Source organism: Pseudophryne corroboree, chromosome 6, assembly GCF_028390025.1.
Source record: "Pseudophryne corroboree isolate aPseCor3 chromosome 6, aPseCor3.hap2, whole genome shotgun sequence".
Classification (NCBI taxonomy): Eukaryota; Metazoa; Chordata; class Amphibia; order Anura; family Myobatrachidae; genus Pseudophryne; species Pseudophryne corroboree.
The window spans coordinates 592,822,835-593,111,192 of NC_086449.1; the positions used below are offsets into that span (position 1 = coordinate 592,822,835).

The 288,358-nt window shown below is 44.0% G+C and overlaps 1 protein-coding gene across 2 annotated transcripts; it reads right to left on the minus strand.

Annotated features, from left to right (window-relative positions):
- Positions 1-24,510: 24,510 nt before the first annotated feature.
- HRH2 (histamine receptor H2) lies at positions 24,511-229,161 on the minus strand. 2 transcript variants are annotated; one of them, XR_010180171.1, is made up of 4 exons: positions 228,964-229,161; positions 164,326-165,856; positions 72,629-72,788; positions 25,409-25,486 (listed from the first exon to the last, which is right to left on the minus strand). XR_010180171.1 is itself a non-coding variant. In XM_063930529.1 (3 exons), the coding sequence occupies exons 2-3, from the start codon at positions 165,441-165,443 to the stop codon at positions 25,288-25,290; spliced, it is 1,317 nt and encodes a 438-aa protein (XP_063786599.1). In that variant the 5' UTR covers positions 165,444-165,856; positions 228,964-229,161; the 3' UTR covers positions 24,511-25,287. The 2 variants fall into 2 exon arrangements, 1 of the variants encoding a protein (XP_063786599.1); XM_063930529.1 differs by lacking the exon at positions 72,629-72,788 and having other exon boundaries at positions 24,511-25,486.
- Between the last annotated feature and the right edge of the window lie 59,197 nt (positions 229,162-288,358).

Consider the following 288,358-nt stretch of genomic DNA (forward strand, 5'->3'; position numbering starts at 1 on the left):
CGAGGTGGAAGTGGATCTTGATCTTTCCCTATTTTTGGAACCTCAACATTTTTGTTCTCCATATTTTAATAGGCACAACTAAAAGGCACCTCAGGTAAACAATGGAGATGGATGGATACTAGTATACTTATGGACGACGAGCGACTGCCGACACAGAGGTAGCTACAGCCGTGGACTACCGTACTGCGTCTGCTAGTATAGACTGGATGATAATGATATAAAAAATATATATATATATCACTACTGCAGGACAGGTATATATTATATAATGACGGACCTGATGGACACTGTCAGCACTGCAGACTCCTAAACTACTAGTATGAAGAAGATAGAAGAAAAAAAAAACACCACAGGTAGGTATACAATTATGGACGAGCGACTGCCAGTGCCGACACAGAGGTAGCTACAGCCGTGGACTACCGTACTGCGTCTGCTAGTATAGACTGGATGATAATGATATAAAAAATATATATATATCACTACTGCAGGACAGGTATATATTGTATAATGACGGACCTGCTGGACACTGTCAGCACTGCAGACTCCTAAACTACTAGTATGAAGAAGATAGAAAAAAAAAAACCACCACAGGTAGGTATACAATTATGGACGAGCGACTGCCAGTGCCGACACAGAGGTAGCTACAGCCGTGAACTACCGTACTGCGTCTGCTAGTATAGACTGGATGATAATGATATAAAAAATATATATATATCACTACTGCAGGACAGGTATATATTGTATAATGACGGACCTGCTGGACACTGTCAGCACTGCAGACTCCTAAACTACTAGTATGAAGAAGATAGAAAAAAAAAAAACACCACAGGTAGGTATACAATTATGGACGAGCGACTGCCGACACAGAGGTAGCTACAGCCGTGGACTACCGTACTGCGTCTGCTAGTATAGACTGGATCATAATGATATAAAAAATATATATATATCACTACTGCAGGACAGGTATATATTATATAATGACGGACCTGCTGGACACTGTCAGCACTGCAGACTCCTAAACTACTAGTATGAAGAAGATAGAAATATAATGAATGACGGACCTGCTGGACACTGTCAGCAGAATGCGTTTATAGAATAAAAAAAAAAAACACCACACGAGTGTTTAACTTTTTCAGGCAGACAATATACTGGTGGTCACTGTTGGTCAGTCACACTGGCACTCTGGCAGCAAAAGTGTGCACTGTTAAATATGTACTCCTGCTATAACTGCTCCCCAGTCTCCCCCACAATTAAGCTGTGTGAGCAGTGAGCACTACTCAGCACAGTCAGATATACATAGATGATATTATCATGCAGCACACTGAGGCTGAGCACAGATATGGTATGTGACTGTGTATCGTTTTTTTTCAGGCAGAGAACGGATTATATTAAATAATAAATAAAACTGGTGGTCACTAGTATAACTATCAGCAAAACTCTGCACTCTCTGAGTACTCCTAATGCTCCAGTAAATCAAGTGTCTCACTCTCTATCTAAACGGAGAGGACGCCAGCCACGTCCTCTCCCTATCAATCTCAATGCACGTGTGAAAATGGCGGCGACGCGCGGCTCCTTATATAGAATCCGAGTCTCGCAATAGAATACGAGCCTCGCGAGAATCCGACAGCGGGATGATGACGTTCGGGCGCGCTCGGGTTAGCCGAGCAAGGCGGGAAGATCCGAGTCTGCCTCGGACCCGTGTAAAAAGCGTGAAGTTCGGGGGGGTTCGGTTTCCGAGAAACCGAACCCGCTCATCATTAGCTGGGCGTCCCCCCGCATGTCAGAGTAAATGATCATATATGTGCTAAATTTAGCACATCTACGATCACCTCTGAATTACCCCCTTTAAGTGGTGTTTCAATCAGGCCCAGCGCTACCCGCTCAGCAAAGGGATGCAGTGCAGGGAGGCGCTGGGATGGAGAGGCGCTCCCCTTGTTGTGCATCCCCTCCCTGCTGCGTCGTCCTGTCCCCCCTGCTGCTGCTGCCAGCTGCGGTGCCTGTCACTGTATGACAGGCAGCGGCGCCGGCAACATGAAAAGCCTGCTCCCCCTCACCTGTCTGACAGCGGCTGTATGCAGTGCGGGTCCTGAAAAGGGGGCAGAGCTACGACTGTACAATGGGGCGAAGTTACACGGGATAGAGGGGCGGAGCTACACAGGACCAGGCAGATGAACAGTGGGAGAGTAAGCACTGCAGTGATGGCCAGCCAGACTTGGTAAGTAGAGGGTGAGAGAGAAATATGTGTGTGTGTGTATATATATGTGTGAATTGTGTGTGTGTGTGTGTGTGTGTGTTATGTCTGTGTTTGCGCGCTTTATGGACGCTACTACTGGGGGGGCCATTACGTGTAAGGACGCTACTACTGGGGCGGGCCATTACATGTAAGGATGCTACTACTACAGGGGCGGCATTACGTATAAGGACGCTACTACTACAAGGGAGGCATTACATATAAGGATGCTACTATTATTGGGGGAACATTACGTATAAGGATGCTATTACTGGGGGGCATTACGTATAAGGAAGCTACTACTACTGGGGGGGCATTATGTATAAGGATGGTACTACTACTGGTGGCGCATTACGTATAAGGACGCTACTACTACTAGGGGGGAATTACGTATAAGGACGCTTCTACTACGGGGGGGGTGCACTACGTATAAGGACACTACCACTACTGGGGGGGCATTATGTATAAGGACGCGTCTACCACTGCGGGGACATTATGTATTAGGATGGTACTACAACTGTGGGGGCATTACGCATAAGGACGCTTCTACTGTGGGGGGTGCACTACGTATAAGGACCAGTGGCGGATTTAGCAGGGGGCGATTAGGGCGAACGCCCCCCCCCCCCCTACATATACCGGCACCGGGATGGAGGCCGGGTCCCGGCGCGGTATTGGGAACGGGGTGGAGAGCGGTGCAGCGCGGCGGGTACGAGGAGAGAGAGGAGCGTCCTGACGCGCGTACAGCGACCTCTGTTCTGACCACGCCCCCTCCTTCCTGTACGCGCGTCAGGACGCTCTCTCTCTGTCTTCGTCCCCCGCCGCACTGCACCGCTCTGCACCCCGTTCCCAATACCGCGGCAGGACCCGGCCTCCATCTATGAGGTGGGAGTGTGTGTGAGTGTGTGAGTGTGTGTGTGTGTGTGTGTCTCCCATTTCTCTCCCCCCCCCCCTCTTCTCCCTGCATTATTTGGCTGAATTTTGCCTCATTCTGTGTGCTATGTCATTTTTGCCTCATACAGTGTGCTATAATGTGATTTTTCCCTCATTCTGCGTGCTATCATGTGAATTTTGCCTCCTTCTGCGTGCTATCATGTGAATTTTGCCTCATTCTGCATGCTATCATGTGAAATTTGCCTCATTCTGCGTGCTATCATGTGAATTTTGCCTCATTCTGCGTGCTATAATGTCAATTTCGGCTCATTCTGCGTGCTATCATGTGAATTTTGCCTCATTCTGCGTGCTATCATGTCATTTTTGCCTCATACAGTGTGCTATAATGTGATTTTTCCCTCATTCTGCGTGCTATCATGTCATTTTTGCCTCATACAGTGTGCTATAATGTGATTTTTCCCTCATTCTGCGTGCTATCATGTGAATTTTGCCTCATTCTGCATGCTATCATGTGAATTTCGGCTCATTCAGTGTGCTACAATGTGAATTTCGGCTCATTCAGTGTGCTATAATGTGAATTTCGGCTCATTCAGTGTGCTACAATGTAAATTTTGGCTCATTCAGTGTGCTACAATGTGAATTTCGGCTCATTCAGTGTGCTACAATGTAAATTTCGGCTCATTCAGTGTGCTATGATGTGAATTTCGGCTCATTCAGTGTGCTACAATGTAAATTTCGGCTCATTCAGTGTGCTACAATGTGAATTTCGGCTCATTCAGTGTGCTATAATGTGAATTTCGGATCATACTGTGTGCTATAATGTGAATTTTAGCTCATTCTGTGTGTTATAATGTGAATTTTGGCTCATACAGGGCCAGATGTACTAAGCTTGAAAAGTGATAAATATCACTGTGATAAAGCACCAGCCAATTGGCTCCTAACTGTCATTTTTCAAACCCAGCCTGTGACATGGCAGTTAGTTGCCGATTGGCTGGTACTTTATCACAGTGATATTTATCACTTTTCAGGCTTAGTACATCTCCCCCACAGTGTGCTACAATGTGAATTTCGGCTCATTCAGTGTGCTATGATGTGAATTTCAGCTCATACAGTGTGCTATAATGTGAATGTCGGCTCATTCAGTGTGTTATAATGTGAATTTCGGCTCATTCTGTGTGCTGTAGAAACAGAATTTGTCGGCAGATAAGAACCACTTGGCCCATCTAGTCTGCCCCTTTTTTTATTTTTTTATTTTACATAATTTTTATCTCTAACCTTATCTGATCCTTATTTCTTTGTAAGAATATCCTTATGTCTATCCCATGCATGTTTAAATTGCCCTACTGTCTTATCCTCTACCACCCCTGATGGAAGGAATGGCGATTCGCCAGTCTGTATCACCAGTGAGCAGGGTTCTCTCCACTAACTGGCAACATTTTATTAGTAATGGCAACAATAGGAAATTTTAGAAGCGAACGGGAAGGGCATTACTAAGTGGGAGGGGCTATGATTAGGGGGAGGAGTCATCATTCTTAAACCGCCCCCCCTAAAAGTTAAGTCTAGATCCGCCACTGATAAGGACGCTACTACTACTGGGGGGGCATTACGTATAAGGACGCGTCTACCACTGCGGGGACATTATGTATAAGGATGGCACTACTACTTGGGGGGGCATTACGTATAAGGACGCTTCTACTATGGGGGGTGCACTACATATAAGGATGCTACTACTACTGGGGGGGCATTATGTATAAGGATGGTACTACTACTGGGGGGGGCATTAAGTATAAGGATGATTCTACTATGGGGGGTGCACTACGTATAAGGACGCTACTACTACTGGGGGGGGCATTACATATAAGAATGCGTCTACCACTGGGGGTGCATTATGTATAAGGACGCTACTATTACTGTGGGTGCATTATGTATAAGGATGCTACTACTACTGGGGGGGCATTATGTATAAGGACGCTACTATTACTGTGGGTGCATTATGTATAAGGATGCCACTACTACTGGGGGGGCATTATGTATAAGGATGCTGCTACTACTAATGGGGGGGCATTATGTATAAGGATGCTACTACTACTGGGGGGGCATTATGTATAAGGATGCTACTACTACTGGGGGGGGCATTATGTATAAGGATGCTGCTACTACTACTGGGGGGGCATTATGTATAAGGATGCTACTACTACTGGGGTCGCATTATGTATCAGGATGCTGCTACTACTACTGGGGGGGGCATTATGTATAAGGATGCTACTACTACTGTGGGTGCATTATGTATAAGGATGCTAATACTACTGTGGGTGCATTACATATAAGGTCGCTACTACTATGGGTGGGGCATTACGTATAAGATGAATAAGATTGTGCTACATTGTGGGGTAATTTTAAATGGGGGTACTATTGTGTGGCCATGCCCCTTACTTGTGAGACCACACCCCTTTTCCTGGTGTGCGCCAAAGGAATATGGGAGGGCGCAAATCTATAGTTTGCAGTGGAGCGCCGAACACCCTAGCACCAGCCCTGGTTTCAATGTGTATGTGATGCAAATAAGTTGCACACTTTATCGAAAAAGACATTGCACCACACCTTTTGGAGCGGCGCAATCACCTCCTTGTCACTGCTGAGGAACCCACACTACATTTTCCACACATTTCTAAGACCAGCCTCTCCTGTGCTCCTCTATCATATTTCGGGCTTTGTGTGAGCACAATCTGAATGAATGCGCAGTGCGACATAGACACATGCCCAGGAAAAATAAATTGCTCAACTGCATTCGTCTTCAGATGTGGATGCAACTCAGAATAAAGCCCTTAATCATATGTACACTTTTATTGAATTTTTTATTGACTACTGTGCATGTGCAGATCGGTGTCTGGGATGACAGTCGCAGTGCCCCCTAAGCCACGGCTTGATTGACATGCTCCAGCCATTTGGGGACGGGGAAAGGGGTAGCGATGCTTAGAATTTCACAAAACAGGGTTGTCGGCCCGGCTTTCTGGATGTGCCGAGACCAGCGGCTGTGTCCTTGGATATTGCTTCACTGGACCCAGCAATGTGCACTCGGGTCACTAGGGAACACTAGTGCTGTCCCAGAGTCGAGTTCTCAGGTCTCTGGGAAAATGGCATGGTGACAATTTTCCCAGTGATTTTCTTACTGTGCATGCGTGAAACACAAGGAAAATGGGTGCATCGACATTTTCCTGGTGATTTTTGCAGTGCTGCTGCTGCCGACGCGGGACTCCAGAGACCACACACACTGCTCCCATTATAGATACGCCAGTGAACCTGCACTTTGGGCCTGATTAAGAAGTGAAAGCACTACCGATATCAGACATAATGGAAGAATTTTTTGGTGGCACAGCCTGCCAGAGCCCGTCTTCCTCTTACCTGGACCGGTGTCGCTAGTTCTAACAAAGTAACTTAAGTCCTGTGGCTGGCGAGCGCTGTTTTATTACTGTCCGGCACCCACCTCAGTCTTCTGCCTCTGTCAGTGGGGCTGGCTGGTGCTCCCTCTCCCCAGCTGCTATGCAGGCAGATCAGGCTTTTCCCCGGGGTGGCAGCAGGCATACCTATAGGGACGTAAAAAAAGCGCTCTTTTCTTCTCCTAAACTAACAGGTGTGTGCAAACAAGATTCAAATAGCGTCCCTAAATAGGGAATACTCTGGCCACCATTAAAGTAAAATAATGGTGGTATATGATCAACTTGCATGGAGTCCAAAAGATTTGCACAAAGAAATACAATAAGTATTGCCAATAGCACCAAAACAAAGCTTCAATCCTGAATGAACTGACTTCAAATTGGTACAATTTAAATGATAACTTTCAAATGGTTCTTGGGGAATGAAGTCATTGGGTACAGTCAGTGATCTGTGTAAACATAACGTGAGTGGCTGCACCTTTGGATCGAGCCTGAGGGTTCGTCTGAGAGAATCCTATACTGATTTGCTTTTTCCTCAGATATCATAGGTGAGGGGAGTACTAAGTTTCATTGGCAGAACATTGGCCCTCATTCCGAGTTGTTCGCTCGCTAGCTACTTTTAGCAGAAATGCACACGCTAGGCCGCCGCCCTCTGGGAGTGTATCTTAGCTTAGCAGAATTGCTAACGAAAGTTTAGCAATTCTGCTATTAAGTATTTCCTTGCAGTTTCTGAGTAGCTCCAGACCTACTCCTAGATTGCGATCACCTCAGTCCGTTTAGTTCCTGGTTTGACGTCACAAACACGCCCAGCGTCCGGCCAGCCACTCCCCCGTTTCTCCAGCCACTCCTGCGTTTTCTGCTGGCACGCCTGCGTTTTTTTTAGCACACTACCGGAAAACGCTCAGTTACCACCCAGAAACACCCACTTCCTGTCAATCATTCTCCGATCAACAGAGCGACTGAAAAGCTTCATTCGCCCGTGAGTAAAATAGCATAGTTTTGTGCAAAATTGCTTAGCGCGTGCGCCCTGCTGTGCATACGCATGCGCAGAACTGCCGGATTTTAGCCCATTAGCAATTCTGCTAAAAATAGCAGCGAGCGAACAACTTGGAATGACCACCATTAGATGGCTAATTTCCTAATAAATGGATCTAAAAACATTCCATCTATACAGTGCCGTTTCTAGCGGCGGGCGAGCCGTGCAACCGCACGGGGCGCCCGCCGCGGCACTTTGTGACTCCTTATCTCCTCTCCTCCCTCTTCCCGAGCGCTCCTGCTTGGGGGGCGGAGTTTCGCAGAATGACACGTTTGCGTCGTGACGTCACGACGCAAATGCGTCATTCCGCAAAGCCCCCCCCCCCCCCCCCCCGAGCAGGAGCGCTCGGGGAGAGGGAGGAGAGGAGATAAGCCTGGAAGGAGGAGGCGGCCGGCGCGAGGGACGTGAGTCGGCGGGACCCGAAGAGCGGGAAGATGTAAGTATTATCTCTATCTATCTCTCTCTCTCTCCCCCTTCCTCCCCCCCCCCACTTGACACCTGCCTGCCGCACTGTGTAAAATGGGGATACCTGCCTGCCGCACTGTGTAAAATGGGACACCTGCCTGCCGCACTGTGTAAAATGGGGACACCTGCCTGCTGCACTGTGCAAAATGGGGGCACCTGCCTGCGTACTGTGTAAAATGGGGATATCTGCCTGCCGTACTGTGTTAAATGGGGATACCTGCCTGCCGCACTGTGTAAAATGGGGATATCTGCCTGCCGTACTGTGTAAAATGGGGGCACGTGCCTGCCGCGCTGTGTAAAATGGGGATACCTGACTGCCGCACTGTGTAAAATGGGGATACCTGCCTGCCGCACTTTGTAAAATGGGGGCACCTGCCTGCGTACTGTGTAAAATGTGGATATCTGCCTGCCGTACTGTGTAAAATGGGGATACCTGCCTGCCGCACTGTGTAAAATGGGGACACCTGCCTGCGTACTGTAAAAAATGGGGACTTTTTTTATTTTTATTTTTTACCCCCTGTGGTGGGTGTGATGATATCAGACGAGGCCACGCCCACTTTAATGAGACCACACCCATTTTAATCAGGCCACACACCCTTGTCGGGAGCGCGCAAGCTTTTTATTTTTATGGCTATATGGGGGGGGGGGACGCATTTTTTTTTATAGCAATGGGGGGGCACATTTTGAAATCTCGCGCTGGGAGCCAAATTGTCTAGAAACGGCCCTGCATCTATAATATTATATTTATACAGTATGTGCGCAAGATATGCAGTATTTACACAAAACAATCCATACCATCATATGCTGATTAAAATTTGTCTAATCATTAATATACAGTTATGCAAATTTAATAGAAACAATAATAGACATAAATAGAAAACATGCATATAATAAAAATAATATTTATGACGTGCAGTAAGTGTTGTAGTTTATTGTACTTCATTCAGTTTTAATATTTGACTTTGACTGCACTCTTCAATGCCAGAGTATTAGGCTCATATCAGGGCCGAAACTAGGATTTTTGTCACCCGGGGCAAGGTAGTCATTTGACACCCCCCCCCCCCCCACCCTGCAAAAAATATATATATATTTTACAATAAAAAAAAAATAAAAAAATAAAAAATAAAAAAAAATGAATAAAAATATTATATATATATATATATATATATATATATATATCTCTCTCTCTTTCAGAACTTTTTTACCTGAAAAACTGCCTTTTCTAACATAAATTTCATATCCAGGAAAAAGTGTCCCCATTTTACACAGTACGACAGGCAAGTGTCCCCATTCCCCATTTTACACATTGCGGCAGACAGGTGTCCCCATTTTACACATTGCGGCAGGAAAAAGTGTCCCCATTTTACACATTGCGGCAGGAAAAAGTGTCCCCATTTTACACATTGCGGCAGGCACAGGTCCCCATTTTACACAGTACGCTGGCAAGTGTCCCCATTTTACACATAGCGGCAGGCACAGGTCCCCATTTTACACAGTACGCTGGCAAGTGTCCCCATTTTACACATTGCGGCAGGCACAGGTCCCCATTTTACACATTGCGGCAGGCACAGGTCCCCATTTTACACAGTACGCTGGCAAGTGTCCCCATTTTACACATTGCGGCAGGCACAGGTCCCCATTTTACACAGTACGCTGGCAAGTGTCCCCATTTTACACATAGCGGCAGGCACAGGTCCCCATTTTACACAGTACGCTGGCAAGTGTCCCCATTTTACACATTGCGGCAGGCACAGGTCCCCATTTTACACATTGCGGCAGGCACAGGTCCCCATTTTACACAGTACGCTGGCAAGTGTCCCCATTTTACACATAGCGGCAGGCACAGGTCCCCATTTTACACAGTACGCTGGCAAGTGTCCCCATTTTACACATTGCGGCAGGCACAGGTCCCCATTTTACACAGTACGCTGGCAAGTGTCCCCATTTTACACATAGCGGCAGGCACAGGTCCCCATTTTACACAGTACGCTGGCAAGTGTCCCCATTTTACACATTGCGGCAGGCACAGGTCCCCATTTTACACAGTACGCTGGCAAGTGTCCCCATTTTACACATAGCGGCAGGCACAGGTCCCCATTTTACACAGTACGCTGGCAAGTGTCCCCATTTTACACATAGCGGCAGGCACAGGTCCCCATTTTACACATAGCGGCAGGCACAGGTCCCCATTTTACACATAGCGGCAGGCACAGGTCCCCATTTTACACATTGCGGCAGGTGGTGGAGGGAGAGAGAGAGAGAGAGAGGAAGGGAGAGGGGCTGACTTACATTTGAAGCGGTTCTCGCCGCTCTTCAGCCGCCTCTCCCTCCTCGTCTGCGCGTCTCCGGGCTCCCCCTTCTCCCTCCTCCGGCGGGGTTTCGTGGAATGACGCGTTTGCGCCGTGACGTCACGACGCAATCGCGTCATTCCGCGAAACCCCGCCCCCCGAGCTGGGCACTCGGGAGAAGGGGGTTTAAAAGTAAGTGCCGCGGCGGGTGTTAGGGGGTCTCGGCGCCCCCTCCAATCTGGCACCCAGGTCGCCTGCCCCCCTAGCCCCCCCCTAGTTTCGGCCCTGCTCATATTCTGTATTCCTGCGACCATTCTGTTAGAACTCCCAGTACACTTGTCCGCCTGGTTCCTGACAAATACGATCCAGTACGTCACATGGTGACCAGTCTAACTGCCTGCCTAGGAACTCTCCAGTGTTCACCGGACAGTACATAGGAACCCAGTCAGAGGGCCTTAACCTGCATATGGGGTGCAGCAAAGCCCATATCCCCTTATGGGGGTCCCTGGTGAAAGCCATGATATGTTAGACTCCATGCCTCTGCTCTGGGTAAATGCTAATCCTGTAAGTGTGGTTAGCATCCATACCATCCTAGCAAGAGTTTTGATATTTTGCTACGGTACAGTATGTGTCTAAGTCCATACGCGCACGCAGGGGGGGGGTTCCGAGTACCTGGAACTCCCCCCCCCCCCTGCCCGCCGATCCATCGCGCCGCTGACCAATATTTATTTATTTATTTTGACACGGAGGAGCTACGCAGGCTGTTTCTGTCTTGCGGCAGCTACCTCCTCCAATACATTGAGATGCTGGCTGAATGAACACTAGAGGGAGCTGCAGCACACAGCTCCTGTCTGCCTCAGGAAGCTACTGTACCATGGAGCTTTGATGCAGAGAGCTTGCCGGGTGAGGCTCCACGGACTCTGCAGCAAGCCACCAGGTAGTTGGTGGGTGCTGATTAGTGATGAGCGGGTTCGGTTCCTCGGAAACCGAACCCCCCCGAACTTCACCCATTTTACACGGGTCCGAGGCATACTCGGATTCTCCCGTATGGCTCGGTTAATTCGAGCGCGCCCGAACGTCATCATCCCGCTGTCGGATTCTCGCGAGATTCGGATTCGATATAAGGAGTTGCGCATCGCCGCCATTTTCACTCGTGCATTGGAAATGTTAGGGAGAGGACGTGGCTGGCGTCCTCTCCGTTTGTGCTTATTGCTTAATTGTGGGAAATGGGGAGCAGCTGTATTATATAGGTGGAGTACAGTGCAGAGTTTTGCTGATCAGTGACCACCAGTTTTATCCGTTCTCTGCCTGAATAACGCTCCATATCTGTGCTCAGTGTGCTGCATACAGTATATCTGTGCTCACACTGCTTTATTGTGGGGACTGGGGACCAGCAGTATTATATAGGAGGAGTACAGTGCAGAGTTTTGCTGACCAGTGACCACCAGTATACGTTGTCTGCCTGAAAAACGCTCCATATCTGTGCTCAGTGTGCTGCATATATCTGTGCTCACACTGCTTTATTGTGGGGACTGGGGACCACCAGTATATTATATAGGAGGAGTACAGTGCAGAGTTTTGCTGACCAGTGACCACCAGTATACGTTGTCTGCCTGAAAAACGCTCCATATCTGTGCTCAGTGTGCTGCATATATCTGTGCTCACACTGCTTTATTGTGGGTACTGGGGACCACCAGTATATTATATAGGAGGAGTACAGTGCAGAGTTTTGCTGACCAGTGACCACTAGTATATATAGTGGTACGGTACGGAAGGCCACTGCTCTACCTACCTCTGTGTCGTCAAGTATACTATCCATCTAGATTCTATACCTGTGGTGCATTTTAGTTTTGCAGTTTGCTGACAGTGACCACCAGTATATATAGCAGTACGGTGCGGAAGGCTACTGCTCTACCTACCTCTGTGTCGTCAAGTATACTATCCATCTAGATTCTATACCTGTGGTGCATTTTAGTTTTGCAGTTTGCTGACAGTGACCACCAGTATATATAGCAGTACGGTACGGAAGGCCACTGCTCTACCTACCTCTGTGTCGTCAAGTATACGATCCATCTAGATTCTATACCTGTGGTGCATTTTAGTTTTGCAGTTTGCTGACAGTGACCACCAGTATATATAGCAGTACGGTACGGAAGGCCACTGCTCTACCTACCTCTGTGTCGTCAAGTATACTATCCATCCATACCTGTGGTGCATTTCAGTTATGCGCAGTATATATAGTAGTAGGCCATTGCTATTGATACTGGCATATAATTCCACACATTAAAAAATGGAGAACAAAAATGTGGAGGTTAAAATAGGGAAAGATCAAGATCCACTTCCACCTCGTGCTGAAGCTGCTGCCACTAGTCATGGCCGAGACGATGAAATGCCATCAACGTCGTCTGCCAAGGCCGATGCCCAATGTCATAGTAGAGAGCATGTAAAATCCAAAAAACAAAAGTTCAGTAAAATGACCCAAAAATCAAAATTGAAAGCGTCTGATGAGAAGTGTAAACTTGCCAATATGCCATTTACGACACGGAGTGGCAAGGAACGGCTGAGGCCCTGGCCTATGTTCATGGCTAGTGGTTCAGCTTCACATGAGGATGGAAGCAGTCATCCTCTCGCTAGAAAACTGCAGTGCCACTCCTAGATGGGCCAGGTGTTTGTGTCTGCCACTTGTGTCGCTTAGCTTAGTCACACAGCGACCTTGGTGCGCCTCTTTTTTTCTTTGCATCATGTGCTGTTTGGGGACTATTTTTTATAAGTGCCAACCTGTCTGACACTGCAGTGCCACTCCTAGATGGGCCAAGTGTTTGTGTCGGCCACTTGTGTCGCTTAGCTTAGCCATCCTCGGTGCAAATTTTAGGACTAAAAATAATTTTGTGAGGTGTGAGGTGTTCAGAATAGACTGAAAATGAGTGGAAATTATGGTTATTGAGGTTAATAATACTATGGGATCAAAATGACCCCCAAATTATATGATTTAAGCTGTTTTTTAGGGTTTTTTGTAAAAAAAATACGCAAATCCAAAACACACCCGAATCCGACAAAAAATTTTCAGGGAAGTTTTGTCAAAACGCGTCCGAATCCAAAACACGGCCGCGGAACCGAATCCAAAACCAAAACACAAAACCCCGAAAAATTTCCGGTGCACATCTTTAGTGCTGATGGGTCCCGAGGGGGAGGAGTGGAAGGGGTTCTGATGCTGGCCGGGTCAGTGCTCAGACACTGTATTCCACTCTGCAAAAGAGTGTACAATATATTTAGAATCACAGGCCTGGGGATGTGGGCAGGGGTTTTCTGGGGGTGGGGAGGTATTCCTTTAATAAATATTGGTGCTTTGTTTTCTCTACATGATAGTGGCTTTGTTTTTTTTAACCTTTTTGTGAAAGAGGTGTGTGTGTGATGATAGTGTGTCTGTGTGTGTAACATAAATGTATAATTACTGCATATACTGTAACTGTGTGTGTGTGTGTGTGTGTGTGTATTTATGACATTCAGGTGTGCTATATAAAGCTATATGTGAGTGTGTTTGTGACATATGTGCTATATGTGTGTGTGTGTGTGTGTGTGTGTGTGTGTGTATATATATATATATATATACACAGTATATATATATATACACACACACACATATATATATATATATATATATATATATATACACACTGTATATACTCTGTATATAGGAGTGCACCCTGACAAGTGAATGGTGGTGCTATCAAGGGAGTGCCGTGTGTGTGTGTGTGTGTGTGTGTGTGTGTGTGTGTGTGTGTACACACACAGCACTGGCAGCACTCCTTGGTCTGGAATCGGAGGGACATACACTATATATATATATATATTTTGTATTTACATAGGAAACCCCCCCTGTAAAAATCCTGCGTTTGCCCCTGAAGTCGCACCGCAATTTCAGATGCACGCATGGATAAGTGCATTGAAAATATAGATGGCATTCTGAGCTGTGGCAGGGAAGTGGCTAAGAGCATGGTTTGTCTTATGGTCAAGTTAGGGTAGTGTCATGGGTGTGTCAGTGAAAGTGGTTTCATAAACAGAAGCTCAACCTCTCCTTAACGTGGCTATACCTGGACGGAAAAAACTGCACCTGTGATAGGGCTGGTACAAGTTTCAATGGTGCAACTATTTTAGTGCCTATGTATGCTGGCAGTGGGCATCTTAATTCATGCACATTAGGACTCATGGGTGTACACAAGGTAAGGACTTTGTATAAAGTCACAGACGGGTGACTCTCAATGGGCACATCTCTGGGCGCTTTGATATCCACCTCTAATTCAAGCCTTTGAAACTATATTTGCTACAGGCTCACCAAGGCCGGACTGCCCTTCTGGTACTTCTGGACCGGGCTGGTGGGCCGGTCCGTTCATACAGAGAGCAGGGAAGTCTGTGTGCAGCATAGCTCCCAGCTCTCTGATTGATCCCTTCCATGGCCCGAAGTGTCTCTTAGAAATATGGGGGCGTGCCGTGAGTTCACACCCCCTGAATCACGGCACAAATGCCAGGGCTGAAAACGAACCCCAGTTAGTCCCTGGGATCACCCCAAGCATGGAGCTCATGCAGAATCTGATATTTTGGTATCACAGTAGCTTGAATCCAAATAGTTATATTATTTTGCTAATGCTAAAATTCTCTTTTGGTCATAAAAATACAGAATTGTAAAAAGCCCAAAGCTTTGTTTGCAGGACTGTTTGTGTTTTTGGGCCAGTAAGGTGACTTTCTTCACAAACATTGTTTAAAAAAGTAACAGCTTGGGCTTATGTATTATTATATTATACATCTATTATTTCATGTCTACAGCCTCTATTAGCTTGTACAACACTCTGACAAATCTTAAATAGATTTAAAATAAATAAAAGGTTACAATGTTGTCTTTTATTAGTTTTTCATTTTGTTTTTTTAGAACTTAATGGACTGTGAGAAACTATTGCATTATTTTGATAAGATTTCAAAATGTTTGCAATTTCTTCAATAACTTTTGAGTAGCTACTCAATGCTTTCTGGCAATACAGCCTAATACAATGTCTGAGATTAAAAATAAGTAATGTCTCCATTTTTTGTTAAGACTTTATACTCAAGATGTTTTTTTGACTGTAGGTGTCATGAGATAAGATAACTGCTTTAATCTCAGAAGTCAAAGTGATGCCATGGGGATCACTGCTATGACCTATTCTTTGAAACACATAAAAGCTTAGAAGATGAAATTCTGCTTTTTTCAGACAGTATAATAGGAAACGCTCACAACGAAACTGAATGAATTAAGCTGTGCTCAATTGTGTGGCAACAAAAAAATGCAAAGAGGAGAGAAATGATCTATTTCAGGGAATAAACCACAAAAACCTTTATTTTTCCCGGTTTGAGTGTTACAGGCAGCTTTTTCAAGATTAATGACTTTTGTATCAGTGAGATAGCTGTTTTGTTAAAGTTGACTTTTGAACCCAATATTTAACCAGTTTTTTTTTTTTTTAACAGTCCATGACAAACCAGTATTATATAGATTATGTGTGCTTCATTTCTTCTCTTCTGCTTCTGAAGGTCATTTACTCAGTGCCAAATGGCTGCTTGGCAGCACAAAATCACCTTTGGAACCTGCCAATTGCCTGAAGTATTAAATCAAATACACTAGGTGGCATTTGCGGAGACAACAGTTTATACAGACAGTATGGAGTAACTGGATGGAGTGAAGTCATTCTTATAGAAATATGGAGTGTGAGCATCTGTGTGTGTTGGAAGTGCTGCAGCGAGATTTTAGTTTGTGGAGATTCTAGAAATTAGATAAATGGATGTAGATGGCACATTTCCAGGCTCATTACGAACGGATAGGTGTACAGCTTTTACGCTACAAGAACTGTCCTAAATCAGCTCTGATTTGGGGAAATCACAATGATTTTATGATTTTAAAAAGATACATTTTTAATCTCCATGTTATACTGCAATTTAGTAGCATGCCATAGTTGCCCAATTTCTGGCAGTCTCCTTTGGGAAGGGACAGGGGGCATGGCTTGTTATCAGTAGTGATGTGCACCGGAAATGTTTTGTGTTTTGGTTTTGGATTCGGTTCCGCGGCCGTGTTTTGGATTCGGACGCGTTTTGGCAACACCTCCCTGAAAACATTTTGACGAATTCGGGTGTGTTTTGGATTCGGGTGTTTTTTTTTACAAAAAACCCTCAAAAACAGCTTAAATCATAGAATTTGGGGGTCATTTTGATCCCGTAGTATTATTAACATCAATAACCATAATTTCCACTCATTTTCAGTCTATTCTGAACACCTCACAATATTATTTTTAGTCCTAAAATTTGCACCGAGGTCGCTGGAATACTAATCTAAGCGACCCAAGTGGCCGACACAAACACCTGGCCCATCTAGGAGTGGCACTGCAGTGTCAGACAGGATGGCACTTCCAAAAAATAGTCCCCAAACAGCACATGATGCAAAGAAAAAAAGAGGCGCAATGAGGTAGCTGTGTGACTAAGCTAAGCGACCCAAGTGGCCAACACAAAGACCTGGCCCATCTAGGAGTGGCACTGCAGTGTCAGACAGGATGGCACTTCCAAAAAATAGTCCCCAAACAGCACATGATGCAAAGAAAAAAAAGAGGTGCACCAAGGTCGCTGGATGGCTAAGCTAAGCGACACAAGTGGCCGACACAAACACCTGGCCCATCTAGGAGTGGCACTGTAGTGTCAAACAGGATGGCAGATTTAAAAAATAGTCCCCAAACAGCACATGATGCAAAGAAAAAAATAGGTGCACCGAGGTCGCTGGATGGCTAAGCTAAGCGACACAAGTGGCCGACACAAACACCTGGCCCATCTAGGAGTGGCACTGCAGTGTCAGGCAGGATGGCACTTCAAAAAAATAGTCCCCAAACAGCACATGATGCAAAGAAAAATGAAAGAAAAAAGAGGTGCAAGATGGAATTGTCCTTGGGCCCTCCCACCCACCCTTATAAACAGGACATGCACACTTTAACGAACCCATCATTTCAGCGACAGGGTCTGCCACACGACTGTGACTGAAATGACTGGTTGGTTTGGGCCCCCACCAAAAAAGAAGCAATCAATCTCTCCTTGCACAAACTGGCTCTACAGAGGCAAGATGTCCACCTCATCATCATCCTCCGATTCCTCACCCCTTTCACTGTGTACATCCCCCTCCTCACAGATTATTAATTCGTCCCCACTGGAATCCACCATCTCAGGTCCCTGTGTACTTTCTGGAGGCAATTGCTGGTGAATGTCTCCACGGAGGAATTGATTATAATTAATTTTGATGAACATCATCTTCTCCACATTTTCTGGAAGTAACCTTGTACGCCGATTGCTGACAAGGTGAGCGGCTGCACTAAACACTCTTTCAGAGTACACACTGGAGGAGGGGCAACTTAGGTAAAATAAAGCCAGTTTGTGCAAGGGCCTCCAAATTGCCTCTTTTTCCAGCCAGTATACGTGCGGACTGTCTGACGTGCCTACTTGGATGCTGTCACTCATATAATCTTCCACCATTCTTTCAAGTGGGTGGGCTCGGAATTCTTAGCCTTTTCCTCGCAGCCCCAGTTGCGGGAGAATGTGAAGGAGGAGCTGTTGACGGGTCACGTTCCACTTGACTTGACAATTTTCTCACCAGCAGGTCTTTGAACCTCTGCAGACTTGTGTCTGCCAGAAAGAGAGATACAACGTAGGTTTTAAATCTAGGATCGAGCATGGTGGCCACCCGTGAATCCTGGTTAAGCGAATTAAGGGCTCCATCCACAAGTCCCACATGCCTAGCGGAATCGCTCTGTTTTAGCTCCTCCTTCAATGTCTCCAGCTTCTTCTGCAAAAGCCTGATGAGGAGAATGACCTGACTAGGAACGAGTTGGCGTTTGCGAGATGCTGCTACTTGTGCCGCTGCTGCTGTTCTTGCTGCGGGAGGCAATATATCTACCCAGTGGGCTGTCACAGTCATATAGTCCTGAGTCTGCCCTGCTCCTCTTATCCACATGTCCGTGGTTAAGTGGACATTGGGTACAACTGCATTTTTTAGGACACTGGTGACTCTTTTTCTGACGTCTGTATACATTTTCGGTATCGCCTGCCTAGAGAAATGGAACCTAGATGGTATTTGGTACCGGGGACACAGTACCTCAATCAAGTCTCTAGTTGCCTGTGAATTAACGGTGGATACCGGAAACACGTTTCTCACCACCAAGGCTGCCAAGGCCTGAGTTATCCGCTTTGCAGCAGGATGACTGCTGTGATATTTCATATTCCTCGCAAAGGACTGTTGGACAGTCAATTGCTTACTGGAAGTAGTACAAGTGGTCTTCCGACTTCCCCTCTGGGATGACGATCGACTCCCAGCAGCAACAACAGCAGCGCCAGCAGCAGTAGGCGTTACACTCAAGGATGCATCGGAGGAATCCCAGGCAGGAGAGGACTCGTCAGACTTGACAGTGACATGGCCTGCAGGACTATTAGCTTTCCTGTCTAAGGAGGAAATTGACACTGAGGGAGTTGGTGGTGTGGTTTGCAGGAGCTTGGTTACAAGAGGAAGGGATTTAGTGGTCAGTGGACCTCTTCCGCTGTCATCCAAAGTTTTTGAACTTGTCACTGACTTCTGATGAATGCGGTCCAGGTGACGTATAAGGGAGGATGTTCCTAGGGGGTTAACGTCCTTACCCCTACTTATTACAGCTTGACAAAGGCAACACACGGCTTGACACCAGTTGTCCGCATTTCTGTTGAAATAATTCCACACCGAAGAGGTGATTTTTTTTGTATTTTGACCAGGCATGTCAATGGCCATATTCATCCCATGGACAACAGGTGTCTCCCCGGGTGCCTGACTTAAACAAACCACCTCACCATCAGAATCCTCCTTGTCAATTTCCTCCCCAGCGCCAGCAACACCCATATCCTCATCCTGGTGTACTTCAACAGTGACATCTTCAATTTGACTATCAGGAACTGGACTGCGGGTGCTCCTTCCAGCACTTGCAGGGGGCGTGCAAATGGTGGTAGGCGCAAGCTCTTCCCGTCCAGTGTTGGGAAGGTCAGGCATCGCAACCGATACAATTGGACTCTCCTTGGGGATTTGTGATTTAGAAGAACGCACAGTTCTTTGCTGTGCTTTTGCCATCTTAACTCTTTTAAGTTTTCTAGCAGGAGGATGAGTGCTTCCATCCTCAGGTGAAGCTGAACCACTAGCCTTGAACATAGGCCAGGGCCTCAGCCGTTCCTTGCCACTCCGTGTCGTAAATGGCACATTGGCAAGTTTACGCTTCTCCTCAGACAATTTTGATTTAGATTTTTGGGTCATTTTACTGAGCTTTATTTTTTTGGATTTTACATGCTCTCTACTATGACATTGGGCATCGGCCTTGGCAGACGACATTGATGGTATTTCATCGTCTCGGCCATGACTAGTGGCAGCAGCTTCAGCACGAGGTGGAAGTGGATCTTGATCTTTCCCTATTTTACCCTCCACATTTTTGTTCTCCATTTTTTAATGTGTGGATTTATATGCCAGTAATATATCAATAGCAATGGCCTACTACTATATATACTGCGCACAACTGAAATGCACCACAGGTATGGATGGATAGTATACTTGACGACACAGAGGTAGGTAGAGCAGTGGCCTACTGTACCATACTGCTATATAGTATATACTGGTGGTCAGCAAACTGTGCAAAACTGAAATGCACCACAGGTATGGATGGATAGTATACTTGACGACACAGAGGTAGGTAGAGCAGTGGCCTACTGTACCGTACTGCTATATATTATATACTGGTGGACAGAAAACTGTGCAAAACTGAAATGCACCACAGGTATGGATGGATAGTATACTTGACGACACAGAGGTAGGTAGAGCAGTGGCCTACTGTACCGTACTGCTATATAGTATATACTGGTGGTCAGCAAACTGTGCAAAACTGAAATGCACCACAGGTATGGATGGATAGTATACTTGACGACACAGAGGTAGATAGAGCAGTGGCCTTCTGTACCGTACTGCTATATAGTATATACCGGTAGTCAGCAAACTGTGCAAAACTGAAATGCACCACAGGTATGGATGGATAGTATACTTGACGACACAGAGGTAGGTAGAGCAGTTTACTACTGTACCGTACTGCTATATATATAGTTATACTGGTGGCAGCAAAATTTTACACTGTCCTCCTACTATATACTACAATGCAGCACAGATATGGAGCGTTTTTCAGGCAGAGAACGTATAATACTGGTGGTCACTGGTCACTGGTCAGCAAAACTCTGCACTGTCCTCCTACTATATAATACTGCTGGTCCCCAGTCCCCACAATAAAGCAATTAGCACACTGAGCACAGATATTTGCAGCACACTGAGCACAGTCAGATATGGAGCGTTTTTCAGGCAGAGAACGTAGATATTTGCACTTGCAGCACACTGAGCACAGATATTTGCAGCACACTGAGCACAGATATTTGCAGCACAATTTGCAGCCCACTGAACATAGAAACTGAGAGGACGCCAGCCACGTCCTCTCACGATCATCTCCAATGCACGAGTGAAAAATTGCGGCGATGCGCGACTCCTAATATAGAATACGAATCTCGCGAGAATCCGACCGCGGGATGATGACGTTCGGGCGCGCTCGGGTTAACCAAGCAAGGCGGGAGGATCCGAGTCTGCCTCGGACCCGTGTAAAATGGGTGAAGTTCGGGGAGGTTTGGATCCCGAGGATCCGAACCCGCTCATCACTAGTTATCAGGGGTGGATTGGGCTGATGACAAAGCTGAGGAAGCTGTGTGAGGTCGTGGCAGTGCGATCATGTCACCTTGACCGTGGCCCCTGCTATAACTTGCCAAGATTACTGGCATTGTAAGGCAGGGGGTGTAGCTATGATGATGTAACTCAGTGCAAATTGCATCATCGCCCACTGGATATAATCCCCTCACTCAGTAAGTGGGTGGCTGGGTGGAAGCTGGCTTTGGGAGACTTGCCCACTCTTCTGGGAGACTGGGTGCACCACCTGATTTTCAGGAGCCTCCCGTCCGTTCCAGGAGAGTAGACAAGTATGAAGCATACTGTACTTCCAGGTGTGTGATAAAACATTTGACACAAAAGTGTTCATTCTCATTATTACTACAATACCCATGACCTCACATTGATTCATTTCATTCCTGAATTTGGTTACCCAGCATTATATTAGGAGAAATGGGTATGCAAGTATGGGTAGGCAGGAACTACTGTTGCAGTAAGCAGAAATCATCGATTACTGGGCAGAAACTCCTTTGATAAATTGCACTAACCTGTGATAACCCCTTTTCCCGTGGCTAAAGGGAGACATAGGGCTTATTACTGAATGATAACTAGAGCCCAATGTCATAGATTACACACATACACACCCAATGCCACTATTCAAACAATTTGAAAGCATTTTTTCTGGGTTTATTACGTTTCAGTGGCGCACAGCTCTGTACTTCAAAGCATATATGTATTTGTCAAGTGTTCAGCAGGATTTTATTTAAAAAGCCCCGTAAGCTCCGGCTGACTGCATTAATGTTCTACAATGTGCACTTAGAAATGTATATACAATGCCTTGATTAAAGTATTCACCCCCTTTGCATTTTTCATGTTTTTTTTTGCCTCACAACCTGGAATTAAAATGGATTGTTTTGATTGTTGATCATTTCATTCACAGAACATGCCTACAACTTTGAAGATGTTTTTTTTTTTTATTGTGAAGCAAACAACAAATAGGACAAAATAACAGAAAACTTCAGTGTGCATAACTATTCACCCCCTAAAGTCAGTACTTTGTAGAGGCACCTTTTGCGGCAATTACAGCTGCAAGTCACTATGGATAAGTCTCTATGAGCTTGCCACATTTTGCCACTGAGATTTTTGCCCATTCCTTAAGGTAAAACTGCTCCAGCTCCTTCATGTTGGATGGTTTCCGCTTGTGAACAGCAAACTTCAAGTCTGTCCACAGATTCTCAATTGGATTGAGATCTGAGCTTTGACAAGGGCATTCCAACACATTTAAATGTTTCCCCTTAAACCACTCGAATGTTGCTTTAGCAGTATGCTTTGGGTCATTGTCTTGATGGAAGGTGAACCTCTGTCCCAGTCTCAAATCACAGGTAGACTGAAACAGGTTTTTCTCAAGAATATCCCAGTATTTAGCACCATCCATCTTTCCCTCGACTCGAAACAGTTTTCCAGTCTCTGCTGCTGAAAAACATCCCCACAGTATGATGCTGTCACCACCATGTTTCACTGTGGGGATGGTGTTCTTGGGGTGATGGGATGTGTTGGGTTAGCTTTTTCCTTTGTGGCTGAAAAATGCAATTTTAGTCTCATCTGACCAGAGCACCTTTCTCCATATATTTGGGGAATCGTCCACATGCCTTTTGGCAAACTCAAAACATGTTTCTTATTTTTAACACTAAGTAATGGCTTTTTTCTGGTCACTCTTCCATAAAGCCCAGCTCTATGGAGTGTATGACTTACTGTGGTCACATGCACAGATACACCAGTCTCTATTGTGGAACTCTGCAGCTCCTTTAGGGTTACCTTTGGTCTCTGTGCTGCCTTTCTGATTAATGCCCTCCTTGCCCAATCTGTGAGTTCTGGTGGCCAGCTCTCTCTTGTCAGGTTTGTTGTGCTACCATGTTCTGTCCATTTGAAGATGATGGATTTGATGGTGCTCCGGGGGATCATCAAATATTTGGAAACTTTTTATAATCCAACCATGACTTGTACTTCTCAACAACTTTGTCCCTGACTTGTTTGGAGAGCTCCTTGGTCTTCATGGTGTGATACACCTCTTGCTTAGTGGTTTTGCAGCCTCTGGGGCCTTTCAGAAAAGATGTGTTTATACTGACAGATCATGTGACACTTATGGTGTGTACACACGGTGAGATTTTTCTTAAGATTTTGACTATATAGTCAAAATCGTAAGAAAAGTTCGTGCAGATCGCAAGGTGAAAGTCACCTTGCTATCCCGATGCGATGCCGATGCACGGTCACACTCTAGTCGGCATTGCAAGAATAGATAGACTGTGCAGGCAAGTACATTTTTACTATCTCTATAAAAGAGATAGTCAAAATTGACACTTAGCCAAAATAGCACATAGCCAGTATCGTAAGCACATAATGGGTGTGCTTGCGATACTATGTGCCGACCTAGTCCTAGCATAGCATAGCATAGCCCGAATCTCACCGTGTGTATGGGCCATTAGATTGCACACAGGTGGACTTAATTTCACTAATTATGTGACTTCTGAAGGTAATTGCTTGCACCAGAACATTTGAGGGGCTTCATAGCAAAGGGGGTGAATACATATGCACATGCAAATTTTTAATTATTTATTTATAAAAATTATTTTTAATATAAATTTTTCTCATTTCACCTCACCAACTTAGACTATTTTGTGCAGACCCATCACATAAAATTCAGATAATAAAAAATAAATAAATTACAGGTTGTAATGTAACAAAATAGGTAAAAAGCCAAGGGGGGTGAATACTTTAGCAAGGCACTGTACATAGACCTCACTGACGTGGAAATAATTAAAGTCAGTGTCAAAGTCACTGATATAAAACACTTTAAAAAAAATAAGTATGAATAATAATTACAAAACAACCTCAAAAACACATGGCTAACTGTGATATGCAGCAGTGGCGTAAGTTCGTCACAGTCGCCCGGAGGCAAGATAAATATTGGTGCCCCCCTATTTCCTATATTAAGATAAATATATGTATGTATGTATGTGTGCGTGTGTATATACATATATATATATACATGTGTGTGTGTTTGTGTGTGTATGGAGTGTTCTGAAATATTTTTTTTTTATTTTTATTATTATTTATACATTTAATTGTCTTTTATTTTAAATCATTCATTTCTTAGCAGTCATACCCAGGATTAGAACCCATGACCTGTTACACTAACAGCAGACACTTTACTGATGGAGTTATTTGCTCCTGTAGAGGAAGCATGAGAATTCTAACTATATAAAGTTACGTGTAATTGTCAGAGAAGTAGCTTCATATAGTTAGAATTCTCATATTTCCTATACAGGAGCAAATAGCTTCATCAGTAAGGTGCCACATCCAGTGTAATAGGTTGTGGTTTCTAATCCTGGGTATGACACTTGTAAAATGTGTATATTCAGTATAATAAAGTGGGTGTGATTTGTAAGGTGCAGGGACCAGTGAGGAAGTTGGCCACTGAAAAGACAGCGGCAGCTATCAATTAACTTAATTCAATGGTGTCACAGAATAGGAGGAGAGGTGCCCCCCTTCAGAGCAGGAGCCCGGCGGCAGATGACTCCGTTGCCTCCCAGAGTTCGGCCTCTGATATGCAGACAGTGCTTGTATGGAAATAAAGGAGTTAAACTTTGTGGTGACATGTATATTTTTATGTCATTAAAAATACTGTAAAGTGAACATTATACAGATTTTCAGTGGTCTGTAAGTAAAGCATTTTGAGGATATGAATCCTTAAATGGTAAACCAGAAAGTGACATAGCTAAACATGAAGACATTATTGTATGCATGATGACAGCTTTGGCCAGAATTCAAAGTGCTGACATATTTTATCACACCCACAGATATATGACATTCAAGTCACTGACAGTTGATGCTGGTTTTGCGATGCTTTGGAATGAAGACATTTGTCTTATAACATATGGGACAGTTGATTCCAGTCACGATGTGTAAAAGTATTTGACAGAACAAAGTATCTTATTAATGTCTCTAGTGCTTATTCTCTCTCAACATCTTAGTTGATTTGTATGTTTTTCAGTTTGTATATTTCGTTGGCCTAGACTTATTTCTATTCAATATGTGTCAGATTTTCTGTACATGAAGTCTCTGACCTGGATCCAAGTCCATAAGGTTTCCTAAGCCCAACAAGAGCAAACATGAGTCCTGTAATTGGTTTACTTTATTACTGTATCCTGAAGCTGTGATGGCAGCGAGGTCAGAGGCCACAGTACTTGTGCACCATTTGAAGCTTCAGCCACAGTTTCATTTAGCACCGAGGTCCATGTGCTTTGTTTTGGGAGATATTTAAAAAGCCATTGCCGTGTTCTGCAGGTCATGTAATCCAAACATTCGCTGCGCCAACTGGGTTGATTCCTGTAAAAAAAAAGAAAAAGAAAAAATACTAAGCAAATGGATTGTTATGTTAGTCAGATATAAATAATAAAATATGTGAAGTGTCAATTAAGATTTTTTTTGTGTGCAAATGGTCAGTAAAAGCTGTCATACCTAATTGTGATGCATAATTTTGCCAAAATGGCTCATATAAGCGTATGGGCGCCATATATATTACTAATGTTGCAATGATTTGCAGTATGTAATTGTGATTATATGCCAATATGGGCAGAAACTAACCCTTGAAAAAGGATGCCCACTGCGGTTACATCTTTTGTGTACAACGCTGCAAGATTGCAGAAGCATCGGTAACATCATTGCAAATTGGATCACCACTCTGAGCCTGAGTGCCTTTGAAGACGCGCAGGCTGAGCTGCACTTCTGGGATGCACAAGCCTCTCCAGTAGTAAGTAAGATTGCAGCAGCTAATATATGCACACCCAGATAATGCCATCTGAATGGCCAAGACATGCCTGCATTCGCATGACAACTCCCCATTACCACCACCAAATACTGATTTCCTGTCACTCACTTTGAGACTAAAATCTTGCTGCGACCACACTTGCAAATCACTCACTGCGCATATGCACTGCAGCTCATATACATGCACAGTGCAAAAACATTGATCGATGTGCGTACAACCGCCGCTTTGTGTCCACACCTGAATGACCCCCATACCTAATTGGAAGCAGTTGTGCCCAAATTGAGTGCGTATCATGCGCTCACTGAAAAAGTTGCAATTGAAAAGGTCTGCACCTATTACATACAGTAGTTTGCAGGAATCTATGACCTGCAAACTTCCTTTGTTCTAGGGAATAGGATTGCCACTTAGCAACAGCTGGTGGGTTATGTAGTAAGCATCCTGATTTTCCGCTGTAAGGCAGGGAAGTGACATTTTAAATTACTAACCTGCCGACACTAACAGTGAAGTTGCACTTGCCCAGCAGGCTAGGTTGTGCACAGGTCACATGCATACTAGCAGCTGGGCGGGGCTAACACTCACTGAATCAGATTTTTCAAAGCTTACTGGTAGCAATCCTAATAACAAGAACACCTGTGTGTGTTGGAACAAAGGAGAGTAATACCCACACATTTAGATCTAAACTGATTGAACCATTTATTTAGGCATACAGTACTGGAGGGGCTTGTGAAAGGCAAACCCTGAGAAGAAATAACAATATTGGATACCTATGCAGGCAGACCTATAGGACAACTGCTGGAAAATTAAAGGGATATTTTTATCCTAAGTTTACAAGTGGATCCCTTCTGTTGGACTTCACTGATACTTTGAAAAACTGAGGAAATGCCAACCCAATGAGCCAAGAAAAATGAATGAAATATATATCTACATGCTGGAGAAGAATATAATTCATTAGGTGGCCTATAATAAGGAATCCCAATAAACGCTATCATATTCTGGGAATAATTTTCTTTAAGTTTTTTCAACTTGGTAATAAATATTTTTCAGTACAACTTTGGTTCAATTAGAACTTCATACCTTTTGAATACTACAGTTATTCCAATATAAACAGAGAGCTGTTATTTAGAAAACACCCCTGAAGAAGTCGATATAGACAAAACGCGTTGGATGAAAGCTCATTATATTGTTGATTTTTCCTTATACAAATAATGTTGAAATATACAATTGTATCTCCAATGTAAAAGAAAAGGAAAAGTTTCATGATAAGTTTTAAATCAAAATCTTTTAATAAAGAGATATATGTGATTCTAATATGGGTGTATAAATGTGTAAGGTCATCCTCTCTTTATATAACATCCACCAACAGTCATCTAATTATATCAGATTATAGAATAAGAGCGCTCCATAGAGATATTTCTTCTTATATATATATATATATATACATATACTAGATGATTCATCGCACCCTATGGGCGCTCTTCACACCGTCGTAAGGGGCTATGCCCTCTTAACCCTTGCACACCGTTGTGGCTTGCAATATTTTTATTATATTGAGTATTACCTCCAATCATAATTGTGTGAGTGGTTAAATATTGCACCTTCAAAGGGTGTGCAATGGTTAAGGGGTCGAAGCCCCTTGCAACGGCATGAACAGCGCACACAGGGCCTTATAAATCACCTAGTAGGTGCTGTAGTTGGGGGAGTGGCGGGTGCGCTGGAGATGCAGATGGGGTCCGGAGGTGCCATGGGTGGGGGAGGGGCGGTTGTGGGGGTGGCATGGGTGGGGTAGGGGCGGGTGCATGGGTGGAGGTCCAGAGCCACCACGGGTGGGGGAGGAGCAGTTGCGGGGGTGCCGCTGGTGGGGGAGGGGCGGGTGCGGTGGTGCCACAGGTGGGGGAAAGGCAGGTGCTGCGGGTGAAGGAGGGGTCCGGAGCCACCACGGGTGGTGGAGGGGGGGGTGGGGGTGCCGCAGATGGGGCCCAGATGTACTGCGAGTGTGGAAGGGGCAGGTAATGCTTCTCCTCCTGCAAGCAGCTAAGCTGCTGTCCTCCCTTTAGCAGTGGCTCTCCCGGAGACTCGCACAGCAGCCAAGCAGCCAGTCACTGTTGTTAGCGCTGGTGTCCCAACATGCTGCATTACAGGGAAGAAGATGCACTCAATAAACTACAGCTCACAGCAGCCCTTAGCGCCAGAATGCTTCGGCGCTAAGGGCTGCTGGAAGCTGTAGTTTATTTAGTGTGTCTACTTCCCTGTAATGCGGGGCGTTGGTACAACGGCGCTAACAATAGTGACTGGCTGGCCGAATTGACTGACTTGCTGAATCAATGTAAAAGGTGAGAGTGCTGTGCAGTGTCAGTGACACTCACACCCACTGCACTGCACAGCACTGTCACCTTTTACATTGATTAAGCATCCAGACATTACTCTTCACGATATCACCCACTCTCTCCATGACATTAGCCATCTCAGGGCTTACAGGCCGGCAGCCCAGGTGCTGTGTTGCGGAGTCAGGGCCTCTTGGGATTTGGCCATGGCTGTGGCGGGAAGGCACTTCTGTGACATCACGCGCAAGGGAGGCTCTGGGGATCAGAGAGTATGTGGCACAGGGAGGGCTATGAAAGCCTTCTGCTGCGCCGCTTTCATACACATCTATGCCGGTAGCCGCAGCAGCTTTTGTTCCACCTGCGCCGCGGCTACGGAGTGGGGATTGTTGATGCTGGAGGGGGCAGGCGGACTGGCAGCAGGACATAGGATGCTGCAGTAAAAGGATTTTTTTCCCCTATCTACAGCGCAGAGACATGTTACAGATACAGTGGCATACCCTCCAGCTGTACCTTTTTGGCAGATACAGTACCTTTTTTATGGTCTGTATCGATTTTTGGCTCTCCAAACTTCCATTAAAAATATAGGAAAGGGTTCCGAATTTGTACCGGTTTTTATGTGTAAATTGTTGGAGGGTATGTTGCTGCAGATGCAGTGGGCCTATTTTGGGCTGTGGACCTGGAGCTGCAGCTCCATCAGCCCCATTGTTAATCCTGCTCTGGGAACACACAGCAGCCAAAGGGCAGAGCCTCCCATTGGATGTAACCTGTGTGGGAGAGCGTTTCTCGCCCAATCAGCTGTGGACAGTGTGTGATAGACCTGCTGCTAACCCAGTGAGAGCTCCTAGCCATGCCCAGCGTTATACGCACAGGCAGAGAGTCACAGATCTGGGCTATTATATAGGATATATATATATATATATATATATATATATATACTGTATATATAAATATATATTCACTCTTTTAACTCTGGTTATATTTGCACTGTATAATATTTGTATAAGCAGAACAAGAAGTGGAAGTTAGAACAACCTTCTTATAATTTTAGACAATTGCAGTTAGAATAACAATAAGTGTATACAACTAGATAATTAAAGTCTTAGGTGTGAATCGACTTTTTTGGCTATATTTGTCTTGTTTTCCAGGAATGGATGACAAAACAATATTATAAAGAAACCTTTGTTTTGCAAGTAAACAAACAGAAAAAAAAATGAGGCTTCTCAATTTCTTGGGTCCTCTGTAGCCAGATTCTGTAATAGTCATGTCCCTCAGAGGGCCTGAAAAGATAATAGACTAAAGTCTGGAAGAGTAACCAACAGAGAGCAACAGCTACTTTGTAATATATATTTTTGGGGGGGAGGGTGGGATGGGCGCTGTTGCTAGGTGGCAATCCTATTCCCTAGAACAGGCCTGGCCAACCTGTGGCTCTCCAGATGTTGTGAAACTACACATCCCAGCATGCCCTGCCACAGTTTTAGCATTCCCTAATAGCAAAACTGTGGCACGGCATGATGGGACTTGTAGTTTTACAACAGCTGGAGAGCCACAGGTTGGCCAGGCCTGCCCTAGAATAAAGGAAGTTTGCAGGTCATAGATTCCTGGAAACTACTGTTTGTTCGTCGGGAGGATTGCCACCTAGCAACAGCTGGTGGGCAGACTACCACACACCTGTTGGTTGTTCTGACAGACCTAATCTTTTCTTCATCATAAGTCTCCAATAATATTATGCACATGACCGCATTAATGACAAATGAGCCTTGTATATAAGTATTTGTAAAGGAAGACCTTCTGAGGTGCCTTCCTTTTGCTAACTCCTCTCAAAAGTGGGCTTTGAGTGGTGTCATATCCATTGAAGTTGAGGGTATATCAGTATGTGAGGTATATTTCCCTTCAAGCTAATTGGAGGGTATAGGAGGTAAAGCTCCTGATCACTAGTCTCTGTAGTATTTTCCCAATGCACGTGCAGATGACCAGCTTGCAGCGTGCATGATAGCTTGACATGGCAAGACCTTGAAGCAGCTTTGGAAGCAGTGTCACCCAGTAAAGAGAGGCCTTTAAATTGAGAACTATCAATACCAGCCACTATCATGTGACAATATATTCTGTAGGGTGGAGGGTTTTGCTGTACAGAAAGGTCTTGTAAACTTATAAATAATTGCTGTATATTGTAACAAGTGGGGTAAGAGCAAGGTAAGTAGATAAACAGGAGACAATGTAATGGTTTGGTTCTTTATCATCTTTACTTTTTCTAATTCTACTAAGAATTCTACATAAGAGATGTTTTGGTATGACCCTTGAGAATAGTTTGGAACACTTTTGGGGTTGAGAAATAGTTTTGAGAAAACTAATAGGGTAAGCTCAAATCCTCTTATTTGCAAATGCTAAAGCTGAGGGGGAAGCCAGTGTCTTAGAAATAGACATAATAGATAATAAGGAAATCAAGGTAGTCAAAGAGAGGAAAGGGGATCTGCAAGTTAGATAATATTTCCAGGCAGGTTTATTTTACAATTATGTTCCTTTCTATGATCTCCTGCAAAATGTCCAAATCTGCCATGCAAAGAACATTGAAAGATTTTCTCTATTCTGCTATGTAGGACATAGCTGTCATATTGTCCAGAGCAGATCTAGAGCCTTGTGTGTCTAGAGAGGTTAAAGAGATTCAACAGTTATTTACCATCTCTCAGTTCTAAGGTACTTTTAAAAAGGCTATTTTCTTCTGTGACAATTCTCCTTGTATGGATCTTTGTTGGGAGAAGTTATCCGATCCCAGATGAGATATATCTGATGTTATCGTTAAAATCAGTAGATGGTCTAATGTGGGCCTGTAATTTGTAAATTGTCAGAGAATTCCAATTGGATATCTCCCATATGACATGGGAAGATAGGTATGCTTGACTACCAGTAACAGGTTTTTAAAAAAACCTGAGGAGAGCTAGTGAGTTCCTGCATAGGAGAGAAAACGTGTAAGAGAGATCTAACTTTGCCCTGGTTAGTGCCGCTAAATCATTGAGAGAAACTGTTGGCTTTGGCAAGAAAGTCAGAGCCAAACTCTCTATTGCTCCCCATTTCTTTGGAGGAGGCAGGTAACATTATTCAAAGCATGTACTGGAAAGAATGAGTGCTTTATCATGATTCAACCTTAGGGATCTTGCCTGTAGATGCCGCTGTTCTGTTGACTGCCCTATTATGGCAGTTTATGATAAAGGCCAATTCTATTATGAAACATACTATTAAGTCCCTGTGGTGTATGGTTTTAGCAAATTGTTTATGTACAGTATACCACTCTCTAGACTCCATATGGTTGGAGAAATGTGGTGACTACTATTGTTCCAATAGGTATAATATAAGGTGTGTTTGAGATGCAAAATAACATGACAAGACACTGGAATAAAAGCATTTTTCAATAAAATTGTAACCTACTGCTGCATAGATGTATGGAAGTTGGTGGGAAAGCATTCTGGAGATCTATTTTAATGCATAAACCATTCTGGTTTAGTAAAAAGAAAATGCCATGCAAACTCTCCACATGGAATCTTATGGGTTTTGAAAAACTGTATTGCACTCTTACATTTAATACAGGTCTGAATGACAAATGCTAATTTTTATTTTATGTATTTATTTATTTTTGATAGGGAAGTTATCAGCTATGCAAAAATGGGTTTTCCATCTCTAATTTGTTCTAGTCAGAGAACGGTTTGTAATATATCATTCAGACGAGACTGCATATCAAATGGCATACTGTATAAGCCTTTGATGAGAAATTAAATTAATGGCAAGTTGACACCAACTTGTATTGTCTTTAGCCATTTTGTCTGTGGTAAGCTCTCTGTATTAAAGTCTAGCTCTGGAAGCACAATGCACAAAGGGCTTCATACAGTATGTTTACCTTGAGCTCTAGGCTTCAGCACAACAAAGGACTTGTGAACCATATAATAAGACATTACTCCTGACAGAAAATCTTGTCCAACCAGGTCTATATGTGGGAGACTAGAATAGTCCAGATACTTTATTTCTAGTTTTGATAAGCCTGCTCTCTTTTAGAAGGGAGCAAAAAAAGGAGAATCCAGGGAGCATACAGATTATCCTTCCTTTCTGCCTAGCCCAGGACATATAGCAGAGGACCTGCCGCAACTGTAATTTTAATAGTTTTTCAAAGAGTTTTATTTGAGAAATCAGCAGTTTATCACACATTAATGCATTAAGAGTTGCTTCAAAAACTGGCAGAAGAAAACTGGCATATCAATCAGGCCTATGAGAATCCTCATTGCAATATAATATTATTTTATAAGTATAGACCAGAATGCCTGTTTAGAATTTTCATGCACCTCAGATTGTGAATGCAAAGCCCAGTGTGAGGATGGAGTATAGGTTTGGCAGAGGTGTCCTGGCTGCTAGAGCCACACCTGTGACCTGGTATTAGGATTCCCATTCAGAAGTGTTGAATTTATTAGCAAGGGAAAGTTTTAGTGACATTGGCCAGCAGTCACATTATCTGTTATTCAGAGATGGGTTTCTAATGCTTTTGTTGACTACAGGCAATATCAGGGAATTTTGTGTATACGCCTCAGCTGACATCCCTGTGAGGATTTGTTTATTTATTTATTTTAGTGGCAACATCAGTCTTGAACATGTGCCTACCTCAGAAAATGGTTTATTATGATCGGAGTACATTTTTACCTTAGAGTCTGAGGGATTATTATTTCCTCACAACTACTGTACTACGTGAGGAGAAGGATAATGATAACACAGTGACAATCCTTTGTGTGTGTGTTATTTTTGTATATTCATGCCTGAAATAGTCAGAGGTGAAATATGCAGTATATCTGTGACAGAAACCAGCGCTGCATTATCTATCATCTGTCTCTGACATAAAGCTCCTCAGTGCCCAATGTAACATTAAAGACATAGCTGTCCTTATCCCTTCCTCAGACTCTGCATCTACCATAGAGAAGGGACTTGAGGAATAAGCAATATGGGAAGGACCAGCAATGGGTTTGTCATGAGAGTACCCTTTAACCATATTTCGGGTCCAGGGCCGGTTCTAGCCCTGGTGGCGCCCCGGGTGAAAATAGGGGTGTGGCTTCATAAAGGGGTGTGGTCAATGTGCCCCCCAGTAGTATTGCCCCCATTTGTGCCCTCAGTAGTATTGCCCCCGTTTGTGGCCCTAGTAGTATTGCCCCCATTTGTGGCCCCAGTCGTATTTCCCCTGTTTGTGGCCCCAGTAGTATTGCCCCCATTTGTGGCCCCAGTAGTATTGCCCCCGTTTGTGCCGCTTTAATAAAAATAAAAATTAATACTTACCATCCCGCTCCTGATTCCCGACCGCTGCTGCCCTCCGTCTCTGCCCGCTGGCGCCTCTCCTCTGATCTATGGGAGAGATGTCATGACATCTCTCCCATAGAACCAGAGCCGGATTAAGGGGGGGGGTCCCGGGGATACGTACCCCGGGCCCCCCTTTCCAAAAGGGCCCCCTGCCATACCACAGATCGGATCTTTCTTCAATCCGATCTGCGGTGCAGCGCTCACGAGCCCCGGCTTCCCGCTGCCCTGTCCCTCCTCCTCCTTCAGTACAGCGTGCGGCGCACCAATGACGGAGCCGCATGCTTGCTGAGCCGGACAGCAATTGGACAACTGAGCCGTCGCTCAGCTGCGCTGACTACAGCTCTGAGAAGAGTGCTCTAACAGCTGTAGTCAGGGCAGCTGAGCGACGGCTTAGCTGTCCAATTGCTGTCCGGCTCAGCAAGCCTGCGGCTCAGTCATTGGCGCGCCGCACGCTGAACTGAAGGAGGAGGGATTCTTAGATAAATATATATATCCCATCTGGATACTTGCATTATATGGTTCGAGACGCCTGGCTCAGCTTCGACGTTCCGCTACAGGTAGCAATTCCTGTGCTTGCATATGTTTTCCTGAATTATATGACTTGCATACACATTCACCTATAGGGGCAGATTCAATTAGCCACCATCTTGCATTGCACTTTTTTTTTTTAATGAAATATGGTAGGCAGAGTGTTGGCTGATCTACAGGCTGCGTGCAGGATCTGCCTTTCGGAGTTAACATGCATAAACCACCAGGACCTCTTCTCCATTTAGGATTAGTAGTTTTGTCACAAAGGAACTTGCATAAATCGCAAGTTAAGATGCATATTTTAAGAAAAAGGTATATAAAATTGAAGCTTAAGCATAATGATGTCTGACGCCACAGTATTGAATACACTGTGCGCCACATGTTACAGGATTTTTGTAATATGCAAGTTCCCTCAAAAAATGTTGGGTTCTCTATTTGAAATATTCAAGGAAATAGTACTTTCAATTGTGCAAAATTCGCACAAATATTTGCATAAAAGAAGCATAACACTAGCAAAAAAGTAGCATAATATTAGAGGAAAAGTAGCAAAGAGCATGCAGACCAGGGCCGGATTAACACATACTATATATATATATATATATATATATATATATATTTATTTTTTTATTAGTTGTTTAGTCCATGGGGGCCCCCTGCACTTTAGTACCCCAGGCCTCCCGGGGCCTTAATCCGGCTCTGCATAGAACCACATAGATACACTAGAGGTCAATCATGACCCCTAGTGTCTAAGTGCCGCTCCCACAATGCAGTGCTGTGCACAATGACCTCATCGCGCACCGCACAGCAGTACCGGCACCGGGGGGGGGGGGGGGGGGGGAGAACACACCACCAGTAGCGGATCTTGCAACGGCGCTGGCGCCCTCCAGAAGGCGGCACCCCAGGCAAAATCTGCTACTGTTCGGGTCTCCACTTGCTGCCAGCTCCGGGCAGAGGTATGTTGCCAGCTTTGTATTTATTTAGTTATATTTGATACGAACAAACTTACCATAATATGGAGAAAGACCTGAATGATTAGCTCAGAGTTGTACCTCTGAATGTAAATTGGCCATCAGGTATTGTTTCTGAAGGATTTCTCATTCCTTCTGATAAATACTGTGTCTCAGATGAGGGAGTAGTGGACACTGATATAAACTTTACCAAGGCTTTTATGTCCATTTTGAAATATATGAGGAAATAACAGTGTGTCAGGCAGAGAGACTGAGACTGTGTCCTCATCCTTCAGCACCGAAGAAAAATCTGATTCAGTGAGTGTTAGCCCCGCCCAGCTGCTAGTGTGCATGTGCCCTGTGCACAACCTAGCCTGCTGGGCAAGTGCAACTTCACTATTAGTGTCGGCAGGTTTGTGATTTAAAAATTTCACTTCCCTGCCTTACAGCGGAAAATCAGGATGCTTACTACATAACCTACCAGCTGGTGCTAGATGGCAATCCTCCCAACGGACAAATACTGTATGCCACAAGAGAGCATTTACAATCAGCCAATCACAAGCATATTATCACCAGCCCCCAGGCACCTTCAAATGATGTGGCTTGGACCGGTGTGCATATGCATCTCTGTGCTGGTCTGTATGTGACCTGTAAAACACATGTGGTTTGGTATAAACCAGTTGAGAGTCAGAGGATTTGAAATTGCTATAATTAGCCTGTGATTTGAGTTTTCAACCTCCAAACCACTGGATAGTAATTCCTATGGCTTTGAGGGCATAATGTATTCTAATGTGTGTACTTTTAAAATTGGCCAACATATTAATGAATAGCAAATGTCTCTTCCTGAGTTTTTGTCCTGAAAACTGTAGCATTTGAAATCTAAATAGCACCATTCTATCAGACATGTCCATTTCCAGGCACAGTGACAATTTTTTCTGCCCTATGCCAGTGTAGCCTCTGATGCCAGAGGAGTCCCCATGAGAAACATTCTCTCTAAGGTAAGCGGTCATGCAGCTGCATGCCTTAGAGCAGTGATGGGGAACCTTTGACTCTCCAGCTGTTTGTTGAACTACACATCCCAGCATGCCATGCTACAGTTTTGCTATTTAGTCATGCTAAAGTTGTAGCAAGGCATGCTGGAATGCATAGTTCAACAACAGCTGGAGTGCCAAAGGTTCCCCATCACTGCCTTAGAGTATAACCTCTTTGTCTTTGTGAACTGGCCACTGAGTGGTGTCAGCAGAGGTTAGGACTACTCTTGCCATAATCTGTGCTATTACTTTGTAGTTTTGGTAGTATCATTCAGCACTATGGGGCTGATTCAGGGGTGCACACAAAGTGGCACAGTAGTTGCGGCCAGCCACATTAGCCTAATTTACTGCCTTATACCCCTTTTACACCGCACAAATGACCCAGTATCGACCCGGCATATTGCCGGGTTGACACGGGTTGGGGTGTGGTGTGAAAGCGCCGTGGTGGAATTCACGGGGCGCCTGTCCCGGTAATTCAGCCTGGGAATAAAACAGTGTTATTCCTGGGTTGAATACCGGGTCAGTAGCAGCGTAAACGGGTTCCCTGGTCGCATCCGTTCACTAGATAGGAAGAGCTCATCTCCCAGCGCCGCCTCCGCCCCCGCTGCCGGCTCCTTCCCCCACCACTATGGCAACCCACCCGGCATATTGCCAGGTCAGGGAAGCCTGCTGTAGCATCCAATGCCGGATCCCACGCGGGAAGGACCCCTTTCCAATTCCCGGGTGGGATCCGGCATTTGCGGTGTGAAAGGGGTATTATACTAATGAGAGTATCTGTTTAATTAATGTGGGGGTTTATGAATGTACAATAAGAAAGCTACGCCATCCATTGATTTTGCACCAGCCGCCGCACCTGTCGTCATTAGCCATGCTAGGTGCAAAAGATACATTAGAAATAATCTTACATTCCCTGTACACATGACAACCACACTGAGTCTTTGCTACACACACAAGACTCTGATGACACTTGCACAGGTCAGGATTGTTTACATGCAGTCACATTAGCAGGGCATTTTGGGCAGTCACCTAGATGGTGATAATTTATCACTACCTTGTTCACTCCCCAAAATGCCCTATTTCATGGAAAGACAGCTCTGCCAAGTTGTGTCTGACTCATAACAGGATACACATCTGCGCATGCGCTGTATGCACAATATTGGAAAACACTAGACTGTGGGGAGGCAGCAGAAACGTCAAGGAACCTAACATACTAGAATATTCTAGGAACAACAAGTATATATTTCAAAACACCTATATACTTCAGAACACCTATATATTTCAGTATATTTCAGAGGATTAAAAAGTTGTAGCATGTAAAAAAAAATACAAATAATAATACATTATTTCTTTAAAATGTACATACAAGAATCCTTCATATATTGAAAGTTTCGTGAATCCACTGCTTGTGCTGAAATGGGCTTGAAGTTGGGAAGTATATGGAAAGTCTGTTAGTGTGTATGTTAGAGGTCGCGTTCCAGCTGTAAACACTGTCATCTATCAGAATGATACAACAGTGATGCTTAGTTATTATGTATCTAAGGTGACTGAACAAATGGAATTGGTTTCCTTTGAAAAGCTATTTTTATTCTGAAAATCTTCACACTGCAAAAGCTATATTTCCGAGGCATGCCTTTCATCCAGCCTAATTGATCTAGGAACATAGTATTACTAGTCATTATACAGTACAGTGAAGCAGGACTCCGTTTTTTTTCATTTGCAGAAAACACAGAGGGTTATTAAACCACTGCTCCTTGTTGTGTCTTTAATATTACACGGATATTTTATTTTGTAGCACAATGCATGTGCCAGTTTGGTGTTGTTTTCTGGCATACATGAGCACTTTTAAAGAAGTCTTTCTCCTTCAGGCTTTTGTCCCAAAATCTGCTTCTAAAAAACAGCATGTATATATGTAATTGGCTATTTACCATAGTCACTGCTGAGATGCCAGGACTCACTGCACTGCACAGCAGGGCCACACTCAGGGCTGTTTCTAACCAATTTGGCTCCCAGTGCGAGATTTAAAAATGCGCCCCCCCCATGACATAAAAAAATGTCCCCGTCCCCCCACACACACCTATATAAAAAAAAAACTTGCGCGAGCACCCGGCAAGGGGGCGTGGCCTCATCTAAATGGGTGTGGCCTCGTCTGAAAAGACTACCTCACAATCCAGTTTTTGACCCTGCTCCAACAGATCACGACCACCACAGGAAAAAAAAATTCTACCATATTAAGCCCCACACAGTAATGCCCCCTGCACCATAGTATGCCACACACCGCAATGCCCTTGATACATTAAATCCCCATACTACGGCAGGCAAGAGTCCCCATTTCACACATTACGGCAGGTGTCCCCATTTTACACATTGAGAGAGAGAGAGAAAATACTTACAGAGGCGATTACCGCTCTTCGGCCCGCCTCACCAGTCGCTCCTCGCGCCGGCCTTTCCCTCTTCCTAACTTGGATCCCCCGCTGTACTCCGCTCGGGGGGGGGGGGGGGGGAAAGTTTCACGGAGTGACGGGGTTGCGTCGTGACGTAACGACGCAACCGCGTCATTCCGTGAAACTCTGCCCCCCGAGCGGGTTACTCGGGGAGAAATAGGAGGGGGAAGCAGGGAGCCACAGTTAGTGCCGCGGCTGCGGTTGCACTGCTCGCCTGCCCCAAGAAACGGCCCTGGCCACACTACATTTTACACCACAGCATGTTCTGCATTTACACCCTGGACCTCTCCTCCAGGAACACCTGGAGTGGAGGTGCAGACTAGTAGCAGATGAGCCTCTGAATCTAGGAAAAGTACGACAGTCAGAGGTGGCTATAATTATTTATTATTATTTATTACCAGTTATTTAAATAGCGCACACATATTCTGCAGCGCTTTACAGAGAATATTTGCTTATTCAAATCAGTGGAGTTTACAATCTATATTCCCTACCACATGTACACACACACTTATTCATGCTAGGGTTAATTTTGTTGGGAGTCGATTAACCTACCAGTATATTTTTGGATTGTGGGAGGAAACCGGAGCACCCAGAGGAAACCCACACAAGTACAGTGAGAATATACAAACTCCGCACAGTTAGGGCCATGGTGGGAATCGAACCCATGACCTCAGTGAGGCAGTAATGTTAACCATTACACCGTCTGTACTGCCCTATAATAAAGCCCACAGGGTTAAGTCATTACAGCTGTAATGTGCAATGTACAGTATGTTGGAGACAAAGGCAAGATAGGACTATCAGGACCACTTAGTACCATCAGTGCTATACAATACAATGTGGATTTTCTGGCTCTATTTATATATGACTTATATCTTTAGTTATAACTATATTTTTCCATGTGACTGCTGTGGGGCCCAGTAGCACAAGGAGACTACTCACAATGAAAACACAAATGTCTTTATGTATTAATATGGTCTCATAATGAATCACCAGTAAGGCATATGATTTAGTGAAAACCACAGATAAAATGTCTGATTTTTAGTTGGCTGCAGCTCCAGATACAGCAGCAAACAGTACATTTCAGCTTAAGTGAATGTATGCATTTTCATGTATGCCGGGAGATTCAGACAGATGTTGACTGGATCTCCCCATGCATGAAATAGGGCAACTGGGAGACAACGCTGCAGTCCATGCAGAAGATCTGGCTTTTGGATGTTTCCTGGAAGTGATGTGGCATGTATCCAGAGTTCCATGCTAATCTGAGGCAAGCATACAGCGAAGGGAAGCCTGTTTCTGGTGGATTTCTTGCACCCATCATTGTTTAGGTGCAAGTGCTAGCACTAATGATTAATTAGCACCTGAGTCAGACCCAAATCAACAATTTATGGATCAGATGGACGTGGCAGGTAGCTTCTAAAGCTATTAATACTTTGCCCTATTGACTGAGAATAGCGCAGAGCATTATGGGCTGATGCATAGTGGAAAGTAAATAGTGTATACACTACCTAATGAAGTGAGAATCAGTGACGTGCGGTGGGGTGAGGCAGGTGAGGCAGAGTCTTTCCTGTTATACTAACTTATAAGCCGGAGTTTTGACTATATAAAGTATATGAAAAATACAAAGAAAATATTAGAAATATCTTTTTTGTTTTATTTGAATCACTTTTATTGTCAAAATTCTGGAATATAAAGTCTATGGCAGGTGAGTCTACCTTTTCCGCACATCTCTGACCAAATTTCCATCAGTATATACTGCTGCACCTGTGTATAATGCTCACATGTATATACTGCTGCACCTGTGTATAATGCTCACATGTATATACTGCTGCACCTGTCTATAATGCTCATATGTATATACTGCTGCACCTGTGTATAATGCTCACATGCACCCTTTAGCTCATATATTGTGTGTATATCTGGCTCTAGTACTAGCAAGTGCCTCCTGAGCCATTTATCTCACTGTACATCGCTGGTGAGCATGAACAAATGCATAGATTTTCCTGAAAATGAGCATGAAATCAGACCCTCACAACCCCATCATGCCAATCTGGTTCTAAGTGTACAGGTAATCAAAGTAAGTACAACTTGGCATTCTGATAATGCGTTGTGCAAATCTAAGAGACTCTCCCCTATTGGCTGTACAGTATGTTCAACTCTTCATCTGCCTCTTTAAGCATTACATACTTGACTTTTTGTATAAAACATGCATGGATTTTATACAATATTCTCTTTTAATAGGGAAAATCTAAATTACAGTTAGGTCAATGTAGAACACAAAAAAACCTGTCTAGTGACCAGGGCCGGCGCTACCATTAGGCAGCTTTAGGCAGCTGCCTATGGGCGGCAGCCACTAGAGGGCGGCATGCTCCTCCTGAATCAGTTTTAGTGCTGTTAAATGGAAGCAGTGTGACCCTGTGCTGCCAGCTACACAAAAAATGCAGCCTGCAGCCTTATCCTCCTTCCCACCTCCTTCTGAAATCCTTACTGCAACAAGCGGTGTAAAAGGGGCCACCCCTCCTACCTGATTGTACAGCCAATGGGGGGGGAGAGTCAGCGCGGAAACATCCGGGGACTCCTGAGGCGAGGGGTTAAAATGCAGTGTGCCCGGAGGAAGGGGACTCTCTGGGGAGAGAGTGCTGTCACAGGAGGATCTGTGAGGAGCGCTGATCGGCTCCGTTCAACTGAGGCAGACAGCAGAGGCTGAAGTCCTGTGTGTCAGCCCCAGAGTGCTCTGGAAGCCTGTGTATCAGTGTGTGGCTCCCAGCAGTGACAGCGGGGATTTCCCCTGAGAGAGAGAGCGAGCATCGGGAGCAGAGATGAACTGTGACACTTCTGCCCATATAAGGAGTGTTTGGGCAGCTTCCAGAGCTGGCCATAGGCATAGGCAAACTAGGCAATTGCCTAGGGCATTTGATATGCCTAGGGGCATCAGCAGCTTCTGCTGATTAAAATGATATGCAGCATGCCTATATTCTGTGTGTAGCATTTCATATGCAGATACAGCCACAGTCTCACACAGTATATAGGCATGCTACATATCATTTTAATCAGCAGAAGCTGCTTGTGCATCCTAGCCACATAGCAATGCAAATAAGCTGCATTTTCATAAAAAAGGTGCCCGACGTTAGCATTGAGGCAAGATTTATGAGGAGACATCTGTATCCAAGCAGAGGCAGAGGTCACAGTGTTAGTGGCAGTGTGAGTGCTGTGTGCATGTGAGTGGGTTGGTTGTGCAGTAGTGTTCGGAATATGTGTAAGGAGCATTATGTGTGTCTTGTAAAAATGCATTGATAATGTGCAACATATGTGTAAGGGGCACTATGTGTGTCATTATGTGTATAAGGGCATTAATTATGTGCGGCATATGTGTAACAGGGTACTACTGTATGTGTGTCATTATGTGTATTTGGGCACTAATAATGTGCAGCAAATGTGTAGGGGGCACTATGTGTGTCATTATGTGTATAAGGGCATTAATAATGTACGGCATATGTGTAAGGGACATTATGTGTAAAAGGGCATTAATAAAGGTTGTCATAATGTGTAAGGCGCATTATGTTTATAAGGATATTAATAATGTGTTTCATATGTGTAAGGGGCATTACTCTGTGGCATTATGTGTATAAGGTGCTCTACTATGTGGCGTTGCGTATAGAAAGGGCACTACTGTGTCGTCTAATGTGAATAAAGAGCAATAGGGTGTGGTGTAATGTGAATAAGCAGCAATTCAGTGTGATGTAATGTGAATAAGGGGCTCTACTGTGAGGAGTAACATTTATAAGGTAAAGTGATACTACTGTGGGATGTAATATGAATTATGGACACTATCGCATGATCAAATATGAATAAAGTTGCAGTACTGTGTGGCGTAATTGGAATTGGGGTTACTATTGTGTGGCCATGCCCCTTGCCAGCAAAAACACACCCCTTTTTGGCCTGAGCACCAAATGTGCAAACTGTTCCTATTTAAAATATAGGGGGTACAAACACTAAAATAAGGACTGCTATGGGTGAGGGGTGATGGTGCTGGGAAAGAGGTGCAAGGTCAGAGGCGGAACCAGCGGTGGTGTTAGGGGGCACCAGCCAAAATCTTGCCTAGGGCATCATATTGGTTAAGGCCGGCTCTGGCAGCTTCAGTGAGGGAGTACCTGGCAGGGGAGGGAGAGAAATCTCCGCAGAGAACAGGGCTTTGCAGTGACCTCAGCCCGCCCATATAAGGGAAACAGCAAGCAGCTGCAAACGGGATGAGCCTGGAAGAGAAAACACTGCAGAGTCAGCATCCAGAGGGAGCTCTAATGGGATTCTGGTGTCCATTCCAGAGGAGGCTCAACACAAGTAAGCAGGGACATTGCTGGTACATGTTACTCACACACCACTTTGTGACCTGTATTAGAGGGTACAATTCTTGTTGATGTGACACAGTGTGACCCATTGTCAGCACCCCACCTGGATTCCTTATGTCACCACCCTGACTGTTAGCAGCAGGAGAATCTTGGGGGTTATTCCGAGTTGATCGCTAGCTGTTGATTTTTGCAGCGCAGCGATCAGGTAAAAAAACGTCGAAACTGCGCATGCGTATGCTCCGCAATGCACAGGCGCATCGTACGGGTACAAAGTGTATCGTTGCTGAGCGATGGATTTAACAAAGAATCCGTTCACACAGCCGATCGCAAGGAGATTGACAGGAAGATGGCGTTTGTGGGTGGCAACTGACCGTTTTCTGGAAGTGTTTGGAAAAATGCAGGCGTGTCCAAGCGTTTGCAGGGCGGGTGTCTGACGTCAATTCCGGGAACAAAAAGACTGAAGTGATCGAAAGGGCTGAGTAAGTCCAGAGCTACTGAAACTGCACAAAATGTTTTTGCAGAGCTCCGCTGCACAGGTGTTCGCACACTTGCAAAGCGAAAATACATTTCCTATAGGCAGTGACTATGCGTTTGCACGGCTGCTAAAAGTAGCTAGTGAGCGATCAACCCCCGTTGTGTCAGCGTGTCCGCCAAGTAGTTTCCGACTCCCACAAGCCAGTGACAATTTACCTCAGCCCAACAGTGCCAGGCAGGCAGAAGTGCAGAGGAGGCTGGAGACGAGAGTATAGAGAAAGAGACTGAAATTAACACTGAGCTATCAGTTTTACTATCCACGTGGACATGTAATAGGAATAGTAACCTGTGGTGAGAAAGGGTACGTTTTACTGTTCTGAAACAGTTTACTTATGGTATCCCGGAGGTCCCATGTTCTGAACTTCAACAATAAATATATATATATATATATATATAAAATTTTTTATTTAATTTATAAACAGGAAAGGCGACATGGGGCACAGAATCAATAAATATATATACACGAAGGGGAGTGACTAGCATTTGCAACTATAATTAAAGAAGGAAAAATAATAGGCACTCACTGGGTTTCATGAAAAGGATATATTGTATTATAAAAAGGTTGGATTCATATATATATATATGTATATATAATACATATAAAATTTGTAGTTTTATTGTTATGTATAACGTGTACCCTGGGAGCCATCAAAGCACATTGCAGGGAGTACTACTGTGTGGCATAGCATGGATGTGCTCTACTGTGTGGTTTAATGTAAATAGCTCTACTGTAGTGTAACGTGAATACGGGACACTACTGTGTGATGAAACATCAATAAGAGGCACTACTGTGACATATCGTAAATATGGGGGCGGGGGGGGGGGGCTAGGCTTAAGTTTTGCCTAGGGTGCCGGAAAACCTTGCACCGGCCCTGCTAGTGACATCATACATCTCATGTATTATTTGAAAAATATGGATTTGAAGATGCAAAATGCATCTCATGTATTATTTGAAAAATATGGACTTGAAGATGCAAAATGCATCAGCAAGGATCCCCCCCCCCCACACACACACACACACACACACACACACACACACACTGTGATCCCATGATTGGCACCATTACGTTTTGGAAGGGAGAGAATGATGATACATACTGCCCCTCTCCCCAGCACTTGCCATATGGAACACTTCTCCGAGGGAGTTCTCCGCTTTCCATAATTATTACACTTTACTCCAAAAGTTTTTTTTAATTAATATTTTTTTATGAATTACTTTTAGTGACCTCTATCAAGGAAATAAAAAAAACACTTTTACAGTATGAATAAGACAATGGGAAAAAAAGTCACATATGTAAGGCACCAGCCATAGTGACTCCATTCTTATCAGTGCTTGGAATGTACTACAAAGTAAAGGTGACTTTGAGGCTATCAGTCACAGAGAGGCACTCTTAAGGGAAATGAGATTTACATTTACATAACAGAGTTTAATCAAGTCACAAGTCTGATACATACAGTACATAAAGCTGGGGTTTCCAATAAATAACTGTAGACCATATTATCTCTCATAAGAGATTCTGCAAGAGCATGGAATAATAAAATGCTTATGCGATATATTGGACCCATTCATTATGCTATAACATCTACATTTCACCAGGTTTAATGTAAAAGAGACATGTGGACTGTGGGTCTGATTCATGTTTGTAAGTACAGCAAAAAAACAAGCAACTGGGCAAAATGTACTGAAGGTGGGGCATATGTAACATGTGCAGAAAGATTTAGATTTGGGTGTGTTCAAACTGAAATCTAAATTGTAGTGTAAAAGTAAAGCTGTCTAACATTTGTGGGCTACATGCAAAAGCAGCCAGTATTTACCATGCACAGAAAAAATATAAATGCATTTGCTCCCCTTGCAAGGGCAAGATGGTTTGTTCCATACGGTTACTTTTGTTTTTTGCTTTACTTTCAAACATGAATCATGCTCTTTGTGAGGGTTGAAGAATGTGCTACAATATTTAGTTTTAGGATTCACTGCTGAATTAAAGTGAGTTTACAGTATAATTTATTGAGTATCCATTTTATACTCTAATTGTACACAAAATAGTTAAATAGCATGGTGTCTGGCAATGATTTTGTGTTAGTGGAAAGTAATTTTTTAACTTTATTCTTAAATATCATAATATAGAATACTGTGGAATTATGGGAACCAAATAATTCATAATGGTCTTATAAACAGTTTGACACAAATTGTGATTAATCACAAATGTAAAATGCGTGATGAAAAATATTATAGTTTTTGCTATGTATACAGAGCTGACTGCAAATGCTAAGTGTGACTAACTCTGCATACTGTAGGTATTAAAAAGTTATTTTTTGGTATGCATTTTACATTTGCAAGTGCAGGTTGAGTCTCCCAAATTCATTATTCCAAAAACCAAAATATTCAGAATATTTGGAGTGCCGACATGTCACATGACACCGACATTATTGCGTGGGTCAGACAGCATTCTGAAGACTGCCCCTCCAAAAAATGAACCTGCTTGTATCTGGTCCCAAGCATTTTGGATATGGGAGACTTAACATGTACTTGAAACTTGCATCCATATATTTATCTACACAGATCCCTTAGATCATTGGTACAGTAAATAAATAAATAAAAGTCTATCTATCTATCTATCTATCTATCTATCTATCTATCTATCTATACAGTATATATATATATATATATATATATATATATACAGTATATATATATATATATATATATATATATATATAAAAATATATATATATATAAGCAGCAGTACTCACAGGACTTTGAAATGTAGTTTACGCAATCACTGACTATATGTCATTGATTGCGTAAACGACATTTCAAAGTCTTGTGAGTGCCGCTGCTTATCCAGCCTTTATTATCTTTACGGACGGCACCCAGGCCAGCTGCATGGTTTGGGCAATGGGAGTGCCAGTCACCTATTGAACCTTTATACATATATATATATATATATATATATATATATATATATATAATATATATATATATATAAATATATATATAAATACAGTGGCGTAAGTTCATCCCCGTCGCCCGGAGGCAAGTTAAAGTTTGGTGCCCCCAACCCTCGAAAAAAGTGCCAGGACAGAGGTGTCAGGGACAGTACTAAGATGAAAGGGAAAGACCAGTGGGTCCAGGACAGACTAAGACAGAGGGGACAGGCACAGGACAGAGGTGACAGGGCCAGGACGAAACAGAGGGCCAGGAAAGATGGGTCACAGGACCACGACAGAGGGGACAGGGAGAGAACAGGGATGACAGGGCCATGACAGAATAGAGGGGACAGGAGAGAAGGGTGTCAGGGACAGGACAGAGGTGACAGGGCCAATACAGCGAGGACAGGGACAGTCCAGTGGGGAAGAACAAAACTGACAGGACCAAGATAGAGGTGACAGGGACAAGAGAGAGGTGATAGGACCAGGACAGAGGGGAAGGGGACAGGACAGGACAGGAAAGAGGTGACATGGGCAGAACCAGGACAGAAGTACCAGGACAGAACTGAAGGGATAGGAGAGACGGTTAGCAGGGTCAGGACAGGGATGGCAGGGACTGAACAGAGGGCACAGAACTGAAGGGCCAGCAGAGAGAGAGATGATAAGACCAGCAGCACAGAGGTGACAGGGATAGGACAGGAGTGACAGTGACAGAAAAGAGGGGTGACAGGGCCAGCACAGATGTGACAGGGACTGGACAGAGGGGACAGGGTCAGAACAGAAGTGTCAGCTGAGAGAGATGACAAGGCCAGCAGCACAGAGGTGACAGTAACAGGAAATAGGGGAGCGAGGGCCAGCAAAGAGGTGGCAGGGACGGGACAGTACAGGGGTAGGAAAGAAGGGTGACAGGGCCAGCACAGGTGTGACAGGGTCAGGACATGGATGACAGGGACTGGACAGAGGGGACAGGGTCAGAACAGAAGTGTCAGCTGAGAGAGATGACAGGGCCAGTAAGAGGTGACAAGGACAGGACAGGGGTGACAGGAGAGAGGGGAGGCAGGGCCAGCACAGAGGTGACAGGTACAGGACAAGGGTGACAGGAGAGAGGGTAGGCAGGGCAAGTACATAGGTGCAGGGAAAGGACAGGGGTGAGAGGGACAGGAGAGAGGGGAGACAGGGCCAGCACAGAGGTGGCAGGGAAGGGAACAGGACAGGAGAGAGGGGAGGCAGAGTCAGGCTTAGGCTTAGTTAAACGACCCTGTGAGCGGTGACAGCAGCAGGTGTTCTGTCATCTCCCTCACATGTTCCCCCTCTCCCAAATGGCTTGCACTTACATAGGGTACAGTTTTCAGGAGTCCACGCTCCTGACTGGAACAGCCTCGCTTTTCCCCACTGCGCACTGTCTCTTGGCGGCTGCTGCTACAGTATGTGTCCAGGCGGGCAGCGGCTGAGTCGCGTAAGGATGTCACATGACACCCACGACCCAGGCCAGAGCACAGCAGCAGAGAACACAGAGACGAGGAGTGAGCGCCGCTGATGCTGATAGGCGCTGCGCTCGCTCGGCTCCTCTAGCAGCGCCTGCTGCACTACACTACAGAAATTAATCATGTGTGGACGGAACGGGGGACAACGGAGCAAGTGCCGTGCCCCCTTCAGGGCAAGGAGCCCGGCGGCAACGGACTCCGCTGTCTCCGGGAGTTCCGCCCCTGTATATATACACTGCTCAAAAAAATAAAGGGAACACTAAAATAACACATCCTAGATCTGAATAAATGAAATATTCTTATTAAATACTTTGTTCTTTACATAGTTGAATGTGCTAACAACTAAATCACACAAAAATTATCAATGGAAATCAAATTTATTAACCCATGGAGGTCTGGATTTGGAGTCACACTCAAAATTAAAGTGGAAAAATACACTACAGGCTGATCCAACTTTGATGTAATGTCCTTAAAACAAGTCAAAATGAGGCTCAGTAGTGTCTGTGGCCTCCTCGTGCCTGTATGACCTCCCTACAACGCCTGGGAATGCTCCTGATGAGGTGGCGGATGGTCTCCTGAGGGATCTCCTCTCAGACCTGGACTAAAGCATCCGCCAACTCCTGGACAGTCTGTGGTGCAACGTGGCATTGGTGGATGGAGCGAGACATGATGTCCCAGATGTGCTCAATTGGATTCAGATCTGGGGAACGGGCGGGCCAGTCCATAGCATCAATGCCTTCGACTTGCAGGAACTGCTGACACACTCCAGCCACATGAGGTCTAGCATTGTCTTGCATTAGGAGGAACCCAGGGCCAACCGCACCAGCATATGGTCTCACAAGGGGTTTGAGGATCTCATCTCGGTACCTAATGGCAGTCAGGCTACCTCTGGCGAGCACATGGAGGGCTGTGCAGCCCCCCAAAGAAATGCCACTCCACACCATTACTGACCCACTGCCAAACCGGTCATGCTGGAGGATGTTGCAGGCAGCAGAACGTTCTCCTTGACGTCTCCAGACTCTGTCACGTCTGTCACATGTGCTCAGTGAGAACCTGCTTTCATCTGTGAAGAGCACAGGGCGCCAGTGGCGATTTGCCAATCTTGGTGTTCTCTGGCAAATGCCAAACGTCCTGCACGGTGTTGGGCTGTAAGCACAACACCCACCTGTGGACGTCAGGCCGTCATACCACCCTCATGGAGTCTGTTTCTGATCGTTTGAGTAGACACATGCACATTTTTGGCTTGCTGGAGGTCATTTCGCAGGGCTCTGGCAGTGCTCCTCCTGTTCCTCCTTGCACAAAGGCGGAGGTAGCGGTCCTGCTGCTGGGTTGTTGCCCTCCTACGGCCTCCTCCACGTCTCCTGATGTACTGGCCTGTCTCCTGGTAGCGCCTCCATGCTCTGGACACTATGCTGACAGACACAGCAAACCTTCTTGCCACAGCTCACATTGATGTGCCATCCTGGATGAGCTGCACTACCTGAGCCACTTGTGTGGGTTGTAGGGAGGTCATACAGGCACGTGGAGGCCACACACACTTCTGAGCCTCATTTTGACTTGTTTTAAGGACATTACATCAAAGTTGGATCAGCCTGTAGTGTATTTTTCCACTTTAATTTTGAGGGTGACTCCAAATCCAGTCCTCCATGGGTTAATAAATTTGATTTCCATTGATAATTTTTGTGTGATTTAGTTGTCAGCACATTCAACTATGTAAAGAAAAAGTATTTAATAAGAATATTTCATTCATTCAGATCTAGGATGTGTTATTTTAGTGTTCCCTTTATTTTTTTGAGCAGTATATATATATATATATATATATATATATATATATACAATTTGTAATGTCCGCACTCACAGCAATAAATTATCACTATTGGGGTGCTCCTCAAGAAAGCCCAAATTCGGACATCCACATATACCAGAGATTATCCAGATCAAAATAAAGATCCAGAATTGAGGGCACTCACCAGTCCAACTTCATTAAAGAATTTATTGGTACATCAGAGTCATCACATAATGTCAACGTTTCGGCTCTAGGTAGCCTTTTTCAAGACAGCCCCAGGAGACATCTGCTCAGCATGCCAGGAATAAGCTGGACTGGTGAGTGCCCTCTATTCTGGGTCTTTACTTGGATCTGGATAATCTCTGGTATATATATATATATATATATATATAAAAATGGATATGGTGTAGACCTATTTCTTCGCTATATCAAAGCTCAACCCTGGGACGTACTCTCTGCTAGATAGAGTACACAAATAGAATACAAAGAATGGAGTGTCCAAGGGAGCTATATTACAATGTTGTTTCTCATAGGATTCCCTCCAAATTGTGACCACAATTACTTAAAAACTTCAATTTATTCACATATTAACAATGAACAATAAATCGCAGTGGATATAATTGCTGCGTCAATGTCATATGATTAATACATCCACATTAAAATACAGACATCAAAACCATAGGTGTTAAGATATATAAAGAGATTCTTAATCCAATGGAGTCTCTCAATCAATAGATGTCTGATGATCTTGCATCTGAACTAAATCCAATGCGTTTCGTCCAAATGCACTTCATCAGGGGTTCATATCAAATTGATCTGAAGAACTCTATGGGGTAGGTGACCAACCTTATGGTCACGCTGCTCCCACAGTAAAAAATTTATATGATAATGCAATTATAAAACAATAATGCTGAGTTCACTATTGGCCAAAATCACGTTTGTGTTGATCAAGCTTCTAAGAATGAATGGCTCTCCTGAACAGTAGTCTGCTGTTCAGGAGAGCCATTATATAAAAGGAGATTTATGGTATACTTTCCATGGTTAAATCTTTCTGCAAGGTACACTGGATTCCACAGGGAATAATATCGGGGCGTGTAGAGTTGGTTCTTGATCCAAGGCTCAAACAGGCTACAGCTTTGACTGTTCTCAGGATGCATTGCACCACCTCCTCTATAACCCCGCCTCCAGGCACTGGAGCTCAGTTTTCCCTAACCAGTCCAATGCAGTAGCAGGCAAAAGAGATGGTAGATGTTAGTCATATAGAACCACATTCTCACGACAGGAGAAGGGACTAGCGGCTAATGCCATACAAACCCAAAGAAGCTAAGTGTGTCAGGGTGGGCGCCCTGTGTAATCCAGTATACCTCGCAGAAAGAGATTTAACTATGGTAAGTCTACCATAAATCTCCTTTTCTGCAGTGGGGTACACTGGTATTCCACAGGGAATAACATCGGGGATGTCCTAAAGCAGTTCCTCATGGGAGGGGACGCACTGTATTGGGCACAATAACACATCGTCCAAAGGCAGCATCCAGGGAGGCGGAAGTATCAAAGGCATTGAACCTGATGATCATGTTCACAGAGGACCACGTAGCCACTTTGCACAATTGTTCAGCGGACGCGCCTCGGCGGGCCGCCCAAGAAGGTCCAACAGACTGAGTAGAATGGGCTTTGATAGCAGCAGGAGCTGGGAGACCAGCCTGTGCATAAGCTTGTGCAATCCCCATTCTAATCCATCTAGCCAAGGTTTGCTTATTCGCAGGCCAGCCCTGTTTGTGAAAACCAAAAAGTACAAAAAGGGTATCTGACCTCCTGAGGGAGGCAGTCCTCTCTACATAAATACGGAGAGCCCGTAACACATCCAAAGACCGCTCCTTGGAGGACAAACCAGATATAAAGGCCGAATCCATAAAACGCCCTGAGTGAAAGTATGAACGTCAGGAATAGACGTAATTTTCACATGAAACCACACTGACAAGGCAGATATATGAACATTGAGGGAGGCCAGACAAAGGCCTAAATCCAGGCCTTGGGGTTTATTTACTAATATTCATGTTTTTGCAATTTTTAAGGGTGTTTGATCTCAAATGGTATCGGGTGCATTTTACTGCAACTTTTTGAGTCCTCATATGGTAATTTACTATGCTGCCGAGTTTTCAACATTCATATTTTCCGATGTCGATGTGATTCGTAATGTCAGGCAGTGTTTTACGGGAGTGATTAGTAAAACACTGCCTGACAAAACACAAGGAAATCCCGGCCGGATCTGTGAGATCCGTGCAGGGATTCATTGTGTGCATTGTGAGCAGTGCAGAATTTGTTAAAAAATGGAAAAAAAATTACATGGGTCCCCCCTCCTAAGCATAACCAGCCTCAGGCTCTTTGAGCCGGTACTGGTTGTAAAAATACAGGGAAAAAAATGACTGGGGTTCCCCTATATTTCAGTGACGTGTGGTGAGGACATTGGCTGGGGAGGCACTGGTCATGCGCGCGCCTCTGGAAAAGGGGGCATGGCCACTCAAATGGGGGCGTGTGCTTCAGTGTAGTAGGACCCCTTATACTATACTGTGCCCCTTTCACCTTATACCACACAGTATGAGCCAAAATTCACATTACAGCACACGGTATGAGCCGAAATTTACATTACAGCACACGGTATGACCCCAAATTCACATTATAGCACACGGTATGAGCCGAAATTCACATAACAGCATACAGTATGAGCCAAAATTCACATTACAGCACACGGTATGAGCCGAAATTCACATTACAGCACACGGTATCAGCCGAAATTCACACAACAGCACACGGTATGAGCCGAAATTCACATAACAGCACACAGTATCAGCCGAAATTCACATTACAGCACATGGTATGACCCGAAACTCAGATTATAGCACACGGTATGAGCCGAAATTCACATAACAGCACATGGTATGAGCCGAAATTCAGATTATAGCACACGGTACGAGACGAAATTCACATTACAGCAAACGGTATGAGACGAAATTTACATTACAGCAAATGGTATGAGACGAAATTCACATTACAGCACACGGTATGATACACATTTCAGGGACAGGGAGAGAGAGTGACAGCAGTGACAGAGAGTGACAGCAGGGACAGAGAGAGTGACAGAAGGGACAGGGAAAGTGACAGCAGAGGACGTAGGGAAGCAGGAAAACATTACCTGATATGTGTAGCGGAGGTGTGGAAGGGACTGTCGGCGGCGGAGGAGCCCATGGTCTGCAGGGGATGTGGCGGTACTAAGCTGTCCTTTGTTGCTGCGGCGTTGATGTCCCTCTGACCACCGCCAGTTGTGGTCTGCGGTGGTCAGCTTTCAGTGGCGGTGCAGCGTGCGGCAGTGAGTGTTGGTCAGCGGTGAGCGGCGGGCGGCTGTGATATATACATATATATAATTTTTTTACATTTATCTTATTTATTCCTCACTGTCCCTGCAGTCCAAGTGATCTGGGGGTGAGCTGCAGTCCAAGTGATCTGGCCGAGATCACTTGGACTGCAGCTCACCCCCAGATCACTTGGACTGCAGCTCACCCCCCAGATCACTTGGACTGCAGCTCATCCTCTGATTATCTGAAGGTGAGCTGCAGTCCAGGTGATCTGAGGGTGAGCTGCCCAGTCACTTCCCACCCAGTACAACTGCCCCCCCTCCCTACCCACCCACCCACCCACCACCACCACCAACACCAACCCCACCACCTCGCCTATGTGGTGATGGGCCCCATTCCGGAGGGTGCAGGTGCTGCTGTGAGGAGAGCGGAAGACGATCAAGGTGAGCTGCAGTTACAGCGCTGCCCAGCGCAGCCGCGCGGACCCCAGCCCGCTGCCTCCGTAGCGCCTGCTTCTGTAGTGACAGGCAGCGCAGCTCTAACATCGGGTCCCGCCGCCGCTTCACTTGCCCGTGCTACTGTCCAGAAGTGATAGCACCACAGCAGCGCTGGGTCCTGCCGCCGCTTCAGCCCACCGGTGATTGGATCAGCGGATCCAGTACTGGATCTGCTGTCCAATCACATCTGCCTCGCTAACAGGGGCGGGTTTCCCTGTCAACGAGGCACTTGCATAAGTGCCGCTTACCCCGTTGTTTTTTAGTGGGCTTTTATGGCCCATTGCTTGGCCCCGCCCCCCGTTTTAGCCCATTTCTATTGATGACGGGAGGCACTAACTGATTAAAAGAGCTGAAATGGGTAGCATAATATAAAGAAATTACTTATGACACAGAATATGTGTCATAAGTATCTTCTTTATATTATTTTAATCATTTATGGCAAGGGAGGCACTGCCTCCCCTGACTGCACGTCCCTGCTATATTTAAACAACCAGCACCGGGCTCTGCGCCTGGTCCTGGTGCCAAAAATGCCAGGGCCGCAGGGACCAATATAAAAGTGTCCCCCAGCTGTGGCATTATCTCTCTGACTAGTGGAGCCCGGTGCTGGTGTAAAAAATATGGGGGACCCCTACATTTTTTGTCCCCGGTATTTTTGGCACCAGGACCAGGCGCAGAGCCCGGTGCTGGTTGTTTAAATATGGGGGAACCCCAGTCAGTTTTTTCCCTGTATTTTTACAACCAGGACCGTCTCAAAGAGCCCAAGGCTATTTATGCTTAGGAGGGGGGACCCCACGCAAATTTTTTGAATTTCTGAACTTTGCCATGAAAACCATTACGAATAGCCCAAACACTGCAGAGGTTTGTGCTTAGTAAATTCCTGTGTTGCCACTTAGAAAAAAAACAAAAAAATCAGACAAACTCGGAATTTTACTAAATATACCCCCTTTTAGCAGAAAAAGCCAAAATCCTAGAAGTACTGAACGAATAGGCAATATAAATCTTAGCAGCACACTATGTGAAGTAAGAGTTCCAGACCCTGTAATAAATCTGTGCAGATGCCAGCTTGCGGGCCTTCAACATAGTTTGAATAACCGCCTCTGAGAATCCCTTCGCCCTTAGGAGTGAAGCTTCAAGAGCCACACCGTCAAAGCCAGTCTGGCCAGGTCCAGATAGACACAAGGACCCTGAAGGAGGAGGTCTGGGCATTGAGGAAGTAGAAGAGGACGCTCTATCGATAGACCCTGCAGCTCTGAGAACCAATGCCATCTGGGCCACGCTGGAGCGACTAGAAGTAGTGTTCCTCTTTCTTGCTTAAACTTCCTTAGAACCCTGGGCAGGAGTGACACTGGAGAGAACACGTACGGCAGTCAAAAGTTCCATGGAATTGCCAGTGCATCCACGAATGCTGCTTGAGGATCCCTTGTCCTTGATCCGAAGTCCAGAACCTAGTGATTGTGTCAAGAGACCATCAGGTCTACATCTGGTAGGCCCCACTTGTCCACTAGGAGTTAAAATACTTCCGGATGCAGACTCCATTCTCCGGCGTGAAGTACTGACGACTGAGGAAATCCACTTCCCAGTTGAGGACTCTAGAGATGAACACTGCCGATATTGGTGGCAGATGGCGTTCTGCCCAACGAAGGGTTTTTGATACTTCCAGCATTGCCATGCAGCTTTGAGTGCCACCTTGATGATTTATGTATACACCACCATGGTGGCGTTGTCTGATTGTACTTGAACAGGCCTGTTCTGTGCTAGAGGCAGGGCCAGTGTCAACGCATTGAACACTGCCCGCATATTCCAGAATGTTTATCGGGAGGAGAGATTCCTTCCTGGTCCACCGACCCTGGAGAGAGTGTTGCTCCAACACCGCACCCCAACCTCGCAGACTGGCGTCCATTGTCAGGAGGACCCAGTTGGAGATCCAGAAGGGACGCCCCCTGCTCAACTGTTGGTCCTTTAGCCACCAGCTCAGTGACAGACGAACCTTCGGAGTCAAGATTATTTGAGACCTGCTCCGATGAGGTAGGTCGTCCCACTTGGAAAGGATTAACTTCTGCAGAAGGCGGGAATGAAATTGAGCGTACTCTACCATGTCAAAAGCCGACACCATGAGGCCTAATACTTGCATTGTCTAGTTTATCGACACTCTTGGGCAAGAGAGGAAGTATCTGATCCTGTCCTGAAGTTTCAGGACTTTCTCTGGAGACAGAAATAATCTCTGTCTGTGTGTGTAAAACAGCGCCCCCAGGTGCACCATGCTCTGAGCAGGGACCAGTGAGGACTTTTTCCAGTTGATAAGCCACCCGTGGGCTTGTAGGAATTGGACGGTCAGTTCCAGATGACTGAGGAGAACCTCTTTGGAGTTCGACAGGATCAGCAAGTCGTCCAGATATGGAAGGATCCTGATTCCCTGACGACAGAGATGAGCAGTCATCACAGCCATTACCTTGGTGAATATCCGAGGGGCCATGGTCAATCCAAAAGGCAGGGCCTGGTATTGATAATGTAGGTTGCCAATAGCAAACTGCAGATACTGCTGATGCGACATGGCAATAGGAATATGCAGGTAAGCATCCTGTATGTCTAGGGATACCATATAGTCTTTGGGTTCCATGGCCAGTACAATAGAGCGCAGAGTTTCCATATGGAATTTGGACACTCTCACAAATTTGTTCAATGATTTGAGTTTGATTATAGGCCGGAAGGACCCATTTGGCTTCAGAACTAGAAACAGGGTTGAATAGTTTCCCCTGCCTCTCTGGGACAGAGGTATCAGCACTACGACTCCTGTGTCCAGGAGGGATTGTACAACCAAGTGTAGAGCTTGTGCTTTTAACAGATCCGCAGGGATAATCGTTGTGCAAAACTGGCGAGGGGGACGTCTCTTGAAGGAGATTGCGTAATCATGAGAGACAACTTCCTGCACCGAGGCGTCCAAAGTGGTCTTTAACCAGGCTTGGTGAACTGCAGAAGTCGGCCTCCCACCCTGGGGTCCCCCAGGGGGAGGCCCGCCCCGTCATGCACTAGGCTTGTCTTGTTTGGAAGCAGGCTGATGGGCAGCCCAGGATTGTTTAGATTTAGGCTTAGTGGTTTTGGAAGCACGAGCCTGTTGCTGATACGCTTGACCCTTTGCCTTTCCTGGAGGTCGAAAGGAACGAAGGGTGGTACTGCCTTTGGAGCAGAAGGATTAGTATTTGGGAGACACACAGTCTTGGTAGTAGCCAAGTCAGTTACAATCTTCTTCAGATCCTCCCCAAATAGGATGTCTCCTTTAAAAGGGAGCACCTCCAAGGACTTTTTTTGGAGTCCAGGTCCACCTTCCTGGACCTCAAACTCATAATTCAATGAGCCAGGATAGATGTAGTAGACACCTTGGCTGCCATTACACCTGCATCAGAGGCCGCCTCCTGAATATAGTGGGAGGCTGTGGTAATATAAGACAGATATTGTCTGGCAGTGTCAGAAAAAACCTGAGGCAGCTCATCCTCAATTGCCTGAACCCATGCTTTAATTCCTTTCGCAGCCCAGGAGGCTGCCATAGTGGGTCTATATACAGCACCTGTAAGAGAGTAAATAGACTTCAGGCATCCCTCCACACGCTTATCCGTCGGTTCCTTCAGTGAGGTAACAGTGGTGACAGGCAGAGTAGATGACACCACCAGACGGGTGACATGAGAGACCACCGGCGGTGGAGTTTCCCACTTGTTACTCAACTCCGCAGGGACAGGATAACGAGCTAGCATCTTTTTAGACAGGGAAATTTTCTTTCCTGAAGACGACCAGGATTCATGACGTATGTCAATTAAATGGTCAGAATGTGGTAAGACTACTATAGCAACCTTCTGACATTTGAACTTATCAGGTTTCTTAGACGCAGTAGTAGGCTCAATGTCATCATCTATTTGAAGAATTAGCTTAATAGCCTCCACTAGGTCAGGAACATCAACCTGGATTGTAGCTTCCTCATCAGAAGCAACTGTATCAGTGTCTGACGGATCGGTATATTCCCCATCCTCATCGGAAGAATTATCCGAAATATTAGTGGATTGTGAGTAAAAAATGTCCCCTTTAAATGACCCCTTGGCCCCAGAGGGGCGTAGGGTAAACTTTTGTCTAACCAAAGATTGATTTAATTGTTGTAACTGGGTAGACAGAGTATCCGCCCATGGCTGATTAACTACAGGGACAATATGTGTCTACAATGGCACATGAGGTCCCACAGGGGGCATAAGACATATCACAAGTGTATACAGCATACTTGAGAATGCTGCCCAAGGTGGGTCCTGATTGACCACAGGTGCTGCAGGTTGACCGGGTGTATGGCACTGAGCACCTGAACCAGCAGCTAAATCTTCTCCTTCAGTTAAATCCGTGGTGTCAGTACTGCAGGATGCAGAAGCATCCGCGGATTTCCCGCCCTGTGTGGCAGACATTATAAGGAATGTAGCCTTAGGGCGTAACAGTACAATATAGCCAGACAAACATAATACCTGCAAATAAATCCCTGAGTTACATGACAGGAAATACAGGGCACAGAACAGAGGATTTAAGCGGCATGAGGTGATTTAATAACACAGGAAAAATACCAAATTGCATATTCTGTGTGACACTATATATATATATATATATATATATATATATATATATATATACATATATATATATATATGGTACCCTGACGCACCTAGCCCCTCAGGGTACAGATTGTAGTGATAGCAAAATGTGATACAGGAGAATAGATTTCAACACAACAGCTACAGGCACACTCAGTCACATGTACAATGCAGAGGTTATTACATATAAACAATAAAACTACACTAGACTAGTAATACTAAATATAAATATGTATAGGTATAGATATAACAATGCACAGTAGATACTGGATGTATTATATTACAGAATACTAAAATATTCAGATAAGAGTACACTTGTTCTTAACTAACAATGTCTAAAATGACACGTAGAATACTTAAGTGTCTGTAAATGCACAGCGCTGATGAGACAGGCGGCTTTACAGAGGAGATAGAGCCCTGCAGTCCAGGAGATCAGCCCAGCTAGTTGTGAAGATGGTGCCAAAATCTCTGTCAGGGAGTGAGGGAGAGTGAACTGCAGATCCAGGGTGGGAACACCAGCAGTAGATGGCACCCAGAGCTGGGGGAGGGGCTACAGGTCAGCGCCTTATCTCCTATGCTGGTCCTCACCACCGGTTACTGTGGAGCTTATACCAAACAGATTTTAGTAAATCCGACCTTTGCTTCCTTGCCCTGGTGGATATAGTGGGGTCCCTGTGCAGTACAGTGTCCACGCCAGCGGCGCGGTCCCTCTCCTGGGACCGCGACCGGATCGTGATTACCGGCGGGTCCCACCTGGGGGACCCTCTTACCTCCTCCCTGATGTGCAGCCACGCGATCCTGGAGAGCGTCCGCGGTGGTGTGCCTGATGACCGGTGTGCCTCCGCTGCAAGTACCCGGGAACATGGTCGCGGGAGTATGCAGCGTTGTTGGGGGATGTGATGGAGCTGTAGCACAGATTGTCAGACTGACATAAACAGTGCTACGGCCCTTGACGTCTTCTTAAAAAGCTCTTTTCAGGGCTGCCTAGCGCAGCCCCACCTGTTAGCTTCCTGTTCTGCAGGCACCAACTTACAAACTGAGCTCCAGTGCCTGGAGGCGGGGTTACAGAGGAGGCGGTGCAATGCATCCTGGGAATAGTCAAAGCTTTAGCCTGTTGGTGCCTCAGATCAACATCCAACTCTACACCCCCCCGATGTTATTCCCTGTGGAGTACCAGTGTACCCCGCTGCAGAAATCTAGATATATATATATATATATATATATATACGTAAAAAATAGAAGTAATCAGCGCCTAATAATGCCTAGAAAATGACGGTGGGGACATAGAATGATATTTAGTGAAAAAAATGGGACAAGCACTTATCTCAGATAGGATCTTCGGTCCTCAGACCAATATCATCACAGTAATATGCAAAAGAGAAAAAGAAACAACCAATAGTGTGTACCGTTTAAACCTATATGTACTTGTAGCATTTTTCAACTTAGTGAGTGTTAATTGGAAATGCTCCCAGAATATCACACTCCACAATAGCGTAGTAGAAAGATAATTTTTCACATTTAATTAAGTACATAAAATATATCCACGGTTTAAAACGAGCAGGTATCACACGTACAAGAAACAAATGATAAAGAAGCTTATCTGTCCATAAAAATAGGGTCCAGTATATCTCCCTTCAAATTTACTTTACTACATAAATTAAACCACGGTTTAAAACGAGCAGGTATCACACGTACAAGAAACAATAGATATAAAAGCTTATCTGTCCATCAAAAGAGGGTCCAGGGTAACTCCTGACGCGTTTCGTCCCAATGCAAAGGACTTCATCAAGGGGATATATATATATAAATAAGGGTTGGTGATTTTAGCCACCCTGGTTTGTTTTTATTATGCTGTTAGTACAGGCACAGCGACATGACTTATTGAAAAGAAGAATATTATACTAAAAAAAGTGTTTTTATTCAAAATGTTTAATGCCGGTGACATGCCCAGTGCTTATGCTTAACTCCTTCTTGTGTGTGTGTGTGTGTGTGTGTGTGTGTGTGTGTGTGTGTGTGTGTGTTTCCCTGAAAAGTGCTTTTGCATTTTCCATTTTGTATTACTATTCAGATTTATTTAATTATAATAAGTAAGACTAATGCTTAATATTAACTTGTTCTTATTTTCACTTTCATCTATCTATGAGTGTACTTAGTATGTATTAATATGTATGTTTAGTCTATCTACATATATTCAGATGTAATAGGAATAATAAGCATTAAAAATTTGGGGTGGGATGTAATGAACTCTGAGTCCGGCGGCTGTGCCTGATGCTGGCCAAACTAGGACGTTTTTTGTAAAGGGGTAATCATGTACAAGGATAAACCATGCCACCCATGGAGTTCATTTCATGCCGCCCTTGGATTTATTATTGAAATATGTAAAATAAATCAAATCAAAGCCTAATAACATTAATGTTAGAAAGCATTAAAACATAGTTGATCAAGGTTTCTAATAAATGATTTAATTTTTTTTCCATTAAAACATTAACGGAAAAAAAAATTGGTTTAAACCAGTGGTTCCCAAACGTTTTTGAATCACGGCATCCTAGAGTATCAGAACTTTTTTCACGGCACCCCTAAGCCAATAGTTTCAAATTGAAAATTTAGAAACAAATATTAAATTAAGTAAATTGTCTGTATATGTCATCCTTAGGGTCACTTATGGGGTGAGGGAGGGACAAGCTTTGCTTCTGATTGTCAACATATTTTATGATTGGCAGCCACCAGCACTGGTTTTGCTTATTACATTGACCATGCAAAATTTGAATTGGTTCTGGACCACCCACCCGAGGCATCACTGCAGATGTCCAGAGGTACCCCAGGCACACAGTTTGAGAACCACTGAACTATGAGATGCCCCCTTGTTATTTCAATTTATCTATATATACAGTGCATTCGGAAAGTATTCACAGCTCTTCACTTTTTCCACATTTTGTTATGTTACAGCCTTATTCCAAAATGGAATAAAATTATTTTTCCCCTCAAAATTCTACACACAATACCCCATAATGACAATGTGAAAAAAGTTTTTTTGATATTTTTGCTAATTTGTTAAAAATAAATAACTAAGAAATCACATGTACGTAAGTATTCACAGCCTTTGCCATAAAGCTCAAAATTGAGCTCAGGTGCATCCTGTTTCCACTGATCATCCTTGAGATGTTCCTACAGCTTAATTGGAGTCCACCTGTGGTAAATTCAGTTGAATAGACATGATTTAAAAAGGCACACACCTGTCTATATAAGGTCCCACATTTGACAGTGCATGTCTGAGCACAAACCAAGCATGAAGTTAAAGGAATTGTCTGTAGACCTACAAGACAGGATTGTCTCGAGGAACAAATCTGGGGAAGGGTACAAAAAACTATTTGCTGCTTTGAAGGTCCCAATGAGCACAGTGGCCTCCATCATCCGTAAATGAAAGAAGTTTAGAACCACCAGGACTCTTCCAAGTGCTGGCCAGCCGTGTAAACTGAGCGATCGGGGGAGAAGGGCCCTAGTCAGGGAGGTGACTAAGAACCCGATGGTCACTCTGTCAGATCTACAGCATTCCTCTGTGGAGAGAGGAGAACCTTCCAGGACAACCGTCTCTGCAGCAATCCACCAACCAGGCCTGTATGGTAGAGTGGCCAGATGTAAGCCACTCCTTAGTAAAAAGCACATGGCAGCCCACCTGGAGTTTACTAAAATGCAGCTGAAGTACTCTCAGACCATGAGAAACAAAATTCTCTGGTCTGATGAGACAAATATTGAACTCTTTGGCGTAAATGGTAGGCATCATGTTTGGAGGAAACCAGGCACCGCTCATCACCAGGCCAATACCATCCCTACCGTGAAGCATAGTGGTGGCAGCATCATGCTGTGGGGATGTTTTTCAGTGGAAGGAACTGGAACTGGGAGAATAGTCAGGATAGAGGGAAATATGAATGCAGTAATGTACAGAGACATCCTGGATGAAAACCTGCTCCAGAGCACTCTTAACCTCAGACTGGGGAGACGGTTCATCATTCAGCAGGATAACGACCCCAAGCACACAGCCAAGATATCAAAGGATTGCAGTGGCAATATGTTATAATTATGCTCAGTAGATGCTGTGCCACCCACCTTGTTAATAATGTAAGCTTTGTGGGTCAAAAATTTTCACAATCAGTCAGTGGAACAGCAGGAGCAATAACCCAGTACTAGTGCATAATATTAGTACTTTAACATCTACTAAAGCCAGTACCCAAGGACATACAGGGTTTAAGAAAGGGCACCTGAAATCAAAATAATACTTTACAATGTTTTTTTTTTTAATCACCTCTAACACAGGGAAAGTTTACCACCAAAAAATATAAAGTTGCCAACATGCCATACACCACATGCAGTGGCAAGGACAGACTTAGACCATGGTATTCGTTTGCGATAGGTTTTTATAGAACTGTCAGTCAGTCATCTTCTTCTGTAACCTTACATGATGATGTATCATTTAAATTCTAGAAGAAGTGTCAAATGTAAAACAGGGAAATCAGTGCAGGAAAACCCCCCACTAAGACTGAAGTACAAACTGTATGTTTAGAAACATCACAAACCCCTGAGGAGGATCTAAAGGCATCAATGTTAGCTACAGTATGTGTGAGTCTGACATTTGTGATACTGATACTGTACTCATAGAGAAGCCCCTTTCCACCATTTCTGCATCTTCTACAAATGTGAGGATGAGCAACACAAGTATAGCTGGTGACCTAGAAATTGAGGATGCCACTGTGAAAGTGCAACAGGATGAGGGGAATAAGTGTGTAGATGACACCATTAAGGAGGATGTTGATGATGACAATGTTGTCAGGCACCAGTGGCAGCAGTTCTTGTCCATGATAAGCAGAAAGGCCATTGTCATGCCTTTTCATACTATAAGACCAACAAATCCACCTCATACAGTTTGTTTGGAATTATATTTACCCAAGTGCTAACAACAATTTTTAAGCCATCTGTAGTGTTTGTAAAGCCAAAGTAAGTAGACATTAACTATCTAGGAAACGCCTCCCTTTAATGTCATTTGCAGCCAGTTCTTGAAAGGTTTTTGTCAAAGTCTGAAAAATCTGCTAAAATAATACCATGCATTCCAGCATCAGCAAGCTCCCATGTCTCAGCTAGATCGCAACACATTCAATCCCCACCACAAACACCTTTATCATTAATATCCTCATTAATGACCAGAATTAGTCCTCTTGCATCCAATTTGCTATGACTAACTGACTTCTCCCCTAATCAGGATTTCTCAGAAGAATGCTTGAGCACTAGGTCTGCTGCTGCTGCTGCTGAGGTTGACTCTTCATCCCTGAAGGGGCACAAAAAGACTACTAGTAGTTTCAAAAAACAACTGACTGTAAAACAATCGTTTGCAAGACGAAGTAAGTATGAAATCTGAAATTCAGTTGCACAGCAGATCACTGAAGCCATGCCAGCTATGCTAGTATTAGATCTGCGGCCAATATCCACCATTAATACATCTGGTTTCATACAGTTAATTAAGGTCCTGCGTCCCCCATATCACAGAGCTGCAGTGATAGTGTGCAGTGATAATGGATAAATGGATGTCTAATATTGCAATATCTTTTCCCTTATTCCAAATACCCTATAACGTATAACACTATGGGCAAAATTCAATTAGCGGCTTTTCGTGATAAAAAAAGTGAATTTATAGTACTGTCAATAGTGAAACTTTACTATTCAATTGTCCACTAAAGCTGATTCACAGTAGTTTTACAGTGAATTTCAATTCACTACCTCTGAGCAGGTGAACACTTGGGAAAAATCCCTATTTTAAGTTGAAAATGTCGGGATTTAGTTCAGAAGTCCTGGGACACATGGATGACTAATTAGGCATTTAGAGGTTTTAAATTATTTTTAATTCACAATAATGGCATAATGTCATTTTTGTGATGAAAAAGTGCAAAATTATGGAAATTGAGGTACAATGTATATGACAGGTATATTGGGGTTCTTTATGATTGGGACAAATCTTTTATGCTTGCAGGTGGGAGTAATCATTTTTTTTTTCAACTTTTTACAAAGTGGCATCAATGCCCAAAATATATACTTATACCCTTTTTATGTACACCCACATTTTTTGGATGGAAAACACTAACCTTCTATCATTTTTCCACTTAAAAAAAAATGCACATACAGTAGCAGTACTTTAACTCAATTTAAGTACCAGGAATACTTTTCTTATAACTAATAATAAACTTCTATACTGTTATCTGATGTTAATATAGCCTTTTTGGGGGTACAGGCAGATTCACCCATTTTTCACTTTTCACTGTCAGCAAAAATTTTCTTGGTAATCCCACTTTTGAAAATGTGCATATGAATAGGCGAATCGCAAGAGGTGCATTCATGCAAAAAGCCCATTTTCACAGCAAAAAAGCAATGATTTTGCGGATAATTGAATTTGACCTTATATCTCCATTTGTATCTTCACTTCACTATTCTCATATGATAATTTTTTTTTTTTATTGTGTCAGTCCTTGGCCCCACAGTTTGCAAATTGTTGTGTGGGAGGTGGTGTTGAGGTGATTTGTTTTTTTTTTGGCAGTCTGAAGGCATTGTGACTAGCCATGAAGGGTGCAGTGACATGATGCAAGTGGGAAGGGGGGGTTGACCAATAATGTGGGGCCTGAGTCCTAAATCCACCCCTGTCAGCCAGTAGATTTTGGCCCCGCTATACTTCAATACCGAGCTTGCTATACCCTACATTACATCACTGATCCCTCCATACCCTACATTGCATCACTGACACCTCTATACCCTGCATTATATTACTGGCCACCTATACATTACACTAATTGTAAAACATTACTATACTATCTTTCTGCACCACATCAGAGAGAGAAGCATTGGAAAAAATGCAACAGACACTGTCACACTAGACTGCGGAGAGAAAGAGTCTTTGAAAAGCATTGGGGGAAAGGTAGGGGCAACAGACACAACATAGACAGATGGAGGATTGAGCAAAACATCACAAAAGGGGAAGGTGGGCAAAGGATGCTAAAAAGACGCTAGATGCATCATCGCTTGGAAAATGATAAAATGAAGAAAAATAACGCACCAGCCAATCCGATCCTAACTGCCATGTCACAGGGTGTATTTGAATAATGGCAAATTAGGAGCTGATTGGCTGGTACTTTTTAACTCTCCATTTTATTACTTTCCAAGCGATGATGCAATATATAAATACACAAATATACATATACAAAGTTGTTTATCTAGTTTTATGTTAAAGCTTTAAGGTGAATGAAACTGGTAAAGAGAGTGCAGGGTTCTTTGTATATGTATATTTGAGTTAGGTGGTCACAGCCCACAGCACCCCAACCTAGGGGTTGGGAGTATGTGAGTGCACCCCTCTCCTGGGAATGGCGAGTGCGGTGGATTCCCGTATGTGTATATTAGGGTTAATTTCTAATTAGCCCATTTGTGATCATATCTCTCTCTCATGAACCCCTAAGCTCATTTACCTTTAACCTGGGTCAGCTGCTGTTTAGGTGTGTTGCTGACTGTCTCACTTTGAAGGCCAGAAGTCAGTTGGCAGGTGAGCTTTAAACCAGGTAAGCACACTTGTGAAGTTGTGTTGGTGACTGTCTTACCTTTTAAAAGCCATAAGTGTGGCAGGTAAGCTTTAAACCAGGTAAGCACATTTTCTCCTATGAAACAGCAGCTGCTAGGTCTCTAAAAGATCTATGTGAAAGTTTATGTGATAGAGTAGGACTTGCAGTGAAATGGGGTCCCATGGAGTGGGCTGCAAGCTTACATGCATTGTACAATTCATAAACCAAAACCCCATTGATTATCTAGTTGTATATTAAAGCATTGAGGTGAATGAAACTGCTAAGGAGAGTGCAGGGTTCTTTGTATATGTGTGTGTGTGTGTGTATATATATATATATATATATATAATAGAGGGAGAAATCAGCGGCACTCAGCAGTCGGAATTATGCTGTATAGAAATCTTTTATTCCAGTCCTACGGCGTTTCGGGGAACAAGCCCGTGTATTGTTTGTCCCTGAAGACGGGGCTTGTTCCCCGAAACGCCGTAGGACTGGAATAAAAGATTTCTATACAGCATAATTCCGACTGCTGAGTGCCGCTGATTTCTCCCTCTATTACATTGGATCTTGCCAAGGATCACAGAAGGCACCGCAGCAAGTAATCCTAGCAGCCCCCACTCTGAGTGCTGATCCCAACACCGCTATCTATATATATATATATATATATATATATATATATATTAGTGATGAGTGGGTTCGGTTTCTCGGAAACCGAACCCCCCCGAACTTCAGCCTTTTTACACGGGTCCGAGCCGTGCTGGGATTCTCCCGTGTGGCTCGGGTAAACAGTGCAGGGTTTTGATTATAATACCACCAGTGAGTTTAATCCGTTGTTTCTCTGCCTGGAAAAAACGCTCCACCATATCTGTGCTCAGTGTGCTGCACTGCTGCATGATATATCTGTGCTGAGTGCACTGCTCACACTGCCTAATTGTGGGGACTGGGGCGCAGTTATAGCAGGAGTACAGTGCACAGTTTTGCTGACAGTGACCACCAGTCCAGACCAGTATACGTTTGTCTGCCTGAAAAACACTCCTGTGGTGACTTTTTTTTTCTTCATACTAGTTTAGCAGTCTGCTGACAGTGTCCACCAGGTCCGTTATTATACAGTATATTATATATATATATAGCAGTATGGTAGGCCACGGCTGTACCTACCTCTGTGTCGTCAGTGCACTCGTCGTCCATAAGTAATATAATACTATACTATCCATCCATCTACATTGTATACCTGTGGTGGCTTTTTTTTTCTTCATACTAGTTTAGCAGTCTGCTAACAGTGTCCACCAGGTCCGTTATTATTATACAGTATATTATATATATATATATATAGCAGTACAGTAGGCCACGGCTATACCTACCTCTGTGTCGTCAGTGCACTCGTCCTCCATAAGTAATATAATACTATAATATCCATCCATCTACATTGTATACCTGTGGTGGCTTTTTTTTTTCTTCATACTAGTTTAGCAGTCTGCTGACAGTGTCCACCAGGTCCGTTATTATTATACAGTATATATATATATAGCAGTACGGTAGGCCACGGCTGTACCTACCTCTGTGTCGTCAGTGCACTCGTCGTCCATAAGTAATATAATACTATACTATCCATCCATCTACATTGTATTCCTGTGGTGGCTTTTTTTTTCTTCATACTAGTTTAGCAGTCTGCTGACAGTGTCCACCAGGTCCGTTATTATTATACAGTATATTATATATAGCAGTACGGTAGGCCACGACTTAGTCACACAGCTACCTCATTGCACCTCTTTTTTTCTTTGCGTCATGTGCTGTTTGGGGAGTATTTTTTTGAAGGGCCATCCTGCGTGACACTGCAGTGCCACTCCTAGATGGGCCAGGTGTTTGTGTCGGCCACTAGGGTCGCTTAGCTTAGTCACACACTTTGAGAAAGTCACGGGTCACGTGACGAAACGCGTTAGGCCACGCCTCCTGTTCTTGCACACCTGCCGAGGTATCCGACTTGAAAGCAACAGCGGGTCTGTTCTCCCCGCCAGCCGGTATACATCTCTACGGAGTTTTCAGAATAGCCGCGGACCTGATTTCCTGAGCCGTCCAAATCATCACACGGCTCTTTGTTAGCCGTCTATACCAGCACACGGCTCTCACTTTACAGTGAATCCACGGCTCCCTCTCCGTTGCGGCACTCGCACTGTGGGCATTGCAGGACACATCGCCGAGGACGCTCGGCTCTGGACCAGCCCACCCAAGGAGAGGTATAATCAGTAACAAACACTGGTATAATCCATGATATGGGACAATTACTTCACTGATTACTCAATGCATCTTGAGTATCCCGCTTTACGGCCATTACCATATATTGCTTTCAAAAACACCTGGACTTCATGTCTTCTTGTGGATTTTACCTAGAGAACTGACACAATTGGTGTCTGTTTAAATGGATATACCGGTTTAAGGTGTGCTCTCCCAATAATTAATCATTGTTATATTAGCCACTGCTAATTTTATTTTATTTTCAGCTATTAAATATAATTTTTATATATATACATCGGCTCTCTCTTAAATTTATAGTTTATTTTCCCTGATACTTTGCGCAGCTGATTTTGTCTGTTTGTATTGTCTTTACCAAACACCCACATAGTGTTTTTCAGCCGCGCATATATCAGGGGAATTTGTCCACTAGCTTTCTGCATTATAGGCGCTGTATAAGCAGTTTCTTGTTTTCTTCTTTAGTCACACAGCTACCTCATTGCGCCTCTTTTTTTCTTTGCGTCATGTGCTGTTTGGGGAGTATTTTTTTGAAGGGCCATCCTGCGTGACACTGCAGTGCCACTCCTAGATGGGCCAGGTGTTTGTGTCAGCACCTAGGGTCGCTTAGCTTAGTCACACAGCGACCTTGGTGTGCCTCTTTTTTTCTTTGTATCATGTGCTGTTTGGGGACAATTTTTTGGAAGTGCCATCCTGCCTGACACTGCAGTGCCACTCCTAGATGGGCCAGGTGTTTGTGTCGGCCACTTGTGTCGCTTAGCTTAGCCATCCAGCGACCTCGGTGCAAATTTTAGGACTAAAAATAATATTGTGAGGTGTGAGGTGTTCAGAATAGACTGAAAATGAGTGTAAATTATGGTTATTGAGGTTAATAATACTATGGGATCAAAATGACCCCCAAATTCTATGATTTAAGCTGTTTTTTAGGGTTTTTTTGAAAAAAACACCCGAATCCAAAACACACCCGAATCCGACAAAAAAAATTCGGTGAGGTTTTGCCAAAACGCGTTCGAACCCAAAACACGGCCGCGGAACCGAACCCAAAACCAAAACACAAAACCCGAAAAATTTCCGGTGCACATCACTAATATATATATATAATATATACATATATTAGTGATGTGCACCGGACATTTTTCGGGTTTTGTGTTTTGGTTTTGGATTCGGTTCCGCAGCCGTGTTTTGGATTCGGACGCGTTTTGGCAAAACCTCCCTGAAAATGTTTTGTCGGATTCCGGTGTGTTTTGGATTCGGGTGTTTTTTTTCAAAAAACCCCTCAAAAACAGCTTAAATCATAGAATTTGGTGCTCATTTCGATCCTATAGTATTGTTAACCGCAATAACCACAATTTCCACTCACTTCCAGTCTATTCTGAACACCTCACACCTCACAATACTATTTTTAGTCCTAAAATTTGCACCGAGATCGCTGGATGACTAAGCAAAGCGACCCAAGAGGGCGGCACAAACACCTGGCCCATCTAGGAGTGGCACTGCAGTGTCAGACAGGATGGCACTTCAAAAAATTGGCCCCAAACAGCACATGATGCAAAGAAAAGAGAAAAAGAGGTGCACTGTGGTCGCTGGACGGCTAAGCTAAGCGACACAAACACCTCAATATCACAGGAATTATTTGTTCTAATCAATGGTATTATTGGTTCAAATCACTGGAAGAAAATGACAAAATCACTGGAATTATTCATTCTAATCAATGGTATTATTGGTCCAAATCACTGGAAGAAAATGACAAAATCACTGGAATTATTCGTTCTAATCAATGGTATTATTGGTCCAAATCACTGGAAGAAAATGACAAAATCACTGGAATTATTTGTTCTAATCAATGGTATTATTGGTTCAAATCACTGGAAGAAAATGACAAAATCACTGGAATTATTCGTTCTAATCAATGGTATTATTGGTCCAAATCACTGGAAGAAAATGACAAAATCACTGGAATTATTCGTCCTAATCAATGGTATTATTGGTCCAAATCACTGGAAGAAAATGACAAAATCACTGGAATTATTTGTTCTAATCAATGGTATTATTGGTCCAAATCACTGGAAGAAAATGACAAAATCACTGGAATTATTCGTTCTAATCAATGGTATTATTGGTCCAAATCACTGGAAGAAAATGACAAAATCACTGGAATTATTCGTCCTAATCAATGGTATTATTGGTCCAAATCACTGGAAGAAAATGACAAAATCACTGGAATTATTCGTTCTAATCAATGGTATTATTGGTCCAAATCACTGGAAGAAAATGGTATGGATGGATACTTGCAGTGACACAGAGCTGATAGATACAGCAAAGGCCTACTGTACAACTATATACTGTTAGTCACCAAAATGCTGCACTGTAATACTAGAAGCTATAGAAAAGTATATATATTATTGTATATATCAGTACAGACAGAGCGGTGTAACTGTGACACATGTGTCCTGACAAGCAGTATAGAAGCTATAGAAAAGTATATATAATATTACTGTATATCAGTACAGAGGGGTGTAACTGTGACACGTGTCCTGACAAGCAGTATAGAAGCTATAGAAAATTATATATATTACTGTATATAAGTAGTAGTACAGAGTGGTGTAACTGTAACACATGTGTCCTGCCAAGCAGTATAGAAGCTATATAAAAGTATATATTATATACTGGTGGTCCCCAGTCCCCACAATGCAGCAAACTGATCAGATATTTGCAGCACACTGAGCACAGATATGGAGCGTTTTCAGGCAGAGAACGTAGATATTTTCAGCACACTGAGCACAGATTATTTGAAGCACACTGAGCACAGATATTTTCAGCACACTGAGCACAGATTACGGAGCTTTTCAGGGAGAGAACGCTGCCACATCCTCTCCGTTCAATCTCCAAAGCACAAGTGAAAATGGCGGAGACGCGCGGCTCCTTATATAGAATACGAATCTCGCGAGAATCTGACAGCGGGATGATGATGTTTGGGCGCGTTCTGGTTAACACCAAGATTGGCAAATTCGACAGTGGTGCCCTGTGCTCTTCACAGATGAAAGCAGGTTCTCACTGAGCACATGATGTGACAGAGTCTGGAGACGCCAAGGAGAACGTTCTGCTGCCTGCAACATCCTCCAGCATAACCGGTTTGGCAGTGGGTCAGTAATGGTGTGGGGTGGCATTTCTTTGGGGGGCCGCACAGCCCTCCATGTGCTCGCCAGAGGTAGCCTGACTGCCATTAGGTACCGAGATAAGATCCTCAGACCCCTTGTGAGACCATATGCTGGTGCGGTTGGCCCTGGGTTCCTCCTAATGCAAGACAATGCTAGACCTCATGTGGCTGGAGTGTGTAAGCAGTTCCTGCAAGACGAAGGCATTGATGCTATGGACTGGCCTGCCCGTTCCCCAGACCTGAATCCAATCGAGCACATCTGGGACATCATGTCTCGCTCCATCCACCAACGCCACGTTGCACCACAGACTGTCCAGGAGTTGGCGGATGCTTTAGTCTAGGTCTGGGAGGAGATCCCTCAGGAGACCATCCGCCACCTCATCAGTAGCATGCCCAGGCGTTGTAGGGAGGTCATACAGGTACGTGGAGGCCACACACACTACTGAGCCTCATTTTGACTTGTTTTAAGGACATTACATCAAAGTTGGATCAGCCTGTAGTGTGTTATTCCACTTTAATTTTGAGTGTGACTCCAAATCCAGACCTCCACGGGTTAATAAATTTGATTTCCATTGATAATTTTTGTGTGATTTTGTTGTCAGCACATTCAACTATGTAAAGAACAAAGTATTTAATAAGAATATTTCATTCATTCAGATCTAGGTTGTGTTATTTTAGTGTTCCCTTTATTTTTTTGAGCAGTGTATATATATATATATATATATATATATACACACGATTATGGAGTTATATAGATAGCACTCAGATTGTCTACAGGGACATGAGCCTGCAGTGAATTGGCAGGGCTCCAGTTATGTTGTATGACAATGGCTGGTGAGTCAGGGTCAGACTCACGAGATTCAGCTATCATTACCATGCAGAATCAGTGTTCACTGTTGAGTCCCATTTCACTGTCATGCGCACCATCACTTGCTGCAGCGCAGGCTGAGCAGTACCAGGGGGAGCTGTCCTGTCCCCTATTGCAAGCGTTAGCAGGACTCCTGGGACAGAGCCAACTAATCCTGCAGCAGGTGTGCCAAAAAGCTTCATTGGAAGACCAGCGTTCACACTTGAATCCCACTGTGAACCATGCAGGTGCTGCTATACTGTACATGCAAGTGTCACCTTAGGGCTTGGAGCCTGGAGACAGACATCTCCATTCCCTCTGGGTGTTCCACCACTCATTCCGTGCCATACAGAGGTACCTTCAGCCATTCCCAATTTGCAAAAACAATTGCATTTTGTATCAGTACATGAGCAAGCCATTTGTCCTCCACTCTATAGGAATCAGTATTCTGTCTGTGCAGAAACGTACATTTCTCTGGAATTTATACAGCCATCTGCTATCAGATTATAATTTTCATTTAATTTATGTTTCATTTAAGCAAGAAGCCTGTCCTAAACTTTAAATCTGGTATTAGGTAGTAGTATTAGTAGTAGTAGTAGTAGTAATAGTGTGTGAAGGTAACAATCCTTATATTCTATTTAACCAATATCTGCTTGTATATCATTCTAGTGTAAGAAATAAATTGTAGCTCTTGGCAATGACAAATTCAAGAAAGATTGTAAGGTCGACACTCACCCTTGTGCTCATGACACTACTTTGCTTGTCTCCAGGAATAACCGACCTGGTCCACTGGTCCTACTGGGCTCTGCACAGGGTACTCTGAAGTGATAAGTTATTATGGCGGACCTTGTACCGGATTACAGATCATGGATGGTGAGTAACCTATGGTCCTGTGCTGGAAACAATTAAATTATCAAACAATAAAAATGTAGCAAAGGAAATCATGTTCATCTATATACCAAAATGTGGAGTTGAAATAAATATATACATTCTTACAGATGTAGCCAGCTTCATCTTTGCCATGATACATACACACGTATAGCGGCAGCGGCATGGTAAGTCCAGGTGTGACTATTCGCACCCGCAATGAAACAATGCTGTCTCTATGGGCCGCAGGTGTGATTATACGCCGTGCCCATATGAGGGCATGCTACCCGTGGAAAACTAATCGCGGGTGGGAATAGTTGCAGCCTGGATAAGGCTGGTTATAGCTGTAGTTATACAACTACGATTTTTTCAGACCAGTTCGGTGCTAGAAAAAGTGTAAAAAATTTTAAAACAGTACACACTATGTTGCTTTTATCTCTTTTTTCACATGTCCTGCTTTTAAGAGTCACCAGCCTGAAGGTTTTTTAAGCTAAGTTGCTACCTATTTTTCTCTAACGTCCTAAGTGGATGCTGGGGACTCCGTAAGGACCATGGGGAATAGCGGCTCCGCAGGAGACTGGGCACATCTAAAGAAAGCTTTAGGACTAACTGGTGTGCACTGGCTCCTCCCCCTATGACCCTCCTCCAAGCCTCAGTTAGATTTCTGTGCCCGACGAGAAGGGTGCACACTAGGGGCTCTCCTGAGCTTCTTAGTGAAAGTTTTAGTTTAGGTTTGTTATTTTCAGTGAGACCTGCTGGCAACAGGCTCACTGCATCGAGGGACTAAGGGGAGAAGAAGCGAACTCACCTGCGTGCAGAGTGGATTGGGCTTCTTGGCTACTGGACATTAGCTCCAGAGGGACGATCACAGGCCCAGCCTGGATGGGTCCCGGAGCCGCGCCGCCGGCCCCCTTACAGAGCCAGAAGAGCGAAGAGGTCCGGAAAAATCGGCGGCAGAAGACGTTCCTGTCTTCAATAAGGTAGCGCACAGCACTGCAGCTGTGCGCCATTGCTCTCAGCACACTTCATACTCCGGTCACTGAGGGTGCAGGGCGCTGGGGGGGGCGCCCTGAGACGCAATAAAACATGATAAAAATACCTTACATGGCAAAAAATACATCACATATAGCTCCTGGGCTATATGGATGCATTTAACCCCTGCCAGAATATACAGGAAAACGGGAGATAAGGCCGCCGAAAAGGGGGCGGAGCCTATCTCCTCAGCACACTGGCGCCATTTTCCCTCACAGCTCAGTTGGAGGGAAGCTCCCTGGCTCTTCCCTGCAGTCACTACACTACAGAAAGGGTTAAAAAAAGAGAGGGGGGCACTAATTAGGCGCAGTATTAAAACATACAGCAGCTATAAGGGGAAAAACACTTATATAAGGTTATCCCTGTATATATATATAGCGCTCTGGTGTGTGCTGGCATACTCTCCCTCTGTCTCCCCAAAGGGCTAGTGGGGTCCTGTCCTCTATCAGAGCATTCCCTGTGTGTGTGCTGTGTGTCGGTACGTTTGTGTCGACATGTATGAGGAGAAAAATGATGTGGAGACGGAGCAGAGTGTCTGTAACAGTGATGTCACCACCTAGGGGGTCGACACCTGAGTGGATGTACTGTTGAAAATTACGTGACAGTGTCAGCTCTGTATAAAAAAACAGTGGTTGACATGAGACAGCCGGCTACTCAGCTTGTGCCTGTCCAGACGTCTCATAGGCCGTCAGGGGCTCTAAAGCGCCCGTTACCTCAGATGGCAGATACAGACGCCGACACGGATACTGACTCCTGTGTCGACGGTGAAGAGACAACCGTGATTTCCAGTAGGGCCACACGTTACATGATTGAGACAATGGAAAATGTTTTATACATTTCTGATAATACGAGTACCACCAAAAAGGGGTATTATGTTCGGTGAGGGAAAAATTACCTGTAGTTTTCCTGAATCTGAGAAATAAAATGAGGTGTGTGATGATGCGTGGGTTTCCCCCCGATAACAATTGATAATTTCTTAAAAAGTATTGGTGTATACCCTTTCCCGCCAGAGGTTAGGGTGCGTTGGGAAACACCCCCTAGGGGGGATAAGGCGCTCACACGCTTGTAAGAACAAGGGCTCTACCCTCTCATGAGATGGCCGCCCTTAAGGATCCTGCTGATAGAAAGCAGGAGGGTATCCAAAAATGTATTCACACACATACTGGTGTTATACTGCGACCAGCAATCGCCTCAGCCTGGAGGTGCAGTGCTGGGTTAGCATGGTCGGATTCCCTGACTGGAAATATTGATATCCTAGATAAGGATAGTATATTATTGCCTATAGAGCATTTAAAAGATGCATTTCTATATATGCATGATGCACAGCGGAATATTTGCCGACTGGCATCAAGTATAAGTGCGTTGTCCAATTCTACCAGTAAAATGGTCAGGTGATGCGGATTCCAAACGGCATTTGGAAGTATTGCCTTTGAAAAGGGACATTTGGGGTCGGTCTTTTAGACCTGGTGGCCACGGCAACAACTGGGAAATCCACGTTTGTACCCCAGGTCGCCTCTCAAAATAAGACGCCGTATTATCAGGCGCAGTCCTTTGTTGGCAAGCGGACAAAAGGTTCCTCTTTTCTGCTCGTGACAGAGGGAGAGGAAAAAGGCTGAAGAGATTAGCCAGTTCCCAGGAACAGAAACCCTTTCCCGCCTCTGCCAAGCCCTCAGTATGACGCTAGGGCCTTACAAGCTCAGGCACGGTGGGGGCCCGTTCTCAATGAATTTCAGTGCGCAGTGGGCTCACTCGCAAGTAGACCCCTGGATCCTTCAGGTAATATCTCAAGGGTACATATTGGAATTCGAGACGTCTCCCGCTCGCCGTTTCCAAAAGTCGGCTTTACCGACGTCTCCCTCTGACTGGGAGGCAGTTTTGGAAGCCATTCACAAGCTGTATTCCCAGCAGGTGATAATCAAGGTACCCCTCCTGCAACAGGGAACGGGGTATTATTCCACACTATTGTGGTACCGAAGCCAGACGGCTCGGTGAGACCGATTCTAAATCTAAAATCTAAAATCTTTGAACACTTACATACAGAGGTTCAAATTCAAGATTGAGTCACTCAGAGCAGTGATTGCGAACCTGGAAGAAGGGGACTACATGATGTCTCGGGACATCAAGGATGCTTACCTTCATGTCAAAATTTACCCTTCTCACCAAGGGTACCTCAGGTTATGGTACAGAACTGTCACTATCAGTTCAGACGCTGCCGTAGGGATGGTCCACGGCACCCCGGGTCTTTACCAAGGTAATGGCCGAAATGATATCCCTTCGAAGGAAGGGAATTTTAGTTATCCCTTACTTGGACGATTCCCTGATAAGGGTAAGATCCAGGGAACAGTTGGAAGTCGGTGTAGCACTATCTCAGGTAGTGTTGCGGCAGCACGATTGGATTCTCAATATTCCAAAATCGCAGCTGGTTCCGTCGACTTGTCTTCTGTTTGCTAGGGATGTTCCTGGACACAGTCCAGAAAAAAGGTGTTTCTCCCGGGAAGAGAAAGCCAGGGAGTTATCCGAGCTAGTCAGGAACCTCCTAAAACCGAACCAAGTCTCAGTGCATCAATGCACAAGGGTTCTGGGTAAAAATGGTGGCTTCCTACGAAGCAATCCCATTCGTGAGATTCCACGCAAGAACTTTCCAGTGGAACCTACTGGACAAATGGTCCGGGTCGCATTTTCAGATGCATCAGCGGATAACCCTGTCACCAAGGACAAGGGTATCCATCCTGTGGTGGTTGCAGAGTGCTCATCTTCTAGAGGGCCGCAGATTCGGCATTCAGGACTGGGTCCTGGTGACCACGGATGCCAGCCTGCGAGGCTGGGGAGCAGTCACACAGGGAAGGAATATCCAGGGCTTAGGGTCAAGCCTGGATACATCACTTCACATAAATATCCTGAAGCTAAGGGCCATTTACAATGCTCTAAGCTTAGCAAGACCTCTGCTTCAAGGTCAGCTGGTGTTGATCCAGTCGGACAACATCATGGCAGTCACCCACGTAAACAGACAGGGTGGCACAAGAAGCAGGAGGGCAATGGCAGAAGCTGCAGGGATTCTTCGCTGGGCGGAAAATCATGTGATAGCACTGTCAACAGTATTCATTCCGGGAGTGGACAACTGGGAAGCAGACTTCCTCAGCACGACCTCCACCCGGGAGAGTGGGGACTTCACCCAGAAGTCGTCCACATGATTAAAAAACTCGACAGGTATTGCGCCAGGTCAAGAGACCCTCAGGCAATAGTTGTAGACGCTCTGGTAACACCGTGGGTGTACCAGTCAGTGTATGTGTTCCCTCCTCTGCCTCTCATACCCAAGGTACTGAGATTGATAAGATGGAGAGGAGAAAGCACTATATTCGTGGCTCCGGATTGGCCAAGAAGGACTTGGTAACCGGAACTTCAAGAGATGCTCACAGAGGATCCGTGGCCTCTACCTCTAAGAAGGGACCTGCTCCAGCAAGGACCCTGTCTGATCCAAGACTTACCGCGGCTGCGTTTGACGGCATGCCGGTTGAACACCGGATCCTGAAGGAAAAAAGGCATTCCGGATGAAGTCATCCATATCCTGATCTAAAGCCAGGAAGGATGTAACCGCAAAAACATTATCACCGCAATTGGCGAAAATATGTTGCGTAGTGCGAGGCCAGTAAGGCCCGATGGAGGAAATTCAACTGGGTCGATTCCTACATTTCCTGCAAACAGGAGTGTCTTTGGGCCTGAAATTGGGGTCCATTAAGGTTCAGATTTCGGCCCTGTCAATTTTCTTCCAAAAAAGAACTAGCTTCAGTCCCTGAAGTTTAGACGTTTGTAAAAGGGGTACTGCATATACAGCCTCCTTTTGTGCCTCCAGTGGCAATTTGGGATCTCAATGTAGTTTGGGTTCCAAAAGTCACATTGGTTTGAACCACTTAAATCTGTGGAGTTAAAATATCTCACATGGAAAGTGGTCATGCTGTTGGCCCTGGCCTGGGCCAGGCGCGTGTCAGAATTGGCGGCTTTATCCTGTAAAAGCCCTTATCTGATTTTCCATTCGGACAGGGCGGAATTGAGGACTCGTCCTCAGTTTCTCCCTAAGGTGGTTCCAGCGTTTTCACCTGAACCAACCTATTGTGGTGCCTGCGGCTACTAGGGACTTGGAGGAATCCAAGTTGCTGGATGTTGTCAGGGCCCTGAAAATATTTCCAGGACGGCTGGAGTCAGGAAATCTGACTCGCTGTTTATCCTGTATGCACCCAACAAGCTGGGTGCTCCTGCTTCTAAGCAGACTATTGCTCGTTGGATTTGTAGTACAATTCAGCTTGCACATTCTGTGGCAGGCCTGCCACAGCTAAAATCTGTAAAAGCCCGTTCCACAAGGAAAGTGGGCTCATCTTGGGCGGCTGCCCGAGGGGTCTCGGCTTTACAACTTTGCCGAGCAGCTACTTGGTCAGGGGCAAACACGTTTGCTAAATTCTACAAATTTGATACCCTGGCTGAGGAGGACCTGGAGTTCTCTCATTCGGTGCTGCAGAGTCATCCGCACTCTCCCGCCCGTTTGGGAGCTTTGGTATAATCCCCATGGTCCTTACGGAGTCCCCAGCATCCACTTAGGACGTTAGAGAAAATAAGAATTTACTTACCGATAATTCTATTTCTCATAGTCCGTAGTGGATGCTGGGCGCCCATCCCAAGTGCGGATTGTCTGCAATACTTGTACATAGTTATTGTTACAAAAATCGGGTTATTATTGTTGGGAGCCATCTTTTCAGAGGCTCCTCTGTTATCATACTGTTAACTGGGTTCAGATCACAAGTTATACGGTGTGATTGGTGTGGCTGGTATGAGTCTTACCCGGGATTCAAAATCCTTCCTTATTGTGTACGCTCGTCCGGGCACAGTATCCTAACTGAGGCTTGGAGGAGGGTCATAGGGGGAGGAGCCAGTGCACACCAGTTAGTCCTAAAGCTTTCTTTAGATGTGCCCAGTCTCCTGCGGAGCCGCTATTCCCCATGGTCCTTACGGAGTCCCCAGCATCCACTACGGACTATGAGAAATAGAATTATCGGTAAGTAAATTCTTATTTTTTATTTACTACACCTGAGTTCACAGGTCTTTTCACTGACATTAGTAGGCGCTTTTATTTACTCCATTTTCTGAATCTTTATTTATATACTGTATAAGAGCTGCCACTCATCCACCTATGAGGTGTGTCGTGTTAGTCAAAAGGGGTTTTTAGAAAATAAATTCTTAAAACACCCACCATTGTGTCTTATTAGATATACGTAGGCACTGTTCTCTATTTTTTTTGCTATATATATATATATGAATATATATATACATATATATAAAACAGCAATGCAGGCAGCACTCACATGTACTGTACATGATGTATGTTGACCAGGTGCCCTCCATAGGCACTACCCAGCCAGGAGTCCAATGTGCCATTACAGGGGATGGGGGCACTCAGAAATCAAGAAATAATAAACACTGCCAAGGGTCAGGGGGATGTGAAAAAGAAGAAAGACAAAATATGTGAGGATATGTGTATGTGTGGACTGTACAGAGGAGATGTCATTGGGTAGCAAAGTCCTGCAATCGTGAATGATAACAAATAATGATTGTGGATGAGAGACGCAGGTCTTGTAAAGAGTGAAGAAGATGGTTTGGGAGATATTTTGATATAAGCGAAGATATGTACATTGGTGTAGTTTGGTAAATGGCCTTGTGTGTGAGTAAAAGTAATTTATATTGAATACAGTAGAATGCAGGTAACCAGTGGAGTGGATTAACAGACGATGAATGTTTGACAAGGAAGACCACCTTCACAACTGTATTCAAAATGGATTGTAGTGAGTGTCTATTTTTGTTAAGACCAGTAAGGAGACTATTGCAATAATCAATGTGGGAGATAAGGAGAGTATGGATTACAGTTTTTGCAGTGTCTTGTGTAAGATATGGTCATATTATGGATTTGTTTTTAGATGTATGTAACATTATTTTGAGACACATTGAATGTGGGGAACAGAGGACAATTCAGAGTCAAGGATGACACGCACCTAGGCAGTGATCTTGTGGGGTAAAGCTGATTGTTGAGTTATCAACAATGATAGAGATATCAGGATGGCAACTACAATTGGCCAGTGGAAATATAATTAATTCTGTTTTGGAAATATTAAGTTTGAGGTGGCGAGATGACATCCAAGTTGAAATGGTAGAAAGGAATGTAGTGACGTGGACCAACACAGATGGTGACAAATCTAGGGAGGACAAGTAGATTTGAGTATCATCCGCGTACAGATGATAATGCAATCTGCAAAATTTAATTAGTTTGCCAAAAGATGTGGTTTAGAGAAAAGCAGAGTACCTTAGACTCAGGGGGACATGTACTAAGCAGTGAAAAGTGTGGAGAAGTGAGCCAGTGGAGAAGCTGCCCATGGCAACCAATCAGCTGCTCTGTATATGTTTATAGTATGCAAATGATAAATGTTACATCACTGCTGATTGGTTGCCATGGGCAGCTTCTCCACTGGCTCACTTCTCCACTTTTATCACTGCTTAGTACATGTCCCCCTGAGTCTTAGGTACTCTGCTTTTCTCTAAACCACATCTCTTGGCAAACTAATTACATTTTTCAGATTTCATTATCATCTGTACGCGGATGATACTCAAATCTACTTGTCCTTGCGGTACTCCAGCTTACAGAGGTAGCAAAGAGGAGATGAATTCAGAGAAAAAAAAAACTGAATTAAATTGTATTGTATTGAAAAACTATATCTTTATTGTATTGACAAATAGAAAAAATGTATTAATATACATTTCAAATGAAAAAAATACTTTTTCTTCTCCAGAACATCAGCCATTGCAAGCCTACATTGACAATAGATATTATACATGTACTGCCACTGTCCTTGTCAAAGCACACGGAGAAGCTTTTGTTGGTGATTCTGTATCACAGGCTACTGGGTTTATTAAATAGAAAGAAGCCCGATTTCTGATGAAGACACTAGTTTTTACCACATTTAGGAATATTATCCGATTAATAAATATACCCCTTAATCCTGTGAAATACTTCAGGGCAGTCCACTATAAATGGCACTTCTCACAAATCTAAACTGCTTTCATGAATATCCCAATAACAGCATGTTGACTTGACTAGGCAATGGATATATACTGTATGCCTGAAATATTTGTACCTTACATGTTATTGTACTCATTTTATTTAATTGTGATATATTATGTATGCATTTTATGGAAATTAGATTAAACATCAAAAATCACACATAAAAATCAGTATTAATATATGTATGTACATGGATTTTATTTTAGTGCACACTGTGGAATATCTTGAGGCACTTGTAATATATATGACAATTCAATCTATTAAAGCAAGATAATCATGATGATCTATTGCATAGCACTCATTTGTAAGACAGCTGAACTAAGTGTTTATATTTGGATATAGAAGAGGCTTGATAGATCTACTAGATGTAATAATTCTACATCTACAGTATACAATGTAAAAGATTTAATGATACACATAGACAAACAATAAAATGAATATGTTTTTTGTCTTGTTCATGCTTCCATTACTGAATGTGTTGCCTTTTATCTTATACAGTAGCTACTGTATGTTGAGTAAATATGATAATCTGGATGTTATTTATCTGATGGGATGATTACCGCAGTAATCCAAAGGTCATTAAACAAGTATGTCTAGAGTCAAGGGTCCAAATTTAGAAGCCTGTGAATTAGAGGCAGTAGTGAGATTTTGGCGATGTAGCTGCAAGATTTAAAGTAGCAATTTGCTTTAAGGCAAAGCCAACCTGGCTGCTTTTAAAAAAAATGCTGCTTCAAGTTTGGTGGCTTCATCACTGATCTCTCCCCACTGCCTGGAGCTAACAGGTAGTTTTGTTTTGGCCAAGGGCTAGGTAAATCATAAGAACACAACTGGTGAGATTTGAAATTACAATGCTAATTACATTTTAGAGAAGAACAAGCTGTTTTGAAGTAGTGCAAAGTTCTGACAATACCATCATAGAAACAGAATTTGATGGCAGATAAGAACCACTTGGCCCATCTAGTTTGTCCATGTACATACACACACACACACACTAGATTCATTTTTGTTGGGAGTTAATTAATCTACTAATGATTTTTTGGATTGTGGGAGGAAACCGGAGTAACTGGAGGGAACCTACGCAAGCACAGGGAGAATATACAAATATCCACACAGTTACGGACATGGTGGGAATAGAGCCTATGACCTCAGAAATGCTAACCATTGGTGCAATGGTGATAGGGATTTGCCACCCTATTTAGGTTGGATCACAAAATTTGAGAAAATGCATTCCGGGCGATTATCGAATGACTGCGCATGCACAGGGTTCACACCTGCGATTAGCGATTATTTCTGCAAATGCATTGTGCTTCAGAACAATCGCATTTTGATTGACAGGAAACCAGCGTTTAGGAGAGGAAACATGGCATTTTGTGGATGTGTTTATAAAAACACAGATGTGGCAAGGAATTTTTTCGGGTGAGTCTCTTACGTCAGTTATGACTACTTCCAGACCTTGCCTGGTGCAGATGGAAAAACTCTTTGATGTTCCAATATTTGCATATGGTTACAGTGCATCCGGAAAGTATTCACAGCGCTTTACTTTTTCAACATTTTGTTATGTTACAGCCTAAGTCCAACATGAAATAAATTCATTTTTTCCCTCAAAATTCTACACACAATACCCCATAATGACAATGTGAAAAAAGTTTTTTTTTTTACTTTTGCAATTTTATTAAAAATAAAAAAGTAAGAAATCACATGTACATAAGTATTCACAGCCTTTGCCATGAAGCTTAAAATTGAGCTCAGGTGCATCCTGTTTCCACTGATCATCCTTGAGATGTTCCTACAGCTTAATTGGAGTGCACCTGTGGTAAATTCAGTTGAATAGACATGATTTAGAAAGGCACACACATGTCTATTAAAGGTCCCACACTTGACAGTGCATGTCTGAGCACAAACCAAGCATGAAGTCAAAGGAATTGTCTGTAGATCTCCAAATCAGGATTGTCTCTAGGCACAAATCTGGGGAAGGGAACAGAAAAATATCTGCTGCTGTGAAGGTCCCAATGAATACAGTGGCCTCCATCATCCGTAAATGGAAGAACTTTGGAGCCACCAGGACTCTTCCTTGAGCTGGCCGGCCATCTAAACTGAGCGATCGGGGGAGAAGGGCCCTAGTCAGGGAGGTGACCAAGAACCCGATGGTCACTTTGTCAGAGCTTCAGCATTCCTATTTGGAGAGAGGAGAACCTACCAGAACGACAACCATCTTTGCAGCAATCCAGATGGAAGCCACTCCTTAGTAAAAAGCACATGGCAGCCCGCCTGGAGTTTGCCAAAATGCACCTGAAGGACTCTCAGACCGTGAGAAACAAAATTCTCTGGTCTAATGAGACAAAGATTGAACTCTTTGGTATGAATGCTAGGCGTCATGTTTGGAGGAAACCAGGCACCGCTCATCACCAGGCCAATACCATCCCTACCGTGAAGCATGATAGTTGCAGCATCATGCTGTGGGGATGTTTTTCAGCATCAGGAACTGGGAGACTAGTCAGGATAGAGGGAAAGATGAATGCACCAATGTTCAGAGACATCCTGGATAAAAACCTGCTCCAGAGCACTCTTGACCTCAGACTGGGGCAATGGTTCATCTTTCAGCAGGACAATGACCCTAAGCACACAGCCAAGATATCAAAGGAGTGGCTTCAGGACAACTCTGTGAATGTCCTTGAGTGGCTCAGCCAGAGCCCAGACTTGAATCCGATTGAACATCTCTGGAGAGATCTGAAAATGGCTGTGCACGGACACTTCCCATCCAACCTGATGGAGCTCAAGAGGTGCTGCAACGAGGAATGGGTGAAACTGCCCAAAGATAGGTGTGCCAAGCTTGTGGCATCATATTCGAAAAGACTTGAGGCTGTAATTGCTACAAAAGGTGCATCAACAAAGTATTGAGCAAAGGTTGTGAATACTTATGTACATCTGATTTCTTAGTTTTTTATTTTAAATACGTTTGCAAAAATCTCAAAAACACTTTTTTCATGTTCTCATTATGGATTATTGTGTGTAGAATTTTGAGGGGAAAAAATAATTTATTCCAGTTCAGAATAAGGCTGTAACATAACAAAATGTAGAAAAAGTTAAGTGCTGTGACTACTTTCTGGATGCACTGGATGTGATCACATTGCGTATTGCGATGCATTTGCAATTTCTGCCATGGGTGTTTTTTCTCTATTTCTGGGCGACAACTATTTGATTGCAGCAAATACTTTTTAACAAGATTAGTGATCCAACTTAAATAGGGTCCCTTGTGCAGTACACTTAGGGACCTGTTCATTATCCTACATAGACCTCTTACATATGTGTAAACACTGTTTTAAGTTATGGACCCGTTCATTATTAGGTGCCCGATGGGACTGTCTAGTATTCAGCAAAAATGTTCAGAATTTGCCTGTTGGAACCAAAGCCATCTTCAGATGGTGTCATTTCCCAGAGCCCCTCTCCTTTCTATGGGAAAGAGGTCCAGGCCATAGTTTGGATGGGGTGAAAAGTGGTAGTAAAATGAGAATAGGAGGAGGAGTGGTGGCTGAATGAGAGAGCAGTGAAGTTTGCAGAAAGAAATACGATTTGCAAGTATTTAAAATCTTGTTAATATCTACAGGTTAATAGTGGGTCAAATATTTGCTGTTGTTAGATGGAAAATTACACAGTGTTGGCAAACCACAAGTCAGTGTTACTTCATCAAATATGCTTCTCAATAAAACATTTGTTTTCCAGGTATTTGCAGAGTCAGAGTAAAAGCACCAGGAAAAGGAAACCAGTGTGGTTCACAAAAGAAGTATCAACTAGTGTGAAGGCAAAAAAGATGGCTTTTAGGAAATACAAACAGACTCAAAATAATAATGACAAAGAGGTGTATCTGGACAGATGGAAGGATGCTAATAAAGTGATAAGACATGCAAAGGCAGAAGCTGAGGAGAAAATGGCTCAGTCAGTAGATAAAGGGGGCAAAACCTTTTTTTTAAGTATATAAGGGAAAGGAGAAAATCAAATGGAGGAATAATAAGACTTAAGACAGAGAGTGAGCATTTGGCAGAGGGAGATAAGGCAATAGCAGATCACTTAAATAATTATTTTTGCTCAGTATTTACTACAGAAGAAGGGATGGGGCTACAGTTAAGTTGCAAGGACATTCATAAAAATATGGTAGATGAAAGTACATTTACAGAGGAGAAGGTCCAAACAGAACTTTCAAAACTAAAAGTGGATAAATCAATGGGACCAGATGGGATACACCCAAAGATACTCAAAGAGCTAATAGATGTGCTGGTTACACCTTTAACAGAATTATTTAACCAGTCTCTAAGTACAGGTGCCATTCCAGAGGACTGGAAAAGAGCAAATGTAGTTCCACTGCACAACAGTGGAAGCAGGGAAGAAGCAGGTAACTACAGACCAGTAAGCCTTACATCAGTAGTGGGGAAAGTAATGGGAAAACTATTAAAAGAAAGAGTTGTGGAATATCTTAAATCAAACAACTTACAGGATCCAAAACAGCATGGATTTACTGGTGCGAGATCATGCCAAACAAATCTTATTGACTTTTTTGACTCTGACGAAAATAATAGATCAAGGGGGCGCTGTAGATATAGCATATCTAGACTTTAGTAAGGCATTTGACACTGTCCCTCATCACAGACTGCTAAATAAACTTGAAAGCGTGGGGGTGGATTATAAAACAGTTAAATGGATAAGAAACTGGTTGCAGGATAGGAAACAGACAGTTGTAGTTAATGGAGTGCAATCTATAGAGGCAAATGTTACCAGTGGAGTACCCCAAGGATCTATACTTGGTCCAGTTCTCTTTAATATCTTTGTTGGTGACCTTGCAAATGGTATTGAAGGGAAACATTCTTCAAAGGAAGAGAAGTATTAGAACTCTGGGACATACACTGAGACTGGAGGGGGGGTGGGGTTCAGGGGAAATTTAAGGAAAAATGACTTCACAGAAAGGGTAGTGGATAAGTAGAATAGCCTCCCATCAGAGGTGGCAGAGGCTAAGACTGTAGAGCAATTTAAACATGCCTGGGATAGACATATGAATATCCTTACAAAGAATTAAGGTTCAAAAAGGGTTGAGATTGCCTAAAGGATAAAAAAAAAAAGGGGGCAGACTAGATGGGCCAAGTGGTTCTTATCTGCCGTCTAATTCTATGTTTCTATGTAAGGATACATTCAGCCCTGTTCAGAAACCTTTGTAGGTTGTTGGGATCATGCTTGAACCCAGTTCACAAATGCAACCTGAGTTACACTGGACAGTGGGGGTCATTCCGAGTTGATCGCACCAAGCAACTTTTTGCTGCTGGTGCGATCAACTAATCTCCGCCTATGGAGGAGTGTATTTTAGCATAGCAGGGCTGCGATCGCTTGTGCAGCCCTGCTATGCTAAAAAAGTTTCACTCAAAACAAGACCAGCCCTGGACATGCTTACCCTGTGCGATGGATCCAGCGATGATGGGGCCGGCTTTGCCGTCAGACATCCGCCTACCGTTCGCCTGCACACGCCTGTGTTTTACTTACCACTCCCTGAAAACAGCCGCCAACGGACAGGTGATGCCCCGGAACACCTTCCGTCTGTCAATCTTCTTGCGGTCGCCGCTGCGACCGCTTTTTTCATAACCAGCGTTGTTGCCCGGCGACCCATGTCGCCGGGCAACAACGGGCATGCGCAGTGGGCACGCCATACATGCGCGTTCCAGACCCATTCGCACCGCAGCGAAGAACCGCTGCATGCGAACGGGTCAGAATGACCCCCAGTGTTAGCTTTAACTGCCATTATAGAGCTTGCGGGGACTGCAGATTTTAGTATTCACTGATACTACTTGCAGCGAGTTGGACACTCCCTTCTCCACCACCACCACCACCTCCATGATCCTCCACTAGTTGAGTTTCATGTGGTGTCCTCCTCTGGTGGGAGAAGCACCAAATTCTCTGAGTTTTTCCAAGATCTAAATCCTTTGGCAGCATTTTGTGACATTTATCACAGCTTGGTGATAGAAACAGTGGAAAGACATAAACTACTAACCAATCACCTCCTAATTGACATTTATCAAAACAGCCTGTAAAATAACAGGAGCTCTCCAAGCTTTGATAAATCTCCAATAGTCTCTTAGATTAATATTTTCAATCTTTGCAATCAGGGAACAGAACAATTAGAAAACACTAATTAAAAAGGTAAGCGCAATATTATTAAACAGAGGTAATGCCAAGTGTGGAACATTTGAAAACACAGCACTAATCCCAGATGGCTTGGGGCTGATATCGGACCCAATTTCCTCTAAGAAATCTTCATGTATTTATGCCTCTGTATATGCTGAGGCATAGGCATAGCAATGAGTGTAGGTCTGAACATAACATATTCACCTGTTTATGCTAAGTGTAAGCCACAAACACTTACACCATGGTTTAACTATTTGTTTTAGTTGAAAAATATGCATCTTCTATTAGATTTCAGTAAACAGTTTACAATACAGCAGAAACAAACCTCCATCTCATGTACAAAATAAAAAAATGCTTAAGCATGCACACAAAAGCGTTAACGTATGCTTGAACAATGAAGATTGGATTTTTTACAAAAGACGCCACCTGCAACATTATCATATGCACTCCGAAACGAAGACGCAGCAACGTTCAACACTGCGTCCACCTCAGTACACTAAGTGGTGTATATACTAAAGTGCGGATTTATAGAAGTGAATATGTTGCCCATAGCAACCAATCAATCAGATTCTATTAATTTAGCACCTCCTAGAATCTGGTTGCTACTGGCAACATTTCCACCATATTTCTGTGTCTGGCAATGGGGAGTATCACAGAGGTGCTGTAGAAAAGTGTATACACGTAAATGTCACCTAAACAAGCAACTGGAATGTTTCCTATGACATGTCTGAGCTACTGCCAGAACTGCGGCACTTATTTAGCATGGGTCGCTTGTGCGATCCCCTGCGCAATTTCCCAATTATCAGGAAACTGCACAGGCGATGGGCGTGTTCTGCGCATGTGCAGAGTGGGCCCTGCGTGTGGCTCACATTTTTGTAACAGCCTCTGCCTGATTGACAGGCAGAGGCGTTCGAGGGGCAGGGCGGGCTAGGAGACGGCTGGCGCTTCCGGAAACAGGAGCATGCCACCCCCGTTTTCCGAGAGTGGCGAGGTCGAGGTCTGCATTTCAGATTCAGATTTCTTGGTCTCGCAATGGGCAGCCTGAGTAAGCTGAGGCTTACTCAGCTGGCAGATGTGGATCCCAGACTGCGACACCCTAGTATTGCAAATACAGCAAGGGGGGGTTTAACACCTCCTACTACATTTGCATTAGTATGGATCACATTTGCAAGCAGGGTTGGACTGGACCACAGGGGACAGGGTACAGGGGAAACCCCCGGTGGGCCCCACTGCATGCCCCCCCACATCCTCCTCTAGGGACAAGGTTACAGACTGTGCACTTGAATTATACATATGTTATCTTAAACTGCACAGGAGTTTTGTGTATTTTCTACAGTGCATTGCTGTTAATAATCTGGTACATTATCATGCATGCACTAGCAATATATGTTACATATATATATATATATATATATATTATTTATCAAGGGGCCCAATCCATAATGGTTAGGCAAACCAATGTGGTGGCTGGAGACTGGCCACACCCCTAAACATGGACACCTAACACTGCATTTCCCCGGTGGGCCCTTTATGCCCCAGTCCGACACTGTTTGCAAAGCTGCGATCCATGCTGAATTGGGGCCTGTGTATACATTTTTATTTTAATACTGATGAAAAGCCAAAAGACAAACACATTATTGCCCCTGTCACTTTGCTCTAACATGCAGTTGCCCACTCTTTGTACAAGCATCATCATATGTATAAATAATATATTGTTACAGTGGTTTGACTTTATAAATGTTCCCAGTGAGTCCTCTTTTGAGATGTGTATCATGGTAGTTGACATTTTTCCTGATAATATGTATTACATATATATTGTTCAGTGTGATATATCATTGCTAGCAGTGTATCTTCAATCAGCACTCACATCTGGCTTTTATGCTATGAAATCAACTTTAACGCAACACAATATAAGATTTTACAAGACGTTCTAAAGTAAGTCTTCCACTTAAGGAAAATGTCACAGAGTGACAAGAGCACCACAGATGAATAAAGAACAGTGATATTGAGGAGAGCAAGTTTGTAAAGTACATTACCAGCTGAATGAAAAGCTAACAAAAACCCAGCATTTAAACTGTGCACTGCCTCTCTGTAATTCTTATTCTACATCAATATAATACTGCAGAATTGTGTGAGGGTCATTTGTCATAGTGACAGGACTGCAGCAAAGGCTAATTGTATGTTGCTTGTACTCACTGTAGGGAATGTACAAATGAACATTGTACTAAAGCACTGCACCTTTAACACTTCCATCAGACACACAATAAATAAAACTATTGTGATGCATTGGTATCATTTATGCAGTAGCAGTATCCAAAGAGTTCTGAAAACAAAAAAGAAAGAAAAGTGATATAATAGCTGCTGGTCATGGCCATAGAGTACTGCCACTCTGAGGAGCACTGCTGTACAATACAGGAAGGGAGAGGAATATCTCCTATTAGATTTTAGACTTGGTGTTACAATGGGTTGGGTATGCGTAACCGCCGCTGGGGAGCCCGGTGGTCAGCATACCGGCAGCGGGATCGCGGCGATTGAATGCCAGTGGGGGTGAGTGCAGCAAACCCATTGCGGGCTCGCTTTGCTTGCCTCAGGTTCTATTCCCACTCTATGGGTGTCGTGGACACCCACAAGTGGGAATAGACCCTGCTAGTTGGCATGCCGACTGTCGAGATTTAGAGGGGGCAGAATGTAGCCATATGTAATGTGACCAGCGGTCTCCTGACCATCAGTCGGCACAGGTTTCCGTCGCAATCATAGTCCACGTGGATCACAAAGTATGAAAAAGTAAAAAAAAAGAAAAAATGTGAAATACTCATGTTGACCTTTTTGCAGGTCGACCTTGTTCATGCCGACCTAATGGTCACGTCGACCTATTTCTAGTATCAACCTATTCACTGTCATCCAATGGGTGTCGACCTAAGTGTTGTCGACCCAGAGTCCGGATACCCAGTCACATAACTACATCTCCTAGATAAGACATATCACACCTGTATAGCTGTTTTTAGATACTTCCTTTCCCTTCAATAGTGCTGGCAATGGTGTCTATTATTGTAACAATGGGCCTCACTGACAGTTTCACAGCTTCTTTTTCTTTTTTGCATAAAATACAAATTCCCATACAGTTCATGTGCACACAGTAGCAGCAGCAATAATAATAATAATATTATTTAAGTCACACATTTATGAACCGCATATGCAAGTTTAGGCATAAGTCCTCGTGTAGAGTATTTACTGTACATACAGTATTGCTTACTTTAGAGAGAGGTAAAGGGAGCTGGATGGAGAGGGCAAGAGTAGGCAGTACGGTAAGGACACATTCACGTTTTTGAGGCACAAGTACATGTGGACTGATCTGCTGAAAGGCATTTTTAGAATTTCCATCTCTTGCAGGAAGGGACGTGCTGTGAGGTAAATGGCTGAGGAGGCACTGGCTAGTAGCAGAGCTAGATTTTCACACAATATATGAGCCCAGGGTTCATGTGGCCATTATACAGATGCAGCAGTATATGCTGCTGGACATTTGGTGAGTTTTTATCAGAGATGTGCGGAAGAGATAGGCAGGTGAGGCACTGCCATTTACTTTTTACTCCAGAGTTTTGACTATAAAAATTAGAATAATACAAAGAAGATATTTCTAATATATTCTTTGTATTTTTCATATATGTTATATAGTCACAACTCTGGCGTATATGTTAGCATGACAGGAAAGGCTCTGTCTCACCTGCCTCTTCTCACTGCACGTCACTGCTTGCAGGTACTGGTAGGAGTGGTGCAGCAATACACAATATTGTGGCATATGCCTCTACAAAGGCGGTGTAACCTTGAGGGAAGGGGTATGGCCTCACAGCAGGCCCCATTTTTTATCACTCTGGGGGCATGCATAGCATGCCTGGAGATGCTGAACTGCCCTGGGAGACCCTGTCAGCACTGCTGGATCCTCCCCAGTGACAGGAGCTGGGCGTTTGCACAAAAATGTCACATTGCAGCACCTGGCTCCTAGTCACTGTGGAGGAGCTGATGTTTTGGTGTCACCCACTGGAAGATTAACACCTGAGTCTGGTCCACGCCCCCCTAGTGAAGTCATTTATACCTAACACACATCTGGTACAAATCCGAGACTAAACATATACATGTAAGTAAGCTTTGTCTAGCATGCCTCTTTTCTAGTCAACCCAAATGAAGCCCCAGTAATAGATTCTTTTTTTTTTTAAATGTCTTTATACATATGGCCTGTTTTATATCAGTGATGCACTTGACGCCAGCTTGTGGCTTTCAGTGTGCTAAGGTAGGAATGAAACTAGGATTTTTGTCACCCCGGGGCAAGGCAGTAAGTAGGCTAATAGCTATTCACTGTGTGGCTTCAGGCTGGGAGGCAGGTAGAGAGGGTCCTGGGCAGCTGTCCGGTGTGCCTATACATTAAGATGGCGATAGCAAGACCTATCGGGTGGCTTCTGTATAAACTATACACTGCCACTTCATAATGATAGGGGCTTAGCTGTGGCATCTTGGGGCTACAGTTACAGTATGCCTCTACTGCATGCCCATGAACACAGAGAGGCCCAGGGCCTTTGCACCTGCAGTACCCCCTTTTCAGTACCGCTGATCATTAAACAGTTCCTTCACAGAACTATGATTGCTGACAACAGAATTTAAATGTTCTTTCTGCAGAACATCAGTGGTGGATAACATTTACAGGAAAAATATGATGTCTAACATATCTATAATCACTGTATAATGACAATAATAATAATTTCTGCTCAGTTTGACAAGTAATGTAAAACCTTTCAGATGGAGATGTTTACATTTATTTCAACACACACACACACACACGCACGCACGCACGCACACACACACACACACACATTACATTGGCGTTACTAGACCACCTGTGGAGACAACATTGACAAGACTGAGACCATTTATTTCAATGAGTCAACAACATATTTTTTCTCACTGGTTTTGTATTCATTTCCAGTTTATGGAACAAGCCACAACATTGTGTGTGCTTTTCAGGAAAAATACATTAATCAATGACTTCTATGTCCTCTATTCTGTGATGGACAATGCATGGTTTATAGATCACTTTGACTTTAATAGATTCAGGGGGAGATGTATTGATGCTTGGGGATAGATAAAGTACCAATCAACCAGCCATCTTGGTATATTTCAAACACGGTCAGTAACATCTCTCTCCACTTTATCTCTCTATAAGCTATGATAATTCTCCCCCGCTGCCTTTTATAAATAGACACGGTAGGCTCATACTGTAGATTAATATTTTCAATCTCTGCAATCAGGGAACAGAGCGATTATAACACACTATTTAAATAGGTAAGTAAAATACTATTAAACAGAGGTAATGCCATACAAGTGTGGAACTTTATCTCTCTCCAAGGTTTGATACCTCTACCCCTCAGTGACTAGAAAATCGAGCAGTGGATGACCTCATTGGCATTATGCAAAATATATCTGGTTTCATTATGGGGTTTAATCTGAGCTGGATGCAATCGTGGCAGCCCATTTACTTAGGGTATAATAATGCAAGTCCAGTATGTGAGTATCCATATGATCACCGGCTTCCACGCACCCACTGTTTCTCCATCTGCAGCTGCAACCATCATCATTAGTTTCAGAATGTGCACCAACCCCACTGAAACAGGCATCTTGGATGTGTTCATACACCTCAAATAAGCACAGTCACAGCATAGTCACAGCATAACCAATGCACAGTCATGAGATGCAGCTGTTCCGTGCCTCTGAATAGTCACCAGTCTGATATGACTATTTCACGGTTTGCACCATCTGCTTGAGAAGTACCTCAGATGTTACTGGTACTGCTAACACATCGCACAACACATGTGCAGTCAGTGGAAAATCGTGAGTTGCATCTGTTTCTGCTGATACCTCTGCTTCAGAATTGGATCCTATTTGCCTTGAAACAGGGTGAAACCGGCTGTTGCTTCGATTTCTATTTGCAGAGCGCCGGACAAGCAGCTCAGGTGCCAGTTTAAACTTGGCACTGACTATGAACCAATCGCGGCTCATAGAACAGTGGTCAATATGCAGATGGGTACTTTTTAAACTTGGCACTGGCCGAGAGCCATACACAAATCATGGACCGACAGCTAATCAGATGCTGCCATAGCTCCACCTGCTCGCAGCATCTGACTTCAGATGTTGCCTTGCCAAGCCTACATTTGGGCAGTGGTTGATAGAAGTCAGGGTGAAGAGCTACTGCAGCCACAGAAGAGGCCAGAAGATGGACCTGCAGCAGATGAAAGTAGAAGATGAGGACAAGAAAGTGCTGCAGGTGGTGGGAAGCAAATAAAGCTCTACAAAATAGCCTCTCCCAGCTTACTGGTAAGTGGCCTAGGCCATAGGTAATATATGACACCCTCTCCCTAGACCACCAGGTTTCTGGAACTAGACCTATGGGCGCAATCAGCCCTCAGTCCAGTGGGGCATAGTAGGTGGGCAGAGGGCCCTTGTCACAAGTAAAAGTGAGCAAAAGACAATCAACTATTTGCTCTTAAACTGTGGAAAACAGACAACGGTCATTCAGAGAAATTGGTAAAAATTTTCCAGCATTTAGGAGCCAATGGTTGATTGTCATTTGCCCCATACTGTACATTACCAGATTTTTGTTCCCACCAGACAGATTGGACAGATACTGTACATCTTTAGGTGTGTACCAAGCTTAAGGAGTACTACTGTGTGGCATAACATGTATAAGGGGTACTACTGTGTGGAGTAATGTGAATAACGGACAATGCTGTGCAGTGTAATGGTAGTTAGTTAGTACTTTGTGTGGCCACACACCTTTATTTTTGGCACCCGTGGTTCCCTATTTGAAATATGCTCTTTCTGGCATAGGGCACCAAAATGGTTAGTTATGGCTCTGCCTTGAAATATTATATAAGGAGGATGCTGTTTCATATCAGCATTATTATGGTTAATGTTTGGTCAGCAATATACATTTTTTAAGTAATTTATTAAGTCAATTACCATGTGATCACATGAGTTTTTGACCTACGTTATTAGCAAGTTATTAATACTGTGGTTTAGCCACTTTTAACGTAGTCTAAAAGGTATTATTTATTAGATGTTGTGAGATTGCCATTGTGTCCCTGCCAAGCTACATATAGACAGTAATAAGAAGATTTCATGCCTCATGCTGGCATAATAGCACACCAGCAGCAGCTATGAGGAAACAATCCTTTGTTGCACATTTAGCTTACAGTCGAACATGCTATCATATGGAAACTCTGATTGGGCATTATCAGACATACCAGTCTGAGGTCAAATTCCATAAGGTTCACTTTCTATTTAAACCTTTCTCACTTGTAGCTACAGTATTGATTCCTTACTTAGTAAATGCATCAAAATGTATCTGCCACACATTGTAACTAAGTGACAATATTGAATAAAATCACTTCTTAATTAAGGAGCAAGGATTTTTGTGTTAGAAAGCACTTAGGGCTCTATGTAAGAATAAGTCACAACAACCCTTTTAGCACTCTCTTAAGATGTTATCAGCTCTGTTCTCTATTTAGCAAACAGTAGCAAGCATGTATAGATGTTGTAAGCGTTACCATCCCCATTTGCAGTAATGGAGACCCAGGCAGGGCCGCCATGAGAAGGGGATGGTCGGTACTTCAGTCTTGGACCGGGACTGAGAGGGGGCCCGGGTGGCAGCATTGTGCATAGGGGCTAGGCCAGCTGCACACTGGTAGGCTGCCATTGAGGGACAGAGACGCGGTGGTATTATAAATTTTTCACAAGACCACCAGCCAATTATGACTACTGTGCTGTGACATCTGCCTCCCGTCTGCAGATCTCCAATGTCAACCAGCGTCCAGAATGATAAGCTGTGGGGGCTCGGGGGGGGCGGGGGGGGATTTGGGCTCAGAAGGAGAGGCTAGAGCTGCGAGGAAGTGGTGCAGGCAGTTGTGTGTGTGTGTGTGTGTCTATAAAGCATGGGCCACATATGCAGACGTATGCAGCGGCTGCAGGGCATGCTGTGAGGGATCCGATTGCTTTAATACATCCCACCTAGTGGGGGCAGGTTAGGTTTAGAAATTAGAAGGGGAATTAGGGTTAGGGTGTAGGGATGGGAAGGTTAGGGTTAGGTACCGGGGAGGGAGGGTTAGGTTTAGGCACTTAGATGGGGATCTTAGGGTTTGTCACCCCTGGGTAGGGTTAGGTTTAGGCACTTAGAAGGGAAAGTTAGGGTTAGTCACCCCCGGGGAGGGATAGGATTAAGCATCCACAAGGAAGGGTGAGGATAGTGTAAAGGGCAGTGGAGGGTTAGTGTTTTAACTACGGGTCTGTCGGGATTTTGATGGCCGGGATGAAGATGTCTGTATTCTGACCGATGGCATCACATCCATTGGGATTACATACTAAACCCCTATGGGGCTATGTGTGTGTGTTCTGTGAGGCAGTGTGTGTGGCTATGGAGCAGTGCAAGGTGGCTGTGGGGCATGGAAGTGTGTGTGTGTGGTAGGGGCCCTGCCTACTGTTACGTTCACTGTACTTGGTACTCAGGGAACAGGGTGAACAAGCTCCGAGTACAGGAACGTAATGCTGTAATAAGGGCGAAGTTCAGCAGTTACCCTTAAGAAGCCCTGACTCCGTTGTCTCATCCACGTGGTCAGTCTACGCCTGTGAGACTATGTTTGATTGGGCCCACGGCAGCCACGTTTGAAGGGCGGATTAAGTCTGCCCAACTCCGATGCCCCCACGGTCTTAGTTGGAGACAAGGCGTAAACTGAGACGGGGCGATAACAAGAGGAACCTCTAACTAAAACCTGAAACAGAGTTAGGGGCAACTCCAGAACTCTAAACAAAAGTATGTGCGGCTCAGATGCCAAGACAAACTACAACAAAGGCAATGCTGTCCACACACCGACACAATACTGTTGTGTACCGGCGATGACAGCATACGCAGAACCCTCTGCAAAAAATCCAAAGCAAATATAACAAGAAGCTACAGCCAAGGCCGTAAGATGCGGCAAAGCCGCTACTCATGAAACCGGTGTGAATACAGGCCAATGGACAAGAACCCCCAAAACCGCAGACACAGGCTCACAGAACCGGAGGGCAGGCAGGATTCCGACAACAGGCCAGAGGACACCAAGACACAGGATAACTGGATCAGGAACAGGCAATACCACAGGACTTATGGATCAAAGGTTGACAGAATCACTGGGTTTCAGGACAGGAACGTGCCAGGGCAGGAAGCAGCTCACAAGAAGCTCCAGGCTCTGACAGAACCGAGTACACAGGATTCCAGTATCAGACAGGGCCAGGACACAGATGCAATACTGGACAAGACACTAATCAGGAACATCCAGGTATAACAACAAACGTCTATCACCAGCTCAGAACTGCATAGCTAGCTAGGTAACAAGGGAACATGCCCCAATCAGGATGGCTGGAAGCCAGGCACAAGATAATGACCAGAATAGCTGCAAGTGAGAGTAACACAGACAAGAGCCAGATTGCAGTACAGAGACTCACCACACAATGATCAACTATCTGACAGGTGAGGCTAAACACATAGAAACAGGCTGCAATTACACAGACTCACCACCGGCGGCCAACAAGAGTTTTCTAAACCAGTGTAATGGAAATTCTGGCATGCGAACAGAACTATAATACAAAATACATAAACGGAAAGCAAACAGGAATTAACCACTGCTTGTGGTTCATAACAGTACCCTCTCCTTAAAGGTGGACACCCCACAAAAGCCAAGAGGGACAGAAACAGAAGTACAACATAAAATACATAACCAAAATGCAAAACAGGAATGAGCCACTGCCGTGGCTCATAACACCTACTTTGTCAGTCACGTGCCTCACAATTTCTGATGCAGCCCTGGACCCAGGCTTCCAGGTTTTGCTGAGTCCCAATCAGGTGAAAGTGTAATGGGATTGCGCAGACTGCTGTCATGCCAGTGCATTGCTCAGCAGTCCAATGCTGACACTGGTAAGCTACTGGTGACAGTGAATGCCATCGAGAAATGGAACACTGCAAGATCTCACTGGAGGGTTAAGTTACAGTATATTAAATACTAGGTGCTTCATCGCGCCCTACGGGCGCTCTTTACACTGTCGCAAGGGGCTACACCCCCTTAACCCTTGCACACCTTTCTGGGGTTCAATATTTGTATTATATGGAGTATTACCTGCATTCCTTTGTTAGTGGTTAAATATTGCACGATGAAAGGGCGTGCGATGGGGAAGGAGGTGCAGCCCCTTGCGACGGCGTGAACAGCACCTGCAGGGCATGATGTACAGAATGTAGCGGGTGCAGGTGGGACTGTGGAAGGGGGAGGGTGTCTGTAGATGCTGCAGGGGGAGGGGGGGTGGATGCGGGGGGGGGGGGTGGATGGGGAAGGGTCAGGAGGTGCTGCAAATGGGAAAGGGGTAGAGGAGTGGGGGCTGTAGATTGGGGGAGGGGTCCAAAGGCACTGCAGTGGGGGAGGGGCAGGGGTGCTGCGGGTGGGGGGGGGCTGGTGTGGGGATGTTGCGGATGGGTGAAGGGTTCCGGAGGTGCTTCGGGATGGGAAGAGGCGGGGGTGTCGGGGAGGGGTAGGGGGTCCAGAGGCGCTGCGGGTGGGGGAGGGGCAGGTGTGGGTGGTGCGGTGGGTGGGGAAAGGGGTCCGGAGGAGCTACAGGTTGTGGAGGGGTGGGAGTGCCGTGGGTGGGGGAGGGGCAGGTGTGGGGGGGGACGCAGATGGGGGAGGGTGTCTGCAGATGCTGCGGGTGTAGGGGGGGCAGGTGTGGGGGGAGACATATATGGGGGTGGATGGTGGAGGGGGTCTGGAGGTGCTGTGGGTGGTGGAAGGGTGAGTGAGTGGGAGCCGCGGGTGGTGTAGGGGGTCTGGAGGCACAGCGTGTGAGTGAGGGGAGGGGTGCCGCATGAGGTGGAGGGGAAGGTGCAGAGGTGTGGTGCATTGGGGAGGGGTCTGGAGGCGCTGCGGGTACTGTACCTGCCAAAAAGGTAGTTGGAGGGTATGCAGTAACAGGGCCAGAATAGGGGTGACAGGGTCAGAACAGGGGTGACGGGGCCAGGACAGGGGTGATGGGGCCAGGACAGGGGTGATGGGTCCAGGACTGGGGTGATGGGGCAAGGACAGGGGTGACTGGGCCAGGACATGGGCGAGGGGTCCAGGACAGAAATGACAGGGACAGGATAGGGGTGACAGGGCCAGGGTAGGGGCGGCAGGACCAGGACAGGGGTGACAGGGCAAGGACAGGGTTGACAGGGCAAGCACAGGGGTGACAGGGCCAGGATAAAGGGTAAAGGGCAAGGCCAGGGGTGACAGGGCAAGGCCAGGGGTGACAGGGCAAGGCCAGGGGTGACAGGGACATGACAGAACACAGGGCACGGAAGAGATTGGTATTAGGGACAAAATAGTGGTGACAGTGACAGATAGATGTGTCTTACCGGAGTCACTGCTGCTGCCTGCTGCTGTTCCACTCCAACCTGTTGGAATCTGCTGCTGTTGGAGACTTGCATCCCTCCCCCCACTCCTCAGTCACACACCACGGACCTTGCGCGGCTGCCGGACACTGTGGTAAGGGGAGACTGGGAGTTACTGGTTAACCCCCAGGAGACGCTGCAGCTGGAGGGAGGAGGGGGTTGGAGCCAGTAAGCAGCGCGGACTTCTGCAGCCCTGGCCTCCGGCTAAACGTCGGCGGCAGAGTCTCCCTATGTGAGTGGTAACCCAGCAGTTGACAAACATTCCAGTGGCAGCTGCACGGTCTGCCAATCACAGCACTTCCTGTCTGCATCTGTCCAATGGCGGGCGGAGGGTGGCGGGGCCTTGCCGGAGACTCAACCAATGGCTGGCGGAGGGAGCAGGTTTGCTTCAGAGCCTTAACCAATGGCTGGCGAGGGGGGGCGGTGCCGCGACGGAGCCATAACTTGCAATCCAGCGGCCACTCTGCTATCTAACCTGCTATCTCACATATCTCCTATGGCTATCCATCTCCTTCTCCTATATATATTAGGGCATAGCTTTCTCACATATCTCCTATGGCTAGGCCAGATCTGTGACTTTGTGCCTCATTTGCTGACTCCGTCCAGCGATGTGACTCCACCCAGCGTTAGCAAATGAGGCACAAAGTCACAGATCTGGGCTAATATATAGGAGATGTTAGAGATTAACGGCTTCGGTTCTCAGAGAACTGAACCCTGCCGAACTTCACGTCTCGAGCCCGGACCCGAGTCAGGCTCGGGTATTCCCGCCTGACTCGGAAATCAGAACGAGGCAAAACGTCATCATCTCTCTGTCGGATTCTCGCGGGGTTTGGATTCCATATAAGTTGCTGTGCGTCACCGCCATTTTTACCCCGGCATTGGAGGGTGTAGAGAGAGGACGTGTCTCCGTCCTCAGTGTCCTGCATCAGTTCAGTGTTAGTGTCTTGTGCTGCATCAGTCCAGCCCAGTGGTGTAGTGTTGTGCTGCATCAGTTCAGTGGTGGTGTATTGCGCTGCATCAGTCCAGTCACAGTGGTGGTGTCCTCTGCTGCCATATGTCCAGTGTTGCTGTATAAATCCAGTCCAGTGGTGCTGTGTTGTGATGCATCAGTTCAGTGGTAGTGTATTGCGCTGCATCATTCCAGTCACAGTGGTGGTGTCCTCTGCTGCCATATGTTCAGTGCTGCTGTATAAGTCCAGTCCATTGCAGTGATGCTGTGTTGTCCTGCATCAGTCCAGTGGTGGTGTCCCTGTGCTGCTGTATATGTCCAGTGGTACTGCCATATATGTCCAGTGATACTGCCGTATATGTCCATTGATACTGCACTATATGTCCAGCGGTACTGCTGTATAAATCCAATGATCCTGCCGTATAATTCCAGTGATCCTGCCGTATAATTCCAGTGGTACTGGTGTATAAATCCAGTCCAGTGATACTGCCGTAAAAGTCCAGTTGTACTGCTGCATAAGTCCAGTGGTACTGCCGTATAATTCCAGTGATTCTGCCATACAATTCCAATGGTACTGGCGTATATGTCCAGTGATCCTGCCGTATAATTCCAGTGGTACTAGCGTATAAATCCAGTGATCCTGCCGTATAATTCCAGTGATCCTGATGTATAACTCCAGTGATCCTGCCATATAAATCCAGTGATCCTGCCATATAATGCCAGTGATCCTGCCATATAATTCCAGTGGTACCGGCATATATATCCAGTCCAGTGATACTACTGTATATGTCCAGTGGTACCGCCGTATAAATCCAGTGGTACTGCTGTATAATTGCAGTGATCCTGCCATATAATTCCAGTGGGACTGGCGTATAAATTCAGTCCAGTGATACTGCTGTATATGTCCAGTGGTACTGCCATATAAGTCCAGTGGTACTGCCGTATAATTCCAGTGATCCTGCCGTACAATTCCAGTGGAACTGCCGTATAAGTCCAGTGATCCTGCAGTATTATTCCAGTGATCCTGCCGTATAATTCCAGTGGTTCTGGCGTATAAGTGCAGTCCAGTGATACTGCCGTATATGTCCAGTGGTACTGCCGTATAAGTCCAGTGGTATTGCCGTATAATTCCAGTGATCCTGCCGTACAATTCCAGTGGTACTGCCGTATAAGTCCAGTGATCCTGCCGTACAATTCCAGTGATCTTGCCGTATAATTCCAGTGATCCTGCTGAATAAATCCAGTGATCCTGCTGTATTATTCCAGTGATCCTGCCGTATAATTCCAGTGGTTCTGGCGTATAAGTCCAGTCCAGTGATACTGCCGTATATGTCCAGTGGTACTGCCATATATTTCCAGTGATCCTGCCGTATAATTCCAGTGGTACTGGCATATAAATTCAGTCCAGTGTTAATGCCATATATGTTCAGTGGTACTGCCATTTAAGTCCAGTGGTATTGCTGCATAATTCCAGTGATCCTGCTGTATAATTCCAGTGCTACTGGCGTGTAAATCCAGTGGTACTGGTGTATTAGTCCAGTCCAGTGATGCTGCCGTATAAGTCCAGTGGTACTGCCGTATATGTCCAGTCCAGTGATACTGCTGTATATGTCCAGTGGTACTGCCATATAAGTCCAGTGGTACTGTCATGTAATTCCAGTGATCCTGCCGTATAATTCCATTGGTACTGCCATATAAATCCAGTGATCCTGCTATATAATTCCAGTGGTACTGGCATATAAATCCAGTGATTCTGCCGTATAATTCCGGTGGTACTGGCATATAAATCCAGTCCAGTGATACTGCCATATATGTCCAGTGGTACTGCCATATAAGTCCAGTGGTACTGTCATAGAAGTCCAGTGATCCTGCCGTATAATTCCAGTGGTACTGCCGTATAAATCCAGTGATCTTGCTGTATAATTCCAGTGATCCTGCCGTATAATTCCAGTGATCCTACCGTATAAATCCAGTGAATCTGCTGTATAATTCCATTGATCATGCCGTATAATTCCAGTGGTACTGGCGTATAAAACTAGTCCAGTGATACTGCCGTATATTTCCAGTAGTACTGCCATATAAATCTAGTGGTACTGCCGTAAAATTCCAGTGATCCTGCCATATAATTCCAGTGGTACTGGCGTATATGTCCAGTGATCCTGCCGTATAATTCCAGTGGTACTGGTGTATAAATCCAGTGGTCCTGCCATATAATTCCAGTGGTACTGGCATATAGGTCGAGTGATCCTGCCGTATAATTCCAGTGGTACTGGCGTATAAGTCCAGTGATCCTACCATATAATTCCAGTGGTACTGCTGTATAATTGCAGTAATCCTGCCCTATAATTCCAGTGGTACTGGCGTATAAATCCAGTCCATTGATACTGCAGTATATGTCCAGTGGTACTGCCATATAAATCCAGTGGTACTGCCGTATAATTCCAGTGATCCTGCCGTACAATTCCAGTGGTACTGGCGTATAAGTCCAATGATCCTGCTGTACAATTCCAGTGATCTTGCTGTATAATTCCAGTGATCCTGCTAAATAAATCCAATGATCCTGCCGTATTATTCCAATGATCCTGCCGTATAATTCCAGTGGTTCTGGCGTATAAATCCAGTCCAGTGATACTGCCGTATATGTCCAGTGGTACTGCTGTATAATTCCAGTGATCCTGCCATATAATTCCAGTGGTACTGGCGTATATGTCCAGTGATCCTGCCGTATAATTCCAGTGGTACTGGTGTATAAATCCAGTGGTCCTGCCATATAATTCCAGTGGTACTGGCATATAGGTTCAGTGATCCTGCTGTATAATTCCAGTGGTACTGGCGTATAAATCCAGTGATCCTACCGTATAATTCCAGTGGTACTGCTGTATAATTGCAGTGATCCTGCCCTATAATTCCAGTGGTACTGGCGTATAAATCCAGTCCATTGATACTGCAGTATATGTCCAGTGGTACTGCCATATAAATCCAGTGGTACTGCCGTATAATTCCAGTGATCCTGCCGTACAATTCCAGTGGTACTGGCGTATAAGTCCAATGATCCTGCCGTACAATTCCAGTGATCTTGCTGTATAATTCCAGTGATCCTGCTAAATAAGTCCAATGATCCTGCCGTATTATTCCAGTGATCCTGCCGTATAATTCCAGTGGTTCTGGCGTATAAATCCAGTCCAGTGATACTGCCGTATATGTCCAGTGGTACTGCTGTATAATTCCAGTGATCCTGCCGTATAATTCCAGTGGTACTGGCATATAAATCCAGTCCAGTGTTAATGCCGTATATGTCCAGTGGTACTGCCATATAAATCCAGTGGTACTGCTGCATAATTCCAGTCCAGTGATACTGCCGTATATGTCCAGTGGTACTGCCATATAAGTCCAGTGGTACTGCCATGTAATTCCAGTGATCCTGTCATAAAATTCCATTGGTACTGGCGTATAAGTCCAGTGATACTGCAGTATAATTACAGTGGTACTGGCGTATAAATCCAGTGATCCTGCCGTATAATTCCGGTGGTACTGGCGTATATGTCCAGTCCAGTGATACTGCCATATATGCCCAGTGGTGCTGCCATATAAATCCAGTTGTACTGCAGTATACATCCAGTGGTACTGCCGTATAATTCCAGAGATCCTGCTGTACAATTCCAGTGGTACTGCCGTATAAGTCCAGTGATCCTGCCGTATTATTCCAGTGATCCTGCCGTATAATTCCAGTGGTTCTGGCGTATAAGTGCAGTCCAGTGATACTGCCGTATATGTCCAGTGGTACTGCCGTATAAGTCCAGTGGTATTGCCGTATAATTCCAGTGATCCTGCCGTACAATTCCATTGGTACTGCCGTATAAATCCAGTGATCCTTCCGTACAATTCCAGTGATCTTGCCGTATAATTCCAGTGATCCTGCTGAATAAATCCAGTGATCCTGCTGTATTATTCCAGTGATCCTGCCGTATAATTCCAGTGGTTCTGGCGTATAAGTCCAGTCCAGTGATACTATGGATACTATGTCCAGTGGTACTGCCGTATATTTCCAGTGATCCTGCCGTATAATTCCAGTGGTACTGGCATATAAATTCAGTCCAGTGATAATGCCATATATGTTCAGTGGTACTGCCATTTAAGTCCAGTGGTATTGCTGCATAATTCCAGTGATCCTGCTGTATAATTCCAGTGGTACTGGCGTGTAAATCCAGTGGTACTGGTGTATTAGTCCAGTCCAGTGATGCTGCCGTATAAGTCCAGTGGTACTGCCGTATATGTCCAGTCCAGTGATACTGCTGTATATGTCCAGTGGTACTGCCATATAAGTCCAGTGGTACTGTCATGTAATTCCAGTGATCCTGCCGTATAATTCCATTGGTACTGGCATATAAATCCAGTGATCCTGCTATATAATTCCAGTGGTACTGGCATATAAATCCAGTGATTCTGCCATATAATTCCGGTGGTACTGGCGTATAAATCTAGTCCAGTGATACTGCCATATATGTCCAGTGGTACAGCCGTATAAGTCCAGTGGTACTGTCATAGAAGTCCAGTGATCCTGCCGTATAATTCCAGTGGTACTGCCGTATAAATCCAGTGATCTTGCTGTATAATTCCAGTGATCCTGCCGTATAATTCCAGTGATCCTACCGTATAAATCCAGTGAATCTGCTGTATAATTCCATTGATCATGCCGTATAATTCCAGTGGTACTGGCGTATAAAACCAGTCCAGTGATACTGCCGTATATTTCCAGTAGTACTGCCATATAAATCTAGTGGTACTGCCGTAAAATTCCAGTGATCCTGCCATATAATCTAGTGGTACTGGCGTATATGTCCAGTGATCCTGCCGTATAATTCCAGTGGTACTGGTGTATAAATCCAGCGGTCCTGCCATATAATTCCAGTGGTTCTGGCATATAGGTCGAGTGATCCTGCTGTATAATTCCAGTGGTACTGGCGTATAAATCCAGTGATCCTACCATATAATTCCAGTGGTACTGCTGTATAATTGCAGTGATCCTGCCCTATAATTCCAGTGGTACTGGCGTATAAGTCCAGTCCATTGATACTGCAGTATATGTCCAGTGGAACTGCCATATAAATCCAGTGGTACTGCCGTATAATTCCAATGATCCTGCCGTACAATTCCAGTGATCCTGCTGTATAATTCCAGTGATCCTGCTAAATAAATCCAATGATCCTGCCGTATTATTCCAGTGATCCTGCCGTATAATTCCAGTGGTTCTGGCGTATAAATCCAGTCCAGTGATACTGCCGTATATGTCCAGTGGTACTGCTGTATAATTCCAGTGATCCTGCCATATAATTCCAGTGGTACTGGCGTATATGTCCAGTGATCCTGCCGTATAATTCCAGTGGTACTGGTGTATAAATCCAGTGGTCCTGCCATATAATTCCAGTGGTACTGGCATATAGGTTCAGTGATCCTGCTGTATAATTCCAGTGGTACTGGCGTATAAATCCAGTGATCCTACCGTATAATTCCAGTGGTACTGCTGTATAATTGCAGTGATCCTGCCCTATAATTCCAGTGGTACTGGCGTATAAATCCAGTCCATTGATACTGCAGTATATGTCCAGTGGTACTGCCATATAAATCCAGTGGTACTGCCGTATAATTCCAGTGATCCTGCCGTACAATTCCAGTGGTACTGGCGTATAAGTCCAATGATCCTGCCGTACAATTCCAGTGATCTTGCTGTATAATTCCAGTGATCCTGCTAAATAAGTCCAATGATCCTGCCGTATTATTTCCGTGATCCTGCCGTATAATTCCAGTGGTTCTGGCGTATAAATCCAGTCCAGTGATACTGCCGTATATGTCCAATGGTACTGCTGTATAATTCCAGTGATCCTGCCATATAATTCCAGTGGTACTGGCATATAAATCCAGTCCAGTGTTAATGCCGTATATGTCCAGTGGTACTGCCATATAAATCCAGTGGTACTGCTGCATAATTCCAGTCCAGTGATACTGCCGTATATGTCCAGTGGTACTGCCATATAAGTCCAGTGGTACTGCCACGTAATTCCAGTGATCCTGTCATAAAATTCCATTGGTATTGGCGTATAAGTCCAGTGATACTGCAGTATAATTACAGTGGTACTGGCGTATAAATCCAGTGATCCTGCCGTATAATTCCGGTGGTACTGGCGTATATGTCCAGTCCAGTAATACTGCCATATATGCCCAGTGGTGCTGCCATATAAGTCCAGTGATACTGCCATATATGCCCAGTGGTGCTGCCATATAAGTCCAGTGATCCTGCCGTATAATTCCAGTGGTACTGGCGTATAAATCCAGTGATCTTGCCGTATAATTCCAGTGATCCTGCTGTATAATTCCAGTGATCCTACCGTATAAATCCAGTGATTCTGCTGTATAATTCCAGTGATAATGCTGTATAATTCCAGTGGTACTGGTGTATAAAATCAGTCCAGTGATACTGCCGTATATTTCCAGTAGTACTGCCATATAAATCCAGTGGTACTGCTGTAAAATTCCAGTGATCCTGCCATATAATTTCAGTGGTACTGGCGTATGTTATGATTCCCGTACTCCAGACCAGAGGAGATCTAATGGCAGAGATCTGAGTACTGGGAAGATTTGCTGGTTGTGGGAGCAGGAGAGCCTAGTAACCCCTGGCGCCCTAACTCCGTTGTCTCGCCCGTGTTATCAGAAATCCCCTGCGAGACTATGGTTGCTTGAGCCCATGGCAGCCGCGTTCGAAGGGCGGATTATGTCTGCCCAACCCCGATGCCCCCTCAGGTCTTAATGGGAGACAAAGGGAAATCCGAGACAGGGTGATAACAAGGGGCCCTCTGACTAAGCAACCAGGCCAGGGGTTACAAGCTAACTAACTTAAACAAAGGTATGTGCGGACTAGCCGCCAGGGAAAAGGACAACCAAAGATCCACTGATCCGTTACTCCTATCCAGCACCGCTGGATACCAGAGTGGATCTGTGGGAGCGGAATCCTCCGCAAAAGCTCCAGAACACAAATAAACTAAATAATAAACAGTAAGCGGACAAGCCGCAACACACGGCTGCGCCGCGACTCACGAACACCACAGGATGTTAAAGGTGCTCGGTCAGACTCCAGGAATAGATGACAAATATCCGAGTACAGGACCACTGAGGACAGGAACAACCGGATTGAGCAGGACTGGAAACTCTCTGCAACTGACAAAGGCAAACAGGAAGCTATCACCGGCGTCTGTGAGAAGTCCAAAGGGTGCTTATAAGTGTGAGCTCCCCAATCAGGAGCCAAACTGGGTCATCACAATTAATGCCGTGCAGCTTGCATGCTGCACGGCCAGCACACCATGATACAATCAGCACATCATGATACAATTAGAACAGACCCAGCAACGGGGAACGCGGCCCGAACGTGGCGTCCCCGTTGCTAGGGTCAGAGCGGCTCCGTGCGCCCGGCGTCTAGCGTTGCCAGGGAGCCGGCGGCTGTACGCGCACGGCGTCCCTGGTTGCTAGGCGCCGGGCCGCACCGACGAGCGGACCCCGGCGCCTAACAGTACCCCCCCCTTGAGGAGGGGTCAAGGAACCCCTAAAGCCAGGTTTCTGAGGAAATTCTCGAAAAAATGCCCTTTTGAGCCTCGGGGCATGAAGATCCTCATCCAGGACCCAAGACCTTTCCTCTGGCCCATAACCTCTCCAATGTACCAAAAAATAAAGCCGACCCCGGGACAACTTGGAATCGAGAACCTTCTCCACTAAGAACTCCTGCTGACCCTGTACATTTATAGGTGATCTCCCCTGAGATATTTTACGAGGAAATCTACTGGACGAAACATGTGGTTTCAGCAATGAGCAATGGAAGGTATTTCCGATCCGTAAAGTTTTTGGTAAACGTAACCGGAAAGCAACTGGATTGACTTTTTTGATAATGTGAAATGGTCCAATAAATTTAGGACCCAATCTGGCTGAGGTTTGTCGAAGTTTAATGTTGCGAGTCGACAACCACACCTTATCTCCTACTTTAAAAGTGCACGGCCGCAGGAGCCTGTCAGAAAATCTTTTTTCCCGGAATGCCGCTTTTCTGAGAGCCAGGTGCACTTTTCTCCAAATAAGTTTAAGATGAGAGGTCAGGGCCAGTGAGGAGACAGAGGAATGTTGAAAAAATGAATTAGCTCTGGGGTGAAAACCAAAAACTGCAAAAAATGGAGACACATTGGTGGAAGAATGACAGGCATTATTATAAGCAAACTCCGCCAATGGAAGAAACTCCGACCAGTCATTTTGGAGTTTGGCCGAGTACAAACGCAAATATTGTTTTAGAGATTGATTAACTCGCTCAGTCTGCCCATTGGATTGGGGATGATAGCCGGACGTTAAAGATAACTTCATCTTTAGTGAAGCACAAAAAGACTTCCAAAATTGTGCAATGAATTGTGGACCCCGATCGGAAACAATATCAGTGGGTAAGCCATGGAGTCTGAAAACATGGCGGAGGAACAAGACTGCCAATCCCTGGGCAGATGGCAATCGGGGAAGAGCAATGAAATGGGCCATTTTACTAAAACGGTCCACTACCACCCATATGACTCGGCATCCGGCTGACAGAGGGAGGTCCACCACAAAATCCATGGAGATATGCGACCATGGCCTAAGAGGAACATTCAAGGGCATAAGTTGACCGATGGGTAAAGAACGGGGAACTTTATGCTGTGCACAGACCTGACATGAAAAAACAAACTCTTTAATGTCTTTGGAAAGACCAGGCCACCATACTGAGCGGGAGACTAATTCCAAAGTCTTAGCGATTCCCGGATGCCCGGCAACTTTGCTATCATGAAACTCCGTCAAAACAGTTGCTCTCAAAAACTCAGGGACAAAAAGACGACCAGCAGGAGTATTTCTAGGAGCTTGATGTTGAAGCAGCTTTAACTGGGTAAATACATCCTGTGTGAGGCCTGCCCGAATGGTTGAGGACGGCAGTATGGGAGTAACAGGACTGTTGTCTTGAACTGGAAGAAAACTGCGTGACAGGGCATCTGCCTTAGTATTCTTGGAACCTGGCCTGATGGTGATAATGAATTTGAAACGAGTAAAAAATAAAGCCCAACGAGCCTGCCGGGCATTCAGTCGCTTAGCTGATTCAATGTATTGAAGATTTTTGTGATCAGTCAAAACTGAAATAGTATGAGTCGCTCCTTCAAGCCAATGTCTCCACTCCTCGAAAGCCCATTTAATAGCCAGCAATTCCCGGTTACCAACATCGTAGTTGGATTCTGCAGATGAGAATTTCCTGGACATAAAGGCACAAGGATGTAATTCAAGGGAATCCGGATCCTTCTGAGATAGGATAGCCCCCACTCCAACCTCCGAGGCATCAACCTCAACAATGAAAGGCAATTCTGGGTTGGGATGTCTGAGGACAGGGGCTGAGACAAAGGCTTGTTTCAAGGCCTGAAAAGATAACTCAGCTTCACGTGACCAATTGGTAGGATCTGCTCCCTTCTTAGTTAGTGCCACAATGGGAGCAACTAGGTCAGAGAAAGAGTGAATAAATCTTCTATAGTAGTTCGCAAACCCTAAAAAGCGCTGAATTGCTTTTAAGTTGGTGGGTTGCGCCCAACTAAGGATGGCTTGGAGCTTCTTTGGTTCCATACAGAATCCCCGAGGGGAAATAATGTACCCTAAAAAGGATACCTCCGTAACATGAAATTCACACTTCTCCAGCTTGGCATACAGGTGATTTTCACGTAATTTTTTTAGAACTTGACGCACCTGGGTAACATGTTGTTCTACAGAATCAGAATATATCAAAATATCGTCTAAGTAGACTACAACGAACCTTCCAAGAAATTCACGGAGCACATCGTTAATGAGATCCTGGAAGACTGCCGGAGCGTTAGACAGGCCAAATGGCATGACCAGATACTCATAGTGGCCTGACTGAGTACTGAATGCCGTTTTCCACTCATCCCCTGACTTGATTCTGATGAGGTTATATGCTCCTCTCAGGTCAATCTTAGAAAAAATCACAGCCGAACGTAGCTGATCAAAGAGGACAGAGATCAGCGGCAGAGGGTAAGTATTCTTTACTGAGATTTTATTCAAAGCTCTAAAATCAATGCAGGGTCTGAGAGAACCATCCTTCTTCTCTACGAAGAAGAAACCTGCACTTAAAGGGGATTTGGATGGCCTGATAAATCCTTTCCCAAGGCTTTCTTTCACATACTCATTCATGGCCACAGTTTCAGGACCAGACAATGCATATAACCTTCCTTTAGGCAACGTGGCACCAGGAATTAGCTCAATGGCACAATCATAAGGCCTATGGGGAGGCAGAATATCCGCATTGCCCTTGGAAAATACATCAACAAAATCCTGGTATTCCACAGGAATGGGTGCGGGAACGGCGGCAGCTACTCGGATAGGAAGCGTAATACATTCTTTATTACAGATGGTACCCCATTGTAAGATCTCCCCCGACTGCCAATCAATGATGGGATTATGAAAGGCCAGCCAAGGGTGACCCAGAACCACAGGAACTGCTGGACAATGGGTAAGGAAAAACTCAATCTTTTCAGAATGTAGAGCTCCTACCGAAAGTAAAACAGGAGGTGTACAGAGAGAAATAACCCCATTGGACAAGGGACTCCCATCTAAACCATGCATGGTGACACACCTACCCAAGGTTAACTGAGGAATACCTAAGGCCTTGGCCCATGTTAAATCCATAAAGTTCCCTGCAGCTCCACTGTCCACAAAAGCAGAGACCGAGGAACAGAGGCTGCCAAAGGAAACTTTAGCAGGAACTAACAGTGAATTATTTGAGGAGATAAGCTGCAGACCAAAGTGAACCCCCTCACAACTCACTTGGTCAGGAAGTTTCCCGACTTGTTCGGACAACTACGGGCAAAATGTCCCTTACCTCCACAGTATAAACAAAGACCAGAATTTTGCCTCCTGGTTCTTTCTTCAGGAGACAATTTGGAGAGACCTATCTGCATAGGCTCCTCCATGTCCACAGGGATGGAAAAAACACAAGGAGTAGACCCGACAGACGCTCCTTTTTCAGCCCTCCGCTCTCTGAGCCGACGATCTATCTTAATAGAGAGCTCCATGAGTTTATCGAGAGTCTCAGGAGCGGGATACTGAAGGAGACTGTCTTTAATAGATTCAGATAAGCCGAGGCGAAACTGACTGCGCAGGGCTGGGTCATTCCATCCACAGTCGTTCGACCAACGGCGAAACTCCGTACAATAAATCTCTGCGGGATTCCTACCCTGTCTGAGAGCACGCAACTGACTCTCAGCGGACGCCTCTCTATCAGGGTCGTCATACAGTAGCCCTAACGATTTTAAAAAGGCGTCTACAGACAATAAGGCTGGATCGTCTGTCTTTAAACCAAAAGCCCAGGTCTGAGGATCCCCCTGAAGCAGAGAAATAATAATTCCAACCCGCTGAGCCTCCGTACCTGAGGAGACTGGTCTTAAATAAATAAAGTTTACAAGACTCTTTAAAATTAAAAAACTGTTTTCTATCCCCAGAAAAACGGTCAGGCAGATGCATCTTTGGTTCAGGAATGACCCTCGGGGAAGTCCGTAACAGATCTTCCTGTGACCTCACCCGGAGGGACAGATCCTGAACCATCTGAGTAAGTTCTTGAATCTGACTAACTAGAAGCTGGCCAGGATTTGGCCCAACACCGGTGGGATTTATGAGGCCGACAAAAATCTCCCAACTGAATAAGTAAAAAAAAATCAACTCCTGTTAATTTTAATTTTCTTTTTTTGTCTGGCCGGTGATAATGTTATGATTCCCGTACTCCAGACCAGAGGAGATCTAATGGCAGAGATCTGAGTACTGGGAAGATTTGCTGGTTGTGGGAGCAGGAGAGCCTAGTAACCCCTGGCGCCCTAACTCCGTTGTCTCGCCCGTGTTATCAGAAATCCCCTGCGAGACTATGGTTGCTTGAGCCCATGGCAGCCGCGTTCGAAGGGCGGATTATGTCTGCCCAACCCCGATGCCCCCTCAGGTCTTAATGGGAGACAAAGGGAAATCCGAGACAGGGTGATAACAAGGGGCCCTCTGACTAAGCAACCAGGCCAGGGGTTACAAGCTAACTAACTTAAACAAAGGTATGTGCGGACTAGCCGCCAGGGAAAAGGACAACCAAAGATCCACTGATCCGTTACTCCTATCCAGTACCGCTGGATACCAGAGTGGATCTGTGGGAGCGGAATCCTCCGCAAAAGCTCCAGAACACAAATAAACTAAATAATAAACAGTAAGCGGACAAGCCGCAACACACGGCTGCGCCGCGACTCACGAACACCACAGGATGTTAAAGGTGCTCGGTCAGACTCCAGGAATAGATGACAAATATCCGAGTACAGGACCACTGAGGACAGGAACAACCGGATTGAGCAGGACTGGAAACTCTCTGCAACTGACAAAGGCAAACAGGAAGCTATCACCGGCGTCTGTGAGAAGTCCAAAGGGTGCTTATAAGTGTGAGCTCCCCAATCAGGAGCCAAACTGGGTCATCACAATTAATGCCGTGCAGCTTGCATGCTGCACGGCCAGCACACCATGATACAATCAGCACATCATGATACAATTAGAACAGACCCAGCAACGGGGAACGCGGCCCGAACGTGGCGTCCCCGTTGCTAGGGTCAGAGCGGCTCCGTGCGCCCGGCGTCTAGCGTTGCCAGGGAGCCGGCGGCTGTACGCGCACGGCGTCCCTGGTTGCTAGGCGCCGGGTCGCACCGACGAGCGGACCCCGGCGCCTAACAGCGTATATGTCCAGTGATCCTGCCGTATAATTCCAGTGGTACTGGTGTATAAATCCAGTGGTCCTGCCATATAATTCCAGTGGTACTGGCATATAGGTCGAATGATCCTGCCGTATAATTCCAGTGGTACTGGCGTATAAGTCCAGTGATCCTACCATATAAATCCAGTGGTACTGCTGTATAATTGCAGTGATCCTGCCCTATAATTCCAGTGGTACTGGCGTATAAGTCCAGTCCATTGATACTGCAGTATATGTCCAGTGGTACTGCCATATAAATCCAGTGGTACTGCCGTATAATTCCAGTGATCCTGCCGTACAATTTCAGTGGTACTGGCGTATAAGTCCAATGATCCTGCTGTACAATTCCAGTGATCTTGCTGTATAATTCCAGTGATCCTGCTGAATAAGTCCAATGATCCTGCCGTATTATTCCAGTGATCCTGCCGTATAATTCCAGTGGTTCTGGCGTATAAATCCAGTCCAATGATACTGCCGTATATGTCCAGTGGTACTGCTGTATAATTCCAGTGATCCTGCAATATAATTCCAGTGGTACTGGCGTATATGTCCAGTGATCCTGCCGTATAATTCCAGTGGTACTGGTGTATAAATCCAGTGGTCCTGCCATATAATTCCAGTGGTACTGGCATGTAAGTTCAGTGATCCTGCTGTATAATTCCAGTGATCCTACCGTATAATTCCAGTGGTACTGCTGTATAATTGCAGTGATCCTGCCCTATAATTCCAGTGGTACTGGCGTATAAATCCAGTCCATTGATACTGCAGTATATGTCCAGTGGTACTGCCATATAAATCCAGTGGTACTGCCGTATAATTCCAGTGATCCTGCCGTACAATTCCAGTGGTACTGGCGTATAAGTCCAATGATCCTGCCGTACAATTCCAGTGATCTTGCTGTATAATTCCAGTGATCCTGCTAAATAAGTCCAATGATCCTGCCGTATTATTCCAGTGATCCTGCTGTATAATTCCAGTGGTTCTGGCGTATAAATCCAGTCCAGTGATACTGCCGTATATGTCCAGTGGTACTGCTGTATAATTCCAGTGATCCTGCCGTATAATTCCAGTGGTACTGGCATATAAATCCAGTCCAGTGTTAATGCTGTATATGTCCAGTGGTACTGCCATATAAATCCAGTGGTACTGCTGCATAATTCCAGTCCAGTGATACTGCCGTATATGTCCAGTGGTACTGCCATATAAGTCCAGTGGTACTGCCATGTAATTCCAGTAATCCTGTCATAAAATTCCATTGGTACTGGCGTATAAGTCCAGTGATACTGCAGTATAATTACAGTGGTACTGGCGTATAAATCCAGTGATCCTGCCGTATAATTCCGGTGGTACTGGCGTATATTTCCAGTCCAGTAATACTGCCATATATGCCCGGTGGTGCTGCCATATAAGTCCAGTTGTACTGCAGTATACATCCAGTGGTACTGCCGTATAATTCCAGTGATCCTGCCGTACAATTCCAGTGGTACTGCCGTATAAGTCCAGTGATCCTGCCGTACAATTCCAGTGATCTTGCCGTACAATTCCAGTGATCCTGCTGAATAAATCCAGTGATCCTGCTGTATTATTCCAGTGATCCTGCCGTATAATTCCAGTGGTGCTGGCGTATAAGTCCAGTCCAGTGATACTGCCGTATATGTCCAGTGGTACTGCCATATATTTCCAGTGATCCTGCCGTATATTTCCAGTGGTACTGGCATATAAATTCAGTCCAGTGATAATGCCATATATGTTCAGTGGTACTGCCAATTAAGTCCAGTGGTATTGCTGCATAATTCCAGTGATCCTGCTGTATAATTCCAGTGGTACTGGCGTGTAAATCCAGTGGTACTGGTGTATTAGTCCAGTCCAGTGATGCTGCCGTATAAGTCCAGTGGTACTGCCGTATATGTCCAGTCCAGTGATACTGCTGTATATGTCCAGTGGTACTGCCATATAAGTCCAGTGGTACTGTCATGTAATTCCAGTGATCCTGCCGTATAATTCCATTGGTACTGGCATATAAATCCAGTGATCCTGCTATATAATTCCAGTGGTACTGGCATATAAATCCAGTGATTCTGCCGTATAATTCCGGTGGTACTGGCATATAAATCCAGTCCAGTGATACTGCCATATATGTCCAGTGGTACTGCCGTATAAATCCAGTGGTACTGTCATAGAAGTCCAGTGATCCTGCCGTATAATTCCAGTGGTACTGCCGTATAAATCCAGTGATCTTGCTGTATAATTCCAGTGATCCTGCCGTATAAATCCAGTGATCCTACCGTATAATTCCAGTGGTACTGCTGTATAATTGCAGTGATCCTGCCCTATAATTCCAGTGGTACTGGCGTATAAATCCAGTCCATTGATACTGCAGTATATGTCCAGTGGTACTGCCATATAAATCCAGTGGTACTGCCGTATAATTCCAGTGATCCTGCCGTACAATTCCAGTGGTACTGGCGTATAAGTCCAATGATCCTGCCGTACAATTCCAGTGATCTTGCTGTATAATTCCAGTGATCCTGCTAAATAAGTCCAATGATCCTGCCGTATTATTCCAGTGATCCTGCCGTATAATTCCAGTGGTTCTGGCGTATAAATCCAGTCCAGTGATACTGCCGTATATGTCCAGTGGTACTGCTGTATAATTCCAGTGATCCTGCCGTATAATTCCAGTGGTACTGGCATATAAATCCAGTCCAGTGTTAATGCCGTATATGTCCAGTGGTACTGCCATATAAATCCAGTGGTACTGCTGCATAATTCCAGTCCAGTGATACTGCCGTATATGTCCAGTGGTACTGCCATATAAGTCCAGTGGTACTGCCATGTAATTCCAGTGATCCTGTCATAAAATTCCATTGGTACTGGCGTATAAGTCCAGTGATACTGCAGTATAATTACAGTGGTACTGGCGTATAAATCCAGTGATCCTGCCGTATAATTCCGGTGGTACTGGCGTATATTTCCAGTCCAGTGATACTGCCATATATGCCCGGTGGTGCTGCCATATAAGTCCAGTTGTACTGCAGTATACATCCAGTGGTACTGCCGTATAATTCCAGTGATCCAGCCGTACAATTCCAGTGGTACTGCCGTATAAGTCCAGTGATCCTGCCGTACAATTCCAGTGATCTTGCCGTACAATTCCAGTGATCCTGCTGAATAAATCCAGTGATCCTGCTGTATTATTCCAGTGATCCTGCCGTATAATTCCAGTGGTTCTTGCGTATAAGTCCAGTCCAGTGATACTGCCGTATATGTCCAGTGGTACTGCCGTATATTTCCAGTGATCCTGCCGTATAATTCCAGTGGTACTGGCATATAAATTCAGTCCAGTGATAATGCCATATATGTTCAGTGGTACTGCCATTTAAGTCCAGTGGTATTGCTGCATAATTCCAGTGATCCTGCTGTATAATTCCAGTGGTACTGGCGTGTAAATCCAGTGGTACTGGTGTATTAGTCCAGTCCAGTGATGCTGCCGTATAAGTCCAGTGGTACTGCCGTATATGTCCAGTCCAGTGATACTGCTGTATATGTCCAGTGGTACTGCCATATAAGTCCAGTGGTACTGTCATGTAATTCCAGTGATCCTGCCGTATAATTCCATTGGTACTGGCATATAAATCCAGTGATCCTGCTATATAATTCCAGTGGTACTGGCATATAAATCCAGTGATTCTGCCGTATAATTCCGGTGGTACTGGCGTATAAATCCAGTCCAGTGATACTGCCATATATGTCCAGTGGTACTGCCGTATAAGTCCAGTGGTACTGTCATAGAAGTCCAGTGATCCTGCCGTATAATTCCAGTGGTACTGCCGTATAAATCCAGTGATCTTGCTGTATAATTCCAGTGATCCTGCCGTATAATTCCAGTGATCCTACCGTATAAATCCAGTGAATCTGCTGTATAATTCCATTGATCATGCCGTATAATTTCAGTGGTACTGGCGTATAAAACCAGTCCAGTGATACTGCCGTATATTTCCAGTAGTACTGCCATATAAATCTAGTGGTACTGCCGTAAAATTCCAGTGATCCTGCCATATAATTCCAGTGGTACTGGCGTATATGTCCAGTGATCCTGCCGTTTAATTCCAGTGGTACTGGTGTATAAATCCAGTGGTCCTGCCATATAATTCCAGTGGTACTGGCATATAGGTCGAGTGATCCTGCCGTATAATTCCAGTGGTACTGGCGTATAAGTCCAGTGATCCTACCATATAATTCCAGTGGTACTGCTGTATAATTGCAGTGATCCTGCCCTATAATTCCAGTGGTACTGGCGTATAAGTCCAGTCCATTGATACTGCAGTATATGTCCAGTGGTACTGCCATATAAATCCAGTGGTACTGCCGTATAATTCCAGTGATCCTGCCGTACAATTCTAGTGGTACTGGCGTATAAGTCCAATGATCCTGCCGTACAATTCCAGTGATCTTGCTGTATAATTCCAGTGATCCTGCTAAATAAGTCCAATGATCCTGCCGTATTATTCCAGTGATCCTGCCGTATAATTCCAGTGGTTCTGGCGTATAAATCCAGTCCAGTGATACTGCCGTATATGTCCAGTGGTACTGCTGTATAATTCCAGTGATCCTGCCATATAATTCCAGTGGTACTGGCGTATATGTCCAGTGATCCTGCCGTATAATTCCAGTGGTACTGGTGTATAAATCCAGTGGTCCTGCCATATAATTCCAGTGGTACTGGCATATAGGTTCAGTGATCCTGCTGTATAATTCCAGTGGTACTGGCGTATAAATCAAGTGATCCTACCGTATAATTCCAGTGGTACTGCTGTATAATTGCAGTGATCCTGCCCTATAATTCCAGTGGTACTGGCGTATAAATCCAGTCCATTGATACTGCAGTATATGTCCAGTGGTACTGCCAAATAAATCCAGTGGTACTGCCGTATAATTCCAGTGATCCTGCCGTACAATTCCAGTGGTACTGGCGTATAAGTCCAATGATCCTGCCGTACACTTACAGTGATCTTGCTGTATAATTCCAGTGATCCTGCTAAATAAGTCCAATGATCCTGCCATATTATTCCAGTGATCCTGCCGTATAATTCCAGTGGTTCTGGCGTATAAATCCAGTCCAGTGATACTGCCGTATATGTCCAGTGGTACTGCTGTATAATTCCAGTGATCCTGCCGTATAATTCCAGTGGTACTGGCATATAAATCCAGTCCAGTGTTAATGCCGTATATGTCCAGTGGTACTGCCATATAAATCCAGTGGTACTGCTGCATAATTCCAGTCCAGTGATACTGCCGTATATGTCCAGTGGTACTGCCATATAAGTCCAGTGGTACTGCCATGTAATTCCAGTGATCCTGTCATAAAATTCCATTGGTACTGGCGTATAAGTCCAGTGATACTGCAGTATAATTACAGTGGTACTGGCGTATAAATCCAGTGATCCTGCCGTATAATTCCGGTGGTACTGGCATATATGTCCAGTCCAGTGATACTGCCATATATGCCCAGTGGTGCTGCCATATAAGTCCAGTGATACTGCCATATATGCCCAGTGGTGCTGCCATATAAATCCAGTTATCCTGCCGTATAATTCCAGTGGTACTGGCGTATAAATCCAGTGATCTTGCCGTATAATTCCAGTGATCCTGCTGTATAATTCCAGTGATCCTACCGTATAAATCCAGTGATTCTGCTGTATAATTCCAGTGATAATGCCGTATAATTCCAGTGGTACTGGTGTATAAAATCAGTCCAGTGATACTGCCGTATATTTCCAGTAGTACTGCCATATAAATCCAGTGGTACTGCCGTAAAATTCCAGTGATCCTGCCATATAATTTCAGTGGTACTGGCGTATATGTCCAGTGATCCTGCCGTATAATTCCAGTGGTACTGGTGTATAAATCCAGTGGTCCTGCTGTATAATTCCAGTGGTACTGGCATATAGGTCCAGTGATCCTGCCATATAATTCCAGTGGTACTGGCATATAAATCCAGTGATCCTGCTGTATAATTCCAGTGGTACTGGCGTATAAGTCCAGTGATCCTGATGTATAATTCCAGTGGTACTGGTGTATAAATCCAGTGATACTGGCGTATAAATCCAGTGTTCCTGACATATATTTCCAGTAGTACTGGCGTATAAATCCAGTGGTACTGCCATATAAGTCCAGTGGTACTGCCATATAAATCCAGTCCAGTGAAACTGCCATATATGTCCAGTGGTACTGCCGTATAAGTCCAGTCCAGTGGTGCTGCCATATAAGTTCAGTGGTGCTGCCCCGTGCTGTATATTATTTACTCCAAATAAAGGGGTTATTAAAATTTAATTCGAATCATTTTTACTGTGTGGTGTAGAGGTTCGCTCTCCTGTACCGCATATTATTATATAACTCCAAAAAATAATGGAGAACAAACATTTGGAGGATAAAATAGGGAAAGATCAAGAACCACTTCCTCCTAGTGCTGAAGCTGCTGCCACTAGTCATGACATAGATGATGAAATGCCCAATATGATAATATGAGGGCATGTAAAATCCAAAAAGCCAAAGTTCAGTAAAAAGACCCAAAAAAAGAAATTTAAAAGGTCTGAGGAGAAATGTAAACTTGCCAATATGCCATTTACGACATGGAGGGGCAAAGAATGGCTAAGGCTATGGCCTATGTTCATAACTAGTGGTTCAGCTTCACATGGATGGAAGCCCTCATCCTCCCGCTAGAAAAATGATAAGCGTTAAGCTGGAAAAAGCACAGCAAAGAACTGTGCATTCTAAGATGGTATCCAAATCCCCAATGAGAGTCCAAGTGTGTCGGCGGTTGCGATGCCTGACCTTCCCAACACTGGACGGGAAGAGGTGGCTCCTTCCACCATTTGCACTCCCTCTGCAAGTGCTGTAAGGAGCATCCACAGTCCAGTTTATGATTTTCAAATTGAAGATATCACTGTTGAAGTACACCAGGATAAGGATATGGGTGTTGCTGGTGCTGAGGAGGAAGTTGACGATGAGGATTCTGATGGTGATGTGGTTTGTATAAATCAGGCAACGGACGAGACACCTGTTGTCTGTGGGATGAATAAGCCAATTGTGATGCCTGGGCAAAATACCAAAAAAGCCACCTCTTCGGTGTGGAATTATTTCTCCACAAATCCGGACAACAGGTGTCAAGCCATGTGTTGCTTCTGTCAATCTGTAAAAAGTAGGGGTAAGGACGTTAACCACCTAGGAACATCCTCCTTTATACGTCACCTGCAGCACATTCATCAGAAGTCAGTGTCAAGTTGTAAAACTTTGGGTAAGAGTGTATGGAGTCCACTGACACCTAAATCCTATCTTCCTCTTGTACCCAAGCTGCTTCAAGCCACAACACCAACTCCCTCAATGTGAACTTCCTCCTCAGTCAGGAACATCAGTAGTCCTGCAGGCCATGTCACTGGGAAGACTGAGGAGTCCTCTCCTATCAGGGATTCCTCCGGAGAATCCTTGAGTGGTACGCCTGCTGTTGCTGCCGATGCTGTTGTTGCTACTGGGAGTCGATCGCCATCCCAGAGGGGAAGTCGGAAGACCACTTGTACTACTTCAACTAAGCAATTGACTGTCCAACAGTCCTTTGTGCGGAAGATGAAATATGACAGCAGTCATCCTTTTGCAAAGCGGATAACTGAGGCCTTGACAGCTATGTTGGTGTTAGATGTGCGTCTGGTATCCGCCATTAGTTCAGCGGGACTTAGAGAATTGATGGAGGTACTGTGTCCCCAGTATCAAATCCCATCTAGGTTCCACTTCTCTAGGCAGACGATACCGAGAATGTACAGAAACGTCTGAAAAAGTGTCATCCGTGTCCTAAAAAATGCAGTTGTACCCACTGTCCGCTTAACCACGGACATGTGGACGGCCAGGGGCGGATTATGCAGCTTGGATTCTTAGGACCTTTCCACCTAGTTTCCAGAAGGTGTACAAATCGGAGGAAGACCCAGTGGGCACCAAACAAGTGCAACCAATAATAGAGTTTGTGCAGTGCATGAATACTACCAAATCACAGATACCCAGTCCCAGAGTGAAACAGAGGGAGGAGAGAGTGTTACAGTCGGTTGTGTTGAAGGATATAGAAGAATTTCTGGGCTAAAGTTGGTGATAAAAGACATTTTCATATGGACTTTCTGACTTCAACTGGGCCATAGTAAATAGGCCATTACAGACAGCATCTTAGATCACGGACATTTACTCCATAGGGGTTTGCTAAAACCACTCTTTCGTCTTTTGGTTTTGGATCTGGATGATTTAAAAAAAAAACACAAAATCAGCTAAAATCACAGAATTTGGGGGTCAATTTGATTAGAGATGGTGCACTGGAAATTTTTCGGGTTTTGTGTTTTGGTTTTGGATTCGGTTCCTCGGCCGTATTTTGGATTCGGATGCATTTTGGCAAAACCTCCTTGAAAATTTTTTGTCGGATTCGGGTGTGTTTTGGATTCAGGTGTTTTTTTTTTAAAAACCCTCAAAAACAGCTTAAATCATAGAATTTGATCCCATAGTATTATTAACCTCAATAACCATAATTTACAATCATTTCCAGTCTATTCTGAACACCTCACACCTCACAATATTATTTTTAATCCTAAAATTTGCACCGAGGTCGCTGGATGACTAAGCTAAGCGACCCAAGTGGGCAGCACAAACACCTGGCCCATCTATGAGTGGCACTGCAGTGTCAGACAGGATGGCACTTAAAAAAATTAGCCCCAAACATCACATGATGCAGAGATAAATAAATTTAAAAAGAGGTGCAAGATGGAATTGTCCTTGGGCCCTCCCACCCACCCTATGTGGTATAAACAGGACAAGCACACTTTAACAAACCCATAATTTCAGCCACAGGGTCTGCCACACGACTGTGGCTGAAATGATTGGTTGGTTTGGGCCCCCACCAAAAAAGAAGCAATCAATTTTTCCTTGCACAAACTGGCTCTACAGAGGCAAGATGTCCACCTCCTCCTCATCGTCCGATTCATCCCCCCTTTCACTGTGTACATCCCCCTCCTCACAGAGTATTAATTCGTCCCCACTGGAATCCACCATCTCAGGTCCCTGTGTACTTTCTGGAGGCAATTGCTGGTGAATGTCTCCACGGAGGAATTGATTATACAGTAATTCATTTTGATGAACATCATCTTCTCCACATTTTCTGGAAGTAACCTCGTACGCCGATTGCTGACAAGGTGACCGGCTGCACTAAACACTCTTTCAGAGTACACACTGGAGGGGGGCAACTTAGGTAAAATAAAGCCAGTTTGTGCAAGGGCCTCCAAATTGACTCTTTTTCCTGCCAGTATACGTACGGACTGTCTGACGTGCCTACTTGGATGCTGTCACTCATATAATCCTCCACCATTCTTTCAATGATGACAGAATCATATGCAGTGACAGTAGACGACATGTCAGTAATCGTTGGCAGGTCCTTCAGTCCGGTCCAGATGTCAGCACTCGCTCCAGACTGCCCTGCATCACCGCCAGCAGGTGGGCTCGGAATTCTTAGCCTTTTCCTCGCAGCCCCAGTTGCGGGAGAATGTGAAGGAGGAGCTGTTGACGGGTCACGTTCCGCTTGATTTGATAAGTGTCTCACCAGCAGGTCTTTGAACATGTGTAGACTTGTGTCTGCCGGAAAGAAAGATACAACGTAGGCTTTAAACCTAGGATCGAGCACGGTGGCCATAATGTAGTGCTCTGATTTCAACAGATTGACCACCCGTGAATCCTGGTTAAGCGAATTAAGGGCTCCATCCACAAGTCCCACATGCCTAGCGGAATCGCTCCATTTTAGCTCCTCCTTCAATCTCTCCAGCTGATTCTGCAAAAGCCTGATGAGGGGAATGACCTGACTCAGGCTGGCAGTGTCTGAACTGACTTCACATGTGGCATTTTCAAAGGGTTGCAGAACCTTGCACAACATTGAAATCATTTTTTCCACTGCATTTGAGTCAGGTGCATTCCCCCTCCTTTGCCTATATCGTAGGCAGATGTATAGGCTTGAATGGCCTTTTGCTGCTCCTCCATCCTCTGAAGCATATAGAGGGTTGAATTCCACCTCGTTACCACCTCTTGCTTCAGATGATGGCAGGGCAGGTTCAGGAGTGTTTGCTGGTACTCCAGTCTTCGGCACGTGGTGGCTGAATGCCGAAAGTGGCCCGCAATTCTTCGGGCCACCGACAGCATCTCTTGCACGCCCCTGTCATTTTTTAAATAATTCTGCACCACCAAATTCAATGTATGTGCAAAAAATGGGACATGCTGTAAAATTTGCCCACATGTAATGCACGCACAAGGAGAGACCAATTGGGGTAAGCCATTCTGCGATGATGTTCCTCAGTTTCCGTAAGAGGTTGTGAGCTGTGTGCCTCTTATGGAAAGCGGTGATACAAAGCGTAGCCTGCCTAGGAACGAGTTGGCGTTTGCAAGATGCTGCTACTGGTGCCGCCACTGCTGTTCTTGCTGCGGGAGGCAATACATCTACCCAGTGGGCTGTCACAGTCATATAGTCCTGAGTCTGCCCTGCTCCACTTGTCCACATCCGTGGTTAAGTGGACATTGGGTACAACTGCTTTTTTTAGGACACTGGTGACTCTTTTTCTGATGTCTGTGTACATTCTCGGTATCGCCTGCCTAGAGAAGTGGAACCTAGATGGTATTTGGTACCGGGGACACAGTACCTCAAGCAATTCTCTAATTCCCTGTGAATTAACGGTGGATACCGGACACATGTTTAACACCAACACAGCTGCCAAGACCTGAGTTATCCGCTTTGCAGCAGGATGACTGCTGTGATATTTCATCTTCCTCGCAAAGGACTGTTGGACAGTCAATTGCTTACTGGAAGTAATACAAGTGGTCTTCCGACTTCCCCTCTTGGATGACGATCGACTCCCAGCAGCAACAACAGCAGCGCCAGCAGCAGTAGGCGTTACACTCAAGGATCCATCGGAGGAATCCCAGTTAGGTGGGGACTCGTCAGACTTGCCAGTGACATGGCCTGTAGGACTATTGGCGTTCCTGTCTAAGGAGGAAATTGACACTGAGGGAGTTGGTGTTGTGGTTTGCAGGAGCTTGGGTACAAGAGGAAGGGATTTATTTGGCAGTGGACTGCTTCGGCTGTCACCCAAAGTTTTTGAACTTGTCAATGACTTCTGATGAATGCGATCCAGGTGACGTATAAGGGAGGATGTTCCTAGGTGGTTAACATCCTTACCCCTACTTATTACAGCTTGACAAAGGCAACACATGGCTTGACACCTGTTGCCTGCATTTCTGTTAAAATAATTCCACACCGAAGAGGTGATTTTTTTTGTAATTTGACCAGGCATGTCAATAGCCATATTCATCCCACGGACAACAGGTGTCTCCCCGGGTGCCTGACTTAAACAAACCACCTCACCATCAGAATCCTTCTTGTCAATTTCCTCCTCAGCGCCAGCAACACCCATATCCTCATCCTGGTGTACTTAACAGTGACATCTTCAATTTGACTATCAGGAACTGGACTGTTGGTGCTCCTTCCAGCACTTGCTGGGGGCGTGCAAATGGTGGAAGGCGCTACCTCTTCCCGTCCAGTGTTGGGAAGGTCAGGCATCGCACCCGACACAATTGGACTCTCCTTGGGTATTTGTGATGTAGAAGAACGCACAGTTCTTTGCTGTACTTTTGCCATTTTAACTCTTTTCAGTTTTCTAGCGGAAGGATGAGGGCTTCCATCCTCATGTGAAGCTGAATCACTAGCCATGAACATAGGCCAAGGCCTCAACCGTTCCTTGCCACTCTGTGTCGTAAATGGCATATTGGTAAGTTTACGCTTCTCATCAGACGCTTTTAATTTAGATTTTTGGGTCATTTTACTGAACTTTAGTTTTTTGGATTTTACATGCTCTCTACTATGACATTGGGCATCGGCCTTTGCAGACAACGTTGATGGCATTTCATCGTCTCGGCCATGACAAGTGGCAGCAGCTTCAGCACAAGGTGGAAGTGGATCTTGATCTTTCCCTATTTTACCCTCCACATTTTTGTTCTCCATTTTTTATGTGTGGAATTATATGCCAGTAATATATCAATAGCAATGGCCTACTGTACTGTACTGTACTATATATGTATACTGTTGGTCACCAAAATGCTGCACTTTAATACTATATATACTGCTCACAAAAATGCAGCACAGATATGGATTGGATACTTGCCTGTGACACAGAGCTGCAAGATAAAGCAATGGCCTACTGTACAACTATATACTGTTGGTCACCAAAATGCTGCACTGTAATACTATATATACTGCTCACAAAAATGCAGCACAGATATGGAATGGATACTTGCAGTGACACAGAGCTGCAAGATACAGCAATGGCCTACTGCACAACTATATACTGTTGGTCACCAAAATGCTGCACTGTAATACTATATATACTGCTCACAAAAATACAGCACAGATATGGAATGTATACTTGCAGTGACACAGAGCTGCAAGATACAGCAATGGCCTACTGTACTGTACTACTATAATTATATACTGGTGGTCCCCAGTCCCCACAATAAAGCACACTGAGCACAGATATTTGCAGCACACTGAGCACAGATATTTGCAGCACACTGAGCACAGATTACGGAGCTTTTCAGGGAGAGAACGCAGCCACGTCCTCTCCGTTCAATCACCAATGCACGAGTGAAAATGGCGGCGAAGCGCGGCTCTTTATATAGAATACAAATCTCGCGAGAATCCGACAGCGGAATGATGACGTTCGGCCTCGTTCGGGTTAACCGAGCAAGGCGAGAAGATCCGAGGCTGCCTCGGACCCATGTAAAATAGGTGAAGTTCGGGGGGGGGGGGGGGGGGTTCTGTTCTCGGATAACCGAACCCGCTCATCTCTAATTCTGATCCTACGGTATTATTAACCTCAATAACATTAATTTCCAATCATTTCCCGTCTATTCTGAACAACTTACACCTCACAATATAGTTTTTATGCCAAAACGTTGCACCAAGGTAGCTGGATGACTAAGCTAAGCAACACAAGTGGGCCGCACAAACACCTGGCCCATCTTGGAGTGGCACTGCAGTGTCAGACAGGATGGCACTTTTAAAAACTAGGCCCCAAACAGCTCATCCTGTAAAGAAGAAAAAGAGGTGCAATGAGGTAGCTGGATAACTAAGCTAAGCGACACAAATGTGCGGCACAAACACCTGGCCCATCTAGGAGTGGCACGTAGTGGCTGAATGTTGAAAAGTGGCCCACAATTTTTTGGGCCACCGACAGCATCTCCTACACGCACCTGTCATTTCTCAAAGAAATCTGCACCATCAAATTGATTGTACAGTATGTGCAAAACATAGGACGTGCTGGAATTTTCCCAGATGTAATGCACGTAAAATATTGATGGACTCATACGGTAGTAACCCATGAGTTATATGGTCGCATTACTGGACTGGACTTATACGGCAGTACCACTGAACTGGACTTATATGGCAGTACTTTTGGACTAATATGGCAGTACCCCTGGACCTATACAGCAGTTCCCCTGGACCTATACAGAAGTACCACTGGACTGGACTTATACAGCAGCACCACTGGACTTATACGGCAGTACCCATGGACTTATACGTTAGTACTCCTGAACTTATACAGCTGCACCACTGGACTGGACTTATACGGCAGTACTGCTGGACTTATACGGCAGTATCCCTGGACTTATATGGCAGTACCCCTGGACTTATATGGAAGTACCCCTGAATTTATACAGCTACACCACTGGACTGAACTTATACGGCTGCACCACCGGATGGACTTATAAGGCAGTACCCCAGGACTTATATGGTAGTACCCCTGGACTTATACAGCAGTACCCCTGAACTTATACGGCTACACCACTGGACTGGACTTATACAGCAGTTTCCCTGGACTTATACGGCAGTACCCCATGACATAAATGGCAGTACTCCTGAACTTTTATGGCTACACCACTGGACTTAACTTATACGGCTGCACAACCAGACTGGACTTATACGGCAGTACTCCTGTACTTATACGGCAGTACCCCTGGACTTATATGGCAGTACCCCTGAACTTATACAGCTACACCACTGGACTGGACTTATACAGCAGTATCCCTGGACTTATACGGCTCCACCACTGGACTGGACTTATACGGCAGTACCCCTGGACTTATACTGCTGCACCACTGGACTGGACTTATACATCCGTACCCTTGGACTTATAAGGCAGTACCCCTGAACTTATACAGCTGCACCACTGGACTGGACTTATACTGCAGTACCCCTGGACTTATATGACTGCACCACTGGACTGAACTTATATGGCAGTACCTCTGGACTTATACGGCAGTACCCCATGACTTATAGGTCAGTACCCCTGGACTTATACGGCAGTACTACTGGACTGGCGTTATACAGCAGCACCACTGGACTTATACAGCAGTACCACTGGACTGGACTTATACGGCAGTACCCCTGGACTTATATGGCTGCACCACTGGACTGCAATTATACAGCTGCACCACTGGACTGGACTTATATGGTAGTATCCCTGGACTAATCTGGCAGTACCCCTGGACTTATATGGCTGGACCACTGGACTGGACTTATATGGCAGTACCTCTGGACTTATACAGCTGCACCACTGAACTGAACTTAGATGGCAGTGACCCTGGAATTATATGTCTGTACCCCTGGACTTATATTGCTGCACCACTGGACTGGACTTATATGGTAGTACCCCTGGTCTTATATGGCAGTACCCCATGACTTATATGACAGTACCCCTGGACTGGACTTATATGGCAGCACCACTGGACTTATACGGCAGTACACTGGACTGGACTTATATGGCAGTAATATACAAAATAAAATTTGATATCTAATGCGCCCAACATTTGATAAGATAAAACAGATACTTATTATACGGCAGTACCCCTGGACTTATATGGCTGCACCACTGGACTGGACTAAATCGGCAGTACCCCTGGACTTATACGGCTGCACCACTGGACTGAACTTATATGGCAGTGACCCTGGACTTATCTGTCTGTACACCTGGACTTATATAGCTGCACCACTGGACTGGACTTATATGGTAGTACCCCTGGTCTTATATGGCATTACCCCATGACTTATATGACAGTACCCCTGGACTGGATTTATATGGCAGCACCACTGGACTTATATGGCAGTACAACTGGACTGGACTTATACGGCAGTACCCCTGGACTTATATGGCTGCACCACTGGACTGGACTAAATCGGCAGTACCCCTGGACTTATACGGCTGCACCACTGGACTGAACTTATATGGCAGTGACCCTGGACTTATATGTCTGTACACCTGGACTTATATTATTTATTTAATTTTATTTATTAACAGTTTCTTATATAGCGCAGCATATTCCGTTGTGCTTTACAATTAGAACAACAGTAATAGAACAAAACTGGGTAAAAACAGAAAGACAGAGGTAGGAAGGCCCTGCTCGCAAGCTTACAATCTATAGGGAAATAGGCATAGATACACAAGGATAGATGCTACCTATTGCATAATGGTCCACCAGATTGCTAGGTTCTTAATGGGTTGTATGATGATACCCCACAAAGTTATCCAAGTGTCAGGAGGGTGTGAGACTAAAGAAAGACAAGATATGTGATGTTATGAATACTCTACAGAGGATGTAATTAGATAGGGAAGCACTGAAGGTTATGTGGGTGGGTCTGGAATTTGATAGGCTTGTCTGAAGAGGTGAGTTTTCAGGGAACATTTAAAGGTTTGGAGACTAGAGGCGAGTCTTACTGTGCATGGGAGGGCATTCCACAGAGTGGGTGAAGCCCGGATAAAGTCCTGGCTTCACTGGACAGGACTTATATGGCAGTACCCCTGGACTTATACGGCAGTACTCCAGGAATTATACGGCTGCACCACTGGACTGGACTTATACGGCAGTACGCCTGGACTTGTACAGCAGTTCCCCTGGACTTATATGGCAGTACCCTGGACTTATACAGCAGTACCCCTGAACTTATATGGCAGCACCTCTAGACTTGTATGGCAGCACAGGCCACCACCACTGGACTTATGGCAGCACAGGACACCACCACTGGACTGATGCAGCACAACACAGCACCACTGGACTGGACCTATACAGCATCACTGGACTTATGGTAGCACAGGACACCACCACTGGACTTATGGCAGCACAGGACACCCCCACTGGACTGACGCAGCACAACACAGCGCCACTGGACTGGACTTATACAGCAGCACAACTGGACTTATGGCAGCACAGGACACCACCACTGGACTTATGGCAGCACAAAACACCACCACTGGACTGATGCAGCACAAGACAGCACCACTGCACTGGACTGGATTTATATAGCAGCACTGGACTTATGGCAGCACAGGACACCACCACTGTGACTGGACTGATGCAGCACAATACACCACCACTGGACTGATGCAGCACAAAACAGCACTGGAATGACACAAAAGAGCAGGTTGCCACCCCACGCACTACACCACTGCCCCGCACAGACACTGAGGAGACACGTCCTCTCGATACACTCTCCAGGACTGGAGTGAAAATGGCGGCAACACGCGGCTCCTTATATGGAATCCAAAACCTGCGAGAATCCGACAGCGGGATGATGACGTTTTCCACGTTCTGGTTTCCGAGTCTGGCGGGAAAATTAGAGCCGGGCTCAGGACGTGATGTTCAGGGGGTGTCAGTTCTCAGGGTACCGAACCCACTCATCCATAATTAAATACTGACGGCATATTTGTTCATATCACTATGATCCTAAATTAAATATAATGCCACTTATAAGGATCATTATTAAATGGAGACCTTAATATTTTATTTTAACTGACTATGTAAATCTCACTTGGATTTTATCTCCATTACGTTCACATGTTTCTGTTGTGTCCTTTAGTACTTGAACTCACCTTTTCTTGCTTCTTTATCACTGCACTATCTCTGGAATGCTTTCTCATTGTATATACACTGCTTACATTAAGTAAACAGTCTCAGTTCGGCACAGTAAAGTGCTCATGTTGTCAGTTAGTAAATAAATCACAAACCTACCCAGGGCACAAAGGAGCAAATATTATATTAGGCTCACAGAAGAAATCAGTTTTCTCCTTCCGAGTTATGAGATTTTAATACAATATACATTATGGAGAAACAAAAAATAATAATGTACGTGAAATATACATCATGCTATTGTTAAAACAACAAATTTAATAAATGCTAAGTGAGCACTACAGTAAAATCAGGGGAAGCAGGGGTGCATACAGAGGGGCTTCCGAGTACAGGAACCCCCCAGATGAGCCAAATGTTTTATTTTTGAAATAAAGACAGCAGTGTCTCCGTCTCAATAAAAGCCGCAACCACAATTGCAACGCAGAACAGCTGCAGCTATGTAGCTCTGCATAGAGAATGTCCGGAAGGAGCTGCTGGCTGCACATGCTCAGCCACAGCAGCTACCTCCATCCGCACAGTGCTGCACGTCTGCGCCCTTCTCCCAGACCCTTGTGGTACAGTATGTAGAGTATACTGTATATGTATATGACGTTTGTGTGTGTGTATGTATGTATGTATGTAAGTATTTATGTTTGTGTTAGTGATGAGCTGGTTCGGTTCCTCGGAAACCGAACCCCCCCGAACTTCACCCATTTTACATGGGTCCGAGGCATACTCGGATTCTCCCGTATGGCTCGGTTAACCCGAGCGCGCCCGAACGTCATCATCCCGCTGTCGGATTCTCGCGAGATTCGGATTCTATATAAGGAGCCACGCGTCGCCGCCATTTTCACTCTTGCATTGGAAATGTTAGGGAGAGGACGTGGCTGGCGTCCTCTCCGTTTATTAATGTTGCTGCAAATATTTGTGCTTATTGCTTAACTGTGGGGACTGGGGAGCAGCTGTATTATATAGGAGGAGTACAGTGCAGAGTTTTGCTGATCAGTGACCACCAGTTTTATCCGTTCTCTGCCTGAAAAACGCTCCATATCTGTGCTCAGTGTGCTGCATATATCTGTGCTCACACTGCTTTATTGTGGGGACTGGGGACCAGCAGTATTATATAGGAGGAGTACAGTGCAGAGTTTTGCTGACCAGTGACCACCAGTATTATACGTTGTCTGCCTGAAAAACGCTCCATATCTGTGCTCAGTGTGCTGCATATATCTGTGCTCACACTGCTTTATTGTGGGGACTGGAGACCAGCAGTATTATATAGGAGGAGTACAGTGCAGAGTTTTGCTGACCAGTGACCACCAGTATTATACGTTGTCTGCCTGAAAAACGCTCCATATCTGTGCTCAGTGTGCTGCATATATCTGTGCTCACACTGCTTTATTGTGGGGACTGGGGACCAGCAGTATTATATAGGAGGAGTACAGTGCAGAGTTTTGCTAACAGAGACCACCAGTATATATTGCAGTACGGTACGGAAGGCCACTGCTCTACCTACCTCTGTGTCGTCAAGTATACTATCCATCTAGATTCTATACCTGTGGTGCATTTTAGTTTTGCAGTTTGCTGACAGTGACCCCCAGTATATATAGCAGTACGGTACGGAAGGCCACTGCTCTACCTACCTCTGTGTCGTCAAGTATACTATCCATCTAGATTCTATACCTGTGGTGCATTTTAGTTTTGCAGTTTGCTGACAGTGACCACCAGTATATTTAGCAGTACGGTACGGAAGGCCACTGCTCTACCTACCTCTGTGTCGTCAAGTATACTATCCATCCAAACCTGTGGTGCATTTCAGTTGTGCGCAGTATATATAGTAGTAGGCCATTGCTATTGAAACTGGCATATAATTCCACACATTAAAAAATGGAGAACAAAAATGTGGAGGTTAAAATAGGGAAAGATCAAGATCCACTTCCACCTCGTGCTGAAGCTGCTGCCACTAGTCATGGCCGAGACGATGAAATGCCATCAACGTCATCTGCCAAGGCCGATGCCCAATGTCATAGTAGAGAGCATGTAAAATCCAAATAACAAAAGTTCAGTTAAATGACCCAAAAATCAAAATTAAAAGCGTCTGATGAGAAGCGTAAACTTGCCAATATGCCATTTACGACACGGAGTGGCAAGGAACGGCTGTGGCCTTGGCCTATGTTCATGGCTAGTGGTTCAGATTCACATGAGGATGGAAGCACTCATCCTCTCGCTAGAAAACTGCAGTGCCACTCCTAGATGGGCCAGGTGTTTGTGTCGGCCACTTGGGTCGCTTAGCTTAGTCACACAGCTACCTCATTGCACTTCTTTTTTTCTTTGCATCATGTGCTGTTTGGGGACTATTTTTTAAATCTGCCATTCTGTCTGACACTGCAGTGCCACTCCTAGATGGGCCAGGTGTTTGTGTCGGCCACTTGTGTCGCTTAGCTTAGTCACACAGCGACCTTGGTGCGTCTCTTTTTTTCTTTGCATCATGTGCTGTTTGGGGACTATTTTTTTGAAGTGCCATCCTGTCTGACACTGCAGTGCCACTCCTAGATGGGCCAGGTGTTTGTGTCGGCCACTTGTGTCGCTTAGCTTAGTCACACAGCGACCTTGGTGCGCCTCTTTTTTTCTTTGCATCATGTGCTGTTTGGGGACTATTTTTTTTTAAATGCCATCCTGTCTGACACTGCAGTGCCACTCCTAGATGGGCCAGGTGTTTGTGTCGGCCACTTGGGTCGCTTAGCTTAGTCACACAGCTACCTCATTGCACTTCTTTTTTTCTTTGCATCATGTGCTGTTTGGGGACTATTTTTTAAATCTGCCATTCTGTCTGACACTGCAGTGCCACTCCTAGATGGGCCAGGTGTTTGTGTCGGCCACTTGTGTCGCTTAGCTTAGTCACACAGCGACCTTGGTGCGTCTCTTTTTTTCTTTGCATCATGTGCTGTTTGGGGACTATTTTTTTGAAGTGCCATCCTGTCTGACACTGCAGTGCCACTCCTAGATGGGCCAGGTGTTTGTGTCGGCCACTTGTGTCGCTTAGCTTAGTCACACAGCGACCTTGGTGCGCCTCTTTTTTTCTTTGCATCATGTGCTGTTTGGGGACTATTTTTTTTTAAATGCCATCCTGTCTGACACTGCAGTGCCACTCCTAGATGGGCCAGGTGTTTGTGTCGGCCACTTGTGTCGCTTAGCTTAGTCACACAGCGACCTTGGTGCGCCTCTTTTTTTCTTTGCATTATGTGCTGTTTGGGGACAATTTTTTTGAAGTGCCATCCTGTCTGACACTGCAGTGCCACTCCTAGATGGGCCAGGTGTTTGTGTCGGCCACTTGTGTCGCTTAGCTTAGTCACACAGCGACCTTGGTGCATCTCTTTTTTTCTTTGCATCATGTGCTGTTTGGGGACTATTTTTTTGAAGTGCCATCCTATCTGACACTGCAGTGCCACCCCTAGATGGGCCAGGTGTTTGTGTCGGCCACTTGTGTCGCTTAGCTTAGTCACACAGCGACCTTGGTGCGCCTCTTTTTTTTCTTTGCATCATGTGCTGTTTGGGGACTATTTTTTTGAAGTGCCATTCTGTCTGACACTGCAGTTCCACTCCTAGATGTGCCTGGTGTTTGTGTCGGCCACTTGTGTCGCTTAGCTTAGTCACACAGCGACCTTGGTGCGCCTCTTTTTTTCTTTGCATCATGTGCTGTTTGGGGACTATTTTTTTGAAGTGCCATCCTTTCTGAAACTGCATTGCCACTCCTAGATGGGCCAGGTGTTTGTGTCGGCCACTTGTGTCGCTTAGCTTAGCCATCCAGCGACCTCGGTGCAAATTTTAGGACTAAAAATAATATTGTGAGGTGTGAGGTGTTCAGAATAGACTGAAAATTAGTGTAAATTATGGTTATTGAGGTTAACAATACTATGGGATCAAAATGACCCCCAAATTCTATGATTTAAGCTGTTTTTGAGGGTTTTTTGTAAAAAAACACCCGATTCCAAAACACACCCGAATCCGACAAAACATTTTCAGGGAGGTTTTGGCAAAACGCGTCCGAATCCAAAACACGGCCGCGGAACCGAATCCAAAACCAAAACACAAAACCTGAAAAATTTCCGGTGCACATCTCTAGTTTGTGTGTGTGCTTGTGTATGTATGTGTATATGTATGTATGTATGTATGTATGTATGTATGTATGTGTGCATGTATAAATGTGTGTGCTATAGATATGATATACATACTTTGTATGTATAGGGCTAGGGCTGAAATGCCGACATACGGTATGTCAGCGGACAGAATATCTGCTGCGACATCCCGCTGTTTAGAATTCTGACAGGGTTCGGGAAGCAAGCTACCCCTCACCCCCCTAACCCTAACCCTCACTTACTGCAGCCATAAAGAGTCTCTGGTATTATTGGTATATAGGGGGTCATTCCAAGTTGTTCGCTCGCTAGCTGCTTTTAGCAGCATTGCACACGCTAAGCCGCCGCCTACTGGGAGTGTATCCTAGCATAGCAGAATTGCGAACGAAAGCTTCGCCAATTTTCTCGTAACGATTACCCCACAGTTTCTGAGTAGCTCCAGACTTACTCAGCCATTGCGACCAGCTCAGTCCTTTTCGTTCCTGGTTTGACGTCACAAACACACCCAGCGTTCGCCCAGCCACTCCCCCGTTTCTCCAGACACTCCCACGTTTTGGAACTCGAACGCCTGCGTTTTTCCGCACACTCCCATAAAATGGCCAGTTTCCGCCCAGAAACACCCACTTCCTGTCAATCACACTACGATCATCACAGCGATGAAAAAGCTTCGTTATGCCATGAGTAAAATACCTAACTTTTGTGTAAAATAACTAAGCGCATGCGCGCTGCGAACCTTGCGCATGTGCAGTAAGCGACTAATCGCAGTATAGCGAAAATCTGCAACGAGCGAACAACTCGGAATGACCCCCATAATGGGGTATGAGGGGTCCCTGGCTTATAAAGGCTCATAAGGGGCCTCTTGTGGGGGTCACAGTTATGTGGCCCACTAGAGGCTTTATGTGCTCGCTCCCCCCCCCCCCCCCCCCCCAGGCCAGGATACCGGTGTCGGAATGCTGACCGGCAGTCTCCTGATTGCCGGTCACGCATATCCAACCCCTCCTATGGCATGTGTGGGGCTCTGATGCCACATAAAAGGGCATGAGGGATCTCTTAGGCATATAAAGTTGCATGAGAGGACTCTTGTGTATATAAAAGAGCATGTAGAGGCTAAGATGGCATGTAAGGTGTATATGAAGCAGATGTTATATAAAGGGACATGTGCCGGCCTGAAATCTAATAAATAAAATGGTAGAATACTATTGTACTGTGGTTTTGGCCATAGTCCTTTATCACATCCTCCTGTTAACGATTTTGAAAATGAAAAGATGATAACCCTCCTACTGACAAAAATAAACTAACCCTAGTGTACGGAGGCAATCAATTTGCCGGCTGTCGGGATACCGGTGGTCAGGATACCTATGCCGGAATCCTGACAGCCGACAATGCCGACAGCTGGAATACCAGTGCACAGGGGCTATTCCCACTCGTGGGTGCCTCGCCCTGCTGCCGGCATTCTGGCGGGCGGGATGCCGCTGTTGGGATAGTGACAGCCGCCAATCCTGTCCACCGGGAATATATATGTATTCCATATATACATATGGTAAAGCAAAGCATAAAAAAACAAGTCACTTTGTATATGGAACTAACCATGTTGCAACGTAAGGACTGGACACAGTACAGTAGATCTATATATATATTTTATTTAATTCAGGGTAAATGTAAACTGACTGCTTTTACATGTAGCCCACAAATGTTAGACAGCTTCATTTTAACACTGCAATTTAGATTTGAGTTTTGACTCAGACCTCTCAAATCTAAGGGGGGAATTTAATTAGATGTAAGTCTGCAAAGACGTTAAACTCACACACTTGGCCATCATACGCACACCTGAGATTCACATAATTTAATTAGAAATGACGATTCGCACTACTCTTTTTGTCCAAAAAACAAACTTGTTAAATAGTATGACAAAGTAGGGAAACCTTCCTAGACCTCCAAAAAGTGACAACTTCTTTAGCAGAATCTTATAGAAGACTTTTAGTGGCATAAGGAAAGTACTGTTCTTTTTACAAAGGTATCAAAGGGTTGATTTGTTCATTTTATTTTAAAAAAAGTTAAGTCATTTTAAAAGGTTTACAAATTTAATTTACTTACAAAGGAATGTAACAAAGAATGCAAAAGAAAATAGAAAAAAAGGTGATTTGGGGATAATTTGAGGCCATGTTTATTTTGTTTTGATAAACAGCAATTATTTTTCACTGAAATAAATACTTTAATTAAATGTGAGGTACATAAACAAAAAATACGTTGATTTTGGGGTACTTTGAGGCCAGATTTTTTCACCCCAAAAATGACATGAAGTTATTGGCTCAATTAATCTATAATCTAATTGGAAACTTTCTAATTCCTACTTAGTCATTCGGGGGGGGGGGGGGGGGTGTTCAAGGGGTTGTGAATCAAGTCTATACATTTATACCTGCTCAGGGGGGTGAACAAGAACAGACAAACTTACCCTGAAAAAGGAATGCAAGTTTAGAATTGAATTGCAAATGTAATTCTCAATGCGAATTTGCAGTGTATTTTGTTGGCAGACTATTGCGGTGCCTGATGTAGTTACGTTAGTCCACACACCCAAAGAGTTAACAGCAAACAGGTTTATTTGAGGTACACACAGGTGACTTAGATATGCTGTAATAGTAGGCAATTGGCCCCTTATAGCAGATAGTGTAACACAGTGTATTAGCGGTACTTATCAGTATAGCATATGTGGCTGCGGTATGACTGCAGGGTAAGGCTCCGGTGGTAAGGGATGGAGGACTGCACGTCCATGCAGTCTGACTCCCGCTGTGAAGAAGGAATGCACCACCCGGCTCTGTCTTTAGCTTCGGCAGCACTATACATGTAGCACACAGAGGAACGCTGAAGTCTCTCTCTTACACAGCTCTTAGCTCTTGGATGGAGGAGCTCAGTGCTGGGCTCCGCCCCTCTGAGATAGAGACACTAGAGGGATAAACCCTAGAGCATGTGCCCATGAGATCCTATGTATGAGGAGACAGGTACAGAGTGCACCATTATCTAACATATTTGCCTTGTGGGACAATACTCGCACCTAGCTGAATTCCCCCCTACATCTCTCTGCATGTTAATTTTTTTTTTTTTACTTGAAGCCCGAGGTGCATGGCTTCATCACCCAGTGATCTGTACAAAAACAGTGCTGGGGGCGTAAGACTTTGGACTCTCTCCAAAAGAAGAAGGACCCCGTTTCTCCCCAACCCCTCAGAGCCAAAAGGCCTACTGAGGGGAAAAAGGATCTTCGGTCGGGTCCCCCCATGCCTAAGCATAGAAGGACCCCTTGAATCCTCGACCCCCGGAGTCAAAAGGCCCCTTAGGGGGCAAGGGTCTTCAGACTTCCCTCCACCTCACGGCTTGGGGTCATCCTTTTATCCCCAGGGTTGGCCGAAGCTTCCCCGTGGGGAACGAAAAACCTCTAGCACTCACCAAAAGGAGAAGGCTTCGGCAACTAGGGGAGAGGGTGGCCTATAAGGGTCTCACCTAAACCCCACCAAAACACGAGACATATACACAAAAAACATAAAAAGGTGTAGTGTAGTGCAAAAAAAGTGAAAACACGTGAAAAATAAATAAATAAATAAATAAATAAGCCCCAGCCAGAAGGCCAGGTGGGAGTAAACATTATCCCTGCCCTAGCCAAAAGGACAAGGCAAAGGATAAAATACAGCAAACAAAAGTGAGGAAGTGAAAGTGCATAGTGCCATACTAGTGCAAAGGTGGCGTGATCATCATTGCATGTTCACGCACCCCTGGCATCCTGGAACCAGGGGCACATAGCATCTCGGGCTTCATGCTGCTCCCGACCTCCTAGCCAGACCAAGCTTCATACCTACTCCATATGGTGGGTCTTGATTCCACACCAGGGGTCTCTCACATCCCCAGTGTAAGAACAGACACGACACCATGAGTACCAGACGAGCAGGTACTACACTTGATCTTAGCCAAAGTCTGCATGTTACATCTGTCCCACCTGCAGTGCAATATGGTTTTGCCAGGAAGCAGCGTTACAACTTGGGGGTCTATTCATGAAGCAGTGAAAAGTATGGAGAAGTAAGCCAGTGGAGAAGTTGCCCATAGTAACCAATCAGCTGCTATGTATAATTTTTATAGAATGCATTTTATAAATGTTACCACAACACTGATTGGTTGCCATGGGCAACTTCTCCACTGACTCACTTCTCCGCTCTTTTCACTGCTTCATGAATAAACCCCGAATGCAATCCCATAGATTGATGTGAATGTTATCAAATACTCTCTGTAAAGCATTGCAGAATAAATTCTATTATTAAATAAAAGTACTTCGCCTTTACTACATTTCTGTTCAAAACTTTCTCCTGGTTGATACTGTAAATATTTTCCGTAAATCTAGTTCTGAGCTGAAAACTCTTATATCAAACAACTTAGCATATATTTTCCCTTTCCCTTTCTTTTAAATCATCCCAAAGATCCTGCTCTCTGATGGTTCTATACAGCTTTAAACTGGCTCTGGCCAGTTCATGCTTATTTAGCTGTAAACTCCTATTTAAAGTATGTTGTGAATGGACTTTAGTGTTGACAGATGCTGGTTTAGATCCAGAATCTGTGTAGATAAGCTACTTTAGCACAGCAAATTTATTCTATATTGGTTTTCTCCAGGGGTTAAAGTGGGCTGTAATGAGGTGGAACTGAGTTCTGCCACCTGTAATGGTAGGGGTAACTATATCCACCTCCTATTTGGCCCTGCACAGTAATTCCAACAGAAAAGCACACCCATCATCTATGTCAATAGATGATGTAGGTGGCGCTAGTGTTACTGATGAGCTGCAGACAACTCCCCTTTCCCCAGGTCCTGGTGGCTCTTGGTGGCTCCTCCTCCACCTACAGCCCAACTCTACTGGTACTTACACACATGCGGTGTCTGTCGGATAGCATTTGTATCCCTCTTAAAGTCCCAGTGGCTTATATTTCTAGCAGAGCGTACGTGATGTCATGCTTTCACCACCACTGAAGTGAAGAAGTGCCATGAAGAGTAGCAGGCTCTGTGCATCTTGAAGACAAGATGATAGGGGTCTGGAGGGACAAGAGAGGTGGGGAAGCTGCTGGAGGGACACAGGTGGTGAGCTGCTAGAGTGACAGAGCAGAGATGTATATAAGGGGGACTACTGTGGGCATTATGTGTAAGGGACACTATTATTATGTGTAAGGGGCACAAATACTGTGGGCATTCTGTATATAAGTGGCACTACTACTGTGGGCATTTTGTGCATAAGTGGAACTTCTGTGGGCATTATGTGTATAAGAGGCACCATAGTGGTCATTATATGTAAGGGTCACTATAACTGTGGACATTATGTGTAAGGGGCACTACTATGGGAATTGTGTATAAGAGACACTACTGTGGGCATCGTATATAAGGGGCACTGCATGCGGTGTAATGTAAATAAGATTGTGCTACTGTGTGGTATAATATGAATTGGGGGTACTGTTATGTGACCACGCTGCTTTTTTGTGAGATCAATGTCCCTTTATAAAATATGGGAAGTAGTGTACTAATTTATAGATTGCATGGGGGTGCCAAAAACCCTAGCAATGGCACTGGCTCCACTTAATATGAGGGGGAGAAGGGAGGGGGTAGGGTGGGTAGGTAGTGGGGTAAATGAGTTCCACAACCTCTCCAGGACCACTTTAAGCCCTGTTTGTTTCAGATGTACCTGAACAGCACAACATGTGCCCCAGGTGGCTTTACCAATCATGAAACACAGTGATTGCAATTCAGTAAAGTAACATGCAGAGCCGGCCCTAGGCATAGGCAAACTAGGCAATTGCCTAGGGCATCTGCTATGCATAGGGGCATAAGCAGCTCCTGCTGATTAAAATGATATGTGGCATGCCTATATTCTGTGTGTAGCATTTCGCATGCAGATACAGCCACAGTCACACACAATATATAGGCATACTGCATATAATTTTAATCAGGAGAAGCTGCTTGTGCATCCTAGCCACATAGCAATGCAAATAAGATGCATTTTCATAAAAAATAGGCACCCGACATTATCAGAGCTACCAGATGACTCGCGCCAGGCATCTCCTGCTGCATGGTGTATGGAGGCAGGGCCGGTGCTAGGGTGTCTGGCGCCCCCCTGCAAACAATAAATTTGCGCCCTCCCTCCCATGTGTAGTAAAGGGACAGTGCTCGTCAAAAGGGCGTGGTCTCACATGGAAGGGGCGTGGCCACATAATAGTGTTCCCAATTCAAATTACGCTACACAGTATCACAATCATATTAACATTATACCACATGTAGTGCCCGATTCATATTGCACCAAATAGTTGTGTATCTAATTCACATTACGACACACAGTAGTGCTCCTTATACACAATACCCACAGTAGTGTCCCTTATACACATAACACCCGCAGTAGCAGTGCCACACAAAATGCCCACAATGATAGCGTGCCTAATACATAATGCTCACAGTAGTCGTGCCACACAGAACGCCCACAGCAGTAGTGCCACACAGAACGCCCACAGTAGTTGTGCCACACAGAACGCCCCCAGTAGTTGTGCCACACAGAATGCCCCCAGTAGTTGTGCCACACAGAACGCCCACAGCAGTAGTGCCACACAGAACGCCCACAGTAGTTGTGCCACACAGAACGCCCACAGCAGTAGTGCCACACAGAACGCCCACAGTAGTTGTGCCACACAGAACGCCCACAACAGTAGTGCCACACAGAACGCCCACAATAGTCGTGCCACACAGAAGCCCACAGAAGTAGTGCAACAATTAATGCCCCTTACACTTAAGTCAACCGGAGGGGAGGGGAGGAGATAGAGGTGGTGTGTGGTACTTACCGCACACAGATCCGTGGAGAGTGCTGCCAGCGCCGCTGCCTAAAGTGCAGTGAGGAGGCAGGGAGCCGGGGGGACCAAGCCGGAGCCGTGCTTCACGCTGCTGAGCGGGAGAGCACCGGCTCTGTGCGGGAGAGTGCTGCCGGCGCCAGGACCGGATTAAGCTTTAGGGGGGCCCGGAGCACTTAAGACAGGGAGGCCTTCACCTCTTGTCAGCACTGCCCCCTGGCTGTGTCTGTGCAGGTCCTATCCCATGGGGCCATCTAGAACATACAAGGGCTTGGGTAATGGAGGGAACCTTCAGCTCATCTCCCCAGTGTCTCTCAGACTCAATCACCTCCTAGTATGTCTTTATTACTGTGGATGTGATGCGTCTTTCTTTATGTTGGAAATCCCGTGAGTGCTGCATGGCTTGCTTGTTTACGTATTCCCTATTTGGAGGACACCGGGACCATTTGCTGTTATGGGAAAGCTGGTGTCAGTCACATTGCCTCATATATGGTACAGAATATATGATATATATATATATATATATATATATATATATATATACACACATATACACACATGCATACAGCACCTATTCCCAGCACTTTTCCAGATACACAGCCATACATTACTTGCTCTGGTGCCCTCCTAGGTATACTGGTACCATATATATGCAGGTTTGGTAAGGCAAATAAAAATGGATTCACTGTGGTAACAAGGTCTCCTGAGTGCCGTCTTACCAAACCTGCATATATATGGTACCAGTATACCTAGGAGGGCACCAGAGCAAGTAATATATGGCTATATATATATATATATATACGTGTAGCTGGTGCGGCACTCCAGTCGCCTGGAGTGCCGCACCAGCTACACGTATATCTTCCATGATGTGAAGGCACCCGGCGCAGTACTGATATCAATGGGAGAGACGGACCTTCTGTTGGCTATATATATATATATATATATATATATATACATATATTTTTTATATATATATATATATATATATATAACATCCAGAGGTTTGGCACTTCATGTAAATGAACAAGGGCAATTTATACAATCACATACACACAGAAAAAAAAAATATGTGGGAGGACACAGTACGATATATATCTCATAGAGCACCACTTTATTCCCGGCACCGCAGCAGGCAGTTGGCGGCACCCCCCCATCCTCGAAGAAGAAGTGGCCAGTAACCACAGTACTGCCGGCACACTGCACCCCCACCCACGGTACAGTTCTTCCCTCCGTCTGTTAGTTTACAGCCGGGGGCGGAAAACTCACCCCCACACAGCAGCAACTTCAAGCAAGCAAACCCGGCGCTCTGTGGAGCGCTTCAGAGAAGTGAAGCTGCTCCCTGGGGACTTTGCCGGGACAGACCTTTTGCGGAGGTACACTGTCCCGGCAACTGCTTTCAATTAAGTAGTACTACCCCTGAGCCCCTCCCCTTTAATCCAGCTCGTGCCGGCACCGCTGCCTAAAGTGCAGGAGGAGGGGGCGGAAACAGGAGGGAGGGAGCCGGAGCCGCGCTACACGCTGTCTGCGTCTGTCATACAGTGTGACAGACGCAAAGCCAGCCGAGAGCCAGCAGCAGCAACAGCAAAGCGGGGAAAGCGCCTCTTCCGACCAGCGCCTCCCTGCTTTGCAGGAGCTGCTGAGCGGGTAGCGCCGGCTCTGTATGGAGGCAAGATTTATGAGGACACTTCTGTATCCAAGCAGAGGCAGAGGTCACAGTGTTAGCGGCCGTGTGAGTGCTGTTTATGTGAGTGAGTGGGTTGGTTGTGCAATAGTGTTCAGCATATGTGTAAGGGTCATTATGCGTTTCATGTGTATAAATGCATTAATAATGTGCAGCAAATGTGTAAAGGGCACTATGTGTGTCATTATGTGTATAAGGGTATTACTAATGTGTGACATATGTGTAAGGGGCACTGTGTGTGTCATTATGTGTATAAGGGCACTACTAATGTGCGGCATATGTGTAAGGGACATTATGTGTGTCATTATCTGTATAAGGGCATTAATAATGTGCGGCATATGTGTAGGTGACATTATGTGTATAAGGGCATTAATAAGGGTTGGCATAATGTGTAAGGGGCATTACAGTGTGGTATGTGTATAAATGCATTACTAATGTGTGGCATTCTGTGTATAAGGTGTTCTAATGTGTGGCGTAAACGTATAGAAAGGGCACTACTGTGTGGGCTGATGTGAATAAAGAGCAATATGGTGTGGCGTAATGTGAATAAGGAGCAATATGGTGTGGTGTAATGAGAATAAAGAGCAATATGGTGTGGTGTAATGTGAATAAGGAGCAATTCAGTAGGATGTTATGTGACTGAGGGGCACTACCGAGAGGAGTAACGTATATAAGGTAAAGTGGTATTACTGTGTGATGTAATGTGAATAAGGGACACTATCGCATGATAAATTGTGAACAATGTTGCAGTACATTGTGGCATAATTTGAATTGGGGGTACTATTGTGTGGCCATGCCCCTTCCTAGCAAGAACACATACCTTTTTGGGCTGTGCGCCGAATGTGCGCACTGTTCTTATTTAAATTTCAGGGGGTAGGAAAACCAAAATAAGGACTGCTACGGGTGAGGGGAGATGGTGCTGGGGAGGGGTGCAGGGTTAGAGGCGGAACTAGCATTGGTGCAAGGGGGCACCAGCCAAAATCTTGCCTAGGGCATCATATTGGGTAGGGCCGGCTCTGGTAACATGCATGAACTTACTCTAAAAGGAAGTAGCAAGTAAGCTGAAAAGAACTAAGGATTGCAATATAAATATAGTTCTAGAAAGTGTTTTTAGAATAATAATAGTATTAACAACTACTCAGTCATTTTTTTCTAAAAATAGATTAGAAATACTGTATAAACTTACCACAAATCATTTTTTATCACGCTTTTTATCTTTATTTCCAGCTCCATTGTTTTGAAGCACTGGCTGTAAAGTATGTACTTTTCAGAACAATGCATATTTCAAACAACTGACATAATGTGCTCAGTAATCAAAGTACTATTAATAGCGGCTACAGGAAAATATGATCAGAACAAACCTATTGCCTTTGCAGTGGTTTCAAAATGTTATAGGATTGGTTTTCACTCATTTTAATAAACAATTAAACTCATTCCTAGGCCAGTATTTACTAAAAATCCGAGTTTGTCCGATTTGTGTTTTTTTTTTTCTAAGTCCCAATCCGGGAATTCACTAAGCACCAATCTCGGCAGTGTTTGGACTATTCGTAATGGTTTGATTTGCAAAGTTCCGAAATACGAATGAATAGACCATCGGTCAAACACGGCTGTTATTTCATACAATACGGGCATTCACTATTCATTCGTATTTGGGTGTTAGTTTCTGAGTGCTCAAGTGCGGGTCTGTTTTTTTTAGATTCGTTAAAAAAAGCAGCAAAAAAATAGTCGAGTTTGGATAACCATGCACGGATCAGTGAGATCTGTGCATGGTTATCTATGGGAAAGGGTTTGTTTAGTGTTAAATTTGAAACAAATTGCGTGGGGTCCCCCCCTCCTAAGCATAACCAGCCTCGGGCTCTTTGAGCCGGTCCTGGTTTAAAAAATATGGGGAAAATGACAGGGGTTCCCCCATATTTAATCAACCAGCACCAAGCTCTGCACCTGGTCCTGGTTCCAAAAATATGGGGGACAAAAAGCGTAGGGGTCCCCTGTATTTTTGAAACCAGCACCGGGCTCCACTAGCTGGGGAGATAATGCCACAGCCGGGGGACACTTTGATATCGGTCCCTGCGGCCGTGCCATTAAAACCCCAACTAGTCACCCCTGGCCGGGGTACCCTGGAGGAGTGGGGACCCCTTCAATCAAGGGGTCCCCCCCCTCCAGCCACCCAAGGGCCAGGGGTGAAGCCCGAGGCTGTCCCCCCCATCCAAGGGCGGTGGATGGGGGGCTGATAGCCTTGTGAGAAATTGTGAATATTGTTTTTAGTAGCAGTACTACAAGTCCCAGCAAGCCTCCCCCGCAAGCTGGTACTTGGAGAACCACAAGTACCAGCATGCGGTGGAAAACCGGGCCCGCTGGTACCTGTAGTACTACTACTAAAAAAATACTCCAATAAAAACAGGACACACACACCGTGACAGTACAACTTTATTACATACATGCACACCAACATACACACATACTTACCTATGTTCCCACGAGGCTCGGTCCTCTTCTCCATGTAGAATCCTAGGCGTACCTGTGAAAAAAATTATACTCACATAATCCAGTGTAGAATCCGACCTTTGAATAATCCACGTACTTGGCAAAAAAATAAAACGGAAACCCGACCACGCACTGAAAGGGGTCCCATGTTTACACATGGGACCCCTTTCCCCGACTGCCAGGACCCCCCCTGACTCCTGTCAAAGAGGGTCCCTTCAGCCAGTCAGGGAGCGCCACGTCGTGGCACTCTCCTGATTGGCTGTGTGCTCCTGTAGTGTCTGTCAGGCAGCACACGGCAGTGATACAATGTAGCACCTATGCGCTCCATTGTAGCCAATGGTGGGAACTTTGCGGTCAGCGGTTGACCGAAAGTAACCTCACCTTGCATGGCGCAGTCGCAGTGCGAGCATTGCGCATGCGCAGTTAGTGGAAAATCGCTGCGATGCGAAGAAAATTACCGAGCGAACAACTCGGAATGACCACAATAGGTAAGTATGTGTGTATGTTGGTGTGCATGTATGTAATAAAGTTGTACTGTCACGGTGTGTGTGTCCTGTTTTTATTGGGGTATTTTTTTAGTAGTAGTACTACAGGTACCAGCGGGCCCGGTTTTCCACCGCATGCTGGTACTTGTGGTTCTCCAAGTACCAGCTTGCGGGGGAGGCTTGCTGGGACTTGTAGTGCTGCTACTAAAAACAATATTCACAATTTCTCACAAGGCTATCAGCCCTCCATCTGCCGCTCTTGGATGGGGGGACAGCCTCGGGCTTCACCCCTGGCCCTTGGGTGGCTGGAGGGGGGGGACCCCTTGATTGAAGGGGTCCCCACTCCTCCAGGGTACCCCGGCCAGGGGTGACTAGTTGGGGTTTTAATGGCACGGCCGCAGGGACCGATATCAAAGTGTCCCCCGGCTGTGGCATTATCTCCACAGCTAGTAGAGCCCGGTGCTGGTTTCAAAAATACGGGGGACCCCTACGCTTTTTGTACCCCGTATTTTTGGAACCAGAACCAGGCGCAGAGCCCGGTGCTGGTTGATTAAATATGGGGGAACCCCTGTCATTTTTTCCCCCATATTTTTTAAACCAGGACCGGCTCAAAGAGCCCGAGGCTGGTTATGCTTAGGAGGGGGGACCCCACGCAATTTTTTTCAGAATTTTTAAAACTTTAATCAACTTTTTAAGGTACACAATAAAGCCCTGCACGGATCTCACAGATCCGGCCGGGATTACTTTTGTTTTTTCAGGCAGTGTTTTACTCATCACTCCCGTAAAACACTGCCTGATATTACGAATCACATCGACATCGGAAAAAACGATTGTGCAAAACTCAGCAGCTTAGTGAATGATCGTATCAGGATTCAAAAAGTTGCAGTAAAATGCACCCGATACCATTCGAGTTCAAACACCCTTCAAAACGGCCAAAACACGAATCTTTGTAAATATACCCCCTAGAGTCAGTTGTGTTTGTAGTAAATGAATTATCCATAACTGCTCAATTTATCTGTTTTCCTTCTATTTTGAATAATTTAGGAAAACTGTATCTCTAGCATGAGAGTCTTTGCTCACTTTCTCAAGAAGTATCCAAGTCACTCCAAGTTAATTATTGTGACTATGGGCTAGATGCATTATCGCTTGGAGAGTGATAAAATAGATAAAGAAAAAGTATCAGCCAATCAGCTCCTGTCATTTTTCAAACCCAGCCTGTAACATGGCAGTTAGGAGCTAATTGGCTGGTACTTTTTCTCTCTCCATTTTGTCACTCTCCAAGCGATGACGCATCTAGCCCTTTATCTTTGGAAGATGCTAAAAGGGAATGTCAAAACGGCAAGTGCTGGGGGCAAGTCAAGTCATTATGGGGCAGGGCAATGATTAGGCCACACCCACAAATTATTAAATTAAACTCCACCCTCCAAAGAATCAGGGAGAACTCAAAAAAGTTTGGGAATCCCAAGGACATTCATAATGAGTAGGCAAGTAGTGCAAATAAAAATTATTTAAAGGGTGCCAAGAAAGAGTCATATCAATGTACATCTGGTGAACAATATGTCAATAATTATTGGAAAAAAAATCAGTTACAGTACTTCCACAACACATAGTGGTTTATTCATCAAGGTGAAGGGGTCCTTTAAACATGCAGAAAGAGTAGTTTACGCATATTCTTGTATATTTAATTAACAGACCTATCTATCCTTGCCACAGGAGATATCATTGATAATCTCTTATGTACAGAACAGACCGTGTGCTACTCGCCATCATATACTGCTCTGGAGACGTAACATTATACAATTCAACAAGTTTCAAAATAACTGAATGTTTCTCCTAGCTTGTCTACGGAGGCTAATGCCATCTTGATGGCAATAGCCTCCTAAGCTCTGCTTCTTCCTATAGGCAGGAGATCTGGATTACAAAGAAGGATCCATTCAGGTTCTTTCCAGGGCCATCTTAACAGCAGGGTAGGCCCCTGGGCACAGCAATGTGCAGGGGCCACTACCCATCCTCCAGTGGTAGAGGTAGGGGGTGCTATCAGCAGCAGCTTTGATGTCCCACAGGCGGTAGGGGGTGTTATATCTTCCGCTCAGCATGTAGGACCTGGAGCAGTAATTTCTACTCATTACTCCTTTACTGCACAGATGAGGTTAAACTGTATAAGGGTGCATTGGGCTGAATGAAGGGGCCCTGGTACATGACTTCCAGAGTGGCAGGGGGTGTTTAATATTTAGGGTAGTGGTGGATAGTGGAGTGCACTTAATATTCATAATTTTTGTGGTGGGAGGGCAGCTTGCTTGACTGCAGATATCTCAAGTTCCTGAAAATAGATTTCTTTAGCTTATAATGGGATAAAAAACTAGAGAGTCCAACCTTTCAGGAGGTACTGGGGACTTGGGGATCAAAGTTCAGGAGACAGAGCAATCCACAGACGAATGTATAAAACTGCAAACCAGGCGTGTGAAGCTGGAGCAGGGACCAGCTGCTGGAATGCTGATATCGCTGGTTCTGGGCATAGTAGAGACAAGCTGCCAGTTTCCACCAAAAGGGGAGAGAGTCCCAGCCTTTGAAGAATTGCCTCAGAAAAACTCTAAATCAGACAGAACCCAAGATACTGTTTCTGGCTGGAAAGAGCAAATAAAAGGCTTTGATGGGGACCACTGCTTTCCAGTTGGAAATCTCCGGTTCCCCAGGACCGATTTTCAAACATCTGGTACCCCTGGAACGAGGGGACCCTTAGCTATCATCCTATGGCCCTTATACTCCTGGGACCCTTGGGCATGAGCCCATTGAGCCCATACAAAAGATGGCTCTGGTTCATTCTCCTTCTCCCACCCACTGCAGTGCACATGTGTCATAGACATTTAAAAAGAGAGCTATCTCTAATTATTTAGCACAATATGTGCTTGCACCATGGTAATAATTACCTTCACTAATTTCCTATACTGTACTATAGTCAGACTCTTAACTTGTAAGCTATAAGAAATAGTGTAATATATATGCACCATATACATGCACCTTGTTAATAACAACTTTCATTTTAATTCCCCATATTTAAAACACATAATGATCAGCATGGCATACAGGGGACTTGAACAACCAACCTCATGTATCACAGTCAAACACTTAACACATGAGCTTTTTGCTTCTATGGTGCAATCTTTTGAATTCTATCTATATGTAAGCTAGTGGTAATTGTGAGTAACTGCAGCTAAGCAGTCTGAGATACTGAATCAGCTTCTGCTGCCCCCCTACTAGTCTGCAACTACATACTAGACAGAGGGGAGGATTTAATTGAAACTTATTCTTGGTAAGGTGTGATGTACACATGTACTGTCTATGGAGCTAAGCTGACACAAGTGAGTTGCTGAATAACAACTCAAGTGGCCTCAGAAAGGAAGTATTCTGAACACACGAACTGTGCTAGGGGAGGCAGTCACTCCAAATCCCCTGCCACCTGGATCCACCAAGGTACTACTGCAGTGTAGTTTATCTCCTCAATTGTTATTCACAAAAAAAAATACTATAAGGAGTTTAAAAAAAATTGCAAAAGAACATTTTCTATTACATTTTTTCTAAGGCTCAGTTGTGTAAATGTAGTAATAAGAATAATAAATATGTTGACTAACTATGCAGAAACCTCTTGGCTGCCTGCAGCTCGTAAGTTATTGCTTAAGTATGCAAAATAATAAATAAGTAAAAAATGTTTAGGAGTAGAATGCTGTGGATTAATTATATAAAATATCTTACTTTTTGATCACACCCACAAAAGATACTACAGGAGAAAGCAGGTGAAGCACTTGAAGAATACACACATTGCCAACTGTAAAACATGGGGTAAGAGGGAGGGTGAAGAGGGCATTTCAATTAAATATGATGGGCACATCACAACCAGCAACAGTACTAGTTTTACCTCACATCCCATAACAGGTATGCAAAACACTAACCATGTACAAGAGGTTTAGTATGGCTGACCGGCGGTCTCCTGACCGCCGGTCAGCTTACCGACGCCGGGATCCCGGCAGCATACCGACGCCAGGATCCCGGCGGGGAGGGGCGAGTGCAGCAAGCCCCTTGCGGGCTCGCTGCGCTCGCCACGCTGCGGGCTCGGTGGCAACCTGCGCTTGCCACGGGTTCTATTCCCACTCTATGGGTGTCGTGGACACCCACGAGTGGAAATAGTCCCTATTGGTCGGCATGCCGACCATCAGGGAAAGTGAGCCGTTGGGCTCGTAGAGGAGGCCATGTGACTGTCGGTCAGCTGACCGGCGGTCACATGAATACCACCCGTTACAAGTACTGGATATGGAACATATGAGTGTACTTTTCATTGAATAAAATTGCCTTCTAAATTGGTTGTGCTTGGGGTTTGTGTGTCATCCAATGCCATAGGAAATTGTTTGGATGGATGAAAAATATAGTTAAGAATAAGAATATTAACAAATCCTAGAAGCTAATGCCCCACAATCATTAGAAATATTTTTTTTTTAATTAAAGCTAAAAAGAACTAGAGATGAGCGGGTTCGGTTCCTCGGAATCCGAACCCGCCCGAACTTCATGTTTTTTTTCACGGGTCCGAGCGACTCGGATCTTCCCGCCTTGCTCGGTTAACCCGAGCGCGCCCGAACGTCATCATGACGCTGTCGGATTCTCGCGAGGCTCGGATTCTATCGCGAGACTCGGATTCTATATAAGGAGCCGCGCGTCGCCGCCATTTTCACTCGTGCATTGAGATTGATAGGGAGAGGACGTGTCTGGCGTCCTCTCCATTAGAATAGAGATAGATTAGATAGAGAGAGAGAGATTGTGCAGAGTCGCAGACAGAGTTAGTTTACCACAGTCAGTGACCAGTGCAGTTGCTAGTTAACTTTTATTTAATATAATATATCCGTTCACTTCTCTCTGCTATATCCGTTCTCTGCCTGAAAAAAAAAACGATACACAGCACAGTCAGTCACACAGTGTGACTCAGTCTGTGTGCACTCAGCTCAGCCCAGTGTGCTGCACAGTCATCAATGTATAAATTAAAAGCTTATAATTAATTGTGGGGGAGACTGGGGAGCACTGCAGGTTGTTAGCAGGAGCCAGGAGTACAATTATATTAATTAACAGTGCACACTTTTGCTGCAGGAGTGGTGACCAGTGCCTGACCACCAGTATAGTATTGTTGTATACTACTAATATCTCTTTAAATATCAACCAGTCTATATTAGCAGCAGACACAGTACAGTGCGGTAGTTCACGGCTGTGGCTACCTCTGTGTCGGCACACGGCAGGCAGTCCGTCCGACCAGAATTGTATTATTTATTATTATATACCTACCACCTAACCGTGGTTTTTTTTTCATTCTTTATACCGTCATAGTGTCATCCTAATTGTTACGAGTATACTACTATCTCTTTATCAACCAGTGTACAGTGCGGTAGTTCACGGCTGTGGCTACCTCTGTGTCGGCACACGGCAGGCAGTCCGTCCGACCAGAATTGTATTATTTATTATTATATACCTACCACCTAACCGTGGTTTTTTTTTCATTCTTTATACCGTCATAGTGTCATCCTAATTGTTACGAGTATACTACTATCTCTTTATCAACCAGTGTACAGTGCGGTAGTTCACGGCTGTGGCTACCTCTGTGTCGGCACACGGCAGGCAGTCCGTCCGACCAGAATTGTATTATTTATTATTATATACCTACCACCTAACCGTGGTTTTTTTTTTCATTCTTTATACCGTCATAGTGTCATCCTAATTGTTACGAGTATACTACTATCTCTTTATCAACCAGTGTACAGTGCGGTAGTTCACGGCTGTGGCTACCTCTGTGTCGGCACACGGCAGGCAGTCCGTCCGACCAGAATTGTATTATTTATTATTATATACCTACCACCTAACCGTGGTTTTTTTTTTCATTCTTTATACCGTCATAGTGTCATCCTAATTGTTACGAGTATACTACTATCTCTTTATCAACCAGTGTACAGTGCGGTAGTTCACGGCTGTGGCTACCTCTGTGTCGGCACACGGCAGGCAGTCCGTCCGACCAGAATTGTATTATTTATTATTATATACCTACCACCTAACCGTGGTTTTTTTTTCATTCTTTATACCGTCATAGTGTCATCCTAATTGTTACGAGTATACTACTATCTCTTTATCAACCAGTGTACAGTGCGGTAGTTCACGGCTGTGGCTACCTCTGTGTCGGCACACGGCAGGCAGTCCGTCCGACCAGAATTGTATTATTTATTATTATATACCTACCACCTAACCGTGGTTTTTTTTTCATTCTTTATACCGTCATAGTGTCATCCTAATTGTTACGAGTATACTACTATCTCTTTATCAACCAGTGTACAGTGCGGTAGTTCACGGCTGTGGCTACCTCTGTGTCGGCACACGGCAGGCAGTCCGTCCGACCAGAATTGTATTATTTATTATTATATACCTACCACCTAACCGTGGTTTTTTTTTCATTCTTTATACCGTCATAGTGTCATCCTAATTGTTACGAGTATACTACTATCTCTTTATCAACCAGTGTACAGTGCGGTAGTTCACGGCTGTGGCTACCTCTGTGTCGGCACACGGCAGGCAGTCCGTCCGACCAGAATTGTATTATTTATTATTATATACCTACCACCTAACCGTGGTTTTTTTTTTCATTCTTTATACCGTCATAGTGTCATCCTAATTGTTACGAGTATACTACTATCTCTTTATCAACCAGTGTACAGTGCGGTAGTTCACGGCTGTGGCTACCTCTGTGTCGGCACACGGCAGGCAGTCCGTCCGACCAGAATTGTATTATTTATTATTATATACCTACCACCTAACCGTGGTTTTTTTTTCATTCTTTATACCGTCATAGTGTCATCCTAATTGTTACGAGTATACTACTATCTCTTTATCAACCAGTGTACAGTGCGGTAGTTCACGGCTGTGGCTACCTCTGTGTCGGCAGTCGGCAGGCAGTCCGTCCATCCATAATTGTATTATTATTATAATATATACCACCTAACCGTGGTTTTTTTATACCACCTAACCGTGGCAGTCCGTCCATAATTGTATACTAGTATCCAATCCATCCATCTCCATTGTTTACCTGAGGTGCCTTTTAGTTCTGCCTATAAAATATGGAGAACAAAAAAGTTGAGGTTCCAAAATTAGGGAAAGATCAAGATCCACTTCCACCTCGTGCTGAAGCTGCTGCCACTAGTCATGGCCGAGACGATGAAATGCCAGCAACGTCGTCTGCCAAGGCCGATGCCCAATGTCATAGTACAGAGCATGTCAAATCCAAAACACCAAATATCAGAAAAAAAAGGACTCCAAAACCTAAAATAAAATTGTCGGAGGAGAAGCGTAAACTTGCCAATATGCCATTTACCACACGGAGTGGCAAGGAACGGCTGAGGCCCTGGCCTATGTTCATGGCTAGTGGTTCAGCTTCACATGAGGATGGAAGCACTCAGCCTCTCGCTAGAAAACTGAAAAGACTCAAGCTGGCAAAAGCACCGCAAAGAACTGTGCGTTCTTTGAAATCCCAAATCCACAAGGAGAGTCCAATTGTGTCGTTTGCGATGCCTGACCTTCCCAACACTGGACGTGAAGAGCATGCGCCTTCCACTATTTGCATGCCCCCTGCAAGTGCTGGAAGGAGCACCCGCAGTCCAGTTCCTGATAGTCAGATTGAAGATGTCAGTGTTGAAGTACACCAGGATGAGGAGGATATGGGTGTTGCTGGCGCTGGGGAGGAAATTGACCAGGAGGATTCTGATGGTGAGGTGGTTTGTTTAAGTCAGGCACCCGGGGAGACACCTGTTGTCCGTGGGAGGAATATGGCCGTTGACATGCCAGGTGAAAATACCAAAAAAATCAGCTCTTCGGTGTGGAGGTATTTCACCACAAATGCGGACAACAGGTGTCAAGCCGTGTGTTCCCTTTGTCAAGCTGTAATAAGTAGGGGTAAGGACGTTAACCACCTCGGAACATCCTCCCTTATACGTCACCTGCAGCGCATTCATAATAAGTCAGTGACAAGTTCAAAAACTTTGGGTGACAGCGGAAGCAGTCCACTGACCAGTAAATCCCTTCCTCTTGTAACCAAGCTCACGCAAACCACCCCACCAACTCCCTCAGTGTCAATTTCCTCCTTCCCCAGGAATGCCAATAGTCCTGCAGGCCATGTCACTGGCAAGTCTGACGAGTCCTCTCCTGCCTGGGATTCCTCCGATGCATCCTTGCGTGTAACGCCTACTGCTGCTGGCGCTGCTGTTGTTGCCGCTGGGAGTCGATGGTCATCCCAGAGGGGAAGTCGTAAGCCCACTTGTACTACTTCCAGTAAGCAATTGACTGTTCAACAGTCCTTTGCGAGGAAGATGAAATATCACAGCAGTCATCCTACTGCAAAGCGGATAACTGAGGCCTTGGCATCCTGGGTGGTGAGAAACGTGGTTCCGGTATCCATCATTACTGCAGAGCCAACTAGAGACTTGTTGGAGGTACTGTGTCCCCGGTACCAAATACCATCTAGGTTCCATTTCTCTAGGCAGGCGATACCGAAAATGTACACAGACCTCAGAAAAAGAGTCACCAGTGTCCTAAAAAATGCAGCTGTACCCAATGTCCACTTAACCACGGACATGTGGACAAGTGGAGCAGGGCAGGGTCAGGACTATATGACTGTGACAGCCCACTGGGTAGATGTATGGACTCCCGCCGCAAGAACAGCAGCGGCGGCACCAGTAGCAGCATCTCGCAAACGCCAACTCTTTCCTAGGCAGGCTACGCTTTGTATCACCGCTTTCCAGAATACGCACACAGCTGAAAACCTCTTACGGCAACTGAGGAAGATCATCGCGGAATGGCTTACCCCAATTGGACTCTCCTGTGGATTTGTGGCATCGGACAACGCCAGCAATATTGTGTGTGCATTAAATCTGGGCCAATTCCAGCACGTCCCATGTTTTGCACATACCTTGAATTTGGTGGTGCAGAATTTTTTAAAAAACGACAGGGCCGTGCAAGAGATGCTGTCGGTGGCCAGAAGAATTGCGGGACACTTTCGGCGTACAGGCACCACGTACAGAAAACTGGAGCACCACCAAAAACTACTGAACCTGCCCTGCCATCATCTGAAGCAAGAAGTGGTAACGAGGTGGAATTCAACCCTCTATATGCTTCAGAGGTTGGAGGAGCAGCAAAAGGCCATTCAAGCCTATACAATTGAGCACGATATAGTAGGTGGAATGCACCTGTCTCAAGTGCAGTGGAGAATGATTTCAACGTTGTGCAAGGTTCTGATGCCCTTTGAACTTGCCACACGTGAAGTCAGTTCAGACACTGCCAGCCTGAGTCAGGTCATTCCCCTCATCAGGCTTTTGCAGAAGAAGCTGGAGGCATTGAAGGAGGAGCTAACACGGAGCGATTCCGCTAGGCATGTGGGACTTGTGGATGCAGCCCTTAATTCGCTTAACAAGGATTCACGGGTGGTCAATCTGTTGAAATCAGAGCACTACATTTTGGCCACCGTGCTCGATCCTAGATTTAAAGCCTACCTTGGATCTCTCTTTCCGGCAGACACAGGTCTGCTGGGGTTGAAAGACCTGCTGGTGACAAAATTGTCAAGTCAAGCGGAACGCGACCTGTCAACATCTCCTCCTTCACATTCTCCCGCAACTGGGGGTGCGAGGAAAAGGCTCAGAATTCCGAGCCCACCCGCTGGCGGTGATGCAGGGCAGTCTGGAGCGACTGTTGATGCTGACATCTGGTCCGGACTGAAGGACCTGACAACGATTACGGACATGTCGTCTACTGTCACTGCATATGATTCTCTCAACATTGATAGAATGGTGGAGGATTATATGAGTGACCGCATCCAAGTAGGCACGTCACACAGTCCGTACTTATACTGGCAGGAAAAAGAGGCAATTTGGAGGCCCTTGCACAAACTGGCTTTATTCTACCTAAGTTGCCCTCCCACAAGTGTGTACTCCGAAAGAGTGTTTAGTGCCGCCGCTCACCTTGTCAGCAATCGGCGTACGAGGTTACATCCAGAAAATGTGGAGAAGATGATGTTCATTAAAATGAATTATAATCAATTCCTCCGCGGAGACATTGACCAGCAGCAATTGCCTCCACAAAGTACACAGGGAGCTGAGATGGTGGATTCCAGTGGGGACGAATTGATAATCTGTGAGGAGGGGGATGTACACGGTGATATATCGGAGGGTGAAGATGAGGTGGACATCTTGCCTCTGTAGAGCCAGTTTGTGCAAGGAGAGATTAATTGCTTCTTTTTTGGGGGGGGTCCAAACCAACCCGTCATATCAGTCACAGTCGTGTGGCAGACCCTGTCACTGAAATGATGGGTTGGTTAAAGTGTGCATGTCCTGTTTTGTTTATACAACATAAGGGTGGGTGGGAGGGCCCAAGGATAATTCCATCTTGCACCTCTTTTTTCTTTTCTTTTTCTTTGCATCATGTGCTGATTGGGGTGGGTTTTTTGGAAGGGACACCCTGCGTGACACTGCAGTGCCACTCCTAGATGGGCCCGGTGTTTGTGTCGGCCACTAGGGTCGCTAATCTTACTCACACAGCTACCTCATTGCGCCTCTTTTTTTCTTTGCGTCATGTGCTGTTTGGGGAGGGTTTTTTGGAAGGGACATCCTGCGTGACACTGCAGTGCCACTCCTAGATGTGCCCGGTGTTTGTGTCGGCCACTAGGGTCGCTAATCTTACTCACACAGTCAGCTACCTCATTGCGCCTCTTTTTTTCTTTGCGTCATGTGCTGTTTGGGGAGGGTTTTTTGGAAGGGCCATCCTGCGTGACACTGCAGTGCCACTCCTAGATGGGCCCGGTGTTTGTGTCGGCCACTAGGGTCGCTAATCTTACTCACACAGCTACCTCATTGCGCCTCTTTTTTTCTTTGCGTCATGTGCTGTTTGGGGAGGGTTTTTTGGAAGGGACATCCTGCGTGACACTGCAGTGCCACTCCTAGATGGGCCCGGTGTTTGTGTCGGCCACTAGGGTCGCTTATCTTACTCACACAGCGACCTCGGTGCAAATTTTAGGACTAAAAATAATATTGTGAGGTGTGAGGTATTCAGAATAGACTGAAAATGAGTGTAAATTATGGTTTTTGAGGTTAATAATACTTTGGGATCAAAATGACCCCCAAATTCTATGATTTAAGCTGTTTTTTAGTGTTTTTTGAAAAAAACACCCGAATCCAAAACACACCCGAATCCGACAAAAAAAATTCGGTGAGGTTTTGCCAAAACGCGTTCGAACCCAAAACACGGCCGCGGAACCGAACCCAAAACCAAAACACAAAACCCGAAAAATTTCAGGCGCTCATCTCTAAAAAGAACTTGTATATGTCAGCAAGACAATTAGCCAAAGCATACAGTATCTCAAAATCAACCATGAAGTACTTACAGGAATGAAAGATTAAGGTTTAGTTAAGGCTTTCACAGGTCCCAGTCTGAGAAATTCAGTGCAAGCAAAACCTACGTACATTTTTAAAATAGACAAGTTCTGCAAGGAAAAGACACAGAAATAAGTCCTAAATCAAAAATAAAAAGAGTCATCGGGGGGCGGTATCCAATTACCCACCATAGTGCCGTGGGTGCAAAAAACAGGATTTTTTTGCAATTTTTTTATCACCCCTATCCAAATGACTTGCACAAAAAAACCTTTTTCCAGCAAGTGAAAAGCCGCAGACCTACATATATTTGCGGCATTTATAGCAGATAAACCGGTCACTTGTCACAGATTATGCTTTGTGTGACTGAGGCATGCAAAGCATAATCCCCCATAAGTACCGGCATCGGGGGATAAGAGTCGGCATCAGGGCTAACTGGATAGCTCCCGGCGAATCCATTATCTGTGGTAAATTACAGCAGATAATTGGACACCCCCATAGGTGTTTGCAAACAATGGGGGTAATTCTGAGTTGATCGCTAGCTGCATTTGTTCGCAGTACAGCGATATGGCAAAAAAATGGCAGTTTTGCACATGCGTATGCAGCGCAATGCGCACGCGCGTTGTACGGCCACAACAAATGATGTCATTTTGCACAGGGTCTAGCGAAGCTTTTCAGTCGCGCTGCTGGCCGCAGAGTGATTGACATGAAGTGGGCGTTTCTCTGTGTCAACTGACCGTTTTCAGGGAGTGTTCGGAAAAATCCAGGCGTGCCAGGAAAAACGCAGGCATGGAGGGCGAACGCAGGGCAGGTTTGTGACGTTAAAACAGGAACTGAACAGTCTGAAGTGATCACAAGTGCTGAGCAGGTTTTGAGCTACTCTGAAACTGCACAAAAAACTTTGTAGCCACTCTGCGATACATTTGTTCGCATTTCTGCTAAGCTAAAATAAACTCCCAGTGGGCGGCGGCATAGTGTTTGCACAGCTGCTAAAACCTGCTAGCGAGCGATCAACTCGGAATGACCCCCAATGTTTGGAAGCAAAAACTAAGAAGTAATTAAAACCTTTACAGGGTGCCCAAACATGTGGACATGCTACATTTATGTCTCTTAAATTCAATTATTAAATATAAATTTTGTATTACAATGTACAAAATTGTATAATTTTAAGGTTGTTGTGTCAACTAACTTATACTTCAATATACTGTACAGAGAAACCAGAAATTTGACCAGGATACCAAAAAATCTGCGTACAACTGTATGTTTCTTGCAAAAAAAAATGTTGCACGCATTTCTAATGGAATAGGAATTACTATGCTGATAGTATTTTTAAACTAAAGTTACTAGTACAGAGTATTGCTAGATATAAAAAATATTTAAAAATACTGTAAGTAATATTTAATTGTGTCAAGTGTTTATACAGGTTTATATAACAATTGCCCTGAGGAATCCCTAATTGGGTGAAATGCTAGGTTACGTGCCCATAAATATCCTCAGCATGCCTGTCTATGCACCAGTACATAAGGTGCATGGATATATTCTGTAACAAGAGAGTGAAGTCTAATGCTTACTAGAGACCAGCTCCACATACACCAAAACCAATGATGGAGCAATGATGGAGCACCACTCTACCCAGTGAATCCTGCACACAGGGCCGGTGCTAGGGTGTTCGGCGCCCCCCTGCAAACTATAAATTTGCGCCCTCCCATATTCCTTTGGCGCGCGCCAGGAAAAGGGGTGTAGTCTCACAAGGGGCATGGCAACACAATAGTACACCCATTTAAAATTACGCCAAAATGTAGCACAATCTTATTTATCTTATACGTAATGCCCCACCCGTAGTAGTAGCGTCCTTAAGCATAATGCCCCCCCAGTAGTATTAGCATCCTTATACATAATGCCTCCCCAGTAGTAGTAGCATCCTTATACGTAATTCCCCCCAGTAGTAGTAGCGTCCTTATACGTAATGCCTCCACCAGTAGTAGTAGCGTCCTTATACGTAGTGCACTCCAAGTATTAGTAGTGTCCTTATACATAATGCCCCCCCCAGTAGTAGTAGCGTCCTTATACATAATGCCCCACCAGTAGTAGTAGCGTCCTTATACGTAATGCCCCCCAGTAGTAGTAGCGTCCTTATACGTAGTGCACTCCAAGTAGTAGTAGCGTGCTTATACGTAGTGCACCCCCAGTAGTAGTAGCATTCTTATACGTAATGCCCCCCCCCCCCAGTAGTAGTAGTAGTAGCGTCCTTATACGTAATGGCTTCCCCAGTAGTAGTAACATCCTTATACATAATGCCCCCCAGTTTTAGTAGTGTCCTTATACGTAATGCCCCCCAGTGGTAGTAGCATCCTTATACATAATGCCCCCCAGTAGTAGTAGCATCCTTATACATAATGCTCCCCAGTAGTAGTAGCATCCTTACAAGTGATGCCTCCCCAGTAGTAGTAGCGTCGTTATACGTAATGCCCCCCCAGTAGTAGTAGCGTCGTTATACGTAATGACCCCCCTGTAGTGGCGTCCTTATACGTAATGCCCCCCCAGTAGTAGTAGCGTCGTTATACGTAATGCCCCCCTGTAGTGGCATCCTTATACGTAATGCCTCCACCAGTAGTAGTAGCGTCGTTATACGTAATGCCCCCATGTAGTGGCATCCTTATACGTAATGCCTCCACCAGTAGTAGTAGCGTCGTTATACGTAATGCCCCCCCTGTAGTGGAGTCCTTATACGTAATGCCCCCCCAGTAGTAGTAGCGTTGTTATACGTAATGCCCCCCTGTAGTGGCGTCCTTATACGTAATGCCCCCACCAGTAGTAGTAGCGTTGTTATACGTAATGCCCCCCCTGTAGTGGCGTCCTTATACGTAATGCCCCCCCAGTAGTAGTAGCGTCGTTATACGTAATTCCCCCCTGTAGTGGCGTCCTTATACGTAATGCCACCCCTGTAGTAGTAGCGTCATTATATGTAATGCCCCCCCTGTAGTTGCGTCCTTACACGTAATGCACCCCCCCAGTAGTAGTGTCCATAAAGCACGTGCGTGCACACACAATTCACACATATAGACGCACACATACACAGCCACCAGGCCCGGCGCTACCCGCTCAGCGAAGGGATGCAGTGCAGGGAGGCGCTGGGAGGGAGAGGCGCCCACCCTGCTTTGCATCCCTTCCCTGCTGCGCCGTCCTGTCCCCACTGCTGCTGCTGCTGCCAGCGGCTGTGCGGCGCTGGCAGCATGAAAAGCCCACTCCCCCCCTCCCCTCCCCTCCCCCCCTCCCCTCACTCCTCCCCTCACCTGTGTGTCTGTGTCAGTGGCTCGATACACAGCAAAGGAGGGGGCGGAGCTACACGGACCAGAATGGGCGGAGCTAAACGGGACAGAAGGGGCGGAGCTACACGGACCAGGCTGCTGCAGTGCTGTACTGAGGGAGACAGTGTCTTTGGTAAGTGGAGGGTGACTGAGAAATGTGTGTGTGTGTGTGTGTGTGTGTGTGTGTGTGTGTGTGTGTGTGTGTGTGTGTGTGTGTGTGTGTGTATGGTGGCTGTCAGGGCCGGTGCAAGGGTGTTCGGCGCCCTCCTGCAAACTATAAATTTGCGCCCTCTCTCCCATACTTAATAAAGAGACAATGCAGTATGAAGTCTCACGCCGCAAAAAAACAGGTGGGGCGTGGTCACACAATAGTACCAATTCAAATTACTCCATACAGTAGTACAATCTTGTTCACATTTACACCGCGCATAGCGCACAGAGGGAACTCGATTCACCGCTGTCGGAACTCTGACTGTCATTTTACACTTTACGGCAGGTAAGAGTCCCCATTTTACACATTACGGCATGCAAGAGTCCCCACTTTACACATTACGGCAGGCGAGAGTCCCCATTTTACACATTACGGCAGGCAAGAGTCCCCACTTTACATATTACAGCATGCAGGAGTCCCCACTTTACACATTACGGCAGGCAAGAGTCCCCACTTTACACATTACGGCAGGCGAGAGTCCCCATTTTACACATTACGGCAGGCAAGAGTCCCCACTTTACATATTACGGCATGCAGGAGTCCCCACTTTACACATTACGGCAGGCAAGTGTCCCCATTTTACACATTACGGCAGGCACGAGTCCCCATTTTACACATTACGGCAGGCACGTGTCCCCATTTTATACATTACGGCAGGCAAGAGTCCCCATTTTACACATTATAGCAGGCAGGTGTCCCCATTTTATACATTACGGCAGGCACGAGTCCCCATTTTACACATTACGGCAGGCACGTGTCCCCATTTTATACATTACGGCAGGCAAGAGTCCCCATTTTACACATTATAGCAGGCAGGTGTCCCCATTTTATACATTACGGCAGGCAGCTGTCCCCATTTTACGCATTACGGCAGTCAGAGTCCCCATTTTACACATTACGGCAGGCAGGTGTCCCCATATTACGCATTACGGCAGGCAGGTGTCCCCATTTTATACATTACGGCAGACAGGTGTCCCCATTTTACACATAACGACAAGCAGGTGTCCCCATTTTACACATAACGACAGGCAGGTGTCCCCATATTACGCATTACGGCAGGCAGGTGTCCCCATATTACGCATTACGGCAGGCAGGTGTCCCCATATTACGCATTACGGCAGGCAGGTGTCCCCATTTTACACATTACGGTAGGCAAGAGTCCCCATTTTACACATTATAGCAGGCAGGTGTCCCCATTTTACACATTATAGCAGGCAGGTGTCCCCATTTTACACATTATAGCAGGCAGGTGTCCCCATTTTACACATTATAGCAGGCAGAGACCCCTTCAACAAAGAGAGACAGAGTGAAAAAATCCAGACAGACACATAGATAGATAGATAGATAGATAGATAGACAGACAGACAGACAGACAGACAGACAGACAGACAGACAGATAGATAGATAGATAGATAGATAGATAGATAGATAGATAGATAGATCGATAGATCAAACATACAAAATACTCACTTAGTTCCTCTGATAGACACAACCTCCCGGGCAGTCTCTCTATTGTTCCTCAGTCCTGGTAGGTGATGAGATGGCTCCATGGATATGGGGGCATCTAGTGGCTCCTGGCAGTACTGCAGTCAAGTACAGTAGTCACTGCAGCTCTCTGCTCCCCAAGCCGTCCTTTGTCATCAGTCCCGCCCACACACCTCCCACTGCTAGCGCCAAGGCAGGAGGAGATTACATCAGGACGGGAGGAGATTATATCAGCGCCGTGGGAGGAGATTATATCAGCGGCGTGGGAGTGGGAACTTGAAGAGCCGGCAGCAACTGCACACATCAAAGGAATGCAGAGCAGTGAGAGCGCCTCTCCAGGCATGCGCCTCCCTGCACTGCATCCCTTTGCTGAGCGGGTTCCGCCGGCTCTGCAACTGACCGTTTTCAGGGAGTGTTCGAAAAAACGCAGGCGTGCCAGGAAAAACGCAGGCATGCCAGGAAAAACGCAGGTGTGGCTGGGCGAACGCAGAGCGTGTTTGTGACGTCAAAACAGGAACCGAACAGTCTGAAGTCATCGCAAGTGCTGAGTACGTATTGAGCTACTTTAAAACTGCACGAAAAAACTTTGCAGCCGCTCTACGATCCTTTCGTTCGCACTTCTGCTAAGCTAAAATACACTCCCAGTGGGAGGCGGCAATGCATTTGCACGGCTGCTAAAAACTGCTAGCGAGCGAACAACTCGGAATGACCACCTTTGTGCAGACGGGTCTCCCTCGGTGGGCCCTTCATGCTCCAGTCTGACACTGAATGCATGGTTGGAGCAGTGTGGAAAAGAAAAAGGTGTAGAAGCAGGATGGAGAATGGATGAATAGGATCAGTGCATGGTAGTAGCAGGATACCAACATGTTTCATCAGCACTTCTTTAATGGCTATGTTTGTATTTTGACCATTATTATACATTAAATGTTGTTTTTTGAGGTTTTATTGTACCTTGTATAGGACTTGTTTAGAGCTTCAGTATAGTTTGCACATGTTTACAGCCCTTTCATAGATGATCTATTCCTTAATTATAACAGAGCACCAAATTACCTATCCTACCATAATTAGCAACTGTTTTAATTATGGTACGTCTCATACAAATTAATATTTGGTGGTTTGTGAAAGTATTTTATGTTGTGTATTGTATGCTAACAAATTTCAGATATTATTAGGATATGTTGCCATCCTCTGTCCCTCTATACACTATAAACACTGTGAAGTGTCTTTATACAACATGAGAAACAGCAGTTCCTCATGCCAGTGGAAATGTGAAGAAGATACTGTATGTCATACAGTGGTTAGCATTGCTGTCTGGCACTTGTTTCGTATCTGTGAGGACTTTGTATGCTCTCCCTGTGTGTAGGCAGGGCTGCTGAGGGGTAGGGGGGGGGGCTAATTACTCACCTTACAGGCTTTCTGGTAGGCTGCTGCCCCACCCACACCCCTCTTCCAAGTCAGTGTCCTGTGTCACTGTCCATCCAGGGAAGGGGTTTGAGGTAGTGATCACACTGATTACCCCGCAAACACACTGATCATGTGCCGCCAAAATAAAAATTCAAATTCTAAACGGGCATGGCCACAACTCCTGAGATTAGGCCACATCCCCCTGCATTACCAGGGTCCAGCGAAGCTTTCTACGGCCCTGTCTGTGTGTTCACTCCGGGAATTGGCTGGTATTTTGAAGAGTATCAATCCACTGATGCTATTGGGATATAGCACACTAATTGGAAAAACCATGCTGAACTGCAGGTGGGGCAGATATAACATGTGTGGAGAGAGTTAGATTTGGGTGTGGTATGCTCAAACTGAAATCTAAAATGCCATGTAAAAATAAAGCAGCCAGTATTTTCCAAGTACAGAAACAACATAACCCACCCAAATCTAAATCTCTCTGCACATGTTACAACTGCCCCCCCCCCCCCCCCCCTCAGTGCAACATGGTTTTGCCCATTAGTGTGCTTTTTTGGTTTGCTAACAAACCTAAATAACCCCCATAATTATTGAATCCTCCCAGCAAATAAAGCTAATAAATAGTAAAAAGAAATACTGTGATACACATTAAAGTATAAATTACATGCATAAAAACTAATGGCAGAAATAAATCAGAATGGGACCATATTTATGTATAGGGGGATGCATTTATATTGCCGGTTGTCGGGATCCCGGTGGCCAGGATACCGACACCGGAATCCCGCCAGCCGGAATCCTGGTGCTACAGGGCTATTTGCACTTGTGGGTGTCCATGACACCCATAGAGTGGGAATAGATCAGTGGTGAGCACAGCGAGCCCTCAAGTGGACTCTTAGCATTCGCCCCACTGCTGGCATTCTGGCAGGTGGGATGCAGCTGTTGGGATACTGACAGCTATCATCCCGTCCGCTGGTAAATCATACTGAATCCATGTATAGTAATATACAGTATCATAAAGAGTCATGTATTATATATATTGAGACTTAACTTTAGATGCTCTCCTGCGACCATAGCCACACTATAGCATTTAGATGGAGGGCCCTTGTGGTCCAGGCCAACACTGCTCTGCAGTGCTGAATCTCTATGTTATTTACTGGAACAGAACACCAGGATGTGCAGGAAAGGAGATGGCAATAGACATACTGTACATGAAGAAACTGAGTTTTGCGAGAATTGTGCTGCCCATTCTTATTATCCCTCTCTCGGGAACAGTGTATTATATTGTGTTTTTAACTACAGGTACATATCATCAGCTTTACCAGATATAAACACCAAATTTATGCTAAAGACTATGCCAGGATGTAATGAAGGCTAAACAATACCTTGTGCATGATTGGCCCTTTAAAAAAAAAGTCTGAGTTCAGCCGGCATCCCACGCGGCCCCCAAACTTGGACTTGATTACATCCTGCCCTATAGGCCAAACTTAATGAAAGTAAATAAAGCAACTTCCCAATCACTATTTCAATTGAATAAATTACCTGTCTGATATATTTTTGATGAAAGGACTACTTTCTTTTCCATTTTTCTCTTGCAGATTGTGTGGTTTGTCCTCATGAATATTTTGCATTTCTTGCAGAGTTCTGTCTCCAGGACGACGAATGTGAAGTAGAGTTAGGGGGGTTTCATGGCTAAGGGGACCCACACGCCTACAGTGTAGTAGGCGTTGGTAGGCTGTACGGAAATCCCTATTTAAAGCAGCATACAAAATTGGGTTGAGAGCAGAATTGGCATAGCCCAGCCACAGAACTATTAAGAAGGCGGTCTCATCCACTTCAATATCATTCACTCCTTCGTATGTAAATACAGTGAAATAAGGGAACCAACAAATGATAAATGCCCCCATTACAGCTGCCAAAGTCACAGTAGCTTTATGTTCACGAACTGTGGGCAATGTGGGACTCACAGCATTGCAACAGCTGGCATGGTTAATTCTCTTGGCTTGCTCCCTGGCAATCTTGAAGATTCTGTAGTACATGAGACACATTATGACCAAGGGAAGATAGAATGTTAGTAAGCCATCAACTAATACATACTCTTTGTTCAGCTCCAACTTACATTCTTTGTTATCATCTCCCCTAGAGTTCTGAATAGTTTTATCTTTTGTATTCCAGCCAAGGTGGATAGGAAGGAAGGAGACCATAAGAGATACCACCCATATCACACCCATAGCTATGGCCACGCGACAAGGAGTCACAAGCATGGAGTAGCGCAGAGGAGCGGTAACACCATAGTAGCGGTCCAAGCTGATCATGAAAAGATTTAGAATAGAGGCTGTACACAACATAACATCCAGGCTGGTATAAATGTTGCAGAAGGTAGATCCAAAGGGCCATTCTTCATGTAACAAGTTCAAGGCTGAAAAAGGTAGCACCAAAATACCCAGTAGAAGATCCGTTATAGCCAATGACACAATAAAGCAATTTGTCATACTACGGAGCCTCCGATCAAATCCCACAGCCAGGCATACCACTACATTGCCACATACAGTAATGACAATGATAAGTACAAGCACAACACCAATGAGAACATTATATAGGACCGTCTTCCAGCATGTAACAATTGAATCTTTATGTTCATCATCCATGACAGAGCACATTGCTTTTGAATGTACAGTTCCGCAAAGTGGATTTGATTTTGCTGTTGCTTATGGTAACAGAAAGCTAAAATATTGCATTTTCAGAGGTACAATATGATACAAAATTTCATAGAGGATCTTAGTCATTGATGGTTATTTGTGCAAAAGATCCAGCAGGGATGTGGTCTGTTAGGCATTGCTGGACCCCAATAAGTACTGGAACAGCTGCTGGGCTCTTAATTTTCATTGATTTTTTTTTCCCCACCGATTTGTTAAACTTTTGTTTCTCTAAAGTGCAGTTAAACTGCAATTTCTGTTTAGGCATAAGGTTCTGTGTTTAAGTAGATTATCCATGGCTTGCAGCAACAGCATTTCACATGAGGTAGTATTGAGTTTGCAGAATACTTCTTAATTAGCAGGACACCTGTAACAACCTGCAAAGATAAGTAAAAAGTATATATTAAAAGAGAAGGAAATACACATCATGTTACGATGGCAAGCTAAATATGCTTCTTTACAACTGACGCCAGTTATTGCTGTATTAATATAAATATACCCAGAGTTTGGAATTTAGTCTATCAAAGAAGTCATCTGTGAAATCATGCAATAATAGGAAGCTATATGGGCAAATAAACGACTTGCTGTAAATAATAACACTCTCAGAGGTGACTTACATTTTTATTATACAATAAACAGTGTATAATGGTGGTCATTCCGAGTTGTTCGTACGTTGCTATTTTTAGCAGAATTGCTAATAGGCTAAAATCCGGCAGTTCTGCGCATGCGTATGCACCCGCAGGGCGCACGCGCTAAGCAATTTCACACAAAACTATGCCTTTTTACTCATGGGCGAATTAAGCTTTTCAGTCCCTCTGTTGATCGGAGTATGGGGGTCATTCCGAGTTGTTCGCTCATTGCCGATTTTCGCTATATTGCGATTAGTCGCTTACTGCGCATGCGCAGGGTTCGCAGAGCGCATGCGCTTAGTTATTTTACACAAAAGTTAGGTATTTTACTCACGACATAAGAAGGTTTTTTCATCGTTCTGGTGATCGTACTATGATTGACAGGAAGTGGGTGTTTCTGGGTGGTAACTGAGCGTTTTCTGGGAATGTGCTTAAAAACGCAGGCGTGCCAGCAGGTGTGGCTGGAGAAACGGGGGAGTGGCTGGCCGGACACTGGGCGTGTTTGTGATGTCAAACCAGGAACTAAACGGACTGAGGTGATCGCAATCTAGGAGTAGGTCTGGAGCTACTCAGAAACTGCATGTAAATACTTAATAGCAAAATTGCTAATCTTTCGTTAGCAATTCTGCTATGCTAAAATACAATCCCAGAGGGCGGCGGCTTTGTGTTTGCATTTCTGCTAAAAGTAGCTAGCGAGCAAACAACTCGGAATGAGGGCCAATGGGCAATACGGATGGTGTAATGGTTAGTATTACCGCCTTACAGCACTGAGGTCATGGGTTCAATTCCCACCATGGCCCTAACTGTGCGTAATTTGTATATTCTCCCCATACTTGCGTGGGTTTCCTCCAGGTACTTCGGTTTCCTCCCACAATCCAAAAATATACTGGTAGGTTAATTAGCTCCCAACAAAAATTAACCTTAGCGTAAATGTGTGTGGTTGTACATGTGGTAGGGAATATAGGTTGTAAGCTCCACTGGGGCAGGGACTGATGTGAATGGGCAAACATTCTCTGTAAAGTGCTGCGGAATATGTGTGCGCTATATAAATAACTGGTAATAAATATAATCAAGACATGATATCTTAGACACCATATTCATAAATAGTGTTCTTTTAGGCCCATCATTTGCCAGGTTGCTAGCTAATGCAGCATTTTTCCCCTCTCTTGTCCCCTAACTTTCCATCTCTGTCTGTTGATCTTTCTTTCCCTCCTCTATTTCTCTTTGTCTCTCTCTCTCTTTCTCCCTCAAATGTGTCAGGATAAGAACTGTCTGGATCTGTGATTGTGAATTTGTTTAGGTGGGCACATGGACTGAGACCACTAGTGATGAAGACTGATATGAATATTGCTTAATAAATTAAAGATGCCTCTATATGAAGTCTCTGATGCAGAGGCAAGTCTGAAAATGCTAGAAAGAGGCAGGCTAGGAACTCAGTTGGAACTGTTGAAAATGCTGGAGACTGGATTGAAACTGGTGGATGCGATAACCATACTGGAACCGGTGGATGAGATATTTGGACTGGCACAAGTGGATAAGATAACTGTATTGGAACCAGTGGACCAGATAGCTGGACTGGAACTGGTGGATGAGATACTGTATCTGGACTGGAACCAGTGGATGAGATAACTGGATTGGAACTGGTAATGCTGGAGACCAGACTGGGACCAGTGGACTTAAAACTGAGATGGGCTAGGTCCAGTAATGATTCCCACAGAAACCAGGCTGGGACCAGTAATGCTTACCATGGAAACCAGGCTGGGACTGGTAATGCTTCACATGGAAATTGGGCTGGAGCCGGTAATGCTTGACAATGAAACCTGGCTAGGACTGGTAATGTGTGACACTGGAGCTGTGCTAGGATCAGTAATGCTGGTAACTGTTCTGGGACCAGTATGGCATAGTAGAGTCTCAGTACACTTGAAGACTGTTCCTGTGTATATAGGAGGTTATTCAGACCTGGATGTAGCCGCGCGTTTGTACGCAGTGGCTGTATCCAGGTGGTCTGCGGACACGCACCAGCTTTTGTGCGTGACCTTACACATTTGGCCGCATCCAGGAAGGATGCAGCCACAGTGTGATTGACAGGTGTGGCCGTCCAAGGGAAATCGTTGTTGCATCGTTGGGGTGGGGCTTTCCGAAAGGGGGTGGGCCTGGATAATTTTTGGGGTGGTTGTGTGACTTTACATGCATATGCTCCTTAAGAAAAAATGGAAGCAGACTGACTGACAGTGCAGCCAGACAGCACTGCCAGGGGTCAATCTTAGTTCCAATAAGTCCACAATCTAATTGCAAATGCATCAGGAGGTGGCCTCAGCCATGCTGGGCAGCCTTGCCCTGTGCTGGGCAGCCCTCAGCATGTGAGGATATGAACACAGATCTGGCTGCGTATGCGGCGATCTACGTTCATCTCTGAATAAGGTCCATAGTGCTTATACTGTGGTAAGAAAGTAAGGAAATGAACACACTATAAGGTAGGTTCACTGCAGATTAATACAGGAGGCGATAACAGGAAAATGCTCTGCTTACAGCTTGGGCTGAAATTATAATGTCCAGTTGAATGAGCATTCAATAGTTAGGCTAAAATTTGCATACGTAACAGATGCATAACTTGCTTGCTTGGAATATCAAAGATTAACTAAACAGTGATATCTGGCAAATCTGCAAGAGGATGGAAGAAACACTATTTCAGAGAGTAGAGTGCAACTGGCTGAATATCAGATAAGATCAGAATATCAGATAAGATCAGAACAGCAGGCAGTAGTACACTGGTGTTAAATTACTGTAGCTAAAGCTCCACAGATGGAACACACAATTAGGCAAGAACTCACTGCAGCACTAAGATGCAATCACATGAACAAGTCTGTAGAATTGAGGAACAGATTATAACAGAGCTAAGTACTTTAGAACACAGGACAGTTTTGTAGTCCAATTCATGACACTTTCTCTTCATCTCTCACTCTCTCCGCTCGCCTCTCTCTCTTCTCCTTTGGTCTTTCTCACTGCCTCTTTCCATAAAAATCTATCTCCCTAATCACTTATCGCTCTCTTTCCCATCATCTCTTTCTCACCCCATCTCTCTCCCATAAAGGAAAATAACTAACCTAGATTGGAATGGCGCTATTAAGGTTGCGGTTCTAAAGTGTGAGCTGCTGCCTGGAATAGGTTAGTCAGACCTAAATTAAAGATATAACAAAAAGAGCAAAGAGGGTGCTGCCTTCTTTGTCTTTTTGTTACATCTCTCTCCCATGCCTCTTTCAACCCATCTCTCTCTATCTGCCACTAACCCATCTCACTCCCTCCACTTCTCTCTCTTCCCCCAGCATGCTTTACACTGACTGTGAGCGCCATTTTTTTTTACTCAATCCCATAGGGAGGCAATGGCTTACAGAAGCTGCTGATTCATAAATAATGCCCATTATATCAGCTCCCAGGATGAATGCATGAACAGGTTTTGGAGCTCAGGACTCATGGATACAAAGAAGGCAATTAGAGAAATGGATCTCCTACATATGAATCCCGTGCACAGGGGGATTTGTTTGTCTCTCCCTGTGTCACTCCATCCTTACTTCGGGAGTGATGATACCACCCACACATAATAGGGCTGTGAACCTTATTGGGTTATCTTCCTAGTGAAGTAGGCAGGTTATGGAGAGTAATACCAGGAATCGCACATCCATGGGGAGGGGGCTGAGCCAATAATGATCATAGAATTGCATCATTTTGGCCTGTCCCATCTTCATTGACCCACAACTTGTGGGATTATGCCATGATGGGAGGGGGGCTTAATTACACAAAGTGATGGTCACGCCTCCTCAGTGTCCAGTTGCAACTCCTTTCTGGGCTTTGCCTGGAGATGAGTTCAAAAAACAGGTACAGTAAGTATGCTATGAGGTAATGGGGAAATGGCAACACACTATCTCTCCCACTGCTCAGGATACACCTCACTGCAATCAGCAGCACAGCAGATGCCTTCAGTACTCTGTTGTTCCTCACGTGCACACATATAACCATTTTATATATTTAGTGTCAGCCGGGTCAAATGAGAATGAAAGAAGTGGCAGTCAACTTAATATCGATCCATCCACAAGCTCGCTGCCTAGGTGTCATCCTTGGCTCTGAACTGTCCTTTGTTCCCCACATTCAATCTGTCTCAAAATCATGTTACATGCATCTAAAAAAACATATCCAAAATTAGACCATACCTTACACAAGACACTTATTATCTCCCGCATTGATTATTGCAATAGTCTTCTTACTGGTCTTACCAAAAAGAGACTCTCACCACTACAATCCATTTTGAATGCAGTTGCAAGGCTAATCTTCCTCACTAGATGTTCATCATCTGCAGATCCACTCTCTCAGTCCCTCCATAGGTTGCCTGCATTCTGCTATATTCAATATAAAATACTTTTACTCACACATAACCATTAACCAAATTTACCAATTAACCAATTTACATCTCTTCGTTTATCTCAAAATATCTTCCAACCCAACCTCTTTGCTCTTCACAAGATCTACTTCTCTCATCCACACTCATTATTCATTACTAATCACGGTTGCAGGAATTTCTTCGTGTTGCATCCACCCTGTGGAATACCCTACCATGCAGGGCAGACGCTCCTCTAGTCTACAAACCTTCAAGCATTCCCTGAAAACTCACTTCTTCAGGCAAGCTTATCACATTCCAGAACCGCTCACATAACCTTCATAAGCTTTTCTATTTAAATACACCCCCACCATACACCATACAGTCCACAGATATCCTCACATATTTTCTCTTTCTTTACTGTTCCTTCCTTCCGACCCTGGTTCATCATTGCTGTGTGACTATATCATACAGCCCACCATGAACCTTTGTAATCGGGTGTGTCTTTACGTAAAGCCGATTTAAAAAACTGATATACGGGAAGATATTCAGGAGGGGACTGTAGACACTGTCGAGACGTTATGGGTAGAAATTGCATGCGGGGATAAAGGAATAAAAAAGTTAGTATTGGGTGTATGCTACAGGCCGCCTTGTATTAATGTATCTGATGATGAATTGTTACTAAAGCAAATTGAAAGAGTAGCAGGAGTAGGTGCCATAGTAGTGATGGGAGATTTTAGCTATCCAGAGATAAACTGGAAAAACTATTCATGTGACACTGCTAGGGGTAATATGTTTTTAAACACACTAAATGATAACTAATTAGTTCAACTAATTGAGGAACCTACCAGGTACAATGCAATCTTAGACCTGGTATTAACAAACAATGGGGAATTGGTATCAGGTATTATAGCAATATGGTCACATTCAGTATCAGTTTTCATAAACAGTCCTATACTGGCTCAACTAGGACTCTAAATTTTAGCAAAGCCAACTTTGAAATGATGATGGTATTTTTCAGGGATATTGAATGGGAAGGTTTGTTTCTAGGAAAAAATACTACGGAGAAATGGGATGTACTAAAATCCCTGCAAGCTAAAAATACTCTCAAATTTATTCCTACGAGCAGCAAAAAAAGGAATAAAATCATAAACCGATGTGGCTTAACCAAAAGATAAAGGAACTTATGGGCAAGAAAAGGTGAGCATTTAAAAATACAAATCTGACGGGAAAGCGGAGTCATTTCAGGACTATAAGGACTGTAACAAAATATGCAAAAAAGAAATAAGAGAGGCTAAAGTAGAAACTGAAAAACTAGAAGTAAAGGAAAGCAAAGCGAATCCCAAAAAAAATCTTTAAATACATTAATAGCAAGAGATTAAAGAAGGAGAGTATAGGCCCTTTAAAAGACAAGTTTGGAGTCTTAAGCAAAAATTATAATGATATAGCGAACACACTAAATGATTTTTTTTCAACAGTATTTACTAGAGAAGACCCAATTCAGGGACTAACACACAATCTCAATAATGAGAATATCCCACTGATATGTACTTATTTAAGCGAGGAAGTAGTCTGTCACTGATTAAAACATTTAAAGATTAATAAGTCACCGGGTCCTGATGGAATTCACCCAAGGGTTCTAATGGAGCTTCACTTTGAACTTGCAAAGCCGCTATTTTTGATCTTTAAGGATTTAGTAATATCAGGTATGGTTCCCAAAGACTGGCGTATAGCGAAAGTAGTGCCTATATTCAAAAAGGGAAGTAAATCTGAACCAGGTAATTATAGACCAGTTAGTATTACATCTATAGTGGGGAAAGTATTGGAAGGTATTCTATTCAGAAGCTCTTTGAAGCCAATAAGGTCATTAAAAGGAATCAACATGGATTTGTGAAGGACAGATCCTGTCAAACCAGCTTACTTGGCTTTTATGGTGGATGTAATCTTTTTAGACTTTGCCAAAGCTTTTGACACTGTACCACACACGCGACTTATCTACAAGTTACAAGAATCAGGGCTAGGAAGCACAATATGCACTTGGGTAAAAAATTGGTTAGATAATAGGGAGCAGCGCATTGTGGTTAATGTATCTTTTTCAAATTGGACTAAAGTGCTAAGTGGTGTGCCACAAGGCTCGGTATGAATGACCTAACAGAAGGTCTAGAGAGCATGGTGTCAATTTTTGCAGATGATACCAAATTGTGTAAGGCTATAAATACGGGGGAGGAAGCTGAGTTGCTTCAGAATGACTTAGTTAAATTATAAACATGGGCAGCCAAATGGAGAATTCACTTCAATACAGACAAGTGTAAGGTAATGCACTGTGGTAACAAGAACAAAAATGACACCTACATACTAAATGGGGTAAAATTAGGGGATTCTGTACTGGAAAAGGACTTAGGTGTTCTCATAGATAGCAAACTAAGCAGCAGTACCCAAAGTAGGATTGCAGCAAAGAAGGCTAATAAGATATTAGCATGCATAAAATGGGGAATTGATGCAAGGGACGAGAGTGTTATACTCCCGTTATATAAATCACTAGTGAGGCCACACCTTGAATACTGTGTACAATTCTGGGCATCATACTACAAAAAGGATATCCTGGAGCTAGAAAAGGTTCAGAGGTGGGCGACCAAACTAATTAAGGGCATGGAGATGCTAGAATACGAGGAAAGGCTTGCAAGACTAGGCATGTTTACACTGGAAAAGAGGAAACTAAGAGGGCACATGATCAACATCTACAAATATATAAGGGGACAATACACAGATCTTGCGCAGGACCTGTTTTTGGTTAGATCAACACAGAGGACACGTGGACACTCGCTCAGGTTAGAGGAGAGGAGATTCCGCACAATACGGCGTAAAGGCTTTTTCACGGTAAGGACAATACGTGTTTGGAATTCCCTGCCTGAGGGAGTTTTAATGGCGGACTCAGTCAACACCTTTAAGAATGGGTTAGATAAATTCCTAATGGATAAGGATATCCAGGGTTATGGTGCATAGTCACACACTATAGTTACTATAAAAAGAGGTATAAAACGCAACGGCTGACATCAGCATCAGTCAAAATTTTAGACCAAATAATCCAGCATAGGAGACCAAAAATAGGTTGAACTCGATGGACAATTGTCTTTTTTCAACCTTAGATACTATGTTAACTACGCATTAGATATCACCTATCCATGGTGGTCATTCCGAGTTGTTCGCTCATTGCCGTTTTCTGCAATGGAGCGATTAGGTGGAAAATGCGCATGCGCATGGTACGCAGCAGTAATTTAACACAAAACTTTGGAGATTTGCACAAGCTCGAGCGATGATTTTTCATCGCTCGAGTGATCGTAGTGTGATTGACAGGACGTGGGTGTTCCTGGGAGGTAACTGGCCGTTTTCAAGGAGTGTGCTAAAAACGCAGGCGTGCCAGGTAAAAACGCAGGAGTGGCTGGAGAAACAGGGGAGTGGCTGGCCGAATGCAGGGCGTGTTTTTGACGTCAAACCAGGAACTAAACGGACAGAGGTGATCGCAGTCTAGGAGTAGGTCTGGAGGTACTCAATAACTGCAAGGAATTATTTAGTAGCAGTTCTGCTAATCTTTCGTTCGCTATTCTGCTAAGCTAAGATACACTCCCAGAGGGCGGCGGCCTAGCGTTTGCAATGCTGCTAAAAGCAGCTAGCGAGCGAACAACTCGGAATGAGGGCCCATGTGTATTAATGCCTATTTCCCTATAGATTTTGCGAGCATGGTCTTCCTACCTCTATGACTGTTATTACCCAGTTTTGTTTTCTCAGGGGTAAATTTACTAAGTTGGGAGGTTTTTTTTTAGAACTGGTGATGTTTCTCAGAGCAACCAGTCAGATTCTACTTAACATTTATCTAGCTGCTTCTAGAAGATAATAGATAGAATCTGACTGGTTGCTATGAGCAACATCACCAGTTCTAAAAAACTCCCATCTTAGTAAATTTACCCCACAATGGCCCTCATTCCGAGTTGTTCGCTCGGTATTTTTCATCGCATCGCAGTGAAAATCCGCTTAGTACGCATGCGCAATGTTCGCACTGCGACTGCGCCAAGTAACTTTACTATGAAGAAAGTATTTTTACTCACGGCTTTTTCTTCGCTCCGGCGATCGTAATGTGATTGACAGGAAATGGGTGTTACTGGGCGGAAACACGGCGTTTCAGGGGCGTGTGGCTGAAAACGCTACCGTTTCCGGAAAAAACGCAGGAGTGGCCGGGGAAACGGTGGGAGTGCCTGGGCGAACGCTGGGTGTGTTTGTGACGTCAACCAGGAACGACAAGCACTGAAATGATCGCACAGGCAGAGTAAGTCTGGAGCTACTCTGAAACTGCTAAGTAGTTAGTAATCGCAATATTGCGAATACATCGGTCGCAATTTTAAGAAGCTAAGATTCACTCCCAGTAGGCGGCGGCTTAGCGTGTGTAACTCTGCTAAATTCGCCTTGCGACCGATCAACTCGGAATGAGGGCCAATGTTTTTTCACAATTATAAAGCTTAATAGAATTTGCTGTACTATATAAGAAACTGTTAATAAATAATAAATAAAATATATCCTGATTGCTTAGATGTATGCACATCTCTTTACAATGGAGCTGGAGCTGTGTTCAAAGTAAAAAAAAAGATCACATTTGAAATCATCATGAGGGTCATTCAGGTGATGTTGTTCTTCCTACTCCTGTTGCAGTGATTTACCATATGCAATTGCAATTACATGCTAATATGGGCAGAAGCTAACCCATGCAAAATGACACCCACTGCAATTGCAGTTTTTGCATGCGGCACCGCATGATTGCAGAAACATTGCTAACATTGGGTCAACACATGGAGCCTGAGGGCCCTTGAAGACGCGGAGGCTGAACTGCTCTCCAGTGTGATCGCAACTGCTTATATATGCACATCTAGAAAACGCTGTCTGAACGGCCATAACATGCCTGCGTTTGCATGACCACCCCAAATGCTAACTTCATGTCACTCACTTTGCAAAAACATTGATCGATATGCGTACAACTGCCACTTTGCTCCCACACTTTAATGACCCCACATGTTCATTGGTAATTAGCATACACCTGCATCACTGAAACAAATTATGATCATCCCAATATAATGCTAAGCTTTTGCTGTAGTTTTGTTGGCTGCATCTTCCTGAGAAAGCCAAGGTCCACAAACAGCTTTTAACCACTTGCCTGGCATGGTCGCATTAGATGAGACCATGCCTGCAAGTGCTCTATCTGACCTGGTCGCACTGGATGTGACCAGTCAGATAGAGAGTGTTAGCAGCGGCAGGGAAGATAAACTTCCCTCCGCTGCTGCTGTCAGAGGGACCGGAAGTTCCCTCTGCGTCCCTGCACTCTCCCCCTGTGTCTGTCGTGCTGCCGATCACTGCTGATCGGTCAGCACGGCAGGATCTGCCCCCTCCAGCGGCTGCAGACAATGGCAGCCGCTGGGGAGACCCCAGACCCCCCCTGTATACCTGCAGGCTGTCCGCGATGTTCCCGATGTTCCCGATGTTCCAATGGTCGCGATGTTCCTGATCGATGTTTCGATGTTTGAAAAAAAATACAAAAAAATATATCCCCCCTCCCCCTTTTTTTTTTTTAGCTAAAATCATTTGGGATAGGGTTAAAGTCATGTTATTCACCTAATTCACTCATAAAAAAACCCTGACAATTTCGGAGCAGTTTTCGGCAAAATAAATCGTCAGTTAAGTGGTTAAAACAACTATGGCAGTGTTTCCCAAACTTGGTCCTCAAAATGACTGAGGTACTAATTAAGCCTGCTGTTCTCAATTATGTCTATCCTTAAAACCTGGCCTGTTAGTGCGCGTGGTTGAGAATCCCTGATCTATGGGAACTCATTTCTGGAAGGTACCAATCAGCAGAGACGTACAGATTTGTCCTCATGTTGTAACTGTGATGCATATACATCACAGCTCACAAGTTCCAGCATAGCAGGGAGCATGCTACACTATGCTGTCTTTTGAATGGGCGCCGATGGTCATGTGCATATACATGCTCATGCTGTCCATTCATTCTAATAGAAGCCAGCTAGTGATGCGTACACAGCAGCATTCCATGACCAGTATGCATTGCGGTCCCACTGCTATATGTAGAAAAGTAGTGGGACACATCTGTATAAAAGAATTTGAAAGACATTACATGTACCACAGAGCACTATGAAGACAATGCAGAAAATGTTGCACATCAGGGACATTGCAAGATCAGGACACCTTTCTAAAGTTGATGACAGGAGAAAGAGAAAACTAATCAGAGAAACTACCATTGGTCTATGGAGCTGCAGGAATTTCTGTCAGGAAATGTGCACTTCAGAATGTCACAACAATCTCCATTTTCTCCACACGGGCTACATGTAAGAAGGAAAGATGGAAGTTATGTCTCAAAAACAAAACAAAAAGAAAAACATCTAAACTTCAATTACCACAAATCATGCTGAAAATGTGTTATGGTTTAATGAGACCAAGGTTGAACTTTTTGGCTGTAATTGTAGTATATAATTTTGGTGCAAGGACAACACAGCAGATCACCTAAAGTGCAGGCAACATCATGATCAGGCGTTGCTTCTCTTCACCTGGGATAAATATAGAAACAGAATTTGACGGCAGATAAGAACCACTCGGTCCATCTAGTCTGCCCCCCCTTTTTTTTAACCATATTTTTTTATCTTAAACCTTATTTGATCCTTATTTCTATGTAAGGATATCCTGATTCCCATACATGTTTAAATTGCTCTACTGTCTTAGCCAATACCACCTCTGATTGGAGGCTATTCCACTTGTCCACTACCCTTTCTGTGAAGTAATTTTTCCTCAAATTTTGCCTGAACCTGCCTACCCCCAGTCTCAGTGCATGTCCTCGTGTCCTATTTCTTCTCTTCATTTGAAGAATGTTTCCCTCCTGGACTTTGTTATATCCCCTGATATATTTGAAAGTTTCTCTAAATGCTCTAGTCAGGATACAAGGCATAATGAATAGCTCAAAACACTGAGATATATTGGGGCATATTTAGTGATGAGTGATATTCTTGTTATCGCTCATTACTAATCGTAGGTGCAGCTGTAATTTTTCAAACACATGACAGGAACTTATTGGTTGGGGCCAGAGCCGGATTAAGGCAGGTGTGACAGGGGTGGCCGTCCCGGGGCCCCAACACATTAAGGGCCCCCACACACTTCATTTTGAATTGCAGATGTCACCCTATTACTCTGGCCTGTCAGCAGGCATTAAATCCGCGGCTGGGGACCATGCTGGCGCTGCTGGCGGCAGAGACGGAGGGGACTCCAGGGCGGAGCGGACAGGCTTACTGCTCAGGGTAAAGGTACGCGGCTGCTATGAGGCAGGAGACCCTGCTGGCTGCAGCGCACCAATGGCTCTGCTCCCACTTTAACTGTGCAAGAGTACCTCAGCAGCCGCACAACCCACATTGCCCTGGGCCCCCACCAGTCTTAATCCAGCCCTGGTTGGGGCACACTAAGATTAATAATGAGTTATAACAAGTCTATCACTCATTATTAACTGTGAAAGGAGATGTACTTTGAGATCCCCTCGCAATATGGTGGACCTTCAACCTTTTTGCAGGGGAGAGTGTAGATTTTCAAATTCCAAATTTGTAAAATTGATAGAGTTGTATTTAAATAAAGACACTGCTTTACTAAAAGTAAAAAATGAATGGTATGTATACTTATGCAACCAGGGAATTGTGCTTGTTTTTTTTTTTTTTTTTTCAATTTCATTCTCTTTTCTAAAAAAAAAAAAAGTATTTGTTTTACTTGCATTTCCTTGGTTGCTATGTCTCATTAAGATAGAAAAAGGTCTGACATGATTTACTGTACTGTATCTTGCTTTCAGGCTTCACCTCAAAAAATCTGCAATTTCAATGGTGTGTATTTGTACAATACAAATTAATTAAGAGTTGCAAGATTTTTTAGACCATTTTCAAGAACAAAAGTATCACAAATGCAAAGATTAACTAAGCTACATTGCAGTGAAGATTTATATTTCAGTGTTTCAACCAAAATAAGGTATTGTGATGAAGATAACAAGTTTGAATACATTGTAGCAAGTTATTGAGTATGGAAACTGTAAAAGTATGTTCTTTGGTGTACATTAGGAAACAGTAGATCTAACTTTTTGACAACTTAAAACTCAGTTTTTTACAGATGAATCTTGTCTTAAACCCAAGACAAATATGTAACAGACAGATTAAAAGGTAGCAAAAAAATTTTAAGTTGCATTTTGACAAATGCATTTTGTCAATTTGTCATTAATCTTATACTACTGCCAGAAAAGGCAGGGAATCATGGCAATTAAACCTAAATGTAAATATATATGCTTTTTAGAGGCATGATGAAATACCATTTTGCATTGAGATATTTGTAATAACATCTTCTTTCAGCTAGGTATGTGGCACTTGAGCTATATATCATTGATATTTCCAATCCAAGAAATTTCCTGCATAGGTGTTGTATTTCATGGTTTTTATGCCTTCAGTTATTAATTACATTTAAAAAAAAAATTCCAATTCTAGTTACACGGGTGAAAGTGAAAAAGATGTGAGTTTCAGTATTAAATATATGTTGCGATGTGCATTATCAAAGCACTAACTAACATTTCATGAATGATCTGATGATTTCTGGCAGATACACTCAATTTAATAGCCGAGTGGTATAATGATCTTCCACAGACAAGAGAAGAAGGTATACAATACATTACTTCTTTAACCTGTGTCATTTAATTAGTTTAAGATAGATAGATAGATAGATAGATATTGTAGATAGATAGATAGATAGATAGATAGATAGATAGATAGTATATCCACATGAGCTGTAAGAATATGCTATTGTTTTATAGCTTATTACCTTTGATTTACAAAAGAGGAGAGCTGAAAGACTGAAGAGATTAGCTTTAATTAAAAGTGGAAAAGTGTTGTGCTTTGCCGACTAACACTTTGGCCTTTTCTATTGGATTTTGTTGAAATAAAATCAATTGTAAAATAGAGATCAGGGAAGGAGAAGCAGTAATTAGCTTATTTCCAAGATTTCCAGAAAGTGAAATCTTTAATTGAATATTTATGGAACACAGCAGAATTATTAGGTATATTGTTAAACTGCCAAATGCCATCACATAAGAGGATTAGGGATTGCTATTTTGGCTGAAACCCAGTTAATGTTGTCCACTAAACGAATTACTCTCTTTGTCGCTGTCTATCTACAGTACATACAAATTTCTAGATATTTCACATAGTACATTGTAGGTTAAAGGGAAATACATAACATGTAACACTATGACTAATCAAGCAACTAAGTTAGATTTTCTATTCAGATCTGCTTTAATGAAATTCTTAGCGCTCGAAGGTTTGTCATTATCTAAAAATGAAAAGTCCATAAAACCCCTGGAAGTTTTTGTCCACAAAGTTCACATTACTGCTCTGCATATTTGCATGTAACATTCTTTGCCTATTTTTGTAGAGTGTAATTTACCACTCTAGCTAACTGTGCAGTTATTACTGGCTACTAAGCAAGTTTTGTTCAAAATGCAACAAAAGCAAAAAAACAAAACAAGAAAGCAAAACACTTACATATGATTCTTTTTCAGATAAGGCAAAGACAAATGATAATAATCTAATCCCTGATCTGTATGCTTCTTTTCAATAGGCAGAAATAAATTGCACCTTTGCATGACTGTGGAGTACTTTGATTTTCTTATGGAAAATTACTCTTACATATATGCAAGAAAATGGTTAAATTACCTATGTTGCACTCAAGTAATGTTTAGGATTATTTTATTTTTTAAATGCCAATTTAACACTGTATTTAATATTTATTATAGTAATGTTTCATAAGGAAATGCAGTAATTGAGTAATGGACCAATGATCAATTTATATACCTGTATCTGATGGGTCAAATCAGGGTCTTTTAATTATGCTAATTGTCAAAGTCCAAATGCTTTATCTTTGGTCATGCCTGTCATATTATTTCTAGAGTATTATACATACAACATATATACTTTTTACAGTTTCATACAATGTAGCTTATTTACAATTGGATGCATTACTCTGATCCCTTTGATGAAGTCTGACACGCAGATGATATGCTTTGGGTCAGCTCTGAGACCTGGACTTCATAAATTGGACAGAGAAGCACTAATTTAGTATTCTTTCCTGTTCGTTTGCTACATATCAGTTGTCTGCTAATATATGTTTTCAGTCTAAGGGGGACATTTACTAAGCAGTGATAAGAGCGGAGAAGTGAGCCAGTGGAGAAGTTGCCCCATCAACCAATCAGCAGCTCTGTATAATTTTATAGTATGCAAATTAAAGATGTTACTTCAGTGCTGATTGGTTGCCATGGGCAACTTCTCCACTGGCTCACTTCTCCGCTCTTATCACTGCTTAGTAAATGTCCCCCTTAGTATCACATAAATTCTGCTTGTTTTTTTAAATCTAAGTATTTTGTGCACTGGGTTAAAAACTTTGGCATTTTAGGTCCACATTTAAACCCATGGTATAAATAATTTATTAATGTTATATAGAAGCTTCTAAGTTTGAAACAATATTATAAGAAATATTTATATTATATACATGGCATAGGGGATCATTTGTTTTAAGTGTCTCAGGACCCTTGAGCCTTAATCCATCTTTAATTTGCACTGTACATGTACTTTTAAGGGGGGTACTCACGGAGCGATATTCTAAGCAATCTGACTAGATTGCTTAGAATTTGAGCATTATCGCTCCGTGTGTACCCCCTACAGCGATAGCGATGCGCAGCCCCGCGCATCGCTATCACTGGTGCTAGATTGGCCTGCATGCAGGCCAATCTAGCAGGTCGCTCACTTCACCCGCTGGGTGAAATGAGCGCCCCCCCCGTCTCCCCCGCACGCTCAGCACACATCTCTCCCGCATCTGCCCATCAATATGGGCCTTTAGGCACAGTGGTAATCTATTAGATAAAGCGGCTAATCTTGGGAGTGAGACATTTGGTTGTGACATCATAGGCAAGTGCTACACTAACAAGGGGGAGCAGTACACAGCAGGTAAGAAGCTTATGTCCCTCCTTGCTAGCATTCATTATAAGGATAATGTTAGTGTTCATTGTAGGGGCATCCAGATGACAAGTAATGTTAGTGCTGCGAGTGCTCGGCTAGGAGTAATAATAATAATAATAATAATAATAATAACAACAACAACATAACAACATCAGTAATGATGATGATAATAATAATAATAATAATAATAATAATAAATACTATTGTGAAGTCAATGAGTTTTGGACTGCCAGTTGATGGCTATTATTACTTTTATGCTTCATCCCATTCCAGAGCCACAGAGTTATTATTCTTTATTATACCACATATATTCCTGTTTTTATCCAGAACATTTAAGGGTTTTAGTTTATACTCATATAGCTTATACTACACAAGGGAGACCAATCCCCTAGATATCAGTGGAACAAGTGAGGGAAAATGCTATTTCCCTATTCTAAGGTTTATTTTGCAGACCATATTTGGAGAAACTGTCCCATGAACTGTTTACATTTGCAATTTTCCATATATTCCCTGAAGCTCTGCTAAGCTTTATAGTGTTACTTTTTTGCATTCTTTTTTTTTTTTCATTACATAAAAGCCATTTCAACTCAGCAAAGGCATTTTGCCAGTGAACAGTCCATGCCTTATATTATTATTCTGTTGTTTGTGGTCTTTTTTTATTTTGTTGTAATGTTCAATAACAATTCTGTGATTTATCACAAAACACACATGTGAAAGATTGACAGAAAGAAAACATTTGTTAGACCAATGCATATCTTTATGGAACAAATTGTGTTGATAATTCTTAGGTTAATTGTGTACACATCACTGTCTATCAGTTGGCTCTATTCTTCTTTCAAACAAGTGGACCAAAGGTAGTAAGCACACACATCTAAAACCTTACATGACCTGTAAGAACCTAAATCTTGTCCCACTCCTAATGGTTTGGCATGGTGTCAAAGTATCATCAAGTTTCCACTGCTAGTCGTGAATTTCCTATTGGGTATGTGAAGGTCATGTCTAGGGGTGGTGCCTATTGGGGAGTGGCACTTGGATGCTTGTGTTGGTACTGTCAGACTGAAATGTACCTATAACTGCAAAACATTTTCACTGTACTGTACCATATGCCATTTTGGAAGGAGTGTAACCAGGTAAGGCATGCACATACAGTCCTTGTAAGGTATCCTACTTAGTAAATATGCATACATAATAATACAAAAAAATCATAGTTAGTGACTTTTGCCTACAATTATATTAAATTGGCTATCATCAAAATAATAAAATTGGGGTGGGGGGGATGTGGCCGCTCTGTTGTGCCTTGGGGCACTCTCACCCCTAAGTCTGCCCCTGCTCACTATAAGTAGCATTCAGAATGTATTACTACAGAACATGGGCACAATCAGCAAATATATACATATATATATATATATATATATATATATATGTGATCAAATTTTAGCTCTGATTTTTTATGAAGGAACATGGCAAGAATCAGGTACATGTGCTTCAATTCACATTTTTATTATATCTGAAATAGGGACTTAGTTTGGATGTGTCAAGAACATGCTATTACTGTACTTATACAGTAGATACAGCTTATGCAAAATGGTCCAACAACTAAATACAGTTTTTAGAGCCACTGTGCTGCAGGAGTAGTGACTCTTTGAACTTCAGACACACTAGTAAACATAGAATATTTGATAAACATGGGGTGGATGTATGAAGCAGTGAAAAGAGTGTAGAGTTGAGCCAATAAGAAAGTTGCCCATGGCAACCAATCAGTATTAGGGTAACATTTTTCAAGTGCATTCTATAAAATTATAAGTAGCAGCTGGCTCACATCTCCACTCTTTCACTGCTTCATACATCTCCCCCAATGGTACCTATTGATCCACTCTTTTAGTGTCTCTACTTCTGGCACATATTCGCCTCCACTTCCACTATACTGTATGTTGGAATAACACAAGATTATTGTTCTGAAGCGTCTGCTTTTCACAGTGTATACTCTTAGACAGCTAATTCACTTATTTGCACTTCTATGCTGATGATGCAAAAAATCTACCTCTTCCTCGTTGACCTCTAACCTTTTGTACTATTCTATGTAACCATCTCTCTGATGTCACAACATGGATGTCAAAATACCTCTCAAAGCTCAACATGTACAAAACATTCACCCATCTCAGAGTCACTGCAAACTCTAATATATCACTCATCAATAGCATCTCAATGTCCTCTGATTGTCAAACCCACTGTCTTATTGTCACTTTGAATCTATTATTTTAGAAATATTGCCAGAATACACTATCCGCTTAGTGAAGATGAGACCAAAACTTTTATTTATGCTCACACTCTAGTTAAGTATAGCTTTAATTCCCCCCCCCCCACCCCCCCGAAAATCTGCTTGTTGGGAATAATATCATAAATCGACATAGAGTGTAGGTAATCAGGACTATTCTTATATCTTCTGTAATGTTTTTCCATTCAAATTATTTAAGTACATTGGTTTATGAGCACATTCCACTATATACTTTGGTGTGTCAAAGGTGCAATCGCTGATTACCACCGCCAATAAACAATTCTTAGGCTTTTCTGGTTGACAAAATACAGTAAATGCAGACATGAAATCAATGGGTCTTGCACATGAGAGCTTACATTATATATGGAAAAGGCTCAGCTAAAGCAAGAGGAGCTTGACTGGAGATCAGGAGAGTTATGAAGATGCACAAGGTAGGGTAGGAAGAATTGGTAGAGAATTGTATGTGGGTAGTGCCCCAGGAGATGTTTATTAGGCAGAAATAGGAGGTGGTTGCCATAAATGAAGTGCAGAGCAGAGGTAGATATAAAAAAAAATGAGAAAGTTTAGATTTTTATGAGATTTGGGATGTATGAAGGGGTAATGTCGTTGAAGGAATTGTGGGTAAGAGTGAGTCATTTGTATTGAATTGTAGATGACACGGAGTAAGTGCAGGGATTTCAAAGTGGTGTGACTTATGTAGTGTTACAGAAAAGGAAGATGATCAATATTACTGTAGCATTTAAGATGGATTGAGGCATGGATAGATAGTTGAGGGGAATGTTCTGTAAGAAGAGGTTGCAGTAGCCAAGGCATAAGATGAGGGGAGCATAAATACAAGTTTTTGTCTCATCTTCATTAAGCGGATAGTGTATTTTGGCAATATTTCTAAAATAATAGAGTCAAAAGTGACACTAAGACAGTGGGCTTAACAATCAGAGGACATTGAGATGCTATTGATGAGTGATATGGGAGAGTTTGCAGTGACTCTGAGATCAGTGAATGTTTTGTACATGTTGAGCTTTGAGAGGGATTTTGACATCCTTGTTGTGACATCAGAGAGATGGTTACTTAGAATAGTACAAAAGGTTAGAAGTCAATGAAGAAGAGGTAGATTTTTTGCATCATCAGCCTAGAAGTTCAAATGAGTGAATTAGCTGTCTAAGAGTATACACTGCGAAAAGCAGACATTTGAGAACAATAATCTTGTGTTATTCCAACATATAGTGGAAGTGGAGGCGAATATGTGCCAGAAGTAGAGACACTAAAAGAGTGGATCAATAGGTACCACTGGGGGAGGTGTATGAAGCAGTGAAAAAGTGGAGAAGTGAGCCAGCTGCTACTTATAATTATGCTACCATAAGAGTTGTGGGTCACTGGTGGCTTTGGGTGAATACAAGCCTTATTCATATTGCACCTTACTTTTTTTGCATATCAGCACTGGCCACTATATATATATATATATATATATATATATATATATACACACAATATACACACACTTTGAGATATATATATATATATATATATATTTATTTGTATTTTATATGTATATGTATATATGTGTTTTTATGTATTCATGCCAGAGTATTTACTATCCGAGATGTGTAATTCCCCACTCTTATCAATAAAATGTTTCTCTATTAGTCATAGAACTGAGTGCTATTCAAGTGAGACCCCTAGAACTGATGTGAGGGTCTCCCACCAATAACAGCCCACCTGTTGTTCCCTTAGTGCTTGATGTGGTACAGTGGTACTTAGGTTGCCGCTTGGACTTAAAGCTCAAGGAGTAAGGGCTCAAACAATAGCCTGTAGACCACATACAACAAACTAGACCTTCACTCACAGGAGCACAGAGGGTTAAGATCACTACTGGGTTAGGATATCAGCCAGAGCAGAGGGGGCACAGTAAGGTGGGATTCATGCCCTTTACGGATGATTAGTAGATGCAGTGAGGATGGTGTATGGACACTGTGCAGATGGCAAACTCTAAAGAGTGAAAGCAGGAACTCGGTATCAACAGCAGAGGGTTAATACACTGAAACTGGAGGTAGACACAGGCAGGGCAAGGAGTTGGACACAAATGGGTAGTAAATTCATCAGAGTATCTCCAGGACAGGCAAGTCTCTGGACAGGGACCAGCAGATGATACAGGCAGTCACAAGCTATAACCGGCAGAGAGGTGCAGTTCTGACTGCCTTTTAACAAGGTAAAGCACCATCAGGGCAGCCATGCTGAGGAGGTCCCTTTAATGATAAACTTCCTTCAGCTGTAGTACTGTACGTAACGTATGAGCATTCCGGTTGCTAGAGAACAGCAGCCCCAGAATTCCACACAGCCGCCCAGCATCCTGGTCACTTAGTGACTGCCAGGATCATTGCCCGAAAGCCCTGTGATGTCTCCATTAACTAACAATGACTGGGACCCGCAGGGGAGATGAGTTACCACCGCTGCTCATAACAGGACCCTTTTGTGAATATACTCATATATAGGTCACTTTCTTGTACTACAATCCCCAGAAACCATTGCAATATTTGTTTATGGTAATTGTCTGAAAGTGGTTATGTAATGCGTATCACATAACTGGGATGAGAACCAGGAATCTTTAATGAAAATTGCATCTAAGCCACTTTCCTGGACTACATTCCCCGGAAAAAAATTGCACTATTTACTTATGGTGATTAGCCGAATGCGTTCATGTGATGTGTATCACATGACTGGGATGTAGACCAGGAATTAGCGGCGATGTATACTATGCATTTATTTTAAAACATGACTGATCACATGCCTCTGAACACATGAGGCTTTAGAGACCAATAGAAATATATGTTTGTTGGTTTCTATACCTACAATGTAATACGGAGAAAGAAGCTAATAGTAGAGATGAGCGGGTTCGGTTTCTCTGAATCCGAACCCGCCAGAACTTCATGGTTTTTTTCACGGATCCGAGCAGACTCGGATCCTCCCGCCTTGCTCGGTTAACCCGAGCGCGCCCGAACGTCATCATGACGCTGTCGGATTCTCGCGAGACTCGGATTCTATATAAGGAGCCGCGAGTCGCCGCCATTTTCACACGTGCATTGAGATTGATAGGGAGAGGACGTGGCTGGCGTCCTCTCCATTTAGATTAGGGTTGAGAGAGAGAGAGAGAGATTGACCTGAGGCTGTGATACTGTAGAAGAGAGTGCAGAGTTTAGTGACTGACGACCACAGTGACCACCAGACAGTGCAGTTGTTTGTTTTATTTAATATATCCGTTCTCTGCCTGAAAAAAACGATACACACAGTGACTCAGTCACATACCATATCTGTGTGCACTGCTCAGCCCAGTGTGCTGCATCAATGTATATATATATCTGACTGTGCTCAGCTCACACAGCTTATAATTGTGGGGGAGACTGGGGAGCACTGCAGTGCCAGTTATAGGTTATAGCAGGAGCCAGGAGTACATAATATTATATTAAAATTAAACAGTGCACACTTTTGCTGCAGGAGTGCCACTGCCAGTGTGACTAGTGACCAGTGACCTGACCACCAGTATATATAATATTAGTAGTATACTATCTCTTTATCAACCAGTCTATATTAGCAGCAGACACAGTACAGTGCGGTAGTTCACGGCTGTGGCTACCTCTGTGTCGGCACTCAGCAGCCCGTCCATAATTGTATATACCACCTAACCGTGGTTTTTTTTTCTTTCTTTATAGTCATACTAGTTACGAGTATACTATCTCTTTATCAACCAGTCTATATTAGCAGCAGACACAGTACAGTGCGGTAGTTCACGGCTGTGGCTACCTCTGTGTCGGCACTCGGCAGCCCGTCCATAATTGTATATACCACCTAACCGTGGTTTTTTTTTCTTTCTTTATACATACATACTAGTTACGAGTATACTATCTCTTTATCAACCAGTCTATATTAGCAGCAGACACAGTACAGTGCGGTAGTTCACGGCTGTGGCTACCTCTGTGTCGGCACTCGGCAGCCCGTCCATAATTGTATATACCACCTAACCGTGGTTTTTTTTTCTTTCTTTATACATACATACTAGTTACTAGTATACTATCTCTTTATCAACCAGTCTATATTAGCAGCAGACACAGTACAGTGCGGTAGTTCACGGCTGTGGCTACCTCTGTGTCGGCACTCGGCAGCCCGTCCATAATTGTATATACCACCTAACCGTGGTTTTTTTTTCTTTCTTTATACATACATACTAGTTACGAGTATACTATCTCTTTATCAACCAGTCTATATATTAGCAGCAGACACAGTACAGTGCGGTAGTTCACGGCTGTGGCTACCTCTGTGTCGGCACTCGGCAGCCCGTCCATAATTGTATATACCACCTAACCGTGGTTTTTTTTTCTTTCTTTATACATACATACTAGTTACGAGTATACTATCTCTTTATCAACCAGTCTATATATTAGCAGCAGACACAGTACAGTGCGGTAGTTCACGGCTGTGGCTACCTCTGTGTCGGCACTCGGCAGCCCGTCCATAATTGTATATACCACCTAACCGTGGTTTTTTTTTCTTTCTTTATACATACATACTAGTTACGAGTATACTATCTCTTTATCAACCAGTCTATATTAGCAGCAGACACAGTACAGTGCGGTAGTTCACGGCTGTGGCTACCTCTGTGTCGGCACTCGGCAGCCCGTCCATAATTGTATATACCACCTAACCGTGGTTTTTCTTTCTTTCTTTATACATACATACTAGTTACGAGTATACTATCTCTTTATCAACCAGTCTATATATTAGCAGCAGACACAGTACAGTGCGGTAGTTCACGGCTGTGGCTACCTCTGTGTCGGCACTCGGCAGCCCGTCCATAATTGTATATACCACCTAACCGTGGTTTTTTTTTCTTTCTTTATACATACATACTAGTTACGAGTATACTATCTCTTTATCAACCAGTCTATATATTAGCAGCAGACACAGTACAGTGCGGTAGTTCACGGCTGTGGCTACCTCTGTGTCGGCACTCGGCAGCCCGTCCATAATTGTATATACCACCTAACCGTGGTTTTTTTTTCTTTCTTTATACATACATACTAGTTACGAGTATACTATCTCTTTATCAACCAGTCTATATATTAGCAGCAGACACAGTACAGTGCGGTAGTTCACGGCTGTGGCTACCTCTGTGTCGGCACTCGGCAGCCCGTCCATAATTGTATACTAGTATCCAATCCATCCATCTCCATTGTTTACCTGAGGTGCCTTTTAGTTGTGCCTATTAAAATATGGAGAACAAAAATGTTGAGGTTCCAAAATTAGGGAAAGATCAAGATCCACTTCCACCTCGTGCTGAAGCTGCTGCCACTAGTCATGGCCGAGACGATGAAATGCCAGCAACGTCGTCTGCCAAGGCCGATGCCCAATGTCATAGTACAGAGCATGTCAAATCCAAAACACCAAATATCAGTAAAAAAAGGACTCCAAAACCTAAAATAAAATTGTCGGAGGAGAAGCGTAAACTTGCCAATATGCCATTTACCACACGGAGTGGCAAGGAACGGCTGAGGCCCTGGCCTATGTTCATGGCTAGTGGTTCAGCTTCACATGAGGATGGAAGCACTCAGCCTCTCGCTAGAAAAATGAAAAGACTAAAGCTGGCAAAAGCAGTAGCACCGCAAAGAACTGTGCGTTCTTCGAAATCCCAAATCCACAAGGAGAGTCCGACTCCAATTGTGTCGGTTGCGATGCCTGACCTTCCCAACACTGGACGTGAAGAGCATGCGCCTTCCACCATTTGCACGCCCCCTGCAAGTGATGGAAGGAGCACCCGCAGTCCAGTTCCTGATAGTCAGATTGAAGATGTCAGTGTTGAAGTACACCAGGATGAGGAGGATATGGGTGTTGCTGGCGCTGGGGAGGAAATTGACCAGGAGGATTCTGATGGTGAGGTGGTTTGTTTAAGTCAGGCACCCGGGGAGACACCTGTTGTCCGTGGTAGGAATATGGCCGTTGACATGCCTGGTGAAAATACCAAAAAAATCAGCTCTTCGGTGTGGAAGTATTTCACCAGAAATGCGGACAACAGGTGTCAAGCCGTGTGTTCCCTTTGTCAAGCTGTAATAAGTAGGGGTAAGGACGTTAACCACCTCGGAACATCCTCCCTTATACGTCACCTGCAGCGCATTCATAATAAGTCAGTGACAAGTTCAAAAACTTTGGGTGACAGCGGAAGCAGTCCACTGACCAGTAAATCCCTTCCTCTTGTAACCAAGCTCACGCAAACCACCCCACCAACTCCCTCAGTGTCAATTTCCTCCTTCCCCAGGAATGCCAATAGTCCTGCAGGCAATGTCACTGGCAATTCTGACGAGTCCTCTCCTGCCTGGGATTCCTCCGATGCATCCTTGCGTGTAACGCCTACTGCTGCTGGCGCTGCTGTTGTTGCTGCTGGGAGTCGATGGTCATCCCAGAGGGGAAGTCGTAAGCCCACTTGTACTACTTCCAGTAAGCAATTGACTGTTCAACAGTCCTTTGCGAGGAAGATGAAATATCACAGCAGTCATCCTGCTGCAAAGCGGATAACTGAGGCCTTGACAACTATGTTGGTGTTAGACGTGCGTCCGGTATCCGCCGTTAGTTCACAGGGAACTAGACAATTTATTGAGGCAGTGTGCCCCCGTTACCAAATACCATCTAGGTTCCACTTCTCTAGGCAGGCGATACCGAGAATGTACATGGACGTCAGAAAAAGACTCACCAGTGTCCTAAAAAATGCAGTTGTACCCAATGTCCACTTAACCACGGACATGTGGACAAGTGGAGCAGGGCAGGGTCAGGACTATATGACTGTGACAGCCCACTGGGTAGATGTATGGACTCCCGCCGCAAGAACAGCAGCGGCGGCACCAGTAGCAGCATCTCGCAAACGCCAACTCTTTCCTAGGCAGGCTACGCTTTGTATCACCGCTTTCCAGAATACGCACACAGCTGAAAACCTCTTACGGCAACTGAGGAAGATCATCGCGGAATGGCTTACCCCAATTGGACTCTCCTGTGGATTTGTGGCATCGGACAACGCCAGCAATATTGTGTGTGCATTAAATATGGGCAAATTCCAGCACGTCCCATGTTTTGCACATACCTTGAATTTGGTGGTGCAGAATTTTTTAAAAAACGACAGGGGCGTGCAAGAGATGCTGTCGGTGGCCAGAAGAATTGCGGGACACTTTCGGCGTACAGGCACCACGTACAGAAGACTGGAGCACCACCAAAAACTACTGAACCTGCCCTGCCATCATCTGAAGCAAGAAGTGGTAACGAGGTGGAATTCAACCCTCTATATGCTTCAGAGGTTGGAGGAGCAGCAAAAGGCCATTCAAGCCTATACAATTGAGCACGATATAGTAGGTGGAATGCACCTGTCTCAAGCGCAGTGGAGAATGATTTCAACGTTGTGCAAGGTTCTGATGCCCTTTGAACTTGCCACACGTGAAGTCAGTTCAGACACTGCCAGCCTGAGTCAGGTCATTCCCCTCATCAGGCTTTTGCAGAAGAAGCTGGAGACATTGAAGGAGGAGCTAACACGGAGCGATTCCGCTAGGCATGTGGGACTTGTGGATGGAGCCCTTAATTCGCTTAACAAGGATTCACGGGTGGTCAATCTGTTGAAATCAGAGCACTACATTTTGGCCACCGTGCTCGATCCTAGATTTAAAGCCTACCTTGGATCTCTCTTTCCGGCAGACACAAGTCTGCTGGGGTTGAAAGACCTGCTGGTGACAAAATTGTCAAGTCAAGCGGAACGCGACCTGTCAACATCTCCTCCTTCACATTCTCCCGCAACTGGGGGTGCGAGGAAAAGGCTCAGAATTCTGAGCCCACCCGCTGGCGGTGATGCAGGGCAGTCTGGAGCGACTGCTGATGCTGACATCTGGTCCGGACTGAAGGACCTGACAACGATTACGGACATGTCGTCTACTGTCACTGCATATGATTCTCTCAACATTGATAGAATGGTGGAGGATTATATGAGTGACCGCATCCAAGTAGGCACGTCACACAGTCCGTACTTATACTGGCAGGAAAAAGAGGCAATTTGGAGGCCCTTGCACAAACTGGCTTTATTCTACCTAAGTTGCCCTCCCACAAGTGTGTACTCCGAAAGAGTGTTTAGTGCCGCCGCTCACCTTGTCAGCAATCGGCGTACGAGGTTACATCCAGAAAATGTGGAGAAGATGATGTTCATTAAAATGAATTATAATCAATTCCTCCGCGGAGACATTGACCAGCAGCAATTGCCTCCACAAAGTACACAGGGAGCTGAGATGGTGGATTCCAGTGGGGACGAATTGATAATCTGTGAGGAGGGGGATGTACACGGTGATATATCGGAGGGTGATGATGAGGTGGACATCTTGCCTCTGTAGAGCCAGTTTGTGCAAGGAGAGATTAATTGATTCTTTTTTGGGGGGGGTCCAAACCAACCCGTCATATCAGTCACAGTCGTGTGGCAGACCCTGTCACTGAAATGATGGGTTGGTTAAAGTGTGCATGTCCTGTTTTGTTTATACAACATAAGGGTGGGAGGGCCCAAGGACAATTCCATCTTGCACCTCTTTTTTCTTTTCTTTTTCTTTGCGTCATGTGCTGTTTGGGGAGGCTTTTTTGGAAGGGCCATCCTGCGTGACACTGCAGTGCCACTCCTAGATGGGCCCGGTGTTTGTGTCGGCCACTAGGGTTGCTAGTCTTACTCACACAGTCAGCTACCTCATTGCGCCTCTTTTTTTCTTTGCGTCATGTGCTGTTTGGGGAGGGTTTTTTGGAAGGGACATCCTGCGTGACACTGCAGTGCCACTCCTAGATGGGCCCGGTGTTTGTGTCGGCCACTAGGGTCGCTAGTCTTACTCACACAGTCAGCTACCTCATTGCGCCTCTTTTTTTCTTTGCGTCATGTGCTGTTTGGGGAGTATTTTTTTGAAGGGCCATCCTGCGTGACACTGCAGTGCCACTCCTAGATGGGCCAGGTGTTTGTGTCGGCCACTTGGGTCGCTTATCTTAGTCACACAGCGACCTCGGTGCAAATTTTAGGACTAAAAATAATATTGTGAGGTGTGAGGTGTTCAGAATAGACTGAAAATGAGTATAAATTATGGTTATTGAGGTTAATAATACTATGGGATCAAAATGACCGCAAATTCAATGATTTAAGCTGTTTTTTAGTGTTTTTTGAAAAAAACACCCGAATCCAAAACACACCCGAATCCGACAAAAAAAATTCGGTGAGGTTTTGCCAAAACGCGGTCGAACCCAAAACACGGCCGCGGAACCGAACCCAAAACCAAAACACAAAACCCGAAAAATTTCAGGCCCTCATTTCTAGCTAATAGGCTCCTGCCAGTCACACGATGTTTACTTACATCACGTGACTGGAACATCAATAAAAAAAAAAGATATCCTTAAAAATCATGTGTATCTTTGATTAACGTCATCCTTTAAAAATATAATTTGGACCATCATTGTAATAGGCCTGCCTCCATATGAATAGATGTGTTTTATAATGTGATTAACTTAATTAAAAGGAACATTGTAACCAGGTGTGGAATAGCAGCCATATTAGGATAGGTATATACTATATATGCCTACCTGGAAACACTATAGTCACATTGAAAAAGCTACCAGTACTGAGCAGTGAAACGTGTTGCTTTACTTACCTGTACACACCCATTGGCCGTGATATACTTTTAAGAGCCTGAACCAGCTTCTGGAATAATTAACACAATCTGCATCATCACAGACTTCTGCAAGTTTTCTGGAAATCTGGTCAACCACATCACATCTCAGCGAATACTGCAGTCTGCCTCATGTTCTGGTAATTTGTGGCTGCTGTTTAACTTCACCTTCGTCGGTCTTTCTGAAGTTCTCCCTGCATTGCATTTTATCATGTACTGTCATGTCATGCTGGTTGTGTGCTGTCCGGGGTGGATTGGAATGGGAAACCAGCCTGGGAAACCTGGCTGTGGATAGTGGCAGGGTCTGCTGAGGGGGACGGGGTGTTCTAAGGGAGCATGATCCCCCAGGGCACATCCGAATCTGCACTGTGACTTTGCATGAACATCACCGTGATGCACATACAAATGAAAAAACACTGCACAAGAGTGCGTGCACACAGAACACTGCATACTGTAGTTGAGCACTTGGACCAAACACCCACACACTCAACATCTGTACATTGTATCATGGGACTCTTTCACGTGATGAAGCACTGCACTCCTAAAAAGGGGGCATGGTATATTGAAAGGGGGTATGGCTTCACGGGAATGCCACAATAGCAAGCCACCTCATGTTTTCTGTTACTGTGGGGCCATGTTAATCACTGTGTGATCTCCTGGCAGGCCCTCAGTCCCTCTGTCACCTTTTCACTGGCACTGCAGCGTAGAGCCTCCCAACTGCTCTCTCACCGTGGGACACTGTGGTCTGCTGGTGGGACAGTCCCCAAAAAAATGGGGCTGTCCCACAAAAATTGGACAGTTGGGAGGTATGCTCAGCACAAGGATCATACACACACACACACACACACACACACACACACACACACACACACACAATAAACAGAATACACACATCTCACATATACTACTTAGTGAGAGAGCTGTGTAAATGTTAGAAAAAAAATAGTCTATATAATATACTGACGAGGCTATGGAGAGTCTTAGTGAGGATAGTGTGAGACATCAGAATAGTGGCTCTTGATTATTTGCTTTTGGGACTACATATTCATATATTGCACTGTATTTTGGAATGACATTACTTCAAGTAGTCTTTTATTACTTGGAAACACACATAGCCTGTTTCCTCAGTCACTACGCCCAGCTCCCACACACACACGACCTGTCCCCTCCGGTCACTACTCACACACAGCCTGTTCACCCCAGTTACCACACGCACACACACACACACACACACACACACACACACACACACACACACACACACACACACATAGCCTGCACCCCCAGAGTCACCATACAGACACAGTGACTGCAGGAGGAGCAGGCAGGGCTACAGACATGGCCACACCACCATAACTGTCTACCATGCAGCAGGCACCACAAGCGGTATTTCATCCTGGCATGCTACCGCGCCAATCATCACCTTGTGGAAGTACCTATGCTCAGGTTAGCTTCTGCCCACATTAGCATATTATCGCAATTCCACCTGACAAAAGATAGCAACAGCAATAGCAAGAACAACCACATCTGGATTAGGCCCAATGTCCATTATTCCTGCACTGATGTTCTGGATTGACCAGAGCAGAAAAAAAGAGAGAAATATCACAGCACTACAATTTGCTAGTCTTGGACTCAGTCTGTCTATTCTTCAGACTCCAACTTGAGCTCACCTCTTGGTCCACATTGTAAGAGTGAGGACCCTGGGCTATACAGGGTAGGAGGAAATGAGGAATAACAAGGACACGAGGATGGACAGTGGGATATGGGTTAATGATGGCATATGAGTTTATGCCTTCTGTACCACATTTAGTAGATGTTGTAATACTATCTTCACTATCATGACTGGCAGCAGCCACAGCACTAGCACTTGGTTGCTGCTCCTGATATTTTATCGACTGATCATGATTCATATTGGCTCGGGGCTTATATTTTTTAATGCAGTGGGGCACAGCACCTACTGGGCTTTATTGAACACACAAGCTGTACAAAAAAAAGGAAACTTTATTTTTTCACAAAATGTACACATTTACACTGTGGGCTCACAATGCTTATATTTATTAATGCAGTGGGGCATTGCCTGGCCATGAACACACACAAGTTTTTTTTTTTTTACACACTCCTGTGAATCACTGCACTTATAGAATTATAGTTATGGTGAGACGCACCAGTGTGCACCAATAATGGGTTAATGCTGCACTGCGGGCAGTGACAAAAAACACCATTGTGTCCGGTGCACCAAGGGATAATACTTTCTCTGTATTAGGACATCTGGGTTGAACTCTGAGCGGTGACAAAAAAATAAAAAATACAAGTGTGCACTGTGTATTAAGGGTTAATACTGCCTCTGTACTAGTAGGACTTGGCAGTGATAAAACAAAAAACCCCCACCAACAGTATGCTGTGCACCAGAGTGCTGCAATTAAGTTACAGCACCAGTGTGTAAGTAATACTGTATATAGGGGTTACATACGTAATCCGGCAGGCGGGATGTCGGCTGTCAATATCTGCCAGAATGCCAGTAGCGGGATGAGCGATAAGAGACCCCCTGCCGGCTCGCTGTGCTCGCCACGCTGCAGGCTCGGTGGATGTATTTCCGCTCAATGGGTGTCGTGGACCCATTAGGACTAATATATTCATTTCTGCCCTGGCTGTCTAGTGTTTGCTCTCTTTCCAGCTGTTCTGTGTGAAATTGCGCATGAATCACCAAGAGAGCGACTTACTGTATATTGAATCCAAAAAAACACACGAGATCTGACACCGGGAAGATGATGTTTCACCTTGTTTTGGAATCTGAGCCTGCTGGTATAACCCAAGCCATGACTCAGATTCCCTCAGATCCTGGAAGTTCGGTTGTCCTCGGTTCTCATTAGTGAAGCAGTCATGAAAAAATTTTGAATATATGCTTGTTTGCAGTAGAATATGCCGCACAGTGTGTACACTAAATATTTATACTGAGAGAAAAAAACACATTATTCCAATCAGGGGAATATCAAGATAGGAGAAGGCCCATATGCAGACTCCATCTGGGCCCCCTCCTCTCTAGCAGGAAGCACTATAGACTCTATAGCGTCACTAGGGGACCCTAGAGTTGTCAGAGAATCTAGTGCACATGCTCAGGTCTCTGGGAAAATGGCGCGGTAGCTATTTTCCCAGAGATTTTTTTACTTTGCATGTACAAAATTCCGGGAAAATGTCCGCTATTCCATTTTCCTGGTAATTTCTGCAGCACTGCTGCTGCTATGGTGGGACTTCGGGGAGTAAATATTGAAATAAATGGGTGCAGTGTGCACGGAGTGGGCCCCCCTTGACACTGGAGGCCCGTGTGCACCGCCCACACTGTAAAAATTATAATTACACCAGTGATTCCAACTTATCATGTGTATTCTGTGTTTACTTGCATGCATCATTTTAGTGCAACCATGAATGTAAAGGGTGTGATTTATTCATGCAAAGTAATACATATATATTTTGCACAGCACGGGCAGGGTAATGGGTAGCATTATTGCCTCACAGCTCCTGAGGTCATGGGTTCGCCTCCCACGATGACCTTAACTGTGTGGAGTTTGTATATTCTCCCCGTACTTACATGGGTTTCCTCCGGGTAAAGTACTGTGGAATATGTGTGCGCTATATATATATAACTGGCAATAAATAATAAATATTTTTCTGTAATGGTATGATAATTTCTGGAATTCATACTGTAGTTATTAGTGTTAGTACAGATTACTTTTTGCAGCAAGCAAGCTGTAAACAAAAATTAAATTGATGGATTTGCAATAGCAGTGGCTGTGTAGCAATGCTCAAATGCTACTGTGTCAGAGAATGTTCTGCAATTGGGATTTTATCCCACCGCACCAGCTGTAATTTAAAACTGCAAATGTGGAATGATAAGGTACAGCACAGCTAATCGCCAAAGATTACTTGAAAACTCTGTTGGGTACTGGCACAGTGATATACTGTATAAATAGGTATATGGTACGTTATTGCAGTTTACATCTGAAACTTTCTGGTGATCACAGCATGTCAGGGGCTGTCTCAGCCAGTGCATGAACTCAGTGACCTGCAGGACATTTGTGCCTAAATATTGAAGGTAGAGGATTTTTGACTTCTACAAATTAAGAGCTGCAATAGAGAACTAGAAATACAAAGCAATATATTTCTCTTTGTATAGAGACACCATGTCGGCAGTCAATATTTTTCACTGTGACTGTTTTAATATCAATTCTGCAATAGCAACTTCCTTCTTATTTAATGGAAGTACAGAGCTGACAACATGCAGTGACGGAGATAAAAATCATCTTCATCTACCAGACACATTCAGATCATTTATTGGTTTGTACATGCTATTCTTCACATGCGGGGGAGATGTACTAACCCTTGTAGGGTGATAAAGTGGAGAGAGATAAAGTACCAGCCAATCAGCTCCTGTCATGTTACAGGCTGTTTGAAAAATGACAGAAGCTGGTTAGTACTTTATCTCTCTCCACTTAATATTTCTTATAGGCTTAGTACATCTGCCCCTCATTGCTTTATGCTTCTGACATTCTTTTGTATCCTTCATCAGAGCCTTTACATAATGTAGATAGAGTTGCTTGTTCTTGATTTCGCATAGTTGCAACACAGATCAGCTTTGCATATGGGGAGGGGGGGGTCATTCCGAGTTGATCGCTCGCTAGCAACTTTTTGCAGCGCTGCAATCAGATAGTCGCCCCCTATGGGGGAGTGTATTTTTGCTTTGCAAATGTGTGAACGCCTTTGCAGCCGAGCGGTTCAAAAATAGTTTGTGCAGTTTCTGAGTAGCTCTGGACATAGCCGCTACGATCACTTCAGTCTTTTTGGTCCCAGAATTGACATCAGACACCCACCCTGCAAACGCTTGGACACGCCTGCGTTTTTCCAAACACTCCCAGAAAACGGTCAGTTGACACCTATAAACGCCCTCTTTCTGTCAATCACTTTGCGATCGGCTGTGCAAATGGATTCTTCATTAAATCCATCGCCCAGCACCGATCCTCTTTGTACCCGTACGACGCGCCTGTGCATTGTGGTGCATACGTATGCGCAGTTTTGCAGAGTTTTAACCTGATTGCAGTGCTGCCAAAAGTTGCTAGCGAGCGATCAACTCGGAATGACCCCCTTGGTACATAAATGCATCCACTGGACAGCTTTATTGACTTCACATGACTTCACATGATATAACTAACAGCCATGAAAGTAGACTTTAATGGGGCTACATCAGGTTGAACACAAAGAATCATACATCAAACTGAGCATCAAATCCTGTGTCCTTACTGGCACATTTTAACCTTAAAACTTTAGACTGTTTTAAAAAAATAAATAAAAGATACTCAACATTTCAAGCTTTATTCATCTGTATTTGGTCCATTCTACAGTACATCTGTTTGGTTGTCTGCTGGATAATTGTATCCTGTAAGTTCTACGCTCCACCTGCAGCTGAAGTTGTATCTGTTCCAAAGGGTTGGGTATGTCACCATACCGATGCCATGATCCCGGCGTCGAGATTCCCAGCGGGGGGCGAGTGCAACGAAGTCCCTTGCTGCGCTCGCCACAGGTTCTATTCCAACTCTATGGGTGTCATGGATACCCACGAGTGGAAATAGTTCCTGTTAGTCGGCATGCCGACTATCGAGATTGTTAGGGGTTGGAATCCTGGCGACGGTATTGTGAACGATGATCTTCTGACCACACAACTACATGCCGTTCCAAGTATGAGTTTCAGCAAATTTCATGTAACTTTATTTTATTTTCAATTGCAATGTATTTTATTATTATTAGTATTATTATTATTATTATTATTATTATTATTATTACAGCATATACCAGTCAGCAGCACTCCATTCTTAATCAGATATCTTAAATATAAAGCCGATGCCTTCCCTCGGGTAGCAAACAAGGTTCTTACCGTACACATATAGCAGCAGTCGGTGGCACTCAGGGCTCCCCAAAGGGACAGATACTAGGACACAGTCTGATTAAACCAATGTTTCATTGTTAATTGTATAACATTTTCCTGATGAAAATGTTATACAATTAACATTGAAACATTGATTTAATCAGACTGTGTCCTAGTATCTGTCCTTTGGGGAGCCCTGAGTGCCACCGACTGCTGCTATATATTATTATTATTATTATTATTATTATTATTAGGCATCACAAAGTGTCTGCAGCATAACAAAGAGTAAACATAGAATATATTTAAAGTTAAAAGGTATTAGAGCATAAGTTGAATAGAAAATATTTACCATACATTAATATTACACCTTGGACCATGTAGGATAGATCACAGAAACAAGTGTAGGGCGACTAGCTGAAGCTATTGGGAGTATACAGTAAGTGGGAATGGATTTTATACTCAGTGATCCTTTACCCAACAATATGCGGTATAGTGGTGGAGAGGAAAACTAGGGCACAAAGCACTGGTGATGTGAAGTGAGCTCCGGAAGAACAAGAGGGTGAAGGGCCCTGCCCATAAGAGCTCACAAGCTAATGTGAAGGGATAAACAGTTGCAGAGCAAACTGGCAAATATACTGTACACGGTGGAGGACTGGAGGAGAAAGTATGGAGATATGGGGGGGGGGGAGGCTTTCATGTGGTCAGTAAAAGTACATGTATACATCTGTACACATTAGAAATCTGTTGGTGGAAATTCCCTTTAAGGACTCCTGTTATTTCCGCAAGGCTAAGAATATTCTTAAAATTATTCAAGCTTTTAATATTAATTAATTAGTTTGTTTGTTTGTTTTTTGTAGAAAGAAATAATGTAAATAATGTATAAATGTTCCAATGTTCCATCATGAAATGATGTTTTCTTTATGAAATTGCTATTATTCAGTCCTTTGAAATTGTAACAGTGGTGCACAGCCTTCCCCCTAAGGGCAGCATGCTGATCACAGCTTCAGACTTCTCACATTAAAACACAGTAAGAGCCTTTTGCAGACAATGTGTAAGATAAACATATTCTCAAGATTGTGCTTGTTAACAACGATATCCTTGTACACAAGCATCCAAAACAGAGCCCCAGGTAAACGTCTAGACAGCTTATAAAGAATTGCTCAATTTCTATTAGATTTTATCAGTATAATTCTGGTGTACAGTGTTCAACCTAATCAGTGAGGAGGGCACTGGACTGTAGCTGCAATGTCACATACAAAGAAAATTTTGCCCTTAAAAATTAAAATATGCCCTCCTCCCTGATTAGGTGCAGGGTGCTAGAATGGAGACTAGGTGACTATGTGGTGAGGTATTCATAGATGCTAAAATATTAGATATTAAATGTGATTACTGTGCCACTACCAAAATGGATGCTTGTGATTTGCACTAATCTCTGAATTTGTGGCTACTGAAAGGCACTGTCACTAGGATGCATGTGGAAAAGCGAATATGGGCTGGTGTGGCTTGTGCCCTGGGTGCTGGATGTAGGGATGTACCAGCAGAAGTTCTGAAAGGGGGAAGGCATGCTTATTTTAACATAGGTGTTCTGGGCAGCATGCCATAGGAGTATGCAGCAAAGCAGCACAAGCCAGTCCCTCTGAGGAAAAGGGAAAAGCACAGAGAGCTATGGAGGGGCAGATAGAGCTATGTAGGGTATCCATTCACATGGTTGACAGTATCCATGTTGACATTCAAAATGCCGACATCGTAAGAAAGATGACATGGCAAAACTGTCAACAGCACCATACCAACATCCTCAGAATGTTGTCAACATGGTCACATGGTCTGCAGTTACCATGTTGCTATGAGAAATGTTTGCCATTCTAAGGATGCTAACGGCCATGAGGGTTAGGGTAAGGCTGTGGAGGGAGGTTAGGGTTAATCATTAGGGGAAGCGGGGGAACTGTGGGCGGTAAATGGATTAGGGTTAGGTATAGAGGGAAATACTTAAAAAATGCCTTTCCCTCAGAGGTCTGACCTAGAAATGATGGTCATATTCGACCACTGGGACCCGGTAGCTGTGCTGGAGCTGCTTGGAGAAGAGATGACAAGACCATCAGGGATAGTTTGTTTACAGTTGATTATGTTGACATATTTTAAGTGAAAACACAATATATGTAGACATTGTCATTGCCGACATGCTGCATGCTCACAGTTGACCATGCTGACATTCTCATGTTGACCTGATGACTGTTAACAAATCATGTCACACCCCTATCGAGGAGACAGAGAGAGCTATGAAGGGGCAGAGTCCAATGTCCATCCTGATGCCCATAGAAGACATTATTTTCACCTATTAATCTTTCTGTCCTATGAAATATGCACTAAATTATAAGGGGCTTATGCAGAGTTTGAATGCAAGAAGAAAAATATGCATACAGTATGTAAATTTGGACAAATAATAATATAATATTAGTATACAGTATGTGTGATTGTACCAGATAAGGCAAACATCAGACACTGTTATTTTTATACTTTTTAATTGATAGCAAAATAAACAGTCACAGCTAGCTACAAGTACAGCAGGTATAACCCCCCCATATAATAATAATAATAATAATAATAATAATAATAATAAAATAACTCGCTAAAATATGTTTTAAAAAAATCATGTATTATGTACACAAGTAATGAATAAAACACAGACAGTATCGGCTTTGGCAGAGAATACACAATCTGCTAATCAGAGCTGGTGATCATCGTCATCTTCATCAGAGGGTATTTGCACCCACAATTCATATAGCTACTGACACAGGTGTACAGTATATGTATCATCTCTGGTCTGTCTGTAATAAGGCAAACATGCCCATAGTGTACTCCACATATATTACACCATCCTTCACTCGACCCATGTGATGAAGTCACCTGGCCGCGGTACATGGGCCCGCATATTTGCACAAATGTGTGCTAAGAACTTCAATTATACTCTATGTTAATTGTGAGGGTTTATATAAATGATTTTTACTATCAGTGTTCTTAGTGCTAAGAGTGTGCATCTGCATCTCTCTTCCTCCAGCATAGTATTAGGATGTGCAATTCAGGTCCCCCCCCTTTTTCCACCATCCTTCACTCCCCCACTTTGACTTCCTAGTCATAAGTATCAGATAGCCAAAAAATCTGCATCTTCCTCTTATCTTGTGAACATTCTCAGTACCTGTATGAGTATAACAATCAATGCAAACTGTCAACTCAGATTAAGCTCCTAAATAATTAGCTCTATATCTTACATGCTTCTCTGCCCAGTTGTGTAAGGTTTCACTGGGAAGGGCTGCTGAGGAACACTGTAGTGAAGGCTGCTGAGAAACACTGTAGTAGTAATAATAATAATAATAACAACAACAATGATGATAATGCAACTGTACACTTGTCTGACCAGGCTGAAATACCCGCCAATTCTTCATATTCAAACAGAAGGTGCTATAGTGAGCACAAATGCTACAGGACTTCTGTAATGGAGCCTCTCACTTACGAGGAAGGGGGGGGGGGGGTGACAGTGCTTGTCCAGTAGGGTTTCTCCCTGTAGACTTAAAGACTTTTGCAAACATAAGTAGAGGACAAAGGTTCACAGTAGCATTGAATCATTTACGACTGGTGTGGAGTGGAGTAAGGCATACCAGTTTAGAGTTAACTGATGCTTTAACATTAAACTTGGTGGTAATAGAGACCTGTGATTGGAAAGTGTATGTTTGAAATCATTTAGATCATTTATTCTTGAATAAACAATCAAAATGAATCTGAAACCTTATTTACTTGTTAGCATTAAAACATCATGTACACAGCAGTACTCAATGATTTCCACCAGAAGATGATGTACAATACTGTTATTTGACGATGTCCTACATGTAGCAAGATATAAATACATAAGAAATCAGTATGACTGTACAGTATCTTAGATATACACTGTGTAGACAAAAGTGATTGGACACTGACAGCAAACAGATCAACAAGATTTTATTGACGTCAGTACTTTGTAAGTCCACTTACATACAGTGTAATCCAATACATACAGTGATTACTGCAGACACCCTTCTTGGTAAACTGTCCACAAGTTCCTGGACAAGAGCAGGCGGTATTTTTTTGCCATTCTGTCTTAAGTACAGTGACCAACTGTAACACTGAAAAGGTTGAGTTTGGCCTATAATGAGACCGTCGCTCCAAATCATCACAGAGTTTCTCACTTGGGTTAAGATCTGGACAGTCCATCCGAGTTACCTAATTTTATCTATACCAGTCTAGCAACACCCTGGAAACATGACATTGTGCATCCTACACTGATCCCCTTTTCAACCTCAGTTAGCCCCTTCCATCAAGCCATTTCATTAGCAAATAATCTAATTAGTGCCCCTCTACCGAGGGACATAGCCGGAACTTTGTGGGCCCCATAGCAACATTTTGAAGGGGCCCCTTTCCCAATGCGTCTACAGACACCTCTCCACAGCAATTATTAATTGTATGCCCCATAATAGTGCCCTAGTTCATTTTCTAAACCATAGTAGTGGCTAAGTTAATGTTATACCCCATAGTAATGCCCACCTTGCATGCGGGGGTAGGGGTGTCCAATCACTTTTGTCTACATAGTGTATTTAAAGCTCACTTCCAACATTGCACTCAGGTGTATAGTTTGTACTGTGTTGAAGTAGAAAGAGACCAGCACATGCAACAATTTAACTTATTGTAAACATTTACTCTGTCAAATAGTATCAAGTGCGGTACTTTGAATCAAATACACAACACTAGAAAATAGAGAAAATGAATTGACACATCAGGCATCCATAATAAAACTTAACAAAACTACAGGAACCAACTAAACACTTGTTTCTGTTGCCTAACTTTCACTACATAATTAACACATAGCTGCTAATTGGTGGCTTTGGAAATTCTTATATTTTATTTAAACTATAGAGAAAATCAATCTGCACACCAGGCATCTATAATACAACTCCATTCCTCTATTGTCAGCAGCTAACGAGCATATATTTACGCAACCACAGCAATGAAATATACATATATAAACTGTAAGAGATCTTCTCAACAAACACCACATAGATTTGTAGTGACATAGTTATACAACCAGGGTGGGGGTATAATATTATCAGGTCTGTCACCAACAATCGTTTTGTGGTGGCAAGTCACTTGTTCAAGGTGCATACTACACTAGTACTTTGTCCTGTTGTATATATATATCTCTGTTACTTCTCTATAAAACCTTATTTCAATAATATGCAAATCACAACCGAAAAATCCTATTATATATTAAGACCTCATGCAAACTTGTCAACTCTTCACTCAGCAACAGAAGGAAGCTCAGATATTACAGCAGGAAACATATCCTAAGCAACAGACGGTAGCTAAGATCCCACAAAAAAAAATATTACTGTATATGCAGAAGAAAGAATACTGATGGGACGGGAGAAATACTAACAAAAGTCTTAGGGGTACATTTATTAATAAATATGACCAGCCCCCAATAATAAGGATCCTTTTCACTGCTAGGAGCCCTTCCCTGCGATCAGTACAAATAAAGAGATCTCCTCTGCGATCAGTTTACTATTTTGTCAGGTTGCACATGAGCATTCGCCTGTTATGACACTTATTGATGTCACACTACAGTATATACTGTATGTTGATTTATTTTGTTTTCTAACTACCATAGTCAAATAGATTATTGCCAACATCCTTATATAGATTTTTTTTTTAATGTATGAGCGCAGTACATTTTGTTTTGAATGATGCTGCAACTTCAAACACCATTTATGGGCCAGCTGCCAGGGCCAAGCTTCAAATACTTTGCATTCTGTAGCTTGATAAATCTGATGTTATCCAGATGATAGATCTACAATGTCTACGTATACAGTCAATAGGTCGACAGCCTAGGGTTGACATGCATTAGTTCGACAGGTACAAAATGTAGGTCAACAGTGCTTAAGGTCGACAGGTTCAAAAGGTCAACAGGTTCAAAAGGTTGACATGACAATGGTCGACGCACAAATGGTCAACACATTTTTTGTGTTTTTCAAATGTTTTACCAGAATTTGCTTGATTTACTATCCACATGGACTAGATGGATCCATTGAATAGTAACATGTGGTAAGCACAGAGGTAGCAGAATAAGACACCTTGCCTGAAGCATGCTGAGTGAAGTGAGCCCATGAGGGTACACGTTTGTACTGATGGTGGTCACATAACATGGAATATACAAGATGTGACCTATTTTTGCGACATGATCATTTTTTATGTTGACCATTGTCATGTCGGGTTGGGTATGTATGTACTCTATGGGTTTCGACCATCAGGAAGGTGAGGGTTTGGGATGTAGGTGCCGGTATTGTGACTGGCCATCTCATGACCGCCGGTCACAGAACTACATTCCATCATGCCAACCTTTTCACCCTGTCTACAATGCCAACCCACAGAGATGCAAGTATGGATGTACAGAGGTCTGGACTCATAACATAAAATGGGTTTTATTTTTATATGAAAAATGGCAGAGGGCAAACACCTTTAGAGGAAATGTACGTTGTTGTTTTTTTCCATTTCTGGTATCAGCAGGTTTTACTGCACAGTGGTACAGGGTAATAAATATCGGTACTGTAAGTGTATCCTGAGTAACAAATAAATACATTCAGCATAGTGCCTCCACAGATATATAAATCTGTATTTGTGCCCCATTTAATTTAAAAAATACTGTAGTGCATTCACGAGTGAAGAAAGATATCACAAGGTCCCCATGGATTATAATAAAAGACCAGGACACTGGATCAGGTAAGTATAATTTTATTCACAGGTACACCGTGGATTCTACTTGGACAAGTGGACAGAGGTCGGCGTGTGAACATAGGTAAGTATGTGTGTGTCGACATGTGTGAAATAAAGTTTTACTCTCACGGTGTGCGTGTCCTGTTTTTATTTGGGATTTTTTTCCAGTAGAACTACAGGTACCAGCGGGCCCATTTTTCTCCCGCATGCTGGTACTTGTGGTTCTCCAAGTACCAGCTTGCGGGGGAGGCTTGCTGGGACTTGTAGTACTACTGGAAAAAACAATATTCTTTCATTTTTCAAAAGGCTATCAGCCCACCATCCGCAGCCCTTGGATGGGGGGGACAGCCTCGGGCTTCACCCCTGGCCCTTGGGTGGCTGGGGGGGGGAACCCTTGATTGAAGGGGTCCCCACTCCTCCAGGGTACCCCGGCCAGGGGTGACTAGTTGGGTATTTAATGCCACGGCCGCAGGGCGCTGTATAAAAGTGACCCCCGGCTGTGGCATTATCTGTCCAGCTAGTGGAGCCCGGTGCTAGTTTTTAAAAATACGGGGGATCCCCTGTCAGTTTCCCCCCCGGATTTTTAGAACCAGGACCGGCTCGAAGAGCCCGAGGCTGGTTATGCTTAGGAGGGGGGACCCCACGCATTTTTTTTTTCAGATTTTTACCATTCCATTAAAAAAAATATATATATATATATATTTTTAAAAATATATAAATAATACTTGTGCCTCCAAAATAGACAAACCAAGTACATAATCCCTTCTAATATAAATAGATATGCTATTACCAATAAAAAAAACACACAAAAAAACATGTTTTTAATTTTTTTTATTAGATTCCGCCAGCAAAGTGTGGCGGATTGAAAATGACGAATTTACTGTCTAAAAGCACTATTGTCGAATTTACAATCTTCAATTGAATATACTTTTGTTGAATTGACGCATTTGTACCATTGCAGAAATGTCGAATTTGACAAATGTCGAATTTCAAAAAGTCGAATTTGGAAAGTCCGTTTTTATGATGAAAAGTACTGAATTGCATTGTCGAATTTTTTTTTGGGGCGAAAATGTCCCGTTTTTCGACATTTTCGGGAAATGCATATACCCCAATGGCTTTGCAAATCCCACCTATCCCATTGCCTTCCACTTCTTGGCATGTGCTCACAGAACCAGTTCAGAGAAGCTGTGAATTGAATTAACCTCGCCAACTGCCTGGCTGATCGGTACAATGCTATCTGACCCAGAAGGCTGAACAGAACTCTAAAATCATGACTGTACAAAATAAACATTGCTTAATGTCCTCTAATTATGAATTGTACATTATGTGGTGTTTGTCAAAACGGACAGATGAGTTAATTACTGTGGATGTTTGTACTCATTTTGTAGCTGCTGACAATTAAAGATTTTTGGGGGACATTTACTAAGCAGTGATAAGAGCGGAGAAGTGAGCCAATGGAGAAGTTGCCGCATCAACCAATCAACAGCTCTGTATCATTTTAAAGTATGCAAATCATAGATGTTACTTCAGTGCTGATTGGTTACCATGGACAACTTCTCCACTGGCTCATTTCTCCGCTCTTATCACTGCTTAGTAAATATCCCCCTTAGTGCTGTCATGGATGCCGTGGTGACAGTTGGTTTTCCTTATATTCCATTGTCAATTGCACTCAACTACAAGAACCAATAAGCAGCAACAGTAGGTCTTAAATATATAATGTATATTAAACAACAAAAGCTAATGTCTGCTTAGGTAATGTGGTATAGTGCAAATTTTTAGTAAATAAGCCTTTAAATAAATTTTTTGTCTAACATTTATCCTGAACATATACAGTACTATATTACAAATACTTCAAAAATTTTGCCTTCGAAATACAGAAAGTTAATTTGAGCGTACTGTATATGAATAATTCTTATATAATTTAAACTAGTCTGTCAAAAAAACCTGCATTGTCTCTGTGTGAGTTTTCTAATAAATGTGTACTAATAAACCATCAGTATAAATCGCAGCAGTATACCAGATAGAGATAAACCACAAAAAAGTGCAGTCAAAAACCTAACCCAACAGTAGAACAGTTCCAAGAGATGTGTATTCTGAAATATTTTTATTCTTTTATTTAGTAGCCGTGCTAACGGTTGACGCTCTCTTTTGGTTATTTATTAATCACAGTTGAAACAGATGTTAGCTTCATTCACAACATGTTTTTTGTGTCATATGTGGTGCCATGATACTTCCTGAACATCGATTTATAGGACAGTGGTGTTAAATACATAGGCAAATTCACTATTCTCTTTTCCATACACTTATCATCTTTCATCCACTGCTGTACTCTTCTGTTTGCCTCAATCGCTAACTGCACTACTACGTGCGATTGTGCAGATGGCAGGTGGTGTACTTACTTCTAAAGGTATTTGTAGTTGAGATCCCGATGCTCAGTATCCTGCCAGTCAGAATGCCAGTGCCATAATCCCGACCCCTGTTAGAATGCCGACGCTGGCATCCCAACAGGCGGAATTCCGAAAGTAAGTATCCCAGGGAGGTTAGGCTGCGGTAAGGAGGGAGGGGAGGTTTAGGTTTAGGCTGCGGGGCGGGGAGGTTAGGGTTAGGGAGAAGATTGGGGTTGGCTGCCTGTATCCCGTACAGTACATGTATGTGCAGATATAAAGGTGGAATGTACAGTAAAATGTGGTCAAACCTCAGAAATCTACAATTGTTGAAAGTTTGCTGCAATCTCCATATGTATCAAGCTTTGGAAAGCAAAATTTGTACCTGATAGGTGACACCACCTATAGACTATAGAAGTGTATGGGCTCCTTTCCACACAAATTCCCCAAGTGGATTCAAAAGATCCCTTTCAGCACATCAGCATATTATTGGAAAAGCTGACCTTTGTGCAAAATAAATCACAATTATTCCTATAATGTGTTAATTTGCACCATTACATATGCGATAAATGGCGGGATGTACTATAACTCATGCAATATACGATGCTTGATACATCCCATGTCATAATGTGATTGTAGTTTTATACAAAAAAAATACGCCTGAAATGAAACAATATACTTGAATTTTGCTTATATGTTTTGTTTATCGAAGTATAATATATATATATATATATATATATATGAGCTACTTCATTTACACTACTATAGAAATTACACACAAATTGAATGCACAGTAATGTATGGAATTTATGGACTGAATAATGTAAATTGTACATGAATATATTGTAAATATTTATATGCCTAAAAATACTGGAATTAATTAATTGTGCACAGTATATGTGAGCATACTGTACTTAATGCATGTGAATGGTGCATGTAAGTGGTTCATAAACTACCAAGCAAGGTACCTGGTTCTATAATTTGGGCCAGGCACTGACAAACACAATTGTCTGAGTTCTTTGTCACCCTTTCCCAAGCCAGGGAAGGGGCTGGGAAACTAGAATCCCCCACTCCCCCTAATGTGAACCTGAAATATGACTGCTCTTTTACTTGAGGCCAAGAGCCAGATCATAATTGGGTTATTTTCCTTGTAGGAATGCTGTAGGCAGAGCTATCACTACAACTGGGCAGTTGCTTAGTACTGTACTTCAGTTTATACTGTGCGAGTAGAAGGAGTATTTAAATTAAACACATGACTTTCATTATACTGACAATGTGGCAGAGGGTGGTCTATTTTATTATTTCGAGACTGGAGGAGAGTCTTATTGTGCATGGGAGGGTATTCCACAGAGTGGGTGCAGCCTGAAAAAAGTCCTGTAATCATGAGTGGGAGCATGTATTGCGTATGGATGAATGATGCAGATCTTGTGTAGAGCAGAGAGGTAGGGAGATATTTTGAGATAAGCAGAGAGATGTACACTATGTTGGTGTAGTTTGGTTATAGGTCTTAAGTGTAAGTAAAAGTATTTTACATTGAATACCAGTAACCAATGGATGGACAGACAGAGCGGACCAGCAGATGATGAATGGTTGGTAAGGAATATCAGCCTCGCAGCTGCATTCAAAATGGATTATAGCAGTGAGATTCAATCTTTGGGAAGACCAATAAGGACATTAGTACAATAATCAATGCAGGACATAATGCATGCATGGACTACAGTTTTTATTCAGTGTCTTCTGTAAGATATGGTCATATTTTGGATATGTTTTTTAGATGCATGTAACATGATTTTGAGACAGATTGAATGTGGGGAACAAAGGACAGTTCAGAGTCAATAATGACACCTAGGCAGCGAGCTTGTGGGGTAGAGATGATTGCTGAGTTATCAACAATGATAGAGATATCAGGTTGGTAACTACTATTGGCCAGTGGAAAATATAATTAATTCTGTTTTGCAAAGATTACATTTGAGGTGGTGAGATGACATCCAAGATGAGATGGCAGAAAGGCATTCAGTGATGCGGACCAATAAAGATGGTGACAAATATGGGGAGGATAGATAGATTTGGGTATCATCCACATATAGATGATACTGAAATCTGAAAGAGCCAATTATTTTGTTAAAAGGTGCGGTATACATTGAGAAAAGTAGTGGACTTAAGACTGAGCCTTGCTGTACTCCAACTGATATAAATAGCAAAGAGTAGGTGGACTCAGAGAAACAAACACTGAAAGAGCAATTAGATAAGTAGGATTGAGAACCAAGAAAGGGTTGTGTCCTGAAGACCTAGGGATTATACTGTCTGCACGAGAAGAGAGTGGTCAACAGTGTCAAAAGCAGCAAGCGAGATCTAGAAGAATAAAAAGTGAGTAATTGCCTTAAGACTATGCCGTAACCAGATCATTCATTACTTTAGTTAGTGATTTCTCTGTGTGGGGACAACAGCCTGACTGAAGTGTGTCCAATAAATTTAGTGAGTTAAGAAAATGTATGAGGCAAGTTTAGGCAAGTTTCTCAAGTAGCTGGGAGGGGCATGGGAGCTGAGAGATCGGATGGTAGTTTCAGTGAGAGTTAGGGTAAGAATTTTGTGTTTTCAAAATGGGAGTACTTACCGCATGATTGAACATTGATGGAAAGATACCAGTAGGGAGAGAGAGAGAGAGATTTTAGTGAAGGTTGGGATGAGCACAGAATATAGAGATTTACTTATTTGTGGGCGTATAGGATCAAGAGGAAAGGTAGTAGAGTAGGAGGAAGAGAAGAGTGTAGGTACTTCATCTTCACTTGTGAGATCAAATGAAGAAAAAAAGTCACAGGGTTCGGATAGGGAATTGAGCAGGTCACTGGCTGTGGAAGAGCATATAATTTTATTTCATTTCAGATCTTATCTATCTTGTTCCTGAAATAGGAAGCAAGATCTTGTGCATTGATTGTAGGTAGGTTTGATGAGGGACGGATAAGAAGTGATATAAATGTATTAAAAAGTTGCTTAGGGTTAGAGGCTTGAGCAGAGATAAGAGATTGGAAATATGTTTGTTTGGCAGTGTCCAGATCATTACATTGAGAGCTTTCCAGTTTTACGCAACTGACGTTCTTCTTTGAGAGTTTTTGTAGGTGTTTTCTTTATTTACAGTGCCACGACTGACATCTAAATCTGTGTGAAGTGTGATAGGTAGCTGGAGCCACTTCATCAAGGGCTATTTCTAGAGTCTGGTTGAGGTGTGATACAGCAATATCAGGAGGGGTGAATGAAGAAATCAGTGAGAGCAGTTGTTGCAGAGATGTAGATAATTGTTAAAAATTAATACTGTTAATATTTCTGTACTGGGTGAATAGGAGACTGGATGAATCGAGAGGACAACGCATCTATCTGAGGTACAGAGCTGCCATGTGTCCATACTGATGCCCCCTTATCTCTGAAAACACAGTAGAGTCTGGTATTTTTGCCCCTTTCTATTTATAGAGGCAGATATAATTTGTGATTTCTCAACTTAAACTTTTGATTGTCCTTTAACACCTCCAGCTGAGAATGGAAACGGTGATGCAAATTGATTTAAATACACATGATCATAAATTATGTATTTGTATATCAGTTAGAAAAGAATCCTATCTACAATGAATGCATTTTCCCTCACATGATAATTTACTTCATGATTTTAAAACAGCAAAGTCTTTTTTTAGGCAAGTGCTGCAGTGAGAATTGAAAAGCACATACCCAACATAAATGCCAGCTGTTTTGGTTTATGCATTGTACATTGGAAAATGATCTGATTTCCCTGTCGGTGCTGAAAAATGAAATAATACAGCTGACTTGTCTCTCACTCATTTTCTGACGCTAGTCACAATAGGATTAGTATTAGCATCTAAAAAAACTGCCTCTGAATTCTCAGTGATAAACAGAGGACTTGCTGTGTAGATGAGACTCATGTTCATAGAAGCTAATGTCAGGTCTTTTTCAGAGATGAGCGAAGAAGACGAGAGAAAATTCAAATTTCACAGAAGAATAGGACATCTCACAAAGGTGCATAGTTCTGGTGATACAGTGGGGCAGATGTATTAACCTGGAGAAGGCATAAGGGTGTGAGAAACCAGTGATAAGTGCAAGGTGATAAATGCACCAGCCAATCAGCTCCAATATGTAAATTAACAGTTAGGAGCTGATTGGCTGGTACGTTTATCACCTTGCACTTATCACTGGTTTATCCCTTCCTTATGCCTTCTCCAGGTTAATACATCTGCCCCTTTGTTTGTAGACACTTATTTTGCTAATTGAAAAAAAGAAAAGTGCTGGCACTGTCCAGAATCACTTGGGTGCAAAAATAAATCTAAACAACTGTAAATGTGACAAATATAGAGGAATGACAATTTCTATGCACAGTTAAAGATGAGTCCATGGTCATCGTTGCCACAAATGAATCGCACGGACATACTAGTCACAATTGCGACTAGCCGCGCCATTGTGTAACCCATTCGTGTGATTGTATTCACCCATGCGATCCTATGGATCGCGGGTGTGTGCACAGTTCACAAGCACGGCCTCAGGCATACTAGTCACGGCAAATGATGGTGGGCCAAGCTGACGGTGGGCACATCTGTATGCTACTGCTTAAAATCAGGGAGTCACCTGATGGGCTACAAAATCTCAAGAATACGTACAAAGAAACAGCTCAAGGTGTGCAATAAATAAAATAAAATATATATTCATATAAATTATATAGAAATCTGTATGGGAATCACACACAAATCCAAAGGGTGCTAGGTCCAATTAAATTCACATTGAAAAAAACGTATCCTTAGTAACAATGCAGCTAATTGCAGATAAAGGACCAGCACAGCCTTTTGAAACCAGAATGTGACAATTTAATAGTCCATAAAAAGGTTTTCAATTATAAAGTACTCAAGTCAGGTAGACTATAGCGGCAACAGTGCAGCATGAGAGACATTCCTCCAACTCACTCTGACAGCCATTTTGGTACAGGCTCACCTTTCTCAAAGGGAATACCAGCCCCCCTTCTGTCTAAGCATTGAGCCCCCCTTCTGTCTTAGTATCCAGCCTCCCATCTGTCTCAGCAGCTAGTTCCCCTTTTGTCTCTGCAGTTAGCCCCTTCTGTCTCAGTAGCCAGCCCCCCTTCTGTGTCAGCCATCGCTTCTGTCTCAGCAGTCATCCCCTTCTGTCTCAGCAGCCAGCCCCATCTGTCTCAGTAGCCAGCCCCCCTTCTGTGTCAGCCATCGCTTCTGTCTCAGCAGTCATCCCCCTTCTGTTTCAGTAGCCAGCCCCCCTTCTGTCTCAGCAGCCAGCCTTTCTGTCTCAGCAGCCACCCCCTTCTGTCTCAGCAGCCATCCCCTTCTGTCTCAGCAGCCAGCCCTTCTGTCTCAGCAGTCATCCCCTTCTGTCTCAGCAGCCATCTCCCCTTCTGTCTCAGCAGCCAACCCTTCTGTCTCAGCAGCCAGCCCTTCTGTCTCAGCAGCCAGCACTTCTGTCTCAGCAGCCAGCCCCTTCTGTCTCAGTAGCCAGCCCCCCTTCTGTGTCAGCCATCGCTTCTGTCTCAGCAGTCATCCCCCTTCTGTCTCAGTAGCCAGCCCCTTCTGTCTCAGCAGCCAGCCCCTTCTGTCTCAGCAGCCAGCCCTTCTGTCTCAGCAGCCATCCCCTTCTGTCTCAGCAGCCAGCCCCTTCTGTCTCAGCAGCCAGCCCTTCTGTCTCAGCAGTCATCCCCTTCTGTATCAGCAGCCATCCCCTTCTGTCTCAGCAGCCAGCCCTTCTGTCTCAGCAGCCAGCCCTTCTCTCTCAGCAGCCAGCCCCTTCTGTCTCAGCAGCCAGCCCCTTCTGTCTCAGTAGCAGAGCCACCCATTCTGTCTTAGAAGCCAGGCCCCCTCCCCTTCTGTCTCAGTAGCCAGCCCCCCTTCTGTCTCAGCAGCCATCGCTTCTGTCTCAGCATTCATCCCCTTCTGTCTCAGCAACCATCCCCTTTCTGTCTCTGCAGCCAGCCCTTCTGTCTCTGCAGCCAGCTCATTCTGTCTCAGCAGCCAGCCCCTTCTGTCTCAGTAATAGGGCCCCCCATTCTGTCTTAGCAGCCAGGCCCCCTCCCCTTCTGTCTCAGTAGCCAGACCCCTATCTGTTTCAGCAGCCAGTCCCCCCCGTCTCAGTAGCCAGCCCCCCCCCTTCTGTCTCAGTAGCCAGTCCCCCTCCCCTTCTGTCTCACCTTCTTTCATAGCAGCCAACTTCCTTCCTGTCTCATAGTCCCAGACAGTTCCCTCTTTAGAATGACACTTAACGTTACCTTATTCTTCTGTTCTGGCTGTTCCAGTCTTCATGCACCGCAGTTACTCTTTATTGCACCTGCGGTAGGACATGTCTGTAGTAGCTAGTGAGTGAGTGGGAGGGCGGTATGAGCAGGCAGCCCCCCTATCTCTCAGGGTTAAGGGGGGTACACACTAGCCAATTCTGTAATGCCGGTGATGGACAACTATATCATTGAACAATATGGCGTTCAACGATCTAGTGCATACACACTGAACGTTATCGTTCAATGATAATGTTCAGTGACATCACCGCCGGCATTCCCGACAATGCAGCTCAGCCCGAGATTGATGGGTTGAGCTGCATGTCAGCTCAATATTAGTGAACGCTGAATGACGTGCAGGAGTGCGCATCATTCATCGGTCACCAATATTACCCCGATACACACTGGATGATATAAGCCTAAAAATAAACGCTAATGACATTTATGTTGTTTTCGTTTATTTCTTAGGCTGAAATCGCCTAGTGTTTATCCCCCTTTACGCAGATGAACAATGTTCATGCAGATGATACAATGCTATATCTTCAGACACAGCAGCGGATCACAAAAGCATACAGTGGGTGACTTTCTACTACAGGCGCCTCCTGATACTTTTACATATTTTTACGCGGCTGCTGTGTATTTAGCGTCCATCTCTGAATCTAGCCTCAGATTTGACTCACAGTGGATCTCAACCTGATTTGCAATAAATTAGCAAATTTCAGACTAAAGTTAAAATTGAGTAGAAGTTTGGATAGAAGCACAGAAATGCAATTTTTAAAAAAATTATTAAAAACATTATAAAAATGTGCCTTTTACTGTGTACTGAAACAGGCAGCATCTTATACTGTAGTTTATTTTATCATCTTCTGTTTTAAGTGCCAGCTGTGAATTGTAACCTTGAGCTCGAACTTCAAACCGCGATTTTGGCTGTGACAAATATAACCAACCCAAAATTTTGGATTATAGCATGAACAAGTGCACAGCTCTCATTACAGCTGCATTTGGGGGCTAATTCAGTAAAGATAGCAAATTCTGCTAATCAGCAGAATTTGCTATCCTTTTGGTCGCATGCTGGGGGCCGCCCATTGCTAGGCAAGGTCGCCCAGCATGCTGACCGGCGCCTCCCCCCTTCAACAAGCAGAAATTGCAATCGCTTCGCAATTTCTGCTTGTCAGCAGAAACTAAGGATGGCTCCTGAAGGCGCAGCCTACCTGCGCCCGCAGGATTCTCAACGCCATCTTACCCATCATAGCGGCTGCGTGTGACATCATGCAGCCGCCACGATCATGCCCCGACACATCCCCGTTCGTGCCGCACCGCCCACCATTCATGACGCCCCGCCCCCTCAACGCTCCATCTCCTCCCTGGAAACGGAGCATTGCCACCCTCCCGCCCCGCAACCGCCTCTGTCTGATTGACAGGCAGAGGCGATTGCACGCACCCGCATCTTTTCAGCAAAAATTCCGGTCGGATCGCACACTGCGATCCAACCTGAATTAGCCCCCAGATCAGCAGAGAAAAATGTGCTGTTACAACTGCAGATTCTGCAAGGAATGTTTTTGAGAAAAGTATCTCAACTCTGCAACCTTTCAAATAAGAAATAAAAAAGAAGAATGAGTTTCACTGAATTAGACAAGTATTTTGAAAACTAAATGAATAAATTAATTAATTAATAGCAAAGTCTGTTTAATATCACTTGCTAAGAAGTGAGTCACCTCGTGTGGGTGCATTGGATAGGTTGAAATCAAAAATATCAATGGAAATTTATCAGTGGTGCTTTTCTGACAATCTCTTAGTGCCTATGTATAATAAAGGTATTATTTTTATTACACAGTAGGTCATATCCACCAATTTAGGATTTGTTTATTTATTGTAATTTGTTACATTTTGGTATAAAATTGAATGTAATTAAAAGTCAAGGCTCGATAGTGTATGTCAGAATGTAATCTGCACAAATACATCAATGGACAGGGTTGGACTGCCCACAGCAGTACGGGGGAAACCCCCAATGGGCACCATTGCTTGAGGGCCTACCCCTTCTTCTAGAGAGCAGGTTCCAGAGGGATGGTATCTGGATCCTGGCGCTTGGTATATCAGTGGTCAGAATATGACAGTTGCATGTAAATGCAGAAACCAGCATATTTGTGAGGTGAACTATGTTTCCCTCCTTGAACTTTTGGTATAGACGATTGCGCCATGGGTTGCTGTTCGCACGGCATTCTGGGGTGCAACTTTGGGAGTGATAGACCACAAAATCACTCCCAGGGGGCCGCAGCAGCAGGAGGAATTCCATTCTGCATTTGCATAGAACGGATTTCCTCTACCACGGACAGGGGAAGCAGCGGGGCTCCACAAATGTATGGGATACGACCTGGTCAGGTAACGCACTCCTAGCTGCTCTCGTAACCCATCCATTTATGCCTAGACATAAGTCCCAGCATTTGGCATTTCATTCACCGCTGAAACACCAGATTCACTGCTACAGTCAATGAGTCAATGAGATGAAGTCAGCATCTCTTACAGTCTATAGGGCTGATGCAGAGTTGATTGCAAAGTAGTGTAATTTACAACAAAGCTTATGCAAAATTGGGTGTAAATTCATGTCTGCTTATCCCCTTAAAATTGCTAATGCACTTATTTGCAGAGGAAACAGTATCTTGCTGAATCTTGTGTTTGTATTGTGTCTGATACAGGGTGAGCACTATGGCAATTAGCTAGCATACCTTGCATGATATCACTCTTGGTATGCACAAAAAAGTGGTACACCTACATGTACCCATCCAGATTTGTATGATTGTGAGAGGTGGGAAAGGGAGGGAAGGGAAATTCTAATGTAGACTACAATAAGGGTGTATTTGCATATTCAGCCTATGATAAAGACACATACATCAGCTCAGTGATGATACTGGCCAAGAAACAATAAGCAGAGACTTACCATTTCACGACCAACCTGAGTACCTTCTGTACATATGTGACTTCTCATTGCTGAACCACACATATAAAATGCACTGGGCAGTGCTATAATCCATACTGAGCCAGCCCCACCTGAACATGTGACATCATGATGTCATATTAAGGCAGAGCCTCTGAGATGCTCTGGGTGGCTTTACAGGCTACAGGGTGCATGCCCGGAACAACCTAACGACACTCCTTAGTGCTTCTGTGGTCGCTATAGCATTCTGCAAGCCAAATGGAGGTGTCATGTAGAGCAGTGATTTTGCCGCCTACTAGGACCTTAGCCCTGGACACTTGCACATTCCTAGTTACGGTTCTTGTTAACAATGTGACAACTACCTTCTCATACTGTTGCAGAACATCAATACTGATGGCAATAATTATCTAGAAGACCCTTTTTCCAGAGCTAGGGTTTTCAGGGTTCAATATATAAAGTCTTTAAACCATGGAAGCTTCATACTTGTGAACTATTATTTCAATGATTTATTCATTATTTACATGCAGTAACTAATCATATAGGCAATTTTTTCTAAGGCTATTAAGATTTTTCTCCCATGGTATGTTAATTGCAAAATTGGTTCTTCTTCTTATTGATCTATTAGTAAATATACTGTATATACCAGTGTCAAAATTCTATAATACAGGAAATATAAATGTATTACTTATTAAAGACTTTTTATCTTTTTATGGTAATTTTCTTAATAAAATATGTAATCAAAATGAGCTTCTATCAATAGATGCCTACAGTATGTTCTGGGAAATGCAGAGCTGGTTATTTGACTTGCTGTTTTCCATGAAAGTACTCTAGAGAAAATACAGTATCAACATTTACTACAGCTACAGCTGGCTAAGTTGCTATGTAGAAAACACTTATAGCTTCTTTAGTGTATTCTGTAGAGGATCAATCTGAGATAAAACAACTTTGGGATAGATTAGTTTACATTTATAGATAAAGCAGAATGTGTTTAGCTTTTTTAATAATCTCTTTTATATGGTAATAAACGTTCCTCAATGGTTTCCTAAGCACAAAAACAATGTTTGCTTGTTTTTATTTATGGGTAGTGTTATATGTTTTATTACTTTTGTGGCGATTAAGCTCTCATTGGAAAAATTAGGTTATTCAGTACACAATATTTTGGGAATAGGTTGGGAGATCTAAAATGTGCTTCATATTGATTGAAATTAGAATACCCCTAAATATGTGCTGCACGCTGCAAGTCGATGTTTTATTTTTAGAGAAAGGCTGTAGAGGTGTTCTGAGATTTGGGATTCACATTTCTGTAGGTTCGGATGCTTGACCTCACGCATGGATGAATGTTGGAAAATATGGGATACTGTAACTGGGTTGTATGATGACTGCAAATACAGTACATACATACTGATTGTTACAATTGGGAAGGCATTAGTTCCAACCTTAAAAATAATAATCTAATTACATTTTTATTATAAAGTAATCAATATTGTGCTGGTTTCAGCACAGTTTGGTCTAATGTGAGGTACACACTTGAACAACGTAATTGCTGTCTGACCTGATGAATAATGATTGAGAATAAACAATATTGTACACACTCACTTAACAATCATCTTTCCTATTCAAATGTTATGTCTATACAGATGATGGCTAGCTACCAATCATATCCCTATATACACTTGGAGATTGTCTGTACACACTGTACATTATTAACAGCAAATCTTTCAGATATATTGCATCTGCTGTGCAGCACGGCTGGTACAATACATATGTAGTAAACAACTTTAAAAGATGTATTGGCTGTAGACACTAAAAGATGATCAGGATGGATGATCGGGATGCCATGTCGTTGATTGTCTCTACACATAATATATCGTCTAGGGTGTACCCAGCATTAGAATGCAGAGCAGGATATAGGTGGGAAAAAGGGAAGATGCAAGTGCACACTGTAAGCACTAAGAACACTGATAATCAGAACATTTTAAAATGGGGTAAAATGCAGGTTCTTAGTGTCATTTTTGTCCAAAAAATATGGGCCTACCTACCTCAGCAAGATGAACTCATCAGGTGGATACCTAACATTCCTAAGGTTCAAACCCAAAACAGGGACCCCCCGGGCCAGCACAACCCAACTGTCCCAAGACATCACACTAGTAAGAAAGTAGCAGCTTTAGTGCTAAAAGTGTTACATAGGTGAGAAATAGCAATAAATATATTAAAAATAGAAAAGCAGTTTAAGCACTAAAAAGTCTGACAGTAAGTTTTACAATAATAATACCCTGAAGTAACCCAGCTACACTAAGCCAAGGGGCCCCATGCCCCAAATCCATTCCTAATGACATATTATATAAATTTGTCCAGTACTTACCTTTTATAGCCCCCCCCCCTATACAGGATACAGATGGGGCATGCCTCATCTTACCCACAATCCATAGCATTGAATAGTGCACATGCTCCTGCAAATGAGATGCATGCAGGCATGAATAATCTCACCTGCGAAGCATACATGCATGGCAGGTGGGACGAGAAGAGACAACTGTCTGTTGCAAATTATTTGTTTGGAAATTGTGCAAATGCTGTACATGGGGGGTAATTCCAAGTTGATCGCAGCAGGGAAGTTTTTTGCAGTTGGGCAAAACCACGTGCACTGCAGATGGGGCAGATGTAACATGTGCAGAGAGAGATAGATTTGGGTGTGGTGTGTTCAATCTGCAATCTAAATTGCAGTGTTAAAATAAAGCAGCCAGTATTTACCCTGCACAGAAACAAAATAACCCACCCAAATCTAACTCTCTCTGCACATGTTATATCTGCTCCCCCTGCAGTGCACATGGTTTTGCCCAACTGCTTAAAAATTTCCTGCTGCGATCAACTTGGAATTACCCCCATGGTTTGTCACTTGTTACTTGTTAGCAAACTGTGCACTTAATGAAACTTGGACTGTACTTTATAATATTTTAAAGAACACATACTGTATTCTATGTGCAATTACATCCTAATTTATGGATTTGGTAATATAATAACAAACATAGCACAGCAGCCATACTGTAATTGTAAAGTCAGTGGTGCAAATTACTTTGAAGGCAATTAGTAGATAATGAATTCTGTAGGGGCTGAGTGACGTGATTGGCTGGATGTAATGGAAGTGTGGGAGCAGGAAAGAAGGCAGAGGCAACAGTGACTGGAGATATGTGTAGTTGGGAGTTTAAGGGAGGAGAAAGGAGTGTAGTTAAATAAAAATCACTTTACGTAGCACCTCATTTGTAACAATGAAGATAAATGCTGATTACCCAAATTTATTATCATGGATCACTGCGCTATGTAGTGATAAAAATAAAAATCAAGGTTATTGCTACTTGTTAATAAATAGGATCCTACGTCTGGTCTTGGAGACTTCTGCCCATTTGTAATGCAATCTGCATTTACCTATATGACACTTGTATTTCTTGAGTATATCACCCCACATAATTAGGCTTACCATACTATCCCTTTAAACTGTGACTCTCATAAACTACACAGGTTCGGAGGCTGGCTGACTTCGTCTGCATTTGATCTGGTACTGTAGGAAGGATTTTTCCGATCTTATAATTTTGATGACTGCTGGTTTCCCCTCTTTACGGAATGACACTAAGGGGTATATTCAATTACAGTCGAAACTGCCGTCTTGTCGGAAAGCAGGCAGTTTTCGACTTCTTAAGGTCGGAAGAGGCTGCGACCTATTCAATATCCCCCTCAGTTTTCTGACAAGTTGGGAAATTCGACTTGTTGGAAAGTACGTGGATCGGCGGAATAGCCGCTGATCCGCATTCCGCATGTTTCTGTCGGAAACGGGGCCAAATCCGACAGGTTTAGGCCCTTTTTCTGACAATCTCAGTCCAACTTTAAAAAAAATTCGGATTGCGGACATGAGACGGGGGACTGGGGAGGCGGGCTGCAGGACACTACCTCTGATGGTCAGCCTCCGGGCCAGGCTCCTCTCTCCCAGCAGCGATGATGAGGACGAGCTGGGAGGAAGACGGGACAGCAGCTGACAGCAACTGAGTGCTGTCAGCAGCAGTGTGGCAGGGACACTGGTAACGGGAAAATCCAACAGTCGGATTTGGCCGTTCATTGAATAGCCCTTGTCGGATCCATTCCGACAAACGCATGTCGGAATGGATCCGACTTTAACTGAGTATACCACTAAGGAACTGGAGTTGCACAGAAGTCCTGGAGGTTTCAGTAATACAACTTTCAAATTGTGGGAGGACTAGAAATAGATAAGTACAAACTCTGACAAGGAGGAAAATTTGGTGATTGAAGGTAGCTTATATGTAGTTACCATTTTAATAGGGCCGATGAAATACACCTGCTTTAATTTTTTATAAACTATCAAACTTGCCAGAATGGAGACTGTACTAATCATCACTAGTGGAAAAAGAGGCAATTGCGATCATATGCATAGAAGTTCTGGTGTACTATCTATACACTTATCTTCCACTTTGCCACTTTTTTTTTTTTTTAAAGAATTTGCTATTAGGAACTGTTATAACATCTCTAATACAGCAGAGACAGTGTTCTGCATTATTGTAACTTTGCTTACATATGTACACAAAAGCATGATACATGACCAAGCAACAAACAAATCACTAATCAGAAGCAGCAGATCATTTCCGCACAGTCAATGGCAAATTTCTCATGTGGTACCTTTTTACCGCCAGTTACCATAGTCCTGTATGGGGATGGCAGCTTGACTCAATTCAGCAAGTTTAAAAAAAACATTCAGTAGTTGAGATGGTGTTAGCTATATCCAGCAATCTAGGCCAGCAAAGCCAAAGAGTCTTCTCTGGATTCCTGCCAGGCAGTGACAGGACTACCGGCAGGGTAGAAGAACACCGTGGCCCACGGCAATGATAGGGCCCTCGGCCGCAGACGTTGACAGTACTAATATTAAATCTGATTGATTTATTATAGTACGGTGGCCAGTTTGTCACTGCGGGTATGTAACAAAGGCGGGTGAAAAAGGCAAAAGACAGAGTTCCAATATGAGCAATCATGCCATGCCTTTCGTATTGTTATGCTCATATATATATGGCCTGGAAGGACGTGATTGACTTACACTTGTCGAGTACTTTGTCCATGGGCTAAGACGCTGACGAATTTACACTGCCGCTGAAGCTGTGTGGAACATGCCGCTGTTGCTTTCCGGAGGCATCGGTGAACCAACCATATACTTTTAAACCTTGATGGACGTGAGCTTGTTACTTATCAATAAAATACTTTTGATATCTAATCTCACTGAGTGCGCCCTCATTCTCTTTTAGCTGCCATACATTTGGATGAACAGTGTTGGTAACACAAGAGGTGCCTGCATTCACATCAATTAAATTACGGACGTTTCAATGGACAAAGACAGAGGATATTGATCGCACAACCACTCAATTTATATGTATATATATATATATATATATATATATATATATGTAGAAGATAACCTCCGGCACTCCAGTCCTCCCCCTCAGGGTGTACCTCGCTCCGGTGCCTTCCCCAGGGAACCTGTCCCTGACATGTACCAATAGCAAAAATCAGAGGCGGCACTCAGAGACTTTGAAATCAGTGAAAAGCTGTATTAGTGATAACGGGTAATATACACTATGAGGGACCAGATGTAGATTTTTTCATTGCTTTGTTGGAATTTACCTTGACCCACATTTTTTTTTATTTTTGATGGGGGTTATTACAGACAGCAAACGGGGTGTGCCATGGGTTCATCGGTGGCACCCTCGTTTGCAAACTCCTACATGTGGGAGGTGGAGAGCGAGCTCTTTTTTGCTGATAAAGAAGTGGGGGATCGCCTGTTTATCTTTTACCGGTATATAGACGATCTATTGCTATTTTGGAAGGGCACAGAGCAGACATTAAACAATGTGGTGTTGACACATAATGCCACAACTAGCCCTATAAAATTTACCGTAACAAGCAGTAGAACAGAGATCTGTTTCTTGGATATTCATATTAAAATCCAAGATAAACAGATTGTCACTGGTCTGTATAAGAAACCGACAGACCGCAACACTATGTTGAGGTATGACAGTTTTCATCCCCCGGCGACAGTCAAAGGTCTCCCCTATTCCCAGTTCCTAAGGGTATGTAGAGTTAATAGTGACAAGAAAGAGATGTTAACTCAATTGGATGAGATGGAGCAAAGATTTCTCCAAAGGGGATATCCCTGAAAATTATTGCGGGCAGCTAGAGCAAAAGCTGCAGATAAAAATAGAGAAGAGCTACTGCAACCAGCTGCAGCAAGGGATATGACCAAAGTCATTCCATGGGTTAACGAGTTCTCAACTAAGAGCGAGGACATTAAAAAGAAGGTGCGAAAGTTATGGCCCATGGTCACTTCTGACCCAGATTTAAAGATCTTTCAGGACAAAAGATTGATACCAAGCCACAGGATGGGCAGAAATATCAGGGACATTGTTGTTAAGACGGATATGTCCAAATTAAAAGCAACCCCGGTAAAGATTTTTTTAGCACGTAAGAATGGATGCTACAAGTGCACAGGTTGCACCACGTGTTCCCACATTTCACCTGGAGACTATATTGTCCACCCATATACAGGGAAGAAATTCCCGATCAGGTGGCCGTTGACGTGTAGCACCAAATTCGTGGTATATGCTATCATATGCCCATGTGGGTGTTACTATATCGGTAAAACTGAGTGCCAGTTCAAGATAAGGATGGCACAACATAGGCAGGCAATTCGCAATGCTCTGGCCATGGGCAGTGGGGATCAGCCGGTGGCCAGGCATTTTTGGGAAAATAGGCATGGCATGGCAACATTTAAACATAGGATCATTGATCATGTGCCAATATTGCCTAGAGGTGGCAACCGAGGACAACAGTTACTGAGACTGGAGTCCAGGTGGATTCATAGGTTAAACACCTTGAAACCGGGAGGCCTAAATGATAGCCTGGGTTTGATTAATTTTCTGTGAAGACAGGTAGGAAATTAAATTGAGGGGACCGCTTTTTCCTAGTGAAAAGGTCCCAAATATATACAAGGTGGGATATGTAAAAATTGTATTCACAAATGGAGAGAGTGGAGTGACAATAGGAGAGCAAGGCAAGGCCAAAAAGAACATCTTATTAGTAGCAAAATGTCAAATGCATTATAGTTAAAGACATGGTAATTTAGATGTGGGTTTTTGTACAATTATAATATATGAGCTAACACTCATCCTGTCATCAATTAATTATTTTTTGATGCACGGGTCTTAAACACTAGGAGTTTATTCATAGGAGGTAGTAAATGGGTTAATGTGAACACATCGATCAACATTTAGATGAATTGTATTTTTACCAAATGTAAGTTTTAAATGTATTTTTTTGAATATAAATTATAGTTCAATTTAACACAACAAGGCAGCTAGCTGATAACTGCCCTATTTTTAACTATGTATAAGAAGCACGATTTTATTGTGATCATGTAAAGTGGATGTTTAAGTGTTCACTTTTTCTCTTTCCCCCCCAGCGTTGCCATGGTCACGCGGCCCACGGAATAACGATACGTCACTTCCGCCCTAGACGTCATACACAGAATACCGGACAGGAAGTGCGGCTGGCGTGGCTGCGGCGGACGCTGGCGGGGAGATCAGAAAGAAGAGGGGGGTAAGTGTGTATTTATTGTTCACTATTGTCACTGTGTGTTTGTCTTGAAGACGGGGAGGTGGTCCCCGAAACGTTGACCTCACTAATACAGCTTTTCACTGATTTCAAAGTCAAAAAAAAAAAAAAAAGACCTCACTAATACAGCTTTTCACTGATTTCAAAGTCTCTGAGTGCCGCCTCTGATTTTTGCTATTGGTATATATATATATATATATATATATATATACACACACGCATACACATACTGTGTGTATATATATATATATATATATATATATATCCTATATTTAAATATGCTGTTCTACGATTTTTTCAAGAGACTGAGAGATTGAGTCACTAATGCTGTGTAGTATATGTAGTGTACAGCAGTTACTAATGTTGTCTGTATTTTACAGTGGTCACTAATGTTGTGTGTAGTGTATTGTGGTCACTAACGCTGTGTGTAGTCTGTAGCGGTCACTATTGCTGTCAGTATTTTATGGTGGTCAATAATGCTGTGTGTAGTGTATAAGGTAATTTCTTTTCACACATACCTGTCGACACACGTTCCCATGGAAAAACCCAGTTTTTAGATATATTTATGAAAGGTGTATAATGCTGTCTAATACTGGATATGGTGATGAGTCCACATCCCTTTTTTGGTGGCACATGCAAAGAGATCCTGATTTAGGGTTGGGGAGGGGGACCAAACAATATTTTCGCATCTGTGCCCACCATGCAGTAGTTTCGCCACTGCAATATTACAAATAAGATACAAAATTTATGAAGAATTACCAATCACTATCGCCATATGGTGCAAAAATGCTTGGTGAATGAGGACACATATGTACATTGTTTATATATTGCTGAGATATGCAGCATTACATGACAAAAGTTATCACTGTGTCTTTTAAAAAATACCTCTACTGTACATTTGTTTTAATTTTTGAAGGAAAAGAGAGCTTGTTCAATAGAAACATAGAATTTGACGGCAGATAAGAACCACTTGGCCCTTCTAGTCTGCCCCTTTTTTTTACCATATTTTTATCTCAAACCTTATTTAATCCTTATTTCTTTGTAAGGATATCCTTATGTCTATCCTAATGCAACGGTGCTGTATTTATCCCTGTCTTTGGTATTTAGAAGATCACTCTTTGACCTCCGCTAGGATAGAAGGGCATTTACGACTCTTCTTTTAAAAAATGCATCAGTTTTATTGTTTTAGGGCCACTCAAACTCAACTTTTTTATACAAAAATATTTGTTTCAAGAATGGTATGATGCATGAGCTCTACAGATGGACACTATTTAATAGTATGCCACTTATTATTTACCTAGAAATAGACACAAAGCTGCTGGATGATCACAATGTGTTACAGTGTGCTACTATCAGGTGTACGGATAGAAAATGTTCTATCAATTACTACAAAAATAAAGATGTACTACAAAAGCACTTGCTCAGCATTCTATTATCTCACTATTTTTTACTCGTTATTTCTTTTTACTGGTTTTCAGACACAAAACCAAAATCTTACTTAAGGACAAATTAGGTGGGGCCCTCTGGGAACAAGTACCCCTGAGCCCCCCAGTTTGAGAGGGCCCCACTGATGCAAGACACAGATCGGATCTCTGTTGTCGATCCAATCTGTGGCGCTGAGCTCCGCTGTCGGTGCCACAGAGCTTTGCTGGGTTGCCAAGTGTCGGCTCAGCTGTCCAATGGTATGTGCAGCTGCAGCCTGTGGCTCCATTACTGGCTGGAGTGCAGGCTGCAGGGAAGAAAGAGGCATGAACCCTGCTGTGCACAAAGTATGTGGAGGTGGTTGTGCTCAGAGGAGGTGAGAAGAACTTCTCGTTTTCCTCCTGTTCTATGTGTGTCACTCACAGCCTGTCTTTGCCAGCAGTAGAGCAAAAGTAAGACAGGCTGCATTGAACTTATTGTATGGTATGAATTAAATTTGTAGTTAAGGCTCTGGCTCCCATATCTATCTATCTATCTATCTATCTATCTATCTATCTATCTATCTATCTATCTATCTATCTATCTATCTATCTATCTAGACAGTATGTATATAAGTTGTAGACATCCTTAATTCCTCATTGGTAGTAATGACCGGGTGCATTCCCACATAGAAACACAAATACAACTGGCAGAGACAGGCAGCAGTCTGTTTGAATATAATACAGTATATCCAAACTGGCTGGATAATGACACAGCGTGTATATAATATATATATATATATATATATATTTGTATTACGGTTTTAATTTTAGACCTGAGGGACCCCCGGTCTTTAGTACCCTGGGCCGCCTGAAGTCTTAATCCAGCTCAGCACATCGGCGAACTCGCCATTGCACAATTCAATCGGTTAATCAAAGTAAATGTACACATGCCGATTGTCCGCTTGACGTGTTGAGCAGTATCCCCCAACTGTGACGTCAGCCCCCTGCAGCAAGTGTATGGGCGGTCAGCGGACCACCCATACACATTACCAGATGACCCAATATATATGCAGATGTATTGGTCATCAGCTGTCATTCACGGACATATTGGGGGTACACACCCATCGATGGGCTCACAATATATTGGCCGTTCACTTGAACGCCCAATATATTGGCCTGTGTATACCCAGTATTAGAGTAACAGCAAAGGTGGTTTCACTAACACCATGAGAGACCTGACTGGAATACACTTTAAGGATTGTCACACTTGGCAACGTCACTGTACCATAATGATTAGCTTATTTGCTCTACTAAACTGTTGTTAATGTCACGATCCATTAAATGGAATTGAACAAACACCACATTCACTTCTACGCTTCTGTTTAATGGAATGAAATAGATAGGTTATAATATGTGGTACAGATGTAAATCAGTGTTCTGTTTTGGCTCTGAGCGCAAGTGACATTTTTCACTTTCTAGTAAAGAAATACCAGTCATCAAGTCATTTGAAAGCAATAAAGTATCCACTATAAATACGAAAGTCGAAAAAAACAAATGTAATTGTATTCCTCTCGATCCTATATATGTACAGACGCAGCTGCACTGTTTGACACATCTGCTGCTGGCAACAGGACATTTTTGTGAAAATCAAATATTACCTTGCAGCAGGACCGTACAATAGAGGGGATTCTCAGAAGAGTACTGGCACTGTTAATATTTGAATATTTTGATTACACACACACACACACACACACACACACACACACACACACACACACACACACATATATATCTACAGTATATACTGTATATAGTTTTGCTAGGTTAACAAATGAGGCAGCCAGAATTACAGGAGTTACAGTACGTTATAGGAAAAGTATAGAAGTATGATTTGTAGACTGATAGTTGACTCTTGAAGGCAAATATTCAAAATTTGAAATGTATTCTGCTCTCTATACACTAATTAAAATATATCAGAACAATTTGTAAGGATTTGGGGACATTAAATGTGATGATGTTCGCTCGACATAGAGATAGGTTGAAGAGATAAAGTTCTTACCTTGACAGTAAGTATGCAGTGGAGCATGCAGAGTGCTTTAGAAACCGCTCCTGGTATGAAAATTCCCAATTCTTTCCCCCACAATCTCCTTGAAAAAATGGCACATCCAGGCTATAATCTTGTCAGTTCGCCCAGAAGGAGTGCACAGCTTCAGCACTCCTCACTGCAGCTCCTGCTCTTACACAGACATGCAAGCCCCGCTCTGAATATAGAGTGACTCACACAGGCAGAAAAGAGAGGTGGGAGGGATTATTATGCTCTGTAATCTCACAGGCAAACTCTATTATTCGGAAATGGCAAATCTCTAAATGTTTCTTTATTTGGTCAACTATCAATTTTCCATTAATACATGGCTTAACATGTACTGTGCATTATAATAATAATAATCACGATTTTAAATAAGAATGGTAAAACTTTAACTGATAAACTTCATAAATCCTATTTCCTATTTCCTTTCTTAGTTAAAGAAAATTCTACGGTAGTCAATTAAAGTTAATTTGCATTTTGAACTTCAGTTACATTTAGGTTACACCACCTGCCTATATATTTTACAATTATACTCATCACACTTCTATACCTTAATTAAAACTTAAATTGGATACACACTATAAGATTATCTGTCCAATCTTTCTGGTTGGAGTGAAAATCTGGTAATGTATGGGAACATACTGTATGACAATTAACCATTTGCTCACAAAAGCTGGAAAATGGGCAAAAATAGTTGTTCGGAGAAATTAGTTAATTCAAATGGCTTAACCAATTTGTGTGAACAGACATTTTAGTCTGTTTTTCAGTGTTTGTGAGCAAATGCTAATTGTCAGTTGCTCCCATACATTACCAGATTTTTGGTCCAGACAGAAAGATTGGAAAGATAATCGTGTAGTGCTTATCCAGCCTTAGAGTTAGCATTTGCATTTTCCACTATTCTATACATGGCACATACAGTTTTGCAGCTAGAATCAATGAGGTCAGGAGTGCAAAGAGGCACAGGTGTTTGAACAACTAGGAGCAATGCAGGGGAATGCTAACATTTAACTCCCTATACCTACATGCTGATCATTATTATTTATTAACAGTTTATTCTATAGCACAGCAAATTCCATTGCGCTTTACAAATTGAAACAACAGTGATAAACAAAACTTGGTAATAACAGTCATAGAGGTAGGATGGCCCTTCTCACAAACTTACAATCTATGGGTAAATAGGCATTGATACACAAAGATAGGTGCTATCTATAGCATAATGGTCCACCAGCTTGTAAAGGTTCTTGGTAGGCTGTATGATAGGGTGACACAGCAATGTTGGCCAGGGGTCAGAAGGATGGGAAAGTAAAGATAGAGAGAAAATACTGTACAGTATGTGAGGTTATATGCGGTCTGTATAGTGGGGATGTAATTGGATAGGAAAGTTTATGAAGGTTCTCCGGGGTAGGTGGCTCCGGAATTTGATAAGCTTGCCTAAAGAGGTGAGTTTTCAGAGAACGCTTGAAGTTTTGGAGACTAGAGGAGAGTCTTATTGTGCGTGGGATGGCGTTCCATAGAGTGGGCAATCCTGCATAGAGTGGGCAATCCTGCATGGAAGCGAGTAATGAGTGTGGATGAGAAACGTAGATCAAGTCAGGTAGGGAGATATTTTGAGATAAGCAATAAGATGTACAGTGAGGACACCTGATGTTGGTGCGTCAAAAAATGTCTAGGTACAAGTGCTCTGCCTTTTTAGATTCAATGGCCTGATTCATGGCCTGATTCATGGTCCTGTGATTTGCCATCCTATCCCGAAAGCGTCTAAAAGTCATCCCAACGTAATACAGTCCACACGGGCAGGTGAGGATATAAATAACATGGTCCATAATGCAGTGTAATCTATATTTGATCTTGATGGGACGTCCAGAGTGTGGTTGGGGAAATGTTGGACCAGTGAGCATGCTACTACAATTGGTGCAGCCAGTACATTTGAAGCATCCAGGTTTCTGTTCCTGTAACCATGTTGTCCTATTGGTTATGATAGAACTAGCTGTTGGTCTCAATAGGAGTTGTTTAAGATTTGGTGCTTTTCGATACGCCATCATGGGGGGTCGTGTATTTTTTGACTTGAGTGAGGTGTCAGATGTGATGATAGGCCATCTCTTGCGGAGGGCTTTACTAATATTGCCAGTATAGTTGTCAAAGGTCGTGGTAAATACCATTCGGTCAGGGGTGATGCTTGCACTTGTTGTAGCGGTGTTGGATGGTCAGTATTTCCCGCGGGCTTTGTGTAGACATCGTTGTACACATCCATCAGTGTATCCACGCTCCCGGAATCTCAGTGACATCTCCTGTAGTTGTTGTTCCATGATGGTTGCATCCGTATTATTCCGCATAACTCTCAAGAATTGTGAAATGGGCAGATTCTCTTTGAGTGCTGGTGGATGCTGGCTAATGGATAGAAGAAGGGTGTTCCTATCAGTAGGTTTCCTGTACAGTGTGGTGCTAATCACATGATATTCTATGGTAACCGTGATGTCAAGGAAGTTGATCCGATGGTCATCAATATGATGTGTAAATCTTACCGGATTTTCCAACTCATTTAACGTGTGGACCATCTGGTTGAACATCTCCGTCATCCCAGTCCAAAGGATGAAGATATCATCGATGAAACGTTTGTACATCAGGATATGGGCCCCATAAGTTGGCAGGATGTGCGTTGTCTCGTAAGCCGCCATATAAATATTTGCATAGGCTGGCGCTAATATTGAACCCATAGCGGTCCCGGACCGTTGTACATAGTATTTATCCAGGTAAGCGAAATGGTTGAACTTCAGGACTACTTCGGCCAGTTGGATAATAAAGTCAATCGGAGGATTTACTGGAGGATGGGCGGTGAGAGCATTTCTCAACGTTTGCAAGCCGTCTTCATGTGGAATGATGGTATAAAGCGAACATACGTCCATAGTTGCCAGTCGGACATCTCTATTTATCCGTGGTAAATCGGAGAGTTTGGTTAGAAAGTCCATGGTGTCCCTTATGTAGCTATCGTACTGTTGTACTATTTGTTGCAAAAATGAATCCACGTAGACTGCCAGTGGTTGCAACAATGAATTTCTTGCCGATATAATCGGCCTACCTGGTGGGTGAGAGAGTGTCTTGTGGACTTTAGGTAGGGTGTGTATGATTGGACACACTGGGTGGGTGAACGCAGGGGCGTATCTACCTATTGGCCAAAATGGCACTCGCCAGGGGCGCCAGCCAAGGAGGGATGCCGCCCAGCGGTGCCACCCATGGCCAGTAGGTAGATTTAATATTAATGTCAGCAACTGTCCACTCCGGCCCCCCAAGGTGTGTCTCCCCCCACTCCCTGGTAGTTCGTCTCCCCGAACTGACACCTGGCAGGCTGGCCGCACTGTAGACCATAGCAGGAAGCCGCAGCAGTGGCAGTCACTGTAATTGGCGCCGGGGTCCGACACTGCGCTACAATCAAGAAACTACAGCTCCCAGCAGCCCTTGCTGTCGGGAGGTCACTGCAGAAAGGGCTGCTGGTAAGGTGTAGTTTCTTGATTGTAGCGCGGTGTCGGACCCCGGCGCCAATTACAGTGACTGCCGGTGTGCGGCTTCCTGCTATGGTCCAGGGCGTCAGTGCGGGTGAGGAACTAATGGGGGAGGGGGGGGAGTGCTCGGGGTATAATTATATTCTACAAAGTTGTGCCTTCACATTTAAACTGAACATGCACATTGTTCCAGAGTTGCCACGAAACATACAGATTGAGTATAATAAAGTCAGCATGTAATGCTCCCATACAGAGAACTGCCAGCAATACCTCACTTGTTGAATGGAGCTATCCTTATCACCCTAGCACACATTTACCAGAGTCTAAACAGATGTGTTAACATTTACAACTTTCTATATTGACAAAATATAATGGCTCCTCTTTGAGTACAAAACATTTTAATCAATATCAATCCAGGCAGCATGTATTTGTCCTCTTTAATAGTGCAAAAAAAGGGTTGTTTTTGTATGATTATTGAATTTAAACACATAAAAAGGTGTGTGTGTGTATGTATGTATGTATGTATATATATATATATATATATATATATATATATAGATAGGCAGGTGTGTGCGGCACTCACGGCGACTTTCAATAAGCAGACTTTAGACAGCAAGAAGTTAGCAACATTTCAATGCTTAAAGCATTAAAACGTTGCTAACTTCTTGCTGTCTAAAGTCTGCTTATTGAAAGTCGCCGTGAGTGCCGCACACACCTGCCTATCTATTGAAACCTTCACATGTGGGCACCCGATGCGTTATTAGGAGCTTATGGGAGAGCCGGCACCTGCTGAGTTATATATATATATATATATATATATATATATATTTTTTTTTATTTCAAATGGTGATGCCGTGGTCATAGGGACCGAAGACCATCTCCACAGAGCCGCTGCCCTGGGCTTCCTCCTCTTCACCGCTGCTGCCCATGTCCTCCACCGCTGCCCATGTCATCCTCCGCTACACCACCCGGGGCCTTCTCCTGGTCACCACCACTGCCAAGGGCCTCCTCCTCACCAACGCTGACTTCAGCCTCTGCACCGCCGCTGACCACAGCCCCATCAGCTGCTCAGGTACTCACTCTTTCTGTCCCTGTCACTGCTGTCACTCTCTCTGTCACTGCTGTCACTCTCTCTGTCCCTGCTGTCACTCTCCCTGTCTCTGCTGTCACTCTCCCTGTCCCTGCTGTCACTCTCTCTGTCACTGTCCCTGCTGGCTCTCTGTCACTATCCCTGCTGTCACTCTCCCTGTCCCTATGTCCCTGCTGTCACTGTCCCTGAATTTTGGATCATACTGTGTGGGGTAATGTTAATTTTGGATCATACTGTGTGGGGTAATGTGAATTTTGGATCATACTGTGTGGGGTAATGTGAATTTTGGATCATACTGTGTGGGGTAATGTGAATTTTGGATCATACTGTGTGGGGTAATGTGAATTTTGGATCATACTGTGTGGGGTAATGTGAACTTTGGCTCATACTTTGTGGGGTAATGTGAATTTTGGATCATACTGTGTGGGGTAATGTGAATTTTGGATCATACTGTGTGGGGTAATGTGAATTTTGGATCATACTGTGTGGGGTAATGTGAATTTTGGATCATACTGTGTGGGGTAATGTGAATTTTGGCTCATACTGCGTGGGGTACTGTGAATTTTGGCTCATACTGTGTGGGGTAATGTGGGTGGGGTAATGTGAATTTTGGCTCATACTGTGTGCGGAAATGTGAATTTTGGCTCATACTGTGTGGGGTATTGTGAATTTTGGCTCATTCTGTGTGGGGTAATGTGAATTTTGGCTCATACTGTGTGGGGTAATGCGAATTTTGGCTTAGTCTGTGTTGCATAATGGGAATTTTGGCTCATTCCATGTTGCATAATGTGAATTTTGGCTCATTCCGTGTTGCATAATGTGAATTTTGGCTCATGCAGTATGGCATAATGTGTATGGGGCACCAGTACTAGATGGTATAAGGGGTCCTACTATTGTGGTGCATAATGTGTATAAGGGGTATATGATGTGGTACACTACACTTAAGGACAACAATGGACATTACTGTGCTGTGTTATGTTAGTAAGGAATGCTACTGAGTGGTGTAATTCGTATTTGAGTATTATTGAGTGGCCACGCCCCCTTTTTGGCACATGCGTCTTCGATATTTCAAATATGGGTGGGTGTGGGGCGCCAGTCCTTTACTTTGCCAGGGGCGCTCAGACCCCTAGATACACCCCTGGGTGAACGTAAGGTATTCAAAAGTATGTTTATCAATCCACTTGGATTGAAGACTTTGTTGTAGTAAGGAGTCTACTCGACTTTTAAAATTAGGAATGGGGTTGTTCTCACAGCATAGATAAGGGGAAGTATCTGACAATTGTCTACATATCTCTTGGTGATAGTCTCCCCAGTCCTGTACGACAATTGCTCCCCCTTTGTCGGCGGGTCTGATGACAATAGAGGTGTCGTTTCTGAGTGTCTTGAGTGCCTGCCTTTCCATCCTGGACAAATTATCAAAAGACTTCCTCGGGGCACCGAAAATTATGTCTTGTTCTACTAAACGGATGTATGTCCTAATGCTGGGGTTGGAGGAGGGCGGATCATATGTGGATGGTGGACGAAAAGGGGATCTACTATTGTGGCTAGTGTCCCCAAAATGCTCGCGAAGCCTTAGCTTACGTCCAAATTTATACATATCAATGGCTGTCTCGAAAGGTTTGTGAGGACACGTGGGTACAAAAGAAAGGCCACAGGAAAGAAGGCTCAGGGTGGCCTCGTCAAGTGGTCTGCCAGTCAGATTAAAGACTAGATCTTGTTTTTGTCCCTGCACCTTCGCCACACGTCCCCCCTTCCTTGGGTGTGGTCTGCGCGTCCCCCGCAGGGGGGGGGTAGACCTGCGTCCACACTTTGACCTAAAAAAGCTGTGTTCCTAGGTCCTAGGTGCTACGCTGTGTGGTGAAAAACAAAACAAAAACTTTGTTTTTCACCACACAGCGTAGCACCTTGACAAAAACGCCCAGGAGGCGTTGAAACGTTGGTGTCCACTATGCTTGTTATTGCTTGATATATTTTGAATACATTTTTCAACTTATTTAAACCCGTGGAGTGCCGCCTGGTTCTTTATACATAGAGGAGAGGAGCAGTAATCCATCCCAGAGAACCATCACTTGCTATACTATGGAAGGAGGGCACCCCGGTGGTTGCTAAAAGGACAGTGAGTGCCATTATATACACATGGATATATATATATATATATATATATATATATACACACACACACACAGGTCAGGTATCCTGTATCCAAAATACCATAATGAGACATCATGGCGATGGGACCTTAAGTCTAAGCACAGAATGCATTTATGTTTTATATACACCTTATACACAGCCTGAAGGTCATTTAATACAATATTTTTAATAACTTTGCATATTAAACAAAGTTTGTGTACATTGAGCCATCAGAAAACAAAGGTTTCACTATCTCAGTCTCACTCAAAAAATTCTGTATTTCCGAATATTCCATATTTCGGAATATTTGGATATGGGATACTCAACCTGTGTGTATATATATATATATATTTATTTATTTTTCTTTCCCCAACGGTTGTCAGCACTCACACTGGATGCAGCTTGCTCCATGTGCATGGTGAAGGTTATTCATAGAACTCCAACCAGAAAAGACATGGCACTCAGGAGACTTTTCAAGCAGACAAAATTTATTTAACACAGCATGTCCAATCAAATGTTTTCGGGGTCACAGCCCCTTCATCAGGAATATGTACAAGCAGTAGCCATATATATTTGTTTAATGGAGTCCGACTACATTGGTGGCAGTGGGGTGCAGCTACAGGGCCAGTGCCTGGTGATCAGGGACTCTCACTCACACGCTAGCTCCAGTGAGTGACACATGACCCCAGCAAGAAGGGAATCGTACTGCGAGGGAACCAATGGAGAGGGGCAGCAGTTAGTGCAGCCCTCTTAAGAAGGAAGAGTGGGATGCTGCACAACTTATTGAGAAGGAGGTGAGGTGCAGTACATGGTCCTGGTGTCCTGACATGGGGAAGAGGCAGCTGGACCAGCACAGCCACGTCCTGAGCATCTCCATAGCTTCCGGCAGCTGTGTAAAGGAAGCTGAGCTGGGTGGAGTAGAGATAGGTGGTGCAGAGGTGGAGTTGGCCGGAGACTAGATTGCCGGATCTAGTGCCAGGAGAATGGTGCTACACAACTCACCTGGCTGTGGCTGTTCTTGGTGACCGAAGGCAGTGAGCAGCATTTGGAGCAGAGAATGGAGCTCCCTGCTGTGTGGCTGGGGTGCAGTGACTTGACTCTCTGCCCCCTACAGAGGTGACTCCAAATTGGGATGGAACCAGAGGCAGCCCTAGCTTACCAGGTGGAGAGCAGAAAGGAGGCTGTGACCTGGAGGTGGCTCTGAGGGGACAGAGAGGAGGAACATGCAGAGACAGAAGCTGCTGCACAGGCACAGATGGACAGCCTCTTTGAAACACAGGAGCAGAGCCGGCCTTAGGCATAGGCAAACTAGGCAATTGCCTAGGGCATTTGATATGCCTAGGGGCATCAGCAGCTTCTGCTGATTAAAATGATATGCGGCATGCCTATATTCTGTGTGTAGCATTTCATATGCAGATACAGCCACAGTCTCACACAGTATATAGGCATGCTGCATATCATTTTAATCGGCAGAAGCGGCTTGTGCATCCTAGCTACATAGAAATGCAAATAAGATGCATTTTCATTTAAAAATAAAAAAGTGCCCGACGTTAGCATTGAGGCAAGATTTATGAGCAAACATGTATCCAAGCAGAGGCAGAGGTCACAGTGTTAGTGTTAGTGGCAGTGTGAGTGCTGTGTGCATGTGAGTGGGTTGGTTGTGCAGTAGTGTTCGGAATATGTGTAAGAAGCATTATGTGTGTCATGTAAAAATGCATTAATAATGTGCAACATATGTGTAAATGGGCACTATGTGTGTCATTATGTGTATAAGGGCATTAATAATATGCGGCATATGTGTAACAGGGTACTACTGTATGTGTGTCATTATGTGTATAGGGGCACTAATAATGTGCAGCAAATGTGTAGGGGGCACTGGACATTATGTGTAAAAGGGTATTAATAAAGGTTGTCATAATGTGTAAGGCACATTATGTTTATAAGGACATTAATAATGGGTCTCATGTGTAAGGGGCATTACTGTGTGGAATTATGTGTATAAGGTGCTTTACTATGTGGCATTGCGTATAGAAAGGGCACTACTGTGTCGTCTAATGTGAATAAAGAGCAATAAGGTGTGGTGTAATGTGAATAAGGAGCAATTCGGTGTGATGTAATGTGAAAAAGGGGCTCTACTGTGAGGAGTAACGTTTATAAGGTAAAGTGATACTACTGTGGGATGTAATATGAATTATGGACACTATCGCATGATCAATTGTGAATAAAGCTGCAATACTGTGTGGCGTAATTGGAATTGGGGTTACTATTGTCTGGCCATGTCCCTTGCCAGCAAAACCACACCCCTTTTTGGGCTGTGCGCCAAATGTGCAAACTGTTCCTTTTTAAAATATAGGGGGTACAAACACCAAAATAAGGACTGCTATGGGTGAGGGGTGATGATGCTGGGAAAGAGGTGCAATGTCAGAGGTGGAACCAGCGGTGGTGCTAGGGGGCACCAGTCAAAATCTTGCCTAGGGCATCATATTGGTTAGGGCCGGCTCTGCACAGGAGAGAGCTGTAGAAATGTATCCAGCACAGCCCTGCATTCAATTAAACATCCCAACTGCAGCATTAATTAACAATGTACTCTAAGGTATAGCAAATATTATATTTAATAAGTGCAGAACATTAGCTGACATCAATACATAGGCCCTCATTCCGAGTTGTTCGCTCGGAGTTTTTCATCGCATCGCAGTGAGAATTCTCTTAGTGCGCATGCGCAATGTTCGCACTGCGACTGCGCCAAGTAACTTTACTATGAAGAAAGTAAGTTTACTCACGGCATTTTCATCGCTCCGACGTTCGCATTGTGATTGACAGGAAATGGGTGTTACTGGGCGGATGCACGGCGTTTTAGGGGCGTGTGGCAGGAAACGCTACCGTTTCCGGAAAAAACGCAGGAGTGGCCGGAGAAACGGTGGGAGTGCCTGGGCGAACGCTGGGTGTGTTTGTGACGTCAGCCAGGAACGAAAAGCACTGAACTGATCGCACAGGCAGAGTAAGTCTGAAGCTACTCTGAAACTGCTATCTCGGTTGTAATCGCAATATTGCGCCTACGTCGGTCGCAATTTTAAGAAGCTAAGATTCACTCCCAGTAGGCGGCGGCTTAGCGTGTGTAACTCTGCTACATTCGCCTTGCGACCGAACAACTCGGAATGAGGGCCATAGTTTCCTGCACTGAATAAAAGTTTGGATATTGCAGCCAGGAGCAACTTAGACCCTTTGGTTACATAATCAGAATGAAATAACAGCTGGCTACTTGAAAAAGACAGTACAGGGCAATGCAGTTTATCATCCACTGACTGGTGCATCTCATAGATTAGTGATAAAAGTCATAGTCAAATGAAGTGGTTCAACGGATATTACCTAGGGAAGTGCCACCATACCTTTCCATGGGCTATTGCCAGTAATCATGAACATTTGAGACATTTCAAGGATTAGTCAGAGAAGACTTAAGAAAGGTTAGGTTTACTGCACAATCAAGAAAGGATTGTTACATTGTAAATGTATTTCCGACAGAAAGGAAAAGCTGCATAGCTGTCTAGAACAACAGAACTAGTTGTATTTAATAACCTTTAATCTCTCATGTATTCATTCAATTTAGACTTCACACTGTTATCAGTAAATAGACCTTTTTAAGTGCACTCAAAACCTTAATATACAGCTAGCTATATACTTAACAGAGGTGATATGGGGGCCCCAATTGTAATTTTTATAAATGTAATTGTTACTGTACTTTGTAATTTTAATGCAATAAGTTTGTTAAGAGTACATATTTCTTATATGCTTATTTATGTTGTTCTTGAATGTGATCATCGTTTAAAGTTCTTTGCCGAGGAGCAAGTATCACTGAGCATTCCAGCAAAATAAAACACATCCTTCATTGAAAGTCATAGCTTTAATGTCTGTGCATATTATAACAGAATTTGCATTGTATTGTGTGCTATAGTGGAGCACACAATACATATTAGCTTTATAGAATTCCTTGATAATTTCCCCTGTAGGTTTCACACATTCGCAGTAGATGGCACCACGAGTGAACATCTTTTTAAGGGAGGTTGACACATCATCTGTGGAGGAGTCATATTGGAGACTATGCAGTAGTGTTCTCCCATCCTAACACAGAAAATTAACAAAGCACTACAACTCAGTTTCAGCGTAAGCTGAAACCTGTACCTATTAGTGTGGACAGATAATGGGTTTTTAGACTAGGTAGCCTGAAGAAACTAAAACAACGAAGGAGTGGAGGCAGGAAGCCCATGGAGTAAGTGTAGAGCAAGTGCAGCTTGTGTGCAAGAGAAGTAGGTAATGCAAACAGGAGGGATTAGGGCCCTGCGCATGGAACTGAGTGCTTTATATATCATGTCAAATAGCCTCAAAAACAAAATAAATGCAATTGGTGGTGGTGGTGGTGGTGGTGGGACTATTTTAACACTTCAGTTGGCATCCTTATTATATATCAACATAGGAACATAGAATTTGATGGCAGATAAGAACCACTTGTCCCATCTAGTCTGCTCATTTTTAACCATATTTTAACCTTAAACCCTAGTTGATCCTTATTTCTATGTAAGGATATCCTTATGTCTATACCAAGCATGTTTTAATTGCTCTACTGTTATAGCCTCCACCATCTCTGATGGGAGGCTTTTCCGCTTGCCAATTATGTTTTCTGTGACGTGATTTTTACTCAAATTTCCACTGGACCTCCCTCCAGTTTCAGCACTTGTCCTTATGTTCTAATACTTCTCGTCCTTTGAAGAATGTTTCCCTCATGTACTGTTGTGTCTACTGTTACATATCTTTGTGTCATCTGGAAAAAGGCATACTTTACCTTCAATACCATTAGCAACGTCACCAATTTAGATATTAAAAAGCACTAGCCAAAGTACAGATCCCAGGTGTTCTCCACTAAAAACCTTTCTCTCTTGTGAATGCACTGCATTTTCTACATCTCTCAGTTTCCTATCCTGTAACCAATATCCTATCAATTCACCCATCTTAGAATGTAATCCCAAGCTTTCCAGTTTATTTAACAGTCTGCGATGACAGTGTCAAAAGCCTTACTAAAGTATGATTCTAAGTTGAAAGCTATTTTCATCACTACTGCATCTTTGGCAGCACTGGATAACCATCAGGCAGCCTTTAGCCATCTGATCAAGCCTACAGGTGCATACGCACTATACGATGTTATGTACGATGTACTCAATTCAGACACATTGCTCAAGATATTGTACAGTGTGTATGCACTATGTCACTGATGATGCACGCTCCCGTGCGTTGTCAGCTACATCCCCCATCTCACTGCATGCAGGTCTGACTGGCAGAATTGTCATTCAGCAGCATGGACCCCTCTCACCCCCCACCATTGCTCATCGCTTCCGGCATCAGCAAGTGTGTATGCACTTGCCGATGCTGGCTTTCCTGCCGGGTCCCGGGACTGATGACATTGCATCGTTTGTGAGCCATCTATTGCGTACCCACCTTTAGCTTACTCTGAATGGCCTCCTGAACTCTACAGCTGAGGTTAGTTAATCTATGTAAGAAGATGCAGACTCTTGACTTGGCATGACCAGAAAAATAGGCCAACATGCCCCCTGTTTTCTGAAAATGCCACCCTCCCACTCCCAAATGGTTGCAGCTTGTCATTCAACCGCAGCTCTCACTATACTGTGACAATAACTACAGCTGTTTTGCAGGCAGAGGCTTAGCGTGGAGACATGACACACAGAGCAGGGCCATGTCACGGCGCCCCCACCCACCACCATACATACATACATACATACATACATACCTAGATTCACACACATTTAGGCACAGACACACATATACACAGATATATACACATACACACACACACACACACACACACACAGACATACACATATACAGACAGATATAAACACACACATATACAAAGACATATACACATAGACATATATATACACACATATATTCAGACATACTGTATACAAATATATATTCACATAAACACACACATACATAAGCACACACATATACACACACAGAAATATACATGTATAAACATAAACACACACATATGGACACAGACATATGCACACATATATACAGATTTAATCACACATACATACACACACACATACACATAAACACACAGTATACACATACATAAACACATACACATATACACACAGTATACACACATTAATTCTCACCAAGAGGGCAGCAGCAGAGCAGCTGGAGGGGTGGAGCTTTTATGTGATTGACCTCTGTGGGGAGAAGGAAAGGACTGAGAAAATGAAAGGGGTGGCCACCATACTGCCTGCATTTTTCAGATCACTGAATGCAGATACCTGACTGCCAGGAATGTTCTTCTGACAACCCTCCAAACCTCCCCTCTTCCCTAACAACACACCACACTGCATTGCTCTGGACTCTATGCTCTGCAATCAGTGACATGGGACATGTGGGCAGTGTGATTTCCCTCTCTTCTAGTCATCTCCTCGTACCCGAGTCCCTGCTCCTAGCTCTGTTACAGAGAGTCGGCGCCTTCTGTCCCTGACGGTGCCTGGAGCTCAAGCTCCACTCGATCCACCCTTGCTACGCCCCTGATTGCAGGACATGTGCTCTGTGGTTCCAGTATATGCGCTCTTCACCAACTTTCAGAATCAGGCCCATAGTCAGCTGTGAAATCAGTTTTATGTCAATAGCCAAAAAGACAGTGGATTATTATTCCTGCAAATAGGTAATAATAATAATTGCTTTTTTTTCTTGCTGTTTGGACAATATCTACATGATCCCTTTGTTGATATGGGATCCCTCAGCACACATGGACACAAAGAAGTGGAGTGTCCTAAAATTCTCAGGTCACAAAATTTGCAGATTTCCTCTCAAAAAAGCAGTTTAAGGAAGAAACTAGTATCTCAACTGAAAACGCCCACTTCATATCACTGAAATAAATCATTTGCAGGCAGCTGGGAAAATCATTTATATTTGAATAAATAAGCCAGGATTCTCTGGAACCAAGTAACTACCCCTTGTTAAATGGATCTACTGTTTTCTTTTCCTCAGCTAAATAAACTAGATTTGTCCAAATTAAAAGATTCTTCCAAAGTAATTCAAAACTTTAAATATCTCTTCCAAATGTGTTTCATCCAATGCAACGAGGAAGATTAATTCAGAGGTAAGTGTGATTTCCATTTGTATATCCATAAATATGAAAGACCATGCATCCACACAGGTTCCAACCTGATCCTTTTCCCAGTGCTAATAAGTGTTTCTGTGCATAGGCTGAACCACCCTATAGTTTTCACTATGAGTATAAGCTTGTAAAAAAAATTCTGCCCTGAGACTGTTTTTCAGTGAGATTCAGTGGGAGATGTACTAAGCTGTAATAGAGAAGTGAGCCAGTGGAGAAGTTGCCTATGGCAACCAATCAGCTGCTCTGTATACTGTTATAGCATGCAAATTATAAATGTTACATCAATGCTGATTGGTTGCCATGGGTATCTTCTCCACTTGCTCACTTCTCCACTTTTATGACTGCTTAGTACATGTCCCCTAAGTGAGTAAGTAAGCATCCACATAGCCATATAGATTAAGTAGACAGTGATACTGCACCCCTTTTGGTTACTAATTGGAGCTCTGATGGCATCTCTGTAGATTAAACCATATCTGTAAAAAGAAGAGCATGGCAAGGGGCATCTATTCAGGCTGTCTCCCAGAGTGAGTTGTTAACATAAATCTAGATTCACAAAAGCAAATGTAGAGCAATTAACATCAGGTATTGTACTATCAACTTATCCATTTCCCATTAGTGAAAGTTTGGCATTATGCTATAAAATCAATGCCGTATTAGCATACTGTAATATAATTTGCTGCTACTTTACATTTAGTAAATAAGGATTTTATATTAGTTGCCAGCATGAATGTAAAGTGCTCCAGCACTCCTTTAAAGTGGTTTGCTAAAAATAGATTTTGACTTTCTTCCACACAGATCAGAGAGTTGAACAGTTAAAGGTCTTATGATCCTAAAGCATAACAATGGCCACAAAACCATAATATTTATATCAGATAGTGAAACAGTTCTGCCACCCTATATTATTTGTTTAGTTGAGTTTGGCATAAACAATTATTGGTACTCAGTAATGTACATACAGATGTGACCACATACCACATTGAAAGCTCGCAAGCAGGGCCTACCTACCTCTATGACTTCTTGTTATTACCCAGTTTTGTCTTATCATTGTGTCCAGTTGTAAAGTACAATGGAATTTGCTGCGCTATATAAGAAATTGTTAATAAATAATTAAATAAATAAAATAATACACCTTTCCCCAATTTAGCTGTATGGCCAAATTAGCCATCAAATCTGTGATTTAGCCACACCATGGTTTTATTCTTTTCCTCAAATTTCTTTTCCGATCACCTACAGATACAGTTATTTATATCAACTGTCATGGGTTTCCAGTACTGTCCCAAATTCCGGTGTGCTCTCCAAGACTCCCTGATAGAGTAGGCCACACTCCCACATACAGCCCACTTCCCAGATGGTGGAATTATGCCCAAGAAAATAAACAGCTTAGAAGTAAATTATAAACATGTAGTGTAAAACTGTTCTTTTACCATTTTGTTTTGCTTTTGTATTTAAAGGTCCTTTAGAAAGCATCAGTGAAAAGAAAATGACAACTTTATTAGTCGGATATTAAAATGAGACTCAAACCGCCAATACCAACAGAACACATAAGGTTTGGCTAGTAGCAAGTAAAAACACTGAAATGCAGAAGTAGAGGGTATTTGGGATATTTTTGTTAAGGCAATTAGCAAACATTTACAAACAAGATACTTTATGAGTGAGTAATGTACAGAGAAAAATGTTATTCTTTCAAGTGTTATCCCTATGTTACTATGACTCACTTGGGTTGTAGTTGTTTCAAATATAAATATCAATTTGTACAGTAGTTAATATCTGTTAATAAATGGTTACACAGGTCAGGTTTGGACCACTTTCCTTACAAATGTCATATCTTTTGTCACAAATCTAATATCTAAATCTCTCAAATAAAAGCTATTCCAGTTAGATCACTTGCTTTAATTGCTCATACCTACCTGAGAACACCCGGTCATATCTCTACCACTACAGAAGAATACAGGTCACCCACAAGTAATGATAAGAACCGCCCTTCAACTGAGGTGACTTTAGTTCATAACCACTAACTCATGGTGAACTTAATGTCAAAAATTCCACCAATTAATAAAGGCTTGCCCTCAAATAATTTTAAAAAAATACAAAATTGAGATTGTTGGAATTAAAGAAACAAACTGACAATGTGTCCTTTTTTCATAAATAACTGGTATTTTTATCAGCCGACGGTCATTATATTAGTAATGTAGAATTTAGTCTATGCAAACTAACAGTTCACAATTGGAAAGTAGAAAGAAAACTAATTTGATTGGCAAATGTGAATAAAATGTGTGAGTCTAGGTTCAGCATACAATATGTATCCAAATCTGGATATACAGGTGAAACTCAAAAAATTAGAATATCGTGCAAAAGTTCATTAATGTCAGTAATTCAACTTAAAAGGTGAATCTAATATATTATATAGACTCATTACATGCAAAGTGAGATATTTGAAGCCTTTATTTGTTATAATATTGATGATTGTGGCTTACATCTTAAGAAAACCCCAAATCCAAAATCTCAGAAAATTTAGAATATTACATAAAATCAATTAAAATAAATAATTTTAAATACAGAAATGTCGGCCCTCTGAAAAGTCTAATCATGCATATGTACTCAGTACTTGGTTTGGGCCCCTTTTGCATGTATTACTGCCTCAATGCAGTATGGCATGGATTCTATCAGCCTGTGGCACTGATGAGGTGTTATGGAACACCATAATGCTTCAATAGCTGCCTTCAGCTCTTCTACATTGTGTGGTCTCATGTCTCTTATCTTTCTCTTGGCAAAGCCCCATAGATTCCCTATGGGGTTCAGGTCAGGCGAGTTTGCTGGCCAATTATCATTATTTAAAAAAAACCACTCCTCTGATAAGAGTTGGGTATCCTAGCCTGTGTGGTTTCCTTAGTAATGGATTCCTTTCATCCTGTTTTGATGTAACTAAGGGTCCCAGAAAAAAAGTGTCCCCTGACACCTCTCATATTTGTAGTTACTATGGAACATTTACTGGGAAAATACTAACAATAGCTATCACTAGTATAAGGTTCACAGAATTTAAACTGTGCTTATCAGCAGATATTTTGGCAACAAGGCCTCATTATACATACTATATACTGATAAAACATACAGTAAGCTCATTAAAATAAAACAAGAGATACTTAAATGTCTTAAGGTGGGTACACATGGAGAGAACCCTGCTTAATATCTAAGCAATCTGACTAGATTGCTTAGATTTTAAACACAGATCTCTCATATATAAGCCCCCCAGCAATAGCATGCATCGCTATCGACGGTGCTAGATTGAGACTGCATGCAGGTCGCTCACTTCAGCGAAGTGAGTGGCCCCTCCGTCCCCCCCATCGCTCAGCGCACATTGAAATACCTCCCTTTAAGTGATTCAAAACCACCCTTTCAAAGCACTTCATAACCAGTGAAGTGAGAGCAATCGGTCGAAAATAATTCAAACCATTTAATTCAAAAGATTTAGGAATAGGAAGAATAGTGTTTTTTTTTAGACAACGTGGGACAATACATTGTGCCAAGAATAAATTAAAACATTTTGTAAAAATCCCAGCCAATTGGTCGGCACATACGCGCAGGGGTATAGCGAGGGCGGTTCCAGTGGAGCGCAAGATCCAAGCGCCGAAATCTTCAGAGGGTGCCGGTGGGTCCTGGAGCTGCTGGGAGGGTGAGCAGTGGAGCGACGAACACCGGAGCTGCTACGAATGTGAGTAGTGGAGCAGCATGTGATGAGTCCCGGAGCTGCTGGTAGTGTGAGACACACACACTTTCACTCTCTCCTGGCTACCTGGCATAATGTGTATATGGGGCTACCTGGCGTAAAGTGTATATAAGGGCTACCTGGCATAATCTGTATATGGGGCTACCAGGTGTACTGTGAATGTGGGACTAACTGGCGTAATGTGTATATTGGGCTACCAGGCATAATGTGTATATGGGGCTACATGGCGTAATGTGTAAAAAATGCTACATGGCATAATGTGTATAACAGGCTAGCTGGCATACTGTGTGTAATAGGGTACCTTGCATAATGTGTATAATGGGCTACATGGCCTAATGTGTATAAGGGCCTCTACTGAGGTGTAATGTTTGTAAGGGGCTATACCATGGTATAATTCAGGTTTCCGTGCCAGGGAAGGTGATGAAGCTGGGGTTTGAGAAAGGGGAGTGCTGAGGATGGTAATGGGGCTGGGGGCTGAGGATGGTGAGGGGGCTGTGGCTGAGGTAGGTGAAGGGTCTGTGGCTGAGGTAGATGAGGGGCTTGCAGCTGAGGATGGTGATGGGTCTGGGGGCTGAGGAAGGTGATGGGGATGTGTTTGTGTATATTTGAGGGGCAGGGCATGACATGATCTTGCTCTGGGTGCTCTGGATCCACACTATGCCTCTGCATACGTGTAAAACCTTTACCAGAATACAATCCGGGCCTTTCTGGAAATGGTCTTCCTAAGCATAAGACTAACCTCAGATTTCAACAGAATCAAAGGATCGTTTAAAAAAGAATCACCAATTTCCATAGTAGTGGACAAATTACTGTCCTCAAACCTAGCATAGAAATTCTTAAACACATCCACAGAAGGATTATTTAACCTATTGACAGTTGAACCCTTATAGTCAGTTAGGCACTTTATCCCCTTCCTCCCAGACCTTGCATCTCCAGATTCCCTAAACTGACTTTCAATTTTTTGCAAATAAGCTAACTTATTATTTATTATTACCAGTTATTTATATAGCGCACACATATTCTGCAGCACTTTACAGAAAGTATTTGGCCATTCAGTCGCTGCCCCAGTGGAGCTTACAATATATATTCCCTACAACACGTACATGCGTACACATTCATGCTAAGGTTAATTTTGTAGGGAGCCAATTAAACTACCAGTATATTTTTGGATTGTGAGAAGAAACCAGAGTACCTGGAGGAAACCCACGCAAGCACAGGGAGAATATACAAACTCCACACAGGGCCATGGTGGGAATAGAACCCATGACCTCAGTGCTGTGAGGCAGTAATGCTAACCATTACACCATCCATACTGCCCTTAACTTAGCCAAATGGATAATAATAATAATAATAATTTTATTTATATAGCGCTCTTTCTCCAATAGGACTCAAGGCGCTTAACAGATACATAGCATATTATAGTACAGAAAATAATGAAGTACATTTTCATAAAATACAGAAGCATGAAAATACTAAAATGGACATTATGGAAATGCTTGAGTAAACAGAAAAGTCTTGAGTCTACTTTTGAAGGATTCTATAGTTGGGGCCTCTCGCACTGTGCGGGGAAGTGAGTTCCATATAGTCGGAGCCGCATGACTAAAAGCTCGACCCCCAGATGAATTACGGTAGATTCTAGGTACTGCTAAAAGTCCTTCATCTACAGATCGCAGTAATCGAGTGGGGCAGTATGGGGTCAGAAGCTGTTTCAGGTACCTTGGGCCTTGGTCATGTAATGCTTTGAAACTCAGTAAGCCAATCTTGAAGATGATTCGCCATCGTACAGGCAGCCAGTGAAGGGAGTAGAGGATGGGTGTTATGTGGCTAGAATGGGGCTGGTTGGTTAATAGCCTGGCAGCTGTGTTTTGCACCAGCTGTAAGCGCTGCAATTCTTTTGCTGGTAGACCAAGGTAGAGGGCATTACAGTAGTCTAAACGAGATGATACAAATACATGTATGACTTTTGGCATATCATCTGAGGGAATTAAGTGCTTGATTCTGGCTATGTTCCTCAGGTGAAAGAATGAGGATTTGATTGTGGCTGATATCTGATGTTTAAGTGTCAAGCCACCATCCAGGACAACGCCAAGATTCCGCACACGATCACTGGTCTGTAATTCTGAATCCCCGAGTGTAAGTCCAGTTGGTTGGCTATGCTGCAGTCTTGTCCTTTGATGTTGCGGTCATATCATAAGGACCTCTGTTTTATCCGGGTTCAGTCGCAGCCAACTGGCGCTCATCCACTCCTGTAGTTCAGCTAGACAGCCATTTAGGGTTGCTATTGGGTCATCAGTGCCCGGAGCAAAGGACAAGTACAGTTGTGTATCATCTGCATAGCAGTGGTAGACCAGGCCATGGCGCCTGATTATTTCGCCCAATGGGAGCATGTATACTGCAAAAAGCATGGGGGATAGTATAGAACCTTGTGGGACACCACATGGCAATGGCACTGGTGGTGATGAGTATAATCCAGATGATACTCTCTGTGACCTGCCTGTGAGAAAGGATACCCTTTCTTAGATTTACAATGTCAATTTTATACGCTTCTTTATCCTTAGATCTAAATGCTCTAGCCCTGATTCTCAGCAGGGAACAGACCTCAACATTCATCCATGGCTTATCATTTGGAAATGTGCGAACTACCTTCCTCCTGGTAACACTTTCTATACAGCATCTAAGATACAATAAAACCGACGAGGCAATATAATCTACATAAACATACAAATCCACTGTTGCCTCTTCCAGAAACAAATCCCAGTTAGTACATTCAAAACAACCCTGCAAACTTAATAAAGCACCTTCAGGCCAAACCGTTACCTCCCTAGTAACAGGTTTTTTCTTCCTTACTACTGGAAGGTATTTAGGGACCATAAAGAGTGAACAAAGGCCCAAATGTATTAAGCCTTAATGGTGCCCACACACAGTGCTATCTGTGCTAGGTGCGATTTAAGCTACTGTATACTATTTGTGCTATGCGATTTGTAATTTAGTGGTTTGCGATTTGAACTATGGCCCTCATTCCGAGTTGTTCGCTCGCAAGGCGATTTTAGCAGTATTGCACACGCTAAGCCGCCGCCTACTGGGAGTGAATCTTAGCTTCTTAAAATTGCGAACGAAAGATTCGCAATATTGCGATTACACATCTCGTAGCAGTTTCAGAGTAGCTTCAGACTTACTCGGCATCTGTGATCAGTTCAGTGCTTATCGTTCCTGGTTTGACGTCACAAACACACCCAGCGTTCGCCCAGACACTCCTCCGTTTCTCCAGCCACTCCCGCGTTTTTTCCGGAAATGGTAGCGTTTTTTCCCACACGCCCATAAAACGGCCTGTTTCCGCCCAGTAACACCCATTTCCTGTCAATCACACTACGATCGCCTGAGCGAAGAAAAAGCCGTGAGTAAAAATCCAAACTTCATAGCAAATTTACTTGGCGCAGTCGCAGTGCGGACATTGCGCATGCGCACTAAGCGGAAAAACGCTGCGATGCGAAGAAATTTTCCGAGCGAACGACTCGGAATGACCTCCCATATGCGAATTGACTACACTACAAACAATATGTGATGTATGCGATGTAGTTCAGAAATACCTGCCTGCACATACTATTTTGCCTTGTGATATTGACTACACAGGAGCGCGCATCGCATCACAAGGGAAACTAAACACAGTGCGATGTGAACTAGATGTGATGCTATTTGAACTAAAAAGATCAAATAGCATGCGATAATTGCACTGTGTGTAGGCACCATAACAAGAGATAAAGTTGAGACGCATAAGCAGAGATAAATGTCCAGCCAACCAGCTCCTGTCATTTTTCTCTTGTTAAGGCTTAATACATTTGGGCCAATGACTGCTACTAACCAAATTCAAAGAATTTACCAAATCATGGGTCAATTTCCAAACTGTTTATATTGCCATCAGTCTCATCAACTAATATATGCCATAATGTTAATTTCAATACAGAAAAACAAGAAATCAAGATTAGCAAGAGAATGTATGCATGTATCAAGCTAGAATGGAGAATAACACTCCCAAATATAGAAGCATATCAAATGGTGTGCCTCATGGTTTGCTCATTTCCACAGATACTGTACCATGGGTAGACCTAGAAAAGGCAATGAACAGGTCCTTCCACTTAGAAGATGTCATTTAGGATTCCATAATGGTTAGGTCTTTTAAATAAGATACACATAGGCCCAGAAGCGTAGCATGGAGATATGACACCTGGAGCAGTGTCATGTCATGGCGCCCCCACCCACCACCACCACCACCACCATCATACATACACGCACACACACACACACACACACACACACACACACACACACACACACACACACACACACACATATATATATTTATTCACACACATTTAGGCACATACATACATAAACACACACATATACTGTACACAGATATATGCACATATACATACACACATAAACACACAAATATACACATAGATATACACATATACACACAGACATACATAAACACACATATACACAGACATATACAGAGAGACATACATTAACACACACATATACACAGATATAGGCACATATACACACACAGACACATAAACACAAATATTTCATGTTTGCAAGTAAACCAAAAATGCATGCAACTGGGCAAAACTATGTTGCACTGTAGGTAAGGCATGTGTAGCATGTGCAGAGAGAGTTATGGTGTGTACACATAGTGAGATTTTTTCTTATGATTTTGACTATATAGTGAAAATCATTAGAAAAGTTAGTGCAGATTGCAAGGTGAAAGTCACCTTGCGATCCCTATTCAGTGCTGATGCGCGGTCCCGCGTGGTCGGCATCGCAAAAATAGATAGTCAAAATTGACGTGCCTGCACAGTCTATCTCTATAGAAGAGATAGTCAAAATTTAAACTTAGCCAAAATCGTACATAGTCAGTATCGCAAGCACATAATAAATGTGCCTGCGATACTGACTATGGGGGTAATTCTGAATTGATCGCAGCAGGATTTTTGTTAGCATTTGAGCAAAACCATGTGCACTGCAGGGGAGGCAGATATAACATGTGCAGAGAGAGGTAGATTTAGGTGTGGTGTGTTCAATCTGCAATCTAAATTGCAGTGTAAAAATAAAGCAGCCAGTATTTACCCTGCACAGAAACAAAATAACCCAACCAAATCTAACTCTCTCTGCAAATGTTACATCTCCCCCCCCCACCCCCCGCAGTGCACATGGTTTTGCCCAACTGCTAAAATATTTCCTGCTGCGATCAACTTGGAATTACCCCCTACGTGCTGACCTAGCCCGTGTCACATAATGAGAATCTGGCATAGCCCGAATCTCACTGTGTATATGGGCACCATTAGATTTGGGCGGGGTGTGTCCAAACTGATAACTAAATAGTAGTGTAAAAATAAAGCTAACAGCTGTGGGCTACATGCAAAGCAGCCAGTATTTGGCCTGCATAAAAAATAAATAAATAAATATATATATATATATATATATATATATATATATATATATATATATATATATGTGTATTTGCTCCTAGGGTTACCACCTTATCCCTTCTGGACACATATTAATTACACAGGTTCTGTGGCTGGCTGACTTCAAGACTCTATTTCACCTGGTTTTAATCAGCCACAGAACCTGTGTAATAAATATGTGTCCAGAATTAAAGGGATGAGGTGGTAACCCTATTCGCTCCCCTTGCATGGCAACATGGTTTGTTTCAGACACAAAGTTACTTGCTGGTTTTTGCTTTAATTACAAACATGAATCAATCCCATCATCTGTTATAACTGCATTCACCTGAGTTGCAGCGCTACTATTCATTTACCTATTAGAAATACCCAGAAGATTGGACTATCCTCCAAGTACAAGCAACTTTTGTCATCACAGTTTTGTGGTGACCTAAAGCATGACTCCCCCCCACCCCCCAAATGAATTAGATTGCACCTAACCCCTAGCAGTTTGATAAAATCTGAACTGATATCCTACTGCTGTTGTAGTAATTATGAAGCAATTGGTGATCTGATACATATTTTCTGGAAACAAATATTTAAACTAATACATCAAGTCAGAGGATCCACTCTGAAACTTTCAGTGGCAACAGCTCTACTCCATAATTTTCCTCCAAACTTTCCTAAGCACCATACATATGTGATAGGGGATATAGTTATGTCCGGCGGTCTCCTCAATACCTCCCCCTACATCTTAACCATTTGCAATCCTGACAGTTGGCATGCCGACTAGCAGGGACTATTCCCACTCGTGAGTGTCCACGACACCCATAGAGTGTGAATAGAACCTGGGGCGAGCACAGCTTGCCACCGAGCCCGCAGCGTGGCGAGTGCAGCAATCCCGCAAGGGTCACGCATACCCAACCCATGTGATAGGCCATACAATATTCTTATTGCTACTAGCTCAGCACTAACACCACAATGGAGAGATGATAATCCTCCATCACTTACCAAGATCATTGCCAAAATTGAAAAGAGCTATGAGATGGATATAATATTTATGTAATATAACAAAACTGTATCCAGGGAAGAGTGGACAATCAGTACCGCTGTCCAGCATGCAAGGTAAAGGTTGATACGCTGGACAGGCAGCCTGCCACACTTTCCTACCTTGTAGAAAGGGGGCTGGAGAGGCACTCCGATACATAAAAGTGGTCCAAGGCACATCCTTAAGATGTACCTGGCACCTTGCACCCATCTTCCTTCTCCCAGTGAAGACACATGCCCAGTGGTGGATTTTGCCTATGGGCTAAAGGACTGCACACCCCTAGTAAAAGCCATTACCTCAGTTCAGTGTCAGCTAGATGCAGTCCGTGACTGCACTGGCTTCAATGTGACTGGCAGTGACTTCTTATTCACTCACAATCACTGACACTACAGGCAGTCCGATTGCAAAGTGTTTTTCTCCCTTTGGGACTGCCAGACTGATTTGCGATAAGCAGAGAGTATGCTTCAAGTAGGAAACCACCGCCTTCCTTTTGAGCAGCCCTAGCTGGCTTCCATGGGCTACAGCTGATGCAGTCCATAAAATCTGGAGTTTTGTGCATGAGCAGGCACACCGTGGCTTGTGTGCATGCGCCGGTACCAGCACCTGCCAGATCCATTACGCAGATACTGGGACCTGGCTGTCTCCTCACCTCTTCTTGCACTGGGGTAGAAGGAGTCCCCCTCCTTCAAGTACTATAGGAAGGAGCTGCCACTGCACATGACACTTGGATTCTTTGTTATCTCCCTTTAGAGATAGGCAGTCACTAAAGTAACAGTTTGATAGGTAAGAAGTGAACCAGGAAGTCACCTTCTTTGGACAGTCAAAGAATTTATGTGTTTTTTTGTTTTTTGTTTTTTTAGTTTTTGTTGAAAAATCAACCTAAGGCCATACAGGGCATAGGAGAGATAATTTGTGTTAGAGTCTTCTTTACGTATATTATTATGAATTTATAAGGTCTACAAATATAGATAGAATGTAATTATTCTAATTTTTTAGTAATTTCTACTTTTTGTGTCCACTTTTATTAATTAAATCCGAGTTGTTTTTTAACCCATGGAGCCAGTCTCAGGTTTGTCCCATTTCCAGGACTCATGGCATAATAGGTGTATCCACTGCTGTAGCAGCTGCCTCACTAACCACTATTTGTTTTATTATTGCCATTTTTAAGACCATCATTCATAAATAAGACTCATCAACTACTGTTCCAAGTATCTAGATGGCTTCCAAGGTCAGGTTATAGGTAAGGGAAAATGAAGAAAATTTAGATTAAGGCTTAAACATGAATTTTCCCCTTTATACATAGAGCAAATGGGTTATAAGAATGTAGGGTTACGGACATGACTCTTTAGCTATCTACAGTATATGGAGAAAAAGCTGAAACAGTGATATGCTTTATGGATGTGAACATAAGTGAGCATATGGTTAGTAGGCTTCAGTAGGCTGTCTGGTGTAATTAATAATTTCCCTTATCCCCACCCTTAATGTATTACTTTCCCAAATTCATAATGGCCAGTGATGGTCAGTGCGAATTGGAAAACATATAGGGCGGGATGTACTAAGCGGAAAATGCGGTAACCCCCCTGTTTACCGCATTTTCCTGATGTACTATCCCCCGGCTGCCAGGTCAGCGCCGCGGCAGGGTTCGCCAGCTTTAGCTGGCGATAGTCCATAGAAGCCTATGGGCTTCTCTCCGCGGCGCTGTGTGAGGGATGCTCTGCGGTCGCCCCCGTCACCCCGCTCATGCGCAGACTGACTTCTGTGGTCGAATCCCGGAAGTCATGCTGCCGCTGTGCATCGCGGAGGACAGCTCTTATCGGAAGAGCTGTCCTCCGCAATGCTGATCGCATATGTTAGTACATATGCGATCAGCATCGTGGCGCAGGGCGGCGATGGGCGGCGATGTACATTAGTACATCCCGCCCATAGGACCTACTGTAATTCATTGTTGAACATGAAAAAGGTGGTAATCACAATGTGTGCTCCACGGGGAGCACCTGTTTAACTCAGTCCTTTAATCACTCAAATTGGTGATTAAATCCTTTAGGTTCTTGGCGTGTGTGTTCTGACACAAAGGCCAATGGGCTGGAAAAAAATATATAAATGTAATGATTAAATCTGGCTGTGTTGCTTTAAAAGTCAAATGTAGATTTTCCAGTGGAAATGTCTCTAGTCCTGACCGGACTGTGTGGGCTTTAAAAATCTGTCTTTAGTAATTGGATTCATATAGTTGCAGAGGACAGATTGCAGGAACATGTGATCTGCCCCCTGCAATACTGACAACCTCAACCACCAATCAAATCAGTGGAACAAAGGAGGAACTGATGCTGGTCCCGCCCGCAAGCCAATTTAACATCCAATACTGACAACCTCAACCACCAATCAAATCAGTGGAACAAAGGAGGAACTGATGCTGGTCCCGCCCGCAAGCCATTTTAACATCCACCACTATCAGAACACTGCAAAAACTCCCAGAGGAAGACCGATCCGGTTGAAACGCGTTGGAGGAGACGACTAAGAGACATCAAACCATTGGAGGACAGGAGAGTGCTGTGAGACCCTCGGACCTACGGTGCAGACATCGGTAAGCAGTACAGACGGACGGGCAGCAGGAGGACCACACAGGTGAGTACTCCGTTGTGGGGAGGTGCAACACTGCCACAGGCTCTGTTTAGATCCTGCGGCTGAGCTCCCCCCCACGCGAACACGACCAACCCAGCGAGCGGCGCAGGCACACGGGGAGATCCCTAACAGGACGAACCGGAGAGCGGGTGCGCGAGCTGAGGGACGAGTCTGTCCGGAGCTGCCAGGAGGTTCCCGCTGCCCCCCGCACCTGTACATCTTACAAGTACGGCCGCAACGATAGTGCACGAATACCTGACTTCCACACGCAGAGGTACGGGACGCCGTCCTCTGCAACTATATGAATCCAATTACTAAAGACAGATTTTTAAAGCCCACACAGTCCGGTCAGGACTAGAGACATTTCCACTGGAAAATCTACATTTGACTTTTAAAGCAACACAGCCAGATTTAATCATTACATTTATATATTTTTTTCCAGCCCATTGGCCTTTGTGTCAGAACACACACGCCAAGAACCTAAAGGATTTAATCACCAATTTGAGTGATTAAAGGACTGAGTTAAACAGGTGCTCCCCGTGGAGCACACATTGTGATTACCACCTTTTTCATGTTCAACAATATTTATCTGCACTGTTTCATTATATTGAGTGTCATATTTGATACATATGAAAGTAAAACACACCTTTATATAAGTATCCATTTGCATCATTTCACGAGTACTCAAACTGTAGGGGATGAGCGCAGTCAGGTGAAAACCAGATATCCATATTGAACCAAAGGGCAAGGACACCCTTTTGACTAGCAGCACATCCCATACAGTAAAACCACCCCAGTGCGCAGATTACCTCCCTTTTTGTCTACTGTAATTCATATTTGTACACACACCGAATGGTTTTACAAATACAATGTTTAAAGGGGTCTGCGCAGGGGCAAGACCTGTTTTGTGCCTTTACAGAACGAGTCTTGCAATGTTGCGTGCAGCCACTCATAAGCTGCATCATGATTGACATGCTGCAGCATTTGGGGGCGGAGCATGGGTGGTACCCGGCATCATTCTTCTAAATGCAAATATCGCCTCCATTTTGAAGCTGTCCATGGTCTGCGTTGTCGGATACAGACTTCCTGGACCACAGTGTCCGGATCTGATGGCCAGCTTGATTAGCTGGTGCATTGTGAATTGCGACTGATGGTCATGGTGGTCGTGACGGTGATCTGATGCTGCATCCTCAGATGCAGCACTCGTATACTAGCAAATGCATGCAGGAGGCATTTATCTCATACTGTCTCCTCCTGCTGCCTATGCATTTTAATTAGACAGAATTGCCCAGCCTCTTTCTTGCGGCTATGCAGTTCCTTACAGATATGAATTAGGCACATAGGGCAGGCATGTCCAAACTGCGGCCCTCCAGCTGTTGAGAAACTACACATCCCAGCATGCCCTGACACAGCTTTAGCATTCTCTGACAGCAAAACTGTGTCAGGGCATGCTGGGATATGTAGTTTCTCAACAGCTGGTGGGCCACAGTTTGGACATGCCTGACATACAGTAGGGGGTAATTCAGAGTTGTTTGCAGCAGCAAATTTGTTAGCAGTTGGGCAAAACCATGTGCACTGCAGGGGGGGGGGGGGGGGGGAGATATAGCATGTGAGTTAGATTTGGGTGTGGTGTGTTCAAACTAAAATCTAAATTGCAGTGTAAAAATAAAGCAGCCAGTATTAACCCTGCACATAAACAATATATAACCCACCCAAATCTAACTCTCTCTGCACATGTTATATCTGCCCCCCCTCTGCAGTGCACATGGTTTTGCCCAACTGCTAACAGATTTGCTGCTGCGATCAACTCTCAATTACCCCTATAGTACAGACACTGCACACACCTCTCAGCTGTTTTCTCAAAGCCTACAAGGAAGCAACTAATTGGGACCGTAGACATGTTTCTCTGCAGTTCCACTGTCTTCCTCTACAATAATATGTACTATGCAAATTAATACACAACATGTAGGCCATTACACCACCAGTGGATTAACATTTAAACTGATTACTAGATACCCTACAAAAGTCACAGTCACTTGCAATACTAGGAAGCTAAATTAACCTCTATATCAAACACAGGGGCATAGAGAGAGTAGGGAGCAAGTACTGATTACCTAGGCCCAGGCTTGTGAAAAGACTCGGCTTGGGCCCGGATCAGTTTCTGAGGGGTGCAAATGTTCCCCTCTGCAGTCCTGCTAAGGGGCACAAATGTTCCTTATGCAGCAAGCGGCACCACACATGGTATATTTTGAGGGGGTGTGACCATGGGTCCCATACTTTGCCACATCCCCAGTACATGGAACTTGTTCAGCTCTTGGTGAACCTAGTCAAATGCACTAACCTTAAACTTCTAAGATTGCACCAAATCCAAACATAGCCATATGATTAACCCCAGCAATTATTAATATTAAGCTGCCCAAAGTTTCAATTCTAGACCTAACATTATCCGGGATGGTATCGGTATCCCAGCGCTTTGGATGCCAGCAGGCGGAAGACCGCAAGCGCCACCAGAATGTTCAGAATCCCCACACCTGCTGGGTAAGTATTGTAATCCTCCCCCTCTACCACCTTACCCTTCCTACACGCAGCCTAACCCTAACCCTCCCAGCTTAGTGTCTAACTCTAACCCTCCCTTCCTGCAGCCAATCCCTGATCCTGCCCCACCCCCTGCAGCCTAACCCTGATCCCGCCCCACCCCCTGCAGCCTAACCCTGATCCTCCCCCACCCCCTGCAGCCTAACCCTGATCCTGCCCCACCCCCTGCAAACTAACCCTGATCCTGCCCCACCCCCTGCAACCTAACCCTGATCCTGCCCCACCCCCTGCAGCCTAACCCTGATCCTGCCCCACCCCCTGCAGCCTAACCCTGATCCTCCCCCACCCCCTGCAGCCTAACCCTGATCCTGCCCCACCCCCTGCAACCTAACCCTGATCCTGCCCCACCCCCTGCAGCCTAACCCTGATCCTGCCCCACCCCCTGCAGCCTAACCCTGATCTTGCCCCACCCCCTCCAGCCTAACCCTGATCCTGCCCCACCCCCTGCAGACTAGCCCTGATCCTGCCCCACCCCCTGCAGCCTAACCCTGATCCTCCCCCACCCCCTGCAGCCTAACCCTGATCCTGCCCCACCCCCTGCAGCCTAGCCCTGATCCTGCCCCACCCCCTGCAGCCTAACCCTGATCCTCCCCCACCCCCTGCAGTCTAACCCTGATCCTCCCCCACCCCCTGCAGCATAACCCTGATCCTGCCCCACCCCCTGCAGCCTAACCCTGATCCTGCCCCACCCCCTGCAGCCTAACCCTGATCCTCCCCCACCCCCTGCAGCCTAACCCTGATCCTGCCCCACCCCCTGCAGCCTAGTCCTGATCCTGCCCCACCCCCTGCAGCCTAGCCCTGATCCTGCCCCACCCCCTGCAGCCTAACCCTGATCCTCCCCCACCCCCTGCAGCCTAACCCTGATCATGCCCCACCCCCTGCAGCCTAACCCTGATCCTCCCCCACCCCCTGCAGCCTACCCCAAACCTTCCCTCTAGTGCCTTAACCTAACCCAAATACCCCCGCACAGCCTGAACTTTTCCCGCTCCGGCATACTTACAGTACGATTGGGATGCCGACACTTGAGATTCCAGCGCTGGCATTGTGATCGATGTTGGGATCCCAGTGTCGGTCTCCTGACCAGTGTTGGTATTCAGGCATTGGTATTCTGACTACCAGCACCGCGAACGCCGGTATTCTAACCAGATCCCCATTATCCCTATCCTTTAACTATAACAGGGAAATTACTGTGTTCTGATCTTGCCTGACAGAATTCCAAAACTGAGCAAAATCCTTTCTGCAACTGTGATCTATATCAGCGAGTGTCTATTTCACATTTCTTCACAAAGCTTTATTTACTCTATTTATGGAATACAGTTATTATTATTTTTATTATTTGTAAAGAACCAACATTTAGATGGTTAGAGCTAAACATGGAGGGGATCTTAATTCCATTTTAACTAACCCCTTATAGTTTGTCAAGTGGTGTGGTATAAATTGGCTCCATATATGTGAAAACGACAAAGTGAAACAGTCTTACTAAAAATCTGAACCTGAAAAAAAAAACCAAGGGAGCAAATACTAATGTATTTATAGAAGTATATAACACTCAACTAACATGATTGATGTAACTATGTGCACAGGGCGTATATCTATACAAGAAGGAGCCAGGAGGTGCTGTGTCACAGTCATTTTAAGGTTGTGCTTAAGGCAGTGAAAGTGGAAAAAGTAGGTTTATCTCACTGCTTGCCCATATCTTAAGTCAACATGGACTATTTAGGAGAGTACAAAAGAGAACAAATTGCTCTATAAGTTTGTCGGAAATGAACAAAGTAAAAGAGGAAATTATGCTTTCACATATTTTCTTTCACAGACTATTTGCTGAATATGAACCAGATGTCATTAAGCTCAGTAACCTCAGCAAGGATATCCCAGCTTAATTTCTGTCAAAATATTTGTTTTTAGACTTGACTTTGCCTGACTTTGCTGGTCTGCTGACACACAAGTACACATACACTCGTGCACACGTGTGTGTGTGTGTGTGTGTGTGTGTGTGTGTGTGTGTGTGTGTGTGTGTGTGTGTAAAACTCTATCATACAGCCACCTCTCTAAATGCAACAATATTTCTGACATTTCTTAAATCAATGATGATATGAGATTCAGTATATAGCTTACAAGGTGTAACGTGCTATTTGTTACACTGCGGTGCTTAACAGAAAATGTGTCCTGTACTATCAGATTCAGGCTACCAACGCTGGCAGGCATTACAAGCAAATTGCCAGTCCTGCTATGTACACTAAGGGTAAAGATTGTATGAAGGTTACAACGTACCTAAAATAATGTTGGCGTGAAAAATGTGTATTGTTGTTGTTTTAGATTTTAAAAAAAGATAATCTATCCAGAACAGATTAAACTTATAATTTTTAGGTAAAGATGCTAACTATTTTAGATAAAAAAAGTTTTATTGACCTTTTGCTTCTTAGCACATTCTCTATGATACTAGCTGAGCAGGTCCTGGAGCGAAATATTACTGCACCGGCAAGAGGCATCCTCTGTTTCTGCTAACAAGCAGAAATTGCAATGCGTTCACAATTTCTGCTTGTTATAGAGGCTGGAGGCGGTGGTCAGCATGCTGGATGGCCTTGCTCTGTGATGGGTGGCCCCCAGCATGCTAGCAAAAGGATTGCAAATTCTGCTAATTACTGTAGCAGAATTTGCAATGCATAATGCATAATTCAGAAAACCTTTTAACAAAGTGACACCCTCTGTCAGCAATAAAAATGAGATACCTCTAATCATTTGTTTATCCAAAATATTTGGTCTGCTCTTTATAAATTCTGTGATTTGCTTAATTGAACTATTGTTGCTATAAACAGACGAATGCGTTTGGTATATATAGATACCTCTTGTATGCATGTATGATCTAGTACTGCATCCTAAGATGCAGTATGGTATTACCTGCAACTCCATTAGCCAGCTAAGTGACCCATGAGGTCACACAAGATGGCTACCGCAACTCCTACCAAGAAATCTTCATCGAAAGACAGAGATCCTAGTGTAAGCACTCAAGGAGGAAACAGAGGTCATCACCACCCCTTCCCCACCCTCAAACAGCTGAAAACTGTCATTCAGCTGATCTGCTTCTGATGGGAGAGGTATAGAAGTTAGACAGTTAAAAGAAAGACAGTTTTTAGGTAAACCGTTATATGGTCGACAGTCAAAAGGTCGACATGATCAAAAGGTCAACAGGGCCAAATGTTCGCCACAAAAAATGTTTTATTATCTCTTTTTACTTTTTTTTTACCCAAATTGTTGAAATGGGTCCCTTCACGGACTTTCTTGGCTCACCACCAGTGACGTGCGGTGGGGTGAGGCAGGTGAGGCAGAGCCTTTCCTGTCATACTAATGTTTGTGACAGAGTTTTGACTGTATAAAGTATATGAAAAATACAAAGCTTATGTTTGAAATATCTTCTTTGCATTATTCTAATAATTTTTATAGTAAAAAACTCTGGAGTAAAAAGTCTACTCACCTCACCTGGCTAACTTTTTCACACCTCTCTTATCAAATCTCACCAAATTTCCAGGAGTTTATACTGCTGCACCTATGTATAATGCCCAGATGTACGCTTTGGCTCATATATTGCATGTAAATCTGTCTCTGGTGCTAGCCAGTGCCTCCTGAGCCATTTACCTCACCGCACGTCCCTGCTCACCACGCTACATGTTCTGTGGCTTACTCCACTCCGCTTTGCTCGCCACAAGGTTACTAAAGGTAGCAGTTTGTGACATGGATAGTAAATGAGGCAAAAGTTGTAAAAGCATGAAAAAAACATTAAAAACATGTGTCGACCTTGTGACCCTGTCGACCTTTTGGTGTTGACCTAATGACTGTCTATCTTTGAACTGTCTATCTATGCATTGGAACCCACTTCTGACGATGCAGGACCCATGCTGTCCATGTGCAGTATTGGCCATGCACATGTGTGAAGCACCAAACAGGGCCGGACTGCTCATCTGGCACTGCTGGCAAATTCAAGAAGGGCCGATGGGCTGGTGGGCTGGTCAGGTCACACAGAGAGCATGGAAGGCCATGCGCAGCGCAACTCTGGCTTTCTGGTCTGGCCATCCCCACCCTCACCCAAAGCGTGCATCTTCATAGAAACGGGGGCATGCATCAAGTCCACACCCTCTGACTCACAGCACTCCCCCGTGGTCAATGTCCGTGAGCCCCCTTTCATGGCATGCACATACCTGGGCTGATTTACATGCCCAATCAATCTCTCGATAACCCCAAAGATTGTATTAAAATCTAACAACATCAAATACAAATACATCAACTATAATCTGCTTCTATTTCTTTAAAGTTGGTACAGATCTATAATTCAGTATGCAGGAATGGATAGCTACAAGCCAGTTGTGAAACACTACAAATTGTATTTATAGAACTCTCTAAAAAATATTTAGTGAAACACCCATTACGCTTGGAACTGGCTTTATTATTTAACAATTCTCAGGTTTCAGCGTGTATCCCCATAAGGGTTATAAAAAACAGGCTGAACATAGATTCTACCGATGAAAAAGAATGCTTCAGGGGTTTATATTTTAGAGCAGATGTTTACTAAAGGACAGATACCAGTTTCTCTTTCATGTTTTTGTGATGTTATTGATCTTTCATGTGGTTGGTTTCCAAATAAAACAACACAAATATAAATCTATGTAAATTAAAAGGATCAATATGTACCAAAAAAACCCCTCTCATTCTGTATCGTAATGTTGCAAGTGGATGGGCAGCTTGGCTAAAGTGTCTAGCGACTGGTTGTACGCTATCCCCTTTGCCAATGGCTAATCTGATAGAATAACGATGAGCCGCCATGCGTTCCTGGAATGATCTTTCCGTCTTACCAATATAACTTTTGCCACAAGGGCATATAATTTGGAGAATTGTTTGTTTGACACTGCAGTGATTTTTTTTTAATCTATATGTGACATCACTCTAGCTTTACCCGTATGGGGAGTGGGCTAAAGTGAAGTCATTACTGATGTGTAACCGGATGGGAGGGGATTCCCGACCCCGGTGATTGGTTCTTTTGGAGGTGTACACGTATTTAAATGTTACCAGTTTTTGTATGTTTGTTGTCTGAGGAAAGTGCCGCTACACAATAAACGGGCACTGAAACGTTACTTGAAAACTTACCACTTGTACATGTGATTTATCTTTGTGTCTGGGAGTGCCGCACCTGAGAATCTGGATATATATATATATATATATATATATATATATGTCATTTATAGCTATTATTATTATTATTATTATTATTAATAACAACAACAGAAATATCAATAAAAATAGAGTAGAACTATACTGCAACATATCTCTTGCTTCATTATATTAAATAAGAGGAGACAAAATGACTTCCCCATTTCAGGAAATTTGTATTATAAAACCTGAGTCTTACGAAGCGAATAGTGAAAAGGACTTCACAGCTCCTGGTGTTTTGAGCAACACATTTTTAATGTTATTATAATAAAACCCACAAAGAAAACTTTTTTTTTTCCTTCTACCATCACTTTATGAATGTTACCTGTAATGATATTTTGCTCTTTGCCGACCCTAGTGGAGTGTAGATACTGTAGATGTAACAATTTTGATGAATCTGTAGATCTGTTTCCATTCATGTCACCTTTCTCTCTTATGTGCTGCAATGTTTGTATAATATTCTGTAACATAATACCATACCTGGAAACTGTAGAGTTTTTTTTGAAGTGTACTGATTTCAGTAGTCCGAGGAATAATTGAAGTGACACATCTTAGTAATTGCTAATAAGAAATGGTGTTAGTGGTACATTACCTTTATCACTGACCTGGTTTGGAAGTGTTGTGGACTCGGGGTTTCTTCCGGTGACCGGGAAGAGGAACCGCTACTGGGTCGCAGTAGAGATGGCCGGATGTAGGTCTTCCTCATACAGGATTAGGACGGTAGGCAGGAGGCACGGGTGGATGCTTGAAGGTTTCCTGAAAGACAAGACTTGTAAAGGTGCTGGTGAATTGGTGGAGAGTACCAAAAGCTTACTGTGAACGATGTTGAGGTGCTGGAGGAACTGAGGTGCTAGAGGCACTGAAATGCTAGAGGTACTGAGGTGTTTGAAGGCGCTGAGGCACTTAGAGATGTTGAGGTGCTTGGAGGCACGATGGTGCTGGAGGCACAGAGGTGCTGAGGCACGGAGGTGCTGAGTGCTGAGGCATGGAGGTGCTGAGTGCTGAGGCACAAAGGTGCTGAGGCACGGATGTGCTGAGTGCTGAGGCACGGAGGTGCTGAGTGCTGAGGCACAAAGGTGCTGAGGCACGGGGGTGCTGAGGCACGGGGGTGCTGAGTGCTGAGGCACGGGGGTGCTGAGTGCTGAGGCACGGAGGTGCTGAGTACTGAGGCATGGGAGTGCTGAGTGCTGAGGCACGGAGGTGCTGGAGGCACGGAGGTGCTGAGTGCTGAGGCATGGAGGTGCTGAGGCACGGAGATGCTGAGGCACGGAGGCATGGGACGCTGGAAGCACGGGACGCTGGAAGCACGGGATGCTGGAAGCACGGGATGCTGGAGGCATGGGATGCTGGAGGCACGGGAGCTCTGGAGATCACAGGTACAGTAGTAGCAATGATACTCAGGCGCCGGAGCTCTGCCCGGCATCTGGATTTGTACTTCCCGCCAGCCCCTGATTGGAGAGGCGCTGATGACGTCACCCGTCTCCAGAGATGTCGGACGCGCCCGCGACGTCCACCCTATGGATGCCGGACGGAGCGCCGGGTGACAGAAACCGCCAGCGGGGACGGCCGCCCGGGCAGCCAGCAGCCTCGGAGGGACAAGCCCGGCGGCCGCGGCGGAGACATGACAGTACCCCCTCCTCTAGGAGTGGCCCCTGGACACTTCCCCGGTTTTGTAGGATGTCTAGAATGGAAAATCCGGACTAGTCGAGGAGACGAGACTCAGAAGCCTTTATCCAACTTCTCTCCTCCGGACCGTACCCTTTCCATTCCACCAGATATTGCAGATTCTTGTGAAGGTAACGAGAGTCCAGAATTGTTTTGATCTCGAAGTCTGTTCCTGTTTCAGCTTCCACCGAGGTGGGACTAGAGGACTTTGAATGAAAACGATTAAGGACAAGAGGGCGAAGAAGAGAAACATGGAAGGCATTTGGAATACGCAGGTGAGAAGGTAAACCCAACTTACAGACCACAGGATTCAGGACTTGTAGCACAGGGTAAGGACCGATGAATCTTGGAGCAAACTTCATAGTGGGCACCTTTAAGCGGAGATTACGTGTGGACAGCCATACCCTATCACCAACCTTGTATTGAGGAGCGGCTCGTCATTTCTTATCGGCGTAGAACTTGTATCGGACAAAAACTTTTTTAAGACTAGCATGTATCCCACGCCAAATTCGTCCGAAGTGTAGTAGAGTGGACGTTACAGCTGGAACCTCTTCTATCGGAAGGCTTGGTAATTCCGGAACACGTGGATGGAACCCATAGTTGACGAAGAATGGAGATTCACCAGTGGAAGAATGAAATGAATGGTTATGGGCAAACTCCGCCCAAGGTAACAACTCCACCCAGCTGTCCTGTGAAGGGGAGAGATAAAGACGAAGGAAAGTCTCTAGATCTTGATTGACTCGTTCCGTTTGTCCATTCGTTTGGGGATGATAAGCGGATGAAAACTTAAGTTTAATCTGTAAGGCCGAGCAGAGGGCTTTCCAAAACCTCGCGGTGAACTGTACCCCATGATCAGAGACTATTTCCTGAGGCAACCCATGCAACCGAAAATGTTCTCGGATGAATAGTAGAGCTAGTTTCGGAGCTGTCGGTAGACCAGTCAATGGAACGAAGTGTGCCATCTTCGAAAAACGGTCGACGATCACCCAGACGGTGTTGCAACCTTTGGAACAGGGCAAGTCAGTGATGAAGTCCATGGAAATGTGAGTCCAGGGTCTCACAGGGTTAGGTAAAGGACGAAGCAACCCAGCAGGAGGCAGGCGAGGAGATTTATGTTGTGTACACTGTGGACAAGAATTAACTTAATCCTGTACATCTTTCCTCATGGTGTCCCACCAGTAAGACCTTTGCAGAAACTTGTACATCTTCTGGGCACCGGGATGACCAGAAAACTTGGAGTTATGGGCCCACTGTAGAATTATTGGCCAGAATCTAGCTGGTACGGACATTCTTCCAGGAGGAGGAGCTGAAGTAGTTAAAGCAGCGGAGACAGAAATTGGATTTAGAATTAAACTCCGCTCGAAAGATTCATCCTCGTCTGTGGAAATCTGTGAACGGGACAGTGCATCCGCTTTAGTATTGAGAGTCCCGGCCCGGTACTTGATAACAAAAGAAAATCGAGTAAAGAAAAGTGCCCATCTCGCTTGGCGAGGATTCAAGCATTGTGCGGATTTGATATACAACAAATTTTTGTGATCCGTGTGAATGGTAAACACATGTTTAGCCCCCTCCAAGAGATATCTCCACTCTTCCAAGGCGGATTTAATTGCCAAAAGTTCCTGGTCTCCAATAGTGTAATTTCGTTCGGCCGGAGAGAATTTACGAGAGTGGAAGCCACACGGATGTAATTTCTTATCAGAGGAGTACTGAGAGAGAACGGCCCCAACTCCGACTGAAGATGCGTCAACCTCTAGGAAGAAAGATTCATCGAAATTTGGTTGTTGGAGAACTGGAGCGGACATGAAAGCTAACTTCAAGTGGGAAAAGGCCTCAATGGCTTCGGGAGGCCACAAACTCGGATTAGAGCCCTTTCTCGTCAAGGCAGTAATGGGTGCAACAATGGTGGAGAAACCTCTAACGAATTTCCTGTAGTAATTCGCAAAGCCAAGGAATCTTTGTATTGCTTTTAAAGAGAGAGGCTGAGTCCAGTCACGAATGGCAGAGAGCTTCTCCGGATCCATGCGAAGCTCCGTCCCCGAGATGATATAACCGAGGAACGGAATTGATGTTACTTCGAAGGTACATTTGGAGAGCTTAGCATAGAGATGATTCTTTCATAAACGGTGGAGCACTTCTTTGACTTGAGTCCTGTGTTCAACAAGATTTTTGGAAAAAATCAGTATGTCGTCCAAATATACCACAACACTTTGATATAACATGTCTCTGAAGATTTCGTTGACGAATCCCTGGAAAACAGCAGGAGCATTACTAAGGCCGAATGGCATCACCAGGTATTCGTAATGCCCATCCCGGGTATTGAAGGCGGTCTTCCATTCATCCCCTTCTCGGATGCGTATAAGATTATAAGCTCCCCTCAAGTCGAGTTTGGAGAAAACGCGGGCGCCACGAACCCTATCAAATAACTCTGTGATTAGTGGCAAGGGGTATTTATTCTTGATGGTGATATCGTTTAAGCAGCGGTAGTTGATACATGGTCTCAACCCCCCGTCCTTCTTCTTCATGAAAAAGAAGCCCGCTCCAGCAGGAGAGGAAGAGGAGCGAATGAATCCCTTGAGCAGATTGGACTTAATATAGTCCGACATAGCTTGAGTCTCGGGAAGTGACAGGGGATATATGCGACCACGAGGTGGCGTCTTCACTGGGACAAGGTCAATAGGGCAGTCCCAAGGCCTATGAGGTCGTAACAGATCAGCTGCCTGTTCCGAAAACACATCTTTGAACCCTTGATACGCCTCCGGAATATGCTCTTCATCCGTCTTAGAAGAGACACGGAGTGGACAAACGGGAGTGAGACAGTTAGTGTGACAAAAGGAACTCCAAGACAGAATTTGAGAAGACTTCCAGTCAATGTGTGGATTATGAATTTTAAGCCAAGGCATTCCAAGGACCAGATCGTGATGCATTTCTGGAATCACCAAGAGTTCCAGACTTTCTTGATGTAGAGCCCCGACCTGCAGCTTAACTGGCTCCGTGCGCCACATTATGAGACCCTTGGAAATCCTAGTACCGTTGATAGCCGTCAACGAAATAGGCCGCTCGATAGGCCGTAACTTTAAATCCATGCTTTGGACACAGGAGGAAGAAACGAAGTTCCCCGCAGCTCCGGAATCCAACAGGGCTTCACAAGACTTGGAGACTGAATTGGTGATTAAAGTTACAGGAAGCAAACAGTCCAAAATTGGAGAAGATTCAGTCGTGACCCCCAGCTTGACTCTTCCGGAACAAGCTAGGCCTGCCCATTTCCCGGACGGGATTTACAAAACTTGAGGAAATGATCTGCGGCTCCACAGTAAAGGCAAAGTTTACCCTCACGATGACGCTGTCGTTCTTCCGGAGACAGTCGGGATTGGTTAATTTGCATGGGTTCGTCCAAGCTAGGCACAGTCACCGGTATAGGAGTAGGATTCTGGAACCTGGAACGACCTGAACGGCTACGTTCTCTTACACGCTCCTGCATTCGAAGATTCACCTTGACGCAAAGGGAAATCAACTCTTCTAATGGATCCGGCAGATCCCTTGTGACCAACTCATCTTTCAGCCGGTCGGAGAGACCGTTCCAGAAGGCAGCCCTCAGAGCGTCATTATTCCAGCGCAATTCAGAGGCAATGGTCTGGAAATGAACCACGTACTGACCCACGGAACAGGAGCCCTGACGAACACGGAGCAAGTCGGAAGAAGCAGTGGTCATCCTGCCGGGCTCGTCGAAGATTCTTCGAAAGGACGTGATGAAGTTGGTGTAGTTGGAAACCACGGGATCAGATCGTTCCCATAACGGAGACACCCAATCCAACGCTGACCCTTCAAGCACGGAAATTATATACGCTACCTTAGAGCGACCCGTAGGGAAGTTATGAGAGAGCAGCTCGAAGTGCACCTCGCACTGATTTAGAAAACCACGGCAATTCTTTGGGTTCCCATTATAGCGGGAAGGAGTAGGAAGCTTAAGACGTGACCTGGTACCAGCCGGAGGCTGGACATTACTGGAAACAGCAACTGGAGCAGTTACGGGAACTGGTGCCGGAATTGCGGAGGCTAAGGATGCTTGAATTTGATCCAATCGGCCGGACAATTCCTGGAGATATTGCATCACCTGACCCTGTGTCGCCTCTTGAGACTGAACTCGGGAAGCCAAACTTTGGATGGCACTCGACTCTGTGTTCCGATCCCCCGGGTCCATGGGGCCTGAGTATACTATCACTGACCTGGTTTGGAAGTGTTGTGGACTCGGGGTTTCTTCCGGTGACCGGGAAGAGGAACCGCTACTGGGTCGCAATAGAGATGGCCGGATGTAGGTCTTCCTCATACAGGATTAGGACGGTAGGCAGGAGGCACGGGTGGATGCTTGAAGGTTTCCTGAAAGACAAGACTTGTAAAGGTGCTGGTGAATTGGTAGAGAGTACCAAAAGCTTACTGTGAACGATGTTGAGGTGCTGGAGGCACTGAAATGCTAGAGGTACTGAGGTGTTTGAAGGCGCCGAGGCACTTAGAGACGTTGAGGTGCTTGGAGGCACGATGGTGCTGAGGCACGGAGGCACGGAGGTGCTGAGTGCTGAGGCACGGAGGTGCTGAGGCACAAAGGTGCTGAGGCACGGAGGTGCTGAGGCACAGAGGTGCTGAGTGCTGAGGCACGGGGGTGCTGAGTGCTGAGGCACGGAGGTGCTGGAGGCACGGAGGTGCTGAGTGCTGAGGCACGGGGGTGCTGAGTGCTGAGGCACAGAGGTGCTGGAGGCACGGAGGTGCTGAGTGCTGAGGCACGGAGGTGCTGAGGCACGGGGGTGCTGAGTGCTGAGGACCTGAACAGGCTGCATTTTACGGCGTGGCTATTGAAACCAGGATCTTAAGGAACAGAGGGATACCTAGAATGGCTATTCCTACGATGATTGCAGCTCGAATACCGGTCACGGCCGGGCATTACTACAGAATTTGGAGGAAGTACATCAACTGGTGTAAGGAATGTGGATGGAATTCGAGGACCTTCCTCTTATCCAGACTTTTACTTTTCCTTCAAGCCGGACTAGACTTAGGTTTGCGCCTGGGATCTCTGAAGGTTCAAGTGTCGGCTCTTTCCATCCTTTTTCAACAGAGGTTGTCAGCCTTACCAGAGATTCAGACCTTTTTACAGGGGGTTTTGAGAATACAGCCCCCGTTTCGTCCTCCCACTGCACCGTGGGTTCTCAAATTGGTATTAGATTTTTTGAATTCACCACTCTTTGAACAGTTACCGAGAACAGACCAGAAACATCTCTCTTGGAGGGTAACGTTGTTGCTAGCCTTGGCTTCGGCTAGGCGGGTTTCTGAGTTAGGAGCCTTATCGTGTAAAGACCGGGCGGCACTCCGTACAAAAACGGATTTCCTTCCGAAAGTTATTTCGGGGTTTCATGTAAACCGGACGATTGTGGTCCCATCTTCCAGTGTCTGGCAGATTGGGATGTATCCTTGGATGTTGTCCGAGCGTTGCGGGTGTACGTACACATTACGTCGTCCTTTAGAAAGTCCAACCATTTATTTGTCCTGTATGATGGGCCAAAGAAGGGTTGGCCGGCTTCTAAGCAATCTCTGTCTAGATGATCTAAACTTGCCATTCGGCAAGCTTATGTTTCCTGTGGGAAACAGGTTCCTGTACAGACGGGTGCTCATACTACCCGGTCGGTGGGTGCCTCCTGGGCGGCTGCTAGAGGTGCTTCCAGGACTCAACTTTGCAGAGCAGTGACGTGGTCCTCAGCCCACACGTTCGCTAAATTTTACAAGTTTGATACCTTTGCGTCCGAGGATTCTAAGTTTGGACGTTTGGTTTTCCAGGCAACTGACAGCACTCCCTCCCTAGGGGACAACTTTGGGACGTCCCCTAATGTCTAAGGAACTCCAGTGTCCCCTAGTGGATGAAAGATAAAAGAGGATTTTGGTACTTACCGATAAATCCATTTCTCTGAATCCTCTAGGGGACACTGGACGCCCGCCTCGGTGCTGTCAGCCTGCTGTGTTTAAGTTATGGTTCAAACAGTTCGTACAAACGGTGTTAGTTTCGGTTAAAGAGGTTCTTGGATACTGTTTGTTATGTTGTACGGTTCGGTTCCTCGCCAGGTGCGGTAGTCTCATGTCCTATTCTCTCAGTCACATTTTCAAAACTGAGGGAGGAGGGATGTGAAGTGGGAGGAGCCGGCTGTGCAGACAATACTAATTTTAGATTGTGCCACACCTCCGGTTGCAAGCTTCACACCCCTAATGTCTAAGGAACTCCAGTGTCCCCTAGAGGATTCTGAGAAATGGATTTATCGGTAAGTACCAAAATCCTCTTTTCTGTTATTTTTGTATGCATAAAAATATTTGTTGTTTATAAAAGAAATTTGTATTTGTCATGTATATTTCTATACTGAAAAAAACATTCTGTGTTGTATTTGTATTCTGATAAAAAAAAAATACCTATGTTTAGTTATTGTTGTTTGTGATTAAGAACTACAGATGTGTCCAGATCCATCTTTGCCCACAATGCATTTGCACCATGGGCTGTGTGGCGTGGCACAGCATATGCATGCTCCCGCAACTCCGTACAGCAGATCCACGAAAAGACGCAGGCGGTAGTGGGCAGTGTTGCTCCCGCTACTGAGAAAGTTCAGGGGGAGCCAGCAACAGGTGAAGAACATGGGTAGTAGGAAGCAATGCTCCCACTAGCCCTGAAAACAGCCCAGCATTTGGAGGAGCGTTCGAGGGAGCATGCATACGTAAGCTCCACCACTCCCATAGACAGCAATGATACGATTGCATGCTCAGGAACAGTATGTTATGCTGCGTCGTGGCACTGCCACCCCATGATATCATATGGAACAACAACTTATGAGGACTCATCTGTATTTCAGGCTTTTAAAAAAAAAAAAGTAAACACAACTTTAATGTGAAGTCAGTAACAACATTATATGCTGGTGTTGATAAAATAAAACATGTTAACAAACTGTTTTTTGTTTCCTTGCTACTTTTAATGACAGTATATATTCTGATCTTATGCAATTAGTTAATCTGAAACATAACACACCTTAAAAGAAAAAAAAAACTGATTTGGTGTACTTTGGGAACAAATGTGATAATACAATGATATATTAGTGAAAGAGTGTATGGGCCAAATACAGTCACTGACTTCATCTCAAAGTAGCTTGTGTCATCTTATGAACTCTTTGATAACTGGCAACAGGACACATTTCAGGAGGGGCTAAATGCTTTGCACCTGGACTACAATCATTTGTTTTTTGCAGGTCATCACCTGTATTGATTTACCTTGGATAAGTAGTTCACCACAGGTAAGGTCAAACTTTTATTTACAAGTAAAGCAAGACATACATAATTTATACTTTTCTGTAATGGACAATTTGTAATAATTTAGGAAACACATTTTTAGTGAAGGTTAAATAGCAATTTTGTGTAATATACTTACCGTGAAATAGTTGACTTTCACTGAATACTTAACCTGCCTCCAACTCTCTGTGCTCACAAAATCTCCAGATGTAACTAGCAGCCCTGCCTGCTGATTGTGCATTGCATAATCCAGTGGGGGTGGCTGATTAAAGCACATATTATGCAACACACTGCAGACGAGCACAATGGCCCTCATTCCGAGTTGCTCGCTCGATCTTTTCCTTCACATCGGTGCGATTTTCTGCTAACTGCGCATGCGCAATGTTCGCACTGCGGCTGCGCCAAGTAAATTTGCTAAGAAGTTTGGTATTTTACTCACGGCATTACAAGGTTTTTTCTTCGTTCTGCTGATCGTAGTGTGATTGACAGGAAGTGGGTGTTTCTGGGCGGAAACTGGCCGTTTTATGGGAGTGTGTGAAAAAACGCTGCAGTTTCTGGGAAAAACGCGGGAGTGGCTGGAGAAACGGGGGAGTGTCTGGGCGAACGCTGGGTGTGTTTGTGACGTTAAACCAGGAACGACAAGCACTGAACTGATCGCACTGGAAGAGTAAGTCTCGAGCTACTCAGAAACTGCAAAGAAAAATCTTTTCGCAATATTGCGAATACTTCATTCGCAATTCTGCTAAGCTAAGATTCACTCCCAGAGGGCGGCGGCTTAGCGTGTGCACTGCTGCGAAAAGTGGCTAGCGAGCGAACAACTCGGAATGAGGGCCAATGTCATATATCTTATCAATGGAATACAACAGAGACTCTTCAGATCTATGAAGACAGTGGAACCTGGATTTTAATAGCCCAAATGTATGTACAATCACAGATATAGTGGATTTATGTGCCTCATTGTACTTGTGTTCAGCAGAACTATCAGGAAGTGACAATTGAGTCAGAATCCAGGAGAAACATCTATGCCCTACTCATCTATACCGAACGCAAATAAAGAAACGTATTGGAAACACAGAATTTGATGGCAGATAAGAACCACTTGGCCCATCTAGTCTGCTCCTTTTTTTGCCATATTTTTTGATTCTTTGGATTGCATCACAAACCACCTGTACATTGGTGGAATAGCACTGTGAGGGCGATTTAAGAACACCTATGCTCACACCATAGGTGGTCTCAGCTCATTGTGCATGCAGTCTATAGTACCCTCAATGTGCATGCCTGCTATCCTATAAAAAGCTAACTTAACAAAAAAACAGCAGTTTTTGTTAGAGATGAGCGCCGGAAATTTTTCGGGTTTTGTGTTTTGGTTTTGGGTTCGGTTCCGCGGCCGTGTTTTGGGTTCGACCGCGTTTTGGCAAAACCTAACCGAATTTTTTTTGTCGGATTCGGGTGTGTTTTGGATTCGGGTGTTTTTTTCCAAAAAACCTAAAAAACAGCTTAAATCATAGAATTTGGGGGTCATTTTGATCCCAAAGTATTATTAACCTCAAAAACCATCATTTCCACTCATTTTCAGTCTATTCTGAATACCTCACACCTCACAATATTATTTTTAGTCCTAAAATTTGCACCGAGGTCACTGGATGACTAAGCTAAGCGACCCTAGTGGCCGACACAAACACCTGGCCCATCTAGGAGTGGCACTGCAGTGTCACGCAGGATGTCCCTTCCAAAAAACCCTCCCCAAACAGCACATGACGCAAAGAAAAAAAGAGGCGCAATGAGGTAGCTGTGTGAGTAAGATAAGCGACCCTAGTGGCCGACACAAACACCGGGCCCATCTAGGAGTGTCACTGCAGTGTCACGCAGGATGTCCCTTCCAAAAAACCCTCCCCAAACAGCACATGACGCAAAGAAAAAAAGAGGCGCAATGAGGTAGCTGTGTGAGTAAGATAAGCGACCCTAGTGGCCGACACAAACACCGGGCCCATCTAGGAGTGGCACTGCAGTGTCACGCAGGATGTCCCTTCCAAAAAACCCTCCCCAAACAGCACATGACGCAAAGAAAAAAAGAGGCGCAATGAGGTAGCTGTGTGAGTAAGATAAGCGACCCTAGTGGCCGACACAAACACCGGGCCCATCTAGGAGTGGCACTGCAGTGTCACGCAGGATGTCCCTTCCAAAAAACCCTCCCCAAACAGCACATGACGCAAAGAAAAATTAAAGAAAAAAGAGGTGCAAGATGGAATTGTCCTTGGGCCCTCCCACCCACCCTTATGTTGTATAGACAGGACATGCACACTTTAACCAACCCATCATTTCAGTGACAGGGTCTGCCACACGACTGTGACTGATATGACGGGTTGGTTTGGACCCCCACCAAAAAAGAAGCAATTAATCTCTCCTTGCACAAACTGGCTCTACAGAGGCAAGATGTCCACCTCATCATCATCCTCCGATATATCACCGTGTACATCCCCCTCCTCACAGATTATCAATTCGTCCCCACTGGAATCCACCATCTCAGCTCCCTGTGTACTTTGTGGAGGCAATTGCTGCTGGTCAATGTCTCCGCGGAGGAATTGATTATAATTAATTTTAATGAACATCATCTTCTCCACATTTTCTGGATGTAACCTCGTACGCCGATTGCTGACAAGGTGAGCGGCGGCACTAAACACTCTTTCGGAGTACACACTTGTGGGAGGGCAACTTAGGTAGAATAAAGCCAGTTTGTGCAAGGGCCTCCAAATTGCCTCTTTTTCCTGCCAGTATAAGTATGGACTGTGTGACGTGCCTACTTGGATGCGGTCGCTCATATAATCCTCCACCATTCTTTCAATGTTGAGAGAATCATATGCAGTGACAGTAGACGACATGTCCGTAATCGTTGTCAGGTCCTTCAGTCCGGACCAGATGTCAGCATCAGCAGTCGCTCCAGACTGCCCTGCATCACCGCCAGCGGGTGGGCTCGGAATTCTGAGCCGTTTCCTCGCACCCCCAGGTGCGGGAGAATGTGAAGGAGGAGATGTTGACAGGTCGCGTTCCGCTTGACTTGACAATTTTCTCACCAGCAGGTCTTTCAACCCCAGCAGACTTGTGTCTGCCGGAAAGAGAGATCCAAGGTAGGCTTTAAATCTAGGATCGAGCACGGTGGCCAAAATGTAGTGCTCTGATTTCAACAGATTGACCACCCGTGAATCCTTGTTAAGCGAATTAAGGGCTCCATCCACAAGTCCCACATGCCTAGCGGAATCGCTCCGTGTTAGCTCCTCCTTCAATGTCTCCAGCTTCTTCTGCAAAAGCCTGATGAGGGGAATGACCTGACTCAGGCTGGCAGTGTCTGAACTGACTTCACGTGTGGCAAGTTCAAAGGGCATCAGAACCTTGCACAACGTTGAAATCATTCTCCACTGCACTTGAGACAGGTGCATTCCACCTCCTATATCGTGCTCAATTGTATAGGCTTGAATGGCCTTTTGCTGCTCCTCCAACCTCTGAAGCATATAGAGGGTTGAATTCCACCTCGTTACCACTTCTTGCTTCAGATGATGGCAGGGCAGGTTCAGTAGTTTTTGGTGGTGCTCCAGTCTTCTGTACGTGGTGCCTGTACGCCGAAAGTGTCCCGCAATTCTTCTGGCCACCGACAGCATCTCTTGCACGCCCCTGTCGTTTTTTAAAAAATTCTGCACCACCAAATTCAAGGTATGTGCAAAACATGGGACGTGCTGGAATTTGCCCATATTTAATGCACACACAATATTGCTGGCGTTGTCCGATGCCACAAATCCACAGGAGAGTCCAATTGGGGTAAGCCATTCCGCGATGATCTTCCTCAGTTGCCGTAAGAGGTTTTCAGCTGTGTGCGTATTCTGGAAACCGGTGATACAAAGCGTAGCCTGCCTAGGAAAGAGTTGGCGTTTGCGAGATGCTGCTACTGGTGCCGCCGCTGCTGTTCTTGCGGCAGGAGTCCATACATCTACCCAGTGGGCTGTCACAGTCATATAGTCCTGACCCTGCCCTGCTCCACTTGTCCACATGTCTGTGGTTAAGTGGACATTGGGTACAACTGCATTTTTTAGGACACTGGTGAGTCTTTTTCTGACGTCCGTGTACATTCTCGGTATCGCCTGCCTAGAGAAGTGGAACCTAGATGGTATTTGGTAACGGGGGCACACTGCCTCAATAAATTGTCTAGTTCCCTGTGAACTAACGGCGGATACCGGACGCACGTCTAACACCAACATAGTTGTCAAGGCCTCAGTTATCCGCTTTGCAGCAGGATGACTGCTGTGATATTTCATCTTCCTCGCAAAGGACTGTTGAACAGTCAATTGCTTACTGGAAGTAGTACAAGTGGGCTTACGACTTCCCCTCTGGGATGACCATCGACTCCCAGCAGCAACAACAGCAGCGCCAGCAGCAGTAGGCGTTACACGCAAGGATGCATCGGAGGAATCCCAGGCAGGAGAGGACTCGTCAGAATTGCCAGTGACATGGCCTGCAGGACTATTGGCATTCCTGGGTAAGGAGGAAATTGACACTGAGGGAGTTGGTGGGGTGGTTTGCATGAGCTTGGTTACAAGAGGAAGGGATTTACTGGTCAGTGGACTGCTTCCGCTGTCGCCCAAAGTTTTTGAACTTGTCACTGACTTATTACAAATGCGCTGCAGGTGACGTATAAGGGAGGATGTTCCGAGGTGGTTAACGTCCTTACCCCTACTTATTACAGCTTGACAAAGGCAACACACGGCTTGACACCTGTTGTCCGCATTTCTGTTGAAATACTTCCACACCGAAGAGCTGATTTTTTTGGTATTTTCACCAGGCATGTCAGTGGCCATATTCCTCCCACGGACAACAGGTGTCTCCCCGGGTGCCTGACTTAAACAAACCACCTCACCATCAGAATCCTCCTGGTCAATTTCCTCCCCAGCGCCAGCAACACCCATATCCTCCTCATCCTGGTGTACTTCAACACTGACATCTTCAATCTGACTATCAGGAACTGGACTGCGGGTGCTCCTTCCAGCACTTGCAGGGGGCGTGCAAATGGTGGAAGGCGCATGCTCTTCACGTCCAGTGTTGGGAAGGTCAGGCATCGCAACCGACACAATTGGACTCTCCTTGTGGATTTGGGATTTCGAAGAACGCACAGTTCTTTGCGGTGCTTTTGCCAGCTTGAGTCTTTTCAGTTTTCTAGCGAGAGGCTGAGTGCTTCCATCCTCATGTGAAGCTGAACCACTAGCCATGAACATAGGCCAGGGCCTCAGCCGTTCCTTGCCACTCCGTGTGGTAAATGGCATATTGGCAAGTTTACGCTTCTCCTCCGACAATTTTATTTTAGGTTTTGGAGTCCTTTTTTTACTGATATTTGGTGTTTTGGATTTGACATGCTCTGTACTATGACATTGGGCATCGGCCTTGGCAGACGACGTTGCTGGCATTTCATCGTCTCGGCCATGACTAGTGGCAGCAGCTTCAGCACGAGGTGGAAGTGGATCTTGATCTTTCCCTAATTTTGGAACCTCAACATTTTTGTTCTCCATATTTTAATAGGCACAACTAAAAGGCACCTCAGGTAAACAATGGAGATGGATGGATAATAGTATACAATTATGGATGGACTGCCGAGTGCCGACACAGAGGTAGCTACAGCCGTGGACTACCGTACTGTACTGTGTCTGCTGCTAATATAGACTGGTTGATAATGAGATGTAGTATGTATAAAGAAGAAAGAAAAAAAAACCACGGGTAGGTGGTATACAATTATGGATGGACTGCCGAATGCCGACACAGAGGTAGCTACAGCCGTGGACTACCGTACTGTACTGTGTCTGCTGCTAATATAGACTGGATGATAATGAGATGTAGTATGTATAAAGAAGAAAGAAAAAAAAAACCACGGGTAGGACTAGGTGGTATACAATTATGGATGGACTGCCGAGTGCCGACACAGAGGTAGCTACAGCCGTGGACTACCGTACTTTACTGTGTCTGCTGCTAATATAGACTGGATGATAATGAGATGTAGTATGTATAAAGAAGAAAGAAAAAAAAAACCACGGGTAGGACTAGGTGGTATACAATTATGGATGGACTGCCGAGTGCCGACACAGAGGTAGCTACAGCCGTGGACTACCGTACTGTACTGTGTCTGCTGCTAATATAGACTGGTTGATAATGAGATGTAGTATGTATAAAGAAGAAAGAAAAAAAAAACCACGGGTAGGTGGTATACAATTATGGATGGACTGCCGAGTGCCGACACAGAGGTAGCTACAGCCGTGGACTACCGTACTGTACTGTGTCTGCTGCTAATATAGACTGGATGATAATGAGATGTAGTATGTATAAAGAAGAAAGAAAAAAAAACCACGGGTAGGTGGTATACAATTATGGATGGACTGCCGAGTGCCGACACAGAGGTAGCTACAGCCGTGGACTACCGTACTGTACTGTGTCTGCTGCTAATATAGACTGGATGATAATGAGATGTAGTATGTATAAAGAAGAAAGAAAAAAAAAACCACGGGTAGGTGGTATACAATTATGGATGGACTGCCGAGTGCCGACACAGAGGTAGCTACAGCCGTGGACTACCGTACTGTACTGTGTCTGCTGCTAATATAGACTGGTTGATAATGAGATGTAGTATGTATAAAGAAGAAAGAAAAAAAAAACCACGGGTAGGTGGTATACAATTATGGATGGACTGCCGAGTGCCGACACAGAGGTAGCTACAGCCGTGGACTACCGTACTTTACTGTGTCTGCTGCTAATATAGACTGGATGATAATGAGATGTAGTATGTATAAAGAAGAAAGAAAAAAAAAACCACGGTTAGGACTAGGTGGTATACAATTATGGATGGACTGCCGAGTGCCGACACAGAGGTAGCTACAGCCGTGGACTACCGTACTGTACTGTGTCTGCTGCTAATATAGACTGGTTGATAATGAGATGTAGTATGTATAAAGAAGAAAAAAAAAAAAACCACGGGTAGGTGGTATACAATTATGGATGGACTGCCAAGTGCCGACACAGAGGTAGCTACAGCCGTGGACTACCGTACTGTACTGTGTCTGCTGCTAATATAGACTGGATGATAATGAGATGTAGTATGTATAAAGAAGAAAGAAAAAAAAACCACGGGTAGGTGGTATACAATTATGGATGGACTGCCGAGTGCCGACACAGAGGTAGCTACAGCCGTGGACTACCGTACTGTACTGTGTCTGCTGCTAATATAGACTGGATGATAATGAGATGTAGTATGTATAAAGAAGAAAGAAAAAAAAAACCACGGGTAGGTGGTATACAATTATGGATGGACTGCCGAGTGCCGACACAGAGGTAGCTACAGCCGTGGACTACCGTACTGTACTGTGTCTGCTGCTAATATAGACTGGTTGATAATGAGATGTAGTATGTATAAAGAAGAAAGAAAAAAAAAACCACGGGTAGGTGGTATACAATTATGGATGGACTGCCGAGTGCCGACACAGAGGTAGCTACAGCCGTGGACTACCGTACTGTACTGTGTCTGCTGCTAATATAGACTGGATGATAATGAGATGTAGTATGTATAAAGAAGAAAGAAAAAAAAACCACGGGTAGGTGGTATACAATTATGGATGGACTGCCGAGTGCCGACACAGAGGTAGCTACAGCCATGGACTACCGTACTGTACTGTGTCTGCTGCTAATATAGACTGGATGATAATGAGATGTAGTATGTATAAAGAAGAAAGAAAAAAAAAACCACGGGTAGGTGGTATACAATTATGGATGGACTGCCGAGTGCCGACACAGAGGTAGCTACAGCCGTGGACTACCGTACTGTACTGTTTCTGCTGCTAATATAGACTGGTTGATAATGAGATGTAGTATGTATAAAGAAGAAAGAAAAAAAAAACCACGGGTAGGTGGTATACAATTATGGATGGACTGCCGAGTGCCGACACAGAGGTAGCTACAGCCGTGGACTACCGTACTTTACTGTGTCTGCTGCTAATATAGACTGGATGATAATGAGATGTAGTATGTATAAAGAAGAAAGAAAAAAAAAACCACGGTTAGGACTAGGTGGTATACAATTATGGATGGACTGCCGAGTGCCGACACAGAGGTAGCTACAGCCGTGGACTACCGTACTGTACTGTGTCTGCTGCTAATATAGACTGGTTGATAATGAGATGTAGTATGTATAAAGAAGAAAAAAAAAAAAACCACGGGTAGGTGGTATACAATTATGGATGGACTGCCAAGTGCCGACACAGAGGTAGCTACAGCCGTGGACTACCGTACTGTACTGTGTCTGCTGCTAATATAGACTGGATGATAATGAGATGTAGTATGTATAAAGAAGAAAGAAAAAAAAAACACGGGTAGGTGGTATACAATTATGGATGGACTGCCGAGTGCCGACACAGAGGTAGCTACAGCCGTGGACTACCGTACTGTACTGTGTCTGCTGCTAATATAGACTGGATGATAATGAGATGTAGTATGTATAAAGAAGAAAGAAAAAAAAAACCACGGGTAGGTGGTATACAATTATGGATGGACTGCCGAGTGCCGACACAGAGGTAGCTACAGCCGTGGACTACCGTACTGTACTGTGTCTGCTGCTAATATAGACTGGTTGATAATGAGATGTAGTATGTATAAAGAAGAAAGAAAAAAAAAACCACGGGTAGGTGGTATACAATTATGGATGGACTGCCGAGTGCCGACACAGAGGTAGCTACAGCCGTGGACTACCGTACTGTACTGTGTCTGCTGCTAATATAGACTGGATGATAATGAGACGTAGTATGTATAAAGAAGAAAGAAAAAAAAAAACCACGGGTAGGTGGTATACAATTATGGATGGACTGCCGAGTGCCAACACAGAGGTAGCTACAGCCGTGGACTACCGTACTGTACTGTGTCTGCTGCTAATATAGACTGGATGATAATGAGATGTAGTATGTATAAAGAAGAAAGAAAAAAAAAACCACGGGTAGGTGGTATACAATTATGGATGGACTGCCGAGTGCCGACACAGAGGTAGCTACAGCCATGAACTACCGTACTGTGTCTGCTGCTAATATAGACTGGTTGATAATGAGATGTAGTATGTATAAAGAAGAAAGAAAAAAAAAACCACGTGTAGGTGGTATACAATTATGGATGGACTGCCGAGTGCCGACACAGAGGTAGCTACAGCCGTGGACTACCGTACTGTACTGTGTCTGCTGCTAATATAGACTGGTTGATAATGAGATGTAGTATGTATAAAGAAGAAAGAAAAAAAAAACCACGGGTAGGTGGTATACAATTATGGATGGACTGCCGAGTGCCGACACAGAGATAGCTACAGCCGTGGACTACCGTACTGTACTGTGTCTGCTGCTAATATAGACTGGATGATAATGAGATGTAGTATGTATAAAGATGAAAGAAAAAAAAAAACCACGGGTAGGTGGTATACAATTATGGATGGACTGCCGAGTGCCGACACAGAGGTAGCTACAGCCGTGGACTACCGTACTGTACTGTGTCTGCTGCTAATATAGACTGGATGATAATGAGATGTAGTATGTATAAAGAAGAAAGAAAAAAAAAACCACGGGTAGGTGGTATACAATTATGGATGGACTGCCGAGTGCCGACACAGAGGTAGCTACAGCCGTGGACTACCGTACTGTACTGTGTCTGCTGCTAATATAGACTGGATGATAATGAGATGTAGTATGTATAAAGAAGAAAGAAAAAAAAAACCACGGGTAGGTGGTATACAATTATGGATGGACTGCCGAGTGCCGACACAGAGGTAGCTACAGCCGTGAACTACCGTACTGTGTCTGCTGCTAGTATAGACTGGATGATAAATAATGATATAAAAAATATATATATATCACTACTGCAGCCGGACAGGTATATATTATATAATGACGGACCTGCTGGACACTGTCTGTCAGCAGAATGAGTTTTTTAATTTTTATAGAATAAAAAAACACCACACAAGTCACACGACGAGTGTACTTTTTCAGGCAGACATTCAATCACAATATACTATACTGGTGGTCAGTGTGGTCAGGTCACTGGTCACAGTGGTCAGTGGTCAGTCACACTGGCAGTGGCACTCTGGCAGCAAAAGTGTGCACTGTTTAATATGTACTCCTGGCTCCTGCTATAACCTATAACTGCTCCCCAGTCTCCCCCACAATTAAGCTGTGTGAGCACAGTCAGATATTATACATAGATGATGCAGCACACTGGGCTGAGCACAGATATGGTATGTGAGTGTGACTGAGTCACTGTGTATCGTTTTTTTCAGGCAGAGAACAAGAACAGAACGGATTATTAAATAATAATAAATTATAAAACTGCACTGGTGGTCAGGTCACTGGTCATCAGTCACTAGTATAACTCCTCCTAAGCTCCAGTAAGTAAATGAAGTGTCTCACTCTCACTCTCCTATCTATTTTAATTTCTAAACGGAGAGGACGCCAGCCACGTCCTCTCCCTATCAATCTCAATGCACGTGTGAAAATGGCCGCGACGCGCGGCTCCTTATATAGAATCCGAGTCTCGCGATAGAATCCGAGCCTCGCGAGAATCCGACAGCGTGATGATGACGTTCGGGCGCGCTCGGGTTAACCGAGCAAGGCGGGAAGATCCGAGTCGCTCGGACCCGTGTAAAAAAACATGAAGTTCGGGCGGGTTCGGATTCAGAGAAACCGAACCCGCTCATCTCTAGTTTTTGTAAGCATCATAAGGTTTGTGACTGCGCAGTGCCTGGCGCAAACTGAGTTTTGACAAGGTTATACAGGTAAATTAAATGGTTACAACTGATGCGGAACATCTGATTGACCTCATCAGCAGAGAGTGCATTGAGGTTCAACTACCCTTGGAAGAACTTAGGCCTATGAAGGTTCTGCATCATCCCTACCTGCTGGGTCCTCTGCTGTGTTTCTTGCTCCTGGGTCCTCTCAGCACATGAAATTAATGCCTGAGAACAGAAAATGCTAAATCCAGCCTCAGCCATGCTTGAGTGCAGACAGAGAGTGCTGCAATTGACTTGGTGGGATTTTATAAGTATCCTGATTTGTTTGGGGCTAATTAAAATTGTTTTCACGTGTAATTTTGCTTATTAAAAGCAAATGCATTGATTTGGTGTGATTTTGGTGTGATCTTGAGCCAATTAGCAAAAAATATTTTTAGTATATCTACAATTTGCATTGGTACCAATGTTATTGTGACAATGTTTGTCCTGATGGTGATTTGCTGCAATTTGGAGTGCAAAGTCGAATATGACATGCAATTTCCATGCAAACTGGTCCTTAGTAAATTTGTGCATTAGCAAAATAATGGCTTTAGCTCAAAAAATTGTGAAATCGATCAAAATCTACCTTTAGTAAATTCCCCTTGGTTATCTTTCTGGTACATATTGCCCTGGTGACACAAATTACTCTGAAAGCAGGTTTCTGATAGGGAGCAGGAGAGATACTGGATAGATGTTTGTGTTAACTCAGACCAAGTTGGAATTTCTACACAGAGAATTTTATGGTTTGATGAAGTCAATCGAGCCCTGGGCACACATTTTTAAATGAGTATGATTATTTATAAATCAAAGTAAAAATATAAGCAGACATTTAGGGAGAATAAAATACCTTTATCAATATCCAGTACCAAGCAACTATCATTGATACACTCAAACAAGTACATCAATTGTGATTCTGTAAGGAGACCCAGAAAACATGAACTGTTTGGGGTCCTGAGAACCAAGTTTGAGAACCTATGACTATACATATCACTGGAAAGAAAAGCCATGCAATGAGCTGAAACAGTGATAGAAAAGTAGGGTAAAGAGAAATCTCCTGTCAAGGATTACCAGAGAAAAGGGGGAGAAGGAAAGATTTCCCTAGGAGAGATCCCAAAGGGATAGAATGGAGTGTTTGTACTTAACCAAGAAAGCCTCAGTATGGACTTATGCACATGCGGTGCCATTCTGCCATTGTGTTAGGGTGCCACAGTGGAACATGGACTGTTTACTTAGCTCAGTGAGACCCTGCGATACACTGCATCCACAGCATTGTTCACCAGTTTCATCCTGCACCGCTACTCACAGACAGTCACCGGCTGTCCATTCTATGCGCCACTCAAGCTTCACTCCATGCACAACAAATAACAATAAGTCACACATTGGAGTGGGGGGGGGGGGGGGGGCATGCTAGAAATAGGAGATTACCACAACTGCTCTGCAGCAGCCTCTCTCCCTAACCCAGGACATACTGCCTTGTGCTAGGCTGCAGAGGGTTCTAGGGGGCTACTTAACAGCACAGAGTACATTTTTTTATATTGTTTTTGGAAGTGGCAGTGACTACGCCTCCTGAGATTTGGTCACGCCACCAGTACCTGGGGCCATCCTCATTCTGGATGACCCTGGTCCAGAGAGGCAGACAGCACAGAGGCTGTGAGCAAGCAGAAAAGTCTGGCGCAGAATGGTGCACAGTGCCAATAAAGAGAGATAAGAAGCAGCTATTGTGAGAGCTCTGATGAGGAGGATAGATACAGTCTGAGTGATTGGGAAACAGAGAGAAGAGATCTTGCAGAGACAGATTTTAAATAAGTAACCAACGTGACAAACATTTACTTGTCTTGTCTGAAAGACTTCGATCTGTCATTCAAGTGAAGACTTGGAAGAGTTGGCGATTAACCCTAAAGATATGATATATTCTGTGCTTGTGTTCAGATCTAAAGACTGAAGTCATCCAATAGGGTGTAGATTTGGCAGGGGAGTGTCAAATATAGTTTGGTAAAGAAAGCAAAGAACTGAGGGTTTGTGCACTTTCATCACCAATCATTCTGTGGAACTACAGTATAAGTATAGGCTTTACCATTTATTTATTGTTAAATTATAAGCACTAGCTGTGTTCTAAGTTATTTTTGGTTCATTACTTACAAGTGTATGGCATCCCAGTTAAAATCTTTAAGTACAGTCTTGGTTCAAACAATGGCTGGCAGAAGACACAATGAGGGCTTTAGTCTAAAACACTATAAATAGATTGGGGGTATGATGTTACATACAGTATGCTGAGTGTGATTGTTTTGAAAGCAGTTTGTTTTAGTACTGCTAATTACTGTTATTACTCAGTCTGTCATAAGAAATGCATATGTGTTAACAGTGCTGAGAATGAAGCTTCTCGAAAGAATAGATAGAGGAAAACATTTTCCTATGTTATGCATTATCCATTGATGTCAGTATTACATACCAATATGGGATCTGTCTATGTTATATATTGTTCCATTGATTTATTTGATTAAAAATATTATTTTTTCATGTTCAATCTGAAAAATATATTTTTCATATAAAAAAAATGAAAGCCTGGCTTTTGCATCATATTAGTGTGATATACCCTTGTTGCAATTGTGGTCTGAGTAAGTGGCAGGGTAAGGGGTTCCCAAATCTCCCCCTGGTATTCACAGTCCCCAGAACAGCCACATGTCAAGACTTAGTTGGAGCATTGAAGCTACAAGGGACAATAAGTGAGAAACATTCAACTATACTAATACACCATTACACAGAACACACTGGTAAAGGGGTGTTACATAGAAATGATTTTGACAGCAAGGAGAATATACAGTATGGTCATGTGTTTTTGCTTCAAACACACAGTGAGTAGATTGGGTATCCCCCAATGAGCTATAGTATGGTCCTTTAACCATATGTCATGATTCTGGATAACTAGCAAATATATCACTAATCAAGCTTAGTGATTGATGATCAGAAGTGCAGAGTTTTCACCAGATATTACTACAAGAAAGTTTAAGCTTCAGTACAGTAGGTGCAAAATATTGCAATTCTTTGTCCTGTCTTTTGTTGTAGATAGTTGGTATTAGGTAGTAGTTTGAGAAGCTGAGGACTGTGAAGCAGAGGATGTTGGAAGGTAACATGGTAAAATGTGCCAGGAGGAGTCACAACAATGCAGTATCAGGAACCAGAATTTACCAAGCACAGTACCAAAAGAGGAGACATAGTTCTGGTCTGGATGAAGGACTCCACACTCTACCAGCAAGTACTGCATAAAGTACTACTTAAGTAAACAAGGCAAGAACTGGTACCATTTTGACATCAGAGAGCAGCTGACTATAGTCACCGGACCCTCCCCCCTGCATATATAGAGTCACTAGTGATAATCATATAGTATATAGTATTCTAGTGATGAGCAAATAATATGGATGGCATCCAAGTGACTGCCATAATATGCACAAAGCATCTTACAGTTCAGTAGTATAGGATGTTAAAACAACCCAGAGTTACCACAAAACCAATTCAAAAATTCCAATCAAACCAAACAAAAATACATGGGAGAGACAAAAGAATAAAAACGTATTCAGCTTACACTATAAATGATAAGCACTTACATTGGTTAGCATGCTCCCAACAAACTGCAAATGCATCTCTGTGATCCCAGAAAAGAGCAGAATGTTGTCTAAGTACAGGACCACAAACCAATCGGAAGAATCATGAAACATTTTGTTGATAAAGTTCCAAAACAAAGTGGGTACTTTTCATATATTAAAAGCCATCAAAAGGTATTCATATTACCAAAACCAAGTGTTGAAGCCCGTTGCACTCATACCCCTCTCTGCCTCTCTAATGCAGATTGGATTCAGTATATAAAAGCAGTGGCGTAAGTTCGTCACAGTTGCCCGGAGGCAAGATAAATATTGGTGCCCCCCTATTTCCAATATTAAGATAAATGTATGTATGTATGTATGTATGTATGTATGTATGTATGTATGTGTGTGTATATATATATTAGAGATGAGCGCCTGAAATTTTTCGGGTTTTGTGTTTTGGTTTTGGGTTCGGTTCCGCGGCCGTGTTTTGGGTTCGACCGCGTTTTGGCAAAACCTCACCGAATTTTTTTTGTCGGATTCGGGTGTGTTTTGGATTCGGGTGTTTTTTTCAAAAAACCCTAAAAAATGGCTTAAATCATAGAATTTGGGGGTCATTTTGATCCCAAAGTATTATTAACCTCAAAAACCATAATTTCCACTCATTTTCAGTCTATTCTGAATACCTCACACCTCACAATATTATTTTTAGTCCTAAAATTTGCACCGAGGTCGCTGTGTGAGTAAGATAAGTGACCCTAGTGGCCGACACAAACACCGGGCCCATCTAGGAGTGGCACTGCAGTGTCACGCAGGATGTCCCTTCCAAAAAACCCTCCCCAAACAGCACATGACGCAAAGAAAAAAAGAGACGCAATGAGGTAGCTGTGTGAGTAAGATTAGCGACCCTAGTGGCCGACACAAACACCGGGCCCATCTAGGAGTGGCACTGCAGTGTCACGCAGGATGTCCCTTCCAAAAAACCCTCCCCAAACAGCACATGACGCAAAGAAAAAAAGAGGCGCAATGAGGTAGCTGACTGTGTGAGTAAGATAAGCGACCCTAGTGGCCGACACAAACACCGGGCCCATCTAGGAGTGGCACTGCAGTGTCACGCAGGATGTCCCTTCCAAAAAACCCTCCCCAAACAGCACATGACGCAAAGAAAAAAAGAGGCGCAATGAGGTAGCTGTGTGAGTAAGATTAGCGACCCTAGTGGCCGACACAAACACCGGGCCTATCTAGGAGTGGCACTGCAGTGTCACGCAGGATGTCCCTTCCAAAAAACCCTCCCCAAACAGCACATGACGCAAAGAAAAAAAGAGGCGCAATGAGGTAGCTGACTGTGTGAGTAAGATAAGCGACCCTAGTGGCCGACACAAACACCGGGCCCATCTAGGAGTGGCACTGCAGTGTCACGCAGGATGGCCCTTCCAAAAAACCCTCCCCAAACAGCACACGACGCAAAG

Bases quoted from the DNA above. Each gene is read 5' to 3' on its own strand.
- HRH2 (XM_063930529.1), bottom strand. From the start codon at position 165,443: ATGTGCTCTGTCATGGATGATGAACATAAAGATTCAATTGTTACATGC. The intron at 25,487-164,325 runs GTAATTTATTCA...TTTTTTTTACAG, and splicing joins ATCAAAAATATATCAGACAG to GAATCAACCCAGTTGGCGCA.